Here is a 221,415-nt window from a genome sequence, read left to right as displayed (position 1 = left end):
AGCCCAGAAATCAGGGAGAGTGACCACGCCTGCTGGCAGGCTGGAAGAAAAAAGCCCTTCAGCTGGCTTGCTCCATAACTGATTTCCTGTCAACTTCAAGTTGACATTGCATTATTCTGCCTTCCCAAAGCTAACAAATCATGGGAAAGTGAGCCGGGAAAGTGAGACAAGAAGGGGAGACAAGCATTAAGGCCCAACGTCAGTAGACAGACAGATAGAACAAGAATGTTTAAGGACTGGGGGGGAGGGGAGGTTTGGCTTTCTTTCTTTATATGTTTTTTGTTTTTTTACTTCTTAGCATCCTTTAATCTCTACTTTCAAGTACGAGAGCATCACTTACTTACAGTGATAAATTTTACTGTTCAACAGTGAGAAGAAAGATGGGCACAGCTACTCAGCTGTGCAAGTCTGTACTCAGCCTAAGTATGCCCATGACCAGGCTGACATGGAAAACCTTATGCCGGGTAGCAGCTACCACAGCTAAATTCCTAAGAGGCAGTGTGGTTAACCTGAAAGCCAGATCAGATCTGGCTCAGCTTGCACCACTGCTTTTAGACAAACTCTGGGACGTGAGAAAGTTTGAATTAGTATTACCTCTGCTCAGTGGACCGTTTCTCAGTAGAAAAGTTTTCTTCTTCTTTGGGTTCCACATGGCTCCAGAAGTAACAGCAATCTCAAAACATCTCACCTAAAGGCAAACAGGGTCACAGGACTGGGTTGAAGAGACACTGAATAAGTCTCTTATTCCTTCTCTATATATCTGCCTTTTTAAACCACCTCACTTTTAAAAGAAAAAAAATTGCAAGTGAAACAGTGTACAGAGCTGAGAATGACATTAAGCATTTTGCAACGGCAGCAGCCAGACCAACCTCAAACATGCACTGCGTGTTTTAAAGAACAACAAAACCAATAGAAGTGACTTACCAAACTTGCAAGCTTCACGTTATCAATCATCACAGCTTCGCTAACTAATGGGCCAGCACACCTACTACGCTAATAACAAAGATTTGCGTTCTGCCTGTTTTTTCAAGCATTTTCACCAACTGGTAGTAACAAAAACAGAATTTGGCCACATAAACAACATTCTGCCTTCAGATAACTCTTTTAGCCCACAAATGAGTTCATATAGCTGTAGTCCCCAGCGACACAATACTCATTTGCTTTGCATGATGTACTGCTTTGCCATCTGACCAGACAGGAGTGAGCAAACCCGCAATCTGGTGCTCCGTGTTACTGGTGTAGCTGTTTCCTTAATACTGTGTAAAGGAGCAAATTAAAGAGCTTGAGCTCCTTTACAGAAGTCCAAAAGTAATCTTCTGTGCTTGGGTCACTTAGCCCATGCGCCAAGACAAAATTGCCTCAAAGCTGTATGGCAGAGTCTCGCTCGCACGGATCCAGCAAGACTACACCAAACCAAACTCCTCCGAGCTACGAGGTTTAGGGCTGGAGAGCCGGACTGACTTGGCCCACCACTGCTCCATCTGGAAATGATTTGTGCATACTCCAATGGTCTACACAGTCTGGGCAAAGGAACAAAATAATGGTATGGAGCTAAATCCTAAGGAAAAAACCACCCCAGCCTTAAGGCACCATTAACCATTAACTGGTTTACTAATCACATTAGTTAGAAAAACTTGCAAGCTAAGTATATCTGCAGTAAATCCATGGAGTCCAATTTAACAGTAAGTGAGCCTGTATTAACATGTCATCCTGTCATATTTTCCTGTCTCCCCTCCACTGCCTCCCAGAGGGTCTTATTTAAAGGAGAAGAAAATAAAAAGATTTAATGATAAACTGCATGTCACATTTTTATCACAAGGCACAGATTTATATCCCACAACCCGCAGATAACTGTTACTACTCAAACAGTTCTACAGATTCTGAGGCAGCTGCTTGAGGGCTCTGATACTGTGAAGTATCATTAAGACCTTAAAGTCTACAATTGGGGGGATGGGGAGGGGGGGGAAAGGAGAGGAGGAGAAGAAAGGGGCACTCATGGAGTAGCCAGAGAGACAACTGATAACACACAAGATGCCTCCATCATGCACAAGCATTTTAGCCAGAGATTCTCTTCGTTGCCTCTTTTTTTTTTTTTTTTTTTTTTGGCTTGAACTTGCAGAGTTGCTGATTTTGAGTGAGGAAAAGTTCCCTATCCATTTTAGGGCCTGCTTGTGACTGACTCTGCACACAGCTGTCAATAATTATTTCATATCGTAGCTTACAGAAACAGAGCAAAATATTCTCCAACTTAAAAAGGACTTAGGTCAAATAACAAATAATATTTTATTTCATTTACAGTGGTAATTTTGAGTAGCAAAGGAACCATGACATATAGGAGCCTGTAATAAAAATTCATGTGTCTCATCTTTATAAAATAATATAAATGAAGTCACACACATAACATAAATGAATCTGTTCTTTGAAGACATCTGAAAAATGTCATGTCTCCATACCTATTATTTTACTTATTGATATGTCTCTTTCGTATCATCTTTTCCATTTTGAAATATAATTTTATCAGCATAATAGCCTTTTTATCTAACAATATTTTCCAAATCCAAGTAATATTCTGTTAATACTGGATATAGATGCATAATCTCCAGGACACTAAGTTTTAAAAAATCTTTTTCCACTCATAGTTGAGTCACAGATCAACTAAATGCTTGACTTAAAATGCTAGTTATCTTGCAAACAAATATACCACAATTGTTCTTTACAACTGAAAAAACTATTAAAAACTCCAAATATCCCCCCTCCCACTTTCTTTTCCCCACCCAATCCAAACCCCCTTAAAGAATCTTTTATTTGCATTCATTTTTGGCAATACTTAAGGTCCTTATACAGATTAGGATCTTCAACCCATAATCAGGCTCTTCGTTGATTAAAAACAGTCACAAAAGCAGAGAGAAGTGACTATAACTAAAATCCATGGATACCATGTACACCTTCTTGGCGTTCAGTGCACAGAGCTATAAAAACTGAACATAATTTTGTGGAATAAGTCCTCTCTTGCCATTTAGCGTGCCTTCTAGCCATCCTGGTTCTCTGGAAAACTGCACTACAAAAGAAAAGGAAAGAAAAATTACTGCATCTTTTTATGCTTGAATTAGTACTTTCAGCTTTAGCTCTATAACACTATGCAAAGTATCCATAAAATCATCCAGTCTTCTGCGCTGACCAGCTTGAAAACATGGCTAGGAAAGATGACGAGGATGGTTAACTTAACCAAAATACTTGCATAATGCAAGTTAAGGCACTCTTCTGGTAAGTATATATGGTGAAAAAGGCTTTAGGTGCAGGATACTCTGTGAAGAAATCAATCAGTTCATGGAACTTAGAAAGGCTTAGAAACTATGGCTTTATATAACAGGAAATCTAGAAGCCTTTTGGAGATTAGACAGAATTCATATTAAACAGTCAGAAACTATTTCAGTAGCTGGGAGCCAAGCAAGACCAAAAACTTGTTCTGAGAGCTGATGAATCTGGAAGCTTGGAGCCACAGGTAAATGGTATAGCAGGCTACTCGGCATGAAAATTAAGCATGTGAAGGAGGACAGGGAAACAGGAACGAGTCAGATCTCATTCCAGGGAAGTATCATCTCTTCACAGATAAACCTACACATCGTGGAACAGTCCAATGGACAAAATCTAAATCGTTCATATGGTGAAATTAGCTCTCTGAAATATAAATACATGACACTATTCACAAACCACAAAGAAAGCCCTTGAAAGATATGCCTTGTTCATTACTGCCACCCTAAGTGATTTGCCACTGTTAACATTAAAGTTTGTGCAAAGGACTCAGTGGATCTAAAAGAAGAAAAAAATCATCTAAGACTCTAAATGCCCCAACAACTTATACTGTGAGTAACAGAACTAGTGAAGTCAGGTTTCCTGTGTATTTTTGACCACATTTGACAGTAGAACAACAGCAACAACAAGCAGCAGCACAGCCTCATTTCTTTGAGAAACAGACTACAAAACTTCCAAGCTTCCTATCAAATTTCTTATAGGAGTATGGCATAGATACCATAGCTACTTAGCTCTGTAACTGTAAGATCCCACACTTTTAGCAACCTATGATATTCTATACTATATTAATTTATCCTCGCAGTGCTCCTGATAGAGACGTTGTTTAGGGAAAAGATCAGACAAATGCTGAAACATGCTGCCAGCCATGTCAGTCTTTTATTTAAAACACCATACTAACACACTGAGGAACGTGATGAGTTGTAGCCTTTTAGAAATCAGCCTTTTAGAAAACAGTTAAAGGAGAGCAACATCTTTTTTAAGTCTCACTTTCAAAAGCATTATAATTTGGGCACCTGATAGATCTTTACCCCGGTTTTTTTCTTGTGTCGCACTGTTGTCACGGCCAGGCAATGAGGCTGGGCCTCAGAAAGTACAGTTTAAACAAGAGCTATACCTCCAAGGGACTTGCACATTCAGAAGACTACACTGCTTTTAAATGATACTGATAAATTATGTTCACAACAAAATTCTGGACATCTTTATAATGAATGTGTTCAATAAAAAAATTCCAAAGGAAAACTCGCAGAAAATTACCTTTTAGTATCTCTGCACACACAGTAACTTACACTACTATTAATAATTAGCAGGCCCTCCCCTCCCTCTGCCATTTTTATTCCCCAATTACAGAGTACACATGCATTTAAAAATTGCAGCACTGGCATCACCGCAAGCCTCCCGCCAGCAACTCCGCCGCAGCCGCTGCAATTCTACCGCGGGGAGCAAACGCACAAGCAGCTCTAAGGGGCAGCCCAGAAGGGCTCTCCCCTGAAGCATCCCGCCGCCCGCCTCTGAAGCACGTCTGTATTACAGGAAGCAAACTCAACAAAATGACGAATGCAAAGGAGAAAAGACATCAACAAGCAAATCTGTAAGTTGGCGTGCTAGTGTTTATAAACCAAAGGCCTGTACAAACTGAGGGCAGCCCTCACCTGAGGGGATCGCATTGGACGGGACCCTAAAATTTACCCAGAGGAAGAAACGGTCCAAGTGCACAGAATCACCTGGCTCGAAGCAGCACCAATTTCAAAAGAAATATTTTTCTAAAGAACTTTTATGATAACATAATACTGAACTCTGCACACTGCAGCATGTCCTGATATAACGCCCAATGGGTGACTAATAGGACTCGAGGGACAAATGTCATCTTGACCCCAGAACACTAGACACGGAAGGCACAACCGAGCCCTGTGCTTCGGAAATTAAGCATCACCCATGCACGTTACGCACAGCTCGGGGCTTTGCTACGTGTTAGCAGAAGTTTCTTGTAGACACTATGAAGACTGAAGAAAGAATTAGCACACAGGTAACACACGAGATCACCACTTTTACAGATCAGACTTCTTTTAAGCAGCAATTCATAATATTTAACAGCTGTGGCAACTGTCGGAGGGGGTAAGAATTCTGCCCCCTTTTAAGGTTTAAATCGCCTTGTGCAATTAAGATACCCACATACATCACTGCCTTCTGTGGGCAAACGATATTAATGGGGAAGTTGTCCACATGTAAAGCCATTTTAAGCTCCAACAATCCTGTCTGCTAATCTATTTCCTAAGTATACTGTACAACAACATTCATTAAAAACACACACACACACGACATTTTGCTATCATGCACAGCTCTTTTTAAACCCACAACACAGGTTATTTCTGCAGAAATATCCGGCTCAAGACAAGATCTTCTATAGTGTCCCCTTTCTGTCATTTCCTCTCAATCAAAAATGATGACAGTTCTTCGCACTTTCTCAGGCCTCCCTCATTTAAAAATACCTTGCTGCAGAAACTACACATTTGGCCTTAAAACTACTACTTGTTATAGGACCGTACATCCCATAGGACTAGGTCTTACATTGGCTAAAGACAGGAGGGGAAATATTTGTAGCGTAAAAGACATGGAGCAGAGAACTGAAAGTTCAGTGCAGCCCAGCAAGGTTTCACGAGGATATAGCCAGACTGCACAGCAAGACCAGCCGAGGCACAACCCTCAGAAGCCATCAGCTCTGAGGGCAGTGGAAACAGCAGCAAACTGCAGAGTCCAGAGGGGAACAGCACCTTCCTTGTCACCCGCTACAAGGCCACTTGCGCTGCCTCCCGCTACTGGAGGCGAACAGTACACGAGGAGGAAGTCTGACCATCCGTATGACTCGAAGCCCTACAGAGAAACTGGTCCAAAGCCAAACAGACAAATGAAATCAACAGATGTTCAACTCGCAATGAGATCTCTAAGTAAAAGCTTTTCTGATTTCACCTAACCAAGAGAAACAGTAAGGTTAACTTGGCATTTGCAGCATTTCTTCTTATTTTTTTTATACGCTCCATCGGAAATAGCTTCAATATTGCCAATGTTATCATTACCTAACTGCAAATACGCAGAATTTGCAAGAAGCTCTTCCCAGAGACCCAGTGCTGACAGCCTTCCCTGCAGTAGACCTTGTTCTGCTTTGACAACTCAAAACCTTTTTTTATGGGTCTCTTTTATAAGACTCACTTCCACAACAGCGGTATTCCATTGCCTACATGCCGCCGACTTTTGCAGGACTGAATCAGGCTCTACAGGACTTTTGTGGAAATCAGCTGTTTGGGGAGGAAGAGGAAAAGGGGGAGGAAATCTAGCATGCATGCCGCCTGGCATAAGAGGGCCTCCGTTGCTAATGGACTACTTTACCAAACAAAATAACGACCCCACAAACTACATAAATGAGGATTACATTCTGTGGGCAACAGAAATCTCACCGCAAAACCAAACTCCATTTTCACAGAACTCAGTCCTACCGGCCAATTTTTCACCAGGAAATTAAATTAAAGCAACAAAATGTGCTTGCAAGCCTTCCATGCTTAGAAACGTTTGAAGCAATCCCTATGGGTAAAGCTGAACAGCAGAAATGCATAAACAGTTAGCGTGCTTAGGGTTAGCACGGAATTTGAAATTTAAAGACTTGCTGTTTCCAAAGTCATTTTGGAATCCTTAAGTTTGCCGTGAGAAGCAGAATTATCCCGTGGACAGAACATGGGACTAGAGTCGAGAGATCTTTCTCCTGGCTCTGCTGAAGATTTCCTGCGTGACCACAAATAAAGCAGTTTGCTTCTAGGGGCTCAGAGTCGTGAACAAGAGCAAACAGGTTGATGCACCATGACAAAGTAGTGAAGGCAGAATCCAGCTTGCAGATTGGGACTTCTAAACGCAGAAGTGGCTAAGCTCCCAGTATAGCCAATGTTCATTCTATTCTAGTCAATAAAACGAATAGAAAGAGCCCAAAGAACAATTTGGGCTTTGTCCGAAAACAGCAGCAAGTGGCTGGTTGGTCTGCTGAGCTGCTCTGGGCTCCCTGAGCCGTAATGGCACTCAGAGACATGTATGTAGACATCTAGATCTGGAGTCTTACTCCTGAGCTGAACCCCATCCCACCTGTCAGCTGAACTCTGTGACAGCCCATGCACCCACACTCAGATAGCCCTAACTACAAGGTAAAACACGTTCATTTAAACGTCTTCCATCTAATCACTCAGCTTTCCATTATCTCTCCTCTTCTGGAGACCACTGCTTCCACAGTGCTGCTGGCAGAAGGAAGTGCTCCCTGCTCTATGTCAGGCAAAGTCAGACTGGTTAAGGTCAAATTACTTTCAGTAGCTTTTTAAAACTTCTAGCAAACTCAGCAGGAATTAGGCAGCACTCATCTGATCCTTTTTACTGGTGAAGCTGTGACTGTCAGCAGTAGTTCAAGGTGACTATCTCCAAATGGTATGGAGGGATCTAGGAAGGAGAACATCTGTCCACAACCTGTACACTCAGTTTCTCCAGCTGTAAAATCGAGATAATTAATGCACATGAGCGTTTCTAAGTGCTTTGAAATCAGCAGATGAAAAAAGTACAAAGTAGCTTTATCCTTGTTTTCACCTCAACAAAAGAATTATTTGCACATATAATACAATATAACATTTTAGGAGTACTACTTCTCTTTGATGTACATCTTTCATTTGGTCAACACCATAAAGGCGGTCCAGAAGCCACAGCACGAATAATGAGGAAGACAGAGCCTTGGAGTCAAAACCAGGCAGGTTAACTAAGGCCAGCACTTTTTTACATCAGGAGAGAGAGGGGGAAGACAAAGGCTGTGTCAACACTGCACTCTGCTTGCTGTGTTCCTACCACACATGGTAGGGACAGCGGATGCCACATCTTTCCTGAGAAAATTACTGTAACAGAACACTTTTGTCAGTTTTCCCCACATGCTCTCTTCTCTAAAACTTGATTTAAAAATTTGTGAAAAGCTTTGACGAGAGCTATCTTGACAAGTTTTCAGGAAACCTTTCTGTAGAATTGCTAGCAATACTGACACAGAATATTTGTTGCGTAAACACCATTTACCATGTCTAAAACACTTTTCCCTAGTGAAATTCCAATTTATTGACTTCAAAGCAGTCTCTTTCAAGAACCAGAAATTTAATAACCGTTGGCTCCAAGGCTGGCAAGGTTTCAGTGCCAGGAAGCCTGATTATTCTTTCCTTGATTATTAGGAATAACTGCTTCAACAAAAATATGCAACTAGTGTGTGTCTCGCACAATCTCAAATCATACTCCGCTTCTTCCCATATGTGCCCTTATCCAGCTGCAAAATCTTCAAGCTTTGCCTCCAACCACTTGAATGATATTGTTATGTGCTGTCAATAACATAGCCTGTAGCAACTGGGAAATAAAAACATTGGCACAGCCTAAGGCAAATTGAATGAAGATTTAAAAAAAAAAAAAAAAATCAGTGGATATTGTTCAGATTGCATTATTCATTTTCTTACACAATTCAATTAAATAGAAAACTTTTGTTTTTCTTTTTAACTTAGCAGCTGGTGCCTTAGCACTTATAGTCTGTGACACTTTAATGGCAAGACTGTGGGACTTGGGGTAGCACAATGTACAGGTAACACTGAAAACACCTGAATATGCAAGTGCTCAGATTCCTAGTAGGTGATGTAAAACCTAATTTAAATGTTAGTAAATCTAACCTCATCAGTCTGAGATGTAAATATTTTTCCCCAGGTAGATAAGGGAAAATGGAGACATGAGTAAAGGTTAAACTCTTACCTCCTTCCACCAATATTACATTCAGCAGCTATGGCAGCTGCAAGACTGTACTTTACTAAATGCCATTATCCTGTCTCAGGCCAGAACAGCAGAAAGATTCATCCAGGATAATAACTGATAGGAGAAAGCTACCCCAATCAACACCTATGGGCCAAGAGAGACAAAGCAGGAGAAGAAGAGGGAAGGGAAAAGAAAAAGAGAACGAAATAACGCCGAAGAACAGAGAGGGAAGAGGAAGGAAAAAACCCAGCAAATGAGCAGCAAGAGGTGAAAGACAGGATTAGAAAAGTGAGACAGGCGGGGTGGAGAAAGGAGAAATAGATAAAACCTTCCCTAATGGAAGCAGCACTTTTTAGCAGACATTAATTTAAGTTACTTTAATGGCTGATACTAGCTGTATGTCAACTTGATTGATGCGCTGTCACTTTGATAGTTAAGGTTATTGGTAGAGCAGCAGAATTGATGTATTATTACTTTAATTCTTCATTTGGGGGCTTTATTAGGGCATATGGGAATTTAAATTGAGTAAGTAAAGAACCTGAATTGATTCACTGGAATCTGATTCCAGCACAGACACAAAGGTGCCTAGTGCAAAAAGAGAAAGAGGCCTCTGTGAAGGCACTTCGGAGGCTTGCAATACGGAGACTGCTTGGCACTTTTAATAAGGATATGTTTCCTCACCGACAGAGCCTATCCATGATACAGCCAATTAGGAATCATTATGGAACGAACATTAATTTATCATGTATGTCCAGTTACTGCCTTATTACTTGCAAGGTCTCCTTTTCCCTCTTCATCCACAGTTCACCTTACACCTTATGCTGAAACTCCTGCAGGGTACGGACAATGCTTATACAGCAACCAGGATACAATGGAATAAATCAAAACAAATAATATTTAAGGAAACATGACCTCCTCCATTGCAGATCTGCAATTAGGATTTCAAAACATAATCAGGAGTGCAACCCTTGGCGTTCTGCATTAGAAAAGCCTGTCTTGGGTCCCCCATCTACCTCCATGCATCGGATTTTTAATTGTGCACAATTCTCTGTCTGCTGAAGATTCCTATCAGTCATGTTTTAAAAAAACTTGAATTAAAATAACTGGTGTTATAGACTGTAAGAGGAGCAATCATTTAGCTAATTTATCTTTAAAAGGTTTCCCACCTAACGTGATTCAGACATGATTTGCCTGCAAGGCAGTTCTCTGACAGGAAACACCAAGTATGATTTTGTAAAGTGGGTGCGGGTACCCAGTGGGGACCCCAGATCACCTTATACTGCAAAAAAAGGCAGAAATGCTATTCTACTATTACTATTTCTTTATCTGGGAGGAGACACAGACATAAATGCATTTCTGCATTATAATGTATGATAGCTCTGCTTTAAATTAAGCATCACAAAGAACGGGAAAGGGACGCGTATGTCTGTGTGATCTTTGTTGTTGTTGTTATGTATGTTGGGAAAAAAAAAAAAAGATTCGACTGAGCTCCCTACTTGCTTCAGCTTGTTAAAAAATTAGGAACATTCTGTTGAGGGTCGGGGAGGGGATGAAAAGATTGTTGTTTATGAGAAACTTCCCCCCACACACTTTTGATCCAGTGCTAACAGAGTTACCAGAGTGCATTTGGGGAAATATAAGACATATTTAGTTAGTTTTTTAATGCCTGCAGGTGGATTTTTTTCTAGCTGCTTTAGATTGTGGGTTTTTTTTTTTTTTCTTTTTCCTGCTGGATGTAAGCTGGGAATTTGTGATACTCCTCCTCTACAGGACATATAAATGATGATTCTCTCATGTGGTAGCTGAATGACTTTGCAGTACATACCGTAAGTATGTTTGGTCATGCAGAATCAAATACCACTCTCCCATTGGAAAGCACATACCACGTTTCTGACCTGGGAGCAAACTGAACAGCTGGCAATGGATGAAAAAGGCATCACTGCAGCATTTCCAGATTCTTTAGAGGCCAGTATGTCCCTTAGTACTCCCCTGCCACTTGACAGACAGAGGGACTACAATACTGGTCTCAGTACTCACAAGATTCTTAAGAATGTAATTCCCAGATCACTTAGAATCGCTCAGTCTGCACAAAACTTGGGTGATGATTTGGCTGAACTCAGGTGTTTTCTGCTTTTAGTTGAAGAACTAAAACTGTTCCTATTAGTTCAAAGTCTCTGTGCAGATGCAGAAGAGTAGAGCTGTGGAAGCTCACTGAGAAGCAAGACAGTCTTGAGCAAAGGAAGCACCTTCTGGATGTCAATATGTAACATAACATTTGGGTGCATGCAAATCTTTAGCCACAGGCCCTCGTTCTGCACCTCAATAAATATTCCCCTTCCTACGAGTACCTGCAGATTATTAAAGCATCCCTTGATTAAAAGAATAAATGCTCCCTTTTCTCTCCTGTCACCTGATCACCTGTCTACCTGGGATTTTGTTCACTTGAAAATCCTTAAACAGATTTTTTTCTTTTAAGTAAAGCCCACACAGAATTTTACAAAGACAGACCACATTGAAATACAGTTTCATAGGCCAGGATGCTTGTCTCTATTACCAAAATCCCCCCCTCCCCTTTTTTTTTTGTACTGCAACACAAATTTGAGCACTCTTGGAAAAATCAGACCAATTGAAAGTGTCTACATGCCTGAATCAAGGGCATTGCCTCATAGTGCCTTAATATACAGTAAGCAGCTTCTATATCTAGGTACCAGGAATCTTCTACGTCACCGACTATTTGCCGCCAGCAATTTTGGCAGAATAGCAGTTAGGCTTGTATTTTTATCTGAAGCCATTTTAGAAGTTTTCTCAGTTTATTTTTCATTGCTTTATATTTACACAAGCAGTACTTACCATCTTCAAAAATTGCTCCTATCTGAAATGATAATTCAGAGCTATGTTCAGCTTCACATGGATAAACTGCTCTTGCTTTTCGGTAGACAACACTGAGAATTGAAACAACAAAATACAGTTACTTTCCACTATTAATAAAGACACTTTTCACTTTCAACCCCATTTGGGGATGATTTTAGAACTTTAAACACAATCTCACATGCATCATAACAGGCTTCTAATTCATACACACAAATGCAAAGCTGAAGCTTCACAGCTTGCTGTTGGCATTTCTGAATATAACAGTCCCAACTTTATGCACGCATGATTTTACAATGAACTTATCTTTTAACTATAGTTAAAATATTGCCAAGCGCTAATCAGCAATGAAATCGATAGACACAGTGCATACTACACTTAATTTATAGATTGATCATCTTTATATTTTCCAAAATATTTCTTCAAGAATCTTGTAATTGAGCTTTTCACTATCACTTTAAAGAAGTCTCCTTTGACTCAGTCTTATATTTGTTTACAATACAACATTACCAGAGCTCTGAAGATGGTATTTTGTCCTAAATCCAGTAAGGCTTCTAAAACTTTGGACAGTTTTTTTAGAGGAGTATTTAAGACGCTCAGTAATAAGCTACAAATGTGAATTTGTCCAAAATACTCATCTCTTCAAGTACCATAAGCAGAGATATTGGAATATATAAATAATTTTGGCACATCTTATTTAATCAGGCTTTTACAAACTGACAATCTGCTGCTGCCCTACAATGCTTTGTTTAGACAAAGCTCCCACATTATTCATTTCTCTTTTGTTGAGCTCTGGCAACAACAACTACACATACAATATTGGGAAAGATTTTCCCTGCCCCAAGGAACTTACAGTCAAACAGACAATGTAGTTCTAGTACAGAATGTGACTGGTAATGAGAAACGGAATTTTGTTACTAAGTGTTGGGAAGGATTTATAAATTACCCAACTACTTTATTTTGCAAAGTAAATACTGTACGAGTTATAAGAAAAAGCTAAGACGGTGAAGACCTCCAAAGGAAGGAGAAGTGAAGACACTTCAAAAGGTGGACAACAACATGGAGTGAGGCAGAAACAGCAGGACAGAAGAAAAGCAGGCGGAAAGAATGAAAGAAAATAACGAAACCACAGATACAGGTAAAGTCATGGGAAAGTCTTTCAGAGGCAAAACGGCTAGGATGAGAAACGTGAATTTGACACGGATGACTAAGGAAGAGAAAGAAATTGTGTTTTAAAAGTCATTATATGCAATATAGTAAACTAATAACAATCACTGCAGTAGAGAGACTCTATTTGGTATCAACCAACAAGCCATTGACTCAATCTGGGTGCCTTCTAAGAGCAAGACGATTAAAGAAAAATTAAGACAAAGTAGTCTGTTATTTTGTAGAAAGAGAAATTGCAAAGAGGTTGCATTTCTGGATTTGAGAGAATTATTTACATATTGCAGAAGACATAAGTTAGCTATTAAAAAAGAAACACTCAGAAAAAAGGATTCAAATAAAGAATCAGCAAAAGCTGAAGTGCACATCATACCTTTCCAGTGCTCTCTCACTTGCTGTGGCAGGGTTAAGGAAGGAGAAAGAAGATGGTGCAGTATCTGTAGCAGCTGCGTTAGCAGATGGCACATTCATCCACGAGACCATCGATGAGCGACTTTGACCAGGCCTAAGGGAAAATAGTTTCAAGGCAGAATTAGCAGGGTAAATAAACTTCCTTTTCATACCCAAACGTTTGAATCTTTGCTACTAGACCAACTAGTTAGATCCTTAAACTAAAAAGCAAAAGCATTGTTCAGCTGATTTTCTAGACACGGCCATCATATGTTTCTGCATTTCCTCCTTGAAAGTATTTCTCCTACATGCCCTACATCCTAGGCTAAGACGATTTACCTGAAATGCATGACATAACTTACATAAAGGCAAAATTCCACACTCCTTATCTAATAAAGACAGATACAACGAAACTGCATCTAGCAGGCTATTATTTGAGCTGCCACTTTGCTTTTACACGTTTTGACGAATCTATTTAAAAACCTTCTCAGTGCTGTACTAAGGCATGTATGACTGGAAGATTTCAAAAGAGGCTGCAGCTATTACTACACATTGGAATCACGACGCTGGCTCTGGATTGAGGTCTGATTCGCATAGCTGCGTAGATATTGCCTCAGCGGCTGCCCTCACGAACGCACCATTCAAACGTGGATTAAATTCATGGGTGAACACGTAGTTGCTACAAGAGAAGAATAAACAGCAGCCACCGGTAAAACTTCTATTAATTTTAGAAAAACATGCACAAAATCCTTACTGACATCAGAGATACTCCTATATCTTAACGAATTAAAATGTTCAACACTTGAAGGCTTTCTTTCACTACACAGACAAAACAAATAATGCAAACATTTACTGTCAACCTGTCTTGGAACAAAGGAGCTGGACTGAAAGCAGCTACCAAGCTGAGACAGAATTAAAATGTTTCACACACAACTTTCACACAGGAATCATTACTCTGAAGTACTAACTTCGCGCTAAAACGTTTATCACTTTGACTTATTCCAACATCGGGTTGTATAATTCTGCAACGTACCACCAAAATCTAAAAATCCGGGCAAAAATGTTTGTGTGGGTGTGCATATCCATACCTGATCAAAAGCAAAAAGGGATTTACAATCCTCCAGTCATAATTGTAAATAAAAAAGCAGAAAAACAAAAATTATTTGGCTGATTTTAATCTTCTCTTGCGCTAGGATGTTTAATTACCTTCTAGAAGAAAGGATCATTACTGTTTGTTCATATAACTTGGTTTACAGACAAATACAACTTTTTCAAACTAATTTGGCTAGCCACTATATCTCATACTCATTCTAGCCATTACATAGCTCAGCAGACATTTATTCTGACTTTTAATTTTTAAATTTAGTACATTATAAAATGGTGAATGATACATTCCTTATTTAACAAGATAATATTTTTACTTTGGATTTGTGTCAGGCTGCATTTGGATGGAAACTGGAATTCAAAACGCACAAAAACGGCATGTTAAAGTCAATTCCACTAATAAAATGAAACTTCAACGTGCTGGAATCATAACTAAATGGACTTATCAAAACATGTTCTGCTTTTAAAGCTATCAGATTTACCAAATAAAGGAGAGTCTTATGTAGCACACTGAAGGAAAAGCAGATTGTCCTGACCAGAAACACGTTCCAGTGCTTAAGTTTGGGAGGTGGACTTCTGGTCTGCTTAGCCACTTTTTTCCCCTACAAAGTTATTTACATCTTCTAATAACTACATATCCTTTGAAGAGCAGCACCTAGGTAATTTTTTTTTTTTTTGCTTTTACTTAACTTATCCTTTTTCTCCCATTTTTAAGTAGCCATTGAAAATTTTTCCTTAGGTGAGACAAAAGCCTTCAAATGAAAGTTGACTTTATTCAGAAAAGGGGGGAGGGGGGGAAGTGAACAGTATTTACTCTCTATCCTAAATACTGAGGATAAAAAAGTTGCTGTAGCATTTATAAAGCTTGACTAAAAGTAGACTATTTCTCCCTCATTCTGTACATAATGTGTATGTGTATAATTGCTTGTTCTACTGAATTAAAATTAATCTTCTCTAGACTAAATTTTTTTTCAAAAAAGAATAAAAAGAAGTATTCTTCTTACATAGATTAAGCTACTATAGTTAAAACAACCCTGACATTTAAAGAAAATTCATTTCCCTTGTGCTTTTATTTATTTACTTCAATCAACTCCAACATTAAGACTGGTGTCAGGCTGTTTCTGAAACCTGTAAAAACTACAGAAAATGGAAAAATAATATTCTGAGTAACTTGCCAAGAAAATATTAAAGTGTATCTAAGTCAAACGAATCACGGTTTAAGAATATTCTTCTACCAAATGTCTTCTCTAGTGCATAGCTCAGATTTGGGGTTTTTTGGCTTTCAACAAGTGAATACTGAAAGCTTCCACTTACTAAATATTCCACTAAAATACGCATCATATTAGTCATTGCAGCTTATATGATCAGCTCTACAACAACAAACACTGCATGTATATAAGACACAGAATTAATGTTTTCACAACAAAACCCAGAACATTCTAAAAAGATGTCCTCTGACCCAGGAACGCAGCCGTTCAGAAGCATGCTTGGAAAACAGCAGACGGTTTCTCTGCGCGACTTGGAAGAGGAAAGAAAAAGAAAGTGAGAAAAGGTGCACAGATAAAGGAAAAGGGGATGAAATACAATATCCAGATCTGTATCATGGCATGTTTATTTTTCACGCTACACAGACTCAACAAGAACGGTACTCTATCACCTAGTAAGAGTACACTGACCTTTACAGGCAGCATTATATAAAGCTATGTACAAACCTGGCAGATTTTCTAAGAATTTTGAGCGACTCCAAGAGTTGCAGTGGAAAAACCCTTCAGGCCTGCAGGTACGTGGAGCCCTGCGCTCGTCCCTCCCCCCCCTCTTTGATGTACTCCCTTAATACCTTTCAGCTGGAGGCAGAGCACTGCAGTCCCGCTCTCAAGTTTGCCTGTCACCTTCAGCTTGCGGTTACGGACCCAGAGATCATGCTCTAGGATCCAGCAGTGAAAAAACCCATCTTTCAATAGCAATAGTTTCACCACGTTAAGAAAAAAAAAAAAGTTTAATAGCTTTACATATTAAGCACCTTCTAGAATTTCAGCCCTTTCTTTATTTACTGTACTTGGCTATCTCAGGAACCACTCAATTTTATTATTAAAACAGAAGGTTTTACTCAATAGGAAAAATCAGTTCCAATGGTGTGGTGGGTAAGCAACATACTGCAGGACTTGACTTTTCTTCTTCTTCTTCTTTTTTTTTTTTAATCCTTCAAAAGATTCCTGTGATAGCAAAGCTACCTTACTACACAGGTTGGCAAGTCTTGTTTACCAAGATGATGATAAATTACAAAACACTGTATATCTTATCATATAGCATCTTGACTTCAAGGTATGTTCAAGAAATCCGTTTTCCTAAGGGCTAAAACGAAGGCAATGTATTTCCTGTGCGGAAGTTAAAAAAAGCCTGACATAACCATCTCTCTCTGAGAAGAAATGCTATTGTCTGGCATAGCGAACGTTGGGAGAAGCGACGAGGGGGGAAAAGGCCTTACTGAAAATAAGCTGGAGATTTTGTGCTGATATTCAGAAACAAACTCCTGAAAACACGATTTTATTGGATGTTTATCTGGCTCGTTCCTACGGTAACACAGCTAGAGAGCAGCCTCTTATCTTCAGAGCGAGCGAGAGACTCTGTGAAAAGAATCTACACTGCAACTCTTAAGAAAAAAGGTTTGTTTCATAGACGGGTTTGGCAGCCCCATAGCTGTCATATCACAATGTCTGATTGACATAAACTCAATGAAAGTGTTCTTAAAAGGTTTCATTATAAGACGACATAATATATCAAAAGGTATCGGGCTATTTGTGATTCAGTGTGCAACCCAATACTCCCCACCACCAGACAACAATCTCCGTGCCTGTTAAAACTCGTCTGCCCTGCTGAGGGTGGGGAGCAGAGAAACACGCAAAATTCTAGAAATCGGCAGAGCTGCAGCAAAGCTGGAGACAAAACACAAGGCCAGAACTTCCTGATCCGTGCCCCTTCTGAGAAGAACCCCCACCCAAAATATTTAAAGCATATAACCTGCACAAAGCATGCTCAAATCCTGATTTATACGAAACGTTGAAACAAGAGGTTTCGTTAAACTTGGATAGTGAAGTTTCAGCAAAGCAGCTAACGTATTAGTGCAATGATCTTTCGTGCCAGTCTGGTAAATCTGAAGCATACGTCCACAGCAGCTTTCTCAAGATACAGCATTTTTTAATGATAATTCAGACAAAACAAAATGAAGTAGGTACATCTGTAAGTGCACAGTATACTGCTGTCCCTTTTAGGAAAACCGAGGGGGCTGCGTTCCCTGGAATCATGCAGAGAACAGACAAGAAGAAGAAAGCCTCTCTAGCTCTCAGCAGTTGCATCCCCAGCCCTCCCTGCTCTGAGCGCAGGGACTGTTTACCCCCCTGCTTGCACAGGGCTGCTGCCGCCGAGTACCTCACTGTCTAACCCACGGGGAGACAAGGAGATGGCATAGCCCATTTTCTATGAACCGTATGACTAAGTTATATATGCCCGTTTTGATGGGGTTGCAAAACGAAGCCTAATGCTGCGCTTGCTTAACAAAAGGATACACAAAAGAAATGCCTGCTTCACTAAACCCTCTCTCAAACTGCTGAATCACTGAAGAGGTGGCAGCTGAAACAAAAACAAACTGCAGAATAAGCATAACCAGTAAGGAGCACTGCTACATACCTGGATTGTGCCTTTTAAACCTGTTAAAGCAGCTTCTCATATTAAAAAAAGACGATGACATCAGATATTATAAAAAGTTGTCAAGATACTGAAACTGAAGTCACTCATTTATGTAAAACTGCAAATTCACACCACTGCCAGAAACTACAGAAAGAAAGTATTTCACTTTAAGGCAGACTATAGATGTAGTCTACAGATGTAACAGACTGTAGATGTAATTAGGCTGAGGGGAATCTTTCAGCAGTCAGACAAAATGAGCAACTATCTCCAAGACTTTTGCTGTGTTCAGGACATCACTATTTCTGCCCTCTCGTGCCATCTGATGGCTCTTTTAACATCAGTTTGCTCACTGAGAATTTTTACATCCTGAGATCTCATGAACCCTGATGGGCTTCTTCACGACGTGGTCTCCAAGACTCGGAAAGCAGTCAGACACTGCCGTGCAGCACGGATCTCAGCACCCTTCTGAAAGGCTTTGTTGATTTTAAAGAACAATGCCCATAATGTAGCATGCATGCACCATCGAGCTGTATATACAAGAACATCCTAGTGTTAGGAGACCCGATAAAGAACTGCAACAGAAATTAAAAAACAAAACAAAAACAAAACAAAACAGGATCATTTCCCTCTGTCAAGGGTAACTTGCATATTCCTTACAAGTCATTTACTTTGGTGCCTCTATTTTCCCTCCAGGCTTTGAGTACCTCCAGTATCTAGACTGTCCTGACTGTATCTTATATGCTCCTACAGCACCTAATGTGGGATCTAATATGAAAATTATAAATCTTACCATCTTGAGCCCAAAAACATAACTGCTTTAACAAGCCATGTGCCCCCTCTCATATGCGCTTTTCCATTCTCAATAAAGAGGTTTAAGGGGCAGGGTACATTCCATTTCCTCCAGTTGCAAAATCCAAAAGGCTTAGAGAGGGAAACAGGTGGAGGCAAAGTAAACATACACATGGATAACATCATCTTAAGTTAGGCTACCCCACGTCCTGTGGCACGACTCCACCCAGAACAACCATCGGACGTCATCAAGTTCTAGCATATGAATCCAGCCCACCAGCAGGCCCAAAGACCCCACAGTCTCCGATCCCAAAGAGGAACTCCCCCAGCTGAGGTCCAAGACACTGGTTTTCACGATCTGAATGAAGAGAGGTGATGCAGATTCTGCAGGGGACTTGCCAACCAAAAGGAAGAACGTGACCCAATTCTGAATACCCAGCACTGGGAGGGTATAAAACAGTCTGTAAGCTCGGTAGGTAAGCTCTGGCCATAGGGCACTACACTGTAAGCAGAAAAGATTTCATGACAACAAGGGGCCAGGCAAGTAAGAAATCTGTCCTTATCAGAAAATGATCTTCAAAAAGATGAACTATAACAAAAACTGAGTTCAGGGAACACAACGTGTTCAGCTTCTTTGGTTCATTCTGAGGGCAAGTGAAAACAGACATAAGGCAGACTACAGTATTTTCAGATGTGATTTGTATTCCACCTTTTAAAGAATCAGTCATCTTGATAAGGGTAACCCATACTATTTCATCAGAGGTGAGCTGCCATTACAGCCAGGACTTTGGGAAAGACTGAATAAGGAAGACCTCACATCGATAACTGTTCAGGCCCACTGGGAAGCCAATAGAAAGCCCGATGAAAAACACCATCCTGATGGCTGAAGGTCAAGATAAGCGAAACTAGTCCCCCTGCTCTGAAATACTGGAACTACTGTAGTTAACCTGAGCTTGTGAATTAACATAAGTCAATATTCTCGAGGTCAGCACTAGTTCAGCACCATCTTCCTTCCCTCTTTGGTAATAGTAAGTAGCTGCTTTACGACTCTTTCTGCTAAGACTAGAGGAAATCGACTCTGCAGCTGCAGGGCCTGCAGGAAAGTTACCTCCTGGCAAAGCAGCACCTCTGAAAAAAGAATGGTTAGTATATTTATTTGTATATTTATTTGTTTAGATATATTAGATACACACATACACACACACATATATCTAGTTTAGATATCACTTTTCTATATATTGTTTGCATGTGTAAAGCGATAATACATTCACTGAAAATTAAATTATGTATCATTGGCTTTCAATTGCATGTAAAACTGAAGATGGACTATTCTTCCACAGTTCAACAGCACTTTAAGAGCTGTGCGTAAACCCTTCCAATACAACCTGCAATATCAAAACCAACACCATTACCCAAACAGTTTGGGACTGTTTAGAAAAGCTAGCCAACTTCATCGTATCTGAAATCCTGAACCCCTCTTTGGAAATTATGTATTTTGAGAAGCTAGAATTTTGGGTTTTGTGCAGCACAGTAATCAAATTCTGTCTCACTGCCAATCAGGAAGGCAGAAAGTAGTGTCAAAGCCACATCCTTCAGCAAAGAGCTATCAGGCCTCTTGCAAAAAAGATGTGGCAGATTTATTTCCTTTTCGGAGAAATGCAATAGAAAAATCAGAAGCCTGGGTAGGACCATGACATTAAACCAGAGGATTAATTTCACTGCATTAGCTGCTTCACACTAACGCTCTCTGTGGACTCTTCTATGCTGTGATGTGACACTATAAGGTGTTTCTTGGAACACCGTATACCGGCATAGCCATCTGTGTGATTCAGCTACAACCTGGATAAAGGGAACTAACCAGGTTGGTGTATAATCTTCACCAAAAAATGCGTGAGAAACAAAGAACCAAACACTACCACCCCACAATCCAAATCTAGCCACATGCACTACTTTAAGAAGCGAGAAAGAGTAGCAACACCAGTGCCTTTAAGCAAATACTGCTGAACACTTTGCAACACCACTCTACAGTTCACACTGCATTAAGCGTGTTTGCTCAAAACTTCAGGCTTCTTCTACTTTTAAAATAGATGTAGCGCTAAGTATTCACACATGCAATTGGTCTATAGTATCTTTCATGCTATAAACTCGCACTTGAGCTTCCTGAGAACTCACTTTCCTTTATAAGCAAATCCTAAATAAGTAATTCCTAGCCTCCTGTTCTTGGTAGGTCCTGTCCTTCTTCTACCTCTTTCTTTTCAATGAAATTTGGCAAATAAATTCCCATTCCATCTTAATGCTATTATTATGGGCTACTTGCCACAACACACCTGTATTTTTGCCCTCCTCTTCCCCTTGCTCTTGGTTTGGCAGCTCATTTTTGGTATGTTAACTCATTTTATTTACTGGATTTCCATTACGGTGTTTTTCTCTAGTCACCCTTTCTCCTTTCCACTCTCTGTCTTCCCCTCATTTACTGTCAGCAGATTCCTGATGCTTCTGGTGACACCTTTACATGACTAGCTTTCCTTACCAACACTGTCAACTGACTTCCTGCCAGCTGCCTGTTGCCACAGCATCTGCAGGGAGCAGCAACCTGCAACAGCTTCCAAAAAAGAAGAAACAGCAAAAACATTGCTAAGAAAGAAAAAGAGGAAGAAAACACAAATTCTCTGGCCAAGAGAGATCAGTGATAACCCTTCTGCAAACCTGCTAGGGTTTGAAGCAACTCTGAAGGAAGGAAGGAAGGAAGGAAGGAAGGAAGGAAGGAAGGACAGATCATGGGGTCTAAATTCCTCAGATAATTTAAAATTGTAGGGTAGATAACTTTCTTTCCCCCAAAACTGTTGAGGATGGGAGACGGTTGGAGGTTTGTTTGTTTAGGGATTTTTGTTTAAATCCAAGTCGGGATTATGTTATAGGCAACGCACAAACTATATATGCTCTGCATGGAGAGAATAAAATGCCACATAACATGACCTAGTTGTTAAATTCAAGGCACAATATGACAAATATCAATGTGTTTGTATATTCTACTTTACAAATTTTTAATATTGGCAAATTCCTGAAACGAGTAACGTTGCTTACTTTCCAATATCTCAAATGATGGAAGAAATACCTCAAATGAAGCTGGTAAGGAATGCCTGTACGGATAACTGCATTTCATTTAGAGGACACTGCTTACCTTGAGAACGTCTGGCTATGGTGATAATCCGAAGTAGAAGGAATGTGCAGAGAACTGGGTGCATCTAACATGGAAACTCTTTTTACAGAGCCAGATGAGGCTTTGAGGGAAAGAATGAGCACTTTAAGAATGTACTGCTGGTGAAACCTTATCAACACCAGTCCCAAAAGCATCTGCCAAAAAATGCCAGAAACGTGCTCTCCTTGCAGACGCACTAACCACCTCAACCGCTGTCAGAGCAAAGTGGGCTTTGACAGCGGTTCCAGTGGACCCTGAAGAGGACAGAGAGCCATACAATGTTAATTCTCTAGCTTGTGGGCATGCATATAGGGGCACTTAAAGAAAGCAGAGAGGAAAACGACTCAGATGTAAAGCGATAGTTACGACAGTGAGTTGGGTTCCTCCCTTGTGGTGCTCTCCACTGGTATGGGTATTTTCTTTAAGGTGGAGCAGCAATGGCAATCTCGATCTGATGCTAACCAAAACAGTTGCATTCACTCCAACTACCACTTTATGTCTGAGTCGTTAAGCTAGCTTGTGCTGAGTATCCTCAGATGAAAGGGATTTTCAAACAATGTACATATAGGACTTGGTGCTCTCTCAGGCAGAAAATGTGGTTCGCCCGTTCTGGGCTATTTAGAGTTTGAATCCTGTGTCTATATACACTACCCTGCAACTTGGTGACTGAGGGGATTGGGGGGGACAAAATAAAACCCCTCCCACTATTTTCTACCACAGAGTTTATGTAGAAATAAAATGTATTTATTTTTAGTACTTGGCTCCAGATAGAAGTGTGAAGGTAAAAATATCTTCAGAAAAAAAGGCTGAAAGGAGTTCAGGGTGCAATGTAATCTTAGAATAGCAAATTCGGGACTTCAGCAAGATTCAGCCCTGCCATGTGGCAGTAAGAGCCAACCACCGCTCAACCTGTTATAGCCTCCTACAGCAGTAGAGGACAACACAGGGCACACGTCTGATCCAAACAGAGCTTTCAAAGAAAACCTAGCATCAGCCAGACGTACGCTTACAGACACAAGAACCAACAGCTTAGCGGGGCTTCCGAATGGCACATATGGGAAACTTCACCTTCCAGTTACACTGTATGCATCATACATCTTTAACCACTGACAGGACAATCGAGCAATCAGAGCTTTGCAAGACATTCTGGATCTGCGGTAGAGCCCTTGCTCTCCAGGCTTCTTTCACCACTCTGCCCATGCAGTCCCCTCCTTCTAGTGACAGCCAGGAGACGAGGGTGTGTTTGCCTTCATTTGGTGCTCCTTTCACCATACCAGAAGCTGTAGATCCTTTTGTTTTTAAAGGAGGGACAAGGAAAGGGTGTGCATCACAAAAAAAAAACCCAGGAAACATCATGGTGACAACAGCTATCACTCAAGAAAAAATAACCTCCTCCTTTCTCGAAGGCCAGTAGCACAAAAGGTATTCCTGCTAGCCCATCATGTGTTTTTGCTTAAAGCAAACGACCTATATAAACCAACCTGGGAATACCTGACATTTCTGAACCCACAATGCAATGTTGTCCTTCTTGCCACTCCCAGGCAACAATGCAAGCAACTACTCTACTGCAAAGTCACCATCACCTTCTTGGCTACATAACTCCATAGTGATTGATCTCTTACAAGTGTAACACCCATGTGTTATACACATCAGTAGAAACCTGAGAAACCGGATTCTCTTGCATTTCTATCTCCCCTAGGCTCAGTATGGTATTTACTGTGGCTCAGTGGAAACCTGTAATTCCATTTTACAGAGGATACTCAGACTTCAAGATTTGCTTTCGCTCCAGTTTGGCACAAAATGCAAACATTATGAAATGCTGCACAAACAGAAAGGATTGTTCTCCAACCAATTCTGGGACAGTCCAATTTATGAGAGTAGCCTAAGACTAAAGAGAGTCCAACAGCCAATGCTACATTTCCAGGAGCTGTGAGAGCTACCATAACTACCCCGTGCCAAGTCAACCACCACCTTTCCCCTGTCCACAACACCCCATGATGCATAACAACTGTAGAAGTCTATCAAGTATGTTCTCCAGTGCTGACATATGCCTCTGCCATTAATATCATGGGAGTGGTTTTGTTTGTTTATTAAGGCTCTCTGAATCATGATAACTAAAAGGGGAAGAGAAGCCCAGTTTGGGTGGAAAAAGTAGAGAGGAAAAAAACCATGCACCATTCACAGGCTATTCTCTCAAGGTCCAGGCTTGTACTGAGGTAGCTCTTAAGCAAGCTTCTCAGGCAAGGGTGAGTGGAAGAAAGAAACTGCTTTTGACAAATAACCTAGATGCTCATACCAATTCACTTGTTTTTTTGCAAACAGAACTGTTTAAGTACTGCTTCCAACTGAGCAGAAAACCTCAGGCCATCAAACAAAGTTTCCAAAACAGCAGCACAGTATAATTTTCCATGAAAATAAACAAATATGAAAAATGTTGTGTTGCTTCAAACACCTGAAGTTCTTGAATTCTCTGGCTAAAACCAACATTTCCTTCATTATTCTGTGAAGTGACATTATCAATGTCCTGCTAATCATATGGTCCCTAATTAGCTATGCCTGCTTTTATAATTATTCCAATTTTATATCACTCATAGTGCTTGTTTTCCACACATGTGCCTTTTTTTTTGTGTGTGTGTCAAATACAGCCTCTTATTAATCCTGCTCACTACTAGTGGGCACCTATCTCTGCCAGATGGAACTGCTCAGGAATAAAAAGAATAGTGCACAGGAAGACGAGGAAAGAGTAATTTTAGTCTTCTACTGAAATAACCACACATATGGAAAATATCTACCAGTCTGGAATTCTTTCAATACAGATGAATAAAATACTGTTATAGCTGATAAGTACTCTAATCTGTACTTAATTATTTGTGTATGTATATAGAAATATAAACCCATTTTATGGCTAACTATATATTTTCATATATTATATACATCTACACATCTATTTTACACACATGCTGCATCAACAGAACAGGCTACCCAAAATGCCATTAGGGAAAATATTGTAACAAATCTTTTCTCCAGACCTGCTCCTTCCATCTTCTTGGCACTGAAGCCTGGAAAACTTTGACTTGATATGTTAAAGTTTGTATGAATAGCAACCAGAGAATTCAATTCAAGTTCAACTTTCGATTTAAAGGAAGAAAAAAGTAGATAAGTTCAGCTCTGTGTATCAGACCTGAGTATGTATTAAAGAGATGATACTAAGCTTGTAATGTCAATTTTTGCTGAACGGAAGTCATCTTCAATAACTGAATGTCTACAAAGTTTACTGAAAGGGACATATTGCACTTTAATTGGAAAACAGGCATTTAACATAGATTAACAACTATTTGTAAATAACAACATCTAGCTCGCATTCATTAAAGTTTTTACCCCAAAGCAAAATTTGAAATAAAACCAGGGTAATATATTATAAAGAAAATAATTTACATACTCATTGTCTAAATAAAATCACTTAAAAATTTATAACTGTTTACAGTAAAACGTACTGGATTTCTACAGAAAAAGGCATTTTTCCCCTACAAACTCAGCCACATTCAAGTAGTCTCTAAGCTGTATCACAACATGCACATACTGTTTTGCAGCAGCAGAAAACAAATACAATTACATTCAATTTTACCAGTCATTCACTGCCACCAAACTAAGAGAGGGAATGTACTTCACATGCACCATCATACTGGTGGAAAACCCACCATTTAATAGCCAGTGTTACTTACTGATTTGTTGTCCAGTCTGCAAGATCTCCGCTGTCCATAATAAGGTGATTTCTGTCTAGAAGCCCAGGAGGACTGCTAGAGAACGCTGGTGTAGGAGACTGGGAAGAAAGAGAATCCATGCTGCCAGTCGGAGTGTCCTCTTTGGGAGAGCTGTGACTGTCAGCTAGGAAAGATAGCACAGGTCAGAAAGATACTATAAAATTCTTCAAATGAGCTGAAGCATTTACTTTGGTAACAACGCCCTGAAATACATCCAAGGAGAAATCTTACCGTCCTATCTTCCCAGGATATTTTGGAGGACGTTCAATTACCCAGCATTTCCTGAAAGGTACTATAGCACAGTTTGCCCCCCATCAGTATCACTAGGCTATCTACATGAAACAATGAATTCCTGGCCTCCTTTTCAATGTCTACTTTGTAGGGAAGAAACGCTCTATCTTGGGGGGTTTGCTTTTAGACAGACGCATCGTTTCAGACAACAAAACAGTTTAGCCCATATAGGTAAATTGTTGTGCTTCTCTTTAAAAACATAGGCTCTAAAAATAATTTAATAGACCCCTCCCCCCCCGAATGACTGCTCTCAAAGAATGGTAAAATAATTCTATCAAATGTGAAAAACTGTAATTTAGAAAGGTCAGAATAAGCAGAAGATCTATAGCAGCAGACCATTAAACAGCACGTGATACCCAAGAGCGTTCCTTTTATTATACCTTTTTTAGGGTACCCAAGAGCGTTCCTTTTATTATACCTTTTTTAGGGTGTTTTAACTGAACTCACTGTATTCTGGTCTGCTATTTGCTTATATGGGCTGCTATTAAATTAGCACCCGAGTGGCAACACATTCAGAAATGATTGCTTAAGATAAAAACCTTAAAGGGTCACCATTCCTATCTCATGAACAGTAAGAAAGTTCATTACAAGTACATCACAGCACGCACTGCAAACCGTGCTGACACGTCTAGCCAAACAGCACATTCCTCATTGAAAAGCTAGTCTTCAGCCACATAGCTTTTCCTTTTTAAATTATTTAAACATCAGTACTTTTTATAAATTCTAAAGGAGGTGTATCAAATGAGCACAATTGCATGCATTAAAATGTCGAGCATAACTGAGTCAACAGTCTCAAATGGGGCCCATGGCTGCTTTCACAATATTAATATTTAATAGTAACAAGAGGTATTTAAAGCCAACCTTTACAAGACTCCCTGCCTCCTTTCATTTCCTCCTCTGTCTACTGTACTCCCCCTAGTACACGTCCACATGGCCCACAGGACTGGTAAATAACATCACACAAGTTTCTCTAGAGCAGTTGAGGTACTGTTAAGGTAGGACATCTCTTCTATGCACCATACCACACAGGAAGAAGTCCTACATAGTATTATTTTCTAGTGCAAAATGAACTAGAATCCCTGCAGGGAACAACTGAGTTTAATTCTGCTTCATCGACCCGAGCAGCACTGTTGCAGTGATTTCTTTCTTTCCTTTTTTTTTTCTTTTTTAAATAAATTAAAAAGAAAAAAGAACCACCACCAAATGTGGACAATGAAAAGGCAGGTTCAGGGGATAACACCATTCCTGCAGCATTATTCCTACCCCAACCAGTTCAATTTCTTCCACTGCAAAAGCAGAAAGCTAACCAAGCCATCACCTGCTTCCCCAGCCATCTCATCCTCACCCTCTCCCAGTAATTCTGAGAGAACAACTTCCCTAGAGAGTAAAATGACATACAACTAAAAACACTCAAATGATAAAAGTGATCATCTGAAAATTTCTCCCTAAAGTAGCTGCTAATTTAAGGCTCTAAATTAGCCTGAAGTAACAAAGTATGATAAGCTCTGAGGAGGAGAATGTTAACCTCAAAAAATGAGTCATTCACATTCCAGCCTAATCCTGCTCACCTCACACAGCAGCTCCACTACCTCGTCTCTGCACAACCCTGCCCTGATGCTGCAGTTCAAATTTACATGACATGACATGAGAACTGTAGGAGTGTCAGGTAAAAACTAATTCATTACATCTCATTTGCAGACGTATGTGTCACAGTGATAAACATCTGAGAGATCAGACAGCTATACTGCAATTTTACTTTATTAAGAAACCAAATTCCTCAAAACTAAATAGTCTAAGTCCTTTTACCTCAGCAAAGCCTCTTTTCAAAATAGTAGTATGACTGCAACCCAGATTACTAAACTTCATACACCATATTAGAAGGCTATGCTCATCTCAACTATTCCCTTAACATTACTAAAACACCAGGAGACAGGAATATTAATCCATACTTTACTATTTATGCACACGATCAACTCACCACACCTCCCTACAGCAAGCAGAGGTTTCTCTGGTGAAGCGCTTCGCAGAGCACACAGAACAAGGAAGGAATACTAAGCACTTTGCTCACCCACAGTCGAGTCTGTGTTCAAGAAAGAGACTGCAATTTACAGGCAAGTGCATTTGACATTGCCATAAACGAAACTCAGTGTTAAATCCTTCCTCAAAGTTGACCTGTTCCTTCCTGAGCCAGTGTTTTCACTTGGTCCATACTGTGTTGCATTCTTAAGAGTAACGTCTTTATTTGCAGACAAAGAGTTAAAAGTATTTACAGGAAAATGCCTGCTAAATTCTATGGAATTAAGCCAACATCTTCAAAAACATGTTCAAAGATATTGTAGATTTCAGATGTTTTGAATTAACTGTTTCTGTAAAGTAAAACAATCCCTTTATTCAGGAAAAAACTACCCTGTATAAACATGAAACCAGATGACTAGCGGCCACCTAACACATTTTTATCCCTAAAAGTAACATATGCACAAACACAAAGCACAGTGTGATTGCTTTAATTTCAAAACTACAAAGATTTCATCCCGAGTGCCGGTGATAAAAGTTCTACTGACTTTAGAGATTCAGATTCCTGATACAAATTTTATGTCCTGTCGTAATCTGCCTCTCTTAAATCCTGGTATCAATGGGCATTGGTCTTCATCAGCTTTCATCAATATGCGGCACCACAACAATTAAAAGGAAGGATTAAAATAACAAGGCATTTTTCCTTGAAAAACACATTTCCATTAAAATAGAAAAAGTATTTTCCCCATGTATGAACAGAATACGTGAAGATCAGACATCTTGGAACACAAGAAAAAAGGCATGCCATTTTAACACTACTCAGTGTCTTTTCAAGAAAATTAATAATTTTCTTTTACTGATATGATGCATTTTCAACTGCTACAAACCAGGGAAAATATAGGAGGACTAGCTTGTTTTTTTCCTGTTCTAAATTATTTTAGAGGCACAAAAGCTAGGGTCAGAGGGAACTGTCACATAATCTCATCTGAACTCCCGTACATTGCAGAGACCATAAAATTGTATATAGTTATCTCTCTATTAATAGCCTAGTAACCTGCACTTGATTAACATCTATCTTGTGTTGGGCCAAAGCCTATCTTCCAAAGAGGAATCTAGTCTTTGTTTGAAGATATCAGGAGATGATAAAGGTAATGGAGAATCAATAGGCTGTTTATTACTATACTCACTGATCAAAGCATATACCTTGAGTTTGATAGGCTTTATCTTTCGGGCATGATCCATGGTAAACATCTTGCTAGTATTTGCAGTATCTCTCATATGGCTTCCATTATTTATATTGCTATTCTTTACTAATTAGATGCCATAATAAATTTTCTAGGTTTATTGGCCACCACTTAACCAGATCACCCAGAAAGGCTTTCTAAACACTTTTACTGCATTAGCATTCTTCCATTTTCTTGGAAGTTCTTCAGCGTGCTGCAAGCTGTTTTAAAAGCTAACATTGCCAGGCCATACAACCCCAAGACCAGACAATTCTTCTAGGACAAGTTAGACAGCTTCATATCATTCAACGTAGTCACCTTCCAGCATACTTGTGAAGCTTTCTGCTTGATCCCTGATTATAAATCTCACATCAGTCTTCTAAGTCAAGTCCTGTTTAACAGTTCTTCAAAACATGTAACTTACATCGACTGCTAGCTATTTCCTCTCCCCCCCCCCACACACACTCTCTTACTGTATGTTGCTTCATGTAGCCAGTAAAGATCCTAAGCTGCTGGAGATTAAAGTCTTTAAAGCTTTGCCATGGCTGTTTAGTGTGTGTTAAGTGCACTGCTGGAATTGAATCAGGTTCATGGTTTTCATTTTACCTCAGAATTCTTGGGTTCCCTAACATTGATGATCTAATGTTTTCACTGTTTTTCTCCTCTCACTTGTGTTTACCTCCAACATTGTTTTACAATGAGCAGCACTGTCAGGTTTCCCGCTTTTATGAGAGGCTGAACTGCCATGCTGGATTGACAGCTTCTTTCTAAAAGGAGCTCCGGAAACTTCCTGTTCTACTTTTCTACCATGTGCATTCTACTGCAATCTTACACCATAAAACAGGGAAGATATGATTTCTTTTAAAGTTCCTGTCATTCTTTGAGTGTATTCTTTGGTGGTCTCAGTGTCGTCTTCTTCTCTCCCCCAAATTTTTAATCCTCCACCCTTTACTCTCCCATTACATTCATATCTTTGGGTGCCTGAACAGATGAAGGACATGAGGGTTCTCAGTATAAAAGCAATAGTCTACATGATGTTTCTCATAAATTTCCATCAACTCTCCAGCCATCAACTCTTCACCTTTTCTCCTCTACATTTGTGGGAAGCTTCCAAGTGCTACGGGCCTTCAGCTTGGCGTTCTTTCTAGAGTTGCCAACAAGCTGCTTCTACAATTTACCTCCTCATCCTACATAAACAGGTACAACACCCAGTTTTACTCTCAATGGAGTTAAAGACTTGTTTCATGTTCTCACCACCTTCTGCACACTGACTTTTTAAATTTTTTGACTGCTCAAATGTTTGTAAACTGTCATCTAAATTATTTTCTTGGTTCACTGCTCTAATTACGACACTCATTCAGCCTTCTTTCACAGCTTTCACTGTGCCTTCAAAACACATACTTGTGCTTTGTCTTTATGGACATGCATAATTTAGACCAGCCCTACCTAGAAAATATAACAGCTTAGGTTGATCCTCACCATTCACTGGTTGCATCCAGCCAGTACTACTTATCATTCAGCTTCCAAACCACCTATTCTTTTTTTTTTTTTTTCTTTCATGTCCCCCTTTCACATAACGAAAAATCCTTACGAGATAAGGAAGGACTTACATAGACTAAGACTTACCTCGTTTAGGTTCTCTCTAAGAAAAACACAACTTCCAATTCCTTTTTCCCTTTTGCCTGGATAAGCCTCTGATAGTAAAAGCTCTCAGACTCTCCATACCAGATAGCGGAACTCACCTTCCACCTAACTGAACAGAGTATACCTCCCACTTGCCTTTTTTTCTCTTTCCAACTAGCTAGTCTAAGAATACTTTGTTGCTGGCATCCAAAGTTGAAAGAAACCAAAACAGTTTGGCAGTCTCAATAATCAGATTCTTACTTTATTCCAAGAATTCTAATCAAGAAAAATCACTTCTAATAAAACCTAAGAAAACCAGAGAGCTAACACTGTTAATTACTTACTTGAGTAACAGAGTTTTCTTCAGACTTCAGCTTGAGTAAACTAAAGCATTACCTAATTTATTATTTAAAATAGTAAGTCTTAAACACCAACATTGCAACCAATATCTACAGTTTAAGGCTAGCCAGAAGATGAAAGCAGTTTATGAAAGTGAATGTTTCTGAAGTAAATGGGGACTAAAATACCCTCCTGAGATATACAGAACACAAGCAGAAATGAACTACTGTACATGCTCTAAGATATAACTTACTCCACTCTGCCATTGTCATATAGGTCTAACTGCAGACAAGAGCTGATGGCGAAGAGGGGAGACTAAAGACGCTGCAACATCCCTATTGCCACCTTTAAGTCTGACATTTTCTCAATTATGATATGGGGAAACAGCTGCACCGCTGTGCAGCCACCCATCCTCCCCCATCCGCATGAGAGCTGCATCCAGGTTAACAAAACATTCATTCACCATAAACAGCTAACTTTCCTCAACAGTACAGAAGTTCAGCCAACTGGAAAGTAGTTTTGCTCTCGTGTTAATTTGTGAGGAGGTGCTATGTTTTCATTTTAACAAAAATCCCATAGCTTAGGGAGAGAAAAGAAATACGAATATAGTCAGTTCCGGGCTAGAGCTTCATCATCCACAGAAAACAGGCATGAGAAACATGACAGATTAGCTGTCCCCTAAAGCCAATACAAACCAAAAGTGATCCCATGATATGAAGTACCAATCACATAACAAAGACAAAGGCAGCTAAATAGCATTATACTATGACAAAGAATTGTTATCTCCTACAGAGGATAGTCTATGAATTCCTATATGAATTTAATCATTGATAGGAGGGATCGAGTTAGGTTACAATGCCAACAGAGGTCAGAACAAATTATCTGGGAACCAGACATTCACATCAGATTCATAATGGAAATCAAAAGGCAATTTATTTTGAAGTAAGACATCTAAGCTAAGAGGGAAACAAAACAGTTAACCTACCTACTTGCCCAACCCTAAATAAAAGACGCCATTAGCTCATTTTAGCAAAGTGTACAAAAGCAACCTCACTCCAGAAATGATCCAATCATTCCCGGGAAAGCCAGAAGTAACTAGTGGAGAAAGCTTTGTATGATAGTCAGTCATCAGACGACTGATCTGATGCTAAAAGAACTACACAGGAAACAGCCTTTCTCCAGATGTAGGGCTGCATCCTTTGTTCACTACTCACAGAACATCATCATCCTGCAGTAATCATGCCAAGCACCAGGTGAATTCAGATACTCTTTTACTCCTTCATAGCTTTAAGGTTTTCTAAATAGATTAAGTCAGGCCACCTATGTCTAAGTAAATTAAGAAACTGTGTACTTTTATTTGGTACCCCACTGAATCTGGTCAACAGACTTGTTCATTACTCACCTCCAGCCTACAGAAACTGAGCTATTTACCAAATCAGTTTCCAAACTAAAGCTAAATCACGTCAAAATAGGCTAATAATGATCTATTATTTGATCCAAAAAATCATAGCAAATGCTAAAATTTAAGAAGAGAGCTATTTCAGTTTTCCTGAATAATGAGTGTTTGAAGGTCAGATTCCTGTAAACAGTTAGAAAAAGAGCTTCATATTACTGCATTTCATTATCCAAAAGCATCCATTATCCTCATTGTGTAACAAATCCTATATATTGCAGTACTGCCTTAGTATTCAGTTAGAATACAAGAAAAAGGCTATCAGCTCTTACATAAATTTAGACATCAATACAGACTCATGTACCGAAAAACCATAGTTTTCATTCATAAAACGGACAGCACATGACCCATATGTCCATCAGTTTAATGCTATCTTTAAAAACACATGCAGTAAGAATTAGATCTTCATGCCAGCTACTTCCTTTTGCTCTCAGACAAAATAATTAACACAAGTATTATAGTTGACTACACTTTTTTTCCTAGATAAAAAGCAACTTTGATATATTTTTCAATTATGTGCATGTACAAGCACGTGCATCTTATGCACAGGATAGCTTTCTTGTAGAAAGATTGTTTTTCCCAGCTCCATAATGATTCAGAAATGTTACAAAAAGGAAGAAGCTGCAGTAGACAGAATTTGCCTCAAGACTGGCTGATGCAACTCAAGAATTGTAGCCAGAAAGCTGGGTTGATTGAGCTGGGGCTGGGAAAGAGAAAAAAATGTATGCATCTGCAAGTTACTTAGGGTCAAGTGAGATTGTGGGGCCATTCCCCTACCCTCCTTCTTTCTGGTACTATCTTGATTATATTTAAAATGCAAAATTCAATTTTAAAAACACATATTTCTAGACATACACTGAATCTGTAATAGCAAGCAATTATCTCAGGAATACCTGTTTCACTTCAGGTTCTTTCTCAAAATTCAGGAGTAACCTTGTTCAGATTACTCCTTTCCTTTAACAAAACCCCAAAGATGCATAGATTTGCAGGTAGGTCTTTCACTGCGCAAGCTAAAACTAAAATGCTTAGAGAATTGCAATCTCTTCCTCAAGCTGCGGTAAAACAGCTCAAGACAGAGTGATAGATACCATATCGGGGGGTGTTAGTTCGTATCACATAATTAAATTCTGAAATACAACAGAAATCAGATACAGGCATGCAGAGGAGTTTCTCTTTTCATTTGTGTATACTACTATAATGAGAGCAGTATCTGAACTCAAAGACTACTCAGTTTTTACCAGAGCCTGCTTGGCAGGAAGCCACATACGACCTCCAGCTTTACCAGGCTGGCCAGATGCCACACATTAATTTCACAGTTGAAAACTGCTGCAACAAACTGTGACTACTTCAAGATAGATGGACTGTCCCATAGTTTTCTGGTAGCATCAAATGTCTCGAGTTTCTGTAAGCCCAGGTAACCTCTAGCTATGGTCCAGTCCCATATCAAAACCTACCAACAGAACAGCCCTAGTCTAATGAATGACAATGAGAACTGTGAAAAACCAAAGCAATCCAGAAGAGAGAGTCTAATACTACGACCAGAAAAAAAACTTCCCTGATTCAGTAGTGCTTCTTCCATGGTATCAAAAATTTCAAAGTCCATGAAAATATTCTTCCATGTTTCCTTTTCTTTCTCTGCTTTGTTGTGTCAGCAATTTAGCCACTCATCAGCTGGGAGATGTCTTTGTGAGGGTCCTTCCACCTCGCAAAAGCAAGGTGCTTAATCTCTTCTCCCTTGCTGCCAAACTGAGACCGTATCATGCTGCTGTCTACTCTTTTTGCCTTTGAGCTTACTTCACTTGCAATTACTTCCCATGATCTTTTAAAAGGAGAAACCTTTTTTACCACTAATTCCACAACCTGTGGTGGTATTCAGATAATGACAAAGACCAACTGCCCCAGAGCTAACTGCTCTCACAGTGTGTACGTGTCAGGTCTCTCATATGAATACTCCTCCAAAGCATTTTTGGCATGCTGATGACACTTGGCTGTGCCTCCTTCCTCATTTTGTTCACCTCAGAGAACACAAAAGTCTCTCTCTCTCCTTCTGTGACAGCAGTGACTGAGGGAGGGATGAAGCAGGATGCCTATGTATCATTTCAGAGAAAACTGAAAACAAGCTAAGCAGCCTTTAAAGAAGTTTGATCAGCTGTTTGAACTGAACATACAGGTGACACATTTGTTTAGGAACCTCCTAATCTCCCAGGTGATTAATTTAAAAGGCTGTAGTTCGGAAAACAGGTTTTGCCACTTCAGTGTGGTTAGGTCAATGTTTTCTTTCATGCCTGGATTTTTCTACCACCATCCACGCCTTTGATGCTTCTGGATTAGATATCTGCAAGTGCAATTTTCTTACACATCTGGAGCATGTCCAGGCTTGGACCCAGCCACACTATGGAAGGGATGGTTTGTGTAGATGGGTGTTAGGAGGCTGCGCAGCACACAGGCTGCACCAAGCAGCGCTAATAGCAGGGGAGCGAGAGGAAGCTAAAGCATTCATCTCATCATCAGTGAGTTTGCACCCATGTTGCAGAGCAACAGAAGCCGACTTGCTCAGTGGGATAACCAAACTTGCCAGGCATCGTGCATCATCTTTGCTTGCAGATTCCCACTTACATGGTCTGTGAGGCTAATTTGCTTGGCTCTAGTCAAGCAGTCTTAGATTAGACTGCAATTCTAACCATGCTGGCCCCACCACTATCACTTTTCCATGCTAGCCCCATAACTACTCCTTCAGCCTCCCTGTTGGTTCAGCAAATTGCAGATACAGCTGGCAAGGGAGGAGGTGACAGCAATGACCTGATTCACTTTGCACTATCAAGTATAAGTGCAGCTTTCAAAAGAGGAAAACATAAGATAACTGGGAAACAGAAGAGTAAATAGGACAAAGATCGCTGCAGAAGCTAATGGAAGACCAACCATACATTTTTTTCTGATTGAATGGGAAGGAGTGACGCAGAGTGGGAGCAAAACAGGAAGAGAAGTAATATTCTCTAACTCTCATATCAGCCTTTCGGAAAGTTCACTCCTTCCCCTGCACGATTCTTCTTTCCTATCCTTGTCACCAGTGAAAGCAACCCCACGTGAGGAAACATCTTATTCAGTGAAATGCAGATTCTCAACCATAGCAAACTGGTTTAAACTGGAAAGTGTTGAACTGCTTCACATCTTTATTCTACTTACACACTTGTATGCTGGGTGAGAGCATTTATTTTCAACCAACAGAGGTTGGACAGGGCACAGCTGGCACGTAGCAGGGATACGTCAGTGACTTCCACGCTTGGGATTAATAGCTTTTAGTAAGCCAAATTGGCCTTCTTACAGTATTATGTGCCTTTGCATGTCTGTGTGCAGAAGGTGGAGAATTAAAGAGATGAAGGAATATTACAGGAGATCAGAGATTTTAAATAATGTCTGTTCTCAAAGGGAAGACTGACCCTTCCTCCTAAGCTCTCCATTCTCTCTCTCAATTCAGATTTTAGTTCTGGTTTATCCTTTCCCTAGAGTTCTGATTCCCACTGTGTGCACACGTGTGTGTACAAACACATGTGGGACCACACGAGGATATGTTTATTTTGAACATTTCTACAGGCTCTATATTCCATACACTGAAAGCAGACAAGCATTTGCAATGATACTGGCTAAGGCAATTCTTAAGGCTACGCAGATCTGACACAAATCCTCCGAAAGGAAGTTAAGAGATGTTTACTACAGTATGACAGCTAAATTTGCTCTTAGATAACCATGAAGCATGTAGACTGTAGCAAGTAGATTATACAGAGGTATAATAATGGACAGACAGTACATATTGCATATACAAAGCACAGGCCAAAATAATGCCATACCTCCAAGGAAACAGGTAGCTTCTGTTGAACCAAAGCTTCCCAGGCAGTAGTTGATTATCTAGATAGGAAATCGGGATCTTATACGTACCCTCTGTCAACTAAGATGAAGCTTCACCTTTACTTTTACCTTTGAGTTGCAGCTCAAAAAGACTTTTACTGTGTTAGCAGCCATCCTACTCAGAGCCATGCGGTAGAAAAAGCTGTGACATAGGCTGCAGAATTGCAGGAGCCATTCCAGCAGCAAGGTGCAACACGAACTATCTTAAACTCTACATGGCAAACAGCAATCATTCTGATCTTCCCCTCTCAACTAATATTGGTGTACCTATTTGGTACCAGCACAACTGTGTTTTCTCCTCAGCTGTTAACAATAGCTTTGTAAGCAAGTGTTGCAAGCCCTTATGGCTTTTTGATATGCCTATGTAGCTGCTTTTCTTTCCATTTCCCCTAGTATGTGCCAGGTTACAGAAACACTTGCAAACAGCAGATTCAGAAATAGAAAGAGTTCAAGGCCAGGTTTCACACCTGCAACCTTGCAGCTCTGGGCTCCTCCAGCCCTGAAGATCAGGCTCATTATTATAAATCCAAGGCTTCCTCTAACATCCAGGTTTTATGTCTGGCAATTCCAAATTAAGTTTATGTTTTTTACTTACTTGCTCCGGGCAGGAAGGGATAGGAGAAGGAGGGGGAGGAAATAAAGCTTGGGAGCTTTACCGTTACATGTACCACATTTTATTTCCATGAGATGACTTAATAACACGCATGCCACACTAGTTATAGCAAATCCATTTATCGCCCAGTCTAAGACATTGCATCATCCCAGTTCCCACAAAAATTAAAAGGAGCTACTCCTATTTAGCACTAACACACCATTCATACCTCAGCTTCCACAGATACGTAAGAGGGTAATACAATTTTGGTTTAGCAGATCGATTTTGTTAGCACAAGGTTTTAAAGAGTTAAGCAGCAATTCTAATTTTTATTTCTTATATAATTCGACATGTTTCTGTTTTCTAACACACTATAATTTTCATTTTATAGCAGCAGCAGAAAGCTAACAGAAGCAGCCCATATACCTCCTGAGTTCCTGAGTGGAGTGATGGGAGATCAAACATCTTAAAAGCAAAACAAAATAAGGCAACCTTTCCCCAACATGATACAAGTAGGCTGTGAGCACGTATGTGCCAATGACAAATTTTTGCTGTTGGATGACTTGCCATGCAAGACCCATTTCTTGACTCTAGGTGTGATTTATACAGTTCTCATGCCTACTGTCTGCTCCTGTTGCATGGAGTTTATTATATTGCCTACCTCACAGAGGACCTTTCCTGCTACGCTGTTCTAGTGGCCCTGCAAAATAGTTTAATAATCACTAAGTCTCAGGCACAGAAAAACATGAAGCAAAACAAAAAACAGTTTATTTTGCCACAAGACAAGAAAATTATGTAAAAAATTAAAATCAAACCAGAAGGGAGCAAATAACCTCTGTGTTGCCCTCTAGAAGAAATACAAACAGAGCTCTCTTCCGATATGCACTGACTGTCCAAATGGAAAATAAAGACCCAATGAAGAAAAGGATAAACATCTTGTTCTAGCCAACAGTCTTTCTCTCTCAGGAGACAGAGTATGCAAATTTATTTGTATATAGCTGAGATTTGCATATAGCTGTGTAAGCCACAGGAGTTTCTGCATCTAATTCACTCTAAAGTTCATTCAGATAGTAGAAGAAAAATGCCATAAAAAACAACAACAAAACCAAAATCAATTCCTCATTTGAGGAGGCAAGAAAACTCTGGAATTGATCCTGACCTAAAACTAAGGCAAATCCACATTTTACTGAAGCAAAAACTTTGGGATGACGCCACGTATGAAAGTAGCTCACAATTCCCCATTAAGTGTAGTTCTAATTGAGACACTGAAAGGTTGAAAAACTTCAGAATGAAAATTTAATAACTGGCTTACCATGGAGGAAAAAGGTTGAAAGAAAAATGGACTGTATCATCTGTGCCTTCACTTCGTTTTTCCGGAAATGAAGATTATTATGCTAGGCAAAGACAATACCTGAATTGTTTGGAAATAGGTTTAACATCACCTAATTGCCATGTACAAGGAAAATTTATGCACTATCATAACTCAGCTAACTACTAGAAGACAAAATAAAGATTTTAATCAAACACAGTGTGTGTTCTTCAAGCTATTGCATCTATGAATATTTACTTCAGTTACAGCCCTTTCTGGGTGGTAGCTGCATACATTTTGTGTGCAGTGGAGAAGCTTTCTGACTGGAAAAGTGCTTTTAAAAAGAAAAACTGGCCTCAGCCCTGCATTTTCAATTCTAGCAGTAGGTTCTGAAGCCTGTTAACTCCCTGGAGCAGCTGATAGTTAAAGACTTGTTTCCGCTTTTCTAACAATTTCCTGGTTTGCATAACAATCCTAAACGAAACAATCTCAAGAAGTTTCCAGCACGGAGAGATTTGGTCTCCAAAATATTTCTAGTTTTGAGGCATAGAAAATATTTATATATAATTACAATAGCTTTAAAGGTACATTGTTTACAAATATGTTTATGTATAAATATGTATCAGCTACTTGGTTTAAAACAAGATTATGATAATTCAGCCATATCCAGGAAATACAAAACACTGGCTTATGCCTGGTGCTTAACTCATGCCATTGTGAATAAAGGGGGGGGGGGGAGGGAAGGGGTTTAATGTTTAATTTCCTGTTAAAAACACACACAGGATAAAATCTTCCAAAGACCAGTTATAAAACATGCATTTGTTGGCCAAGAAACTAGGTAAATATGGAACAAAGCCCAGGCTCATTTTTATTCCCTCCCCCCCCACCCCACAAAAGAAAGTAACTGAAGGCCATGGCGTGTATTTGGAGGCACTGTGCTCTAGTCAGCGACTAGACAACTAATCGGTCCAGCTCATTTATGTACCATGGAACCAACCCATGGGAGCAGTTCCTCAGGTCCTGCCACGAGGTAACTGGACTCAGTGGACTGTATGATTATGTATATTGCACACCTGCAACCATGGTACCAACTACCGACCACCACTCCGGATAAGACCACGTGACCAAAACGCAAATAAAATAAGTATAAGCATATAGTCTGGACTAATCACCGATCAAAAGCCAATTTTTAGCAACAAGATATTGAGAGCCACTAAAGGATACTGCTACCTTCAGCAGCAGCTGGAGATGCTACGGAGGCTACTTTTCTGAAGTCACAAGGGGAAATTGTTATTCTCAGCTCCCACTGAAACTCAGTGCCATACATCGCAGACCCATGACTTCACAGTTGCAGCAATTCAGCCTTCACCACAGTTCTACCATCTATAATGATGTATTAGATTACTCTGCAATTCACCATACTAAGCTCCCAGACAAGTACCAAATTTCTGTATGATATACAGTTACAAACCCATAATGATCCCAGTTCTTCTCTTGGTTCAGAATGCTTGAATTAGATAAAATGATGGACTGTATTTAGGAGAAATGGAACATTTATAAAGTAGTTTTTAATCGTAACACCACTTTTTCGGATACTACGCTAAACAAATATCTATCAAATATTTTCTATTTACTGGGTTAGAGTTGAAGTCAGTTCCTCAGTGCACACTTTGAAGTATGGAATTGGAGAAAAGCTGCAGCACTTGTTGCCACCCACTGGCATTCATATTCAAAACTAGATTTAAACAACTCTGTGAGTGTCTTGATTGCAAAAAAAAAAAAAAAAAAGAAAAAGAAAAAGAAAAAAGGAAAAAAAAGGATTACTTTATTATTGCAGATACAGCTTAAGTGCTTTCTTAGCTTTTAGTAGCATATTATTTAAATGAACATAGCTTTAAGCTTTCTAAGTAGGTGCCCCCTAAACACTTTCCAGTCAATACATTTAGTTTCCTATTTGATGCAGGAAAAGAAAGGAACAAAGATTACACGTCTCTAGTGAATTAAACCTGATGGCCAACATGCTGAATTTCTTGCAGACTCTTTAAAATCAGCTTTGAAACAATAAACAGTACCGAGTTTATTTCTAAACCTTGCATTTAGAACTGTCATAGGTATTTACGCTCTTTCCTTATCAAATTAACCACTGTTGACCACTGATTCAATGACGGTTCAACAAAGAATCTCATACTCGTGCATGAGTTCAACATCTTCTTGTTTATTTTCACTTGCTGATAACTGGACTTTGTGCCTTGATCCTATGCTTCTTCAAGTGAAAGTATAATTGACTAACAACATTAGGAGGGAGAAAGGGAATAGGGTGGAGAAAATCTGTAACACAAAATGAGCCCTGACTTGCTTTCTCAGTACCATAAGTGGCCCCAGGCAACGAGATTTCAGGAAAATTATTACTTTTCTGGCCAACAGTCAGAACATATAAGATGTTACATACCCTATGCTAACCGTACATTGCTACTGCAGAGTCCACACAAAAACAGATTTTTTTTTTCCCAACATCTCAACGGTTAGGCAAGTCTATGAGTATTTACTGCCAGCAACACCAAGGAATTAAAGATTCAAGTGAAGTAGTAGTATTCTCTAGTGCAGTAGTGACCTGAGCCTTTAATCCAGATGAATTTAACAGTAGAGTGCATTAGCTCTTCTCATAAAAGATTTGCTTTAATTTTAGTTCTCTCTCCATTTATCTTATGGCTGTGTAATCTTCAGCAGAGGTCAAAGAGATTTCCCTAAAGAAATGGAAGCTGCTTCTTTTTTAGAGAGGAAAAGCATATTTTAGACAGTTCACCCTACTTTTAAACATACGTCAGAAAACTCTGCTCTCTACACTCTCGTTGCTTCTTTACATGTTCCAAGCCAATTAAACAAGCATGCATGTGCATGTACACAGGTACACAAATGAAATATGAAACAAAATCTCCTACTGAAGACAGGATACACAATAACAACATTCTGCTGCAAAGACCGAAAGCATAACAAACATCTTACCATCATCCAGCTCAAGACAAAGATTATACACAGCCAGAGGCCTCTTATTACGTTGTCTTCTTGATTGCCTTGGTGGGGCATTTGGAGGAGATACTGACAAAGAGATTGGCTCAGCAAAAGTGGCATCAGGCAGGGTTTTGAAAATCTGCAATCAAGCACACAAAGGGCTTCAATTATTTATCATGAAGAGCAACCTGTGTAATGCAACTGTAAACCATTATCAAGCAACATTTGCTTTGGAGTTCATTCAAAGCAGGCAGGAGCCAAAAATCTATTCCTTCAAGTTTGGGAGTGTGCCGTGGGTCTTTAATGAGTGCTTTTAAAATAAATAAATAAAAAAAATAAATACAAAATGAAAATAAGCAAGAGCACTGTCTACACATTAACCAAGCTGCAAATCAGTTAATCCACAGACAAAATAGGTGCAACCACACTTGCCAGCTAGCATAGAGAGGGAGAGGGAGACACTAACTTTATGAACCAGTAACCAAAATGTTTTATGGTTTTAGCAAGGACCTGTAATCTTTATTTTCAAAATTTATGATATAATTTCAGCTAGTTAAAAATAATTACACACTCTTCAAGAGAGCAAGGAGGAAATTCAAAGGGAAGGGTTTTTTAGTGAGAGATACGTACTGTGTGAGAATTTTTTCATTACATTTGAATCATATTTTTATTAAATGATGATATTCATGAAGACACATATAAAAAAGATTGCACTTTCTGCCATTTCATTTTTTCAGTCATGATCATTAGCATATCACCACTCCTTATAAAATACCATGTCATTTCTCTCTGGATAAACCAGCTATGTGGATTTGTTCAAGCCAATGGCATTTTTACTGTAACTGCCACATATACGGTACAACCTAATGATGCTGATTTACTGGTAGAAGATTATCAGTATGCCAATGCACAATTTAACAGCAGCGTTTTACCACTGATCGTGCCACATTCACATGAACAAATTAGCTTAACTAGTTATTTCATCAAAGACAAACCAGAAGATAAAGAAAAACGCAAACAGCAGCTGTACAGAAAGGAAGCCCTGTGTCTGTAGGGCACCTTATAGCAACACAACATAGCAATATACCAAGACATAATGAAACAGTTACACAGTGTTCCTTTACCCTGCAATTTTCCATAGCCAGGCATCTGTATGGGAAATGGTACAAAGACAAGATTCATAGTGAATCTTCTAAGGAGAAGCTTTTTTTTTTTTTTTTTATGAAGCAGAAATTCGTGTAGAAGGTATAAATAAAGAGACACCACAGATAATACATTTTTGGATTACTACAGCAAGTCTCAGGTGCAGCATGAAGCTAAAAGCCAGCCAGGCTACAAAACACACAAGAAAACTGCGAAAAATCAGCTTCCAGTAAGCAACTTAAGATATCGTGTTAAAATTATGAGAAACTATATGCTATCATATCCTAACCTGTTCTCCTGAATATTACGTGTGCAGGAATTAGATGATCCAAGGACTTATATATACACACTGGATATTATCTTGTCATTAAGTGGTTACTTAATGATCACTCTCTCATTGACAGGTAGAAGACTGTAATGGTACAAAATAATCAGAGACATCGTTATCCATGAAAACTAGGGAAGAACTATCACAGTGCCAGAACTGGGCAGCAGTGGGCAGGAAGCTTATATATTGTGTGCAAAGGAAAGCTCCAGTGGAAATGTTGCCTTCCTTCCCAGTGGGTGAATATCACCCTGGGGGCGGGGGGAGGCGAAATGACATAATTTGAACTTCGCCATATCAGTTTTAAGAAAGCTGGCTCCTACTCCTTCATGTGCCTACGAATGCTGATTATGAGAGAAAATCAAAATAACGCACAGAACTCTCTATAAGCAAACAAAATGTTTACACAAAGGAGAAAACAAAACAGTGCAACCTGCTGCTCCCCAGTGCAGAGGCAGCTTCACTCGCAGACAGTCACAGAGCTCTAATTGTGCTCAGAGGTCTCAAGCCCTTTCTTACAACACGATGCAACATATAACAATGAAGTCTAACGCACACCTACAAGGCACTTGGCTAACAGTACCACACTGCCCCCTTATGTGGTAAGTACAAGGCTAGACTGAGCAATTTCAGGGATAAATATTTCCTTCTAAAAAATTCAAGAGCGCCAAAAACTTTTAATGCCATCTTTTCCACAGACTAAGTGTTGCACTTGGGCTCTCGGGTAAGTAGCTCTCTGCCAAGAGGTTTCAGCGTATTGTTTACTATGTCACATTGCACAGCTGTGTTTATTTGTACAGCCTTATCCACGCATCTCCATTGAAATCAATGACGGATGAGAAGAACAAGTATTCCTCAGGAGTACTGTGTAAGAGATGAGCTTTCTTGCATGCAGGTGACTTGCACAGCTTGCAGTAAAGTTCTTGCAGTAAAGCATTTTTTCCTGATCTTTCATGAATTTTTCAACATACTCTTGTAAAACTGCTAACACGAGAGATTAGGAGAATCACAAAAGCAAAATGCAATCAAGAAAACCATAAAGACAATTTTTACTCAATGATACCCAGTGCCAGAGAGGAAATAGGATAATGAACTGGAGGCAGGTAATGAACCCAAGCAGATTTCTGATTGTAACTAGCTATGTGGTAGGAAAAATAATTGGTGTTTTTTTGTTTTGTTTTATGAAAAAAAAAAAACCCAAAACCTACACAACAAACAGGAGAAATAATTACTAAACAGTGAGGGCACACTTCAAGCTGTAGAAGTCCGGCACATGCTAACTAACCGCACAATGATACTTGTGCCAGGCAGCCATGAGTCCCCCCCAGACACTATCATAAAGCAGTTATCCCTCCCTTAATAAAACAAAACTTGGTGGTATTAAGTCTTCTCTTTCACTGTCAGAAACTTCTCAAAAGATTGTCATTTTTCTTCTTAGCTGAGAATGGCTTACCACTCCTAGCTCTTTCCTGAATTGGTCACAGCCACCCAAGAACTGGGTGATGTGAGAAGGCATTAAAAGTGCATCGCCTTTATTTTTAATTTTTTAGGCCCCAACTAGTGGCTGAACTGTGCACCAGTGCTTCCAAATAGCACTGCCCTGTGCAACCCAGCGCTACCCAGTAGCAATGCTGGGCTGATTGCTGTCAAAGTTCCCTTCTGCAGACAAACAATCAGGTGGGCATCAGGCCTGTTACATTTTTTACCTCACCCCACTCTCCAGTTTTTGGCATTACAGATTGGTAGTGAAGTTTCATTTCTGGGATAATATCAGTAAGCAGTATATTGTTTTCTGAGGAGCTGAGATTGTCTCCCAAGAGCTCCTGGACAGCATGAGACCCCCAGTTCTCTACACTCAGTATCTCTTTCTTTTGCAAGCCAAAGCTACAGTTCATAGCACAGTTTTGCAAAGGCAAGAATCAGAAAAGCAAGGAGAAGGTCAACCTCTGCCCTGAGAAGTGCATATACAACGCTCAGTTTCTCTTTCTTGCTTTGAATTTACTCTCACTTAAACAGACAAGTACTTTTCATTATGCCTTAATGGATATTTGGCTCTTGCACTGACAGGAGCATTGTTACATCTCCCTGAGACCGGGGGGATGGAAGCCAGCTTTATTCCAGTTGTGGGGAGAAAAGATTTTTTAATTCAGATTTGTTCCTGGTCTTACTAATTATTTAAATAGCATTTAAATATAATCGTTTCACAGCTAGTAAAAGATTCCCACTGTGCAAGATCTGTAATCAGAAGTACACTGCATATGCACAGGAGATGGCAATTCAAAATAATACACAAGTAATATACCCGGAGGGCACCCAAAAAGGTACCAACACTTCAGTGCTTCGACTTAATTGCACAACAGTATGGGAGCACACCTGACAAAGTTTCAGAGTACCTTCTTGCTTTGCAAGCTGTGGCTACTATGTAGCATCACAAAGCAACCGCTCATAGCCAGGAGGATGGAATCCCACCCATGAGAAAACAGGGTTGGGATATGCTATTTCTTAGAAGATTTATTTGTTACTCCAAAAGAGCTTCCCCTCCAGTAAAAATGCGGACCTACAACCATCATTCATTTGGACTGCAGAAGTTACAGCAGCTTAGACTAATGCCTGTATAAAGACAAGAACGAAGTCTGGTCATTGAATTACCTCATTCAGGAAGGAATAAAAATGTACCAAACCATCCTCAAAGGTTAAGGACATCGCAGTCACATTCAGTGTTACATAGTTTTAGAGACTGTGGCCAAACTGCACTGGATTTATAGAATATCAGTCCTCTACAATTTAGTTCTCAGAAGCATTAGCATCCTGCTATTGATCTACCAAGGAGCAAACTCAGAAGCTAAGAGAAACAACTTACATACTGGAGAAAACCGACATATGTAGCTCTCACAAAATGTTATCAAGCAACAAATTCGACCATCAGTCACTCCTGTCTCAGTCAGTTTGTATTTTAAATGGTTGCTTAGGTTTGCTCTTACATGAGAGCAGAATTTAAAGATGCACGTTGAGTTAAGCAGTGGGTCAGTCTTCAAGTCTGCAGTGTAAAAGCCACAGCAAAAAAGATGAGACTCTTGTTGAGCTATTTAAAACACCGGTATGTTTGACCTATTTCTCCCTATGCAATAGTATAAAATGGATACTTTATAGAGCTAAACAAACCACAAACCATCTTGCCTATGTAGCGCTAATAACAGTTCCGTCTACAGGGGTGAGACCAAGACCATCCCTATATACAGCCACTCCAGTTTCTAAACTTATGTCCCACAAAGACTATGGAAGCATTTCTTGAGGGTAATGAGCCAAATTCAACGTATTATCATACTGTATTCTACTAGCAGATCCATATGGCAATAGCCCAAAGAACTTTGCCAGATTCCCCTATTGTGCAACAACAGTATCGGACTCTAGATCCTGAGCTACTGTAGAGCGGGTTTTAGAAATTCAAGAACTCATAGCTAGGAATACCCTGATATAACTAGGTCTATTCCACAAACTCATGACTAGATGTTCAGCTGTACTGAAACTGTAGATTCTGCCGCTACTTGGGAATACTGTTCTCTCCTTTCCGGTCTCATGCTGGACTAATTAATGAATTTCAGTACGTTTGCCAGGAATCATTTTAGGAAAAGACCCAGACATCAGGTCATCTCTGTCTGCTTTGTATCATTGGGGTAATTAAAATTCCTTTAAAAATCAGTGGGAGGCAAACACCAAGGACATAGTGGGAGGAGAAAGAGGGGAGAAAAAACTGGAGACTTAGTAATAGAGCTAATGAGGACAAATTTATTTTAAAAAACAATTAACAATTTAAATCTGTGCCATGCTTTTGTTGCAAGACAAAATCCCCATTTCACTCTCATAACCAACCACTCAGAACATGCATCTATTATCCTTGTATACGTGGAAAAGAATCAGCATGCCAGAGGTTGCCATCTACTGCAAAAGAATGCTAGAACTCCAAGGTTATTTTGAATCCTATGACATTCTACTGCTAGTATAACCACTGCTACTACAGTAGTATTTTTAGAGGACAGTATTTCTCAAGACAGGAAGAACACTAGCACAAGTTTTTATCTAGGTAATTTCCCTTCAATATATACTTGAATTGCAGTTCGTAAATAAAAGACACACACACACTTCAACTGATGTTTATTGAACAACATAAAACGCTGTCCACCTAGGCCACGTACACTTCCCTGCCCTCATACATTTTATGACTATTTTACTCCTTGCATTTCCGTGATAATTGGCTATAATATACAGTGATTTAAAATCTGGTCCTCTAGCAGCTAATGGGACAGTGTAAGAGAAACTTATCACCACTACAGGCTTTTCTTGACTTAGTTTTTCTAGTGTAATGGAAATGCAATTCAGCTTAGATCCAGCAACCTGTACAAAAACAAAAAATATGTATTAGAGACAAAACTGCTCAGAAGAAGAGGCCAACTGTTCTAGTGGTTCACAATGTGTTCTTACCCTGTTAGAACTCATAAGCGTTTTATCTCTTAGAGTAATGAAGACAGTGGCTGTGCCATTCCTTGTGCCATTGTCTGCAAACATAAAGTAACAATACTGTTGATGGGAAGTTGTAATTTTATTGTAGATATAAGCATTCCAGGAAGTGTAAGATGAAAATAGGATGTAAAATTCCATACATCTTAAAATACCTTGCCATAAAAGGGGCAACTCAGCCATCAATATTCTAATTATAGTCTATATTTTTAACAGTAAGAAATATATTCAATATGATGGGCAGTTCTAGATTTTTTCTAATTGGAGGAATTGCAGAAGCTAAAAGGAGCTACTGAAAAATTAAAACTTTAATCATAATAGAAACTACAAAGATTAACTTCTAGAAGGAGAGGCCAAAAGTTGTATTTCAAAATTGATTTTTAAAATTGATTATAACCATTTTATGAAAGTTTTAAAACTAAACATTACTGAAATCTTTAATATGGGAAGTGACATTCCTCAGAAAATGGGGGGGGTTAGACTTTATGCATTTTAATTTGTTATGGACAGTGACAGATTAATCTATTTCATTTCTGGTTTTGGTCAACATGATGCGTTTCTCCTTCCAGTTCTCATACACAGAATTCAAGAGATATAAAATACAGGAGCTAGAAATTATTGACATCTAAACAGAAACTGCGTTCAGTGCACTTAAGGTGATAAAGCTGGTTATTTCTACAAACCATGCAAAATATTCTCAAAAAAGCTTCTCAAAGTCCTCAATCAAAATTATCAACAACTTTATCAGAATTCTGAAGTAACTTACCTCACCAAGGTTACCACTGTGTCTGCTCTAACACAGGTGTGCCTGCATCGAAGTAGCTCTCCCAAGTTTTGGGCTTCAGCAGCCGTACACTATTAAATACACTTTACTGTGAACTGGCGTCTATGAGATTGTACGGGGTGCAGTTTTTCCGAGGGTTTGGATTTTGAGGCTTGAATTCCACTACAAACCACAAAGCACCTTTACACAGTATTCACAATCATTATATTTGCCAAAAAACAAAAACAAAACAAAAAAATAAAATCAGATTTGAGGGATGCCGGAAGCTAAACCTCTAGAGGGCTACCAACAAGAAAGCATCAATAATGCTCTTGATGTTGCCTGGCACACTCTATTTAGTTACAGTGCAACAGAGTATGCAGCCTGAAAAGTAACTGGATAAAAGTCAAAACTAGAAACAGGAAACATCCTTGGCTGAGAGCTAAAGGACAACCCACAAAGCTCTAAAAAAAGTAGTTCCCAGCCAGCCTTCTCTTTGCCGCAAAGATGTCACTTGCTGAGATAATCTGCCTCGTAGTCTGGCTACCGTAACCAAATGAAACACTGCTTTGAGGGACTTGTGGACGCTATGGGTCTCAATCTCATAGTCAAATTGTAACACCTGCTATCTGACCCCTCTTAATACAAAAGGTTCTGGAGGACAAACTGCTAGAGTGAGAAAAGAACTGAGGAAATTTTCAGGTGTACCTGATGTATGTAAACTCTTACAACCAACCACTCATTTGGCCTAACTACCTTGAACCATGTAATTCATGTTTGAGCTTTAATGAAGAAACTAAACATAGCCTGTAAAACAAGAGATTACAGTCTGGAGGACAGCTGTGAAGGGATGAACGAGAAAACATAGCAAGGTTAAAACGTGCGTCCTTTGATCACTTGCGAATTATGAGTTTGTTGACTCAGCCTTTTCTAAAAGTAGCACTCCTGGTACAAAGACTGCAACTTCCACTGTATCACATCTCGTTTCACCTTTTAACAATTCATGAGAAGAACGCTCCTGATAGCAGCCTGTTCACTGCTATCAACCAATCCATTCTACTCATTGCAGGAAATGAGAGAGTTAACGGTATACCAGGCTTGAAATATCCACACATTTGTCCACCACATGAGCAGAAACAGCAGATTCACCTTCTCTTCTTTGCTCACCTACTGTAACTCACACCAAGGAGAGTATTTTAAAAAAGGTTGTCCTTCCCTAATACACCTTCACCTAATGGCTTTGTGTACCTTGTTTAGTTACAGGAAATACTTACAGGGACAAAAAAAAAAATCCTTTAAATAAAAAGATGAAATATTCATTACAATTACCTGGCTTTCTAAAACATAATATACAGCGTTAGTTACTAAAGGGAAAATATTGAAGAAGAAGAAAGTTTGCATGTATTTTGTCTTGCAAAGAGTGTGAGAAATCCTGAGAAGATAAAAGGCAGCACTTAAGAAAATAAGTTGGGGGCCAGCAAAAAGACCATGAACAAACACAAACAAATATGACCTCCCCTTAAATTTCAATGGAAATTTAAATTTCTTCTAAAAAATATATGTGTGTGTGTTTGTGTGTGTGTATATGCATATATATACATATGTGTATAAATCTACATTTTTTCCACATTCAGATTTCTCCAAAATTAATCAACAGGAATCTGAGTAATTATATTTTAAGAATAAAAAGTATATTTGACCCGCTACCATGTTGTCATTGCACAAAGCATCAGGATGAATGTCAATGTGAAGTGACACAATTTCAACTGTATCATTTACCCTTGCCAATATTTTCTCCTGCAGTAATTTCCCTGCTGCCTGTGCAAGAATCTGTATCCTTCCTTGGTTTGTACAATATTTTCTGCTCTTTTTGTTAAAATCCGTTTCTTATCTTACTTTATGACTGTAAGGTTTTGAGGGCAAAGAATATATTCTTCATGTGTACGTTCAATGCCTACTGCAATGAAGTACTGATGCTTCATTAGTGTAAGTGGCCTGCACACAGAAATATTGGAAATAAAGGCTTATCAGCTGACTGCCTAATCATATTTATTTAAAAATCTGTTAAAATGGATTGAAATACGCCAACCTCTTTGGTAGGGCAAAAGCTCACTAGAATTCTGACAAGGATAAACAAAAACCTGAGCACATCTTGCACGATTGTCCAATGCTCTGTCATTGGCAGCAATCAGGCAGGATGCCATTCACATCAGCTTAGCCAATATAAAGCAAAAAGAAAAATAGAGTTTTTAAATTCAATGCTTCACTTACCATAGGAAGCTGCAATAAAGTAAAATTCTTAGGTCGCACTGCTTCTGCCTAAGAATTCACTTTTTAAACTCTCCAGGACCGCAAGAATTACTCCCCTCCCCACCCCCCACAATGTTTCACAGAATACTTTCTTTCACTAATAACATCCTATTTAGAACACCCGTTCTAGCATTCTCCATAAGGGCTTCTCCTTTGGCTTCTTCCTCCACAAATGCAAGCACAGTGCTGTGACCATCTAGACTGAAAGAAATAGCTATCTGAATTCCACTCCCTTATCATCCTTTCTGTTTACTTGCTTAGGGACATTGCTGGTGCTGCACTCTGAAGATGAGGTATGTATCATTCAGAAACTTCATATAAAGTTGAGGGAAGTTCCCATCAAGAAGGCAGTAATGTGCACCCGCATATTTGTACATGTGCCATGTATTTATAGTGCAGCATTTTAGCAGACTGCTTTTTATCCCTGAGAGCATGGCTTTTGTATTTCTTTTCTGATCTAATATGGTGACTCACAGTGCATATTTTGCTTCTTTTGGAGCACTCTAATGGCCATACCAGTCCAGGTATTGATCCAGACACAGCTCCTTTTAACGTCATCAGTGGCAGTCATAAACGTGCATGGAGGTTTGGTACACTGCCTTCTTGCTAGGCCATAAACTAAATCAATATTTAGAGAACAGTAGTCTTTTAAACAAAGCAAAGATTTGTAGTCAATTACAACATCATGCATCTCCCTCACATGGAAAAGCTCTCTGCACACCACAGAGCAGAGAAGGAACTTACTGAGTTTGCACACACTATATTGGAACAAAAGAGCTGCTGTGACTTCCACGAGAAAACATGATGGAGTTCCTTGTTGGGCCTGCTACTCTTTTTTCTTTAGAGTCAGCTAAGCACTAAGGCATGTACTTTGCATTAAGCCCAAAAGTAACTTCAGTGACTCTTCTGATTAGTTATGCGCTTAAACTTAAGCGCAGGTTAAATGCCTTCCCAAACTGAGGCTCATATCTTGCTTTCCAAACTCTGCCTCACTGGCGATGTCTTAGTGTACACTTATTCCCAAGTCAAACACTTGCTGACTTGCGAAACATTCAGCGTGGGGATGTTTCAATACTGCAGCAAACCACCACAACTGCAATGCATTGCTTCTTGGTCCCCTGTTGCCGTCAAAGGCAAAGAAATGTGAAAGCTGAAATAAGCCCTTTTCAGTTGTTCTCATAAGTCCCTTTACCAGCACTCTAAATGATCTGCTGTGTTGTCAAAACAATGGTCTTAATTTAAACGATGGCGGTGTCACTATGCCCTAAAAGTTCTTAAAGATTTGCCTGCAGCAGGGCTCCTTTAAACATACAGTAGTTACTAAGCAGAGATTCATGGCCCATATCTGAATGTACCACTTCATACTCTCAAATGAACAACTAATATCACCTGCTTCTGGTTCTCCCACCTGTCTCACTAATATTATAAGTATTATATATTGTGATTTGTTTTAAGACTAAAGATTTTTAAGTATTACTACATGAAGTTGATACTGGCTTAAGACCTCAGTAGTACAACATTTTTCTCTTCCCTTTAGTTAAAAAACACGTTATAAAAGTGCCTACCTAAAGAACTAGAAATTAAAACATTGAAAAATTTCTCCGTATGACTAAGTTATTAACAAAACATAAAGCTAAAACAAAGATATATTTTATCTCAAGTATGTACAATCCTTGCCCTTTATGAAAAGACGAACAAAGAAAACAAGTGAAGACAGTCTTTGCTCTTTATATAGGAAGTATCACACTTTTTCAGAATGAACATCTTTGAGCTAATTCTGCCTACAGGTTGTTTGAATTCTACAAAAAAGTATCTTTTACCATGACCATTCCCTTTCAGCAGACTCTGGCTTCCTAACCTTCTTAAGAGACTTCTGCCTAGCCCTTCTCTTTTCTTCTCCCAGTGTTCTTTCACTTTAATTTTCATCTCCTCTCCATTTTTGCAATCTTACTATTTGCACTCACTATTCTCTCCTCCCTCATATGGAATATTATATTTTCCAGTCCCACTAAGATTTTTCTTCCAACCTCCTCTTTCATCTTTTTTTCCATTTCTTAGGCTTCTTTTTCCTCTTAAAATAATGTTAAGGGAACTGAGAAACCAAAATGGCTCACATTACCATTGAGGCATCTCTAAATGGCAAATAAATAACCCCTTTGAATGGCGACGTTCATTCCAATGAGACACCAAAACATTATAAAGAACAGTAAGAAGAACATATGCATGCTCTTCATGCTGTCGTGGAGCATACTGCCGTTCTTCCTTAGCGCAACTCAGAAAACAACACCAGAAGAGCTGAGATGTCAGAGATTCCCAGTCTGTGAAATCCTTGAGAAGGAAAATAAATTTCTGTCCTTAAAACCCATTTGGTGGGGAGTGGAGTGAGGGAAAGAGAAGGTAACGTCTTTTTTTTGTCCAAGTTGACTACCCTTATTCATTACATGATTACCTAAAGAACACGCAAAGATTGTTCCAGACATTGTACTAACCCAGCAGTAGTCAGCCCCTGAGTTCATTATCTCGGAAGAGGAGCACCAAGAAAAGGTTTAGCTTCAGAGCAAATGAACACAACGATGAGATGCATGAATGCCTTGATGCTTTTTCAGTGAAGGGAAGGATATGGGACATGCAAATCAAGGGAGACCATACTGAGATGGCGAGGTAGAAGAGACGACAAGAGGCAAACAAGCATGAAATGACACTGACATTAAAAAAATCTTCAAAGCGAAGGGCGACAGGAGGGCTGGTGCACACAGCCAGTCGGCACAAAACACAGCAATTCCAGGCAAAACTACAAAGTCCTTTGAATATCAAAGCTGCACATGCACATCCCCTAGAGCCATGTGGCAGAAGACGATTCACAGGTCTGTTTTTCCCTGGATGAGTTGGGAAGTTGCATCCCTTCAGCAACCGTTGATTCTGAGAATCCTGGGCAAAAGACCATCTCAGCTTGGGTCTATTTTTCCCTTTTAATTCAAATTAGAGATCTGCTTCTCCAGCTCATCTGGCTGGACATTGGACTCTACCTGAGAAAGACGTCTATTAACTGACAAGAACAAAAGCTAAATAAATATTTTCTTGATGTTCTTCTAGTCTTAATCACGGTGCAGTTCTAACGCCAGCTAAATGACATATCAGGCTGAACAGTCTACCTTCTGGCATCCAGCCTCATCAGTGGTCTGATGTTTGCAAAGTTATCTCCTCTTCAACCTACTACGAATGGTTCCCAACCACGGTTTGGAAGTACCTATGCAGTGTGTAAACAAGGTGAAAGTTGTACTGATTGGTTTCTAGCTAGCAGGAAATAATGTACTTATCAACAAAGCTTAAAAAAAAAAAAACAGCTTCTGCATTAAGCGAGATATTCTTATCCCAGGGCAGGTCCCCAGATCCAGTTTTTCCACACACAAATTGCACAGAAGTTCTCTAATTAGGACTCAGCAGAGTGATAATAGTGGAGTTACTGCACCAGGAGTTCAAAGTTAGTAACTCAATTAATTATGCCTCCTACTAAAAATGAATTGTGGAGCTCCTTCAGTAAAGCTGTCCACACAACAAGGCATAATAAACGTTAATGGAATTTAAAAAGAGTTTGAGGAATCATAACAATTTTTACTATTTTGCTAACGAAATTACTGTATTCAGACTGGAAACGATGATTGCTATGGCTTCTACAGTTTGGAAGTTTGTTAGTCATTTCATTTGCTACAGAGGAAAAGAGATGCCTCTCCACAGCCTGCCAAAGCTATAACTTAGATAGGCAGGAAGTGCTAAGTGTTGCTTCAAATTTCTGTCAGTACACCTCCATCTTGACCCTACCACACTTGAACAATTCCAAATTTAGCTTCTATTAGCAGAAGTTGCTAATAATTAGCAAAGAGGAAGATTAGTGGCTGCATCAAATATTTGAAAATATTTTAAACCCACAGCTGGTGACTTTTCCTGGGACTTCACCAAGGTTATAAGTAAAACAACACAAATGCAAGACTCTTAGAAAGCATGAAACACATAAAAATTCAAAACAACAATATAAAATGAACATTAGGCTGACAATAAGCCTGTCTACCTTTAGTCATACCTCCTTGGTCTGCCCTAAGGGAAGAAGGCTCATTTGGAATAGCAACATATTCAATATGAGTATAAAATTGCTGCAGTGCCTGAGCATGCACCTCTCCACCAGCTTTGCTATAAATACACAGAGGTCACACTTAGGGCTTCCTTCCATCTTGGAAGCAGTTCTAGCGTGGGAGGGAGGTCGTTGTAGGCAGACCACTGATGATGAGTTCACTGTTAGAAATGAAATGACAGAAATTCCTTTAAAAAATTATAGCCTCCCTAGTTCTAAAGGCGGCATAAAAATTGTGGAAAATGATGCAGCATCACTGTGATGTACTCTCCTTTCCCCACTTCTCTCCATTTTCGGAGGAACAAGAAAAGCCACTACAATATTTGAAACACGAAACTGAAGTCTACTTTTTAAAGATATAAAAGTGACTAAGGTGGCACAATAACAAGCTGGTGCTAAACTGAGGCGATCGAGCAATTGAATGAACAGAACTAAATTCAGCCTCCATATACCATTAAAACACCCTGGCTCTGCTTGCTCTATTTTCTTAATTTGTACAGTCACTGCAATAGCCTCAAGATCATGAGCTTACTTTAAGGCTTACCTTCATTCAGACTCCAAATGAACAGCTGCTTACACCTTCTTAGAATATTTATCGTTGAGGACTTCAGCCATATCTACAGCACAGTAGTTTTCCAACAGCATAGTATCTACTAGAGGGTTGGGGTGTGTGTGCGTGAGTGTGTGCGTGTGCGTGTGCATTTGTAGAATTACACCCTAAGTCAACTAAGCCAACAAAATTCACCATGTGGATACAGCTATACCAACAGAAGTTTTGCCTAGTCTGCATCATTCAGGGAGGTGGCATAATTACATTGCCAGACAAACTTGTGAAGGACTTTATTTAAAATAGAGTAGATAAGACTTGACTTAGATAGCCAATTTCAACACTGTTGACCTTTAAAAGAAATAACTATTTCACTACTCAGAGTGCATAAGAAGATGGGGGAAAAGCACATCCTGGAATTCTTTCAAAGCAATTTTTCTCAAAATGGGAGTGAGGGAGATGCCATTCGTTGTCCCAGTACCCCAGTCAAGAAAGAATAAAAACAAACAAACAAACAGAAGAACGTGACACAGGCAAGCAGACTATCTCAGACATCCAGTTCCAGAAGTCAGCTCAGACATGAAGGACTCCCAAAGGACCAGCCAGACAACAGGACCAGTAAAGCTTTTTTTTTTTCCCCCCCCCACCCTAATTCCAGAGTCCAGATAACAGCAGTAATAATTCTGGACATCTGCACAGGGCAGCACTTTGTTTGGGTAAGGTATCTCAGTAACCAGCAACTGCCATGGCAGCAGCAGGAACTTCCATTTTCAGCGTTAACCTCAAATGCAAAGTCTTAAAATAACACACGTACAGCTGAAACACAAGCTCTTTCATAATGCTTTTTTACCTATAAAATTCATAGTACATTAAAGTCATCTGTCTATTGTGTGAACTCTGAGAAAAACCAAGAAACAAAGCAATTAGTTCAGTGAGACCTTGTTCAAACTACTTAATGGAAGAGCTAAAAACTGAGCCTGGACTTTCTCTTTTCCAGTCTTGTATCACATTTGCTGATAACAGAGCATATGCAAATATGATAATGAAAATCTATTTGTATACTATACACACAGAAGCTACTGCCAGGAAACATGCATCCTGAAATGTCATTTTACATACATGCAGGAGTGCTTATTAAATACAAATGGCTAAAACTATACAATATACAGAGGATAATCTTTAGAATCAAGTAATTTTTAATGGGCTATTTAACTTCAGGCTACACAATAAGCCTAGCAGATCATTTCAAGCAACGCTTAGAAGTGTGGAGGTGCATCAAACATTACCTTCTCGTGGTTTTCTATAAGGATTTCAACCACGATGTTCTGAAACTTCAGGTCCATGATGGCTGCTACAGTTTCTTCCTGTGGCCTCATCAAGGTTGGTCCAAATACTACTCCTAAATTTGCTACAGTCATTAGATTCTTCTTGGCATGCTTTGAAACACTTTTGAAAAGAATTGAAGGAAAAAACAGGAAATAGGTTATGAAAAATTTCCATTACTATTGGAAACTGTAGTCTACTTTACAAATGAAAACATTACATTTCCTTAATTCAAGTTTTAGAAGTTTGTTTTGTGCAAAGTGCCCTCAAATAAAGTCATACCGAATTCTGGAAAACAGAAAAGCCATTCTTCCATTGGCCATTTAAAAACAAAAGCAGTCTCTTATTAAACTTAAATATATACCATGCACTTAGCCTTGGACCAGGGCAAGTGTGAAACCAACCTAAATTTGCTAACAGATCTCCACTATTCGCTTTGCCAGAATTTGCAAAAAGAGAGTATAATGTTCCCTTTCTCACTTCAATCAAACCTCAACTGCTGGCAGGACCGCTAAAGTAAATACTTATCTGGCTTCATTAATGGATTAGATTTCTGCCTTCCTCTCCAAAATACACACAGCATGAGTCAAACGTCTTGTCTGCTTTTGCACGTTTGGTTCTTGGTATTGTGTATGACAGCATCATGATGGGCCTCAGCTCCAGCCACACTTAACTAGGCCCTCAAACAAAGACAGGACAAGAGTTCTGACAAAATATAAAGCAGGTCAGGATACTTACTTTGCTAAATGTTTCACCAGAATGTCCAGCATCTCTTTGTTCTTTTCTGGAAGTTTATGGACCAAGAAGTGAACAGCATTAACTCGAGATTCAGGACTCCCACTTTCTACGGGACATAGGAACAAATAACTGTATATCAAAAAAAAAAAAAATCCACAGAAACACAAAGCTTCTCCCACTGCTGCACAGAAACATACTGCACACACTCCACTTCAACACTTGCATATCTCCAAACATAGCAAAATTGAACATATGCGCTTTGTTTTCGCAAGTAAACTTGTTCTAGAACTATCTGCTTATTTACTTATTTTGTGAGCTTATCTTTCAATCCACCTGCAAAAGGATGCCTTTGTCTGTTCATCTATATTTGAAAAATGACAGATGTAGTTATTATTCTACTGCATCAGACTCATCTGCTTGCAAACATACTGCAAGGCGACAGTGATGTTACTTTTTGCAACTTTGTCTTTGTGAAAAGCCAGAGCAAAACTGTACTACTTTACATTAGAGCATCACTGATTGTCCTCATCATTAGAATTCAGTTTTGCTAGTACTATGCAACCAATAACACTGCATCTTATGCAACTTTGCATTGGAAATTGCATAAGATAACACTTACAGCAGATTAATATGCTCAGAAAATCTAATGACCTCTGAAGACACAGAACAATAATCATGGGAAGGATAAACTACTGAGTGACATTACCAAGGCAAAGCTCCTGAATAACAGCTACATCTCTCTCTAGTACAGTACAGAAGTTAAGCAAAAATAAGAAAGGGGCTTCTTATTTGGCATGCGTGCATGTGTGTGCACACATTTGTTGAATTGAATAATTTTGGCCATTGTAGGCTTCTTCAGTACACAGATGAAAACAAAAATTTGTAAAAGAATTTGCAAAAGTTAGATATAAACCATATAGTCAGTCACAGAATTACATCTGAGTAGTGGCTTAGAATGAAAAGAATGGAAGTATTTCTCGTCTACATAATAATATTTAGTACTTAGGTACATAAACAAAAAAATTAAGAACCTACTCTGAATGCAAGAAGTTTGATACCAGGACCACTCATCAGATCGTGTTTTATTTTAAGTTAACTTTGATTGTTAAGTGCATTTTATATAAAAGATCCCCGTACTTCTTCAGAGCATAGTGTTATAGATTTCATTTTATTTTATTTTTTAATTCTTTTGCAGATATCATCTTTGGACCAATTGCAAGAAAAAAGGACATGAAAATGCAAAATGTTTAGCTTCTGATCAGCTGATCAAAATTCAGACAGCCACAAAAGCCTAAGCCTTTTTTAAAGCAAGAGTACTTTACATATATGTGAAATCACAAACCTTAATTAAAGAATGGCAAGGCAAATTAATCACAAGATGCTGTCAAGACTTATATAGTTACAAGTAAAATTACATATTCAATGCAAGAAATTGGAAGGAGAACCTTTTTTTTTTTTTTTTTTTTAAGAGTTGCAGAGAAAAAGATACTCATTATTCCCTGCATTGTTGTTTTTTTATAGCTAACATAGGAAACAACCATTTTTAAATATACAGTAACTGAAGTCTGCAATGTTGATTAAATTTCCCTCCTCCACCACATAGAATCAGCACCTCTACAAAAACGTTTGCTACTTATGAATAACGTACTATTTAAAATAAGTAGCTTCACTTTAATTCTCTTATGAAGGAGACTATAAAATCGAGAAGGGAAAATACAATGAGAAACTGCTGGCAAAATTTCATAGTCAAGAAATGATTTTAACACCTTCCAATACAAATGGGCAGACTCACTATCTAGGTAAGTATCTTGAAGTCTGCTCAAGTACTTGGCCTCCAAGATGTGTTAGGGCAATGAATTTCATGGGCTAATTCTCATTTTGAATTAAGGACCACAAGCAAACACATTCTGCAGTTTTGTAAAGTCATTACAGCAAACCGAAGAAGATAAAGCAATTGTCTCAAAGTTTATTTTAATTTACTTCCCACAGTTTGCCAGAAATGCTACAGGCTAGAAAGCATATCAGCTAAATATCTGTTTGATACTTTGCAAAAAATTTTCTTATACAATTTTCCTCCATCCTCTTCCAAAAAATGTTATGCGCATTAGATACCATACAGCTGAACTACAACTGCTATTCCCTCTTCTCTAAATCTGTATCTTAACCGCCATAGTGTAATTTAGCTTGTACTTTTCTTTCTTCTACTAATACATAAGGAACACTCAAGCCAGTCAGGATACCAACCCAACAAGGCACTGAAAACAAGGGTCAGGCAACAGTGCTTTAAGGATTCAAATGAGCCTGAATTAGTGTATTTTCTTTTACTAAACCTCATGCTCTTCATAAATGGAAGAAAAAAATACCATAATCCCTTTATGGTATGTTTATCTTTATACAATTAAAGTAATATGAAAGAATATTCTGAATGTCTAACCAAAAATTTTTACATAGAAGTGAGAATCATGCTATGCTAAGTCTGCCACAAACTTGTCTGTCCAGTAACCCTTCCATAATTTTAAAGCTTTTATTATTTTTTATACATATATTTTTACTGGGTTGAACAAATTTTCTTAAACTGCATTTGCAGTGAGCTCCTGAGACACAACAGTACTATCAGAAAAGATTTCTATTTGAACTATACTCAAATATTTACTGGCAGGAACGATGAATTCTCCATGCAATTCATACGTCATTAGGGGCTCTGGAAGGCTTCTGTAAAACAAGGATGACATAAGTAAACTTATCTGTATTCCTTTCTATATATATTTATTCTAAGCAGGAAAGCTTTTTAACGTTCAGTAGTGTGATCCCTGCACCAGAGGAAACCGTTTTCAGGGTGGCCCTTGAATTTCAGTGATTTTGAGTGCAAATGGAAAACCTATTATCAAGAGGAAAAGCTGAGGAAAATAAGACTAAATATATCCATTCACATTCAATGAGCTGAAGTGACGCCTCCAATCTAGCAAAAGCACCTTTCCTAATCACAACATTGAGACATTTCACAGAGGAACATTGCAGACATACACTATGTAGTTCATCGTTCATACGTGTTTTCAAAATACGAAGAGTCACAAGTCAGTGCCTTGATGGAAAAAAATAAAGGCCTAAAACAGTTAAGTTTGCTAAGCAGCAACCATCTGCAAATCAAACTTTTAAATCTTCTCAAATGGAGAAACTGAAATTGAAAACCTTACTCATAAATGAAAAATGTACTGAAGAATGGATATCAGAGTTAAAACGTCAGAGTTAAAACCTTCATTTATTAAGTTGATTTTGTTGATGCTTATGAAATATTGTAGTAAGCACTCAGGAAATACTGTAGACAGGAAATATTTTACTATGTGTACATGGGGCTTTTTTTTTTTTTTTTCTCTTTCCTAAGAGTTAAAAATTCCCCTAAGAGAGGCTTTATAACTTGAAGATATCTCTTCAGCATTCCTTGACAGTGGTTACAGTAATAATTCCTTTAATAAAAGCAGAAGATTAAGGAAACTACATTTGTGCTAAACTACAAGAGAGACTCAAGAGTTTTATACTCTTAGGCATTTTAGTAAAATACCTCGATCAAGAGCTGGACAAGTCATTTGAACACTCTTAGCTTTTAACACTAGGAATATTATTACTATTTCACCTAGAGCATCAAAGTGCAGACCAGAAGGAAAAGGTGAAAATATTAAAAATTTTATAATCTTTCCCCTTGTCACTCCACCACATTAAAATATAAAAGGCATATTTAAATAACAACTCTCAACAAGTTTGCTAACATTTCAGTTTTCTGAATCAGCAGAGAAATACTTACGTACCTAACACAAAAATGTTTTGAGGCTTATCTCATATCAACATGAGTATTATTAGTTTTGCTAAATTATTTTACCCTGCTTTCCCTAAGGCAAATAACAAACATGGTATTTGCACAAAAAACACTTTTGCTCCAAAATACAGGAAAAGCAAGCAATGCAACTTAACACATAACATAGGAGAATTAGAATATGAAATTCATAGTCTTGGGGAGAGGGACAGGGAGGGGAGAGACTTACCGCAGATACTGCTTCATAGCACTAGTAATTGTCTTCACTTCCCAATCTACAGAGTTTTCCAAATCAACCTCATTGCAGGTCTTTGCATCTAGCAAACAATCAGAAGGGGGCGGGGGAGAATGAAAAAGGGGAATTCTAAATCAGTCCCAAACATATCACCGAGTGTTTTTCAAAGTTAGAAGCACTGCTATAATGATCTTTAAAAAAAAAGTTTGCCCTCCATGAATATCAACACATTGAGCTTGATGATTAAGTAATTTGCTGGCATGAATGCAGAAGTAGCATGCCCTTCTTACTACTAAAATATTAACAGGAGTTTATATCCAAACCTCTTTATAAATTTTATTTATATATTCTGTTTTATATATAAATTTTATTTATATATTCTGTACCTTACTGCTGATTTTTTCTTTAATGAAGGGTTAAAAATCACCTTCATGTAAAAAGTGCTATATAGCAATTGGTATGCCGCTTAAATACTTCCTTTCCTTAAAAGAGGACTGTTCCTTAAAGACAGACAGGTAGTTTTCAGAGAAGGGATGATCACAGAAAAATTTAGATGTAGATCACAAACAAGGTAGGAAAAAGAAAAGCCCACTAACTGTAACTTCTTCTGTTCTTATTTCATTATTTAAAATAGAGGTACCTCGAAAAATCTTTCTAAGCCTTTCTGTAATTTGTTTATGAACAGTTATTTTGGCCTGCTGACGAAGAACAGCCAATAAATTGCAATTTACTGTGTGAAGATTTGCTTCAAAAGCAGAAAAGGGACTGCTCTCTGTAAGAAAATTTCCTCTACAAGATCACTTGGCTTCCTCCTTTACTTGGTCAGTTTTAGCCAAGAGGAAAATAATATTTGCTTTCTTGACAGTTTGTCAATTTAACCAAACTCCTCTTTTTTTTTTTTTTAAATCAGAGTAATTGGTAAGAGACTAATAACAAGACAAATGAAAGTAAACAATCGTATGTCTGAATGATCAATAAGGTGAAAGATTTTTTTTGACAGTACATAGAAAGTAACATGGCACATTGATACTTTTTGCAACTAAAAAAACCTTCATGTCTCAAAACAGGAAGCAATGGCTTCAAAGCCATTCAAAAAGATCACATGTATGCTGCCAAATTAGCCCAATGTATCCTGTGACTTGAAATACCTGAGCTTATATTATTATTACTACTATGCATTTCTGACAGTTGCTACAGCAAACTACAGCAAGGCTAAGCAACACAGATTACATGTTGACCAGTTCATGCAATTCAGAACTCATTTGTTATTTTGCTTGTCAGACAAATGACAGATATATTTAAAAAAAAAAAAATCAAATTAGGCATCCCGATTAAAGGTGCAGTCTTTTCACTGGGACTAAATAGTTCTGTTCTAAAGGCTGTGCCAACCAATCATCTCTGTAACTGAATATTCTCCCTCGTTATATCAATTATTTAAATCTCATTTTAAAATACAATCAGATAACATTTTCTACCAAAATGCTACTAGCCAACCATCACTCAAACTCCTCAAGATTGTCTAAGAAAACATTTATTTTCTCCCCTTTTTTAGCATTCTGAGTTCACATTCTCTTTTTTGAGAAGAAAGCCTTTTGACTGAATTCATACATTAAATCTGCCATCCCATCAGAAACCAAGGAGATCAGAAACCAGTGGTGATTTTGTTATTAAACCACTGTGTATTAAACCACTGTTCAGGGTTTTCAAACAATTTCTTCGTCCTTTACAGTCAAAGGATACACCTAGTTATAAAATTGTTGGTGATGAATTTGAGGAGGGAAAAAAATAAAATGTCTGAACTGCAAAATAAACCTCCTCAAAATATGGTATTTCTGAAGCATTTCATGATCTCTTGAACAAGAAAACAATTTGAGGTGGTCCTACTACCAATCCCAAACAAAGCCTAGCTTGGCTGCAGAAACCATCAAGACTGAAAAGATATTTTTTATTTTGGTTTGACAGTTACCTTGTACTGCTTTCTCCACCCACTTTTTTTTTTTTTTAATATAGCAAATTATGAAACTGCAGAGCTATGTTTCACTGTTCCTGCTCCTCTTCTCCCTCCACTTCAAACATCCCAGGCCATAACGTGAACTGGAACTTCAACTGAGATTTCTAAACTGATTCTACTAGTTTTCATGCTATTTGCTCATGTAGCAGCCGCTGTGCATTGAGTGGCAACTTTACGCCTATAAAAATAACCATACACATTTACGGAACAGCTTTTGATAGATTAGCTCTAAATTTTATGCAAATGTTTCTGACAATAAAGGAGCTAGAATTCATTAAAAAAAAAAAAAAGCCCAGTTCACTAAACCAGATTAGAAGTAGAAAATCTCTTTCTGTTTTCACATATAATATGCCACTGTAGAAGTGTATGCCTACTGTCTTTTACTGTACATAAAATAACAAGGAATTCCGTGTAATAGTTTTGAAAGCTGCTAGTTTTAAAAAAAGTACAAGTTCTCAAAGTTCGCTGTTATAAAATGTGATGTCTGGCACTCTTCACACCAGGCAGTCTCAGAAGTCAAAATAAAAACTTCAGGTCCTTAGCAGTCACTTCACCATGAAGAAGGGACTGTATGAAAGCCGATCTGTCTCAGGTGGTTTGTACGAAATGAACCATCCCAGGTTTTTTATGCAGATCATAGATGAAATAGGAAGTGGTCCCTGATGCCTTTCAAGAATTCAGCCTCCTGATGGCTGACAATGCACCTGAATTGCTTATGACAGAGATTCCCAGAATACTTGAAGTCATAACTCTGTATCTTGTTTACAATGAGCCATCAGAGATTAATTTAACATTACATTTCAAGGGAAAATGAGTGCTTCATTTACCAAATGCCTTTGTGACTCAAATTTAAACAAGATGACTGCCAAAAAAACAGACCACCATAGCACAATGCTGGTTACAAACAACTTCAAGGACTTTATTAATTGCAGAATTAACTTTGCCTTTTTTTTTTTTAAGCTGAGCTGTATATTTAATTGTTGAACCTCACTTTATGTAATACTTAGTCTCATAAAATTTTTAAACTAAAAATGAGAATCTGCACACTCATAGTATTAGAAAAGCAGGCCCACATTTTGGCCTTCTGATGCTCTCTTGACTCTCTGTATACTTTCCCTGACTGCATAGAAACTTTTCTGGAAAAGAGGCAAAACTTACATGCTATCCATTACTCTGGTTACCTTTTGGAAGTCTTTTTTGCACTTTGAACCATTCAGACTGTCGACCTCACGGTTAATGATAGGTAGCTTAAAATACTTTGAAATTTATTAAACATTTTACAATACAAAAAGTTAATATGAGTTCCTCATGATTCTGAAAAGAGCTTTCATATAAAAGGATATCTAAGGGTACACCCAGAGACAAAGGATTAAAGATTAATCTATCATTTTAAATTCTCTATATTACTGTATATCAAAAAAAAAAACCCTCTTTATTCTTCTCTCAGAATAGGCAGATAAAGAGCACAGATAGGATCACTTTCAACAAATCATCTGAAAAAGAGCACCTACTAGCACCCTAACTGTTTTCTGTTCACTATTTTGTCTTATGTTGATACCACTGTATTCTTCCTACTTCAAATGAGTATACGACTCTTGGAAATGAGAAAAAAAAAATGTTCCTAATTTAAAAAAAATAACTAAAAGCAGATGCTGGAATCCCCAGTAAACTCTTCCAGCTGCTACTGAACCACTGGCAACCTGAGTCTATTTAATTTGGATACCACTAATGGCAAAGAAGAAAATTTGCCTGCCAAACCCGCACGCCCAAGCTAAGCCAGTAAGTACAAAATTGAAGAACTTCTTATGATATCAGATGCATTCTATCAAGATTTTTTGATTGATGATAGGTCATTTTTCCTGTTTAATGGCTTTAAAAAAAGTTATTGTTTATTGAGGCTAATTCCAACACAGATACAACCAATTCTTATGGTTGTTTATGTTAACCATAAGAATTTGGTATACCTCTGTTGTTTTCCTTAATCCTGGTTTGCATTTCCAAAAGGTGTCTCTTTCTACAATACTTGAAAGATACACGCAGGTTTACACGCCTTAATGGAAACTTCAGGGTGCTGTTAATATTGATTAAAGTAAGATATCATAAATTAAAATTTAGATAGGTCATTATGAAAGATTGATAGGACACATATAGTCCCTGAAGCCTGATGTCTTATCATTTCTGGAGAGACGGTCTGTTTAAGAAGAAAAAAAAAAAAAAAAAGGAAAAGAAAAAGTCTTACAGGTGGCACTGAACTGACAGCAGCATATAATATAAAAGCGCTTTGTCATTCACATAATGTCTGGGGTAATGAAATGAATTCACTTTCTGGCTTCCTCCAGCTTGCAGTGCCAAAGAACACTGTGTTATCAGCACAGATGGAGCATGCATGGTTCTGGAGAAGAGCCTGGTGCAAACTGCAAACAAGCTTCTTTGCATACCAATGAATCCCTGAGAATCAGACCTTTGCTGTCAAGTGACAGGTTTGGAAGCTCTATAAAAATGAACTAATCCCAGTGGTCTTGTCTGACTGCATGTACTGTCAGCGCTCAGGACAGCAAATTTGGAAACACAGCACATCTTGCAGTCATGGCCACTACTTTGGTGAGAGATATTGGGCAGACAAGGGATTTCATCCAGGTGTTTCCCCCCCTCACCCCTTGGGACATCAGAGAGGCAAGAAAACTACAGTTACTGGCGTTATTTGCACATTAAATTTCCAGAGAGGAAAGGGGGAAAAAATTCTGAGAATAATGCAATGTATCAAAAATCTTAAAACCTCTACGTTGCTAACTGTATGTAAGAGAGCCGACGATATTATCCACAAATAAGAGTTACACTACTAAGTTTATCAAAACACATCCTTTCCCCGTCTCTCTCCTGCTTTGGCACAGACACAGTTATTATAAATACGTATAACACATTCCTCCTCCTCTTAAACCAAGCAACTCTTCATCAATAGGCTTAAACTAAATGTCTTATTTTGCATTATGATCAACTAAAGGCACATAGGGACAATCATCTGTACCCTCATCTTAGATAAGGGAGAAGAAAGATGGAAACTTCAAAACAACAAAGCAATAGGCTTCAAACTTTCTTAAACCTGCCTATTTGGAGTCTTCTGACCAGATTCTTAAACTCTAGCTTACCCCACTTACACTCAACTTACACAAAACCCATGATTTCTTCCTACGTGTTTCCCTAGTTGTTCTCTTAGTTTACTCCTCCCAACTAATCTCGCTCACTGCGCTCAACTGAGGACCTTACAGTGGTATGGGGATTGTTTGCACGGAGTAAGGCAAATTAGATTTGGCCCACATAAAGAACAGGTAGATGTTTTTAATACTAAATATTAACGGTAAAACACACATGACTTAAAATATGGAAGAAAATATTATAAAATAGAGGCATACCCATCAACAAACTCAGAAGTCTCTGGACCTTTGAACTCACCCCCACAACTCTGTACAATCCTTGGTCATTTATACCTATTATGCAAAAAAAGAAGAAAAAAAATAGCAGAAGATCAACCAAAGCAAATAAGACACACAGTAAAATTTAGCATTAAAACCCTTCCCTGAGCAACAGATTCTCCTCAAAGGTGGACAGACTATATACTATTTGCACAATTGTGAGAACATTATAAATCAAACATTGCAAGAATCCTTTTCTTCTTCTTCTGTGTGTTCAAGGTAAGTTCATGTTATGTTTTGGAAAAGGTTGCATATACCTCAATTCTACTTCAGATACAAGGAGCAGAAGCAGACAGGGACAAATTTTTGCTAGAAAAATCGCTGGCTATTTTCAGATTTTTATATGACATTTTGGACACATCAGTATTCACATTCTAATAAGGTAAGAACTGAACCAACAAATGCTAAATTAAGATTTCTTTCATAAATCAAATTCTGCTTTTCCAGATACGTGGCTGAAGAAAAAAGTTTGCATAAAATAAAGAAAACTTTGAGCCTATTCTCAGGCTTCCAATCAATGTTTTTTCAAGTCTGCAAAAACTTCTCAACTTTTTTTAAGATACAAGGCCTTATTCCAAACCACACACTAGTCCACAAACTAGTTAAGTCCAGACGCAGCACCGATCTCTGTAACCTGTATTACTTTTTGCTTGGGATGAATAGAGGAGCCACAACCAGCAAAACATTTGCAGTCCCCTGCTATCATTCCCCAGGGACATTGGAACACTTTCCTTTCTCATTTGTTGCTGCTCACCCATCATCCGAAACCACTGTATTTCTTATTGAAGGCTACTAACTGCCCGCCATTATGCCATTTCTCCATGCCCTTCCTTCCTTTCAACCACATTCACTTCTCCAAGCCATTTCCTCCCCTACTTTTCCCTTTTTTCCCCTATACACAGTTTTATCCCCAGGAAAGTAAGACTAGAATTACAAACTAAAGAAAAGAAAAATGGGAGAGAGGCAAGGGGCAGGGAAGGAAGAAGGCAAAATAAGGTATGTCTTTTTGTCTATCGCTTTCTTTTTTAGAGCCTGTATAGTGGCAGGGAAACGTTACAGTCCTGAGCTGACATATATTTGGGAGGTCACATAATAAGCACAAACACCACCATAGTCCGCTTCTGTATTCACATCAGTCTGGAGGAGTAGAAATGACATGAAATATCTGTGTTTCTACTCCAAGAAAATCTTCTCAAACAACAGATTATGTGGTATCCTTATTAAAAATATCCTTCAGCAAAGGAAGACTTGTGAACAACTCCTGGTTTCAATATCAAACTGTTCCAACCCAGAGAAGGGAAATTAAAACCAGTCATATGAGAAAAAGTTTCTTCCTGAATAAATATTAAATGAAGTATGTAAAAATTATTAGCCTTCTAACAATTACTGTCTGACACAACCCACCATAATGCAGAGTAGTAATTCTCAATATGGTGGAGAGAACTTCACATTTTCTACATCCCCCTCCTGCCTTGAGGAGGCAGGATCAAGACTTGATACATCTTGTTGTTGTTCTCTCTCCTCCTTCTCTTCCTCAAATCGACTACAGCCTCCTCATCCATCCCAGATTTCAGAAAACCTGCTGAACTCATCACCACTAGTACACAGCACTCAACCCTCTGCCCCAGCGGGGAGCTGAGGTGCTACGGCAGCAGTAGCTGCAGCTTTTCTCAGCTCCACTCGGGCAAAACTGGCCCTTCTGTTTCTCCAGGATGCAGGCTCCACTATTATAATGCTGAGTCTTAAGCTAGCTGTCATGTTCAGAGCTGGCTCAAATTAATATAAGCCAGATCTCCAGTATTTCATCTGCGTTCATCAAAAAGCACAACTCTAGAGTATGCTCAGAGTTTAGCTATGTACTAAAGAATGAACCACAAAACCAGTTATGTGGCCACAACACTATTCTTATCAGAATACAAAGTTATCAACCCAGCCAAATAAGTCTTCTAGTGACCCCAACAACAACAGCGTGATGACATGCTATACAACACTTAAAGGTTGCCAACGCTAAAGAAAATAAACATAGTCCTTGATCTATTCCAAACCAGGAAGCACTAAGAATCTGGACTGATAGCAACAATTATTTTTTACTGGAAATTTCTCATAGGTTTTCAGGAAAATTCTGGTCCAAAAGTAACATCAAGATTTTCAACGCTCTGCCAAAATGCATCAGGCTTTTTTATATAATTTTCACCACTACTTTTATTGCCACAGAACAAGTCTTCTGCAACACATGCAAAAAACTAAAAAGCTGAAGAAACAGCATTACAGTCAAATATCTCTGTTTTTGCTCATCTCAGAAGTTCTAGCTCTCAGATTGTATACTGATTTCTTTCACTTCTAACATTAAAACGAGTAAGAACAAAACTGTGCTGACCCTAAGCTTCTGTAACATACATTTAATGGCTCAAAAATAATTAAGGCCAAACCACAGAAACTTACTGCTTGATGTCAAAACAAATGGGATATGTGAAAGTGTCTGAGATATTACTTCAGCAGTAGTCATGAGTTTGTGCTAGCAATTATCAGATAACTGAACAGATTCAAGTTCATCAACCTGAAAGAAGCACAGCTAATTGCTAACAGATATTGACAAGTGCAAAGAGGAATTGATATTTCAACATAGTTTTAAATGATATCTTTAAACATACTGTTACATGATGTTTTAAATAAAACAACCAGTCTGAAACAGTTCTAGTTCTGTTTCAATCAGTACATCTCAGATCTTCAGCATATCAAAGACTGATAATGCTTTGCATTTAGAGAACACAATTGACAAGATGATTCATTTTCAAGGAATAGCTTACCAGTGACTAAAATGTTGACAGGTTCAGGCACTGGAACTGCTGGATCAACGAGTCACTATTAACAACTTTGAGTGGTAAAACTTTGCCATGCAATTTTCTTCGTATATACATGATCTAAAGTTGCTTGGCTCTCCAATATCAGAATCTGGCGTAGGCACACAATTTGTGAAACGTGCTTAAAAATTTAAGATAATGTAACTAAAACAATAACTTACACTATAGTAGGTAAGTTATGTCTGCAGGCAAGTTTACCTGGCGGTTGGCCCTATACAAGTGGCAATACAGGATATTAATAATCTTGCAGATGTAACTTTTTATATCAAATTCTGTAATACAGGAGGTCACACGCGACAGTCTCAAATCAAGGTAATACCAAGTTGTTTCTGTGAAAAGATTCTCTGCTTTCTCCTTACCATCTTACTTCCTCCTTATGGCCAGAAAAACTGAACGACAGCTCAATGCTGCCATCTCTCTCTGCAGCTCAGATTAGCAGCTACTGTAACTCTAAAATTAAGACAAATGCTACTCTTACAAACGCTAAGGTGCCACATACTCACAGAGTGTACAACCAACTACTTGCACAGAAAAACACACACAAAGTCTTTACTCTTGGAGCAAACATGTCTTTTATATTTCTGTAAGCTTTTACCCCTGCTGTATTATTCCAAGTAAAGAATTGTACTTATAATGAAACAACCTAAACAAAATCCCAAAATGTGCTCTCAGATACACAATATGGGTGCAAATCCAACCAGAATTGTGCTCCTTACGTGAGAGACAGGCTCAATGTAACGTTGCCTTGATGCCTCACTGTCTCTCGTCAGGCGAAACATAGGCAACAGTCTTACATAGCAACGCAAAAGAACACTGAATCAGAAGCTAATATACATTTTAACCAAGACACTGTCTTTGATTTTTCTATTCATTCAGAGCAAATAATTTCGTTCTTGGCTTTATAAAAATGAACGTAACTGAGAAAAATTGCCCAGCCATTGACAAGTTTATGTTCAATATCTCTGTTATGCTCTTCTCTCTCTGAATACCAGACTTTTTCTGCTATGACATGACAAGACTATTCTCAGTTTCCACCCACACTAGACTGTCCTCTCTTCCCACCCACGCCAACCTCACACCCATTATGATTAGAAGAGATAAAAACATGGCACACAAGCAAACTCTGAAGAGGCATCTGTGCTGTTTTCTTCTGCTGAGCATAACTTTGATATGCTATCATTAAAGTAAAATAATCAAGTAAAAATTGCTTTAAGAGCAAATATAGGTGAAAAAACTGCAGGCCTAAAAGACAGACTTTCCTCAGCATATAACTCTGGCCAAATCCTTCGGAGGCAAACAACTACATGCTCTCCTGAGCTTCTGTTTGTTTAGCTCGGCACACATCAGCAGAAGGTCCTGCAGTGTAATAGAGAACAGAAACTAATCCTTTAGGAATGCTTCAGTTAGTCTCATGCCCAAAGTCAGGGTCTTGTTTAATAGGTCTTTTTTTTTTTTTTTTTTTTTTTAATGTAGTTAATGTTATGTTCAGAAACAGTACACAGAAAACCATCAACAACTGCTTGGAAAGCTATTGTTCAATCAAATTCTGTTAAACCAGAGCTAGACGGAGTCCTGAGTTCCTAAAGCTAATAGCTCACCAAAAACCCGCTCCTGAAATCCTTGGAAAAGAATCATTTACTGTGTACTGAAATATTAAGTTTTCTTAAGCATTTTCCAGAACAGAATTAATTAAAAAAAGCTATTTTCATTGCTAGCAATTATCGCTAAGCATTCTATTGACTGCAAATCCTACAGAAAAAGGATAGCAAACGTCTCCAAAGAAAGGAATACTGCAGTTAACCTTGGTAACCTTGATACTCTTGCAAGTTTGCTTCAAGGTAGATCCCACTATGGGGACACATGCTTCCCAATCATGCAAGCTAACATCTGTTTTGAACTACAATATTATGTGACATTGCACATATACTTTAGGCCTTCTAATATGCTGCTAAATCAGGGCACAAAGGATGAACTGGACTTCACCCACCCCTCAGCTCCATCTGTCCACCCACAACCGTAAAGGAGAAAGGTTCCACTTTTTTACCTATCTTTAAGAGCCTGCGAAGAAAGACTACATGAAGAAAACTCTGCACACATCTATAGATAATAAATCAAAATAATAGAGGACGCCATATTGCTTACAGTAGGTGTGATTCTTAAGGTATTGTAAAGTAACCAGTCATTGAATGGTGGACCAAAACCAGCCTTTCGTTACATGCTTACACACTGTTTTCACAAAATCTGCCTCATCTAGTCCACAGAAAAGATTCACTCTACATTTTAGGAAGGTCTTGTGGTGAAGGTTAAGTCAACGGGAGGACGTCAGCTTTATTTGCAGTGTTTTCCAACTGAACTATTCAGATCATAAACATCTGTAACTGAAACATTTAAATGATGAGCGAGGCAAACCTTATTTGGCAAACATTCAAGAGAATTAGGCCAAATAGTATATGGCCTAATCTAGAAAATCATCTTTAGTGCATACAAAAAAAGCCCAAGTGAAAAAGGGTTCCACATACTTTTTTGTGTTTACATGCTAAATTCTCAATACCACAAAGGCTTCTTGAAGGCTTCATTAATTATTTTGTCCAGTAAACGCATATGTGGAAGACACTGCTTAACAAGCAAGACCCTGCATTAACAGGAAACACGACCAATTTTTATTCCATCCAGCTATTTGATTTAAGTGGGACCATGAGACAAAGAAAAATGCAAATATTCTGCTCTGTGCAATGCTAAGTTACTAGAAAAAATAAACAACAAAAACCCCCCAACTCTTGAACAATCATAAACGTTCCCATCTGGGAGCAGGAAGGTCAACAGCTCAAGAGAAAAACAAAAATTCACACCAAGAAATTTCAATGCCTCTTTTGCATAAGAAATTATCTATTTTCATCTCCTCTCTTTAAAAAAAATTGGCAGGATCCCCACGTCAATACCACATACAGTGCACTGAGCCCCTGAGAGTGACTGGTCACCTCACATTTGAGCATGCCTATCCAAGGACTGCTGTCTACCCACATGGGAGCGGTATCAAAAGCTGGTCTTATCCACTGCTCAGTTACACAGGGACTGTGACGCAGAGTCTCTTCACGGTGATAAGCCCGAACACCTCTTGAATACTGCTCTGAGTATAGACGTTTCTGTTTTGTCTCCACCTTTAGAGGTAGGACAGTCAGTACATGCAACAGCACGCATCCTTGCCTCTGGCGTGAGGCTGCAACTCCACCAGAAGTACTTCAGCATTTTTTCTTATCTTCTTGTCTATTTAGGTCCTGTCCTCCTTCATCTTGAATGACAAGACAGAACAGCTTCTGGCAAGAGAAAAATCAGCTGCTCCATACCCTCCACAAACAGGAGCATTTGGTTGGGCTGATCATTACCTCGTGTTTCAACAGCACTGATGCACTTCTTGATGATGGTGAACCCTATTTTATCCAATTGTGCACCTACAAGAAGAAAACAGTTTGGAAAGTTTTAAAACACGATTACAAATATGTCTACAACTGAAAAATAAGGCTTGACACTTACTCATATAGCTAGTTCTTCTCAGACAAAACTGAGTAACTATTCTGGAAGGTGAACACTTCATCACATTTTCTAGAGAAATTTCCTTTTTCTCCCCTCCGCACCCTACCTAGCACAGGTAAAGGCCCAATCTGGGGGTAGTGGTTTCACTGAATCTGCTCACAGCAGTAGTCTTTAAAGAATAGGATCTCTAATTAGGTACATATGTTGGCAGATGCAAAATGGAGTTTAACAATATTTACTGCAACAATGACAACATCTGAGAGAGTTCACCCAATGTGACAAAGAAGTACTTAACGATGGAAAAACATAATCAGCAACAGCAGGGCTTTTACTGAGTCCTACCCAAAGTCAAAGGAATTCCCACAGTAAAGATACAGGGCACATATGTATATCGTTTCACAGCAGTTAATGATCTAACTACATAAAAGCAGATGCATTAGCAGGATAACAGCTGCAGTCCAGCATTCCTTTGTTGTTTCTATCTTATTCTTTTTCTTCACATGGAAACTTCATTTAAGAGCTTATGCTGCAAAACTGCCCTTCCCCCAGCCATCTGGCTTTTTTTTTTTCCTCTCCACTCCAGGATCTTACACTATGAAACCAAAAATCTGTGGAAAAATTTGCATTAATAACACCAGAATCGAGTGTTATTCATCAATAAAAAGATGGCATGAACTTCCTGACAATGCAAGGAGAATAACACATATACTTTGCTAACAGAAGAGAGCTAACTTTGTTTAAAGTAAGTCATGTCTTCTTCTTCCTTATTACGGTTTAGATTTCAAATATATGCATTCAGTATTTTTACTGACCTTTATGTTCAGCTGCGGTTACTTTTAAATCAATCTTTACACATTCTAACAGATGTGTACACACAATCTGGATTAAGAAATTGTGATGCATTTACAAATAAACTCTGGTTTTGAGCCACTACAAGCCTGAAGTAAATTGGCAAAAAGAACAGCATTATTTGTCTAGCTTATGTCCAGTCCTATAGTTCTTGCATACGTGCTGAACTGCATTATTGCAAAAAACCATTAACCACAAAATCCACAAAAGGATATTCAGAACTCTAGTTTATGTTGGATCAATATAACTATTTCCACTTTTGCATTTCTCAACTGTAAAATGTTAAAATAATTAGTTTTAACAGTAGTTTAAATACTTACTTCCCTCCCGTTTTGTATTTGCTCTATTCAAATTGATGAACAACTAACAGGAAAAGAATAAAAAGTGTAAGTTTTTCTTAAGAACTTTATGAAATCAGAAACAAGACACTTCCCCTCTTAATGCCAAATAGGCATGAATACAGCTGCTTATAACTATAGCATACTGCCTCTCAGTAACTACAACAGCCCAGCAGAACCCCTGGCCCCCTTTAAAAGGGGGGGAGGTGAGCTATTTAATGCAATACCTCATTACAAAAGTCCCCTATTACAACCTTCCTAAGAAGCAAGGATGGACAATTGCAGGATGTAGAGATTAGTGAACAGAGATTAGCAGAAATCTACTTTTGTATTTGTATAATAGGAAAAAATTAAAAAAGAACATTTTTATATGGAGTGAAATTTTTCAAAAACTCTCAGTAAATACAGTTCCTTGCACAGCTGAACAACCCTAGCTATAGCCTCTAAAATCAACTGTGATTTAATGCTTCATGTTACTATGTTCCTCTGCCAGCTAATTTCCCAGAGTCCACTGAAATCATTGTGAACTACTTTGATGCACCATGGAAATTATGTCACTGCCTGGCATTCCTACAAGTCTTAACTGGCCTGGGGAGTCCTGCCCAGCCAATACACACCTTTGCAGATTAAAAAGACTTTTGTGACAATGATGTCAATAAAACCCAATATTAAAATCTCCCAACTGTCACAAAAGAGAAATAATTTTGTCAATGACTGGAAAATCCCGTTATTTTTGGCCTACAGGACCAATATAATATTTATAATGGTAAGAACAATCCGTTACTGTGTTTTTATTCTGTGGTTCAGACTTCTTGCCACTTCTCGATAAAAAACATAAATTAAGCAAACTCAAATACCACCTAATCCCCAACGACACATATTTTATGATCTAGTTTTAAGAAAATAATACCACTTAACTAACTCAGGCAAGTCTTGTCCCTGCAGTGCAGAATGCCAGCAGAAGGCTAAGAGAACATACTTATGTTACACATATCACAGAATATTCATATCATCATTGCGATGGCAAGCATTTACACAAATCAGTGCTTGCCATTATAACGAAAAATACCTCATATCAGCATTAACAGAGATCTATCCTGAGCTTTACTGAGTTACTCATCTATCGTGAGTTTTACTCCAATGTTATTATTTCCTTGTTAAATCCACTGTTTTGGGAACTACATAAACCCAGTTTATTAAAGTATAAATACGATTTGGAGGGGGGTAGGAGGAATGTCAGCATTACACTATTAATGAAAATTAAAAACATAGCTTACAGCTTCCTTTCCATCCAAGGCTTCCATCCACAGCTTCCTGTCTTCCTCAGAAAAGGCCTGCATGGTCACAGGAATACCAGGCCTACAGGAATACCAACCACACAGAGTAACTGCACTCACCAGTGACAAAAACATTGTCTTGCCACATTCTATTTCCAATTTATTTGATGTATAATCTTTAGCTTTAGAGCTGCAGTACACAAATGATTATTGTTTTCCAGTAAATATTTTATACAAAAAAAAGTTAGGTCTCAATGCAGTACCTCATTACAAAAGTCCCCTATTACAACTTTCTTAACGAGCAAGGATGGGCAACCACAGGATGTAGGGATTAACGAACAAAGATAAGCATAAATCTAGGTTTGCATTTGTATAATAGGAAACTAAGAAAAAAAAAGGGAGTAATTGTGTGGTTCAGCATAGTATACAAAGCAAGGAAAGTTAAAAGCAAACAGGTTATTTGGGTAATTCTTTTCCTGCAAATTAAGAATAAATCATTATATCTAGCCAGTCAATACTTTTAGCAAATATGTAAATCTTATTATAGCTAGATAAACAGATTTGGTATGAGAAAGGTATGGAGGATGGAGAGAATGTTGTGCCTTAATTCTCTTCATTTCTATCTTCAAGTTGCAAACTAGCCTTAAGGAAAAACGTTATCTACAAACAATAACATAGAGAAAATCAGCGCAAATCCCACCTCTACTTCCAAACCGTAACAGACACATTATGTTCATACCTTTACAACTAGAAACATTTCTAGTTCATTCTCACCTCTCCTTAAATTTTATCTAGCCACTCAATGAATGGCAGCACAGAACTCTAGAGATGCAAATCCCTCTTGCTCAAAACCTCTTTTCAGATGACATGTGAGGACAAGACATGCACATAATCTATGAGTCAATCTTAAAATGAAAGTTCCTAGCTTCAGAGCTTAGAAAAGTGACATAACCTTTAGCAGTTCAAACTAAATTCAGGAGAACCAACCAGAGCTTTGGAAAATGGCACGAATCAAGCACGTAGTTCTCTTTGGATTAAAGTGAGGAGGTTATTAAGCCATGAAAACAGAATACCCTACTATTCTGAGTGACAGACATCTAGCTCTTACAGGGGGTGGGGGAAGCCTTGCCTGTGAACTTCCCTTACTTTCCGTAACTAAAAACCTTCAGGACTGAATGTACTTGAATACTGCTGTTAGTACCAACTAGTTAGCAAAGCAACTTCTGAAAGCATAGGAGTGTTTTCAGTGCAAACTGGTCAGCTAAGAGTGCTGAGTTTCAAGCATCATGACCATACAAACATAATCACTCTGAAGAGAAATATACCCTAAGTAGTTAGCTAAACTAATTAAAACAAAACAAAACAAAAAACACAACACACGCACACACATTGATTTGGCTTTTTCTCATCTGATTCTTTTCAATAGCCGAAACTAAAACTAAACAAGTCACTTTTGTGCAGGGCAAAACGTCCTTCTTTTCAGCAAAATTTTAAAAGTCAAGGTATCAAAGAATATCACCTAGAAACAATAGGTCAAATTCAGTCTAGGCTACACAGCACATTATTTACTCTTTATCAAATTAAAGTCCAAAGACACAAAGCCCTCGCCCCTTCTTTTCCTTGTTGTTAAAATTAAAAACTAAGCAGCATTTCAGAAGGATAATGCTCAATAGAAAGCCTTTTTCCTACAACAAAAGATCTTTTCTGTCTCTAAGATTTAAATTTGTCTACATTTACCCCCAGTTAACATGATGGAGTACGAGAAATAGAAAGAAATAGCACATACTTTCCCAAGATTGAGCCGAGTTGCTGACATCTTCAGAGCTTACAGTCATAAACATCAGGATTTAAAGAAAGAGGAACAATCATCCCAGTTTTCTTTTTAACATAAAAATCTCTAACTAGTCAGCTAACAGATCCAAACTATGCTCAAGTCACTGACAGGGCTCAGTGTTTACTATTGAAAAGCCCTTTCTAAAATTTCGCCATTGGCCTTCCTTCCAAACCACCTCAACATACCCAACCCCACGGCCAGTGATCAGATCAGTCTTTTCGTTATTTGACCACTCGGACAGGCCATAAACTGATCCCAAGGAAACTCAATAACGGCCTGCAGCCTGGAACTAACCTCCACAGGAACATCTCAGTATTATACACATAAATTATTAAAAGAAAAATGTCTGAAGTTGAGGTCACAGTGGACCAGTTGTGTCTATTTCATAAACCATTTTTCTGCACAGATATTTTTCCCACTTTTAGGAGAAAAGAGAAAGAAAAATTGTTCTGCAGGATCACAGAAACACTGGAGTAGAGGTGGCAAACAAAGGCAGATAAATTGGTATTTCTCATAGTATTTTTTCAACAATTTTATCTGACTCAGTTTGGAATCTGTTATTCATACTGACCAATACACTGACCTAAGAGCAGCTTCAATCTTTGTTCCGTTACCTACTGTTGGGACACAGTGTTAGAGCAGTTAAGGTATCCCCTCCTCAAATAAAAAAAGTGACTTCAGCCTTGCTGTCGACTTGGGACAAAGATCACCTGAGCTCTAAACGGGCATCTTGTTAGCTGCTATGTGAGTCAAAGGTGCAATGGTAGTTTTACACTCCTTTACCCATCACCACCTGTTACAGAACTCGCATGCCTTAGGCAGGCTAGTCTGACCGAGCATAGCGTTTGACCTAAAACTATGCATGCGATCCTTATCACAGACATACCTTCAGAACACTAGTGATCGGAAGATAGAGGGACTCGGTAGCATTGACCACACCACATTTAAAGCAAAGTGCACTATGAATTTGATTGAAAGCAAACACAACCAGATACAAAATTTAAAGATGTCAAATTAGAATGTCATTAGTTGGCAGGAATCAGGACCAAACACTACTTTTTAAAAACTAACAGCTCAAAAAGGCTGAATGCAAAAGCTGAGAAACACTTTGCCAACTTAACAAGAAGAAGAAAAAAAAAAAGTAGTTTTGTATATGATTAGACAGCACGTGGTTGCAAGATAACAGAAAGAGATACTGGGACGATAATGAAAGAAGCAGTAAAAAAATCAAAGCAGCATTTTAAAAAGTAACTCAGTCCTGATTTTTCAGCTCAGATTTCTCAGAACTTAGGATTTCTCGAAATTTGGTGAATACGTTCATTTGAACAAAATGTTAGAAATAAAACAAAAAAACTTCCGCGGGCCCTGCAGGGTATTATAAATTCGTTTCTTGTTAATTAATTTCTTACCAGCAACGTCAGAGAAATTCCAAGATTGTCGCTAAATCATACTGACTAGTAGGAACATTACTGGTAAACTGCTTACTGACAGAAAACCCCTCCCCAGCATATTCTATCATGCATCAATGTAATGCATCAAAGTTGGTTTCATTTGACCATCACGAGAAACCCTAGTAAGCAAAATATGAGCATTCCAGAGCATAAAATGGTAAAATATCATTCTAGATAGTATTTAATGCTAGATATGCTCCTCTCCTGTGCAGATATAATCTGCTGACCAGAAGAACATGGATTGACCACAACCTTATTTAACTGCAGTGCCCTATAAAGCTGGATTCGCTCACCTTCATAATGAAGGAAGACTACAATGCAGATGATAAGTAATTTTTATCATATTTTAAGATTCTTTTAGCAAAATAAATAGGCAATTTTTCTCTTTAGAAATGAAGCAACAGAATGGTAGTGTTTCAAAAAGCAGAGGAAGTGGTAGCAATATTCAAGATGAATTAGATTATTATACCAGACACAAAAAGCTTTAAAATCTCAGTGATCTTACTTTCAAACCTGAGGCTGCAACATGACTCCTCAGCAACATGACATTTTTGAAAAGACTCACAATATGAATCAGTCATGATTGTATGAACTACCCACTATGACTATAATCTTCCACTACAGCTATATGTACTTCACTTCAAACTAAGCCACATTTCTTCACTATGATAACAGCAATTCATAATATTATCTCTAAAATCACACCATCTAAAACCTCTACTATGTAGTGCTTCTACACTTTCTATTTCTTCTGTGTGACACCTCAGACAATGTCTACATTTCAATGTAGATCCTCACTGCTTCTGCTATACATAATTGATGTAAAACCCAATAAGCCAAGACAGTGTTTGGCCGCTCCTCAGATGACTACTTCCCATTGGCAGACTTAAAGACGCTATGAAAAAAACCCACCCTATCCTGCTCCCCCCATTCCCCAAAAAACAATAACAAAAAAACCTACACAGCAACAAAACTCCATCAATATTTACTCAGTGTCCTTTCTAACGCATTTCATCAGATTACCTGTCTGAAGCTTCTAAGTCAAAACAGAATCGTCTGTCTATAGTATCTGTATTTCTTTTGGTACAGTAAGTAAGGATGAAGAGTTCCTCGTCACCCTGTGAAAAGAAAGTTTTTGCGTTTGACACAGTAACTGAAAGCTTCAGTAAGCCAGCGATACAAAACGAGCAAGATAAATCTACCTTAAAATAATGGCAAAAGCTACACTGAAAACTGACACATGGCATAGAATTCACTCATGGTTGCATGAATTGTATCAGTTTTAATCAGGATTAATTGTGCATTTATATTAGTTTTGGTTTTATGCAACATCTCCAGACACAGGAGGTTTTCACTAAAGGAGTAATTGCACTGTGGGTTTCAAAAAGGGATATCTTCCAATACAGAAAAAAGGGCTTCCTAATAGTGTTTTACAATGCCAAATGCTTACACACATACCGTATTACCTAAAATGGCTTATTACAATTAAGAGTAAATTAGGATACAAAACTCAAAAGTATGGAAATGATTAAAGAAGCCAAATACCACCAATTTTCAGTATGACATGTTCTCTAAAGCTTCTGAAAGACTCTCCCAAATTCAATATATTTACAAATTAAATGCACCCATGCATACACACAGCCCTCAAAAATGGTGAAAGCCATCTCCCTTCTACTCACACTAATGGGATACAACACCCAGATAAAATTGCAACAATGTAATGTTCTAACCAAATTTGAAGATAGGACAGAGTGCTGCGCTTACAGAAATACTGATGTAAGCATGTTTTCCAGCTTCAGATAACTTTTTCCTTGCAACAAAATGCATTTCGTGCATATTAATGCATCCATTTAATGTATCATCTTTGAAGGTGCCGAGTGCCCACAATTCCCAATTATTTCAATTGGGATCAAAGGTATTCAATGGCCAGGGTCCCAAGTCTTAAATATTTTAGATGATATCAAAGATATCTGAAATTACATTCAGTTTTCATTATAAATTATATTCCTCTTAAAATCCTCTTTTCTAGTACCTCGTATAGTACTTCAATCTACCAGCCTCTGAAAAAAAATGTGACTAGTGAGTATAACAAAGAAATTTCTAAATCTGTTATATTTTTTTGATTTATACTTTAATGAGTTAAATACCTCGTGGATAAACCAGACTCTAAATGGTGAAAAAGTGCATGTTAGCTGCCACGTGTTCTCTGGTCTTCTTAAAGCAAGCAACTGAAAACTCTGCAGAATTCTTATCTGTTAACCTATTCCACTACTTTAAGTTAACATCCTTAAAAGGCAGGCTGAACTGCATGAAGAAAGAAGAAAGGGGTGTGTAAAGGGAAGAAACTTGATCCATCTTATCTGATACATCCTCTCATTTAGATACAAGGCATGCATAAGTGCAGAATATAAAAATACACTTACAACTTTCCCTCCTGATCTGTGCTCAAAAGGGATCATCGTGAACTTCTTTGTCTCTTTCCTATACGTGCAATAATGCTTCACCCAACTGGACCCAAAGGGAGCAGGCCCTACAAAGAATGGAAGCTTTAACCAGCATGTACTATTTCCATTTGGTGTGTTTCCTTCGCCTACTTTCCCAAATGACACTTTGAGTCCCATTTAACTCCTAAGAATTCCTAAGAAGGCAATTTAAAATAAAGGTATGAATTAAGAACGTTATATAAAGTAAAACAAATGTTAACCTTTGCTTATTATTCTATAAGCAGTGTTTCAAATTCATGCTTAACATCAAATGGAAAGAGTTCTTTTGAGGGACTGTGTCCCAGAGCATAAGGGAACCCTTCACGAGTGGCTTACACCGAGGATTTCACTGCTCCTATGAGGAACAGCCTCACTGCTCCACTACTCCTCCTCCTCTCAGTTTCAAGCACACCTACCTCCTCTTTCAATCCTGTCACTGGATTCTAAAGTTCATGTGGCTGCACATGCAAGAACAGTGAACTGAGCTCCCTGATAATTACTTTTCACATTTCACTGCTAGTTCTTTCAAAACTTATTTCTGAAAAACATAATACTAATAGTCCCATAAAAGAAGTCAGAGTTCAGTTTGTGAGACGTTTTACAGAAGTCCTTACCTACACAGTACAATAGTCAACTGTACAATAGTCAAGCATCATAGAAGTAAAATCTATCATCAGAATGAGCAAATAAATCTTCGACAAGGGCACACATTTAAAAATATGATTTATGTAAAATGATTGTTAAAAATAACAAAAGAAATGACAGTCATAAATGTCCACATGACTCATAAACGTCCACAGTCATTTATGAGATGTAAGAGCTCTGTATCTTATTTGGCCCTTCTGCTGTAGCAAGGAGGATTCGTAATTGTTCAAAGCATTGACATGATATGATTTGTGTGACGTACATTCTCACAGCGAGATTTTTGACACTGGCAACCCAGCTTACAATCTGATTTATCCGACCCTGCAATCACAATCAGGTAAGGAAAGCACATCATTGAATCAAGGAAACGATAGCTGATTTCATCATACTAAACTAGCCCAAATTTTAGAGACTAGTTTGACAACTCAAGTTGCTGTTGGACAACAAGCATTTGACAATTCTGGGGAAGGTCATTAGGACGTTATTAAAAGTAGTATTATAATATATATAATATATTATATAATTATAATATATATATATAATATAATATATTATAATTATTATAATATAATCAAGGAAGTATTATTTGATTGAGGGGTATATTTGAATTCAGTGACCTTTGCTCAGAGCTGTCACACTTTCAGCACCATACTCTTTTTACGAACTAAGGTAATGCTGCCTATAGAGAGCTCAACATTTGTTCACACAGCTGTTCAATAAACTGTACGTTCCTTGCATCTTCATGCCACCTGCAGAAGTAAGACTTGCCTGCATGCACATTATGAGCACTACCAGAATACAAAAACATATCTTACTTTTTTCCTGTACATAAAGGTAGCCTTCCATTGTGAAGTGATTTACTCTTTTATGTTCCTGAGGATTCCTTCTGATCTTATTCATGAGCTCCTCTACCTCTGACCTTGTTCCTTCAAAACGATTTCGTGTCTAAAAAAAAGACAGCAAAAACCTGTGAGTAGAGGGCATGGAAGAAAAGATGACTCTTCCTAGTAGATAGGTATTATAATAACAATTATTTACAAAATGAGAAAATGATTAGGGTCATTTTAGGATGTTCAGCGCACAACTTCCATACACCTTTGTTCTTCAAGTTTTCTGATGTTCTTCAAAATTAAAGTGTATTTTAGAAATTAGCTGCTGTAACTGTGGAAAGCATACAAAGAGTGCTAGAGCAGATTTCTAAAACAATGCGTTGAACGGTTCAGAAAGAAGAAATTAAATACTAAAGTCAAAAATAAGTTTGGATTTGAATATTCCCGTTTTCTAAGAAAAATAGCACTACAGATGTTGGCTTAATTCATGAGAATCTTACCGGTTGTCACAAAGGGGAGGATTTTCTATGGTTATTGAGAAAAATGTGACAAGAAGGTCACCAACAATTTGTGCATGTTGAGACTATCCATATGCCAAATGTTTTGGTCACACAAAGGTAGAAGTATGCCAAAAAAACATTTGCATGCATTTGAAGGAAAAAAAAAAAAAACAAAGCCAAGTTGATTATTATTCCTGGATGCCACTCACTCCTCAAAGTTTGTAAGCAGTAGCAAGAGAAATATGAGAAATACTTATTAGAATATCAGTAAGAACAATCAGGAAGTATCCATCCATATGTTATACAATGGGATTAAACAAAAAAAAAATAGATAATAAGAGCAGCTCACACCTCATATAAGAAACTCTTCAGTTTGGTTTGAAAAATACTGGCAGTTAGCCAACAAGCGAATAACAAAAACAAAACAACTACAGTAATGACTAATTTTCTCCATATACCTGCTTACCCAAACTGCACAAACTAAAAACACCCATTCAAATTGCAGGTTAGTAGTTTCCCCAGCTGGTACATGTATTTTGAGGAAAGGATGTACTTCCAGGTGCATGCTTGTATGTCTTTTTGCTTTCTTAAAGTACCTTCATTTTTCTGAAAATCGACTAGCTTCTGAAAGCGGTACCTCAGTTCAGTTTTTTCAGGAAAAGCATACAGTTGCACACAGAGACAAATATATCATGAATATAAACAAGTATCCATTCTTGTACAGAGACGGCTAACAGCATGTGCCTGGCTAGCCATCTGTACATGCAAATTCCAGATTTATTCTTGGAAGGAGTTTGTGCACAAGTACAAATACAGTCCAAGCAAGCTGGTCAGAGTAGAAGCCCATACTCATATGTTTTAGACAGGAAAGCTGATGGCACTCTTTGTCTTCTTAACCTCATGCAAAACAACTGCTCTGAACCCTCCCACATCCATCTTCCCAATCTCAGGTCACATCTGCTCGCGAGTTTAGGAGTTAGATCCCACACATAAACTCATTTTCAAGGCTGCAAACTATTTTCAAAGCTCCTTTTCATGAATCCCTGAAGATCTGCATTACAGATTATACTCTGCACCCAGGATGAACTCTAAAGTTGCTAGTGACAGACTGCTCATACCTAAACCTTCCTGTCTGATCGCTGATCACTCCTCGCTTAGATGCTTTAGAATGAGGATGCCAGGACCTTTGTCTGTATTAGCTGTGCAGTGCGTCCAAACCCGGGTATGTGAAACGTGTCCTGGGAAAGGTGGGAGGGAGCACTGTAGCTCCAGAAATCTCAAGAAAAATCCAGATAGTACCCCTCTCCATCCACTTCCTTTGCCTAGTCTCTGTTACACCCTCACTCCTTCTAAGTCTCCTCTCACCCGAGAGCCACACAGAGAGCACTGAATTCATGAGGCAAGTTGGGCCAAGAACAGCACCTTGGGCTGGTGGTGTTTTTTCCACCTTTGTCTATAGTGGCTGGCTAACTGGCAGGAAAGGGATGTTGCTTCACCATCATCATCTTACTTCCTTTTGCACTGAGACAAAGCTGAGCTTAGTCAGGAGTCTACCACAGCTGCTGTACCAGCATGGCTGTGCCTCTTCTTCTGAGAGCAGCCCAGATTTGCTTGCAAGGCAAGAAAGCATGGTCAAAAAGCCCTGGTTGCACTTAGCAAGCAAGGGCTGAAGGAAAGCAGGGGGAAAATCTAGCTGGAGATGCAGGATTTTGACAGGAGAGTCAGTTTGTAGGAAGAGTCAGCTATGCTGCAGCTTGGGTTTTCTCTTTTTCTTTCTTTTTTTTGGGGGGAGGGGAGGAAGAAGGCAGAGGGTGGAGAGGAAATCAACAGTATAGTTCTTACAATAAAGACAATCTGAATGAAAATAAAGGTAGAGAGGACAGGAAGATAAGGGACATGACAGGCCAGAGTGAAGGCACATGTAAAATGTGTGCACATGCTCTTTCCTATACATACATGCAAGCTCACGCTAATACAGAAAAGAAGGCAGTAGACACTGGAGCGGAAAGCTTTTGGAGTGGTTGTTATAGGTCCACATGTACATTCATGGAAGACTACAAACAGGAGTTGTTCTTTCGGGACGGTAAACAAGGTAGGGACCTTTTCTAGAAGCTTTCCTAAAGTTTTGCATTATCAATGCATTACCAGTAATTTAGCTTTTCCTGAGAAATCGAGACGCCGGTGCAAAAGCCCAGTCACCTACACTTTGGGTACGATTAAGTTTAGACCTGCTTGAAAGAAACAGGCATTCAGAAGTCTCACTGCGTCTAGTCGCTTCCAAACACATAGACAAGCGAGAAAATTTCAGGGGTAAACTTTCTAGTATAGACAAGGAATCAAAGTCTGCTTGATCAGCTCCTCTTACATGGATTTGAGTGCAATTGTTCTTTTTCACTTGCAGTCACTCCTTTGAATTCAATTACCACAGCTATGCTGGCAATTTTCAAATCACTCTCCATACCCAGCTAGTCTCTCTGTTCTGACTCTTGAACCCTTCTATTTTTAACGTGGCCATCCAGTATCCCCCCAGCAGCTCAGCCGTATCATAGCCGAGTCCTAGGTAATTTCCCCTTTGTAATGTTTTGTCCATATTCAGCACTGTAGAGAACATGTCGTTTCTTCTCATGGTCTTTTCAGACTCTTCCTTTAATTCTCCTCTTACCTTGTATAGTTATTAAGCCTTGCCTCCTCTCTCCAGAGTATTTTGAAACCCAGGCCATCCTTTTTATCTCTTCATAAAATTTCAGCTGTAGTGCTCAATCTCTTCTGGTTGTCCTGGCGCACACTATAATACCATTCAGTCAACTGAAAAAGCAGCTGTTGAGATTAGCTTGCTTTCTTACTGCTCCCATGACTTCTTCAAACCACTTCACTGGCTCTTTTCCATTTGCAATCTGAAGTCCAGCTCGTCACCCTCAGCTTCAAAACTGCATCCTAGTTTCCCTCTCACTCTTCATTTCTTGCCCATCTTGCACCACTTGTTCAGCTCCTCCCCGCCTACTGCCATTCTTTTCTGCCCCTCATTTCCCTTAAACTAAGTACACATAAGGAGTAAGCTTGTCCTGAAAGCCCCTCCCCAAACACTGACTTCTTCCCTGAATGCTTATGAAGTTACCACTATTCAGTTCCCCTACCCGAGCCAAATAACAGCTCAAGAGGAAACTTAAGACTTAGGCATATGGAAAGAAAATGAAAAGAACAGCATCGTGACAAATGATCAAGTCAATGCGTATTACCACCACTGTAATCCTCTCTTCTGCCTTCCTGTCTCCCTAATATAGTCTGTTGCTTGAGTTAAGCCATTTCTAAAAATAGACTGTAACCTCCTAGAAGCAGTTTCTGTGCCTTAATTCCAATTCCAGAATAGACCCAGGATCATGAATTGCTTGTCTGCAACAAGGTATGTGGTTTGTTCCTTACACCAAAAGGCCACTGCCACATCAGAGGTCCCCTGAGAGAGTTTTACTCTTCAGGAAATCTCCAGGAAGCAAACAGATTATCTGACTAGTGAGTCTGTCAATCCCCCTGCTTCAGCCTGCCACCTCACTTCCTGCTCTCAAGCCCTGAACAGATTACACTGGACAATTTGGTAAGAAGCTATGATAACTCATGCCTGGTCTCAGGTTATCCTCCCTTTGAAAGGGCACACTGTTTTGTCCAACACAACATAGGCACTAACACCAATAGTCTCCTTCGACAGTTCTGCATCTAAAAATCAGCAAAGAAGTTCTTGTCTGAAAGGCTGCTTCAAGATATATATAAAAAAAAAAAATCCTCCATGTTATTCTATTAGCAGAAATGCCAAAAAGTCTGACAGACAATGTTGACAAGCCTAGTCACTGTTCCTGCCTCTTTTCAGTTACTGATAATGTAGTCCTATCACATAACGACCCTCAGATATGACCACCACACATTCAATTTAAAATACATTGAAAACATTAGGGACCTCTGCATTTCAATACCTGTCCTCGGAATTCTTCTGTGCTACATGCATTCCACCAGATTTCATTGCTTCTAATCTCTTTCATGCTCACCCCTAGTCATATGTATCTATAAAGACCTCGAAACAGGAGTGGGGCCTTTTACTTCTTCTTTGTGGTTTTTTTTTCCCCAAGGAGTATTACAAACCATGAGATGAGAGCTCACTGGAATTAGCTGTTCAGTCGTGTTTGGTTAGCCAGAAGATGGCGCTATATCCCCAAAGTTCACAAGCAGTGAACTAAGACTATCGGCAACGTATTGGCAATTTAGGTACTGCATCCATAGGAGTAGCTAAGTGCATATTTTTATACCAAATATTACAAAAGGAGTAAATGTAATATCCCAACTTACATTCTGTATATTTATCTGTAGGGCCATTTTGTAATGATTGAAGTCTTTTGCAAGTTCATATCCCTGATGATAGAAAGTGAATAAACCCTGAAAAAATGATAACACCTGAAATACAAACAAAAGATTTGTTAGAATGCACACCTCCAATTACCAAGACAGGGTTATTGTGCTTAGTATTTTCAGAAACCTCGCAGCTGGTCTGATATCAATGATATCTTAAATAAATATTTGCTCACAAGGAGATGATGATAATTTTGTCTTCTAGGCACTACCTTCCTGGTCGCATCTATCCCTGCTAACGACCACGTTGAGAGGACTTCCTCTACACGTTGTAGCAGAGTAAGGAAAGCTCCCCCTGAACCAGCTTTACTCATGACTGCCTTTTGTATGCACATTCGACCTTCTGTCAGAACCAGAAAATGATCCATGTTGAAGTTTTTCAGACTTCAGCCTTTTGACTCCAAAGGAAGAGTTATACCACACGAGAAAGAGGGCGAGGTGCAGTAGTGCCCACCTCTCCTGTTTGTTTCAGGTTGTTGAAAAAGAGTGAACGACATAGGAAAGAACAGCTCTCTTTAACAAAGAGAACAAAGCAAAGAATAGATTTAATAAACTTGGAACTCATGGATAAATAAGCCATTTTCAACCTGGCTATCAAAAAAGTAAGATTTAGAAAACACATGTTAAATAGAGAAAAGGGAATAAGAATTTAGTAGTAAATAATCTCGGTGTACTACTTGAATGAAAACTTCAAATACAAATCGAGCCACGTAAAGCTTAGACCCATCCACAGGGAGATGATTTCAGAAAAGAGAAAGAAAAATGTTCTAAAAACATGATTTGAGGATTCATTAGTTTAGTTTGGCTCCGAGGAAGATTCAAACGGCTTGACACACAATTACTGAATCCAAAATATTAAAAATATTTAGGAGAAAACTTTAAAAATTCATAAAATTTTACCACTACTTAAATAATACCGATATATTTTAAATGTTTTACTCTTTATTGTGAATTTTATTTTAAAAATTTATCATACAGGAATAAGGTATACTAACATATATAGCTCTCACTAGCTCTATAATGACTAATTACTTTGATTAGGGACATCTGGGACATTAGATTTTATTATTGCTGTTATTATTATATTAAAATAATTGTATTAGAACAAAGGGACAGACTTGGGCCAAAAACACCGACTTCAGAACACAAGTGAATGGAAATCATTTCTACAAGATGCCCTCCCTTTATCTCAGTATTACAGTTACTGCTCTCTTGTTGTTTCATAAAGTTACATTTATGTTATATAGCTAATTCACATTTCAGAAAACTTTAGAGCAAGCTCTTCTCAGAGACTGAGGTAAGTCCGGTTGGGACATGTATGATTTTCACTGAAATCCAGCTAAACTCCTTAATTTGTACACAGATTCAGTTTCGGTTAAGGCCAAACATTTCAGATCACCTTGACACTACGGTCTTTAGCTAGAAGCATCTTTTAGTGAAGCGTAGATATAAATTAAAGTAACAGCACTGTAACACGCAACCATCGTATTGAAAAAGAAATTTTCTACATTAGTCAAGAATAACATTTCAGTGGTTAAAAAATAAACAAATACAAAAAGAAGTCTGACCCCATCATAATCCTTTTCAATTCTCTACTCCAACTCACACCATAAATCAAAGTTTTTTGCAGCGTAGCATAAGGTTTCGGACATTTTCTAAAAAATCAGCATCAATGGACCTAGATCACCTGTAATTATCCAGGTAAAATTTGACCTGCTTGGTTAACTGCATCTGTATGAGGAACTGGCACAGATTTGCACACTAACAAGACTGCTTTAAATTCTGTTAAGTTATGCAGTTGCACACATTTCCTCAGAAAACCAAAATCAGTGCTTATCTCCTTGCCTTTTGCCCACTTGCATTCCTTCTCTCTCTCTCCCCCTTAGGTATGACAGGGTAGACTGCTTTTTGAAAAACTGAATTCACTGGTACTTACAGGTTCCACACATTCAAATTTCTTCCGTTCCTGTATCTCTTGCAACTTGCACACATATTCGAGGGACAGCTCATAGAAGTGTTTTCTGTTCTGCTCCACTTGGTTGTCTGCCTACGCACAAAATATAGCTAATGAAGTTCCAAAGACATTTGGCAAGTATCTTCGAAATGACACATGTATAGTACACAAGTGGCAAGTTATAAGATAACTTTCTCCAGACTTGTTCCTTTACAACAGAGCTTCTTCCCTACCTTCGTAAATGGCATCAGTATTCCTTTTATGAGATAAGGTATGCTGTTTTGATTCATGAGGCTGAAGTTTTAGAAACATTCCAGTAACACTTTTTCAACTTTTGTTTTCAATGGAATGGAAGTTAAATACACTGAAGTAAGTACTTGTGTAGTGATTCAGTAACACAGAAAGGGTGCTTGCAGGAACAGAGAGAAGGGGCCAGCAGCGCTTTCCATTAGAAAAGGGGAGGAATCATCTCTGCAATCAAACCAAGGAAAAAAAAGCTAATGCTGAAGATCATCGGCACTGTAAGCTTTGCTCTATGTCCAGAATAACTGCTGTTCATAGGAAATGGAAAACTTTCTTTATGCTGTTATACCCATCCCACACCTGTGCTCACTCTGATTGGCAAGAGAAGCAAAAAATCCCAAGCAAACAAACAAACCAGTCTCCAAAACACACTAAAAAAAATCACTTACTCGACTTTTCACAAGTTTCCACAGAATATCAAATATTAAAAAAGTAGCCGTATTAGCTGCAGCTGTTTTTTAACTCAGCACTGATGAAATGCCAACATCATAGGGATTCTAATCAGTTATATTTCAGCTACCATTCATTCTGACATAAATATTTAAATTTCTAACTTAATTAAATAATACACATATGCTATATTTATGTTACATGCGCTCACACTAAACTCTAAAATTTCAAGAACGGAGTAATGGAGCCTGCTACTAAAATACACTGAAGAAAAGGCATAAAGCCATATTCTAAGCGATTAAAACTTAGTCTTTGCCCAGGTAATGATACCACTGTTACAAGTTCCATTAAAGCTTCTGCACTAAATTACAAAAAGTAATAAAAAAAAGGGCTAGATGAAAGGATTGACTTACCATCATACGCTGTCTCTTAAATGCTAAGACTATGTGCCTCAGGCAGAACACTGACTACTATGCTCTAAACGGATAAGTCAAATCAGCTTTAAGACACTTTTGTCGTAAGACATGGTTCGCTTTGCTGCTCTGTGCTAGAAAACCATCAATGACTAAGGAGCCATAACAAGAATGGCATTAAAAAAAAGAAAGCACTAATACGTACATCTGTAAGAAACACAGTTTCAATAAGCCAAGCCATTTTGATACATCCTGTACACCGTGCATCCGAGGAATGATTTGAGCTGTCACCAAAGCTTATAACAAAATATTATATGTACTGAAGCGTAGCCACAGAAAATGATCATAAAGTGGTGGTGTCTACTAGGACCCCAAAACGTACACCAAAGGTCAGCCTGTTTCTATATGCATCTTTCTTTTTTGTTGTTTGACAGTTTCCTGTTTTGGGGTACCCCTCTCCCCCAAACATAATACTCCCACCAGCCATCTTATTACTTTCTGTCAATTCCCCATCAATAAATTACCACATCTTTCCTCATTTTTTTGAGGCATGAATCTCACCCTGCTAAATTTAAACTTCTTCAATTTTCCACACCAAGCTCATTGGCAGTGGACCAATTTGATAAAAATATAGGTCCTGACACATGAGCATTGCCAATTAACTCCAGCAGAACTACTCAAGCACACAGCATATGCATGTTTATGCATACCAGGGCCTATGTTGCGACTACAGTATGCAGAAGGAACATGCTAGTGAAACTCAAAAACGGTCCAAGGTCTCAAGTTCCTAGCAAGTTTGTCAGTTCTATGAACTACCTTTTATGAGGGATTCCAACGGGTGTATACTGTTTGGCAGGAAGAGTTACCTTGACGAAAGCATCCATTGTTCAATAATACAAGGCATTCACAGACAAAAAGACCTAATAATTTGACATGCTTATGTTTCTCTGGAAAAAAAAATTCCTCCTGCCTACAGCAAATCTCAGCAAGATTTCTCTGCTGTTTCCTCACATATTATTTGCTGCTGCTCCAGAAATAAAAGCTATTACAAATAAGGATGATTATAATAAACCCTTACAGACAGAAGGGATGCCAGGTAAAACATACTTGTTTTAAGTTACAAACTGTCAACAAAATTCTTTGTAGCTTTACTTGAAAAACATGGATCTTCAAAACATGAGAAAGAAAAAAAAACATAGCCCGAAAAAAAAACATAGCCCAAAAAAAACTGTGCAAGGAACACAAGCCTTGCTATTCTTAGCGTTAAGCAAGCATTAGCATGAGACACCTAGTCTATATATACAATGTAATGCAAACGACACATACGGTAAAACCTCACCAGAAATGTAGACCTTTTCATAATATACTCATATTTTGCTATTCCCTTAACTACTTGAAAACATTACAAGATGTTCCGTACCTCGTATGCACGTTCAGAAAACTGTAGGGATACACCATCAGGTTCAGCAGATACAGATTTTTTCAACAAAACTTTCTGGTTGACAGAATTTTTTCTTTTACTTCCATGAATGCTGCTTCTGCACTTACATAAAATATATTTACCTATCAAAAAGCTTGTAACTTGCAGAAAAAAGATCAACACAATACCTCTTGTAACTGCAGCTCTTTCTTCTTAGCTGATAAATTCAAATGTTTTTCTAACAAACTGTAGTTCTTCTCTGTCTCTTTATCAAACTTCTTCTTTTCCTCCTGTACAAAAAACAAAGTAACATTCATTTATACAACATACATAAAAATGTAAGAAAACTCTGTGTTTCTTCCTTATTTTAAAGCTGTACTTATGCCAGAAATGAACATAACAATCACAGCTCCAAAACCTAAGAAAAAGTCCCTTTTCCAACCCATTACTGAAAGGAATTTAAAGGCTAACTTTAACTGAAACCCTACTGTATCAAAATGGTGGCGCTTACCACACAAATTAATATTTGCATCTTTTAAGTAAAAACAAAACAAACAAAAAAAACAAGAAAAGCTCAGCCTTTGAAGTGTAAAATAGCTAATCATCTGGATTTACTGCAGTTTTCTTGATGCTCAGGGAGGAATTCAAGGGAAATATCAATTTCATTAGAAACAAAGAAAAATAATTTCTTACAATTCACAGCAAAGGTGTAAAAAGATGGTTTGACGAAAACGGTTTGACTAATCAAAAAAAGAAAGAAAGAAAGAGAGTACAACTTTGTATTCCCTTGAGACGTCTTGATTTGAAAGCCATTTAAATAACAGAAGAGATATTTCTAAGAAATTCAAAGTATCCAAAAAACAGCATGGCAACTCATAATTCTGAATATTTCAAAAAGTTATTTTTCCCTATAAGGCAATATGAGTGATCAAGATATCATCTCATATATAACAGATACCACCTCTCAGTTGTTTCATCATCCAGTTTGCTCTTCAGTCAACTATTTCAGTTTCTTAACATTTATAATGTCACAGCAGTACAGTGTGGGAAGTTTGCTGTGCATTTTCTGTAATACTTAGTAAGCCAGTCTCTACATTACTAAAGCAAAGCCTTCTGTGACCTCTATCTACGGTGCTTTAACATTTTCATTTTTCTGCCCAGTTCATACCATAAAAGTTACACAAGAGTATGTAAAGAGAGTTCAAGAACAGAAAACAATGAAATACTTAAGTATCTGGGAATCATAGCATTTTTCTTTCAAAATAATCTATGAAGAATATGCTGGAAGTGTTTCGTAGTCATAATTCAGTCACATGAAGCAAGCAGCAAATCTTCCTGAACAAGCAATCCAAAGTCTAAATCACTACAGCTGATTCATAGGAAAAGATCTGATAACAATTTGGCTACTAAAATAAAAGGTATTAATATTGGAATATTAAAAAGAATTTTTTAAAGAAGTCATTCTTTTTTCATTGATTCAGGTGCTTGAAACAATAGGGCAATATTCAGCATTCTCAGAGCACTTTACCCTCTACAAGATATTTTTTCAAACTGGTCTGTGACTGACTTCTGCATATTTTACACATCTTCAAAAACAAGCAGATAAATTAAATTTTCTACACACCTAGTAGTGTAGATGCATAATCATCTAACTTGTTCTCATGAATATCATTTGTATGTGCAAATCTATTTCCCTGACCAAAGTGATGTACTGATAAAGGGACAGTCATTAGAAGTTTCTAGGAAATATGAGTACTTGCATCGAATTTAGCAGAAGGCACTGCAAAACGAGCATTTCATTTCTTCATTTTTGAAGTCAGTACTGATGAATTAACCAACCACTTTTTATGCTATTTTTAGTGCAACTAACTGCAGCTGTCAATAAACGAAACAAGTAAAATAAAAAGTTAAAACCCACACTCTAGAAATCTCAATCTGGTCATCAAAAAGATACCAATTCGATGAATATTTTTCCATGTTCTGTCAATTACAAATCTCCTTTAAACACCAGTATTCTTCCCAGGCCATCCTGGTTAAACTCTGCAGATACACACGCTCATTTTTTTTTCTCTTAATCTTTCATTTTTAAGAAGTTATAATAAATGATACAACTTTTTATTCCCTGGACTATTGGGTTTGGAAGACAGCATTCTATTAAAAAAGGGATCTAAGCTTAAGATTGTTTCTCAGTATGGGATTTTACCAAAAATACTACTTTTTCTCCCCATTACAAGTCTAAAAAAAAAAAGAGAGACACAGAGAGAGACAGAGAGAGAGAGAGAGAGACAGAGAGAGAGAGAGAGAGACAGAGAGAGAGAGAGAGAGACAGAGAGAGAGAGAGAGAGACAGAGAGAGAGAGAGAGACCTACAATATTCCTTACATTTATATTTGAAAAATTTCCACTGATTTGGTCAACGTTTGAGTGTTCCAGGAAAGGAGACAGTTATTAACTCCTCAACAGGCAAAATCAAAAACTTTACATATTCCATTATAGATTCGAGCAGTAACATCTTTTATCAAGGGGTAATTCAACAGGGTTTCAGCTTCCAGCACCACAGAATTGAACTCTCTCTCTCTCCTTCTTTTTTCCCCTGCCTTTTTCTTCTCCCTTCCTTTTCTGTTTTTTACCCAGGTCAGACTGTTTCACTGACAGATGAACAGGGGAAGGAAGATACAGTAAAACCTGAGGCAAGAGATTCAAATTTTATTTTGTAATAGCAGGGTATAAATTTTTCCCAAAGTACATGCCACATGGTGTTCCAGATGCATTGCACTACTAGATGCCATAACTTATTTTTCAGAACTATGCAGTATTACATTTCCAGTGTCAGTATTTTGATTGCATTGAATATTTTAAAAGTTAAATATTTTTAGAAGATTTTTAGTTATATGTGCCAGAACTAAGAAATACTGCTCTATTTAAAATCACTGACAATTCTGTCCAAAAAAAGCCTAAATCACAAAATAAGAGCTCAGGGTTTTGTTTTTTTTTTTTTTTGGGGGGGGGGGAAATGACACCTATGCAGTTATAAAAACTTGCATTTTGCCTAAAAATATAAAATACAAAAAGTGAAACAAGCTTTAATTCTCCTAAAGGCTTAAAATAAATCCTTTGAGTTTACTGTATAGATACAGGCTATACGAATCATGACCTTGCATTTACAGAGAATATTCCATACAAACAAGCATTTTACAATTTAGTTTACCAAAGATCTAGATGTTGAGGGCTCATGGCCTTTAATGAATTGTGGCTACTTCTACAGTGGTTAGGTCAGCTGTTGAACATCAAACAGAAACAACACTCCGGGAGAGGCAAAGGAAGCAACCCGCTTGGAAATGAAGCGGGCAACGTACACTGAGAATGCAACTTCTCATGGTCAAAACAGCAGTGATAGAATTCCGACTGCTGGAAACGAGGGAAGTAGAATAACCAGATAATTTAAGACATTTGGAGTTCTCACTCAAAAAACGGCAATATCCTTTAACACCAAAAATACTGCGCTGAAATAATCCATTCGTTATAACTTTTATATAATGGGCTACAGTTAGAATTAATTCCCTTTTTCTTTAGAAGATTCCCCAAATTAAAGACCAGGTTTTTATTTTATGTTGGTTGGGACCTCTGATACATTTCTCAAAAGCCCATAAAATTAAGCAAAGATGATTGTACTATTGCACCATAATGGTTTACGATCAGTAGAGGATTTTCCGTTCATAAACAGAAATCATTCTTTTATATATGTGTATATGTGTATATATATATATATATACACACACACACATCTGTATGCATACATATATATTTTAGTTTATGATGGAGCAAGAAAAAGCATTTGCACATTCTCTTGTGTTGTATTAGAAGGAATTCCACTTTCAATCAGTAAGAGGAAAAAAGAAAACCAAAGAAACTGGCACCTGAAGTTCTCTGTTCTTATTACAGAAGCATTTACTTCTGACCAGAGAGATCAGATTACAAACCCACAGACTGCATCTTGAGGAGGGATGGAAAAGAAAAGGATAGAAGACGTGAAGAGGACAAGGAAAAAAGTATTTGGACTACTTAGCTCACTTACAACTTCGTATGATTCACTGAAAAATTGTAGAAAATGTTTTCTATATTAACAACTACTTGGAAAATTCAATTCTTTATTGTTCCTGCTAAAGTCAAAATGTTTAGCTCTCCTGTAACTGAAATGTTATCTTATATATGCATGCAGTGGTACGCAAATTTAAAAATGTATGAGTTTTGGAACAGAAGACAGTGTAAATAGCTATCCTTAACTTTTATTTTTTTATAAGCACTTAAATCTCTCACTGGAAGGAGGGCAGACATGCACAGAGAGGTCAGACTTTGTGTACTTATTACATTAATCCAAAGTTAATCTTTATTTGATACGTGAAGTTCACTTTTAGCTTCTGAAAACACATACAATGTAGTGACCATCCTAAAATAAAGCGTAGCAACAACTTTCACCCCAAAAATTACTTTGACAGAAACCCTGTCTTTGGTCTCTCCATCCCTATTTTCTTCTACTCATACAGAGCAATGAGTTATTTACTAAAAAAAAAAAAAAAAAAAGAAAAGAAAAAAGAAAAAAGAAAAGGAAAAAAAGAAAAAAGGGGTAAAATAAAGGCATTTCTCACTTCACAGGCTGCAAAAAAATAAAAGTTCAAAGTGTAAGGATGAGCTCCTTTGGGTAGTTAATATTTGTCAACATCTGATTGTGCAGCTGCAAGCAAATATAAGGCAGAATAGGGAACAAGAGGAGGCTGTTAGCAGTATTTCTCATACTCCAGACAAAAGAGATAAGGGAGTGGGAGGAGAGAAGGAAAGGACACATTCTTTTCTCCTTGAAACATACTTTCCATTTGTTTCTGAAGTAAGTTTCCAATAGAAAAAAAAGTGTGAACACATGAAATATAAACAACAGTGTGTGTCTGCCAAATACTGCTGCAATATAATCCAAGTAGAGAAATTAAAATAAACTTTTCTTAAAGGCAAGTGAGGGACAAACCTTTACAGCTCCTAGCTGCTCTTTCCTAAATCTTTCCAAAGGTTTGATCAGAGTTTCAGTAACACTGAGTGCCTAAAGAAAAAAAAAGAGCAAAGTTTAGGTTTCTTTAGCCAGTCAGACACGTCATTTTAGCATCAGCAATAAAAAGAAAAAGCAATCTCTGAGATAAAAACTGGAGAAGCATTTCAGTTAGAAGTCTAAATCCTAACTCAAAAAAAAAAAAACAAAAAACCATATCTTTGAGTTTATTGAAGTGCTTTTGAAATTTCTACCTCTTATTTCATTCCACCATCATGACAGTTAAAATAAATCTAAAGCAAATGCAGAAATTTCAGAAATTTACAGGCAGCAGCCAAACTGTAACTGTGCCAGTATTGCAGATCAGGTCAACAATCTCTGCAAGTGAACATTTTGTGAAACACCAGAATGCGAAGAAGTACAAATAATAATTTTCATTTGGGGACAGAATTTCTGCACAATTTCTGCAATAACGCAGAAACATTGCAAACTGCTGCAGAAAGAGTAGCAGAAAACAAGCTTTTAACACAGAGATAAAGACCTCAAGCACTGAAATATGTATTTCCAAATATTTACTTTTAATCACATTAAGAAAACCTTAAGTTAACCTAAGTTATAAAATCAAGACGTGTAAAGTTAAGAAATAAGAAGTTTAGTTGACTAGGTAAACTTTAATCTTTTTTTACAGCATTTACCAGTGCACTTACTGAAACAGTACCACAGCCGTACTGAAGAGAAACAAAAAGCAAACAGTATGCCAGCATAAGACTGAAAACTTCATTTAGATCTGGCCAAACAGGGATTCTAGTTCACATGAAGTTGCACAGGAGGTGAAGTAGAGTTAGGTTTGGTTTCGCTGCAAGTGAGAACTAGAATTCAGAAAATGTTTGAAATTTCAGCACTTTTTTCCCCCTCCAAGCTTGAAATGTTTCAGACAAAATATGGCAGGCTTAAACCAGCTTTCCGGAACACTTCTGAAAAGCTCTCATCATAAAACACAAGAGGGTTGCATTAGAGATCTGGCACAATGCAGATCTGGACAGTGCTGTCTGCCCCCACGGCGAGCCATGCAGGGATCCCTGCGGGAGTCATCCTGCCAATTCACAGTAACCAGAACAACCCAGATATTTAAACGGCCCGGGTGGCATGCTAACCCTTACCTCTAACTTGAAACCCAAATAGCTGGCAAGTCTGGGCCAAACTAATGTTGCTGCACAGTCATCCTTAGAGCAGTTATTTCTTAACTTTAGAGTGCTTGTTTTTGTCGCCCAAGTCTTTTCTTTGGGCGTTCATTTCCTACTTTTGTCAAAAATCTTGAAGCAACCTCAAGCATCCCCCTGGTGGGGGAAAAAGGAAGCCTGACATTTCTGTGTTTCAAAAGCATACAGCGCTACTGGACTAACTATGATATAGCAGAGCCCTGCACAGAGGTGGAAGGCGAGGGTAGGACAACAAAGCAACTTTTGCCACGTGTCAGGCCTAGCAAAGAGATCTGCTGAAGAGCTCACGCCAAACCTCTGCTCTTGGCGCCTGGAGGACCCTTACTCCAAATGGTGCCTCCTCTCCTGCAGAGAGAGAGCCCAAGAAGTCAAATGCTCCTAAGAGGAGCCAGGAAATGGGTCTATAGGAAAGATTTAGTCCAGCTGGCGTGCTGTACATGCATAGCCTAACTAGTGAGCGGTTACCAGGAGTCTCCAGGGCAGTTTTTAGCAAACTCATGTTTTTGTTATTTTGCCAGGCTCCCAATACTCTCCTGGAAATTCTAAGCGGCAGGAAGGAAATGGCAATTTGTGTTTATTAACAGGATAAACCCCCCAAAAAAGTTTCCTCTGACACAGAAGAAGCACCTGTCGACTGAAGAATCTCACTTTGCTGACTGCAAGGAGTCTCACAAAGGAGAGTGGAGACCCTCTCCCAGAAACGACAGAACAATCCTTCTGCACTGGAAAATTTTAGGATATTTAAATTGTTTCTGCCAGTTTCCCTCTATAGGGACAATGCACATGGGAAAGCTATGAGGTCTCCTCAGAGCAAAACTCACACAGGATGCTGATAGCTACAGCCTAGAGAGGACTAAGCCCAGACTATAAGAGTACCGTGTTGAGTGGAAACATTCAACAAGAAAGCATTTAAAGGTAAAGTCAACAGGCAATGCACATATGCTGAACATGAAGTCCAAGTCAAAGAAAAAACACAGGAACATGATGCAACAGAAGGAAAAAAATCACATGCAGAAAGGGCTATCATTTACAAACCAGAAGGGCTGGCTACAAATCACCTAGTCTGGCACACTCCTGCGTAGCGTTAACCATGGGAACCACTAAAGGAATTCGTTTGAAGAAGAAAATAATCTTTAAATCAAAATGGGATGTTTTCTCAAAGACAGTCAACAAATAAAGATTCCACTGTAGCCATTGGTATGATACGCCAGTAATTCTTTCACTAAAAGAAAAACAAATCTCCTCTCCTCCCCAAAAAGCTGTTTCTCATTTTGCCTAACTTTCAACAAACTTTTGCAACAGATGCCTCTTCAGAACAGCAGAATTTTTGCCTACCAAACAGATATTTATCAGTTGTCATCCCCTTTGCTTTCTCTGCCTGTGATAAACAACAGTGCACTTGAGTCTTTCCTGGTGAAGTGAGTTTTGGAGATCCTTGATCAATCTCACGAGCTTCACTTGAGTCCTACACACAAAACACAGGAGGAACACTTCCTCCTCACTGAAATAAATGTTCATATGTATAAACAGAATCTTTTAAATAAGATTTGACTGGAAGGTTTAACAATGAATTACAGAGCTGCTCTTCTGATAAGCAGAAATGAAAACAAAGTTCAAAATTTTAATATGCATAATATTAAATAAATAGGAAGCAATTTGCATTACAGTACTTAGAATTCAATATCGGTCATAAAAAGCTACAAAAACATTATTTATGCTATTATTCATTGTTTGTTTAGTCAATTTATGACTTGGGAACTCAGAGCAACAGATATTGCTTTTTTAAGCTGTGGACAACAGATCGGTGGACAAAAAAAAAAAAAAGAAATTTTCCTGGTATAGGACAATTAACTAGGGTCTTTTGAAAACATTTGTCTTTATTACTCATGCCTTCTTTCAAGAGGTAGGGCTATGTTAAACTGTAGCATTTCCAAAAAAATATAATTGAGGCATTTAAGTCAAATATTCATTAATATAAGATTACACATTCCTTCCTCTTTCAACTTCTCTCTTGACCCTTGAGTTAATTTTCATCCTACTACTCCTCTAATTCTGGCTGATTATGATGAAAGCAATGTCTACTTAAAGGGTACACGCAAAAAAAAAAGCGTTCGCTTCTCTTTATATCTCTGAGCTATCCGAACCTGCCTGAAAGAAACGTACATTAAACTTTAAACACCAGCAGGTGAACTATGGTGTTAGTCATAAGTGAATCACTATAAAGAGGTCATGTCTCAGGTAACAGTATCTTAAACCATCTTTATAAATCTCCAAGTCTCAAGAATGCTTTCAAAAATGTTTAACCCAGTAGGCACGTGTGCCTTGAAACTGTGGTTACGCTATTCCCATTCTATTTCATATATCTATGCAAAGGCCAAAGAAGTAACTTATTTCTAATGTGAGCCTGTAGATAGCAGAAAATCACCATCACCATGATCACCTCAAATGATCACTATATCCAATATTTCCAATAACATCTAAAAGCAGGCTTTCTGCTTTGGGTAAACCTCCTAATTCCAGGTGTCTTTACAGAACTCCAGCTGCTCAGGCAGAGAGATTTCACAGAACGATGATAACTCTTGACTTTTCCAGCTCCATATTTTGCAAAAGCAAAAAATAACAGGTTGCAGATAAGGGGACCAAACCAGCTTTTTCCACAAACAGTCCACGAAGGCATAGACTAAATCCACTAGCAAGTACACTTATACTTACAGCTGTTGGCTACTTCAGTCAAGCCAATTAGCTCCAGCAGGTAACTTATGAGTCAGTGCTAGTCTACAAGATGATTCCATTTAGCCTGTCACTTTTTTTCTTTTCACAGACAGTGGGAGTATGGCTGTTTAGCAAGAAACTGCTTCTCCAAACACCTCCTCCTCCACACTGTAACCTGACAGACAGCACCAGTCACCAGCACGCAACACTCCTCATGCTTTCTCACCCTCCTGCAGCAGACAGGAGCAGCCCATCTAAGAAATGCAGCATCAGCCAGTTTCTGCTCCCTTGGCAGGCACAGCTAGGCTCTCTTGCAGCAGGCGAAAGACTGCTTCCTTGGGCTGTAAAAAGACAGCAATCCACAAGAATCATCCTAGAACCTCAATCTGGCCTAATCAGCCTAAAGGTAAGCAAAATTTGTCTTGCTAATTAGACAAATAGAGCAGTGGCCTCCCAACATTCATCCTAAAAAATGTCCTTAGATCGCTGCCCATACTAGAAGAACTGGAAAGGCTACACGTTGCTCATCAATAAAAGCTGTGGTAAGATAAATCTGTACACTGACTGACTCTGCTCCATTCTGCAGCTAAGCCTGCGCTCACACAAGAAAGGCTTACTGGGAGTAGCAGAGGAGAAAGCCATAAAAATATACCTTGCTATAGACTATACACTGACACTGGAGTACTGAATTCCAAATTCTCATCATAGAAGTTGGAATGCAGATCATGAGCCAAATAGTGCACTGGGAAACTTTAAACTGCCTTGCTATCTGGGAAGACGTATTTGCAGACAGGCAGGGCTAGTCCTCTCCCTTGACAAAGCAAAAGAGGAAGCTTATGGTCAATAGGCAGAGCTTGTGAAACAGCGTCAATCAACTACATCTGGGAAGGAAGTTCTGCCCTACTCGGTGCAACAGGGAACGTGGAAAGGAAGACAATAGCTAACAGTCACTCAATAACAAAGTAGATAAATTTCTTTGTTAGAAAGTAATTTTCTTCATTTAGCAGCAGTTACCTATCTACAGCTGCACTTCTGCTTAGAGAGGATATAGCTCTTCTATAATTTTTCCTAAGATACTGCAGTATCCAGCCTAAAACAAAAGGCAATTCTGATATCGCTAAGATTTAAGGGGAAAAACTAAAAACCGTGTTTCCCTCCAAAAACATTAACATTTCACATCTTAGTTTGTTAATGAAGTCTCCTTGAAACAATTTCAGGTCTATGCCTGAAAATCCATACTATGTAACTTTGCAGATATAGTTCCACTACTGAGGAAACTAGACATTATCTGCTAGACTTCTGAGAAGCTAGACTTCTTGCAAAGTCTTATCCTCTATTCTTTCTTCTCCCACAGGGATATGATTTCATCTTTCAGTTACAAGAACATGCTCCCAGTCAGTTGCACAGCCAAACCTCCTGCTACTATGCCCAGCAGAAACAGCAGTATGTCTCTCTAACCACCTTTCAGAACCAGTTTTGCATTTAACTGGAGCGCCGATGATTGCAGTCAGTGCAACTGACACTCGAAAATATCCTTTATTTTGTTTTCAAACACAAGATTTCTCCTCGAAAAACCTCTGGATTTTCTCACTGTTTTAAAGCTTTCCCTGGAGCTCTATAATCGTAAAAGCTAAATGAAATTCTGTCAGCTGTACAACGGGACTACGAACTTGGGCATCTGATTTTTTTTTTTTATTTTTTTAAAAGAACTGGAGTCTATATACTAAAGCACTTTTAAGGGTAGCTCATATCATACTAATACTTGGATGTCTTCCCATGTGTGCAGAAACTATAAAAAATAAAAAATGACATCCCTTCCTTTGGTTCATTTGTTCTGGAGGAGCTCACCTAGACAGAATCAGATAGAAAGGTATTCCTGGATACAATCTTTTTTGTACATTTTTGAGATGCCACAAGGTACCTCTAAAAACAAATCACCTTCCTTACAGACGTTCAAGAAAACAATCCATGTGGTTTGGCAAGAGGAAGCCTTTCTAAAATTGCCCCATGTGGAATTTCCTAGACTCACCGCAGCCGGTCAGGCTGTGATGCAGGCAGGTTCCCCTTTTTGCACTTTCTAGCCCTCTTAACAGAAGCAGCCTTGGCCTACTGATGAAACACTGGCAGCACTCCTGGGTCCCCTTCTAGCCAAAGTTTATTTTCCACATACTGGAAGTTTATGATTGATCCAAAGGACAGCTAAAAATGTCTCCCATGACCTATATGCTACTCTGTGCTCTGCTCCAAAAGACTGTTTGCATTCATTTTATTTGCAATGAGACTGCTGGCCTCACAAAGTTAAACTGATATAATAAGCAGACAATACAGATGATAAATTCCATCTTCTTAAAAAGAGAACTGAATGAGCAGAGTGGTATTCAGCAGAGACTACTTACTAAAAAGGATATGGGCCAGCTACTTAAGAGTCCTGGCTTCCGAATGCATTTATCCTTACAGAGTATTTTCCATTATAAAGAGAAACATACTACAGAAAAAGTAATAAACAAAGCAGGTAGGAAAAGAGCTAAAGAGACCGTTTCAGAAACTGCAACAAATCAACGTATGCCCATCAGAAGTGGAGGAAAGCTGCGTGTAACTCTTACAAAGAAAGCTTCTCTTAGCAAATTCATTATGCAAGAGCTAAACAATGTAACATATGAGAAAGTTGGTTTGGTTCTCAATGGAGAACCACTTTCAATCTGCACTTCGAAATATGTGATCATATAAAGATGTTGACAAAGTGAAAAGGCTACTCAGGAAAGGAAATAGCATAATATTCATTTTCCTTGTTAATGACAAAGCTCATTGTGGAACAAAAAGATGCCACTGAAAGGCAAGGAATCTAATGGCGAACAACAGCTTCAGTGTTTGGCCAAGAATGAGCTACTCAATTACTGAGAGCGCTGTCTCCTCCACAAGAAACAGTGGTGTTATTAACAACCAGCAAAATCCGAACTGATGACTATTTTACAATGCAAATTCTAAACGTTCCCCATTGGTGAAATGACAGACTCAAAATTCTCTAGTGAATTATGTCAATGCACGTGAGATTAGAAAATTATCTTAAGAGTTGGCTTCTAATATTGGAACTTTTCAGTCGTATTAAGACAGACGTTTCTGGAGGGGAATACACCCCAACTGTTTTAATATTTCCTTCTACTATATAGACGTTTGTTTTTATTTTATAGATTAATGTAGAGACATTAATTTAAAAAAAAATCAAACATTTAACATCAGCAATCACTACAAAGGGGAATGATTTGCCTAAGGGAGCCTTAATTCAGCATATGTGTGCCTATTTCAATAATAATATAATTGCCATCTGGCTTCATGCCATGCAGAAGGTAAATGAAGGCTGGGCAATGAGAAATGGCAGCAGTTGTTCTGTTTGTTTCTAAATCAGGAACGTTTTATCAAATGGGACAAATTGCAGGAAGGGAAAGAAGGATCTGGGTCCTGTGTTTAAGGTAATCAGATACTGCTTGTGAAAAACTGAGTTTTATCTGCGCTTCTATCTCAGTATCTGAGATGTTCAAAACTCTCCGAGATGTTCAACAGGTTGTTGGCAATCAGATTTCTCAGAAGTGGTCACTGACCACGTAGTTTTCACTCTCTTGACAGATGCTTTTAGTATTTGGATTGTTTAGCACTCTGCGCTGTCAGCAGACTTAACAGGAGCTGTGCTATCAACATGCAGAGTACTATGTAACGCCATGAACTCTTATTAATCATATCCCATGCATCTTATACGGGGTATCCAAAATTACAGGGTACTTTTTACTTAAAACAGTGAGTAAAGTAATTGTTCCCTCACACAGACTTCTTACGAGTATTGTGAAAATACTTCAAGACTTACGAACTCTTGAATACCCCTACAGGATGAGCACCAAAGAAAAGCTCAAGGAAATTAATAATTCTGTTTTCACAGCTGAGTAGAAAAAGCGTAAACTAAACACGGAGGGTTACAGAACAAAAAGTAAAGATAAGCTCTTCATGAACACTGCGTGTTGTGCAATAACTTAAATTGTGAGATAAATACTCATGTACTTAAATACTTCATCATAGGAGATAAGTATAAGGGAGCTGATTCACTTTGCACAGATCATAGTTCTGCCTTAAACCTTTTCAGTATATGACTTTGAACCTTTACAACTGATTTTAAATTGTGAAACCACACCTGGGGAAAACACTGTTTTTCTTTTGTTTTGTAGCTACCTGGAGGTAGCAGAAGAAGAAAGAATAATACAGACGCTTCACTGAGATAGTTCTTTTTTTAAAAAAAGACATACAGAAAGTTTCTCATGTTCTTGATACATGCTAGGACTAACTTTTCTTTCATAAAATGCATGTTGCAGAGAAGCTGTTTTAAATTTGATTCTGACAAACAAGAGGAACTGGCTAAGAAAGTAAAAGTACTTGTAACTTTTGACTGCAAGCAGTTTTAAGAAAAGGAAAGGGAAAAAAGAACAACAGACTTAAAAAAAAAAAAAGTTAGCTAAAAAAAAAATTAGAAGGCAGAATCATTCCTATGAAAATATCAGAAGCAATAAAAATATACCAAACAACACAGCAGAAAATAAAAGAGATTATACTAAAGCAAAACAGTGAATTATCTTACCTAGGAGAAGTGACAGGAAACATACTAGGGTGAACAGAATTGACAAACACAAGCCTTTAGGGATAGAGTTAGAGAGGCTAAGGCACAAACATGCTTTATTCAGCAAGGGGCATGGAAGACAACATGAAAAACGGATTTTCAGATATTTCAGAAGAGAAGAAGAAAGGAAAACAGAAAGGAAAATTCATTATTTAACTGGAAGGAGAGTAAAAAAAAAAAAAAAATAACAGTTGACTCTAAGACAACAGCAGACCTTGACAGTCTTCACAAAGGAAAAATCTCTGTTAATTGTAACAAATCATCTGACAAAAGGGGACAAAAAATGGGACGTTTAAGAGGGTAGAGATTTATTTAAGATAATTAGATATATTCTTATGTTACATAACTGAAGAATTAGTTGCATTCAAGTCAGAAAGGGCTTCACTTTAGTAGATGAAGAACTCAACAAAACAGACTAAGGGGAGATGGGGCAAGGTCACAGAGGATGGGAAAAGGGCAAATACAGAGACTGAGTTACAAACTCAGAAAGTTACAAATCAGATGTCTTAAATTTGGTACTCAAAAGTCCTGGTGCACAGTAGAGAATATTAAAAGCTACTGTGGATTTGTCAAGAATAACCCTTAATTTCCTTTCTGTGATCAGCAAAGTAGCCAATCTTCTCAGTAAAGCCTCTGACGCTGACCCACGTGACATTCTCAAAAGCCAGTGCGGAAACCTGGTCTAGACAGGCAAACTATTGCAAAGATGAAAAAACAACACCCTGCTTGCAAAAGTTTCCGGAAAAATAGCTGCTCAGTTGAGAGGACCTTTAAACTGAGATCCCTGATGGATCTGCTTTGCATCATATAGGAAAGAACCCAGGTTCCCACATGATCTATTTTTCATTAGAAATTTAGGGTGTGACTTACCAATAAGTCCACCAGACCAATGTGCATCTGGAATGACACAAATCCAAGAGAAAATGTCAACGCTTCGGAGAGCAGGTTTAAAAAATAATTTTGACATAAAAGAGATGGGTCTAAAAACTGTATAATGAAATTGAATAAGAAGAAATACGGAGGCAAAACACCACTTAAAAAGTGTGATAGTCTTCCAAAACATGAAAATACTACTATGGGGGAAAAGTGATCAGTTTTACTGCAGGACTACTGTAGCAAATGGCAAATAAATCACTCAATTTTGCAGTAAAATAGATTTAGATTGGATATTAGGGGAAAAAATAGAAGAATAACCGAACACTGGAGTACACTAGAGAAATCCCTGTCCCTGGAATTTTTTTTAAAGAATGGGTTAGGCAGGCATTAGTCAGGTTTGGTCTAGGTATACATGACTCTGCCTCAAATCAGATCTAACAGATCTGCAGGCAAATGCAGCCAACTAACTAGGCCCAGGCCTGGGGGTAGGCTAACTGAACGCGACATGAGAAACTACTTGACATGACATGAGAAATTGCTGGACACGGCCAATAGCAATGTGAGAAGCTGACAAAAGCTACAGACAGTGCTGTGAGGGATGACTGGACTTCAGAAGTCTTTAAAGGAGAGTTATATGAGAAACAGCTGAACTCCAGGGATAACAGAAGGGGAGTGCTGGGGGACCTTCGAGGGACCTTGCAAAGCCAGCAGAGTCTGGGTGACTGCAGAAGCAGCACCCTATAATGCTGAGATCACCAATGGAATGCTATCAGAAATATCAAATTTGGGCATGGATAGAGCAAAACTAGAACCAACAGGGAAAATTCATTAGGGGCAGATTGTTTATTTGGGAGGAGACTGGGGTGCAGAAAGGGAGCTACAAAGGCAGTGAAAGGAAGGCTTGCAAAGGAGGGAAAATGTACAATAATCACATGCTAATCACATGTTCAGTGCTGTCTGGCTGAACTGAGCAGGCAGCCCTACATTTCATTACTGCAGCCAAAATCAGAACAACAAATCAAACCTGCCGTTCTGCTCACAAGAGTCAAATCTGATACTGTGGTTAGGAGAGCTGGGAGTGGGATGGAGGCTTGGTGTCTTCCTTGATGGGCAGGAAAATATCTGGACAGAGGGAGTATCTTAATATCACCATGTTAGTGCCTGTTCTAGGCCTTAGGGCATCAGCATCTTCCCATCTACCTCCACATACGCTTGTGAAGTCCCCTTTTGGCCCTGCACTTCCATGACATTGGTATCACAAGAGGAAAATGTAAGCTGTAGGATTCCATTCATTTTAACATGCAGAAAATAATAATCTCTTCCAGAATATCCTCAGGGACAAAATGACCCTGCATGATCTGCATGGGGAGATGTCACCAAGGTTCAGAGCTATGGAAAAGCACAATTTGTTTTTATCTCAGCCACTCTGTAATAGCTCAATGGAATGTTTGGATTAATGCCAACTTCTCTTTTCACAAGCCCACCAAATCCTTTGACAGTTGGGATATAATTTTGGCAGCCTCTGAGGGGGGTGGAAGAAAGGGAAAAGCCACTGAATGTAGGACTCAAACATTTGAATTAAGTTATTAAATATCCACCAAATAAATATTTGCCAGACAAATGATAATCAAACAAGTAAATTTATGGCAAACACCAGTAGAAAGTTTTATGGACTGTGGATCCACCACACACAGTAATTTCTGAAAACCATTGAGAAATATAGTTGCTGAGCATTTCATTAGAGTCTAGAATGTATTTTAAGTGTGAAGTTGTTTCGTTAACCATGTGGTTATGAACAATTATCTCTTTTCTTTAATAGCCAAAAATTAAAATGCACAGCAATATCTGAAATGCCCTAAGTTTCGTAATTATTCATTAATTTAAGTTTATTTTATGTGACTGTAATTCCTTATGTGCAATTCTCTGCGCTAAAACTGAAGTCATCAGTCAGAAACCTTCAAGTCACCTTCAGAATGACAAGGGGGAAAATGCTTAATAAACTGCTTACATAAAGATAACCGCAAACACTTCTGAAAAAAATTCTGCTATACACTTTGCATCTTAACTGAAAGTCTTTGGAGCCCTGATATCAAACACTTGTGAATGCAACATGCCCAAATATTCAAGGAGCCACAAAGCTCTTGCCACTGTTGAAACATCCACTGAGAAGTCAAAACAAAGAAGTCAGAGCAGCAGCCCTTAAAAATGATCCTTACCTATAACCACACAACAACGTTTTCAGACACTCGCACCCACTGTTTCATTCACTCACTCTAAGAACGATGCATAACATTTGCAAGACTACCGATGCAATGAAAAGGCCACACATCATGCAACTCAGAGAATATATTCTGCTTCTACTTAGAATTAAATGTTTGTCCCACAAAGATTTTGCCCACGCTTTTCCAGTTTTATCGCTGCTTTAACAGATACGGCATTTCATACTTTTCTTATTAAGGAATTGGCATAAATAAGCTTTTAGTGTGATAATGCCTCCTGCATAAGCATGGACAGCATGCCAAAGCAATAAGTAGTACTGTTTTGCAGTAATCAGTCAGAAAAACAGAAGTGTTTTACCATACAGACAACAGTGGATTCTGCATAACTTAGTACGTTGGTAATTTATCAGTACGGATCCACTGATACAGTCAATGAAATGTGCCATACGATTCTTAAGTCCCAAAGCTGACATCTTTCAAAAACCCGAGATCAAAATACAGTGGGAAATAACGTGACAGTCTATGAAGTACTTTTCGTCATAAAATTTCCCAGACTTTCACTGATTAGATGCATGCAACTGCTAAAATACAGCTATGGATGACAGGAGAGAGCAGAGTAAACACTACACTTCAGAATTATGAAAAGAAATGTCCCAAGATACTTAATCAAATCCCTACAACTTAGCAAAGCAACCCAAGACCCTGAAAAACCGTTTCATGTGGAAGAGTACTCTTAAGTAATTCACAAAGAAGAATATAGATGATTCACAGTCCCCAGTTCTGACCCTGACGTGGTTCCACATCAGAATAACATATCAAGACATAACACTGAACACTTAAGGAACCCCAACTACTACTGCGCTGAGGACTGCCAGAGAGATAAATGTAAATTAAAATCGTTCACCAGTTCCTTTCTCACTTATCTATATACTCCTTCCTACACTGTAGGCAAAGCAGAAGAAGGCAGACAGAAGACCAGAACACAGACTAGTCTCAGTTTCCTCTCAACCATGCCAAGCGGTTACTGACTTCCAGGAAGAGAAAGACACAGTCACAAGGTAAATACTGCAGAACATAACTGCTATACAGGCAGATCTCGGAGCATTTCCCAGATGCAGAACCCGAGTGCCCATCAGGAGAAAATCAGGTATAGGTCATCTGCTCTGTGAATTCCACCTCTGAAAGGAAACCTGTGCACATAGCTTCAGAGGGGAACCACAGTGCAATGCAGAAAGAACCCTCCCATCCTTTGAAGAGCTTTCAATCAGTTACTGATACCAGCAGGCTGCTGGCTAACATAACAGTAAGCAACATTAACTGGTTCACATCTTATTCGTTGCTATAGGCACAGCTTATTTAAATTTTTATTGCAACTCACCAAAATTTCTCTTTGTTCTTCCAAATTTTTTAAAAAGTTTGAAAACTCATGAAGTGATGCATCTGTAACACAAAATCAGAAAAAAGTTTAGCCCCATTTTAGAGTGGCATAGCAAAATATAGCCATTACTACTCACTTCTTACCTACCTATATATCGTTCATCATCTGTCTCTGCATCACCAATGAATTCAAATTTAAAGTCTCTCAGAGAATGGGCAAATTTCCTCTGGGCTGCTGAAAGATCTGCAAAGAACAGAACACAGATTTAAGATCAGAGGATCATTTTAAGAAGGCTGGAAGATCCTTCTGCCCCCCTCATAATCAACTTTTATGAGAAACTCTTAACGCTGGTCTGCCTAAGTACACTACAAAATATTCTCTACTGTCTAACCCTCTTCTGGGAATCTGTCACACAGGTTTCTTTATACAAGGCTCTAAGTTAGAAAGCAAGTGCAATCACGCGTACAATATTAGATGTCACCCGTCACGATCCTACAAGTTAGGGCACAGGGCAAGCCAACAGACCTGTAACTGCAAAAGTTAAAGCCACAACACTCAGAGTGGCTGAGTCGTGCCAGCAAAAAGATACTCTGCTAACCAAAATTCACCAGGATATTTGACACCCCAAACAAGTATCTTAGGGTTTTCTATATGCTTTACAGAGTTAGCTCTGCCAGTGAAAGTTTATGTATAAACCATACTTAAGCAAATCATTGCACTAGAGCTACAAATTCCAAAGATTTTAACCATGTCAAATATCTGTTCAAGTTAAATGCCCGGCATCAAAATCAATTTTGCATAATAACAGCTCTGCAATATTCCTAACTAATTTTCCTCCACCAATTTTTATCTGTTAGTGTTTAACAATTTGGGGTCAGAGGGCTGCAAATTACAGGCCTCAGGAAGTAATCAGATTCTGCAATCAGTCACAATATCATCATTATAAACCCTTATTAGGATTTATAGCACTGTAAGTAAGCAGTGTACACACACTTCTCTGCTGCGCTGACATGTGCAGGTTGGGAACGTCATGAGTTCTGGAAGGAAGGAAGGGCTCAACAGGAAAAAAAGGATGTGTGCCCTGGTACAATCCTACCCAGTAGTAAAGGTTTTACTCACATTTGTGTTGTCAGAGAAGCTTAAGGCAAATTTGGTATGTTTAGTTAATCTATAATCTCTTTGTTATCACATGCAGTTCGGAAGGGCTAAGAACAACTCCTCTGCAGCACCAGCTAAGCATTTTGTTCTTTAATATTAACTAGAACTGAAGACTACAAATCTTTTTTTTTTACAAGTTTTCTGTCAAATCTTGCACGCAATACATGCAAGATGTTGTATGTTTTATCGCATTTCACAGTTGAGTACAACTCTGACATACAATGTTACACTGAAAATTCAGTTCAATGACTTAAAAGGATAAATCACAAATACTCTATGAATAACAAGACATAACCTAAACTAAAAAATGCTTTCTGATCCTCCACATGCCATATTCCCTTCTCTTCTCCAGTTTCTCATTAGTCCTTCTCTCACCTCCTGTGCAACAGCGCTGTTCCCTGTGAGATCATACTGCTACATATTCTCCTCCCTTTTGCAACTGGTTCTAAAACGTGTGCATGCACCTCTCAACTACATGAGCAGCAAGAAGCTGCAAAGTGTTGAAGGAAGAAAGATAAATAAGCAAAATAATTCCTATGCAAAAGGAAACATTAATATTTTTAATCAAACACCTTGTGGGCTAAAAAGCTGTTCATAAAATAGAGAGCACGAGAAGTAAACGCTGCTGGCTGTGAAAGGCTGAAAAATTGAACATAGCGAGTTTCTTAAACATCTAATGTTATGCTTATTTGTGAGACAGGAAACAAGCCAAAAGTTTATGGGTGAACACCCACTCTCCAACGCTCACTGAATTTTCTTGAACCTGCAAACGTCCTACCAAAGCCCTGTCGTATGAGAACTAGCCCCATGCTAGAGGAAGGAACTGTCTATAACACCTTCCCCCTGCCTGTAAAGGTGAAGTATTCCAATAATGTTGAGTAAGATATAGGCTAAAAAGAAGGCCCCGCAGTACTGCGCGCGCACACACACACACACTCCCTCCATCACAGACTGCAAGAACACTAAAGTGGGTGATGGGCTTTGCCAAGTCTTGGTTGAGTTGTGCAAAGCCACCTGACACACAGCAGCATACCCCACCGCTCCACCACAGGTTGCCTCTTGGGCAACAGTGGCAGGAGGAAAAAACCTGTGGCTGCACCTCAACTCTTCCAGTGCAAAGCCCGGCATCTCGGGTCCAAGGGATAACGGGCTGAATCAAAGCACTGAGCTTCTCACAGGATCAGAAAGCCGCATTCATGCATTTCTTTTCACTGAACCTGCTGAGATAAAAAATTACTGATGGAAGGGTTAGGTAAACAGTTGGAAGCAGTAACCACTGTTAATGCCTTTCCTCGAACCAACTCTGTGACCCTTAAGAAATGTCCCAGACTGATTTTTGGAAAACATCTCCAGGAGGTTTTTTGGGAGGCAGAAAAATGACCTGATGGCTTGGGAAAAGCCATAGATACCTGGCTGCTGAACCAATACCTAGAAGAAAAAGAGTGAACTGACTTTAAGAACTCAGCACTTTTGACATAAAAAAGCTGCCGGAGGAAAAAAAAAAAAAAACAACAATCACATGTTACAAGACGCAACCAGGAAAGAAACGAACCATCTGATTAGAAAATATATTAGCATTTCCAAGACAAGGTTGACCAAAAAACCTTATGACCAGAGGAAGAACAACATGGTCATTTGGGTCAATAGACTGCTGCAATCAGAGCCCCTAAGCGCTGCCAAAACACTTGAGAGACTTTTGATCCTTCTTACTCAGCAGATTTTAACCACAATATTCATCCTCAAATGTTTTATTTATCATCCAGCATTTTGCCTAAATTTACATTTAAGTTGATATTATGTTTTATTCCCCGTGACAAAGTAGCATTCGTCTAACATAAAACTGGCACCTTGCTGAAGACCACCATAGGTGCCTAGCTACTCACAGGCATGGAAAAAGCTCTGGTCTGTCTCTTTGTAAACTAAAAGAAATAAAACTGAGTGCCAAAGAGAGATGAAGGAAATCTTTCTCAAAAGAGTAAAGCAAGAATACAAAACTCGTGCTGCTACAGAAATAAGAAAAAGCAGGAAAAAAAAAAAAGATGAGGAGGATGACAGCTAGACTCAGAAAGATAGCATAGTTTTGTGGTGGGTTTTCTTTTTTTTGTTGTTTTTTGTTTGTTTGACAAGCCATGGCCAAAGAGAGAATATCTGCGACTGCTTGCAGTCAAACCTTTCATTGCAGGGGAAACAGCAAGAAACTGCTCTAACTTTTTTACCCTTGTAAGTTCCACAAATCCTACAGTATATACATAGATGTTGACATAATTATAAGAATTTATAAAACTCTATAAAAACAAACTACACGCTGACACCATCATAAGTACCATGCTGTCTTATTAATATGTTATTAAGCAACAACCCATGGCATTTAAATCATAAGTTAGATGTTTCATGGATTAACTCAGTTCTCTTCTGTCCTGCGTTAAAGACCTTTACTGCAGCAAAATTATTGAACTGACACTCCTAGATACGTTTCAGTATCGTTCCATATCTGCATCAAAGCTTGCAAGACCACTGTGTGCTATACAACAGAACCATACACATGAATAGATTCCAGCTATGTACAATAACACAATACATGAATACAATATACATCAAGTAGCACAGTCATTTCTGTGTTTAGCAGTTCTTCACTCAAAGAATAACGCTTTATTTAACTGAAAAACATGGTAAGAATTTGGAAAGTCAGAAAGCAATTATTTTACTCCCTGAAATTTCCTCATTCAATATAGTGACACCAAACTGAAAGATATGGGAACTGGTAACAGGGTTGCTGCTTACCCAAAGTTGCCACTACTATCTGAAGGGACAGAACAGGACACTCAAGATCAAACAATGTTGAAAGAACAACCTAACACTAAGACTCTTACCTTGAATAAAATCTCATCCTTGCAAACTCATACTGTGGAGTCATTTCAAAGACTCACATTCTTAAAACAATAAAAGAAACCAAGTCTGCTAACTGTTTTGATAGGAAAAGACTGAAGAGAAAGAAAGAAGAAGATATATTTCCAAAGAGAGAAGGGAGGGAAGAAAAAGGAACTCAGGGGCTTTTAACTTTCTCTGTCAGTGTTGGTACTGGAACATTGTATTCTTTTCATGTCTGGACCTAACTGCTAAAAATAAAAAACACTACACCACACATACACAAAATAACAAAAAAAAAAAAAAAACAGAACAAAGAGAAAAGGCTTCCAGCTCCCTGACTCTGTTTTGGAACATTTTGTAACAAGCACCTGCAGCTCTACACCAAATATCCTGCACCTATTATGCTGCATGGGCCCTATACAAATACATTTTTATTTTTCCATTTGGATTTGGTGGAAAATATTTTTGTTTCCTATCTGAACTGAGCCAATCAATGCAACAACATTAGTTGCTAGGCAGTGGCCAATCTTCACTTAACAGCACCAGATTCCAATCGCTCCACTTACTCTAAAGTCAGTACTAACTTTAGTGTTAACTAGGCAAAACTGCTGCATGAAGCAAGACAATATTCTTTCCTAGGACTATCCTATATCTCCTTTGCATGACAGTAGCAGAATTATCTAAAATTAATTCCAACAGCCCCTTTTTAATTAGTGTTAATAGTTTCCCCTAGAAAGTACAGATTTCTACACCAAGCTTCAGGTTTACTGTATTATGACAATTCTTTGAAAAGAACTGAAACTGCCTTTCCACTTCTCCTCTCTAACTGCAAATCTTATTTAAACTAGAAGACATGTTCTGGAAATGACAAATTTACGTGGGCTTTATTTAACTTGGCTTAAAATTGCTCTGGTCTCCTTCAGTAACATTCTCCTCAAAAGCTAAAAGGTTAACAAACACTTAAATCTCAAGTACCACGTCTGTCTTTTATATTATGGGACTACTATAACACTTCTCAGTTGTCATCTGTTTCTACCTCCCTTTCACTAGGCCAGATCAGGCAATCTGCACACCGTCTTGAAAGAGACAAGGACAAGCCAAAAGTCCTGCTCTCCTCTCTCCTTCTAAGACACCATTGTCACTTGCGACAGTTAAGGAAATAGCTTAGATGGAACAGAGTACTCCCAAATACCTTGTCCAAGAGTTGCAATACGTACTTCTACTGTATTTTGTACAAGATCTGAATGCTTACAAAAGCAACTCCACGTTTCTTCTCTGTGTCCCCTTTAACAAGGTGAACAATGAATCTAACATAATCTACAACAACGAGTGTGCAAACAGGATTTAGTCATTCACTTAGTAATATGGATAAACAGTATTTACTTGTCAACTTAGCAGATGGAAACTGTGTGGCAGATTCTTAAGAGCAGTAACATGTTCCAGCTCCCTAAAATGAAATAAACTTTGTACTATTCATTTTTATCTGATATGTATTTTGAAAGAATCATTGAAATAGAAGAAAGTAACATTAAACCTATAATATGAGCTATTTATTTCCCCTCCAAATGATGGAATGGAAGTTCAAGAGCCAAAGGGTTCCTGCAGTCTCATTTTAAAGATATCATGTTACCCATTGCAGTTCAGGAGTTTCTGAAAGTTCAGTGAATTCCAGTGCGAGGATTAACAAAAAGCAACTGGCTACTGACTTGCCAAGTAACTCATAACTTCTTTTGCAGCGCAACACAGGTTAGTGTATTTTGACCTTCCCTCACCTTTAAAACAAGTAACAAAAACCACACCACTGCTTCACTTTAGTTTAATCCGATCAGCAACACAGCGCTCTGCTACTGTGCCCCTGGCAGAGATGCCTGTCCAGCCACAGTCCCCAAGCAGTCAGCGCTGCACCGGGACAGACCCTCTGTCGTCGTACACTCAGGGCTGAGACAAATCCGCTAGTGCCACTCAGCTAAGCACTTTAAGCACTTTTTCCAACTGACAGCTTCCTCCGTTATCATGAATGCCCCCTTCGCAATCCCACTGGAATTACACAAACTCCTCCATTTTCCATGTCCTATTTGTCTCCTTTTGTGATCTCCTTCGACTTCACTAAGTAATCCTAACTAGCACCTCTACTACGTAAATGGCGGTACAGATAATAATAAAACAATGTCTTTTACCATGAATAGCAAGATAATTTATTTGATCTTGTCCTGTAAACTTCCCACTAGCCCCCCCAAAGAACATCTACTTCATCTGACGCTGGGGGACAGCACTAACACAAAAAGCAGCTTTTCAGTATGTTGTCCTGTAGTCACTGTTATTTGTGAGCATTTGTCTTTACTCTGCCACATCTTGTCACTTCTTACAAAGAGCAATTATATCAGCCACTTAGACCTCGCTTAAAATGTGCTTATTATTCACTAAAAAATCCTCAAATATTTGCTGTCATAATGAAGTTACTCTAGATCAAGCTTGCAGACACACACACACAAATAACAGATGTAATTTTTTCAAAACAAGAAAGAAAAAAGTTGTTGTTGTCCAAAATAAGAGAAACAAAGAGAGAAAATTGAATCCTGGAAAAAAAATTAGATAACGATACCGTTCTTCAGAACGGTGCCTCTATTAGGAAGTGACTGGTCTCAGATGTTTCTTGCACTGTATTTGATACTTCCTATAACCAATTTTATTGCATCTTGGGGTCAGGAATTGAAGTAATTGATTGTGCTACAAGTGGACTATTTTGCTTGGGCAGATGGTTTCACTAACTAAATGCAGCTTCTGATGCCACATCTAAAGAGCGTGACAGACATATTCTAACGTTCTCCCCACTTCTTTAGAAAGAGGATCACCTGATTTTTGCAAGACTTCTATGTAGCAGGTTACTTTTATCATATGTTATGATTTTCCTTCTTTCAAATGTACGAGCCTACATTCTAGTATAAGCCACAACATTTTCCACATTATTCAAAACAAACTAGTTAACAAAGCTTGTAGAATCTCTGCTGCTATACAGCAGGATATTAGCAGAGTATATTCCTATTTTCAATACGAAAACGTTTTAGACTAGATAATCACAAAGTATTGTTTTCTCCCAAATAAAATTTACAGCATAAATACGTAAAACACATTATCCTATCTACCTTGTTTGGTTCTCCAACTTATATGAGTAAAAACAGACTTAACTCATCTCTCTTCTCTCTACCTTTGCAAGTACAAGGATGCAAATTCCACAATTCCTCCACAACAAGAAGCAACTAATTAACTTGCTAATTATTGTATGTGCAATTTCACAAAGTAACATCTTGTGTGGGCATGGGCAAAATGCCAAATCATACTCTTATTCTCCCTCAGCTGCACCACGCCTTTTGGTGCTCTGGTTATTTGCTTTTTTATCAGGCTCTTTGAAATCTGAAATCCAGTCCTACTCCACCCTGTCAAAGGCACGTCCCTCTGTGCGTCACAGATGTTATGCATGGCACATATCAGTCTCTTGGTGGAGATAAGACTCTCTTAGGGCATCTGCAACAGCTCTCACAAAAGAGTGCACTCCTTTGCCAGCTCAGATGGCAATTAAATCTTTTCAGTTCTGCTTTTCAGGAACCCAAGTTAAGTTTTGTAAAATGCATCAAATAAGAAGATACGCTGCATCCCTGCCACTATGATCCTGCCAATAAATTCACAACCTTCAGGGGTGAGGGAACCTTCCTGCAAGCACCCTGATATAAGACCTATATCCTAAAGACTTTTGCTGAAGGGAAAAGCAACTATGGTGAAAGTTACTGCAGAGTATCCTGTCTTCAAAGGGCTCAGGACCCCCTTCCTGATCCTTATAACCTCCACGTCTCTGCAATGGAATAGATCAAAAGAAGAAACAACTCAGAAAATAAGGACTAAAATAAATGAATTTGCAATAGAGAAAGTTATGAGAATGCCCTACCACGTTCATTAATGTTTCAGGATTTTCCACAAAAGTTTCGCTGTATTGTACTCCACTAAATGGCAGCAAGATAGACACCCATGTTGCACATACAATCTGTTCCCAATGGAGAACACTGCACCAGTAAGAAAGCTAAAGTGTGAATACACAACACCAAAATGGCTGGGCCAGAATCAGCATACCAGCAAAGCTGTCACTGGTAAAACTTTCTACGTATCTCAGCTGTGTAAATAGCGCGGATCTAGTAATTGTCTTCCAAGAGTGACTGAATTAGAAAACATGAAAACATTCATTTTTAGAGACCAGGATTTTACTGGGATTAATTTAAAATTGTATGATTTCAAGAGGTAGGATTACAGTTTTATTTGCAAATTTTCCAGTAGCAGTTGAAAACCCACTTAGTCTTTTATAAGACAACTCTGACTGGAACAGAAACTTAAGTATGTTGTGCTGCTCCATTCAAAGTCTCATCAAATTCCACAGATTTGAAGGCCCTTCTGAATTTATTCATGGTTTCTTTACTCATATTTATCCTGTAGGATGACTATGTTCCTGTCTCACAAACCATTTATATCTCCACTGAAGTTAATGGTACCTTAAGGACAATTTGCCAACAAGCAAGGGTGTTCAGTAGCAAGTAAATCAGAACATCATACTGCTTAAGGATGAAAAAGCCTGGTAGGTAACTGAGAACATCCTCCTCAACTGAGGAGCTCGGGAGGGTGGGGCAGGGGGGAAGGAGTTACAGGAAAAACTATATTTATTGTGCAGGTACTTATCCAACATCAGCGTTCTACATGTTTTAATTCTGGGGTATAACTTTCCTTCCCAGCCTCTACAACACCAATAACGTTAAAAAGAAAACAGTATGTTGTTGAAATGTTATTTTGATTGAAAAAGAAAAGACCAGCTCACTGTTAGACAGAAACTCAATTTTGCCATTATATTCACTAAGATTCCTGTTGGGGTGGGGGAGCACCACCTAATCAACATCTACGTGGAAAGTGCAGAATTAACCTCTCACAAATTGTCTTAAAGTATGTATAATTCGAATTCAGAGCGCTTGATTTTTCAAAATCCAAATAACTAACGGGTTTCTTAGGTTATCAAAATTCACTCATGGTGTTCAGATAAAGTTATTACATTAACACAGCAGGAGGACTTGAATCATTAACAAAGCACACCGATTCCCCCCTTCCAAGAACCAGGACCGACTGCACTACTCGGCAGCAGCAGTCTCTCATCCCAGAGAGCACACACGTGACTGACACTCCATGTGGCTGAGGGAGTCGCATGAGGAGCCCAGCTCACTCTCAGCTGGGAAGGTCATAACAAATGTGCCAGCTTGCAGGTATTTTACATGCTGCATCTGCTGCCGCAGCGTGAACATCATCTCAAAGTGTTTCACATCCAAATATTAAGTTCAGCAAGATTTTTTTCTCCATAGCAGAAAGCAGGGGAGGAAAATAGATGCTTCCCCACAGCTTACAGGCTAACTGAATCCTGAACAGAATTTCAGGCAATAAAGGCCTTTTTCTAGACAGAGCTTTTTGCCTACTTAGTTCTAGCCATCTGCTAAAAACAATCGGAGTGCTAAAAAGAAGTCAGAAGAAAACTCCATAATGGGAAGTTTTAGGCAGCCAAAACACAAGGAGAGCTGGTAGCCACCCCCCTAATGAATGAACAGAGCAAGTGTTTTTATCATCTTTAAAAACACATGTTGTTCAAGTGACGGTTTGAAATATTTTATGATGTTGTATAGCAAGTCTGCAAAAATGTCAATGTTAAACTCAAAAAACTTTGTATAAAAAAAAGGCGTCATTCAAAATGCATATTTTCTCTCTTCCCAATGGCAGGCATCTCAAAATATTGTCACTTATAAGGAATTACTGCCTGTCTGAATATTTGCATGCGTAGACAAAAACTCACTAAGAAATCAAACTTGGAATGTACTGTGATCTCTTGGCAACAAAACATGTCCAAACCTGCACTCCACACTCCTGCACACTAATGATTAGAGTGCACTGGGATATGGATACCAAGCATTTCGTCATCAGTAAGACCATGAAAGGTTCAGAAGACAAGTTACGTTTTCACCATCTTTACCTGTTCACACGAGTCGTGAAAATTAAGCAAAATTCTTCCAGTAGACTGAGAAAGACCTTAAATAGTACAGATTTATTTCTCAAGTGGGACAGAATTCAAAGTGAAAGAAATTTGGTCAGAGACACAGCTGGCAGCAACTATGGCACAGAGCACAGCTGTACTTACGTCATATATAATTTCCAGAAGAAGCAGTGGACGGCATAGCAATGGAGAGCCAAACTGGATGCCTAAATATACAAAAAAGTTTTACTACACATTTTTCCAAAACTGTCAGATGTGAATTTTTAAATGTAAACCGTCACCAACTTTATGCATCAAAAGGAAATGTTTCTGATACCTTTCATATGAGCTGGATCAGGCTAAACTACAGTGCAGCTGAAGCCTCTAATTAGGTCAGACCAAAGCCATGGATATACACCACAGAATATCCAAAGACATTTATACAAACATGGGATTTCTATAATGAATAAAAACAGCAGACAGCACTGGAATATATGAATGTGAAAGTAAATGATAAGCCTCTCATATCCCTTACATTGCTCCTACTGTTGCTCATGTTAGGTGGTTGCTCAGGGAAGTCCCTGATGCTCCTGTAGGCACCTTTCACCTGCCAGTTTCTCTGATTAGTCTGGTTTGTTTGCCTGGGCAGGGGAATGAAGTGGTTGCTCCCACCATCAATAAGCGGGAATGAAGCTTGGCAGAAAATACTTATTTAAATATTAAACTATGTAGTATGTTCCCCAAAAGGGAAACCCTTACTCATCTCTGGTCTGGATAGTTCCACAATATTGAACTCTATGTGCAAAGAAATCCCTTAATCCTTCTATGAATTTTAAATGAGTCTCGTGAATCATCTGTAGGATATTGCTACGTATGTAGAATAAACATACACAGACAATCAAACTTACTAACTCTCACAAAAAACAAATTAAAAAACCCTTTACCCTTAAAATTACTGGCATCCAAGCATATGCAAGCCTCAATGCCTTGGGATTTCCGTATACTCTTCCAGAACAGGTTGCTCAAATTAAAGATCATTAAAGGATCAAAACAAAAATAAAAATCAACAAATACAAGCAATTTAGGACAGTCAATAGCAGGCACCATATACCCATGAGAAGCACATGGTATAGAAGAAACTTCTTGCAATCCTACACAGCTATACCAATGTATCTTATAAGCAGGAAGCAAAGCATCTCAGCATAGCTGTTTTTTTAGTCTTCTAATGCATCTTTCATATTTCATTCTATTTTCAAGCAAAAGGAAGCCTTACAATATATAACACAAATTACAAATACAAAGAAAGAATCTTGTTTAGATTACTGATACTAACAGATACCTATGGTGCTCTGACACAAGCATCAGCTTAAATTTACTATCTCAGTTTTGAAGATAATCAAGCTATTTTTCTTCCTAACACGAAAAATTTGAAAGTGAAATTACTAACCTGTGTAACTTTTTAAAATTTTTCTATAACTTAACTGTTACAGCTGCATTACTACACACTTTGCATTTTTGACATAATGTGTTCTCAACAGAGATAAGATAACAGAGTTTCTTGCATAAGTCAAGCGATACTGCACAAGGCAATGATCAACCTCCCACACAAACGACAGTATATTTCCTGAACTACTTCTTGCCACTTACGTGACATAAGGAACACTTTGCATAATAGTGTAGGAGAACAGAAGTCAGTTGTTCTTGTTCTATACTGTTTGAGTCTAACTCATGGGAGCTGAGAAAAAAAAAAAAAAAGAGCTAGTATTTCCAAAAAAATGTTAGATTTTTTAAGTTTCTACTACCATTTCTGGGGTTGAAACATTATTAAGCTTCAGAGGATTTGTTTATAAAACAATATATTGACTTTTGTATTGCCTCACTTCCCCGGACCCACCAATATTAGGTTTATAGTCAAGGTTTGCCTCTACTTATCATCAACCGAAGAATGCACAACTCTGCTTTGCTATCCCAAACACGTTCAGGTTGCTCAGGACTGTAACTTTGTATGTTGGGAGTGGGAAGGAGCAGTGTATGAAGGAGCGGAAAAGACCGGAGAGGAGGACTAGAACTGTCCTACAACTGGCCATAAATGAAAAAAATCGTCAAATGAAAAATCCAAGTGTCTGTTCCCTCCCTTGTAAAACAAAACAAAATGCAAGAATGCATTTGACCAGCCTAACAGCTTCAAAAGAGGAGCTGTGTAAACAGTGACAATCTGTGTTATGTGTACAATACTTACAGAAGAACCTCAAATTTCAGTGATGTTACTTGAAATTACCACAATACACAAAAGGAATGATAAAACAGGCAAAAACCTGAAGGAAATGCTTCAGTTTTCACCAGCAAATATACTGCATCTGTGCAACACAGGAAGTTATACATAGCATGCCCATGTACACACATGAACTTGTTCTACAGAGCAAAAATCGAACAAGCTAGAATCAGTTTAAAATAAAAAAGAAATACATCGCACTTTCTACGACACTGATCTTGCAAAGGGTTTATGCAAAAGCACTACCAACAAATCTACCAGGAGAAGTGCTGGTTTAAAAGTAAAACAAAACACAAGACACTTCTTAAGGCTTATTCTGAATAGGCAGGGAAAAAACTTCAGGTTCAATGCCTACGAAAAGCTCCCAAAATCAAAACAGCTCCGAGAATAAGCAGGAGACTAATCATCAACATTGCCTGGCATCACAGCTCAGCAGTGCAGAACAAGCCCCTTTACGTGACAACTGCAGCTTGCTGGGGAGGTGGGGTACAAGAAGAAAAGTCACTTCCGGCTCCACTTGGTACCCAGAATAAAGCCCAGTATCACAGGCCCCATCAAAGGGAAATAGCCTTTGTCACCCTCCCACAGGACTTTACCATATATATGTCGTACCCGAATACTTTCTCTAAACTGGCACAGGGAAAGTACAACTACAACATGTCATCCATCAAGATACCCAGCTTCCAGGCTGCTGTACGGATCAGAGCAGCAACCTCACTGACGCCACAGTTGCTGTGTCAATAAACAGCAGCAGCAAAACAGAACTTCTGTAGTTTATTACAAGAAGCAGAATTGCACCATCTCTAAGCCAGCCTGCAGCAAGTTGTCTAGAAAGTCTCTGCAAACAGCTACTCTCAGGGCCTATCACCTTAAAGACTTTATAAACTAAAATTTTCTAATTTTGTTGTTGTTGTTAATTCACAGCCCCATAGAGACTGTAGTTGTTCTGAGGAGGTACAACGCGAGAACTACTACTTCACTTCCCAAAACTCATCTCTCGAAACATTATGCCAAAATGAAGTATCAAGAGCTTGTTGCTACTCTGTGCCACACAGCTAGCAGTACATACTTTAGCACGTCAAATGCGTCCTTTACTTCAGTTATTAAGCAAACAATGAAATACCCTATACTGAACACATTTTGCTGCATTAAACTAGTAAATCATTTAGCGGAGTAGCACTTTGTGAGGTTTGGAGAAGACAAACAGGAGAACAAGGAGTTCTTTCTCTCTGACATTATAGGAAAATTCACAGAATCTATTGTTCAGCTGGGCTCAGATAGCACCTGGCTTAGAAGGGTGGTCTGTTCGGCTGCTGGCTGACTGCTGATGCGTATTCAGCAGTCATACACTAATTATTCAACTTAAACTGTAATATAAACTCTGCATGTCTATTGTTCTGCACTTTAGCTGTACTGGCATCACAGCTCAAGTTTTAGTACTCACTGGTACAAACTGTACTGGCTGCTCATAAAACCATAAATATGCATGCCTTCTAAATCAGATTATTTATTCATACATCAAACTTGGAAGCAAGCAGAAAATAGGCAAGATGATGGAAAAAGGAAAGTATTTAACTATCAACCCTTTACACCAAATGAAACCAGAATTTTTTAAAAGGCACCAAAATGTGAAGGATTATGACAATTGTGGAGTGAAACTGCCTGACTAGGTCTAAATTATGCCAGGCTGATAGGGAAGGCTAAATTGTTACTCCCTCCCCACCCCAATACATTACTCAAAAAAAAAGTTACCAGGTAAAATTGTCATTCAGCTTACCAAAGTGCCATGTGGTTTACACAGTTAAGAGCACAAAAATCAACAAGAAAGCAATTTGTTGGTAGATATTTCAGTATAAATAGTCCTTTTGTAAATTGACTTTAAAATAATAATCGGAATATAAACAACTAGTTTTCTGAGGATCCAACTAAAGAGACAATGCTTAATTATTATGAAACCCATGGTTTGAGACAAATCCACCAAGTTTCAGTCTCAAGGGACCAGCCTGAGTTTTCTGCAACAGAAATGTAGGTAACAAAACTGCTACATGGAAACTGCTCATCTCTGCAAGGAAAAAAAAAATCATAGTTAAGGAAAAACACGTGTGTATGTCTTTTTTATTTTTACTTCTTTTCACTACACCACAAACCTTATGAAAAATAAACACTCTGCTTTTAAAAGCAAAGTCTCTTCGAGTCACTGATCACAGGTCTCTAGAAGAAGAAGGATTAGCAGGATGATTGGACCCTATATGGGGAGCCTACAATCCAGAAGTCCCAGTACAACAGCAGCGAGATCTCGGCGTTCTCTGAGCAAAAAGAGGCAGCAGAAAACCCTGGCCACATTTGTGGCCAACAAAGCCACATTTAAGACAAACTTTAAGCACAACATCCACGATATGACACTCTATCTATAGCCTTCTGTGACAGTGTTTTAGAGAGATTAATTTTATTTCTCTACTCTTACTGGTCTCTTTTGGGAAGAAAAAATTTAGATGGCAAAATAGAATTAGAAATAAACGAGGAATTAGCCTGGAAGGTAAAAGATATCTCTTTCTTCTTTTTTAAATTCTCTATTAACCACAAGCAACAAGAATAATCATAGAAGCAGAGCAGGATATATCTTCCCAAAAGCATGTAGAAGTACACAGGAAAGTCTGGCTACTGCTCCTGCAGAGCTACTTGTAAACATCAAAAAGATCCTAATCTTGGAGGTGGGGGGGGGGGTTTAAGTCTTCTGCCTTCTGTTCATCTTTGTCTTTTATTTGAAATAAAATAAGCTTTCCTACTGCAATACCCCTTGTTTTTTTGCAGACTTCACGCTACATAGGTTCCAGCTGCAAAAGCAAGATCTTATCACTTAACACTTATCAAAATTCCTTATCAAAATATACAAATTAACTATGAGATGAGACTAATTTGAGTGGTGAAGAAAAACCTAAAATTACCTTAGGTAATAAAATTAACTGCCATATTTAAACTTATGCTGTCAAATAACTCTGCCAGTCCCATATAAGCTATGTATGTTATCCAATTATCCCTAGTTCAGGTCTTTCAGTCTGGCTCCTTCAGTAGCCTGTTTTTCCCACACTTAAGGTAAAAAAAAAAAAAAAAAAGAAAAGAAAAAAAAAGAAAAAAAAAGAAAACCCACAACTCAGGCTAAAATTAAAGAGGTACTTCCTTCAGACTTTCCATGTAATCAAAGTCAAACTGAAAGCAAGAGAACAATAGAAACTGCCAGTGCAGTGATTACTCAGCTAAGTCAAGTCACAGGATAGCAAGAGTTTTAGCTAAGAAACAGTATTTTTCTTTTTACATACCTATTGTTGTATTAAAAAGGATGCAACACTGAAAGTTACTTTCCCAACGGAAAATACATTTCTTGACTTAGGTAATTAAAATAATGGTATTCTGCTACTCTCCTCTCTCAAAAAGATAAAACACGAAAGAAAGCATTATTAGAACTGCTTTAGTGCGTTCTGTAGACAGTGAAACAGCAACTGTAACATAAGGCAAAAATGCGTTCCCCTCAGATTTTGGTCTCCTGTCTCACCATTGACCCTGTCCAGTCTTGCTGAGCAGGCAAGACCTATCAAGGTTACCATCTGGGACTCAGGATACAAACTAGGGATTTAATCCTATTCTCCCACTCCAAGTGCCACTGTAATTTAAATACCTTAGTTTTAAATACACTCACAGGCACATAAGAGGTATGTGTTGCGCATACGGTTACATAGACAGTTATACCATTTGGACATCCTCCTATGCGTTCTATATTAAAAAAAACAAAACAAAACTAAAACGGAACGACATAAAAGAAAAACCCATCAGATAGGACTCCTCACGAACGTTTCACAGTAGGTCTCATTACATCAAAGGTAAATCATCCATAAGCATACTGAAAATTCTCTTCTTTTGCCTGAAGAATAACCAGGAATGAATGCAGGATCCTCGATCTAGCCACAATCTACTTCTACTGTTTTTAACATACTATTGTTTTTAAACTGATAAAGGCTGTTGCTCAAATTCTAATAATATTTCTCACAAGCAGCTTTACATAGCTAACTGGAAAAAAATATGAAAAGCATTTTTCTACTTTGGAAACAGCTTACTTTGTGTTTTTTTGGACCAATACCTTTATCAGAAACTTTCCAGTTGCTTGGAACAACAACAACACCACATCGCTGTCCCAGAGTAGGCAGATACTCTGCCGCATCAAGTTCAATCCTGCAACAAGAGCATGCTCAAGAGCTCCTCTGCAGCTCTCAACAAGTATGCATCTAAAAACAAAAACAAATGTAATTAGTAGAATACTGTGAAGCAGTTATTCCATGGCAAGCTTTTGAAAAGCTGGCAGCACTTTTCTGATGAAAGAAAGATCTTCTGTCACGACACAAATCATGTACATTTTCCTTTGCTCAAATCTTTCTTGGATAATTCACAGCTCTTGTTTGCCACAAAAGGCCATATGGTCTGATAGAAAAAAAAAAAAAAAAAAGAGTCAGAAATCCCAGTTTTGAATCTCACTTCTGCTGCACCGTTGCTTTGTAGTTCTGCGATTATGCCATCAACTTCCATAACTGTAAAATAAAGGAGCTAGTGTTCTTCAGTCTACCACATATGGCAATAAGGCATCAAAATAGTTGAAACCCTCAAGTGTTCAGTGAATGTATTTGCCAAGAATAGCTGGGAAGGACATTTGTTTATTTCTGTAGGAAGCAGAAGCTTAAGACCTAGTCCTAATGATGAAAATCAGTTAGAATAGCTTCTAACACATCGTGGTCCATGAACCACTGGCAGACTTCAAAGACATGATGTGGTCCGCAGCTAGTCCTCAGAACTACACTGAACAACATAACGTACTGTTCTGATATTAGCAACTATCCCTGATGATCCCCAAAGTCCAAAGACTGACAACGTCCCTCAAGAAACTCTCAGGAAGGATCAGAATCAGAAACTACGTAACAAAGAACACTAAGTCTTGAATGATGATTAGCTTCAGCAATTCAGGCGGCTTTACTTTTAAATTGACACTCTTGGTCAGGATTCACGCTTTGGGTAAAGCTTTAGAGCTGTACACCTACCCTGTTCTAGTGGTTCTCCAACAGCATTCCACTGGGCAACCAGTAAGCGGCAAAAGCTATTAGACATGGTTCATTGCCACTCCATGAAACTATAAACACCTCTATCTTTCTATCCAAAATATCAAGGTCCATGAGAAATTCTGAGGGTTGACATCACTCAAAAATGTTTTATTGAATGACTGCTTTTGACACAAACTCCACAGAAAGAACTACACACAGACCTGCAATTCTGACATTTCATCTTACCACAATGCAATGTTATTTCGAGAGCAGGAGTGGCCAACCAAGAGAGATGTGACAACTCAGATTCTACACAGACCTGCTGACTCCTATTTACTTCTGTTCTTCATTTACGTTGACTGAGAGCAAGATGATAAAGTACATGACTGCTGGAGAACGTATCAAGGATCTTCACCTGTTGACAATAAAATCCTGCATACCAGTGTTACAACTCCAACTCTCAGGAAGCAAGAGAAATATCAACAAAAGTGATTATAAATTATCTTTTTTTTTTTCCTTAAAATTCATTCAAAGACAGAGCATAGTATTTGCAGCTACAACACAATTAGTAAGATGCATAGCTAACACACAGGTTTTGTTTGAATCTTCCAGCTTATGCACCTACAAACATTTTTAAGTTATCAGCAAAGCCAAAACCAGGACCACAGCATTTCAATTAATAGAGAAAATAGTCTCCTCTGTTTTGACTACTCAGAGAAATTTGAAATTTAATGCAAGGGGAGTAGGAAGGAATAAAGAAAAATTCAGGCGGAAATCCAGACAGGACACAGGCACAAATTCAGAAAATACCTGTCTGACTCAAAATACAGAGGCTAGCTTTAATCATATATAAAAACGTATTGCTGGATACACTTACTCACTATACAAACATGTCCAAAGCTGACATTTATTACCCAAATTGAAATAATCAATGTACAGTTCAAAAGAAGATGATTTAGTAATCTAATTTTTACAATTCTGTAATCTCTGGTTTGGATATGCTCAGGATGAGTTAGGCTTTATGCCACTATCACAGCATCATATTTTAGTCATAAATACGTAGTCCAAAAAAAGTGGTTATGGACTAAAAAACTGAAACATTTTATTTTCATGACACTGGAAGACACTGCCTAACAGGGACCCAAACAAGAGGAGAAGTATTCAGTTAAGGCAATCTGAGAGACATAGCACATGTTATACTGAATGACACTTCAATTATCTTGTAGCTTTGCTCAGAATATTTATGCCACAGAACATGAAAGACCAAGCAGCTCCCACTGTTCTTCCTCCACTAATTCACTCCAGTGAAAGCAGTCTAGCAGCTTCGAAGAACAGTGTGCAAGTCCAGCCAGTTATCTTAGTTCTGAGCTATGAAGTAACATGAAATACATCTCCTCTAGCACAGCCAGTTTCCACTTCAGAGCTAAACATTGACAACCTATACTTTCATTAACTTCTACCTTGTTGCTTCTGAAGCGCTTAACATATTAAAAAGGCAGAACAAAGTTCAAACTCAAGATGATTACCTCTGTACATGTGACTGCAAAATGTCTGAGCTGGGAAAAGGTCTCCATGCAGAAAGGAACCTCCCAGTCCAGGTTCATCAAGTATTTCCAAAAATACTTGGAGATGAGAGAAAATATGATGGTGCAGTTAGAAAGAAGAGTAGTTCAAAACAGAGTCTGCTTCTCCAAGGGCTGGGACAAATACATGCAAAAAGCTATTGAGCTAGTGCCTAAATGTAGTATTTCATAAGCCATGTTTGAAAGCCTTTGAATCCAACACACTCGTCCCCACTAGCAACATTAAGAGAGCGTATGTGCAAAGAAAATTCTTTTAAAAGAACTTTTTTTTTTTACACTGACAGAACTGAGACAGTTTGTGACATAAACAAAGCGTGTACATATGACACCAACAGGATTTATTTTCCAAGAAATTGTGTATAATAGAAACAGTGAGTTGGCGATTTAAATAAAACAGCGCATTCAAATAATAACCTGAAATCACTGATCAGTGTGCAGCACTAGCTTTGTTTCTGCTTCTTTCCCCATGTACAACTGTAATTCCACAACTAAACATGGGACCAATACGCTATGTGAAAGACCTATCCCTGGGCTTGTGCAAAGCCTACAGCCAGGGGAAAAACATTGTTGAAGATGCACAGCACACAAAGAAGAGCATAACCCTTTGGAAGTGACCCATCTTGCCATTTTTTAAAAGCCACAAAAGCAAAACGATGTAGCAGTGTTACAAGAAAAACTGGATTCAAGCATGAAACAAGTCTACCAGCTGTTAATTAAAGATAAGTCTTGAGCCTACAGCAAGACCCACACAAAGGATGACATCATTTATAGCAGCTTAGCAGTTAGCAGATGTCATGCCCATCAACGTCCTGCACACACCAAGCGGCTGAGACTCCTCTGGCTGAGCACAACCCCAGACACAGCACTGGGAGTCTGAGCCGTACCAACTTTCCAAATCTGAAAGGAGCCTACGTGCTGCACGTGGCAAAGGTCTCTCAGCATATGCCTAGCTGCAAACTGTCTGTCTAGTCTCCATATCTGTATCACAGTTTGAGCATCCCAGGCTTAAAACAGCTTTGGTTGTGCATGAATTTTAAAGGAACAGGGAACAGTAACTTCATGCTAACGGAACGGTCTAAGAAAATTAAAAAATGAAAGGAATTGCATTTCTACCAGTACTCAAGCACTTTGGCATAAATTGCACTTGAAAGTAGAAATAAATTGAAACAGGAAAGCTGGCTTAATGCACAAAGTGAAAGGACAGAACTGAAGAGACTTTGTTTTACAACCCAGCACACGTACTGACTTCAGTCAAGTCACTTAATGACACTGTGCCTCAGTTTCCCAGCCATTAGACAAAGAAAGGAACCTCTCATAACTTAGTACCTCCCTAGTAAGTTAAGATTCATGAAAACTAGAAACAGTTTAATTTGCTTATAACTGCATTTTCAGTTCTGTAGCATTTTAAGAAGTTATCAAAGGTTTTACTTTTACATCTCATGCTATAACACTGGTACACTACAACTGCTTTGATAGTCAAACTTCATATAAAACTTCCAGAAATGCTGGTTAGCCTTTTTTTTTGCAGTACCAGTATGATTCAACTAATTTGGGGGAGGGAAATTTCACTAGGTATCAAGCAATCTGCTTCCACATTCATTCTGCTTACTCTGTTCATAGTGCACTGGCAAAACTAAGAGGCATTATAGTGCTCTCCAGCACTTATGGCAAGCAATCCTCAGGAAAAAAAAGAAAAGGGTTCAATGCTTCTGAAAAAAGTATTCTAACATTTTTACATCATTATTTCTCAAGAACCATTTCTGTACCCAGTATTTACATACAAGTAAGAAATTCCATTTCCTTGACAAAATTAATTTATACATGGTTAAAAAATATATATATATATATATTATATATATATATATCTCACAGGAATCGGGGGAAATGAAAGACAACAAAAGGAAAAATCAGAAGAGCTGCACTACATTAGGGAAAATATCAATAGTATTTGTATAAACACTGAACTGTTTATACAAAGTTATACCAATTACTGTGATGCAACTTAAATAAAATGCTCTTTTACTGCCAAACAGACCAAATGGAGTAAGACGCAAGTACTCCTTTTAATTTATCTTCCATTTATTTGAAACAGTGACAGAGGTTGATGACACAGCAAACCAGAATTAACACTTTTTCAGCAAAGCTTGGACCAAGGGAATCTCCGGCTACTTATAGCGCAGCAATGGGTTGAAGCAATTTAGCAGCCAGATTTGTATAGTAAAGTACAGAATGTACACGAGCCAGGTAAGCAGTTGGAAATTGCTTTAGACGCCTGCAAACCTAGCTGTGCCTTTGGCATTGTCGATGCCTTCCAAAGGCTTTCAGCCACAGACACTCTTTATGGCCAAGGTCTGAAAGGGTTTGAGAATCTGGAAGTACAAAAGAAAAAAGGAAACTTCATTTAATGCAAACCAGTTACAAGCCCATCACGTTTTTTTTCTTTTTTAGTCTTTCTAGATTCGAAGTTTTATTTGACTTCAGTAATTCAGTAATCCATCTTGCAGCTCCAAGTAAAACATTAATGCGTAAAGTTGTTTTACTCAAGTTGTATGACTTCTGCTACCTGCAAAAATGTGTAGATCAGAAAAATGCCAGAGAAGGTTCTGATTCCCTCTTTCCTTGATCTGTAGGTTTTTTTTCTGAGCTAGCAAAGAAAAAAAGCCACAACCAACCAAAATTAAAAACAGAGAGGAAAAATCATGAAGACAATTTAGCAAACGGCTAGCCTGAAAGCCGCCACTACTGTTTCTGATCATATTCATTTGTCCTTTTTCCTGCAATAATACACAAAGACTTTTCTTCTGATAGTGGGAAATTAAACCAACAAAGTCTTAATCGCTAGAAAGCAACATAGCACACCCACGCAAAACTCTCTTTTAAACAAAAGGAGAAAGAGTCTATTTTCTCCAGATTGCATCATGTACTTATCTTCCCACTGTGTCTCTTAGGAATTTGTTTACAATATGAATAATTTCCATTTGAATTGCTTGAAAGCAGCTCTCTCTCACTTACTAGCAAGCCAAATATATTTTCATTTCTTACTATAAATGGGAAATTTTGATGTATGCGATGGTGTTTTTTCCTGAAGTTAAAAGCCAACATCTGCATGTTTTGTATTTCTTCTGTAGAAACTATGGCAGCAGAAATCTCAGGTTGCTAGAGGTTTTTTTCTAATAGGACAGTGAAACGATGTTGGTCATGGTATCCATGGTATTAGCTGTCAAGCATATCAACAATTCTGCACGCTTTGGTTTGAGTTGGTTTCCTCTCCTAAACCTGCTTCCCTGCCACAGAAGAAAGCACCAGCAGCACCTAACATAGTGCACCTAAGTGTTACTTATCCAATATTATTATCCATTAAAAAAGAAGAGAAGCATTGGAAGTCAATGCTAAATGAAAAAGAAACACAGTCAAACCGTTGCCACCCTTGAATTTCCCAGCACTTGCAAAGACTGACAATCCAGGCACTTTCAGTGACTATTAGTTACTCAGCTTAAATCAGTCTGTGTAGTACATGTGCAGATATCATCACTGCATTCTCTTGTTTTCAAATAAGAATACTCTTCTATTATAATTAAAGATATAAATAACCATTTGGCTTAGAAGAATCATTATCTGTTATTTCAGTACAGAATAGATAAAGTATGTACAAAACTCTTCTGGATGTTCTTTATGCAAGGCCCTCCCCCAAAAATAACGTCGTCAGCTCAACACAAACCTATTCACTGCTGACAATCCACGAGTTGGCCACATGACTGTCCTGCCTGAATTTCAGGTATTAGCTATGTCAGAACTCATTACTGCAGACAGCTTGACAAGGTCTTTCACATCATTCAACAAATGCTGCACTTGCTAAAGCCCTAGTGGAAGACAGTGAATAACAAATCTCACCCAGTTCAGTAAGGCTCATAGTTTTGCTGACTGTTTTCTCCATAAATTACTTTACATAATCGTCAGCTAGCGAGCCATTAAAAGCACTGTCAGGAATTCAGTGACCCACCATGCATAAAAACTACTGCCTGTCATGTTTACGATCAAGCATGACAGATCTTCTTTCTAAATGATGACAGCTACAGATATGATACTGCTTTTAATTGTACCAATTCTGCAGGTTTCTACATGAGTTTGACAAACAGTGCTTCAGGTTATTCTGTCCTCAACTTTAAATCCTGCCTTTCAATGAATAACCCTGTTTAGAATAAAGAACAGCCTATCAAAGATGTCTGTACTGAACTAGACATTTTTCTGGTTAATAAATTCTTCTTCCCTTCATCTTCTGCCATGGATGAAGGATACAATACATAAGCACACACACAAATACCACCAGAAGTTCATATCACAGAATCACAGAATCACAGAATCGTTTAGGTTGGAAGGGACCTCTGGAGATCATCTCGTCCAACCTCCCTGCTCAAGCAGGGTCACCTAGAGCATATTGCCCAGGATCACATCCAGACGGGTTTTGAATATCTCCAGCGAAGGAGACTCCACCACCCCTCTGGGCAACCTGTTCCAATGCTCTGTCACCCTCACAGTGAAGAAGTTTTTTCTCAGGTTCAGATGGAACTTCCTGTGGTTCAGTTTCTGCCCATTGCCTCTTGTCCTGTTGCTGGGCACCACGGAGAAGAGGCTGGCCTCATCCTCTTGACACTCCCCCTTCAGATACTTGTACACGTTGATGAGATCCCCTCTCATGATGTGATATGATCACAACATGTATGTTACTCACATTAGCATAGGTTTCAGGCAGAAATACCCATTCAAAATGCTTAAATGTTCAGGTGATATTTCAGGCATCCTTGCTTAACTTAAGAATACATGAAAAATGATTGAAGAGGAAGCATACTGACATGTCTGACTAAGTAAGAGTCCAGTATAGTGGATATATGCTGCAGCCTCCTGCAAGACAGGAAAGCACAATTCCACTTTTCCCAGAGACTTATAAATAAAAAGTTGTGCTGTAATTTATACTTCAGCTGCTTTGCTTTAGTTAAATATCTATACAGAAAGGAGAGATTATGCCAATAATTGTTTAAAAACAAATGACAGCTACATCTTTTATAAAAAGATGCAAAACAGGCAGGCAAAGCAAACAGTCTCTTAGGACACATGAGAATGAATGCTGAAAAGTGCAGTTTTAGAAGCATTAATGATGTACTGTGGTTTGTGTTACATCTCACACACTTGGTTTAATGACAAAAATCAGTCTGTGAGGTTTCTGCTAATGACAGTGACATTATCAATACCACGGTAATACTTACTTTCAAATGTGTACAGCATGAAAGTCACTGAATTAAGTCATTAAACCACTACCAAACACAAGATACTAATTTTATGGCACTATACTGCAGACAAAAGTCCTGGAGAAGGAGGAAAGGGGATAGATAAAAGGTAGAGAAGAAAGAGGGAGTTCCAGCATCTGCCACCTTGCACTGAAACCTTCATCATGGGATGAAGCATCCCATGGACAGGGTCTGGCCCATAGAGAAACTATCAGCTGAGGATTAAAGAGTTTGCGCTGAAAAGATTACATCTATCCCCAGCCACAGCACTGCAAAGCATCATTAGCCTTTTCTCTAAAACTTTTCCTGCAGCTTTTTTTTTTTTTTTATACCACCACCCATCACAGTTTTGTACCTAGCTCAAAATACATGCGTCTATGCAATTGGGTGCCCTCGGTACATCTTAAGTATTTGTTTCTTTAGTCATGTTTACTTCTTCAGAGGCACACTCGAACCTTTAAGTGTAACTTTTATTAATATACGTTAACACCACCAGAACACTCACAGAAGTATTGCTAATAACTCGGGTGATGCCGAAGAAAGAAGAGATGCCCTGGGATGACACTAAGAGGCAGAAGTCCAAAGAGAAAGAAACCTCTACAGAAAAATAGGAAGAAGGTCAGATCCATTCCTTCTAAAGACTTCTCTGTTTCTGTGGCCAAAATCCACAACATAACATTACCGTTCTTCTCCAACAGAGTCCAGCCTTTCAAAATAAGCGATCTGATCTCATACTCAGTTAGGATAAGGAATGAGCAACAACAGAAGCAAATTAAAAACAAACCTGAACATTACAAGCTGATTCCTTCTATTTCTACACCAAGCAACCTATAACAAAACATGGCAAAACATACCAAAGACCAGCCTGAGAACTTTGGAGAGGGGTAGTAAGGTAAATGTTGAATAACATTCAGAGTTGCATTGATCACATAGAACTGACAGCAGAGAGCAGATGTCGATTATCTAATTATGATCTGGTAAATGAACAAATTTTGCCCCAAATAAACTAGTTCATCTCAGTAACAAAAAATATAAAATATAATGATTATCTACTACTTTTGTATTTACAACTTAAAAAAAAAGTACAATCATGATAGATGAGACTACCTATCCACATACAACTACCTACAATTAAAGGGAAGGAAAAAAGCTCAAACGTTTACTTTCTCATAGAAGGCTAGTAGGAGATGGGTAGACTAATAGAAATGAAAAAAAAATTTCCCTAGTTGTCTATCTCAACTCACAGAGCAAATTCCAAAGGAGGCATCTACAAATGGGAACCTCTGCATAAACAATCCTCTTGCGTTCTTGGACCAAAGTCATCTCAGAGCTGAACTGCTCTTTTCTCCTTATTAGTAATATAGATTAAGAAAATTCTTTATAAGGCAAGTGATACTGCTAATACTAAATTACTTTAAAGACTGTAAACAATGTGCCTATTGGCAGTTTAGGATTAAATTGGTTTGCTGACTTTTGCCCATGAAAAGTCCCAACCCACCTCTGATTCTCATTTAGTCAGTCATCCTCTTCCCCATTGCCATAAACACAAGCTACACTTTTTTTTTTAAACACAGTTTATAACCTTTACTCTTGGTTTTTCTAGGGTTCAGTCTACCCTAACTTAGACACTTGTCCATAACTAATCAGGCAATGTAAAACAACACTGGAACTAAGCAAGTAAGATTTAAATCTCAGTTCAATGGGAGCCACCTGTTTCATGTCAGGGCAAGACTCATGTTAGGGTTCACTTGTGGGGTTTTCAGATAATTCTCTTTTGTTACTAGTTACCACTGTCAAGACACAGAAAAAAGGATCCAAGAATTCAGCTTAGAGCTGGGTGGCAACCAGCAGGAATACTCACTGCTGGGTTCAACAAACAATGGGTGATGGGCTGGGTTTGCCAAACAATGAGTGATGTTAGCACTGCTAGGGAAAGCCTCCTTCTTTGGCTTGTATCTGCTAAAGGCTGTAGTCACCAAATTAGGACTAAAACTGGGTCCAGAAGGAATAATTTACGGCTAAATTTAGGCCTCAGCAGTAACCACCTGCTAGGACAGAGACTGAGTTGGTAGGGTCACTGAGTTAGGGCAAAAAGAAAAGCGAGCCAAAAGTGGCAGTGAATTTGAAAGCACACAGCTGGCTACATCTGCATCTCTGACAGATGAAGGCAAGTAGGAGCATGGAGGCAGGCTTAATTCAGGGGAACACAGCCAGTGCCAGCAACAGTATTAGCAACAGCACATGTACAGGGTGTGACAGCAGCCTATGGCTGCGGCTGGCATGAACTGCTAGGCATGAAGGAAAGTTTGGTTAAGCCCAAGCCCACGTGCTAAGACCAGCAGAGGGTCTGTAAATTATTGCCTGACTGTACATAGATCTGGAATTGACCACTAGGTTTAGGATACGTTTCAAGCCAGCAGAAGCCTACATATTACTGGGTCTGGCAGAGCCATCAAGGTAAGTACAATCTCAGGTTTTTCATTGGTATTCCAGAAAGTATAATGAATCAGCCCCTTGCTAGAACGTTTAACGTGCTTGTGGGCTAAAACCAGGCATTTAAAATCCAGCACACCTTCTTTTAACGTGCAAGCCCCTACTCCAAAACAATTCTGATTGTCGCTTAGAGAATTCAATTGGTAGAGGCATAATCTGAAATGATCATACAATTCACAATACAATGCCAGCTTCTGCAATTTATCTTACAAAAAGGGATATTCTAATGCACTAATAGCAAGGTTAAATGTCAGGGCCTCCTAATTACTAACTCCAACTCCAATAAAGACTTGATGTGCAATCCTGTCTAATCACTTCGTCTCTCACTTCAGCCATCTGTAAACAGAACTAGCAGCCAACCTTCCATGCAGGATGTTCAGAGACTAACATCTAAAAGGCTTTACGCGTTTCAGATTTTTTTTTTAAAGTGATATGCAGGTTAAAGGGTTTGTTTGTTTAAGATTAATCTCCTATTTATGCATTTTAGATGGTTAACAGTTTACATGGCAGAAGAAACAATGCTACAAACAGAACGCTGCAAAACCATTATCAAGGATTTACACTGGGTTGGGATAGGGCTGATCTCAAGTAAGCTATCTTACCTCTAATTCTTCTTATGATACTTCCTGCTCATAGCTCCTTCCAACTAATTTTTTTAGTGGTAAACCTAAATAAGGTTTAACTACAAATCAAAGCTATCCCACAGCAAACCATTCATTGCACTATTATAGGTCAAATTAGGAATTCAGGTAAAAGGGAAATTCCTTAATTATTTCACACTGTTAATAATACGCAGAAGGAATAGTCATTTCCAGACAGATATGCCACACTTTCCTTCGGCACCACAGAGGGTGCATATATAAAAGCAACAACTCTCAATACTCCCCATCACATTCCATATCCATTAAGAATGATAATTATACTTCTTACTTTTGTAGCATAAAGAATCCCCAAAACTCTAAACCACCAATTTGCAAATGAGCAAAAATTAGTTAGGCTGTTTACTGACACTAAGGAATTCCCAACTCCCTATACTGCAAATACTGCAAAAGTGTTCCTGTGGGCTCTGATCCAAAAAGGAGCAATAGTCCATACGACATCAAAAGACAATTTGTGAAGTGACCGCCACAAAACAAAAGCAACAGGTTAAAGCAAAGAAAGAACATGAGGGAAAAAGGAAAACTGAACTGGCATTGGCAATATTGGAGATTTTGTGAGGGAGGGATGCAGCTAGGAGAGAAGGCAATTTACTTGGGGGGTGGGGTGGAGGAAAGGCACACGTCTATTGGTTTTGTCAGCAGAGATCCTCTCCTCTGTAACACAAGTGGCCTGTGGCAGTGCCATCAATGAATGGCGCTCCTTCTATTCTTGCTCTTTTGACAGTAAATTACTACTGAATAGGAAATAGCACTGGCAGGTGCATGGAAGCAAAAGAAAATTTATTAAAAAAACAAAAACACACTCTTCAAAAACCTATCAAGAGACCAGAGGTATATGCTTCAGAAAGCAAAACTGACTCAGCCTTTATTCCATCCTAGGAGCTGTAACTCAAACTCTCTTCGGGACCCTGGGTATATGTTTCATGCTAGCGTGTACTAAAATTCATGCTATTGTACCTTTCCAGCTATTACCTATTATCTAGACTAGCACATTCAAATATATTTGCTCTACAAATTTTCACAAAAGGCAAATAAAAACATGTAATTGGGTGAGCGAGGTAGCAATTTCTGACAGGCTATAGCAAGAATAATCTAAAAAGTCACTCTACTAAGACCTCTCACAAGGAAGAGCAATGGAAGAAAGAAAGGATGACAGACGCACAAGCCACTGAGCTACTCTCAACTATTTCCAAGCAAAATGCCTTCCTGGCTTCCCCAAGTGCCTCTGCTCATCACTTTGGGAATGCCATCCCGGCCCACCCATTTGAGTCCTCAGACTGAAACTCAGCAGCTGCTCATATCTCTCTCAGCTACTACACTAATAATAGCATCCAGGAAGCAATGCTCCAATAAGGATATTCAATAACGTTCTAATAACATGCGAGATCAGCTCCTAACCACTATTAAAATGTAGGAATTTTCTATATTTAAAAGAGGAATTGAAAGAGAAGGCCTCAAAAAAAGCTTCCATGATGCAGAATGGTTTCTTTACTCCAAAGGTAATTCTCTTTAGGCTTAAAGACTAATTCTCTTAAAAAGGATTTACTTTCAAATCTGAGACAGCAGAAGCATACAGCCCTTTTTGGTGTGCTCACAAGCTTTCAAGATCCTAAATGCAAGCAAACAAGTCATAGCTCTTGCAACAGGAACTGAACCCAGAAAGTTTATACAAAAGCTTTAGTTATATAAGGATTGAAATTAGAACAAATCCTGACAGAATTGTTTGGTTTTGCTTGATGCTTTTGGGGCATTACGGTTTGAGGTTTGCTTGTTTGTTTGTTTTACTATATAGCAGAAGGGGTTCTGCTTGTTTGTTTCTCTTATAAATTTCTTTAAAAACACTTTCAATTTCCATTTAAATAAATTCTACTGTGTACCAGGCAGAAGTTGGGGGGGAGGGGGCGTGTAGAGAGAGCTATCAGATTAATTGCTGATGTAGTCCAGTGCCTTGCTCCAGCAAAACAAGACTGTTACCCTTCTGGACTGACATTTTTAAATTCACTTTCAAATGCACTGACATTAATAATACAAACTTAATTCTCAATAAGGTATCAAGACTAGCTCTCTTGTAAACACAATCATTTTAAAATTTACAAATAAAAAGCATGATGAAGAACAAGACTTATAAATGAAGCAGATTTTGCCATAACTTTACAAATACAAAGTGGATTTAAATTTGCCCGTATAGCATTATAATAAAATTAGCATGCCCCAATTTTTCTTCATAAATTAATACTTCCTATAAAAAAAGTGAATGACTATATGCTGTAAACCTTAGAAAAGCTGAACTGCTGACCTGCATTTTCACTTGAATAATATGCATGGCAAGAACAGGACAGCTGCTTTCTGAGTTCATACTACTATACCCTCCACAATGAGATAGCTAAAACATTACTGTAGAAGACGACATCATATTCTCCTATCAGATTCTATTTTAAGCTAATTTACTTGAAGAGGATTAAAAAAAAATTTTTATAACTACCGCTCAATTCAAATACTGCCTACAGAACAAAGACTGGTGGGTGAGGTCTTACTTAAAGCACAAGGGGCGGATGCTCAACACTCTATGGCACTTTAATATTTGTGAAATACTTCATAAACAAGTCTCACCAAATTTCAAGCATGAGCTTAAACAGCATTGGAAAGAAAAGCGATAAAAAGATGAAGGGCTTGCCCAAGTTACTTATCTAAATCCAGCTTGCTTTTTCGTCCATATCATAACATTATCCAAATACAAGAAAAGCCAGAACAGTTTGGACCTTTAAGGGAAGCAGCTTGATCATTTCATTCATTTAATTCACTTGTTTGCCACCTAGCATCAAGTTGGCACTATGAAAATACAAAGTTATATTACTATATGCTCTTTTTTCGTATTATATTGTGAAAGAGTCAAATCAGTTGCAAGAGGAATAAATAGTGATCTATATAGGCAAGATGTGGAGAGGAAACATAGCCTATATTGTGCTTGCCTCCAGATAAAAATCGAGTTGCATGAAAGATGGAAAGTTCACCCCTTAATTTAATTTATATTGTAGACATAACAAAAGGTTTCCACTACTGAAAGAGCCTCAGGACTGGCAACGATATTTAGTAGTGATTTAAAAAAAAAAACAAAAACCCTATATATGATACAATTATCCTGAACCAAAATATAAAGTATTTTTTGACATAGAAAAGGAAGAGAAATTCATACTTAAGTCACATTCCAACTACTGACATGTAAAAGTGGTTACTGGAGACAAGAAAGAAGATAAAATTTCCAGAAAAGTAAAATACAAAGTATCACTTCTGACTAGTCTCAAAACTCAAAACTACATTTTCAAACTAATGTTTGCAACTAGGACAGTAGCCTAAAGGAGTTCTACTTCTTAAATATAGATATTAAGAACTCATTTGCTGCTAGATTGGTCATCATGAGAACCAGGCCAGAAACAACCCCTCTCATGAGTCTTCCAAGCTGTCAGCCTTCAGCTTTAACCTCCCTGGGGCACGGGCATTTCCAGTGGTCATTCCCTCAAAGCAGGTCACACTCCTTGAGCACAACCTAGAAATACAGCCACCATTTCCCAAGTGGTTGTGCTCTGCAGGGGATGGATGAGCCTTTGCAAGTCAGAGAAGACATTTCAGCTTATCTGAAACTGTGGCCTCCCGGCTTATTTAGGCCCCAGTCTCCTTCGGTTTTACTCTAGGCCCTCAGCAAAGTTCATCTGAACAGAGGGCCACAATCCAATGCACAGGACTCAAGGGAGTAACACATATGTTTTCTTAGTTCATTACATTGCACAGAAACTTGAGCTGAATTTCTGAGCTTAGCCTCAATCCTCCAGAAAACATAGCTAAAGACTGCTGTAACAGGAAAGAAACAGGTGCCAAAAAGAAATTTATATAGCTGATTAGCTAGGTCTCTTCCCCTTAAGGAGGAGAGGCACCCTGCCCAGGTGCCTCTCTATAGAGTCTCAGCTACTGCTGGTAGATACACACATGCACGTTCAGTAAAAATTATTGGCCATGGGACAGAGGAGTGCTTGGGGATTCTTTTTAGCATGTACTACAGTTATCAGAAGTAAAAGAAATTACAAAGGATGCAATATGTCTACGTAGTTTTGTTTCTTTTGGCAAAAGCACTGGGTTTGCTGGAATACCAAAAGAGTCAGTCAGAGGCAAAACAGGAATTTAAAACAGTACGTTTTAAAACGACTGAAACTATACCCGAGAAAAGATGTGAGATATACAATAAAAGTGCAGTAACATTACCATAGAGCAAGAATGTTTTATGAGCAGAAAAATTATCCTGGAAGAAAGCCAGATTCAGTCCAGAAAAGCATCCAGACATGCTGAACTGGCAAAGCTAGAGAAGCAATTATTCAGCTTATAACTGCATTTGTCAATTGGACCCACTTTTTTTCTACATAGAGAGCGTTTAACCTGACATTTTAACGTGAAAAAAGGACTACCAATGAAATTGGACTGTTTTGTTTTCAAAGGCCTGATGTGTTTCAAAGGCTGACACTGCACAGTGTTCACACAGTCTGTTTCAGAAGTTACAAACTCAGCCTCATGACAGACTTCTAAGAACAGTGACCCACTGCCAAAATGGTATTTTGAAAAGTTTCTCTCAAGTCCTTAGTGACCTGGCATCATGCTCCCTGCACCTGTTTGCAAGCTGGTGTTTTTCTTTTCTAAAGAAGCCTTTTCTAAGAAACCACATTTTCATTTTAATCTGCTACAAGTCTCCATACCTACTTTTAAAATACTTTTTTGTTCTATCATACCTACATTCAATTATTAGCTACATTCTAAAGTATACACCTCATTTTTGATGACTAACAAAACTACAGGTTAAGACAAACAAAAGTAAAGCCCTCTACCTCTGCTTAGAGAGATAAGAACTTGGACAGAGCCCAACTTTTGAGATTCAAAATTACAGTCTAATTCTCTAAGGCTGAAATGCTACAAGTTCAACACAAACTTCTTCACCATTAATTCATTCCTCAATTCACCTATATACATCAGCCTAAAGGAGAAAACAGGCACATTTTAAAACTAAAAAACACTTAGCAGCAGCAACAGAGTGATTGAGGATGTTCTCCTGGGCACCATAGGCACTAAATCTCCAGGCCCACCTCTGAGACACAGTCCCACTCAGTTTTTGTCCCAGATGCTCAATTTTCCTTGTCAAGTTAAACAAAATATTTTTTCCTTCAAGGACGCAACGTCCCATACAGCCAGCAGCATATAAAAAAGGCTAGAGAGAACCAGAGGAAACCCTAACAGGACGTTTTGTAGGGTTAGGTTCTACTTTAAAAAAAAAAAAAAAAGAAGAAAAAGAAAAGAATTGCTGGGGGGGGGGGGCTGGGGGGGGGGGGAAATTGATCTAGTGAGAGAGTCAAAGGCTTCTCTCAGACCTGCCTAATCAGCTTATAACTCCCACCTGACCAGTCCTCTAAACTAAATAGGTGACAACCAGCAACAGCAGCACATTTCTTCAAAGGTGTGGGCAGTAGTAAAACCACTCCACTTCAGTAAGATTATGATTTTCCACCTCTCTTTAAATTATTTTTTCTTCCTACTGCTCCTTTCCCACAGAGGAAAACTGTTTATAAGAACTTCTGATTTGCTGTTGGCCTGCTGTAGTTACACAGCTTCTGAAGGCCTGAATTTTTTCTATTTTTATCCTGAAAGATGAGGAAACACACAGAAAAGGAAAGAGCAAGAAGAGGAAATAAAAACAGAGAGAACAGAATAAATGAAAGGTACTCATACAAGAACAGGTACCTCAGTCAGTGTGTGCAAGTAGATATGGAAAAAGTAAAACATAACATTCAGTTTCTTTGTCAGAAACTCCTGAAAATGTTTGTTTAGAGAAAGAATTCGAGAACAGCACAAATCCAGTCACAGCTTTCCCTTAAAGTATCTCAGTTCCAGTATCTTCTTTCCCACCAAGATACCTAAACATGCATTTTGGATACCAGGTATACATCCGCATCCCAGGCATACAACACAGGACATTTTTAATTGCACCCCCTGTAGCTGCCTTCTCTTCCAAAGCTACATCCATAGGGTACAACCTCCACAGGAGCTGGTGGGAGTGAACATGTGTGCCTCTCTCAATTCCTTCACTGCAAAATCCGATGGCTTAGTTTAAACAGCCAAAGAAGATGGGTTTGACTTAGCCACAAGACAGATTTTGGGTGCTGATTAAAACTGTCAACTATCATGGGTGGCAGCAACCACCAGTAGAGAGGTAAGACAAACGCTTTGAACGGTAGTTTCTTAAACCGTTCTCCCAATACGTGCCCAAACTCATCTAAGCATATATTTTACACTCACCAGTCACTCCAGAAAAGTATCCAACCGCTCATAGTATCCTAATCCCCCACCACAAAAATATAAAGACATTTAAAAGACGGTCAAAGCACAGTGTGTCAAAACATCTCTATAACAATTGTCATAGTTCAGTCAGTCTGGTTTGGAAATTCAGAAAAGCAGCATTATAAAGTATCTCTAAACTTTAGACTCAAAAGGAAACCCCATCAAGCATAAGTCATAAAAAATTCCCTTGAAAAGCCACAACCTAGCCTATCAAAACATTAAGCATATTTGCCAACATTCACATGCTGTTGCCTTCATCTCTCTCTTACAGTCAAGCCTCTATTCTTTAAATCATTTTAAGTGTTGCAGTAGTGATTGAAGTTGGCATCATAAAGCAAAAAAGCAAAAAGTCTGAGTGAACTATATATATTAATTATGTAATATTAAAAAACAGCCGGGGGTTTGGGGGAGAAGTACTGGGATGCAGCTCCAACTGCCATTCCAAAACATGTTTCCAGCCATTCCCCTCTGAAGTGATAGCACAGCATCTAGCCTGGACACTATCCATTTTACTGTAGATCAAAAGAAAAGAATAAAACACTCCAGGAAGATCCTTTCCCCTCTCTGACCCCATATAAAAAAAATCACTACATCTCATAAAGAAGTTCTGCCTCACTAAGGTCTGTGAAGCCCTGTTGATTTTAGACAGACTTCAGAACTGCTTTCAGTGTCATGAGCTCTGCTTATTAAAGTTTGCAGCATATTTGCCACACGCAGTTAACAAACATGCTAATTTTAGGAGTGGAATACTCCTGCAGCCATAGCAGTGGATCTGTTTTTCTTTATTCAGTTGCAAGCAGGTTTTCACTCTACAGACTGTAGGACAGATGCACCCTTTTTTAAACCCCTTAAGATGCACTCAGAGTCTATCAAATTCAATATTACATTTCCAGAGCTTGTCATTAAAAAAGACAAAAAAACAAGGAATAAAGCTTCCAACACAATCTATCAGACAACTTCTCTAAAAATTACAAACAACTTATTTCCAATGTTTTTTATTCAGAAGACTAACAATGACACTAAGTGCCAGTGTCTTCTTTAATGACTATTTACATAGTTGATCTAAAGCTGAAAATTGACATAGTTCCATAAAACAATCAAAAGACAGAATCATCAAGAACCATCTGACACATCTACCGCTGTGAAAATTCATGTAATAGAAAATATTTTATGAAATCACATGTTTTAGTTCATTAGCACAGTGCTCTTCCAGAAAAAAAAAAAAAAAAGCCAATAACAGTGGAACATCTACAGGACAAAGAAGGTAATGGAGCTAGTTAGTAATCCAAGCTAAAAAGACATGATTCAAGATGACAAACTGGTATCCTCCACAGAATGAGCCTGACACTTTTTATAGCTACTGACACAGCAAGGAATGTCTTTCTTTGGGTGGAGCCAGATGTAACATTTCACAGGGTATTTCCTTAAAAGAAAACACTTCCCCGATCCTTATACAGAAGCAACTTTATCTACAAGCAGAAAAAAGTTAGTCACTGTCTTAACTAACTAGGCCCTAACAGGGATGATTAGCTTCACAGAAAGGGAAAACCAACACTCTATTATGTTATCATAAGTAGCCGTTTCTTACGGGCCCAAAACATCTATTTGCCTTAGTCTTCTAAAATGTCCATTATTGAGTTGAATTCCAAAAAAAAGCTTTATTTAAAAAAAGGAAATATTGCTCAGTAGCCTCTGCAGTACAAGATACAACACCGCTAGGGCCCAGCGAAACACAGAGTATTTTTCATCTCAAGGGAAATCTTTCATATTGTTCATTTAGAACATTTCTTTGCTTACTATTATTACACCTAAAGCATGCATTGTAACAGAAATAAAGCTCAGTTTTGAACTAAGAATTCAAAACTAAGGTGGCTCTCCAAAACACTAAATCCAAAGAGTTATTAAGTCCCAGCTCCCACCAAATTCAAGATGAATTAAGCAAAAACAGGGGACTAAGTAACCACTGTTGATTCAGGAACTTTGGCGCACAAGTTCCACAAAGGCCCTCTTGCAATATTCCAGATTGTCCCCTTTGTTTAGCTAGAATGACGTTAGTTTTTACTCAGTCCTTGGATTCTTTCTGCATCTTTAGTGAATATCCACTTCTGTTACAGAAGGTATTAGCAATTCTTAATTAACTGTTTTACCTTACTACTTTGATATGCACTGGCGTGCCAGCACAACAGCATTTTTATATGAGGTATGAGAAAATTTCCAAGACTTTGAGAGCTGGCACACATTATATATTCAGCTACACGGCTTCATAAACGCAGATTATGCTAAAGAAAGCCTTACAAAACGGACATTTAGTGCTTGAGCAAAAAAAAACACTAGAGCTCAAGTGATCTGATTGCCTACTATGCGGAGTTATTATGAAAATTACAATAGTTTTTACAAATGACACCCATATTGGGTCAGACCAAAAGCCCACCTAGAGCAGAATCTGAGAGGTCAACTGATATAACACACAGAGAGCTGGCCAAGAAATGGGTGTTTGACCAACTCAGACATCAAACTAGGTTCTGGATTTGGATTAGCGCTTTTTTCAGCCAACTTCTTTAAAAGCAAGACACAGCCTTATCCTGCTGGGTCAGGGATGGGATTAGGAAGGGCTTTATTTTCATTGTCAACATGATTTCCAGCCTGATTATCTTCTTGATGGCAAACTTGTAAAAGAATAAAGACTAATAACTAAGAATATCTTGGTGGGAAGGAAAGAGAAATCACTATTTTTCCTCAGGCATACAAAACGCTCCCTAGAGGAAGCCAATGTTCTTCAGTAACAATTACCTGTAACTCTTTATATTCCAACAAACTGTTTCTACAGATCAAAGCAAGAATCAGATTTCTTTCTATTCTCTGTCTAGAAAAGTGCAAGGAATAGCTCTTCTGTAAAATATGGAAAAAAATAGCAATAAAAAAGTCACTAGCTGCCTTAGCACACTGCCTGCAGAGACAAGTTGCCAAGTAGTGAGGATATCTATTTTCCTCCTCCGTTGCAGCAAAAACAAAGGCCACCCAGCACCTTGCAGAACACAGTTCATAAACCAAAACTTCAGGGTACAGTAGGAATTACCCAGCCCTCAGCCAAGAGGGAGTGCAAAATACTAATGAGACAGATCCACCTCAGTGAAAACTGCATAATCAGGCTGCTGAATAGCAAGTTTCTCAGGGTGCAAGTGAAGGTGGCTGCTCTGGATTCCAGCACAAGTTTTCCTAATGATGAGAGTATTTGAATAACGTGGTGTTTATGTGGTAGTAGATACAGGAGATCCTGCCTTTACGAAAGTCTTCATGATGCATTTCAGCCAGGAGATGATCTGCAACTCCTTCTAAGAAGCAATATCCCCAGGCTGAGAGACAGTGCTCACGTGGGGCACCCTTCCCTATTAAACTTTGTTTAGACTTTCCCTGGATGGACGCGACATAAAGACCAGCCCTCGAAAGTCCTTAAGGAACTTCAGTTTTCTATTTTCCCATTTTCTCCCTTTTTCCTCTTCATAAGCCTGTTACAAAGTTGCTGCAAATGACCCAGCCTGAGTTCTGCTCTCATCTGAATCGAAATCCAAGAACGTGAGGCTCTGCTTTCAGGAATATGAAATAGCTGTGGGTACACACAAGTATCCTTTACAATCTCCCTATGAACTTACTCTCTTGCTGACTCTTCCTACTCCACCCTGAGGGTGGAATCCTCTGCCTCATAGAAAGTGGCAGCTCCTGATATATGTTCATGGCAAAGCCTTGCCTTAACAAACAAACAAAAAAAAAAAAAAAACCCAACCAAATCCCCTACTCCCCTCAAGTGACCACAAGTTGGATCAATACAGAGGGAAGAATAAGGGGGCAAATATATAGTATTATCCAGTATGTTCTCTAGCTTCCAATAATTTGCAGCTTAGGGATATCAAGAGCTCATAATCCAACTTCTCAAGTTCATGTTTTATTTCAGAATGAGGATCCACCTATCAGGCACCTTTAAATTCAGTTTCTTTCAACAGAATAACAACTAGCTCTACCCAAAAGTTATTTATAAACTATTTTGATCCTCAGTTGTTTAACTGGACTAGAATCCCTTGAGAAATATCATATTTCTATTTTAAAAGGGATATGTGTTTACTTTCTTGTATTAACTGATCATTAACAGTGGAAAAAAAAAACATATTTAACTGTACTAAGAAATGAAAGGAAGAATCATTTCACTGTTATGCCATCTATTGTTTATTCATTCTTACCAATATTTAGTTTGAACTAGACAACTCTGATTCAAACCATTACACAGGAAACGAGACAGCTTTGAGTCAGTCCTGCCTATCTTTCTATAAGATTCTTGAAACAATTGAGACTTAAAAGTGTGAAGAAACATGTGAAGTACGTCTCATGCTGGAGACTGGAAACTCAACAATTTTAAGAGCGCCAAAGATTTTTTTTTTTTAAGCAATATAGTCCTGTACCGAGAAAGTCAATTCTGCCGAGTTCTTGGAGGAAAATATACTCCCATACAATTCAGGAGACAAAGGGAAAGAAGCCAGAGAGGATCCACATCATGTTATTGGTTTGTCCTGTGAGACATCAAGTGCTATGATTACAGGGAGTGGTACTGGTATCTGCTTACCATCTCTCAAGATGTAACCCAGTGCAGGCAGCACTGGAGTCATTTATAGTGTTTGCTTAACAGGAAATGGGACCTACTAAATAACATTGGTTTTATTCACACCTAAAGAATCCTCGTGATACTTCTTGTAAGCCACTGCTTTACAAGTAAAATAAGAAGAGCATAATAGTGACCACAGTTAATAGAGGAAAATGTAGGCAGTCTGCGTGCAATCCATTCATTTCCTACAGATTGGAAAACAACATCAGGCCTACTACAGTTTATATAACACAGGCAATCAGAAGTTTATTATGCTCACATATTGATTAAAACAAATGTAATTTTTGCCATTTACCTGATTCTAGAAATAGAAATATTTTAGCTATTATCAAGATGACATTTTCTGTTCAAAAGACTAAACTAATTTTCCAAAACCTTACTCGTCTGTTGACTGAGTAAGACAGAATCATCTAAACTCTGGAGGTGCCCTGTTTCACTACCACATTCTCTAGGTTACGGCAGGCTAGTCTTTGTGCAGAAAACACAGTCTTGACAAGGAAGAACAGCTCTGTGTCTACACCACTTCTTGAGCCCAGTTTTCAGAACAAATATTCCTCCGCTTGGTTTCCTGGCAGCAATCAGAATCAGGTTCCTCTAAGAACTCAGATGTCGGTGCCTTCTTCTGAAAACGCAAGAAGAACCAGCATCCTGACTGCTGAGGTTTTAACATTATACTGCTCCTTGTGTTTTCTCTGGTTCAGTTTGTCCTCTAACCCTGTTGAAAAGCGGCACTGCTTCAGCAGCAGAGGAAGAGTACCCAGCTTGCTCTAACCGTCTCACACAGGGCGTCGTGAAAGGGAGAGAGAACTACATATACCCAAAATGGATAAGGAAGGACCTAACCTCTGTTTCCACTTCTCAAACACGTGGATGCACAGGTATTTGAAAGTAAGAGGCACAGCACCTAAACTCAAGCAGACAATTTCTGACTGGAATCTCAGAAGAAAAGGAATTGCCTAGATCTGTACATTGGACAGGATTTCAGATCGCCTCTCTTAAATATTTCCTATGAGCTAGCCCTAAGCATTTTACCAAGCACGCTCAGCCCAGGTGGCTCTGTGCTCAGGACATAAAGTGACTTGGCTCCCGCCCTATGCAGCTAAGTCTGCCATGCATCATGAACCAAGCCAAAGTTACTGGCAAAGGATTCTGTTGTGGACAGGAGGTGCACAAGAGTTACCATCCACCACCATCAGCTGCAGATTTTCAAATTAAAGTCTGTTCATGTAACTGTACACAAGAACCTGAGGGTTTTTGGTAGTTGCCAAAATATGCCATCTAGATGCTTGAGTAACAGAAGCAAGGTGGAATGATTTCCCTTTACCTTTCTTATTTAAGTTGAGGGGCACTTTTTTACTTTACACTCCAAATTAAGATGAATAGTGCTGACACTTCAAATCACAGATTTCAAATAATCTTCAAGAAACTCATGATTTGCAAAAATTGAAAATAAATGACCAATAAATAACAGTCACAAACAAGTGAAAACTGATACGACACTTTCTGTCTTTTTTACCCATGCAGATTGAACAGAGACCACAATAGGAAAGAATATTTGTTTATTTGCATAAAATGAGTTCTCTCTGTTTTGAAGAGTCTCGTCATTGCGAAACCATTAACTAAATCCCCATTAGTTTACCTTAAGGGCAGTATCTTCAAACCTGTGGTTCTCTGCCTTTAAAAAGTTTTCCACGATATCGAAGATGCAGTTTTGAGAACACAGTGCCAGGCTGCTGCACTAGTGATTTATTTGGGTAATTGGTAGAGTTAATCATCCTTGTAGACATGTAGGAGACTATGCTACTATATCTGAAGTTAAATGGAAGAAATTACAATACCACAATACTACGTTAAGAACATGCATTAGCACAGTCATTCAAGACAAAAACAAGACTTCCACAAAACCACAGCATAGCTGACCTTATACATACATATATTCGAGGAGTAAAATGCAAAATTAAAAGTTGTCATCCAATTTTAAGAGGCCAAAGACACAGAGCTGGCAACTAGAGTTGTCACTGCAGAAATAAGAGCTGTGTAATTCCCGAAGGCGCTTAAAATTTTTACAAAGGCGTATCTTCAGCAGCCTCTCCACAGGTTACAAACACATATACGCGTACGTCTTTATTTCAAGATACGCAGCTCACAGTTGCTCAGCTTGGAAAACACTAAACTTGAAATCGAGTCTTCTCAACAGATTTGTTACACGTGTAACATCATAGGCTCGCTTCGGGCTCTGTACCGGCAAACATATAAGCCAGGCCTCGGCCAAGAAATCGGGCAGATGCCACCGGCGTTACCAGAGGCTGAGCCACCCAGCACTGCTGCCAGCCCCAGGGCCGCTATCCCTTTCCCACGACGAAGGGCTGCAGGGACCCATCTCCCCGAAACGGTCGGCCGGGACGGGGCCCGAGGAGCGGGCACGCCGCAGAAACCCACCGACACCCTACTGCCCCCTCACACGCCCTCCAACAAAAGCAGGCGCCACTTGCTTCAAGGTGAAACCTGACGGCTGAGGAAAAGGGGCTACGACGGCCAAGGACCCCGGGCCGCGCCATGGGGACCCGCACGGCCCCAGCGGCGACGCGGGGTGGCCCCGGCCGGCTGGCACGGAGGGCGGCAGCCCCGGGCCCCGCTCGGCCGGCGGCGAGCGCCGCTGCAGGGAGCCGGCGGCCGGGGCGGCTGCACCTTTCCCCCCCCCCGCCGCCGCCACCACCGTCCCCGCACACTCACTTTTGGTGGCGGCGATCAAGTTCTTCCCATCCTTGAGCAACTCCTTGATAAACTTGTTGGTTTTGTCCAGCTCGGCCTCGTGGGCCCGCACCCGTTCCCTGAACCAGGGGCTGTCCAGGTAGCAGTCGCTGAACTCCAACGGCTGCAGCCCCATGGCTGTCGCGGCGCCCGGGCTCGGCTCCCCGCAAATCCCTCCCGGCTAAGCAGCACCGGCGGCGGCGACCTCCTCGGCAGGCAGCACGCAGCCGGCGTCCCCGAGGCCGGCAGCCCCGCGGAGGTGAGGCGGCAGCCGCGGCCACAAAGGCAGAGCGCGGGCAGAGGCGAGGCGAGGCGGCGCAAGGGACGCTGCCCGCTCCCGGCGGCCCCGCTGCCGCCCCCACCGGGCCACACCCGGCCGAGCGGGGAGCCCGCCGCGCCGCGGACCGCCTCCTTCCCTCCCTCCCCCGCTGCGGAGGGGAGCGAACGGGCGGGCGGGCCGGTGACGGCACGCCGTGAGGCGGCCGGCCGTTACACAAGGCTGGGCGCGGGCCTCCGTGCCGCGGCGGGTGAGGCGCGCGCCGCTCCCCCCCGCCCGCCTGCCCTCGACCGTTAACGGCCGCTTCGGCGCAGGCGGCGGCGGCGCGGGTCGCGCGGTCGGTGCCTCTTCCTGCGCCGGCCGGGACCGCTGCCCTCCACCGGGCCGAGCGGGACTTTGGCGGGGGGCAAGGATGGGGCCTCACAGCTGCTGCCGCCGCCGTCTGCGATAAAATGGAGACCCGAAGCGTCCTGGCAGGGCGCCCTCTCCTCCAGGCTCGCTAGGGGGAGGTCAGCACTCCCCTGCCCCGTGGCGGCAGGGAGGAAAGGCCAACGACTGCCCTTCACCGCTCCCTTCCCCGCCCCCTCCTCACGGGCCGTGCAGGTATGCATCGACTCCCTCAGCAGCTGACACGCACCCACAGAAACTTCCGGAAGCCGTTCTTGTTTGGAGAGGGTGTGAGGAGGCCTGCACAGCACCCCCGAGCAGGGGCCTGGCGCAGTTTAGGGGTGAGCACAGGCCTGAAGGCAGCTGAGCCAGAGGGCCTGGAGGGCATACGTGGCCTTAGAAATTCAGTAGCTTGCCGCGTTTTGCCACAGGTTTTCTGTGGTGTGTTCAGCAAAGCACAGCTGGAGCAGGAGATGAGGCTGCTGTTGCTTGAATTCCAATGGGCAGTTCACCAAACAGAAACATCACTGGGTTTTTGGAGAGCAGAGCAGGTCCTTAGTGGAAGGAAGTATGAAACTGCACACAAGCTGTTTCACCCCTAAATTGGTCATGGTTTCATTTTAACCATGACCTGCATGCTTTGTGATGCTCTGTCATTACAGAAGGCTGATGTTGCTCACCTGTGAGGTCTGTCCCTATCTTCTGCTCTCATATCTGGTAAAAAGTAACTTGGATAAAGAGTAAAGACTCACCTTTTTGCCTTCATTTAAAAAAACTAATACAGATGTAATTGTTAAGAACAAATACTATAGCAAGAGCAAGACCCAGAGAAGTCTGTTTAGCCCAGTGCTAAGTTTTTTTGAGACTGTTACAAAACATACAAAGAAAACAGAAAAGGATAATATTTGTACTTATTTATAAATCTCACTGTAACTTCATGATTTCAATGGTTTGTATTTAACAGGAGTGCAATTCATAGCAATTTGGTGGGACTTTTTTAGATAATTATGGGATATATATTTTGGTCATGAAGATATGGCCAACTTTCCTCTTTGTACGTCATTTAAATCTATTTCAGTTTCTGTCTTTTGGCAAAATTATTAGCTCCTGCTCATTTTGAAGTTTTGCTATTGATTTAAGCTTATTACTGTTGGGCGCGTGGTTAATCCTATTCTGGACTTGCTGGAGAAATAGCATAGAGACACTCTTTGTCTTTTAGGAAGTAACTTAAGTTTTGAAGACTCATACTAAGAATCCTATCTTTCATCTTTGTTTTAGGAGCAGCCCCTTAGATTTCTAGAAATGACTGAAATGAAGATAGCTAACAGCGTAACAGTCAACCTTTAGTATTTCTGTTTGACCCCAGGGTTCAGTCTTGCAAGCAGTTGTGTATGGAAGCAGTTTGGTGTTTCAGAAATCTCGTGCAAGATTACTCATGTTTGTGGAATCTGGGTGTCAGGTAAGACTCAGTCTTGCAAACTTATATGTTCTGAATACCTCATCCAAGAAGAGACTCTGCTTCAAAACCAAACCGAGGTTGTGTGTTAACAAAGCTCATAGTGGTCACTTAGCTCAAGTGAGTAAGCACAGAGTTTTGAAATGAAAGCAGAGATAATTTCCTCATTGTTCATGTAGATGAGGACATAATAAGATAATGCAATTAGAAAAAAAAAAAAAAAAAGCTTCACATGAGCACTCATGAGCAATCGTAGTTCCTGAAACTAATCTTAACTACAACTTGAACTTTTTAATGAGACAGATGCTGTTATCCAAAGTATAATTCTAAGCTTTTTCTTTTTTTGTATATTTTACATGCTAAAAGTCACTTTTTGGTATTTCTTCTCTCAATATCCTTGCTCCATCTTCCCGTAGTGGAAAACAGCTAGAAATACATAAACATGTATGTTAATGCTATTAATGCTAGTGAAGAGAAAACTTACATTAGAAAAAAAAATTAGACTTAAATGGAAATCACACATGTAAATACCTTTGTGGGGTTTGCGCCTCATTTTTAAAACATGTTTTAAACTCTTTCTTATTTCAGATGCTACAGGTTTTGAACGCCTAAACTAATTTGAGCATGATTTTCAGAAGAGCTAAATATCCACAGCAGTAATCATTTGGGGCCGTGAGTGCTCAGCATCTTTGAAAGGTGGTAAGGCTTGGAGAAAGAGAAGATGGACCCTCAGAATCAGTTGCTACTTAAAAACCCAAATGATTTGTTTGAAATCATAGCAGGCCAGGAGGTATTGGATGTTCAGACCCTGAACATCGGGCTTTTCAACTAAATGTCCCAATTCTGAGATCACGTTATCTGCTCTGATATTTATTTTCTGAAATTATTTAACTGAGAAGTCACTACGCTATCCAGAAACATATTTAAAAGAAATTTAAAAGTCCACCTTAAAAAAAAAAAAAGGCAAAAAAACCCTCCAAAACATAATTCTTATCTCTGTTTAGATTACTGGAACAGCATTTCAAGAGCAAATATGCTTTCCATGAGCAGTTTGGTTACTTTGTCCTATACTTGGCTTCAGGATTAAAACTAGATTAATATTTTTTGTTTGTTTATAGTTACTGTAATTTTCCTCTTCTACTGAACTGCATATATTGTGTGCAGTTGCTGGAGTTCAAATTTAAAGAAGACAAAAGTAATCTGAAAGTTTTGCTTAGCCCTAAGATTTTACTTGGCAAAAAACCATCAACTCTAGAAGTTAGATTTGTACTACTGTGGCAGCCCCGTTATAGGAAACTGGTCCACCTACCTGAATCGTGTGAAGTGAAAACATATTCTGTTATAGCTGCAGTTGGAAGAAGCAGCAGTAATCCAACATAAATATATACATGGCAAAGACAGTCAATCTTTCAAATAAAACTGAAGCTATACAAATTAGCATTTTTTTTCCCAAGGATAAAAATAGCTAACTTGTGTTTACTACACATAACAAAGCAGGGAGGCAAATTTACTACTGTGTTGATATTATACACTGTTTATCCAGTGTTGGTATCTAAACAGCACACTGGCGTCCTACCACCTACCGAAAAAGATTAAATATGTGTTTTCCTAAACCTCACCCACCAGTTCAAAATGTTGTCTAACCCCACAGTGACAGAATTGTGATACTTAAAGAAGAGAGAGAGATGGAAGACTGCAGAGAAATAACAGTTCTTTAATGGACATAAATTATATATCTAGTAAGAAATTGCTGAGTTGCACCTTCTTCGCTAACTAAGGCTAGAAGTGCCTTTATACCGGCAGTTTAGAAAATTCTCTCCTTCCCTTCCATTCCCTAATAAAGGTCATCAAATTTCACAGCCTTCTGTAGCTGCTTATCAAACTATGAAATAGATTGACTATGTGAAGGTCTGGCAACATCCTGTCCATATATGTGTGTGTATATATATATTTATCTTTCCCTTGGTTATTTTCCTTTCACCATCATTGCAAGCATGAAATACCATCCTTAAGTCATTTTATACAACATGTGTACATCAGCATGTCCTAAGTTTTCTTACACGTTGCCTCCCTTATGTTCTTATATGATGGCTTCAACATCTTTATTTTCATCACAGACCATGTTCTCATTTGTTTTCCTGTGGCTGATTGTGTCTCTGATGTACACATCAGAGATGTTATGATGAGATGGGTTAGAAAGTAGTAAACCTAGCTTTTGGTTTTTATTGACCACATTTTATTACAGAGCATTGACATCAGCTCCCACCAGTTGCAACATGCAGCTGTGTTCAACTGTTGAAATACTAAAGAAAACACCGTGAGCAACAACCATCCTTCCAAGGTACTGTAGTTTCTTCGGTTTTCCCTCAATAAGGATGGACTAGAGTTCAGAGTTTCATTCTAACTCCATCTTGCTTGTGACTGTGTCACCACTGTAGGTTTGCAAGATGTTATTAGCCTTATGCATATATCATTTACCGCCAGGCTGCATGCTGTCACTCCTCTCATCCATCATGAGTGCAAATAGAAACAAACTAATCTCTGACTACCTGTGATGCGACCATCTTTATTTAAAAATACGTTAACCAGTTTATCTGCAAAACTGTCAACCAATTTGAATGCTATTATGGCAGTCACATATATATCTGAGAAGGTGAACGTTTCTTTCTGACATTCCTTTACAGCACAAACTCTACCCAACAAAATATCTCAGTGTGCAGCTGTACACTTTTTCAGAGTTGTAAACGTTATATCCTGTTGCCATTTTTCTCTCTTAAGAAAAGTACAGTGTGAGTACAGGATCAATTAATATCCTCTCCAGCCTTCAAACTGTTCTGACTCTTCCAAATTGCAAGAATTTTATACTATCACTTTTTAGTAGCCTTCTCCCAGAAATCTGAATGTGTGAAATGGCCATTTAAATTAGGTCAAATTAACACACAGTAGTACTTAATTTATGCTTTAAAATAGGTACTATAAAAGATTATGCCATTCATCTCTCATTTTCACTGGCTTAAAAATATAGTTGAACAGGTTTAGAGACTCTCAGAGCCAGCGGAGATACTGGCCCTTTGCAGTATTTATTACATTACAGCTTCTGACAAACTTCACTGTCCTCAGGTGATAATTGCCGTTACGTCCTTCTCTATATATCCCACAGCTGCTAATGATTTTCTCTCTCCCTGTGCTGATATCATCTAGCTGGCAAGCACAATGAAGCTAAATTCAGTGAAGTTTGGTCTCCATCTGTAACTAGTTTGAAGTTCTTAGCTTTTCCTTCAGACTTGAAAGAAGGCTTGGGTACCTGGAAGCGTGAATTTTTTTCCTATTGATATCTGTTGATTTAGTGAGATAATTGCATCCTCCTTTGGAGTTCATATAGAAAATATTTGATACCGTCAGTCACTAACAGTCACACATTTTCTTGGACTTCATCCAGCCCAAGTGCTTTACCAGTTCTTATTTTTCTGGCCCATCTTTTCCTCCATGGAAAGTTGGTCATAGTGGCATTCAGGTTCCCTGTTCTCAGTGCTTTCCTTTGGTTCAGTTCACTTCAAAATTCTGTAATTTTTTTTTCCCCTTATGCTCTTCTAGGGTAGTAATAAAGTTTGCCATGGATTACGGTTTTAGTTACCACTGTGTTTCTTCTAGACTCATTTTTCCCGCTTCATTTGTACAACTTTCACATTGTTCAAACTCTTGGCCTGACATTTAATGCTATTCATTTGGTTCTCAAAGGCAAAGGTACCTACAATGTCCACAGCTGTAAAACCCTGGGAGAGCTGCGTTCATGCTTTGAGAGATGGAAAGCAATAATGAACAGTTTCCAAAGATTTCGTAATTAGTAAACAATGCCATAGCCTGTTCTTGTCCCAGAAGTGGGACAAGACCGAATGAGCTCTGTGTTTTGTTTTGTTTTGTTTTGTTTTTTTAAATATGCATGCTGTTGCTCCCAGGAGCAGGCAGCCTGCCTAGGCTCCACACTGGAAGTGGAGCCAGGTGTAAGTGGTGTCACGGGTGTGCCAAGGAGCAAGATGAGGCACAGGAGAAGGGGAAGAAAGGTCTGAGTTCTGCTCCTTGTAATCTTTGTTGCTGCACAGTTGTTCTACCATCAGTGAGTCAAAGGCATAAGACAATTAGGACTGTTTATGATTTAAAGCTAGGTGATGTTGAGTGCCCTCTTCAAATGTCATTCTAGGGACTTATCAACTGTGTAGTTCAAATTAAACATTACGAACACCAGAGCCACAGGGCCGTCATAGGCAATGATTGCACAATATACAGTTCTTAGGCTACATCTGGTATACGTTTAAGGTGGTATTTCCTATCTGTGCAGTAGGTCTGAACAGCCATCCATCATAGTAGTTGACTAAGGGGAGAAAAAACTTACTTTTGGACTTAAAAGTAGCCACTTTCATTGGAGTGATTATACTGGGAAGTGCCTTCAATGGCAAGGGACTGGATTCAGCAGTGTTGTAGGTCACTTCTAGTCCTGTGTTCCTACGAGCTGAATTACCAGCTTTACAAGGCTGGATTGAGAGAGAACATGGAGCATCTTTATTCCATGTATGTATATATTTATTATGCATCGTTCCATATACTTAGTATGTACCATTCCGTGTGTGCATATAGTGTATTTACATGGCAGAGGAAGAAATGAAGAAATGGTAAGACATTTTCTAATCAATCTAGCGCACATTTATCCTCAAAAGCGGCAAACCTAGGTTAGCTCTAAAATGACAGCATTTCTTCCAGTACTCTTCTCAAACCTTCTACTTGCCCGTGAAGTTAGGAATTATCAGTCTTGTTTTAGTGGCCTCTTCCCTGTTTTTTTAGTGCCTCTTTCCTGTCAGTTTGCAAAGCGTTAGCTTTTTTTTAATATACTACTACTATCTCTTGCTTTTTTCTGGGTTCTTAAATGTGTAAATCTCAGCTCTTGCTTTGAGTAAATAAAAGATAAAATACGTAAATGCCTACGCTTTAAAACTGCAGAGAAACGCTTGAAAAAAACTCTAGCGTGTCATGAACGGAAACAACGATTAAGCAGAATGACTTGGCTCTCTCAGCCTGTGCTCTGTAGCGGGGTTCTGTGACAGGGCACTCGCTGCTCGGGGGCAGGTGTCTGCCCTCTGGCCGCCCGCCCCGGCTCGGTGCGCATGCGTGAGGAGGACTTCCGCCCGGCACCGAGATGGCGGCGTCGCTGCGGCGTGTGCGTGGGGCGCCGCGGAGCTGCGCGCGGCGCTGAGCAGGTGATGGCCGGGGGCGGAGGGCGGCCTCTCACTGCCGGCCCTGCTCGCTTCCCTCCACCCCCTCCCCGCACCCTTCGCCGGCGAGCGGCCCTGCGGCGCGCTCCCCGTGGGGCCCAGGCGGCCCCGAGCGGTGCCCGGCCTGTGCCGGCGGCCCCTCGCCCCCGGCCTGGTTTCGTGCGCTGCCGCGTGAGTCAGCGGCGCCCGTTGTGGGCCTGGGGGACGCCGAGCGGCTCCTTTCCCGGCAGCGTTGTGTTCCCCGCGGCCCCCCTCTGTTGTAACGCTCGTTCTCTTCAGCTTTAGGATAAATCCGGCAATCCTGAGGGTAGAGCTAGACCCTTGCGTGTAGGTAAGCGTTACAAATTAAAGTCGTGACAAAGGCGGCTATGAAAGCGTGTGTATTGCTTCTGACAACGCTTTCTGGTAACGCTTTCTTGGGAGGGGGAAGGCACGTTGCTGCCCCGCGTAAACTAAAAACCACGTAAGTCTTGCTAGCTCTATATTTGGGACTTTGTTTTACGTGGGTATGGCTGAAGTGGACAAGTTTTAACCTAAAAATTTCGTGCTTGATTATGAAATTTAGGAACGCATAAACTTTTACTGTACAAACGTACTTAGTCAATCAAAAAACAAAGAAGCTGTTAGTTTTTAGGACCTAGTCTAACAAAAGCTTCACGCATGTCTAGCTTTTTAACAATGAATGTTCATTTTAAAGTTGATGGGGTATGCCAAAAGCCTAAAGATATATGTGTTTTTGAATGCTTGGGATTTGGCAGGGGTCCTCCTGAATGCCTCTGAAGATCAAAATATTGTTTGATCTGTCAGTTTTGTGTGTAACTTTCTTGACTTAGAATATATGTAATTTCTTTCAGAAAGAGTGAGTGTTTATATCCTTCAAAATGCCCAACTCCAATGCTAAATCTCACCGTAGCCTTAGAGGTGGTCAGGAAGCTGGCAGGCGGGAGCTGATTTCCAGATCTTTACAGAGTGCTCAACATTGCCTGGAGGACCATGATTTTGGAACTGCATATGCTCACTATTTGCTGGTGCTAAATCTAGCTCCTGAGTTAAAACCTACTGTCAAAGTAAGTGCTCTTTGAATTATTTGGGGCAGTTTTAATTACTGTATTCTTCTTGAAGTTTTCATGCCTGTGATTTGCTGCATGTAACTTGTTTTCCTCTTCATTTTTCCAAATACAGTCAGAAAACAATAATGACAGCGAAAGCCAGCTTAATAAGCCGTATGCCCATACAGGAAGGGAACTGACGCACTTAACTTCTTTTAGCGCTCTATTTGTCAACTTAGTTTAATAAAAAGAGAACCTGGTTAGTACTGGCTCGCAGTATAGTGCGATGTGGATTAGTATACGCACAAGCTTTTGTTACATGTTTCTGAGTGATGATACTCCATATGGCTATCTATGGGACAGCTTATTTCTGCTCGTCCAGGTGACACACCTAAACTGGAGACAGTATCCAACACTTAGGATGATGTGTGCTGCTGCTTAAGGGAGTGAACGTATTCAGGTTCATGCCAGGACACCTCTGTAGATATTTTCAGGGCTCAGTTCCCTACTTCTTGTAGCATTACCTGCTCAGTGGTGTATGTTTTATTTTCCAGGAAACATTCCAATTTACTCTCTTTAAATGGGCAGAAGAGCTAGATTCTTTAGCACGAATTCAAGATTTATTTAACTGTTATGAACAGGCACTTGAACTGTATCCCAATGATGAAGTGATATGTAACAGTATGGGAGAACATCTTTTCAGGTTTGTAGTAATCTATATTCAGTATTTATAAGGCTCACTGTTTATTTTTGTATATCAATAAACTATGCCCAATTCAGCAGAGCACATAAAATGTACTTAAAAGAAGTAAATGCAAGTATATGCATCCTGGTGTAGTTTTGCTGTTGAATTTCACATATGTTCTGTCAGTTTAAAAAGTAGAGTGGCCAATGCTAAAATACATGTTGGTAGGCACAGCTGTTATTGTTTAGAAGTAAAAGCACTGCCTTTATTTAACAATTCATTAAATAATTATTAAATTAAAAAGAAAACTCTTGTCTTTTCGTTCTGGTCCTTCTTGAGGTTTCATGTGACAGTGAGGAAGCTAGTCGTGTATACTGCACTGTGAAGAGCTATTCTTCTTAATTAGTATGTGCTTATGTTTTTATTTAATAGTGTAAAGCATTCTTTTCCTGCTTTTTCCAGAATTTGCAATATATGATACTTTGCTGTTGCTTTGGGCTCTAAAGTCTTCCAAGAATGGAGTTTAAGATTGAAATCGTAGGTCCTGACTCCAAATAGCTTTGATTAGATTTCTTTTGTGATTCCTTTATGTATTTTTTTTCTTTTAAGGGGGAACTCTCCCATCATTGTATTAAAATATGTACTTTTCTTGCATTTTATAAATCTTATTTTTCAGTGCTATCTGATTTCGGGGTATGTAATAGATATCCTTAAAAAGAAATGCTTCAAATCACATTTTAATTTCAAAAGTGCCACCTAACGGAAGCACTGGCAACTCAAATTTTGATTGTTTCACAATATGTTCACTTTAGATACCGTACAACAGCTTTGGGATTTTGTAGCATTCTCTTGCGACTTGAACTGCACTGCTGAGTTGCTGTTGCCATGTTATTACAGCAGGTTCTTGTAAAACCTGTTCCAGTTTGTCAGAGAACACAGTGATGAGTGAAGACCGCACACAATGGCGTTTTTTGACTACTTTTGAATGCTGTAATGTAGAGCTGTGAGTCATTGTGTTTCATAAGCTAATATGAGGTGTTTTGTTTCAAAGAGAATCTTTCTAACTAGTGTAAAGTATATTTCCATTGTTTTGCAACTAGTATAGGACTTCTTTGCCCATCTACAGGTATTTGCAAATACTTGGCAGCATGTTTGCTGTTTATTTGTCATTTTTACTGTTAGAATGGGCTTTAGAGATGAAGCAGCTGGATATTTTCACAAAGCGGTGAAGCTTAACCCAGATTTTGCTGATGCAAAGGAGAATTTTTACCGTGTTGCAAACTGGCTTGTGGAACGTTGGCACTTCATCATGCTCAATGATACCAAGAGGAATCTTACTTACCTAAAAGCAATAGAGAATGTGATCCGCTCCGGGTGTAAATCTGTTCTTGATATTGGAACAGGAACAGGAATCTTGAGGTATGTCATAAGTACATGTTAAATGTGGACATAACCAACAGAAACATATTTGTTGTCTAACAAAATTGTGTAAACTTAATGTGGCTGCCAGTAAGAAATTTAAAATTTGCTTCCATGCCTTTATTAACCTAAACCTTAAGAAGGGAAACAGCATTAAGAAGTAACCGAGCTTTGAGGTTAGTGTCTAATAGTATTTGTGAGAACCACATTTTGATACATTTTATATTTTTTCTGTGCTAAGAACTGCTGTTTAAGTTGGAGAGTTCATGTTGGTTTTGGGGTAGTAAGGTTACGTATCCTCTCCCTAAGTATCAAGTGCGATACGTAGTAGTCACTTCATTTAGGCAGAGAAGTTAAAGATGTAAATGAAAATGCTGTAGTGTAAAGAACAGGCTCGGCATAGCTGAGGAGTATCCTTATGTCGGCAGTATTTTTTGGTAGCAATAATATCCTGTACATCAAGAGGATATCAACTGTGTGATATCAGTGCTCACACAAGAGGTGTTTCACTTGTTGCACTGTCGTGTTTGGCCTTGAACTATTTTCTTAGAGACGTGAAGCAGATGCAGAAATAGAAAATGAGAAAGCTTAGTATCTCATCATACTTTACCTAAAATGATTTGAACTGGAGCAAAAAAGCCCTGATTCTTATTTTTCAGTATGTTTGCAAAAAAGGCAGGAGCACCTTATGTCTATGCCTGTGAATTGTCAAAAACCATGTATGAACTTGCTTGTGATGTGGTGGCAGCAAATAATATGGGAAGTGAGATCAAAATTCTCCATTTGAAGTCACTTGATATAGAAATTCCAAAGCACATACCTGAAAGGTAAGTTGTTGTACTCTGTTGTGATATTATTTTTAATTTGCTCTTAATTCAAGTTGAAAACATTCTGTGACCGAAACTTCACAGGCAACCTTATTTTCTGTTTAAACATAAAACATAGAGAGGCCCTTCCAAGTTTATGTTTTCATGAAGCATTGCAGAAAAGATACCATGTTTTGAAATCATACTAATTTCTACGGTAAGTTAACGATGTCATAAGTTAAGGACTTTGATTCTTTGAAGATATGAGTTTTGGGGCATATCCAGCTGTATTACAGCAATAAGAGAAGAGAAATTAATTTCAATAACTTCCTCACGTGCATGTTCTGTCATCATGTCTAGGTTGCTATGCCATCAAAATTTTTCTGTAACATACTTCTGTACTTAGCAGCTTATGGGCTGCAGAAAGGAGCCAGAAGTAGGATGGAAGCATATAGTAGGGCCTGCACAGGAAGACTGCTCCTGGGACGTACCAAACCTCTGTGACTCCATATGAGCCTCTTTGTTTGTCAGAGAGATCAGAAACTGCACGTTGTCAGCCTCTTTCATGGTCAGGGAGTGAGGGAAAACCTCCTCCCACCTTGCCACTAAAGAGAGTCCTACTCTGTTTGGAGCCATCCCTAGTTAACCTCTGGAAGGTTGAGGGAGGATGGGCTGGCTCTAGCTGTGAATGCCAATGCCCTGCCATGGGGTGGATCTCTGGAGCACTGATGGTAGCTTTACATTGTTGACCAAAGTAAGTTTCAGCAGAGGAGTGTTGCAACTTGTTCTAGGAGAATACATTTTTGTGTTTATATAGTGCGTTTTCTTTCTTTTTTTAATACACACATCTCTCTGCCTGCCTGTTTAGCACGGATTCATGTGCTTTTGAAAATTAAATCGCTTATCTTCCAAGTTTTTAAAGACCCCTCCATTTATTTGGTAACCTGTAAAACTTCTAAATCCAGTCAGCATTTTTTATCCATACTTAAGTTTACCTATGTAGCAACAGTTTCAACTTTCCTTACTGTTTTTAATCTGATTTTTTTTGGGGGGGGGGGGGAGGGGAAGCAATTATGTTCTGATTATCTTGATCACTGTGCGGTGTATAGTAGATGTGATCTGAACAGAAATGATCAGTGGTTAAATAATATCTTTTAAAGCATATCCAAAGCTACTGGGCCAAGTCATCAACTTGAAATTGCATTTGGCAAATTAGAATTTGATCCAACATTATAGCTTTCAGTATACCTGACCCAAGCTTTTTATGCCACCCTGCTCCTCTTTGCTCACCTTCCAATTCAAATGGGGTTCTTCAGGAAAATCTGTGAATTTTTAGCAAGTACAAATCTGCTGAGATTTTAGGGCGATGGAGGAAGGAATTTATATGCAGAGCACTGGTGTATCATTTCAGCTCACTGATGCTAGGGATGCGGGTTAAGCTTATGGGCAGGAAATAATCCATTTTACTTCTACAAATTACTAAAACTTAGCACAATGCCTGCATTGATTGTATAGGCTGATAATCTCAAACAGTGAAGCTGCCTTGATTTAGCATGCCAGTCAAGCTGTGTTTAACTGCATCAGCTGAGCTGCAGTAACTGGTCACTTGCATCCTCTTAATGCATGCACCAGCTACCATGTATGAGCTGACAGGAGTAATTGTTAATGTTGCAGAAATGTCTTCTCTTACTATGGCATGCCTGTTCCGCACATTTTTTTGGTTTTAAATGAGATAGGATCCACTTGTCTGCATAGTAATTTTACTGTGCTTTGATAAAAGTAATAGAAGAATGCTATAACACTGCAGCTTCTTGCATGCTTTTATTTATTGTGTGATGAAAATTTTAAAAAGTGCTTGAGTGAGATCCTGTAACTGTTGGGGAGATGGGGAGAGTCGTGTGTGTGTGTACACTCACACTCTTGGACAAGGTGCAAACAAAATAAGTGTTCTGGAGCATCACTGGCCCTGTGGCCAGACTGAAACATTCTCCTATTTTGCTTAGGTTCTTCCTGTGCATAATAACTTATTTATAAACACTGACTGAGAAGCTTTGTAGTAAACTCTTACTCAATATTTATTATCTTTTTCCTACGTCTTATAAAACTTGCAATAACAATTCCAAGTATGTTCTTTGAGAGGACTTTTTTGCTCATCTATATCAAAACTTCACAAGGCGATGAACAGTGATAAAAATTCTGCTCTGAATCTGCTCACATTCTGAATTTTAACTTTCAAGGAATGACTGTTAACAGAAATGTGTATTCCTCCCCCCACCCCCTTATCTAGAGTTTCCTTGGTTGTCACAGAAACTGTTGATGCGGGTTTGTTTGGAGAAGGCATTGTGGAGAGCTTGATACATGCTTGGGAGCATCTGCTCTTACAACCAAAGGTAAGTGATGTAGGTATATAGAAATGTGATTCCTATTTGTAAATATTTGTGTTTTTAAAAATTATATATATGCACATGCACACACATGAGAAAACGTCTTTTAAATACTCTGTACCTACTCATTTAAAAAAATAAAAAAGCAAGTCTTGTTCTGTGAATTTGATTTTGGTGAAAAGCAATACGTGGCAGCTGCATACATGGAGCATGTGAGTTATTGTTCTGATTAGGCAGGTACTTAAAATGCATATTTCCCTGATGCAACCTTCCAAGGGCAGCATAAGGAGATAGTTCACTTTTGAACGCTGTTCATTTCTTGTTCTCTTGGTGAGTAGCATTGGAGATGATTTTTGTGTATGTGTAACAGGCACTAGTCCCCCATGGGTTCAGTTGCAGCCTAGTCATTTTTATATTGAAATACCAACTAGCCATTAGAAAGTCTTATCAGTCTAAGCGGAAAATGTTAGATTGTAGTAGAAATATCTCTAACTAACATTAGGCAACAGCTATTATGATCTGGTAAATATGCCATATGCTTATGCTGTAATTTTTGCGAACTGCTTGGACGTTTTTGGAAGACTAAACAGTTCCACTGGGTCTTGTAGTTCTTAGCCTATATATTTTGCCTTTAAACTAGTATACACCAACTCATATAAGACTTTGTCATATTACTTTCTGTTTAACCTCTGAGCAGTTCTGATGAAATATAAGCACTTCTCTCTTTTTGGTTGTATGTTGCCTTGGTTTCAAATAATAGGAAAGTCTTACCTGGCTGAAAGTTTTTATATTTTATTGAAATGAAACTAATGACCTCTAGTGTTAAGAATGGGAATCGTGTATAAAGGAAAAGTCCTCAAATGTTTGAATATACCGTAAATGGGAACAAATTAAAATACAGATTTAAAATTTCACGGGGCAAGTAGTAAACTAGAAAATGGAGCTGATGTGCTTAAGAGACTACTTAAATAGTTGACTGGAAGTCTAAGAAACCTAGTCACTGGGAAGTTCTGCTGATATTTTTGACTGTAATAATGAGTGGCCCGTAGTAGTCCCTAACTTGGGATTTGCAGTAGTGGTAGAAATAAGTCACTGTCTCATTGCATATTATTATTCGTATTTCTACAGCCCAAAAATCAAGATATCCATACTAAAGAGTATGGCCAAGTTATTCCCGCAAGTGCTACGATATTTGGGATGGCAGTAGAATGCAAAGAGATACGTAGACATCACAGGTATATTTATGCTCTGGTATGATTTGAACCGGTACTTTTTATTTGGGAGGAGAGAACGGTGATTTTAATTTTTATGGAGTGTTTTTTATTTAGTGGTGTTTTGTTTTGTTTTTTTTTTAAATAGTTACTTGTCTGTCTCCCTAAACAAAACTGCTCAGTGACTTTTTCTCATAGTTCTGTGCCACTACCACTAACTCCTCCTCCCATGCTTTTTTAGGTATGGGCTTTTTCAATCACTTCATTAGAAACTCTTGATTTTCTTTTATGTGACATACGTGCCTTTAACACATACTAAGGAAATTAAAAAAAAAAAAAAACTTAATTCCTTAATAATATAACTCTCTCTCTCTGTTTCTGGATCAGAGATTCTTGGACTAACGTTTGGCCTTTTCCTCAATTTGCCTTCCTTATAACTTGCTGCCTACCTCAGTGCTGCATCTAACCCTTTCAGAAGCTGAAGAAAGGATTTTGTAGAACCTAAACGTTAAAAATCCTGCCTGGCGCACTCCTTCGGAAGATGTAGCTCATCTAATTTTGAGCTAGCATGCAGGCTAGTAGTCTCTTGAGATCAGTTCTGACTGTGTACAACTATTCTTATTCATTTTTACTCTCGTCTTTTAGAGCAGCATCACTGTGTGGGCACAGTCCCTGTCTCAGATGCTTGGATCTGGTGCATTTTATTTAGGATTGATTTTTGTCACAGGCTAAACAGAACGCTTTAACTTTTCAGTACCCTGGAACAGAAAAATAGCTAGGCTGTAGGAGCAGTTTTTCTAATGCAGTACACCCAAACAATGGTCAGAAAGAGACAAAAATTTCCATAGTAGATGGTTATAGAAGAATTTTCCTTTAGGAGAAGTTAATTATCCATCTGTTAAAAGATGTTTTACGCTTTGAAAAGTGAACGTTACTGTGGCTTACAGAATTTAAGCAGGATTAAAACTCTATCCTATCTACTGTAACTTTGGGTTATCGAGTTAGCAATCCATTCTGATAGTATAGTTTAAGGCCAGGTGGTGAGCAGGACTGTAGTGATTTCCACAGATTAATTATACGCTGTGGGAGAAGAAACACTTGAGTTCATCAGTTTTAAATTTCCTGACCTCTAGGTTAATCAAGATCCTTTTTGCTCCAATAGGAACGTCTGTCGTAAGGCAATACTCTTTAATAAGAGTGCTGCTAAACTTTATGTAAAAAAAAAAAAAAAAAAAAAATTGCCTGTTCTCAGATTTAGACTATCCAGATCTCTTTGGTTTCTTCTGATGCATGCATCTTCTCATTTCCCAAAGCTTTTCCATAATCTACATCAAAACTTTGTATTTATGATGTTCTTTCTGAGCAGGATGCCTAGTGAAATAACCTTACGAAAGTATCTCTTCCTCTGTGCTTTTTTATAGCCTGACAGCATTTGTCTTATTCCTGTTGTGCAATTAATATAGTTTATCTTTGAGCTTTGAAAAAGGAGAGATTACTCCGTGATTATAGTAAATGTAGAGTCCAGAAATCTGCGTGAATAACTGAAATTTTCTTAAGTACGTTTGTTAAGAATTAATTTAGTCTAGCATCAAGTACTGATTCAATTTGCTTGGGGAGGGAATCCCCTTTTAGTCTGGGTGTTGATTATCTTGCAGATGACATAAAATTGTTAAAAGCATAAAGGGAGCAAAAGATCAGTGTCAGAGACGGATAATTCTGAGTTGCACTGTATTTCTTTACTCTAGATAAATGGTACCAATTGTTTTTCTTGCAATTCTGCTTTTGGTACGCTTAAGCCAACTTAAAGTTTTTATGCTAATTTACCACCTATTGTAACTCTTTCAGTTGATGCTTTAATGATAATTTTAATATCACTTCAGTATACCTGGTGCTGCTTGTACCCATTGTCTATGTTTCCTAGAGTTGCTCTAGGGCCTAACTCTGCTCGTTTTTACAGATAGCTTCCACTTTCTGCTGAAATCACTGCACACTGCGGTTCTGTCAGATCAGTGTGAAATACATGTTCTTCCAAAAGAAGAAATGAACTGACAGATTTCTCAGGAGTCTTAAGAGTTCTTCTAAAGACAAAAGTTTTGTGGAAATTTAAATTTAAGATACCACTGTGTAGTATATGTTGTTTTTTCAGGTTTGGATTAGATATGTCTCAAGAGTCACATAGTAACAGTAAAGGAACGTTCTAGAAGAACGTGACTCTACTGCATTGGTGCATCTACATCTAGTCATTTTAAATAAAATACACTAGAAGATGGGCTACTGTACTAATGTAAGTCACTGTAGACTTAACAGCTTTCATGTTTTTAATGTAAAATTTTTAGTCCATTGGGATCCAGAAAAAAGGCAGAAAAATCAGTCAATTTTTGTGCTTGCCTCTTAAAGCTGGAGGGATTCGCTGTGATAATCTGCTGACCTCTTCTGCAAGACAGCCTTATAGAGAGACTGTTGTGTTTTAGTTGTAGTACAGACCTCCTCATCTTTGTTGTTAAAATACTGAGATTAATTTAGCAGAAGACAAGATTCTAACTGTAGATAGTATTGCTGACAACTTTGGTATTTGTTCGTTAATCATTACATGTCATACAGAAAGCACAAAATGCTAACTGTGTCACTACACTTTTATTGCCAGGGACAGTGCTCCAAAGATGGAACCTGATTCGTTTTAACGTTTTATTTGTCCATAATGGTCAAAATACACTATCAGCCTAAGAATCTAAGTAAGGACAGAAGACAGTTTATTCAGCTCTACTATCAAGAGCTTCCCGCGATCAAGGAGAAGACTATATCTAACACTAATATTATCAGACAGCCTGTCTAGTCACAGTTGTAGGAAGGTCTCTTGTAGTTCCTGAAAAAGTGATTCAGAATTTAAAATAGTTTTAGAAATTTAGTATAGTTGTCATTGGAACTCTTGAGTGCTAGGTCTCACTGTAAGAATGTAGATTTTTGTGGTAGCTGTCACTTAAATGGGAAGAACTAAATGGTTCACAGACAAGCACACTTTTTCGGAATTACCTGAAGTGTAGCTTGTGTAAGACTTTTGTCTCATGCAACTTCCTGACTCACAGTCTAAGAATGAGAATATATCCAAGTCCTCAAACCTAAGACGGAAAGGGTATGTGATAAAGTAGTTGCTTTAAAGCAGTCATACCATTATCTCTTCCTTGAAGCTTGTAACAAGGTTGTTCTAGAAACCTGGCTGATCTCCCATCTTGTAAGAGAGGGTACTTTTATTCTGAGTTGGCAAAGCCTTTTCCAGTAAGAAGTCAACCCAGTGATTTTCCTTGCAGCTATTTAACTAGGAAAAATACTTTATTTTTACATAGATTATGTGCTTGATAAATATCTTAAAGATACTGCAAAAATATCTTAAAACATTTGATTTGCAGTATCTTTTATATGGAAGAGGCTCAAAAAAATAAATTTTCCTGTTGCATACCTTTCTTCCTTGTTGTGTTTGTCATAGGTGAGCAATCAGCCTAATTATCCTTCTAATGCAGCAGAAGAAAAAAGCATCTTTGTTCTTATTATCACAGGGCATGTTTTATTTCCATATTTCTTTTAAGACTCTAGGAGCAGTACATAAGAGAGGGCAAAGGTCTCTGACAAAAAACGTGTAGGGCTTATTTTCGCTATCCAGTAACAACATTCAGTTCAGGTTCTTAAAGGAGGTTCAGTTTCTGTGCTTTTGAGCTGCTCTAGCAGCTTAAGAGCTGCTGTGTAACACATTAAACAACTCTATGGAGTGTTTTTTGGTGTTTTTGAGTATTTTCTTCTTGCACTCTACGTTTGAAAACACTTAGTCTTCCTGGGAATAATTTTTTTTTCCAAGTTATTCTAATAGTTTAATTTCTCATTAATTTTTTCATCTCTCACAGAGTGGGAACGCAAGAAATCGCTGGTGTGCGCTTGGCAAATTCAGTGCAGTTCTTTAGTCCAACATATGCCTCTGTTAGTTCGGAGGAAACTGTTGAACCTTACACCACCGAAAAGCTTAGTCGAGTTCCTGGAGGTTATGTACCTCTGACAGAACCCTTTCAAGTAATGACTGTGGATTTCAACAATCTGCAGGTAATGTTTGTACATCATTTAAAAGTAATCTGTTTAGAAATAGAGCCTTGTATCTTAGTTGTTCTCCAGGCTCAGTTTCACAACTGTTCGCAAGTTTTAGGTTGGCAGTGTTGCATTAAAGCCATATAGTCCTATGCGGATTCTGGTACTTGTTTAATCGCGTGGTGAACTGGTTCATCAGAAAATGACAATCTTTGGGTTTTTATAGTTGGGGACTTCCTGCTTTTTTGTTGTGTGGGAGTTTTTGTTTGTTTTTTGTTTTGTTTTGACACAGTTAGTGCCCTGAACTAGCTTACCATAGGATCAAACAACTCGGACTCAGTGCAGGGAAGGAGAACAAGAATGCAAAAGACCTATTTTAAATTGTGTATGCAGTCGTGGAGCTGGCGTAGTTAATTTCTCTAAAGTTACAGAGTCTTCAAGGAACTCTTGGAGACAGAAGAGAGGATTTTATATCTAGCATCATAATGTCAGCAAGTATTGATGGGTAAGCGTGAAAGAAACAGGAGGTAGAGAAGTTGCCTTTCCCGTATTCAGCCAGTTTGATTCCATCCTGTGGTGAAATCCTATGGTATTTTTATAATATGGTATTCTAAAATACGGTAGCATTATTTTGTATGTTTTGCACAAATAAATTTGTGCACATGTACCAAATATGCCTGAACTGTGAGGTAGGGCTCTCAGCTGAGCATGCTGAAAAGGTGATGCATCCGATCTCTGGTCAGTGCGTATTCCTTGCTCAATGACTTGTGGTTAGGAGTTAGCATTGAAGTGTGTGAGCTTAAAATAGATTCTGTTATATAAATGAAGTTTTTCTCTGCTCACGATTGGAAATTGTGGTGTTTTGAATCAATAACTTTTCCTAGTTGCCTTAGTAGACATCATGAGGTTAAGAATGAATAAGACAAGGCTCCCCAGTATACTCTTAGGACCAATCCCTCTGTGACCTAATGTTGCTTCTGTTTCTAGCATCTGTAAGAAACTGTTACTTCAGTGAGGTGCCTACTCTTAAGCATTTGTCTGATGGTAGAAATGTCAAGATAACTTTAAAGAATAAAGAACACTCTCTAAACCATGTTTCATAACTCATCCTTTGAAATTTCCAGTTAAAATAATTAAAGTGTTCCTGTTTTGAAGCGGTAAGGGTGTCATAAGTAGAGGTAAAGGGAAGAAATGCAATTAACTCAATTGGAACTATTAATTACTCTGTCACTGGGCAAATGTGGCTATTTTAAACACTGGTAGCTTATTTTCACTCCTGTATCTTTTTCTGTCATGACCGCTTTTGATGTCCAAACAGTGCAACTAAGAAAGATGATACATTTTCTCATGTCAGAGGGGGGGAAAAAAAAAACCCTGATGTGCTTACTGATAGCAGATTTATCTATTAGAGGCTGAAATTAAGATATAAAATCACTTACTTCTATTAAGGTAATTTTAAAGACCATTCTCTAAACTTATCACAGAACGGTTGAGGTTGGGAGGGACCTCTGGAGATCATCTGGTCCAACCCCCCTGCTCATGTAGAGTCACCTAGAGCACGTTATCCAGGATTGCGTCCAGACGGATTTTGAATATCTCCAGGCAAGGAGACCAACAATTCAAACAATTAGAGGGATGTTACACTTGTTCTGCCTGTGTTAGTTATCCAGACTTAAATTGACAGAACAGAGGAAAGACTAAAAATACAGCGTAACAGTATTTCTTAAACAGTTACAGGAGGCTTCAAAGGCATTGATAAAGATTAGAGAAGTAATTCTAACAATTAAAATTAAGTTTAAAAAAATGATAATTTTGAGCAGCTGAGTTATGCCGATTACTTTTATTACTAGCAGAAGGTAAGTTCCTCCAAGGCAGAGGAATGAGATGTGGCTAAAATCACAGGCTGCAAATGTTTGCAGCTGGCCGAGTGATACCTGTATGTGTTTGCTGGCAGCATGAGTGTTGCTCAGAAGTGGAAGTGAGTGTTTACCTTGGCAGCCAGTAATTACAGCTGACTCTCACTTTCAGGCCCTAAAGCAACTGAGCTGTTGCCAACAATTGTAGATACTAGCTCTTTCTAATTTTGAGGAAAGGTTACTGTGTATGTGGAATGTCTGAAAAATTCTGAATCAAGACATAGAAACAACGCAGTTAACCAATTTCCTGTAGTTTTTCTTTCTACTTGTAGTCCCATTTGCCTATTTTAATGCAAGTTATCTTTGTTTTTCTCACTTACAAACTATACATCGTATAGTATTCTTTCCTTCTTTACTACTTATCCCTTTCTCACAGCTTTATTTTCTTTGCTGCCTCATTAACTACGTTGATAAAATGCCATGCCTGATGTATTGGAGCTGTTCTAGTCTGTAATTGCCATAGATAACAAGAGAAAGTTTAGGAGTGTGAGGAATAAATCCTGAATAAACAGTATAGTAGAGAGAAAAAAAAATTTCCAGTTAGTAGTTCATCCACTTTTAAGTGTTATATTACATCCATATCTTGTGGCACACTATAGCTACTGGAACTAGAAGAGAATCTTGGGCCTGAAGCTTTTGAGGAACAATCAGAAAGAATATTTTTGGAAGGAAGTATGTTTTTAACTAGCTGTCAGTTCCCAGAGACAGCAACAGACGCATATGCTCATGCTTTAGCCTTCAAGGGGCTTACTTCCAGCAAACGTTTAATGTGTTACACTCCTCTCCTCCAGTTGAGGACATGCATGGAAATGACTAGCAGCAAAGCACTTTTTTGAAGAGCAATGAGATCTCACTGTGAACTTGTTTAGCATCTTGCAGTTTTGATGTTTGCGTTGTTTGGCTATTCATCAATAGCGAGAAGAAGAGAGCGATAGATAAACTCTTGGAAAACCCAGAATAAGAATAAAGAAGGAAAAGTTAAGTGCAGCATGGGAGAGCTAGTCATATTCTTCGGAGGGCGCTCCTGACCCCTACCCCACCCCCTTTGCCCAGTTACTTTAGTTGTTATTTTGTTAAGAGTGAGGTTTAGAGAGGACAAAAGCTGACATGTGGAGTTCAGGAAACTGCCAAACTAAACTTAATAGGCATTGCTATCATGAACCTTGTGGTTGTGACTAAGGAGATCTCAAGGGACCAAAGATTGTCTGTTGTTGGTATGTGCCAGACCTGTCTAAGGTGTTGGAGCTGGGTTCTTTTGTTTGTGAATGTTGTCGGTGGCAGAAGGTTATTGCTGAGGAAAGGAAAATGTACTTAAAAGATTACTTAATTTCTGTTAATTTAGGCAAGTGGGAGAATTGATAACCCGTTTCTTTTAGGGAACATCTTAGTTGGCTCTTTGAAGTAGTTGAATTGTATATGCATGAGCTTTTGTACAAAACTGATAGCCTAGGTAGCAGAGAAAATAGCACCAAATATATTTGTCTTAGTATTTTTGTAATGCTTTGCCAGTCCTCTGAAGGAACTCGGTGCTTGCATACATGATTAATTGATTATCTGCTTGAGTATTTCTAGGATTGATTAAACTTAAATGCAGCCTTTAACATACGCTTAAGTGTTAGCTTAAATGCAGCCCAAAAGACTGGCTCTGTTTTATTATTTCTGTTGGACAAGCTTTGCCTGTCTAAGGCATTTCGTGCAGTCTTTGGTTTGGTGTTTTTAAATATGTACACGTGTATGTAGGCACACGTGTATTTGCATTAATGCCTAACAGACACAGGTTGGTTGTGTGCGCGTTACTGCACTTGTATGTAGGAAGATAGTCCCAATGCTGGTGAATACTAATGTTGGTAATTGGTATTGTAGTGTCTTGTGAGCTTCAGGTTTCTATTGGGTGCCCTCATGGGCTAGTGGGGGAATTTGAGATCTGAGTAGTTATGATAAAACCATTTTTGATTTAGGGAAAGAAACTCACTCACACGTCGTTTCTCTTCTTCCGCTCTGGTCAGGAGCTGAAAAGCCTTGCAGGTAGAAAGCCTTGGAAGCTCAGCCTACCAGTCACCCAAGGAGGAATCCTAGATGCTATTGTGGTCTGGTTTGTACTACAGCTTGATGATGAGCATGCTCTGTCTACAAGTCCCAGTGAGGAATCTTGTTGGGAACAGGCAGTCTATCCTGTACAGGATCTCCCTGGTATGTCCTGTAGATTTTTTTTTTCTTTTTTTTTTTCTGCAGTATATTAACTTGATTTCATTTTGTTCTTAAGCTACTCTGTTTATTACAGAGACTATTATAGAGATAAAGGATCTGGGAGAATTAACGCTTTTCTCTAAGTATTTTTTTTTTCCCTATACTGAGTCAGTGCTTTTTAGAGCAGCTCCAAAGAGCAGGGCCACTGCGTGGCTCTACTTAGTCAGGACATGACGTGTGAAAAGGGAAGCAGGAGAGGTAATAATTGTTATCTGCTCTTGCCACAAAAACAAAAAATAAATACCTCTTATCCCCCTACACCCTATTTTGGACTTAATTTGATTAATACTTTTTCTACCACAGTGGCAGCGTTGCTTCCAGCAGCCCCACCTGTCTCTTTGCCTATTTTCCCCTTGTATGTTTCCATAGGACAATATGGGCAGCTCTGCCATAGACTGGCTCAAGTGGAAGCATAGCCGAGGGAAGAAACTCTTTTAGACTATGTTGCCACTGAAAGAAATGTTTGTCAAACTAGCTTTCTTGTTACAAAATTCTGATCCGTATCAGTAGGTTTCCTTGTACTTTCTGAAAACATACACAGAGTATGTGAAGGCCATCTTGAGCTGTACACCATAAATGTTGCAGTATAATTTATTTTGAATAAAGTCTTACCCTCTCTGAACTGTAGGTATTGTGTTGAAGGTATTTTAATGTAATTACAAATTCATCTTTGTAGGAAGTATTAAAATATTAAATATTTAGCATTTTTAGGCCAAAACAGTTTCTTCATCATTATGTCTTTCTTTATTCAGCACTGCTGTTGGTAGAATGTTTAAAGTAATCTCAAAACAAGTCTTCCCATGATAAACATATATTAAATGGATTTGCCTAGTGTGGGACAGTTTAATAAGGCACAGTACCCAGATGTAGCTTGTGGGCTACAGAGCTGCACGCTGAGATCTGGAGGAATTTCGTCTTTAGAAGGCTGCTGGTTCCATCCTACAGACTGTTGCACACTTGAGCCCCTTTCTAACAGTGATGCAGCACACAGAAAAGACTGAGAAGTGTGACTAGAGTAATTGTTTCATACGCAGTGATAACAGCTAATGAAAACAGGAGATTACGCTTTTCTTTTAAAGCACAGTATGGCTGCTTCAATGATAATGCCTGTCATAAACTAATTGGCGTGACTTTTTTGTGCTATTTGCCAAGATTACTCCGTGAAGCCTGGAGATACTGTTACAATGGAAGTTTGCTGCCAAGACTGCTACTTGAAGATCCAGAAGATTTCCTTTTGGACTTCAGAATGTGGGATGGACTTCAGTTACAGAGAAGATGCACTGAGTTTGGGCAATGAGGCTGAATTATGTAATGCTCTAGCTAGTCTTCAAACAACTAGCAAACAGGATGGCAAAGGTCGAGTGTGTGTGTTAGAATCCACAGAAATAGCCCTGCTGAACAATGTACCATACCATGAATGCTTTAAAGCTGCCATTGTCAAAGTGCTGTCTTCATTAAACGCAGGTAAAGACTTGCAGACCATGGATGTTGATGGACATGGTAGTGGGTTGAACCTTCAAGAGTCTCAAAACCGGAGCGCTCTAGATGCGGCTCCTGATCCTTTGTATGTATTAGATGTATCTGAGGGCTTCTCTATCCTACCAATTATAGCTGGCAAACTTGGACCGGTTAAAGCTTACAGTTCTGTTGAGAAAGAGCAGCATCAAACAGCCCTTAACATAATTTCAGAAGCTAACCATTTCCCTAAAGAAACATTAGAATTTTGGCTCAGCCACTTAGAAGATGAAAATGTGGTGTTACAGAGACCAAAATCGGACAAATTGTGGAGTATTATTATCTTGGATGTTATAGAGACATCTGGTTTAATCCAGCAGGAGGTGATGGAAAAGGCTGCAATATCCAGGTACTGTATAACAATTTGTAAGTATTCAAGCAACAATGGACGAAAGTATTCCTAGGAATCCATAATGGTGTGAAAACTTTTGGAAACGTTCCTTCTAAATACAAAATTACCATGATGTTGTTTCTGTAAAGCAGCAGTTCGCTTTCAAAGCAGATTGAAAAACTTCAATTTAGAATTGAATTTCCCAGAATCTCCTTGGTGTCTGACCATTGTATATATATATTTTAAAGTAGTGTCAGGATTTTACTTTCATAGTCTTTTTTTTAGTATGCAAGAATGTGTACGGGTAGATTTTATTGCCTCACCTGTCAGAAGCTTCCAGGATAGCAAACAGCATGGTAATAGCTGAGGTAGCTTTTAACGTATGACTTAAGTTAGTGAAGAAGTCCAGATTCATGTACACGTCAAGCTGTTACTGGAACAACCTCTTACTGTTAAGTCAGGCACATGGTATAGAGCAGCTGGGGAGAAACCAGGAAAGCTAGCTGTTACCTGGGATGGGAAGGAATGCAGAATAAGGGAGAAATAATGGAAATGCATAGAAAAAAAAAAGAAAAAGAAAAAAAGAAAATGTAAAACAGGATCATACGCTTTTGTGGGACTTGGGAATCTTCTTTGTTCATCTTTTCTAAGTGATGGCAGGATCAATATTCCAGAGGATTTATGTACATGACTTCTCCAAAGTTAATTCTTTGGATAACTTAGATATTTGCTCTAGGATCAAATGGGAAATTGCTTTGATTTTTATTGTATGCAAACTCAAATCTGTTGACATGGAAAAAATAATCACGAAGGTCATGCATAAGGCACTGCTTAGTTACCCAGTGCCTGTGGAAAGAGGTCAATTAAAGGAAAAGAACCTAGAAGAGTCTGTACAGATTCTCAAGATGTGATTCTCAAGATGTTTGCCGAGTATTATCCTGAATGAAAGCTTCTATTTATCTTGGCACTGCTCTCAGCAGTGTGGTATTCTATGGCAGGGCTGCAAGGAAGGCTGAGAGTGTTCCCCTCCTCCCCTACCCCCACCCTCCAGCGAAAACGTGGTTTGCTGTATTGCTAATACTTTTGTTAAATACTTAAAATGAGGAAGGGCACCTTTAGGTGACTTTTACTTCCCACTTAGTTTTGTTTCCCTGTGGGTTTGCTGCCCCTCATGCCCTGAACAGATACTGTTGGGGCAGTAAATACTAATACTTCACTTCCAGTTTCATTAGACGTTTCTGCCAGTCCTTCAGTATTAGATGTTCATGTGATGAATAAATCCTATTACCTTCATCTTGAAATGTCATGGTTTCTAATACACTAAGGTTATTTAGTTCCATACTTTTCTTTAGTATTTGCATGACAAGCTTTCTGTTGTGTGGAGTGTGGATTGTGGGGGGGGGGATTTTTTTTGTTTGTTTTTTGCTTTTTTTGTTTTTGACAGCTGTCTAATCAGATAGGATCGAAGTCAGAAATGCTCAAGGGCACTTGACTTCACAGGAGGAACTCATGTGCCTTTCTTAAGTGTAGTTAATATTCTTTCCGTACTGTTGAATGTTAAGCTTTAGTGGTGGAATCTCTCTTTTTACAGATGTTTACTTCACAGTGGAGGAAAGATATTCCCACAATATGTATTGATGTATGGGATGCTTGTAGAATCACAGTCCCTGTTACTGGAGAGTGCTGTTCAAGGAACAGAACCAACTCTTGGGTTTAATATAGCCCCTTTCATCAACCAGTTCAAGGTATGAAGTTGATGGATGTCTTCAAGCACAGTTCCAAAACCTGCAGCTGTCTAGCTGTTTAGCTTCAATGTAAAATGCAAGAAAACTAAAGAGGTGAAACTTTTTCATACTGTTGAAGCAATTTAACAAGAGAGATTTATGTGACAAGTTAGGCAAGGACCTTGAGATAAACTAAAGTAAGAAAGAACATCTATATTAAACTGGTGTGGCTGAGAGTGATGAAAGAAACAATGATACTATACAGAAAAGTGGTTGTGCTCTTACTGTTCCCTTAATCAGCTTGTATCCTAGCAGTCACATCTCAAGACAGATTAGAAGGGTATATTTTGGCTCTGTTCCTTACAGGCATTACAGTAATTCCTAGAAACTATTGTAGTATGATCAAGTCTTAAACTTTTCGCTGTTTTATAGCTACTGATAAGCCTGAAGTTCTGGTATACACTCTTAGGTACCTGTTCGTGTGTATTTGGATCTCTCTACGTTGCCCTGTCTACCCTTGAGCAAGCCAGCAGAACTTTTAAGGCTAGATCTCATGAATCCTCTCTTGAACAGCTCCAGTAGAGAAGTGAAGGTGAGTTGAATATACATAAATTCAGAAGTGTACTTAGCTGCCTTTCTGCAGAGCTTTTCACTAATTGTTAATGTTGGCTGAAAATTTCAGTACAAAATCTACTTACTTGCAGGCCTCCCTGAAATGGTTTGAAAGGGTTTGAACTACTCTATCTTCAGACTTCTTTGAAAAGGCTCTAAATAGCTAAACTAATATTTTAAATATTTCTAGGTGCAGATTTGTAAGTCTGGACAAGTCACTGCAATTCCCTTCTGGTATCACATACATCTAGATGAAGACCATAGTTTGAATACATCAGATGAGTTCTCGCACTGGAAACAAGCTGCAGTTGTTCTAGATAAGCCTATCCAAGTTCAGCTTGGAGATGAACTTGTGCTTGATGTCCAGCATCATAAAAGCAATATTAGCATTACAGTAAGACAGTGAAGAATGTCAGCTGGAAATGGATGTTGGGTTAATTATCTATGCATACACAATTTGTTCAACATGACTGATATTAACTTATATTAAAGTCTACATTTTATCTACTGATCCCAGAGGCTATTTTATTGCTGTAATATAGTTTGTAAATTTTTAAGTATTTATTGATTAACTAAAACTCGCGCTGCAAGGCTATCTTACCAGCCAGTTAGAGGGGAGATATTGTTTTCACTGTAGCAAGAAAATTGATTGCTAGCTATTATTGTTTTGGGGTTTTTTAACTTCTAATAGCTATGAAAGAACAGACTTATTGAACAGGTATCTTCTATTACAGGAAAGCTCCTGATTTATAAATCCATGTTATTTACCATGTTCAGCTACTGTAGCTCTGAATATTGCATAAATCCTCTGTCCCACTTCTACAGTCACTGAGAGAGTTCTGTCAGGGCACTGTTATTGCTAGTATGAGGAAAAAGCATCTGAATGGCTATAGTAAAAACAAAGTGTTGTTATAAACAGCTGTGGTTGTTTAAGATAGAGGCTGCGTTTTTTTTTTTTTTTTTCTCTCCAAACCTTGGTTCCACTTCTCAGTCATGTAGGTATAACTTTACTTAAAAATGTAGTGAGATCTTCACCTTGTAGTAGGGACTGTACTACCATTCCCATTGCAGTATCACATGTTACTGTTGTAGGTGTACAATTATAACAAGTCATAAAGGAATGCTGTAGAATAAGTTAAGTTATACAGCAAAGGTCAAGCTAGGAAACTTCAGTTGGAGAATGGCAGTATGTCTGGTAATGTAATGGGACTGAGGGCTTTTTTAGGCTATGGGGAAGCTGGTGTTACATATTCCATTAATGACATCACAGTACTTCTGTTCCTTTTCTGCAGCATTACCCTTCAGCATAATGCAGGCAAATAGGTTCTTTGTTACATTTCTCTCCAAATAAAAGACTAAAAAGCTGTTAATTTTTGTTCTTTGCATGATTACTTCTACCTACACGTATGGGGAAAAACTGTTTGCAGTACAGCTGCAGATATTTGTGCATCTAAACTTCTTTACAGTGTCATTGCTTTAATCTCTGTAGAAGAGACTTTTGTGATCTTCCCTTGTCAAAAAGCTGTGGAAAGATATGTGCTAGTATTTTTAACTAGAATCTCATTGCAAGTGAGAGTTAGTTGTCCCAGCCTGCCATAAAACCTGCAGCTGATGGCTTGTTGTCTTCCACCCAGTTATTTCAAAATGGAGGTAATGACTGGGTCAAATTTTTGAAGATAAAGTAATGGAATACCACCCTCTATCCAAGAGTTGCAATACATAGAATAGCAGTGCTTGAGATGAGGTGAGATCAACCTGTAATAAGACTTCAACTGAAAAGTTTGGAAGAGATTAGGCATAAAACCAGTTTTGTTAGAGGGAAACACCATAAAACTGGTTTTGTTAGAGGGAAACAAACACAGTTAAGAAACAGGGAGGATAATATGCAAACTGCAATAGACTATGAATGTGATAGGCTTATAATGGACCTATTATTGTAGTAATGTTTTTCAAAAAAACAGGAAGGGGTAGAAGTGAAGATTTGAAATGCAGTAGCAATTTTAATAGGGAGGTATGATCCTACAACTTGCTACAATGAAAAATTCTTTTCTCTCAGATACAATGCGAGAGCACCACATACATAGAATGAAGAACTTGAGTTCAGCATAGTACAGATAGTAACAACTGAAATTAGTTACAAATGCTGACCCAAAAGGTACACAGAAGAAAATGGTCAAAGTAAAACAGTGCCTAGCTTTCTAGAAAGCTAAGATCTACATGGTGCAAAGGGAAGTGATCAAGACACTTGACTAGCCCCTTTCATAGGAAGGCCTCCTCCCTATACATTACATAATAATTTACACCAAGCAGGCAGAACATCAACTATTCAAAAGAAAAAAATCATTCTTCAGGAGGGGCCTTGTGCAAGAGGTACTTAGCTTACAACAGTAAGAAAGAACATCATTCAGATGTGATGTTTATCACTGCCCTTCCAGCTGCATATACAGAGGAGATAATGGTGTCTACAGGGGCCAGAAAGGTTCCTAGGCACTTGGAGCTTTTACAGGTTTATTCCTTTTTGAATGGGGCTTTGGTAATACATAAAAAGATATTTAGCAATAAATTCTATTTCTTCATAAGCTCAAGCCAGCTTTTCCTTTCCACTACAAGCCTTGCAATACCAGAAGAATGAACAAGCACTTGTACTAGTTATGATTCCCTTTCTCTACAAAGATCACAGTTTTTCTCTTGTCATTCACCTCTTAAGTGACTGTAACAGTAAATCAAATACAAGGTAGATGAACAGTTTAAATAAAATCTTTATTTGCTTATTTATTTACAAAGGCAATGACTCACCAAATTGAAAAGTATGATTTGCACTTCCCACTAACTTCAGATACAGCAAGTACATAGTCGACTAGAAAATATGCAGCCTAGTGAGTAAGGCGCAATATTTACATCACACTAGTACTGCAAAAAAGCACTTAAGATGAGTTCACCATAACAATGAGAAATTAAACATTTACTCTGTAAATGGCAACAATGCTGAAAAAGAAATGGCAAATTCACTTGAAGCATCAGTGCTCTTTTTTTTGTCAGATTGCAAACATGCAATACTACTAAAGGTCTGTTAATGGAAAAAACAATACCCCTCTTATTTTGTCAGTTTTGCAAAATAGTAACATTTTGATACAAGTGTACTCCTTACTGGTCTGAAATCTAATGCTAGTAACTCTAGTATTAGATTAGCTACTTGATTCCACCATGGCAAAGGTGTCTTCCTCCCTAGCAGAGGGCCGGAAAAAAAAAACAAAAAACCCAACAAAAAAGAAGGTATTACATTTGAGTTTAGGCTATACCAGAAGCATAGTACACTGCCCACACATACACACATTTATGAATACAATTTGCTACAGAGGCATTGTCAGGAGATCCTGTTTTAACAGCTTAAAAAAAAGAGTCTTTAGTGTTAAAGGATTTATTGCAACACACACAAAGTAGTCAATTTTGCTTCCCAATTTTGATATCCTTTAGGTTTTCCCCAATATACTTTAAGGTTGTAACCGTTATTCTCACTTTAAAAATAAGTAAGTGTAAGGTATTCATCTAAAACATATCTATCTTCCTGGCTGACTATTCTGAATGTAAAAGACTAGCAAGACATTATGAGCAACAAGGGCAACAGATAGGCCAGCTTTACAAAGTTCTGGGCATGGGATTGTGTAACTAGGCCTGTAGGGAATGCTTTTTTTTTCCCTCCAGATTCTTTACTGATGCTCTGTAATAATTATCTTCTTGAAAGGGGTTTTAGTTAGCTTTGTAGGAAAGCAAAGAAGATGACGTGTACAGAAGTTACTATTTTTTCCCTACTCAACTGAGTGCTGAGCTATGGAAGTTACCATCATAAGAGGACAACCAAAGCTAATACAAGCAGTTTCTGAAACTTAGTTCCTTAGATTATATTCTTGAAATTAATTTTTCCCATTGCTAGTAATACTTACACTTCATGTATTAGAAGAGCAGAGTATTTTTCCAAATATATCTTTTGTATTAGAAGAAGTCAGTTTAAGTTCAATATACTTGTCCTTTTGTGCAATATAGGTGTGGAAAAGTTTAGCAGTCTAAGGAACTGATTTTTAAATTTATGCAGAAATTTATGGTGTGCGTGTTTTGTTTTCATGGGGTACCACAGATACATCCATTATAAATTCAGAATTAGTATGTCAATTATAGCCATATCCTCTTCCTGTCTATGCAGTCTCTTCCAGGTATTCTCAGCTTTCATCAGTAATAGTACATGTAAAAGCACATGCGTGGCAAGTAAGAAAGAGACTCCTTGATACATTCAAAGAAAAGGCGAGCTTAACTTTTATCCAAAGCTCTCTCTGACAAGTTGTGCTGTAGTTCAGGTGACTCCTCAATGCCTTGAATAGCAGCAGTGTTATAAATACCATCAACTACAGGGACTGTCGTGGGTGTTGTGAGAGGTGTCACCGTGTGTCCAAACCCCTGGTAATGACCCATGGGTGAAGATGGCATTGAAGAAGCATCAGAAATTGGGTCTTGAGTAGATGAAGACAATAAACTTGTATGCTCATTTTGTTCATGGTCCTCAGCAAAAAATATTTTCCTTGGCTGGCCCAAAACTGTCCTTCCTAGAATTAGGCCAAATAAAAATACCATTTAATGCTTGCAGTAATATACTCAGATTTTTGTAGACATACAGTATAAAACACACATGCTGAGTTAAAAAGCTAGTCATTGTTTTTAAAGAAAGAGTTTCACATGGAAATTGTTAGCTGCAATTAATAAAGAGATGTATTTTTATTAGAAAAAAATCCTTCCCTTCTACCAAAAATATCCAAAATTTAACTGAGATTCATCTATTCAAAAGTAAAATTAAGAACTAGACTCTTCCTTAAAGAGGATTACTAGAAAAAGCAAAGTAGTAGCTATGCCATGAAAATCCTCTACAGGCACAGCTGCCACTAATTTGAAATGGGACATTATCAAGGTCCTGTAGTGATGGCTAACAGTATAAAATGAAGCAAGAAGTACACATGCTGTCAACAAAGCATGTGACCATACAGTACCAGACCATACAAGTCTTTGTTACTCACCAACATTTCGAACTTGTTCCGATATGTCTGCCCTTATATCAGAAATATCCCACATTGCAAGGAAGGAGTCAAAGCATGACCCTTCTTCAGCTTCTTGGACATAAGGTTTATAGGAAAAACTGTAGTGATGAGCAATCGCAGCCAGAAACATCTCAACACAGATGATAAAATCCTGCAACAAGGAGAGAGATGCTAACTAGTGTTTAATCATTCACAACTGAAGAAAAATTGTTTCTAGGCTTCTTCTGCTATCCAAAGACGGATAGGGATTGTCTTGGGACACTGGCATCAGCTACTTATCCACCAGAGCTCTGATATTCTTGGCAGATCTCAGGCAGCCATGTGTACTACGTACATATGCAAATCAGTCCTTGCCTGGCAGGCTGACTCACGGAAGTGAAGCTTCAACAAGAAGCTACTCTATGATGAATTATTTCAAAAAGAATTGCAAGGATAGCCAAAAGAAACACTTAACCAGGACAAGCTTCTCCTCCCCCATACCTCCTAGACAACACACGAATATAGGAAGCGTGGAATATAAAGGATGTGGGGTGACTGGCTGAGGCTTAACCCAACTTCTAACAAACCCAGTACTAATCTAGCCTGTATTAATCAAGTATGCCACTATTTGAGTTCTTGAGAACCACTACGTCATCTTGCATATAACAGTTTCTCTTGACAAGTAACTGTTCGCTCCTACCTGTAGGCCTGTAGCCACCGCTTCCACGCTTTGCCATTCCCAGGTGTGCTTCTCAGAAATGACACCAACTTTCACCAACAATGCAATAAGAACAGCTTGCCTGTAAAGATTATTTATTATTACTGTAATAGTGGCATGTAAAAGCCTCCTAACAAGACTGGTAGACAAGGCCCCAGACTGTACATAAATAGCAAGAATCTCTGTACCAGAAAGCTTACTGAGATATATTTCGATTTTAAGAGGAAGGAAACAAAACAAAATAGGCTTAGAAAAGTCATTCACCCATGATCCTAAAGACCAACAGAAAAGTCAAAAGAAGTTTGTTGTCCCAGTTATTAGAACGAGTTGCTTATCAGGACATTACTGCAGCCTGCACAGTAACATTCAAATAGTCAAATGCACCTCCTCATTAGCAGCAGAGTGCGAGCAGTACTTAAAGTGTACACATAGTAGCTTATTTTGAAAAGTCTTCAACTTGCTAAGCAAACAAAATAATTGCAAGTGAAGATTCTAAAATGAATTATGTTCTTGAGTTATCATCTACACACTTGTAAGTCTAAAAAATAAATCTCAGGTGAATGAGACTGCTCTGTCCAAAATTCTGATTTATATCTGAAGTATCTTTTCCCCCCTCAGCACTTTACTAACATTATGGTAGATTTTTTGAGGCATCTAACTCAGTGACACACATGCAGCTTTTTCAGTTCTTTTACGACCAATCCTGAAAGCAAAAAGTAACAATTAAATAATTCACTTACCAGAAAGAAACAAACACTACCATCTTCACACAAAGGAACTTGCCAACAGGCTGAATAGGGTTCAGTTCTTCACGGAGTACTTTATAAAACAGCACTAGACAATACATAGCAAACTAATGAGGAAAAAAAAAAATGAAGAAAAAGTTTCAAATCCTTGTTTATTTTACGAGGGAGTTGTTTTATAGCATCTCTTCAGTTATGAAAAATGTATCACTGTATGATGCAAACTTTAAAAACTGCCTATTTTAGAAACGATGCTTTGGATTTAAGGAATCTATGTCTTTCTGTTTGAAGGCAGACTTTTTTTTTTTTTTGCCTGAACTTGTATTTCTGAAACACATCATATCGTCAGCCAGAAACTAAGGTGATCTATCCACACAGTAAAACAAAGCATAGGAAGCTACTGTGAAATCTGTTTGTCACCAAGTAAATCTCCAGGGGGAAAAGGCACACAAAGCACATGCCCATTCAGGCTTCTCTTGAGAATGTCCAAAAGGTTTTTTCTTTACGGAAAATGAATATTTCTCTTTATGAGAAATGAATATACAATGAATGCAATCTTCACTGCAAATCTGCACAAGTTTACCTATTACAGACAACTGCAAGCAACCAAACTCATAACTGATCTCCCCTTTTCACACATTCCTTGCCTATTACAACGAAATTTCTTCAAGCAGTCATGCAACCAGTGGAACACACTGGAGCATGCACTGCTGCTGGGACTGCTGTCACAGCAGGAAGCAGTCGTAGCCCTTTCCATAACAGTGACCTATCAAACACAGTGGTGGCAGTAGCAGAATACCCTTCTCAGATGGGGCTACATGCTGTTTTCACTCCTGCTGCTGTTGTCAAAGAGAACTAAAATGCCAAGTAAGGAGCGAGAGTTGCTGCTCTCTGCTCTTGCAATGACTCATGTGTCATATATACTCTGGATGAAGCAGAGAAACCATTCCTCTGCTTTCCCAGCAAGCCACCAAATGCAATCCCTGGTCTCCAAATTTATATTTTCACGTCTAGGGCTGACATCTTACATTTTCCCTGTCACCTGGCTGCTGAACCAACATCCTTTTGGCTTCTGCAGTCAGATACTTCCACACTAGAAAAACTTCTCTTGCTTTAGAACACACAGACTTGAAGTCTGTTATGGTTAATTTCAAGTTAAGAGCTCAACTGTCAGATAATCCTGAGCTAAGCTTTTGTCCTAGAATTCCAAATATAAGCTAAACAAACAAAGAAGAAGAGCTTGTAATTATACAGTCCTTCCCCTTCAAAGACAAAGTGCAAGGCAGGCCAGAGTCTCAGTGCCGCATGCACTGCTTTGACTTCTCATACTCTTGCTGTCAAGGCTGCTACCAATAGCTTTGTAACAGAATTTTTAACATAACCCCTGCTATCTATTAGATGTGACTGGAAGGAGGCTAACAGGGTAAGTGAATCCACCTGTTCTGCGGAAGGGCAAGCCTGCAGCTCTAACATGCCTGGGCCATTCCACTTCCCCCATCAGATAGTTCAGGGTAGAGGGGTGGGACACTTCATGCTTTTTGGAGCTTAATAGTAAAAGCAATACAATTTTTAGACTATTACATGTTTTCCTAGCATTCTATGCATATAGTATTTAACACATACAAACTTCCACTTACAGTGGGAAGTCCACTACTCGTAAGAATTACCAGATATTAACACAGTTACTCTCAATAGTTCATGTAAGAAAAGATTCAGGTAATACTAATACGATTACTTAAAAGAGCAAAAAGATGTACTTGATACTCACTAGCTGTGACATATTGTTAAGTATAACCAAGTAAGTCCAAGCATTGTTGAAGCTGAAATTTCCTTCATCATATACTCCCACTAGTTCACAAATTCTGAAAGAATTTTTAGAATTATTTACTATGTAGTAAATGATCAACTGTTAGATCAACATCAGTCGACTGTTAGAATCCAAAAACTATCTTGGGACTCAAATATCAGCATTGGGAATCTGCACAGGAACTACAGTTGTCAACAGTATATGGAACAGCAAGCTTATATTGTATTTTCCACAAAGGAAACAGTGTTTGAATATCATGACGTACATAGGTAAGTTATTTAGATTTCTAGCACAGCAAATGGGAGCAAAGATACAAGGCTAACATATCCTACGTTGAATGAATTAAACAACAACAAAAAATATGTTTAATTGCTGAATATGTTATCAATATTTCTTGAGAATGGCAGATTTTCACAGCCCCATAGAATTATCAGTTAATAACTATCAATACAAAGTTTATAAACTTAAGCTTTCAGCATCAACATGCATAATTGCCTGCTATGCCTTTACAGCAATGGTATCCCTATAATCATACGGGTCTGTATGAAGGCACACAGTCAAGGCTACCACATGAAAAGTTTGATAAATTTAAATAGCTTATGTAAAATCTGACTTTAAAAACTCCCAACTGCTAAAACCAAAGGGAAGAGGGACAAGAAGAAAAAGACGCTCTAAAATGAAGAGGTCAATGCTATAGAAATCTCTTTCCTACACAAACACTACCTTACATCCTCCCCCACTTCTTTCAGCAGACATTAAATATTTATTAGTCCAATTCTGTGAACAGTCATTTGCTATAGAGAAGCCATAAAGAAATCATAGGCTGATGCAAACTGCTCAGACCTATTTAGAATACAACACAACAAAACAAGTGTTCTTTTGAACTGCATTGATTCAATACAAAGGACACGAAAATTCTTTCCAGTGTAACTCAAAATTACATCCTGAAGACTAATATTAATTATTTATGAACATACTTACAAAGCAATAATGGTAGTAAATGGTCTGACAACAGTGTACTGCAAAACACCCAGTTTACATCTAAATAACAGAACTCTGCGAGAGAAACAAAATTCATTGTATGAGAATATAAAGCAAATTCACTTATGAAAGTTTCCTGTCCTCAGTAGTTAAACTAAATTAGGTTTTTATTTCAAAGTAATTTCAATTTAATGTACTAGGACTTCATACACCACAGTATATAGCATGTGCGTGCACAATGGAACAGACCTAGACTATACAGATATATAAAATAAAATATTCAGTGATTCATTTCCTTCAGCCATGGAAAAATTCTGCCCACATTAAAACAACGAGAATACAATTTTCAGTGTTTTGAAGAGGTTTAAGAGCAACTTACGTTCACAGTTTGTCTTCTACATTTTAAAATTTTAAATCTAAAGTCCCCTAAGGGAGGAAAAAACATGTTACGCTGCTCATCAGATTAAGCCTGAAGAAATACAAACAGTTCATGGGTATATGCACTTTCTTCATTCAGCTGTGGAAGTAAAAACAAGGGGCTATATGGCATCAGTGAATCTACATTTTTGACAAACATTCTAGGATAACACAGGAAACAAATTCAATGAGATCTTCTTCTAGTATTTTTCAAAAATAAGAAAGTGTTCTTTAGCACCACCTGAGTCAATTCAGGTTATTAACTTAAGGGTGGTTTCTAGGATGTTACACAGCAAAATGAAAACACATTCACAGCTGCTTTCAGTAGGGGTTCATAGTTGCTAACAAGATGCATGCAAACCATAAACTGACTCTGCCAAGCAACAACAGTTATGCTACTAAATATAAAAAAACCACTTTTATATCTAATTACATAGCTTAAAATTTTAAAGATGTCATCATATACTCACTCTCCCATAGCCCATGATGGGCAACAACACAGGGGAGGCAGATGTTTCTGCTGATCTTTGGCTTCTATTATTAATACCAGGTTTGGATATCGGTTGGTGAGATAATTTGAAAGAAAAACCATAAAATTATAGATGACATAAGCTTCATAGCATTCTCGACAGGTATCCACATATATTGCAATGTTGGGGTATTTCAAAGCTATCCACTGTGAAAAGACAGATAAGCAAAAGGTTACATGCAAGTAAGGCAAAACTGATTCCAGTTATAACACTGGCTTGCTGGCTAGTTCAGCAAGCAATACTTCATTAGACAGGAGGCACTAATTAAATAAGACTTGAAGTATTTGTTTAGTAAGTGTGTGATGCTACAGCTAGCAAATAACATTTTGTAAAAATACAAGTAGAACTTCAGATTGCATCTCTGCCTCCCTCAAATGAAAACATGCTTAAAGCACAGCACAAGAAATGCTCTGTCCTTGTGACCATACAATTCCCTTAAATTAAACGTAAGGGGATGGTTGCCTACACATGACCTAGTCCAATTAAGATGATAACAAAACTAACAAAATAAAACTACTTGCTCAAACTGACATATTCACTCTCAATATGGATTTGTGAACTAAGTTTTTAGTTCTTCAGTACAAAGTCAATTTCTTTTCAGAGCTAACATGTAAATGTTTGTTTGGGCATGTTTGCAAATTGTAAAGCTAATCTGTTGCTGTCTTCTAAAGTGGAAGTCAGTCACCACCCTACCCTAGAATTTCAGACAGAAAACTGGTTTTTTTGTTTGTTTGCAAAACTGTGGTTAGGGATCAGCTGTCAGAGCTTTCAGTTTGAGTTTTATTTCCAAGTATCACATTGCTGTTGCACCGTCCCATGCAGCTTGGGCTACTTTTCTTTTTTGTTTTTAAATAAAGGCCAGGATTCTGAGTTTACTATGTTTCCCTCAACCACAGGATAGCGTATGTGGTGCTCTCTCCAACCTACTCATTAGATCTACAGGAAAATGCTTCACATCCTCATCTCAGCTAAGAAGTAGTAGAGATGACACCTGCTGCAACTCTTGTGTGGAAGACGTGATGCTGAATCTAATGAACAGAGAATATACCATTTGAATCCTAAAAGACAACTGCATGTTCAGCTCAGAATGCGTGCTCTGGAAAGATGCAACATATGAAACAAAGGCCGTAAGATCCAAAGGTCTAGGGAAAGACTTTCTTATTATCTGTCAGAAATGCTCTTGAATGCCGGACTACAGCTCACTTAATTATCAGGAATTTTTCTTCCAAAGGAAAATTCTGTGCTTGAAATTGCAACAATCAACCTGAGGTAGTTGATATTTCCCACAGGAAACAGATAACGTTGCTTTCTTCCCCACTCTCCTTCACTCCCAGTTACTCTAAATCCCAATCTTTTAAAAAGGGAGAACATACATGTATGGCTAACACTTTAAAAACACTCAAGAGATGGGGGGGGGGGGGGTAAGAAATCAAAGGAAAGTTTCCTGGAAAGCTTTTCTTTATGGGAGAAATGGAAGTATTTATGATGCGAAGAGGTGATTACAGTGTGTAAACACAAACCCTGTACAATCCACAGGGTTAGTATGTTGCTTAACTCTAGCTAAATCATCTCTGTTCAGGGAGCTAAAGGTGACGTTCCAATGAATGAGACCTAGTACTACCAGTAGATGCTGACATATAAAGACGTTCAAAAGTGGATTTTCTGTGGAATCTTATCCTTTGTCCTCTCAAGCAATAAAAAAGGAACGCTAGCGCTCTGCCTAACTCAAGAAAGAAAGGTAAGGCACTGAATTTTATGAGATTGCATTTGGATCAGTCTGGTAAACAAGTTGCTTACTGAACTGTTAACTGAAGCTGGAAGGACCAAAATGAGGCACCTGTTGCCCTTTACACATAAGTCATAAGAGTTACTCAAGAACAGACAGGGTATAGTTAAGATAGAGTCACAAAAGTGATCCCACAAGCTCCACAATGAGAACATAATATTTTTAAAACTACGCTTCTGATGTACTCCATAAGCAGGAGCACACCAAAGTTTCTAGAGCTATGACTTTCCAGGCAGCTCTGTTTCTACAAACCATGACACCAGTTTCCCTTACCCCCCCAAAGCAAACAAAGAATAATTTTATAAAGCTGTTAACAGTTAAGAGAACACTTACACTGTCTAAACTGTAAATGGGCACCATCCACAGAATCCTGTTAGGATAACAAAAGAACGTTTAATATTATTGAAAGTATTTTTGGTCTGAATTAAATTTAACATTTGCAGTACAGGTAAAACGCGAAATGCTACCTTATTATTGGTTTCTGTAATTCAGGTTGAGTATAATGAACTAAGTGTTGTAGTATTCCCCAGAGAGATATTGGTATAGTCATCAGTAGAAATATCCCAGCGATAAACCATGCCTTGGTATGAATTCCAACCTTACAAGAAAGAGTGCAAGATCAAAGTTTCAGTATTAATACTTTACAGTGTTAGTAGTAGAGCAAGGGAATTTTTACTGTGAATGAAGTTTTAAAGATGGACATTAAATATATACCCCAATATTATGTTTAATTTTTCTAACCCCTCTCTTAGAATACATAAACTTTTGTCTTTCCTTGATCTGGCCTAAAGTACATTACTTAAAAGCAAAATATGAGAAATCTTGCAAAAAACAAACAAAAACACCAACAACACACACAAACTGTTCTAGAAAAATCATAGTAATGGTCACTATTTAATAGTTACTGAGTGCCTTACAGGATTACTTCGCTTTAGGTCTAGAACTCTTCTTGGTTTACTCCTTCATTACAAAGTTTCTGACAGCTCCTGGATTTAAAGTATCTTCAACTTGATTTTAAAGTTCCAACTAGTAATGAATTTTGATTAGTTTCCATTACCAATTTGAAGTGTGTGTGTGTGTGTATTAAAACACAAAAGATTTTAAATCCAAATGCTTTTGACAAGGTCTGTATTAGCGATCCCTAAGTACCAGAAAGTGAGAAATACAGAAGACTGTTTTTAAAACAATTTTTTTTTATGTTGAGAGATGTTTCTCCAGTCTCTTACTACTTATGCCTCTCATATCTTCTATTGGCTTCCAGTTCAAAGATCATTTCCAAGTATCTGCCAGTATCAGATTTAATTATGTTGAAACATCAGATAATGCTTTGATATAAACATCCACTATGCTGAACGTATGGAGGTATCAGAACACGGCACACACAGGTTACACAATAGGAAATCTAAAATACACTGAAGACAGGTTTTACTGTTCAGTGCCTAAAATTATGCTGGGAAAAAGTTTATATCTGGTGGAATGAGAGCATATTAAACAAGAGAAGGTTTATTGCAAGGTTAAAATTGTACTTTCCCTTAGGAAAGTAATGCTACTACACGTCTGCATAATTCATATGCTAATGCCATGTCATACTACAGTAATGTCAGCATGAAACAAAAGCTTCCCTACTATCTCAATTCTGCCTGATCACACAGAATTACCTGAAACATTGTTATGAATAATAACACTAATATTACTAGCGAGTGTTAAGTTTCAAAACTAAAGTAGCATATGGCAGTGACAGAGCTCCAGTCATGCTCTCGTAGAGCAAACTCGCATTGCTTTTTAAGTTTTTTCAACGTACTTTTTAAAAACTTAGAATTACTGAACTAGAAAAAAATCTTGCTGTGCTGTATTTTGCTTCGTTTGTGCTTGAATAGCACCCTAAACAGAAGGATTAGCATCATAAAACTGTTCCAGTTTCTCTTTCCCTGTCACCTGCCTTGTTTGGATTTTAAACAAGCAAAGCTTCCAGCTTCCAGCACACGGCAAGCTATTTTAAACACGCGCAAAAGCCTCGCAGCTTTTGCCAGAGAGAGTCCTGCGAAATAACTCCGGGGGGGGGGGGGGCCGAAAGCTTCAGCTTGACAACTCGAAAAAAAACCAAAGTGACATCCACAGAGCTTACGGCATCCCTCGACCAGCCCCTAAGTGCTCCCTGGATCACACGGGCTGCCGTCACCAAAGCCAGCCCGGCGCAGCCGGCCGTTGGGCTGCTGCAACGGCTCCTCAAACCGCCGCCAGGGCGAAGCGGGGGGAGGGTCGCCGGTTTCCCGCCGCCCCCCCCTCACCTCCAGCTTCTGCAGCTCCCACACGCAGAGCGGCACCACCACCAGCAGCCCCACGATGTAGAGCAGCACCACGAGCGGCCGGATCCACCGCCGCCAGTTCCCGCAGGTGCACGGCATCTTCCCGGTGGCCGCGTCCGCTCTCCCGCAGGCGGCTCAGCGGCTCGGCGCCGGACCCGGCAGCCCCAGCCGGGCGCGCATCACCGGTAGCGCGGCCGCCGCTTCCCATGTGCTGCCGCCGCCGGCTCGGCGCCGCTGCCCGCTCCCCTCGGGCCGCCGCGGCGCTCCCGGCGCGGCGCAGCCCGGAACGGAACAAAACAGCCCGGCCCGACCCGGCCCGGCCCGGCCCGGCCCGGCCCGGCCCGGCTCCTCACACGCGCACACGCCCCCCTCCCTAACGACACTTCCGCCTCGCGGCGCTTCCGGCTCCCCCTCCCGAGCTATCGTCACGGCGCCGGCAGCCGGCGCCGATTGGTTTCTCGCCCTGCCTATCGAGGCTGCCCCGCCCACTAGGGGCGGTGAAAGCGAGCCGAGGAAGCCGCGCCGGAACAGTGGCTAGTAACAAACTGCCCGCCTCCCCCCCCCCCCGACTCCCCCGAAGAGTGGTCTTCTCCGCCTGGCTGCTCCTCCCCCGGTGGCGTACCGCACTGGTCTCGCCCAAAGCGTCGCCTCGCCGCCCTAGGGCGCGCGTGGAGCGGTTGTTGGCGCGTGGCTGGCCGCGGGGACCGTTATTTCGGTTGGGCTAACGGCTCCTCGCGCGCTGGGCTGCCCTTCGCGGGGCAGGTGCGTTTTTGCTCGGTAGGTTGGAGGTCAAGCCTTGGCTCTTCTCCGGCTATGCCTTGCTCAAGTTAGAAAGTCCCTCTCCTTTCATCTTTTCCAGCAAAAGTAATGAGTAAAGCATCATTCAGGGAAGAAAGCAGTGGCCTTTCCTGGCGTACCATAGCATGCTTGCTGTCTGCTCAGGTGGTGGATATACGTCACAGCTGAGAAGCATGGAGACAGTGGGTTGTGCCAAACCATGTGGACAGTATGGATAGCTGGAGCTAATGGGAGTTATATAAGTGTTATCTGGGTAGGCAGAAGTTGCAGGAATTAAAATTACACGGAGGCAACTATTGTAAATTCAAAGTCAGATGAAGTGCCTCTAAAAGGGGTTCTGTCTGAAAAACCTCCCTGGATACTCATCTGAGAACAGGACAAAGCAATCTGTTGCAAATGATACACCAATGATTCCGAGAATGACATGAAGAATTCAGCGTACATATGAATAATGCAAAATAACTGTTAAATTTCAAGTATTTATAAGACGTTCTTTCTTAGCTTTTCTCTGCAGTGCTTTAAAGGTGCTGTGCAGAAACGGTTACACTGACAATTAGCTCCACATTAGTGACAAAACACAGGACCTCAGCTGCTGAACTGAGTTAGGACTGTTGGTGATATTCAGCTGAATATCCAAGGAACTGCAACTGTAAATGCTTGGAGGGAGACAAATGCAGACTTTTGCTTGAGAGAAGTGCCTAAGAAGTATATGCTGAAAGAAACCACGTGGAGCAAAAGGTACTAAGTAACAGTGACTAGGGTCTGTCTCTTTAGCTCTCTGGATAAATTCCTGACCTCCCTTTTTTTCCCCCTGCATCTCAATTATTTGCCCAGGTTTTCTGTTCTTAAGTTACCAGTGCTGCACACCTTTATTCAAATAATGAAGCTACATAGATTTTTGAATAGATGCTGTCTTTATATGGTGGAAACGATGACTGAAAACATTTTCATTGGATGGGGAAGGGAATTTTCTTTTCCTACTAAATAAATAACAAATCTCCAAATTTGTCAGATTGCTTATCCTAATAATAATCAGCTGTGTGGGGCCAGATCCTTGTTTGTGAGCTCTCTTCTCTTCACAGGATGCATTGATTTAGCATCTAATAGTCCTTAGGACTATAGGGATGAGGCATGTTTGGCTACTGTAAGCAGCCTTAACAACTGTTCCTTGTCTCCTCCAAGGAAATGATAGTGAGGCTGAATTCAGCCCACAGACCAAGAGCTGAATTATGATGACTTCGCCCAAAATTGTGATTTTGATACTGGACTGTTAAATTTTCTTTCCCCATACAATGTGTTAGGAGGCAAAGCAACTTAAAATATTACTGCTATCTTCAAAAATTGGTAGGTTCCTCTGCAAGTGAGGGCAGAATTGTGAGGTCCTTTTTTTTCCCCACCTGGATATCTGCTATTTAACTCAGTTTAGTACTTCCCTTTCCCACCATTATCCAGAGTTTTGAACAATGATCTGAATTACTCATCTCAGCAACTGCCTTGCCCACAGAGTAGAAAGATTTAATACATAAGTAAAAAGTCAGATATGACAATTGCCATTTTTATCATCCAATCAATGAGTTAACTGTCAATTTAATTTTAAAGTATAAGGTTAAAAAACATTTTTAAGGGAACCGGAAGATCATTCCTGTGTTACAGACAGGAAAATAGAAATTCAGTGGAGGTAAGTAATTTGCTCAAAGTTATGGCAGACTTGTGAATAGAATCTTTTTCCCTGATGCTGTCGCTAAAGAGCAGTTCTTCCCATATTGCCTTGAGCAGAAATACTGCATTTCTGTATTGTATTTCCAAATCATTGCTAAGGTGACTATTCCATTTGCCTCTATTCTTTGTATTTAAAAACCATTGTTTTGGGCTTTTCTAGTCTTTTTTCTGTCTGCTGGTGTTACGTGTGCCTGTCTCAGGTTCCAAAGTAGGCGTCTTTCCCAGAACAAGTCCAATCTCTTTATAGTCAGACGTCTTAGAAAGTAAAGCTTGACCCAATTGTGTTATATGTTTGCTAGTGTGACCTCCCCCTCTAGTAACTTGAATCGCTTAGCCAGTTTCAGTCAAATTTGAGTCCTGAGGCAAAGTCCGAATCTCCAAACCTTATTCCTTTAAGTTTTGTGAAAGCTGGTAAAAGATTTAGTCAAATCTGTCTATCTGTCTCCGTCTACTGTGCTGAAGGTAAGAAACCTCGCTTTATACATACTGTTTACTACAAGCATACTTGCTGGCCAGTCACTGTTGGTTGATATTAGTTAATATTTAATTAGAAAAACGTTGGACTAGAAAACCTAATAAATCTTTTCGACCCTGCTGTCTTTGATTTCATGCAGTGCCCTAGGGGATCAATACACTAGGCTGAATCTATGCAAGGAAGGTAATAAGATTATTAAATTGGTACCCTATTCTGGTGACTGCTGTTACATGAAGCCATATTGTAAATATGTAAGTCAATAAAAATCCTGAAAAAAGGTTAAAGAAATCAATTTCTGCAAGTAGATTGTTTCAAATACTTTGAGAAACTTTTTCTAAAAAACAAACCAGAAGTAGTTATTTTTTAGAAGTTGTTTTGTTTGAAACTCCAAGGATTTATAATATTTTAACAGTATAGAGAGAAAGCAGTTTTTCCACCAATTCAGGTCAAAATATGTGAGCTAGTAATGCTCAGACAACTTTGAAAAAAGCCAGCACTATACTAGGACGTGTAAACAGGAGTATCTTTCATAGGAACGATGAAGCAATCATTCTCTTCTACTTAGCATTGGTAAGGCCTTAACTGGAATATTATGCATTGCACTTTGATACCCCTGAGAAGCAACCAGAATGATCAGAGATTAAAAATATAAACTCTTTCAGGAATGACTAAAAGAATTGTATTTAGGGAAGACTGAAAGGAAACACAATAAATAAGTAAAGATTTGCCGCAAAGATTATATTTGTCTATTTTTGATATAGATAGAGCAAGCATGCTGAAACTGCAGCAAGGGGAACTGCGACAGTTAAGCACTTGAATAGGTTACACAGTTACTACACAGATTATGCAGTGGGAAGTTTTTGTAATCTCCACCATTTAAGGTTCTTAATGGAAAGTTCTTTCCAGTTCATATATCAGAAACGATTCTGGCTTTTAGTCGAAAGAGGGACTGTGTGAGGTTTGTTCTTTTTCTGTGTTTCTAGGAAACACCCTTTTTCTGCTTAATAGAACTGAGGACATGTTCTGTCTTTGTTGTGCCAGGCTTCCATTGTGACCAACCAATTCTGCTTCTGAAATAACTTCATAAACCAAAATGATTTTATAACAGAAGAGAATATGAGTTACTAATAGTATGGCCCTCAAAATGTATCGTTATTGTGAGCTGATAGTTATAAACATTCTTTAGTCTTATTCCAGCAACACAGGATATACAAGCTGTATGAATTCATATCCTCACATGTGGATTCACCTTCATGAATTTATAATTTTTCAAAGTATTGTGCGCTGGAAGTGTTGCATGCATTGTCAGTGAACTAACACCACTGTGTGGGACTAATGCTGTCTCCAGAACACACACAAACTCACTTGTTTCCAGCAAGAGGATATATGTGAAATACTAATGAAACCCAAACTGACAGAGTTCATCTTCGCTAACTATTAAAAAGCGTCTGATATTAGAGAAAAGAGTAACAAAGCTACTCCCTAGAACTCAGAGATAACAGCTGTACTAGCATCATTCTCCATTACTGGAAAGACAGATGTGAATTACTGTGGATGTCAATCATTATGTACATTCTGCTCTTATGAATTTCAAATTTATTTAAAAGAGAATTATGTCAAAACATAATAAACTGGGATTATTCCTTAGTATGTGGAAGCCTATAAATAATTTACTAAATTAAAATGGCAAAGAAAATAGACTGTTTTATAATTGCAATTTGAAAACTATGTGGTATATATTATTAATGAATTATGTCTTTATTTATATGCCTATTTCGTAGGTTTCCTCATTTTTCTGTCTTACTTCATACCAGGCAAGTGAAGGCCCTAAGTGATAACTAGGCTGTCCACCTTGGCTGCTCAGAATTTCACTGTGGAGTGGACAGTAAGGCTTAAACTCAAATTCTCACACAGTGAAAATCACAGACTTCCCCTTCTGAATTACGGTAGTAATACCATCAACCCTTTGAGATGTGCGTCCGGTAGAACACTGCTGATTAGTTCACACTCTACTCTGGTGCTTACTCACGCCAGCAGCCTTGCTAGTGCATTTTTATTTCATTTTATTAAAACTTAATCACAGTTAAACATGCAAACTAACATAATTCCCTGAGTGTTACCAGCACTGGAGACTTTTTTCTTTCCATCATGAATTTTCTATCACATTTCTATCGCAGGGTGGTCATCAGTTCTAAGAAACTGATCTTTAGTTTGGGAATGTAGCCATTGCATCCTGATTACTTCCTTGCTTTTCTGGGGCGAGGATGATCATTGAAAGGAATGGCTGTTATTCCGCTCCAGAAATATCTGTAACTAGCAGTTTGGGTAATAATTTCAAGTGTGACTTTTTTGTTCATGGTTACTCAGATTTGCACGTGTTAACTACCTGGGGAATTGCTTGCTACCTACTGTCACTAGATTGTCTGGCACTTTAAATCATGAGCTCCCATTGCAATGAAAGGACATCAGTATTTGCTTGGCAAAGCACTGACAGAGTTATATTTATTTATTTTATATATAGTGTCTCAAAATATATTGTGAAATGTAACAACTAGGGCCTGTGTAAGAGAAAGTGGACATAAAATGATCATAATGTAGATAATCCTCATACACAAGTCCTCGGAAGGGTACATCTAACGTTCCTGTGATTTATTAAAATATAGAAAGAATGCATGCTAAGTTGTTTTAAAATTCAGCAAGTTGATTCTGAAATTTTGTTGCCCCTTGGTTCACAAAGGAAGGTTGTCCCTGTCCTGTAAAATTCTGTTATACAAAAACCTTTCCAAAATTTTATCATATATGACTTGCAGTAAAGAACAAATAACATTCAGATTCTGTTGTATCTGATCCAGTATATCTCTTGACTGAAAGTCCATGCTCCAGATGAATGAAAAATTAAAATTCACAGATCTTTGGGATGTTTTCTGTAAGAAGGAGGACTGTTTGGCATGATTTAAAATGGCATTCATAGAAATAAAATCTACCCCAGAATAATATGGAAGGAGAGGTGAAAGAGATTGATCAACCCCTTCTCGTCAATAGAATTCTATCAATTGTGGCAAAGATCATACAAATAAATCACTCCCATACCCCATCATCTCTGAAGAAAGAGAACTGTCATGTGGTAAGGGCATAGAATCAACTGCAGCTTTCACTAAGCGTAGAACTTTATTAGTCTACAGAAAATGGCATTATCTGGATGTCTCCTTTTCTCCTTGGCTTATTAAGTGCCGTTCTGTTGTGAAGTTAGCAGATTTTCCCCAGAACTCCCTTTGTTACTGTTGAGTTTTTGTTCAGGAGAATTCTCAAATGCTGATATGGAAGTTATTTCAAAAAATGATCTGGGCTGGTAGAGAGGCAGGCGATGCTGTTGCTTAGGTGATACCTGTTGCTACAGGCACTGTCAATGCTGATTCATGCAAAATATAAGGGAACAGGGGAGGGTCAGCTCTATGACCACTTCCTTCCCTCTTTCACAGTATGAGCTTCTGTTGCAAAAAGTATGCTTGCTTTTGAATAATACTAGCCTAAGAACTGCTACAGCAAGAAGCAGATGGCTCAGCAGGCAAATGGTAATTCAGCTTATACAGCCTGGCAGTGATATAGTACTCTGTTTACAGTTCTATTCCTTTAAGAGACAAATGTGTTATCTAATATTTCTGGGAAGAGCTAGATTATGAGTATCACAATATCCTTGTCATCAGAGAGTGAAAAATACTACACTCAGAGATTTTGCAGCTATGCATATCTGTGAATTCACCTGGGGAAGAATATCCTCAGTATTTTCAGTAGATGTCCCGTAGAAAAATAGTAATCTTTCACAGCTCTCCACTTCAGAAGTGAGTTGAAAGCCCCTGAATAGAGTTGTTATATTGTTTTAATAGAAATAAGCAAAATTTTATTTACATTTTCTCTTGATTACTTCCAGCTTCAGCAAACAGCTTTCTGATTGTGCTGCTTATTTGACTGGCAAAAACATATCAAAACACTGCAGTAAATGTATTTTTTTTTTACAACTAATAGCTTTATTGGCTGGGTAAATACTTACTAACTTGTATAATCCTTCAACCATATTATGCAGGTAAAGCTGCTCAGATGGAAGTGAAGTAAAAACATAGGTTTTTTTCTGTTGAAAAATGAAAACAACAGGATAAGCTGCACTACTCTTCATTATATGTTCTGGCTAAAAAATAGCTGAAAAGATATATTTTCAGGTATGTTTTAGCTGAAGAGATATGCAGAAACAATTTTTAAATCTTCCACATTCCTGAATAATTTCAGTTTTATTATTTGACCGTTCCTCCCAAAATCCCAACCTCATTCTTAGTTGTTCCATAAAGCAAAAAGAAGAAAAGTACATGCACAGAAGGATACCTGAAGAGTGTTTATGCAGACATGACTGAAGTATTGTGCCAACCAAATGTTATAGAATAATACTAGTAACCACTAGGATGTACTGTTGGTCTAAAATTGAAGCCCAGGCATTTTAAGCGACTCAAGCTGCAAAATTCTCAAGTGTAATATAAACATAAAATGCTAGTATTCTCATTTGGAGAGCTTAGAAAAGAAGTACAAAATACAGATTTTCATGAGGGAAGGAATGGGAAATTTGAATGATAGGAAAAGTTTGCTATCATGCAAATACCTTTAGCAGTCATACGTAAAATGAGAGTTTACTAAAGGAAGGTCACAGCCATGACATTATTCACACTTATTAACTACCTAACACTACATTTTGGTATTTATATTTTAGTATATGTATTTTTGCAGACTGTGGTCTCTGCGTTAAGACCTCATATGCATATCATGTGCAAGTACATGCAACTTTTTTAAAAGAAAAAAAAAACAAAGGTGTTCTATAACAAAATCCTTGCTTCATCTGCTATTACTTGTGGTAAATGTAAACATGTATCAAACAATGTTCAACTTTAATATTTGTGAATTTAAATTAATATGTTGAATTACTGGTTATGAAACAATGTATGCTTATCAAAATGTAGCGTCCCCAAAACTGTGACAATGGAAGTATTTAAAGCACGGCTGTTAAAATTTGCCCTTGTCATGTCAGTTATTTTTGGCGCTTTAACCTGGGTAAGGCAGGCAAAATTATTATTATGTATTCTTTGAAAAAACAGAAACAACATAAACCATTTTAAAAGGGAGAGTCCCTATTAAATTAAAACATGCCAGCATAACAGCACTGTTTCTTTTGAAAGGTATTTATTTTCTCTTTACTTTACTTTCCTGAAAGGGATGAACTAAGTATATGTCTGAGAGCCAGAAATTCCTCAATTGCAATTCTAATTCTGATACAGACTCAATTGTAGCCTGCGGCAATTTATCACTTTTTTTTTTTATATGTGGAATGGAAATAATATGACTGGGGTGATAGAAAGATTAGTTACTTTATAAATCATTCTGAAAATCTGCATTATGCAGAGCTAACGATTATTTCTGAACTGTTGACTCTAAATCGCTTGGGATGAGACCCAGAAGAGGACGTGAACAGCTGATACTGGACTCAGGTAGAATTTAGGTGCCTAGGTTCAAAACTGCAATCCTAAAAATGTTCACACAGCTGCCACACAACCCTGGAAGTACCTAAACTTCATTGGGAGCATGGGTATTATTTATTGTGGAATGCATAAAGTACTCCAGCAGTGCTTTCATGTGCTCTCAGAGGTGCTTAAGCTTTAATAGGGCTGAGCGGCCTAGTATTTAACTCAGATTAATGCCCAATAGTTGTCCAGAAATGAGGCATGTTTCCCTGGAGAGTTCAGCCCAGCAGGTGTGCTCTGAAAATGCCCAATTCCTGAAGGTAGGCCAGGATCCTGCAGTGACAGCTGGCCCCACAGTGGAAGATTCTTTTCTGTCATATGATAGCTCAGTGGTTAGAACAGATAGAAGTGTGGATGAGATTCCGGTTCAATTCCCTTGTCTGTCTTAAAGGACTCAAACCTCCTAAGTATGCCTTAGTCAGCAGGCAGCAAACTTTTTATAACATAGAGAGGATTCTCCAGTCTTCATTTCACTTTCCAAAGATGTTCACTAATCACTGTCAGCTTTTAAGCCTTGCAGTTATGATGCAGTAGTGAGAAAGATTAACTGTTTTAAAATTTTACAGAAAATAGAGAAATATTCAGTACTGGATAAGTACAGAAATAGTGGTGGGAGTTGAAACTGCAACCCAGGTTAATGTACTTCAATGAGTGCCTGCTTACATGAGTCTGCTTGTACACAGCATGATGGTTTTTGTGGATCTACCAAATGCACATGCTTCTCTTCATACCCTCTAGAGAGGCTCAAATACAGAGTTCTGGATTCAATTATTTGGGCTAGGAAGCTAAAAATCAGATGTTGTGATAGTTAATAGTGCAATGCTTTGTCTTTTTCTACATATATGTTAGTCTCAGCAATAGGGGTTTGTAAGATATGGTAGAACTAATGGTGGTATGATTTCTTTCCTTCTCCCTTTTTCCATTTCTCTCCCCTTCTCTCTCTCTCTCTCTCTCTCTCTCTCTCTCTCTCTCTCTCTCCCCCCCCCCCTTTCTTTCTCTCTATGCTTTTAGTCAATTCTTAAAATGACCATTTAAGAAGCAGATTCTGAGCCTGTTCTTTTTCTTTAGAAGTCAAAGGCAAAAATCCTTGTGATGTTACTGAAAACAGATTTGGGCTCTGAGAGTTAATGGAAAAAGGAACTTTGTGAGGAGTTTCCCATATAGTACCTGTTCTACCTAATACTCATGCATTTCTGCCGTGGTTTGCCAATCCTGCTTTTTCTGCCAAGTCAATACCTATCTCAATGCTTTAAAACAAATTAATTAAAAGGAATTTTACAGTGATTTTAAATTCAGATCCTCTGAGATGTGTTTTGTTAAGTGGCTGAAGGAGCTGCTGAAATGAGAACAAGAAAAGTAAATAGGCTTTTCTTTCCAGAATATATGCATGATTTTGTTTTTATATTTTCATGGATTTGTTTAGCTAAAATTTTTGTAACAGCTTATGCATATGATTAGATTTATTCAGTCATCATAGAATAAAATCATAAAGTATTCACTTTTTTTATGAACACTGATATAGGTAAGCATGAGTTGTGAGGATGCAAACAGGCTTTGGTCACTACCAACATATGAACAGTAATGTGGAGATAATCATCATATTAACTGTATTTCAGATAGATAACTATTAGCTATTAACGAGGAAAGGAAGTTTTCCAGTAACCATGAAAAAGCATAAAAACAAGAGCGCTCAATCAACACTGCTGCTCAAACTTGATACTATTAGTGGCTTTATGGACACTGTAACAAATTGCTGGCTTTTGTGCTGCAGCATAGAGAAATCCATGAAACAAATTGAAACCCCCTGAACTGGGCCTCTGAAAAAAAAAAAAAAAAAAAGCTCTTCTGTATTTTAAAGTGGCTTTTTAGGCCTCCTGAGTCTTTCTGGCACATCATTCTCAGACCCTTATGGACTGGGTTGCTGCCAAAAAGCTCTTTTCCCACAAAACTTCAGTAAACTTTGAGTGCTAGACGCTGGGGTAGTGCATTTCCCAAAGAGAAATGCAGTATTTCGAAATACCTACAGTGTAGGAATTAGCCTCTGAATGAACCCAGCAGTATTTTTCCTCAGTTTTCTTACAGAAAAAACAATTCAATTCTGTGTCTTACGCTCATTTAGCACTTTGTTTCTGTTAAAGCAATGGTTTTGTTTTACCGACAGCATGATTTCTAATATCTTTTTATAAATTAGACGTGCTTATTCCTGTATAAGTGCACTTCGATTTTACTAGGCATTGAACCATACTTACATTTAATTACAACCACATCAAAATATTTTGTAACTGCAAAATATTTCAACTCAAATAATCCAGAGGAAGAAATATGCTAGAGAAGCCATGGGCCAAACTTGATGTAGTTACCAGAGCTAGATGAAGTGAGTGCAAGCAAGTTTGTAGCATTTCTTTGGACTGTTGTCCAGACTCTCAGACCTTGTCAAATTTTAGCATTCTGTAGCTTCCATTAAAAACAAGAAATATTATATACCTTTGAAAATCAAGTTTTTGTATATAAATGGCTTTACTCTCCCACACCGGCCTCTAACTCTTGTACTAAGAGTTTGCCATAAGCTCCTTTCATGTTCCAGGAAGGACTATGTTTTTTTTGTTTGTTGTGTGCCTGAAGTACTTAAAAGCTAGAGTAATGGAGAATGGAAATTTCTTGTGATGTATTTTGAAGGAAGTCCAGTAGAGGTGGCCAGGACAGAATTTTAACAAGAAGATTCAAATTAGCCATCCCAAACTTTTAGTCAATGTGCCACATCTGGTATTCCATGGTCCTGGGGCAGGAATACTGAACTTTAATGTTTTAATTTATTTGTAGAGCGTTCATACATCAATAGGCCAGGGAACTATTATCATAAAAGGCTTGGTCCTAATGTCTGAGCCAGCCCTCCCAGGTGCATGCATGCAGCTGCAGGGGATTTGGCTGGGAATTGCTTTCACATAAATGAGAATAAAATTTTGAGTCAAATGGTTAATTCAGTTCTGAGAGACACTCTGACAGTATCTAAATGAAGAAATTGGCTCACCTCTTAAGTCCTACCCTGCGTACTCATCAGGCAAAGCTTCCACAAGAATCTAGTTTAGCATCTAAGACAGCAGTAAAGCCCACTTCAATGTGAGTTTTGCCAGAGCAAATAGTACATAACTATCTTCAAAATTACATACTTTTCTTGCAAACCCCGATTTTCATTAAATCATATGATTCTGCAAAAATACATGTTGTAGTCAAAACTTCACATGCTTTGTCTTCTGTAAGCTGATTTCTTTCAGAAAGCTCCAAGGAAAACTTACTAAGCTGCTGTTGCAGACTTTCCTCCTAATGTATACTGATGATTTTCCAGGTCATTGTAGCATGACCTGCTTTGGAGTTTCACAAGGCAATGAAAGGTGTGTCCATGAAACATCATGCTGCTTTTAAGCATCCGCTTCTAAGTACCTGAGCAAAAACATTTCAGAGATAAGCCTGATAGGATTTGTAGATTTGTTTTGGGAAAGGAATGAGTGATCATGGCTGTTCTCTTTTGAGAAAACACATCTTCGGAGTAAGAAAGACAACTAGCATGAAAAGTTTCTGCCCAGATAGTTACTGTGAAAGTTACAATCAGTGTAAAACCAAGTCTTATAATAAGCTTGTGGGCAACATAAATAACAAGCAGCAAAAGCAGCCCCATCTATGATACTATTAACTATATCTCAGCTGATTGTTTTACACATTTACTTCTGTGTTTTGAGATTGAAGGTAGAGCTTGAATAGTTTTGCAGCTTCGCTCTACATGGCCTTGGAGAGTGAGTAGAAAAGTATAGAAGGGTGATGCTGTTATGGTGGAAGGAGCCTTGATGTAGAAGGACAGCTAGCATGTACGTTTCAGGCTGAAATATGATGACACTGAAACATTTCCAGTAGAACTAGTTTGCAAAAATGCACTGCCATTCAAAGAGATGAGTCATTCAGATCTTACTCTCTATTCTCTCTCTCCTAATAGCTTTCTATGAAGTTGGTAAGTATACATGCTGTAATGTGAAAATCCGTCTTAATAATGAACTTTGTCATAGACTTCTCATTAAGAACACTGAATAAGAATACCACAGTGTCTAATATCAGCCGTTCAAAAGAAAAATAAGTGTTTAGGTGACCAGCAGGAACTGGCAGGGAAAGGAATGGCTAATCATTTTTCTACATTTCTAATGGAGCACCTAACTCTGTAAAACAGAACTTATGTTTTATTAATTTATTGTCATTTTACTGAGGTTGTACTGAGGCAGAGTATGATTGTCATTAATTATCTAGGTATGATTTTGGGCTTTGCTGTGGACACTTTACAGGAGTTTAACTATTTAAGTGATGTGCGAAAGTTCATCCAGCGCAGTGTTAAAGCAGAATCACTCTACATTCCAAAATTGAGCAGGAGTATCCTGTAAATCACTGTTTAGAGGATCTCACCAATTGCCCTACTCTGCCCTGACAGCTAGGTTCAGAATTTTTATGCTGCAGCCCTTCCCTCGCCTTTAAGACTGTATCTTCTAAGTGGCATAGCAGAACACCAAAGTATAAATACCTCCCCTGCTGTCAAAGAGCAATGCTCTGCTAGAGCCTGGCAGAATCTTTTAAGCATAAATCCAGTGGCTGAAAAGTAGCCGGGTCAGTTTATGGCTTGGCCCGTATACTTGGTGACATGTGCTAATAAACTGGTTATAAAGCCTCCGTTCCTATGAGGAAGCGAGTATATGAGTTACAAATCAGCAATACCAAAGAATGTGCCAAGGGGAGAGTTAATGTATTCTCTCGCACAGATCCATTTCATCAGAGAAGAGAGTTTGTCATCAAAAAATAAGCTAATTCAGCAATTGTTTGCTCAGAAAATCTAACAGTAAATGCTCTTACAATTTTTGTTAGAATTTCGTTTTCTAGTTTAGTACTGTTTAATTTTAATGTCTCCCAATAACTATTTGAGCAAAAGTACTTCTGAAATATTGATATGAAAACTGCAGATGTTGCATATTGATAAATGCAAGTGTATAGCCCTTACATCAGTTGTTAAATTAATTAAATTAACTGAATTAATTAAATCACTTATTCATCTGAAATGCTTCTTGGTGTAAAATTAGAGATTACTGAATTTACTTTTAATAAAGAAAAAGGATTTGGTTCTATAGAATAGGAGCCAGTGGGGGAAAAAAAACAGGTTGGTTTTACAGTGCAAAATTAGGCCTTAATTGCACAGGATCAGAACTTTTTTTTTTAATGCATGTTTTTTATTTGATGGGATACAGTAAACAGAAAACAGTAACAAATCACTAGGACAAGATAGTATTCACCTAAGAATTCTGAAGAAACTCAGATGAACTTTTAGCTGTAGATACACATAGGTCTGCCTCAATACCGGAGAAACAATAGGTAGCAAATACTCAGTTAAAAAAACAAATCCAAAAAGATTTCTGAGTGAAACTATAGAACAGAGAGATCTAGAGTCTGTATTCAGCAAACCAGTAGATGTTTTAACAAGTAATAGAATTGATGGCAACTTTGCTAAATATTATATGTTTAGAAGAACCAACGTTCGTTTTGTAAAGGGAAGCTACATCTCACAAAACTCTTTATGTTCATTGAGAGTGTTGTTCGTTGAATATGTTCACAAGGGTTGTCAAGTAGTTCATATAATCTATTGGGTTTTGCAGGCTTTTGATAAGATCCATCTTCAGAGACTATGAAATCAACTAAATTTTCATGGTGCAAATATAATGTTAGGAATTATTACAAAAGGATAAAGAACAAAATAGAACATCATTATGCTACTGCATCTTGAACACTAGATCATGATTTCTTTTGTCTGCTTCATGTCAAAAATAGAACTAGGAAAAATACACGAAAGGGCAAAAAGATGATCATTGACAGAGAACAGCTTTCCTACAATAGATGAGTAAACAGACTAGCCAGCCTGGAAAATGCACCTGACATGTCTATACACTCATGAGTAACACGGTAAATGAAGGATACTTGTTTATTCTAACTCAAGAATTGAGGATATTATATGAAATTATCAAATGGCAAGTTCATAGCATAGCTTCACACAATGTCAGTTAAATCCCTGGATTCATTGCCTGAAGATGCTGTGAATACAAAAGATTTGCACGGATTCAGAACAGTAAATTCATAGAGAAATACCCATCATTTAACACAAATATACTTGTTCTCACTCCTGAATTCCCTCCACCTGGTGAAGGCTTGGACAGTCTACCAGTAAAGTGTCATTATATGCTTATTGTCCTTATACCCTTCCCGAGGTATCTACTATTGGTCATTATAGATGACAGGATGATCTGACTCAGTGCAACTGCTTTTGGGTTCTTAGATTCTTATGGTCATTGACATTCACCTGAGACTGACTGCTCAGGGTAGGACTGATGGTAAATTATCTAATTTACGGATAGTCCTTGTTCGTACCCCTATATCTTTTGCTGCTTATTCCTAATGACAGAATGTGTTGCTTGATAGACCAGAAAAATAAAACACAAAAAGTATATTTTTATGTTTCCAAAGATAATATGTAGATATTCCGGGTAGAAAAATGCAGTGAACAAACTAACAAAGTGATCAATTGAATTTTAAATAAGGCAGTACTAACCTAATGACTCTTAGTCCTGGACAGAAATGTGTTAATTTTATATAGAGAGTTCTAAACTAATCTATTTCTATAGCATTAATTTCTTCTTCTACCTTTTATTTAATTACTACTCTTGAAGGACCACTTAAGAAATTGACTGATCCACTCCCTAACATCTAAACTTTTGTCTATGTGCTATGAGGATTGGATGTTTTAAATCACATGTTTGTGTATTTTGAATGCAATTATTCCACATATAATCACACCACAGCTAGTTACATTCTACCCTGTGACAGTTAATGTCTCTATGTATTTGGCCCAAACCACATTCCTTTTTCATTTTTGCTGCCATATCCCATTGCAAATGCATCACTTAGTTGCTGATCACTGTCACCTGGGGGTCTGTTTTTATGATTCTGTCTTTCCAGTAGAAAGCAGCTTCTGATTATCTTCTTTAGATGCATGATCTTCCCTTTTCTGCATATTGATACAATTTATCTTCTGTCTATGTTTATCTCCTTTTTAGGGTTTAATCTATTCTATGATGCTCTTATAGAACTAAATTGATTTACTTCCTTGTTTGTAGTTAATCCTTCACCTTCTCAATCTTTTTTCTTTTTAGAGTAATACTTTTGAAATGTACCAGATTTACAGTCCTAAGAAGTACATTTTCTAGCTCTTCTGACGTTATGAACAATGCAGCAAGAGCTTTAAACTCCCACATATTGCTTTATTAATGCACTTCAAGTTTGACCTGAAAGGGCTTTTTCTGGGGCAGTGTTTGTATTAGTGAAATTTCTAATACAGCACTCTTGCAACTCCACAGATAGAAACAAATGTGCTTTTTTTCCCCTTGTACCCATGCAACTGTGGAGCAAGAGAGCTAGTTATTTTAGACTGTTTAAGGATAAGTTCTGAAGAAAAGATTTTGGGGTCTGGACCTTGGTTTCTTTGCTAAGATTCTCCGCAAAAATCATATGACTGCCACAGGTACATTTAATCTAGGTTTAAATGAATTAATTTGGGTACCATTAACCATTAATTGCAGTAGCGTGTCGTGTCATATTTGTTGTGCTGCTGATGTTAAATTTGCTGTCGGGGCTGAACTTTTTGCTTCTGTAGCTAGATTAGAAATAACAAATCTAGGTTAATTTGGCTGTTTATAGTTTGCCGGCTCTGAAACTGTTTGCAATGTAAATACTAATCCATTGTGAATTAGACTTAAGAATTTTCTATCTTCCATATATCTGTAAGTTTTAGTTATTACTCTGTAGCTTAGTATAAGGATCATATAAAACCTTTTGCTCCCATGACATGAGACCGAGGCATTCATCTTTTATTGATTGTGTTTCTGAAATGTATTTGAGAGAATTTCTGGAAAATTTGTTAGCAAATAGAAATCATTTCCTAAAGATGGAAATTTCATTTAGAATGCCAACATTCAGTGGCTTTTTGCCCCATTAGTTTCATTCTGTTCCCTGTGTTCACCTGTCCCGCAACCATTGCATCAAAAGTACTTTATCTTCAGGAACTACTCTGACAATTTAAGGTATGTACATAGTAGAAATTGTGATATAGGGCAATAATACCTAAAGCCAGCTTTAGGCCTGGATAGTGGCAACATTTGAAGCAGCAGAAGCAGTTAAAAGTTCAACATAGGTTAACGCATCCTGCTTCTTAACAGTGGTAAGTACAGAAAGGATCTCATAGATCCCACAGAAGGATGGGATAGTAAGAGAGATACCAGGGACAAACTGTAAGCATTGAGCAGGAAAAATTTGTACTCAATGCACAACTTCTAATTTCTCTAATTTAGGCATAGACATATGCGTTCAGAGAAAGTTTATGTAATCTTTTGGATTTGTAGAGTTCTCTGGGTTCTGCAGAGTACAGATGATCAAACATAATTAACTCTCAACATTTCTTGCAGATCACTACTTATCATCAAAAATTTAGCATTATAAAATTTCCTTTTTACTGTGTAAAAAGTTATGAAGGCTATGTTGCCATGGGCTCACAGAGCATATTTTTGAAACAATTTATTGGACTATTTATACAACATGTAGTTGAAGCAGCATTGAAATAGATTTTTAACTTGCTGGTGAGCTCAGCATTGTTCTTGAATTGCAATTGTTCATTTGGGTTGGTCAGTCCTTTCCATTTTTCCCTGGCACCCACTGTAACAAATTGCTGCTAGCTAGAACTTAACTAGTTGTAGGCATAGCATGGCAATTTAGGTTGTAAAGTAGTGCAGAAGAAGTAATCTTATTTAAGCTAAGGCATAAGCAATACATTAAATTAATCAAAGGTATCCTATTTGGAGAGGTGAAGTTAGCTAATTATCCAATAAATTAAGCACTGTTTAACATTGCATTCTTATTTTCCTTTCAAAGAAGAGATTATTGAAATTAAACAGCAGATTAACTGAAAAGTTCATATGGAGCCTGACAAGAAGTATGTCAGTTTGGCTTAGTTTACAGAAGGGCCCTTTTTCTGTGACATCTAATTCTTTGCATGCAATACATTTTCCATATTATTTCACTGGATGATTTTCTTTGCATACAGAGCAAGGTTTATGAAATCACTTACTCATGGCAAAAGCTGCACAGTGGGAATGACTGTACATGAGAGTTCTCATGCAGTGTTTAGTTAGTGTAAAGTGTGTTTTCCCAAAGCCTACAAAATACATCCTTTGAACAGCTAAATATGTAATTGGTTACAGAAGATGAAATTTTCTGAAAGTGTGTTGTATGTGTAATAGAGAAACTGAAAGAAGGCAGATCCCAGTGGTCTGCATATCAGGGCAATTGAAAGGGTTTTCAGTTTGACTCAGCAGAGTAAACCCCCACAGAGATACCTTTCTCTTGTATTTATCAAGTGCTTCAAGAATATAGCACACTGCAGTGATAAATATTGATTCTGTGACTCTTCTGACAAAGGATTGCTATATTTCTGAGAAATATTTGCTCACACTGTAATATGTCCTCATTGATTTCGGTGGAGTTTACAATTGTTTCAATAAAACTGATCTGCATGATTGCAGTGAGCGTGTCAGGGATACCTAATTTTAGGATGTCCCAGCTAACTGTACACATCTGCAGTTTCTGCCTGAAGAGTAAAAAAGGACACATCCAAGGAAAACAGTAAGTGCATTGACGTAGTTCATCCTGTTAGTATCTGTGGGATAACTTGTGTGAGTAAAAGTTACATACACCTTGGGGTAAGGTTTGCAGGATCGGGACAATATTCTGGAGTTAAGCATATCGAAGTGCTACACTGAGGATTACTCCCTGTAAGCAGATTGCTCCCTGTCTTCCTGTTCTGGCCACCCACCTCTGCTGCTTGAGTGATGTGAAAGTAGAACTGCTTTGCCTCTGACTTCTTTTGCTCAGCTGCTTTTATGGGAGGAAAAGCGTGCCAAAGCTCCATTTCCTGCCTGAGCATGAGAGTTTATAATTTTACAATTATTCATGCAAGCTACATAGAGGAGAATCTTCTACTTCTTCTGTCCTGCTTAGCTGTAAAGGCCTTAGTTACATTACCATATTTACCACGCTGGTGGGGCTTCATTGTATATTCTGACAATGAAATCCCAGTCCTACTGAAATCAGTGGCAACTTTCAGATTTAGTTTAGAGGGTTCAGCATTTTATCCCAAGTTCTTAATTGTAACTTGAGATTACTTTAATTGAATAACTTTAATGACTGCTTTTAACTTTGACTGGGGTAGTACCTTCAGCTGGAAAATAAAATAATATCCTTCTTTATTTTCTTTTTATTTCAGTCAGGGTAGATACACTCAATTCTAGTGTGAGCAAAGTAAAATCTTGAGCAACACTGGCTAAGTGCTGATGACTTTTTAATACCTTCCCAGCTGATTATATATACATATATATGTATGTATGTATAAAAAGAATTGATAAAATTTATAAAAGCCATTATTTAGAAAAATAAATTACGAAACACAGAACTAGGAGACAGCTGATGTGTAAGGCCACTTCTAGCTTGAAGAATCTGGAGATCTTGAAAGTGAGTTTGATCTTTGTTCAGCCACTTTTTTATAATAAAGTTGTAGCTGGTAATTTTCTTTGTAGATTGGCCTTATGACTTTAGCCCAGTGGTATTTCAAAGGTAATTCTAGCCAAATTTGGGTAGCTCAGCCCAATTGTCATATTCACCATCAAGCGAGTTTACTCAATTTTTAAATTTACCACTGCTGTACTACTGATTTAGTCCTATTTCTAGGATATATAATATTGAAACATACTTTGATTTTTATGCATGTATTTAGTCTTTTCTATTGCTCAAAAAGCAGCTTATGTTAAAACATTGACGTATTTGGTTTCCCAAAGCACTAGTCACATCGCTACTCATCATAGTGTATAGTCAATCATATGTGGTATGGAAGTGCTCCTACTTAAATTACAAAATATTTTTCTCTACCATCTGTCCAAATGACTGACACTTTTAAGTAAATAGAAGAGAAGTTTAAAAAAGAGCCTTGCTTTTTGTACAAATGCCGATATTTTATGTGGAAGAGCAGCCACTGTTTAAAGTTTTATGCAACTAAATTCTCACTTGTACAAATGATCATAAAAAGGAAATAATCAAACTTTTTTTTTTTTGATTGTGGAGAAGTTCTTGGCAGTAGAATCATTGCAATTCCTTACTGATACAGGAAACCTAGAAGATGCTGCCTATTACAAAAAATATTAACCAATGACTTTTTGTAAGTGCAAGAAGGCAATGCTAGTTAACACTCAGTAAGTCATCTCCCCTTTATCACAGTTATGTCTGAGGAGGAGATGTCTCTCTCTAAGCTAATACTTTAGAAAAAGACTGCGGGGAAATCAAAGAATCTTGCATTGGATAGTTATGTCTTCCCGATCCCCAGAATTTAGAGCTGTTTTATACACTGGAGCATAAAGAAAAGGGCATACCCCTTATGTTATTTTATTCCAGCTTGTGTAACTGTGGACATTTTCATTATTCACATGAGCCATGTAATCTTTTATTTATTATTTTAATTCTGGTTGAATTAGCAAAAGTGATGAGGCTTCAGGTTTTTCTCTGTAGAAAATCAATATATTTTCCCCTACCAGCAGTAAACTGTAGTATTCATTTGTCCCAAGAGTACTACGATGGTTTTCTATTTAAAAACTGACCCTAAAAATTTGTGACCTTTCTGGTAGTGTAGTTTAAGTCTTGAATTGTTTATATTGTAGAGTAAAAAACCAGAAGTTTTCCCTTTAAAAGAAGGATATTTGTTTTATAATGAAGCAAGTTTGAGTTAATGCTCTGAAGAAGCCTTGGGATTTTCTCTTAATGTTACAGTTATTTTATGCTTAAGGAGATCCTGAGTACCTCTCTGATTAAGTTGTGCATTCCCCTAATCATGCAAACCCTCCTCTTTGACTTACACATCTAGTTGCAAGCTACACCTTTGCTAATTGTCCCTTGGACATATTTTTCTGGGACAATTATGCTGGTTTCGTTTTGATAACTTTATTTTTAAGAACTGTTGGAGTAGCTGATAGGCCTGGTAAAAAAAGTATTACCTAATCAATTTTATTTGGAGGTAAAAGTTTCAACACCAGTACTTCTTTCACAAACATTCTGAATTTCCAGGATTTGGAAAATCACAGACTGTGGCCATAAATGAATGACACTACCAGCTAAAGTTTCCAAATTGCGTAAATGATTAGCAAGTATTATCCTTGGGGTGCTGTGTATTATCAGTTACAACAGTAAACAACAGAGATGAAAAGAAGTTGATTCTCTAGGCTATTTGTATGAGCAGAGTACAGAAAAGAAAAATGAAGAAAAAAAGGCAAAAGCTCCCAAATCCTACTCTGTGTTATTTGAGACACTTTGATTAAATACTGGATGAGCATAATTAATTTTGGTAATTCTAAATTACTTTGTGTTAGAAAATGGGTTGCTGCATGACATCCACATGGAAGTGATGGAATTTTAGTGATTTTTTTCCTATAGTTTTTCCTATAGTGGTTATGTCCAGAGAATCCTGTCGGGGATTTGACCACATACTTGGAAGATTAATTATTTGGTGAAATTCCCACCTGAAATATATGTTTCCTTGCTTCTAAATGATAAAAGTCCAACATAATGTTTATAACATTCTATACATAGTCAAACTGAAAACCAGTTTCCAAATTCTTGAGAAAATCCTAAAGAAAGTAAAACATCCAAATAAATAAATAAAGAAGCAATAAAATCCAAATTGAAAAACTGTTCTACTAAATATAGCATATTTTTGCATGTCTCCCAATTCACATTAGCTGGTTTTACCAATGTGTTTTTAAAAGACACAGTTTAGAAATAAAATTCCTTATTTTCTTTTTCTCTTTACTTCCAGCTATATCACTTACCATGGTAATGTTACCTTCAAATATTCAAATCCATATTTCAATTCTTCTAGCAATCAGTAATTCTCTTAACAGAAATCCCTCTTTAAAATTATGTGATGGCCTAATTAGCTTCAGGTCCTCCATTTTAAAAATCTTTTCATCCTTGGGACATTAAGACAATATTCTCACCATTTTTCTAAACTTGCCATCAGAGCAATCTGTATTAAGAATACAACAGTTCCTTTTCTTTTCCCATGGTTTCAGTATAGGTCCACGTCAGCCTAAATCATTCAGAAAAGTTACATGAGATTAGATTCATATCATGAGCTCTTAAAAAGTGTGCATTATGACTTTTTTGTATTTCTAGATACTGAGTTTTAGAATTAATGTGTTCTAGTTTATTTCATAATCTTGAGGTTAAGAAAGATGCTCTTTCCTCTCATCCTTTTTAGTAGAAGTTCAGCTTCTCATGTAATCACAAAACTTCGGGGCTGCCTTTTAGAGAAGACAACAAATATTGAAGGAGAAAAGACACAAAAATTTCAGATGGGGAGCTTTCAGTAAAAATAAAGTGTGGTTATGGAATGGCAAGTTGATGTCTAGTAAAAACGTATTTCTAATCTTCTCCCAAAGTTTCAAATGTATAGCAGAATGCACGTTCTCATAGATGGCTTTTCTAATTGCCTATGGAACAAGATTGAGGTAGCTCTAAAGCACAGCCCCAAAACAGAAGCACCATAGATCCAAGCTGAGGAAAGAAAAGGCAAAGGGAAGAGGGAGCTCAGGTACATGTGATTCCAAAAGACAGCAACCTATCCTGTAACTTGGCTAGGAGGGATGAAAGGGGCAGCAATGGGAGTCAGGCTCTCTCTCCCCTACAAAAGCAGAGCTCTTGCCATCATGAGCATGACAATTAGATTAGGAACCAAGAAAAAGGAAATTAATTTCATTGGAAACTCAGAAAAAGCAGTCATTGCTGCCTAAGTTGCGTCTTTCTCCTGGAGCTAAATCTAGAGCACTACAGTTCTGCACAACTGAGTTGGCTTGTGCCAATGAGACCCAGTTTAGCCTTCTACCTGCAGCATGTGCTTTGGAAAGACTGTGGGAGCAAAAAGAATAAGCAGCCTCCTAGGAGCACATTAAACAAGAACCAGTGTCAACTTTTATTCAGGAGTACTGGAGGAAATGTTTTTTGCTACAGTCCTTTGATTGTTAATTGGAACTTAAACCGCAGCTGGCTTTAAATCTGATGATCTGGAAAGAGATAGTGTGTTGCTATCATCTCTGTACTTAACAACGGCTTTTGAAGTTGAGATAAGAAAAGGAAAACCAGAAAATAGCCAGCCATGGTTAGATGGAGGATCCATCACAGCCTGGATCTAGTAACCTTCAAGACAAGGTCTAATTTCATTCTCTGACATTTTTGGAAGCCTACATGTTGGAAAAGATTGTGTCTTTCTAAAAGAGTTCATTTTAATTGTAGGCATGCCTCCATTAAATGGATTAGCATGCCTCTATCTGTTAGAATCTACTAATATTTACATTTTCATATTTATTACAACATTTTCTTGCAAAGTTTATTTATATACTCTCAATGCTTAGAAGGGCTTCTTGTGAATAGTTTTGGGTGCATGATTTTTATTCCCAAGGACTATGTTGGTATGATATTAAAGGCCTTATTCTGAGATGCTCTAAGAGATTTCCAAATCATAGATTTTAGAGCAATTTGCAGACACTTAGTTCTTCTGAGAAATGTGAGCCAGAGTGCTGCTAAAGAGGGGACTTAGGTGATGAGGGTGTGAGGGGAAGAGTTGGAAAAGCGTGGTGGATAACAGCACAGGAAGCAGGCTCTCTGGTGAGCAGAAGAATCACTGGTCAAGGCATCCTTGTCCCTAAGCGAAAGATGAGCTTGATCTGGATAGCGTACATCCTATTCAAATAACAGCTTTGACAACTAAGTCCATGAATTTAGGCTAAGTGTGAGAAAGTAATTATTGTATTTAATTGAGGTTGGCTTGTCATTAATGCTGCTTGCTTAGACTGTTGATAATGGTGCTTTCATGGGCCGCACCTTCACTTACTGTGATCATGCTGCAGCTATCTGCTATTTCCTTTTCTCTTCAGAGAAAGAACTACAGCCTGTTCAACTATTGATGTCCCATAGTCATATGTTGGCTATATGATGCCATAGCCATTTGGCTGTGGGTAGGGTAGATTTGAAGGACTTCAAAGAAACTACAGATGTTTCCCCTGTAGCCTGTAAAAAATTATTAGTTACAGAGAGTTTTTAAGTAAAATAGTGGGAATAGGGGCTATAGGGGACTTTGAAAATACTGAGTCTTGAGGAAGTCTTGCATATATGTGTGTATATTTGTAACATGTAGTTCCCATGGTCCCCTATACCTCTGGAAATTCCCATTAAACATTTATTAAATATGTATGTTATATTAGATTTTAAATGGAATTAGAATACCAAGATTTCTAATTATAATGTGTTTATCAAATAGAAAATAAGTAGACTAAATCCATTTGATGTTATATTTTGTGCAGCACAAAAAAAATCTGTCGTGTTGCAGATTAAGCTGTTCAAATATAATCTTTTTTTCATATCATTGGTAGCACTGACTGTGTTGAACTTTACTGGCATGAGTAAAGAAGAAAAGGGTAATATTTTAAAATATTAGAAATGTATTCCTCCAATAGCAAATGATATTTTGTCATCTACTTATTTATTTATCTAAATACATATATTTAGATAAATAAATAGATAAATAAATAAAATACATATATTTAGATAAATATTTAGATATATTTGTAAAAAAAAAGATTGAAGACTGCTGTTGTTGTAAAGGCAATATATATGATGTGAACTGATGGAGTGAAGGAATATCTGTTACTACTACACTGCCTAATTCACTTCCAGAAATCTTATATTTGGATTTCTGTGTAAGTGTACTTTTGTTTTTATAGATAAACAACAGTAGATGTGTTAGGCACCTGTAGAACATACACTGGCTCTGCGCTGGCTTTAGAGTTTGGTACTAGTTATTTGTTTGCAACTGCTTTTACTAGTTGCTCCTGCTTTTCTTTCCCTCTAAACTCTGAGCATAGATTTTGGCTTTTATAACGGGAATGCACAGAATTGTCATAAACCAATTTGTTTACAAAAAATCTTTTGATTAATACAGTGTAGAAATTGCTAGAGAGATGTGAGGTGAGTTTCAGACCTGTTTTGCTGAAGTGTGTGTTGGTAAGGACAAACATAGTGATTTTACCTGAGCATAAGGGACAAGAAGAATGATACTTGTAGCTCCTGATAACACTTAAAAGTCTCATGAAACAAACAAAAAAAATGCTGACACATAGCATTAGGAGCAGTGTTGCTAGCAGGTTGAGGGAGGTGATCCTCCTCCTCTACTCAGCCCTGGTGAGACCTCACTTGGAGTCCTGTGTCCAGTTCTGGGCTCCTCGGAGGGAGTCCAGCAGAGAGCTACAAAGATGATTAGGGGACTGGAGCATCTCTCCTATGAAGAAAGGCTGAGAGAGCTGGGCCTGTTTAGCCTGGAGAAGAGAAGACTGAGAGTTGACCTGATCAATGTGTATAAGTATCTGAAGGGAGGATGTCGAGAGCATGGGGCCAGACTCTTCTCCATGGTGCCCAGCAACAGGACAAGAGGCAACAGGCATAAACTGAAACACAGGAAGGTCCATCTGACCATGAGGAAAAACTTCTTGACTGTGAGGGTGACTGAGCGCTGGAACAGGCTGCCCAGAGAGGTAGTGGAGTCTCCTTCTCTGGAGATATTCAAAACCCCTCTGGACACAATCCCGGGCAACGTGCTCTAGGTGACCCTGCTGGAGCAGGGGAGTTGGACTAGATGATCTCCAGAGGTCCCTTCCAACCTCAACCACTATGTGATTCTGTGAAACTGGAGATGACCTGCATTTTTTCATTTACTTCTCATCTTCCTTTCCCATACTTACACTATTGATAAGCTGTGTTTCTTTTAGAGCCACATTGTAAGCTTACCTGTGTTTTTCTTCTGTGCAGCTTGGAGATTGTTTCTGTTTTATGAACTTTTTATATATCTTCCCTCACCCTGATTTTGAAGATAATTTCATTTATTTAGTCTTTGAAAGGGTGGGAAATGTAAATTAAGAATACTTTGCTAAGCCCAGCTTTGCACAACTGATTGTCTTGAAGGAATTTTGTAAGGCAATGTTAGCATGCAGTCTAAATGTGTCTTCTAATGAAAATGCATGTTGTGCCTCAGGGACATTCAAGCAGAAACCTGTTTATACAAATACAGTGGAATTTGAATTTGTATTATGTCTTCTTGGAGACTTTATCCCGTAATGCTTCACAGAAAGAAATGATGCAGTAGCAAGATTGTGGTAAATGTGTAACTGATGAGAGAGAGACAGCAAAAAAACAAAGTAATTTCACAAGCAATGGGACTTATAAATATTACTTTCCAAGAATTTGTGTTGTGGTTTGGTTCTCAGGTGTCTTAAAAGTAACAACCTCTGATCAAAGCTTCTCCTGCAGCTATGATGTTTATAGCATCTCTCTATTATGTGAAATTTTTGAGTACATATAAAATCCATTTCAACAACTTTCTGTGTAGAGCACTAGTAGGATCTTGTTCTTCTGTCCATCCACCAATTTTCATGAAACTCAGTGGAACTTCATAATGGTGAGAACTCTAGACTGTAACATTTACTGGAAATTGATTAGAGGGTTCAGTAGTTATTTTTGAGACACTGAGGGACAAACAGGTAGAGACCTGAAGCTGACTGTCTTAAAAGCAAATATAAATGTACATGGACTTGAGGGCTGCATAAGCTTCATTTCAAGGAACCAAACTAAGAGTTTATCAGGTAAGATTTATGATGGGTTACTACATAGGCTTTTTTTTTTTTTTTTCCAAAGCAAAGGCACTAGTGAGGTCAAATCTGAAGCTTGAAGAGTTCCATATGTAAATAAATACATACAAACATAAATATAATAGAAGCCTATGTATACTGTATCTGTGAAGGAAATAAAGATAAAATATACCAAAGAAAAGATATTCAGTAAGGTGGTGTGAAGTAAGTGCAAATTAAAAACAAGGATAATAAATGGATTCTAAAATGGAAGAAATGCCTGGGAAGTGTTTGCAGTTGAGATCTCCGACTGTATACAATGGAAAACAGTCAATGACATTTTACATTGACTGGATTGAAAAAAATTGGGAATTGTGAAGGCCATAGAAAAGAGGACTGTGGTTGTTAAATGCATTTTAATGATGATGAACAGATGTTAAAAAAAGTCTAACAAATGAATCTGAACAAATGAAGAATGAGAAAAAAAACATTAAACTCAAGAATCATACTGAAAGCATGGTAAATACTTCTTTTACCCAGCAAAATAATTCTGAACCTGAGGCTTTTAAATACAAAGGACACAATACTAAGCAGGAGTGGGAAAAAAGGTAGTAATATACAGGAGGCATTAAAGGTGTTAAATATAAATATAGGCATGAAGTCGAGGTAACTGATAAGATTAGTGGGCTGAGAGATAGATCTTCTAAGATTCCATACAGAAGAAACTTATGGATAACAGAGATCCCATCAACTGAAGAAAAAGCTAGACTTGGTTCAGCTGAGGGGAAAACAAACAGCAGACATGAAAACTTCTATAAAAAGGGAGGGGGAAGGAAGGATATTTATTGTGGAAAGCTGTTCTGATGTAAAAGAAAAAACAGCTTCTGTGCTTCTCTGTGTTTCTGCTGAGAAAGCAGCAGTGCAAAATCCCAAATAAACCTACATTGCTTCTGATGCACAAAAATAAATGTCAGAGCACTTTTTTGTAGAACTTGGCAGAAAAAGAAAAGGCTAAAATTAAATGCGGTAGTTGAATTTCAGAATCATGGAAGGGTTTTGTTGATTCTTTTGGAAAGGTAAGTCTTTCAAAATTGAGGGGAGTTACAATACCAGGAGCAATATTTACCATTACCAGTGCAAGAGGCAAGAGTAGGAGACAATTAAATAAGTATGTACGTTAATAAGTTTTTACAGAAACGTCAGTTCCTGCTCACCAGAGTTGCCACATCGTAACAGCCTTTCTCTTTATGGTTGGCTTGTGGGAGCAGCAATCTCCATGAAAATGCAAAACAGAGTTTGAGACCTCCTCCTCACTGCTGTTTAGGCTAGCTCTGTCCTTCCACTGGCTGGAGGGGGTGGGATGAGGACCACTAATTAGCTTTTGTATGCTTCAATCCTTAGAAGTAAGTTTCT

General features: G+C 38.5%; 3 protein-coding genes across 14 annotated transcripts; 1 reads left to right on the top strand and 2 right to left on the bottom strand.

The window, feature by feature from the left end:
• Window positions 1-2,264: 2,264 nt before the first annotated feature.
• ARHGAP10 (Rho GTPase activating protein 10) lies at window positions 2,265-152,295 on the bottom strand. 2 transcript variants are annotated; one of them, XM_068942254.1, is made up of 23 exons: window positions 151,899-152,295; window positions 110,848-110,943; window positions 110,701-110,762; window positions 97,621-97,692; window positions 92,793-92,894; window positions 90,061-90,171; window positions 88,065-88,169; window positions 83,218-83,347; window positions 81,698-81,804; window positions 80,298-80,392; window positions 75,990-76,071; window positions 74,695-74,737; window positions 73,378-73,443; window positions 67,074-67,148; window positions 61,647-61,734; window positions 60,263-60,321; window positions 57,610-57,715; window positions 56,835-56,994; window positions 41,814-41,958; window positions 26,026-26,188; window positions 13,511-13,642; window positions 11,956-12,047; window positions 2,265-3,058 (listed from the first exon to the last, which is right to left on the bottom strand). In XM_068942254.1, the coding sequence occupies exons 1-23, from the start codon at window positions 152,050-152,052 to the stop codon at window positions 2,970-2,972; spliced, it is 2,334 nt and encodes a 777-aa protein (XP_068798355.1). In that variant the 5' UTR covers window positions 152,053-152,295; the 3' UTR covers window positions 2,265-2,969. The 2 variants fall into 2 exon arrangements, with proteins under 2 accessions (XP_068798355.1, XP_068798354.1); XM_068942253.1 differs by having other exon boundaries at window positions 2,265-3,053; window positions 151,899-152,291.
• A 49-nt stretch (window positions 152,296-152,344) lies between these two features.
• On the top strand, window positions 152,345-180,637 carry PRMT9 (protein arginine methyltransferase 9). Of its 11 annotated transcripts, none has more exons than XM_068942235.1 (16): window positions 152,345-152,796; window positions 153,859-154,039; window positions 154,625-154,735; window positions 156,282-156,377; window positions 160,155-160,367; window positions 160,904-161,052; window positions 162,217-162,453; window positions 163,113-163,280; window positions 165,547-165,649; window positions 166,772-166,878; window positions 170,748-170,940; window positions 174,845-175,028; window positions 176,238-176,949; window positions 178,523-178,676; window positions 179,125-179,247; window positions 179,458-180,637. In XM_068942235.1, exons 5-16 carry the CDS (start codon window positions 160,182-160,184, stop codon window positions 179,671-179,673), a joined length of 2,532 nt encoding a protein of 843 aa, XP_068798336.1. In that variant the 5' UTR covers window positions 152,345-152,796; window positions 153,859-154,039; window positions 154,625-154,735; window positions 156,282-156,377; window positions 160,155-160,181; the 3' UTR covers window positions 179,674-180,637. The 11 variants fall into 11 exon arrangements, with proteins under 11 accessions (XP_068798336.1, XP_068798335.1, XP_068798337.1 ...); XM_068942234.1 differs by having other exon boundaries at window positions 152,367-152,796; window positions 154,625-154,732; XM_068942242.1 differs by having other exon boundaries at window positions 152,408-152,796; window positions 154,625-154,732; window positions 162,161-162,453.
• Window positions 180,638-182,008: 1,371 nt separating this feature from the next.
• On the bottom strand, window positions 182,009-193,990 carry TMEM184C (transmembrane protein 184C). The gene is made up of 10 exons (XM_068942230.1): window positions 193,598-193,990; window positions 191,777-191,907; window positions 191,643-191,679; window positions 189,464-189,669; window positions 188,577-188,651; window positions 187,557-187,650; window positions 185,786-185,898; window positions 185,028-185,127; window positions 184,328-184,499; window positions 182,009-183,862 (listed from the first exon to the last, which is right to left on the bottom strand). The coding sequence occupies exons 1-10, from the start codon at window positions 193,712-193,714 to the stop codon at window positions 183,570-183,572; spliced, it is 1,338 nt and encodes a 445-aa protein (XP_068798331.1). The 5' UTR covers window positions 193,715-193,990; the 3' UTR covers window positions 182,009-183,569.
• Window positions 193,991-221,415: the final 27,425 nt, after the last annotated feature.

The sequence above is a fragment of the Struthio camelus genome, chromosome 4 (assembly GCF_040807025.1).
Source record: "Struthio camelus isolate bStrCam1 chromosome 4, bStrCam1.hap1, whole genome shotgun sequence".
In the NCBI taxonomy this organism is placed as follows: domain Eukaryota; kingdom Metazoa; phylum Chordata; class Aves; order Struthioniformes; family Struthionidae; genus Struthio; species Struthio camelus.
Note: the sequence above shows the minus strand (reverse complement) of the source record. Positions and strands in the feature narration are given on the sequence as shown.

Excerpts from the sequence above, each read along its gene's own strand:
- ARHGAP10 (XM_068942253.1), bottom strand. The coding sequence starts at position 152,052 with ATGGGGCTGCAGCCGTTGGAGTTCAGCGACTGCTACCTGGACAGCCCC. Across the intron at positions 73,444-74,694 it reads AAATACAAAACGGGAGGGAA|GTGCACAATTGGATAAAATA; the intron begins GTAAGTATTTAA and ends TTCTTCTTGTAG. Across the intron at positions 57,716-60,262 it reads AGAATTCATCGTTCCTGCCA|AAAGTGGGAGTCCTGAATCT; the intron begins GTAAATATTTGA and ends TATGTCCCGTAG.
- PRMT9 (XM_068942235.1), top strand. The coding sequence starts at position 160,182 with ATGCCCAACTCCAATGCTAAATCTCACCGTAGCCTTAGAGGTGGTCAG. Across the intron at positions 160,368-160,903 it reads AGTTAAAACCTACTGTCAAA|GAAACATTCCAATTTACTCT; the intron begins GTAAGTGCTCTT and ends TTTATTTTCCAG. Across the intron at positions 176,950-178,522 it reads GAAAAGGCTGCAATATCCAG|ATGTTTACTTCACAGTGGAG; the intron begins GTACTGTATAAC and ends CTCTTTTTACAG.
- TMEM184C (XM_068942230.1), bottom strand. The coding sequence starts at position 193,714 with ATGCCGTGCACCTGCGGGAACTGGCGGCGGTGGATCCGGCCGCTCGTG. Across the intron at positions 191,908-193,597 it reads GGGAGCTGCAGAAGCTGGAG|GTTGGAATTCATACCAAGGC; the intron begins GTGAGGGGGGGG and ends CTTTCTTGTAAG. Across the intron at positions 187,651-188,576 it reads TTTACTACCATTATTGCTTT|AATTTGTGAACTAGTGGGAG; the intron begins GTAAGTATGTTC and ends AAATTCTTTCAG.